This window comes from Epargyreus clarus, unplaced genomic scaffold (assembly GCF_041222505.1).
Source record: "Epargyreus clarus isolate Ecla_fem2 unplaced genomic scaffold, WU_Ecla_fem_2.2 ptg000010l, whole genome shotgun sequence".
Classification (NCBI taxonomy): Eukaryota; Metazoa; Arthropoda; class Insecta; order Lepidoptera; family Hesperiidae; genus Epargyreus; species Epargyreus clarus.
This window is the reverse complement of record NW_027332218.1, coordinates 11992622-12280979: the sequence shown is the minus strand read 5'-3', so window position 1 is coordinate 12280979 and position 288358 is coordinate 11992622. Positions and strand designations below refer to the sequence as shown.

Here is a 288358-nt window from a genome sequence, read left to right as displayed (position 1 = left end):
AAGTGAATAGTACGAGGCAAAACGCGATGTGTAGACACAGTAGTTGCCTATGTTTTCTTCTCTTAGATGACACAGTTGATCACGGCTGGCTGTATATTGCTAGCTGTATCGATCATACATGACATTTACCGACAACTTGATTATCACCATTGTATCGGCACACTGATATTCGTTTAATGTAAAAATAAAAAGTTAATACGAATCAGTGTTTTATTTGCATTTTTTTTTTGCTTTTGGCAACATCCCATCCCCTTTTGGCGCCCTAAATAGTACCTACCTACCTTCTGTACCTTTCTCTTTCCCAATTCTGCAGAAACTTTCGGAATAGCGGAGTATTTTTAAAATATTATTTACCGAATGTTATTTACTGGATGTTTTCTCGTGTTAGAATAGGATAAATAAGTACCTAAGTTAATCATAAACAAATTATAATTAGCCATGTGCTCTGGGGCTCGCACGGGGAGGGCATCATACTCACCATACCAGAAAATTTTTGGATTTATTTTTAGTTATAATACTTTATATCATAGCTGCTATAGAAGTACCTATATGCATAGTGAACATTAAAATGTCTTTATTACGATTTTCTTGTGGTCTCCATACAAGAAAATCGTAATAAAGACATTTTTAACTCCTTTATTATTAACTTTGTTATTAGTATTTGTCATTGTAGTCCAGTTGCTGGTTTATAAAAAAAAATGTGTCTCTGTTATGGTCCTCGAGGTAGTAAGCCTTGTAACACAGATAGCGAAGGCTAAATCTTTACTCCTTACTTTAATATTATAAATCCGAAAGTAACTCTGTCTGTCTGTCTTCACGCCTAAACCACTGAACCGATTTTAATGAATTTTTGTACAAATATAGTCTAAGTCGCGAGGACATAGGATAGTTTTTATCCCGGAAATCCCACGGGAACTAGGGATGGCGAACTAAGATCGATTAATCGGAGAATCGATCTTTTGGATTTTAATCGATATTAGTAAGGATTGAATCGTAAACTATGCATTTGATCAAGTGATGATCTTTAGAAAAGTTGAAGGTACGAATTTACAGTTTGATGTACTCGTATGTTAGTATGTTATATTATTTTCTTCTAAACGCGGGCAAAGCCGCAGGCAAAATCTAGTAAATAATACTTTTATGAAGAAATATTTACTTCACGTTAATATTATTGCCATCCTCTTGATTTTTCATCCTTTCTTTGTGTTTCCCATAGACATGTATTAATTCTTCTATCTTCGAAATTTTATCCATTAATGATTTGTCGTATGCATTATCCGCCATCGCATAATTTCTGGAAGTCGGATCAGAGTTTAATGCGAATTGGCTGTAGAAATCCTTGAGAATATTAGAAATTTTCTCGCCAACCTCTAATCTCCCTTGAATTGAGATTTTGTATTGGTGAGATATTGCTGGCAATACTACAAAAATAAAATACTAAGTTATGTAACATACCTGCAATGCTATTATTATTATTTTTTCAATTAACGATTATAAATAAAAAAGGGAATGCGAGCGCGTACAAATATAACGACTATTATAAGTAGGTATATTTACGAAATCTGATTTTAGTTTTCCGTGCAGTTTATTTTTGGAATATTTAGTAATTTGGTTAGATCATTCATGATTTTTTTTTATTTTTCAGTTCTTAATTTGTCTTTTCTATATTTAATGGACACTTACAGCACAGGACAAAAAAATACATCATATTGTTTGAGCGGCTGTGGTTATGTAGAAATGTAATTTATTAAGAAATTGCATAATTATAAAGGCCATAAAACAGCAATAATAATGCGCAGCTATATCACAGCATGAAATAAACGTAATTAAAATTCAATAGACATATTAAAACTATAGATCATAAGTAAGTAATGCGCTGTTCATTTACTTATGATCTATAGTTTTGTGAAATAAGAAATAACTCATAATTTAATGTAAGCGTTTGAGTACATACTTTAGTAATTAATAACAATGCAATATAGGTATATATTTTAATAAGTTACATATGTAAAAAGTATAATAAGAAGTACCTCCCTACTTAACACTTATTTGGCGGATTTCATAAAAAAATAAACTTAAAAAAGATTGTAGGCACCTCTGTAGGTATCTCTATGTGTCATTATGTTCACGCACAAAAAATGAAACTATTACAAGACAAAAAAAATATTATCCAAAGATACGATCGATTTCGTTATTTTTTGTCTGTGAGTTTCATGTAAATGATTAATTTAATTCTGTAATTTTAGCTTTACCTTTGAGTTGTATTCGTCGTAAATCGACCGTAATTTACCGCAGATAAAGGTGGTAGAACTTTGTGATTCGACTCCGGCGGCACCACCGCCACTACCTATCTCTGGCTAATAACAGCAGTGTTAAATGCTGTAGAAGAAAGCATCTTCAAAAAGAATTCTGTTAAGGTCATACTTTGAAAAAAAAAAATGTGAGCCATCACGGGACGCCTGGCAGATGTGAAATATCGACATTATTTTGTAAAAGTAATATGCAGAAAAGAACATATTGTGATAGGAACTAAATATGTCATAATGATAAAATAAAATATTACGATTTTTTTCCAGATAACGATGACTATTTATTGAATTAGATTGCGCATGGCGACCCGTCGCCACACCGTACACACTACTGCATATAGACTGTATATATATACCATCGTATAGCGTGGCGACGCGACGCCACGCTATACGATGGTATATATATACAGTCGTCATGCGTCGCCACGCCAGAAATCGGTTTTACGTGCGGCTATAGATGTTTCACATCAAAAAATCATTGTTGGGATGGATCGACTCTCTGAAGAAGGGTTTAGGTTAACTTAGGATGTAATCTAACAGCTGATTGAATACGCGATGAAAGATTTCACACAATTTTGAGAACTTTTTGGAACCTCCAAAGTACCTATGGCTAATAGCAAAATGTGCTATGACAACTCTAACAAAAGTATGGCGCGATAAAAATATTACTCGAGTCACCAATGTAAGACTTGTCAAAAAGTTAGTACTCTCTATTTTTCTCTATAGCGTGGAAACTCGGTCACTGCGAGCAAATGAAAGGCAAAAGATCGATGCGCCTTCGAAATGTGGTGCTGCGACAGCGAAGAGGACAAAAAAATCTATACTAAAGGAGTTGAAAGTAAAAACAATACTTTCGACCATCTGGCTCCAAAGAGTTCTTTCACACTTTGGCCATATAGTACGATGGGAAGACGACGGCTGACGGGAGTAGATCCTGACCGTTGGGAAACTGGAGGGTAAAAGACCTTGAGGAACATCGCCGACCATATGGTCTGACCCGATCAAGGATTTAAGCATGACATCTATCACAGAATGCCTAAGACAAGCAGAAGACCGAGCACTTTGGCGAACTTTGCACATACCTGCACAGTAGACCACCATAGCAGGCACGACATTTAATTTAATTAATTACCTCGAACCTAGGATTTGAATTATTGTCTCTCCCAACGTTACAGGTCGAAGTCCAAACTACTTACCACCTCTGTTTTATATCAAAACTAATTTTTGCCCGCGACTTCGCCCGCGTTTAAAAGAAAATAATATAACATATTAACATACATAAAATTGTAAATTCGTACCTTCAACTTTGCTAAAGATCATCACTTGATCAAATACATAGTTTACGATTCAATCCTTACTAATATCGATTAAAATAATCGATGTTTTGGGTCCAAAAGATCAATTCTTCAATTAATCGATCTTAGATCGCCATCCCTAGTTCCCGTGGGATTTCCGGGATAAAAACTATCCTATGTCCTTTCTCGGGTCTCAGACTATCTTAGTACAAAATTTCATTAAAATCGGTTCAGTGGTTTAGGCGTGAAGAAAAGACAACCAGACAGACAGACAGAGTTACTTTCGGATTTATAATATTAGTAAGGATAATAAATAATAATAGTGGGAAGTAAGGATTTTGCATCTAATTATTATAAATGGCTTCAGAAACCAAAATTAACTATTATAATTTCATCGCATGGGGTAAAAACTTTAAGTGTAGACAGAAATATGAAACATGAGTGAAGAGTATTTATTTTGTGTTTTTTGATATCTACGAGTATATATATTTCAAAATTGCGATATGACATATTTCTTACTTTATTTTATTACAGTAAGATAACAATTGTTTGTATCATGGAGCTATTAAATAGAATCACAGATTTAATGAAAACTTTATTAACTTTGCTCTATCGTGCATATTGTTTTGTTGCAAGCGGAAAGGTTGTGAGAAGGTTGTGAGTTATAAGTATTTTTTTAATGTTTGTCAATAATAACACGACGTTTTGTACATTACAGTCGGTTTTTAAACAATTAATATAATTTTTATTATTATTAATTGTTTAAAAACCAATTATAATCGGAAATCGGTTAAATAAACGCTATGTAAAAAAGCGTACTATAAACTAAGTGATTATTTGACTGACAAAACGGCGTGGTCTGAAGTAGTCCCAGCTCCACATGTACCATTAGGTTAAATTAACATTGTAAAAATGATTTTTTTTAAAAGATGTTATGGAGTTTCTTTCGCCACTTCTTCTCCATAACGAAACACCTTGTGAAGTGGCGGTAGTTGTATTGACATTCAAAAGTACTCTGTAAAGAACCTATTTTGAATTTAAAAAAAATATTTGATGTGATTTAAATCTTACCTACGTGTGCGACTTTAGTTGTTGTAAATTTCAGTATTAATAAGTCGTTAATTTCGGAAAAAAACGGAAATAAACCGAAACGAAAGAAAAAACGGAAACCTACTCCTCAGCTACTAATATTACCTCAGTCGTCTGTCTGTCATTTTTAAATATCAACTTTAAGCCTGTAAGTTTAACTACAATGTTTTAAGTGCCAAAGTATTATTTTCAAAGTTCTAAGGCTGAGGGCTAAGCTATTTTTTAGCTGTTATCACGTCAACGATAGTTGCATGCCATCTTGTAGCTTGTTACTGAACGGTTGCTTAAGCCGCTGTAGTTCAAACGTCCAATTTGTTATTCGAGCGACTGAAGAAAAGTACAAGTTATGTTTTATTCAAAAAATCTGTCAATAGCACTTTAGCCAATCCCTTTAATCACGCACTCCCTTTTTTTTGTTTACGAGGTATTAATGTAAACTAAAAATAGAAACGGACCAAAGGTGGAGCCCTAAGGTACACCTATTTTAATGTTGGAACCTGCTGATAATGCTCATTTACTTGCACTCGTTGAACTCTATTGTTTAAATAAGGATTTATCAACTTTAGAGAATTTTCCTGAATACCATAATATTGTAATTTTAACAATAAGGTTTTATGATCAACACAATCAAAAGCTTTAGACAAGTCACTGATAGCATCATGTGCTTGTTCCCAACAATCAAAAATATGTCGCAGCAATTGAACACCAGCATCAGTAGTAGAACGGCCTTTAGTAAAGCCAAATTGCCTTTGGTGTAAAATATTATTTACTTTAAAATGTAGCAACATTTGGTGTAAAAAAATCTTTTCAAAAATTTTACTTAGAACAGGCATTACTGAGATATGTCTATAATTTTCGGGATCTTTAGTATCACCTGCCTTAAACACTGGAATAGGGAATATGCATGTGATTTAGATTTGCTTGTTATTTTTTTCCTTGGTACATTACGGTCCTGAAATTACATCTAAACCATTATTTTTTCTTTATTTCGTATTAAATTGTTTAAAACTTTAATCAAAAATCGTAAATTATGCGAGCGAAATTCAAATTTGCAAAACGCATTCCCATTGGTCGAATCAAAAAATTACGTCACATAGCGTGTGACGATGTTTATCGGCGTCGATATTCAAACTGTTTGAGAGAAAAATTGTTTTTGTCTATATTCCTACAGTGTTATTTATTACCTAGTGCGATTTTTCTACATAGTATTATTAGGAATAATCAAGAACAATGATTGAAAGTAGTTTTGTCAAAGCACAATCGAACTATTTACCTAAAATATGCAAAATGAATAAACTATTATATTGTTTTTATGCATAGATCAATTCAAAAATATTTAACTGATCATAACTTATTTTGTTAATATTCTTTTTTTATAATATAAGAGTAGCAGACGAGCATACAGTCCACCTGATGGTAAGTGGCTACTGCAGCCCATGGACTTCTGTAATCAACCCCAGATAGGATTAGATATTCCCACCTAAGGTCGGCCACGGATGCGCCGCTACCCCTGAGGACTAAGCTGGAACGCCTCGGAGAAGTCTGTTTCCCTTACCACACCCTGCATATCGGAACACAGCAGCGCCTAACACTGCTGTTATTAGGTAGAAATAAGTGTGGCAGTGGTGCCGCCGGAGTCGAACCACAAAGGGTTCTACCACTGTAGACGACGCGTTATTGCAGTGGTTTAATTATTTATTTTCTTTATATTATCAGTTGTATTTTATAATTTATCTGTGTTTGTTATTCTTTTTATTGAGTTTGAGTTGTCAAAGAGTTCTTGTCATGATATATTGAGTTGCAAAATAAATACGTATAATATTGCTTTCCAAATCTTTTCCTGGTTATAACCCAAACATCGTTCGGTCCACAACATTATTTGGTCTTCGAGCCGGATCTTGCGATGTTCAAAACACCTCCGCGAAGTGTTATGACCACTAGAAGTGCCAAGCGAAAGGAAGCAATACAAAAGGACGTTCTGAAAAAAGATGGCGAATCGAATCGGGAACAATTTGAAGTTGAAAAAGATGAATCAGGCGTTGTAGGAACGAATGAAACCGGGAACATGTTGCAAAAATCTCCCGAACCTTCCACAACACACAGCGTTCGTAAATCTTCCCGACGAAAGTCGTCGATGTCGTCATCTACTACGGCGCTAAGGAAAAGGCTTGAATTAGAAGCAGCTCAAGCTAAGGCTCAAATTCGACTAGAGTTGATTGATAAGAAGCTGGAAGCAGACCTCGCAGAGCTAGATGAGGAAAAAAGTAAGTGCAGTCTGCCGTCCAAAAAGTGCTCTAGCGACGATAATAGCCGTGTAGTAGAGAAATGGTTAGAAAGCAGTCCGCAGGAAATAAAAACACATGATGATAACGTCACGTGTCCGGCACCGCAGGTATCGAACCTGCACCAGATGAGGGCCGCCGGCCCACGACCTGCTGCTGCTACCGTGCTTGATGAAGGTCCGTCACCACCAGCTCTCGCTGGTACTAATGATACCGTGACCGCCTTAGCAAGTGCTCTAAAGGATCTAGCCGCTGTATCTGCCGCCGGTTGCAATCGATCCAACGATCAAATTCTAAATCGTTTGTGTACACCGAAGGACTTGCCGATGTACTCTGGCGACCCTTTTGAATGGTTGCACTTCAATAATGCCTATGAAGAATCTTCCCAAGTCTGTAACTTTAGCGATAAAGAAAACCTATGGCGTCTTAGGAAGAGCCTTCATGGACCGGCCAAGGAGGCGGTGACCGCCTTACTAATTGGTGCTACTTCTGCAAACGACGTAATGAGTACTCTGGAGTTGCAATTTGGAAATCCTGATGTAATTATTACAAAGATATTGCAGGATTGATATAAATTACGTCCAATGGCGCAGGAATATCAGAAGGATATTATTTCATTTTCTGTAAAAGTAAGAAACTGTGTATCAGCCGTGACTGCCATCGGATGTGAAGATTACCTGAAAGACATGAATATTGTTTCGCTTATACTTTCAAAATTACCGACCGTGTTGATTTCGAAGTGGACCGATTACAGTTATCCTCTGATAAATGATAATACGAAACCGAGACTAATGATTTTGTCAGAGTTCTTAAGTGAAGAAGCTGTAAAAATTACAAAAACAACCGTGAACTTATCATACATGCAAAGTTTCGGTAGACAACATTATTACGAGAATAAGCCACGCGCCCTATTGATAAATAATGAAGTGAAAAAAGATAGCCGTGAGAGCGTTTTCACATTATCCGATCCGATATCGGTATCGGACGCCGATACGATATCGGGGTAAGTAAAATGTATGAAACATGTACCTGTCTTTCACATTGTCCGTTCCGATATCGGATATCGGAGCCGACAGCGATATGCTGGCGACACCATCGGACGCCCGTGAGCCGTCGGGCGATAATGTTTGTATGTGTGCTCTAAGTGTATCTAAATTGTCTCTGTGTGCGTAGAGCCCGATGCGGCATTTCTTTAGGCCCCACAGCCATTCGAAAATGTGTGTCTTGTTTCTTGATACTGTTTGTGAGATGAATTAGCAAATAATTGAATGTGGATTCACTCATACGAAAGTAATTAAAAAACTTTCTAGGTGCGTGTTGTAGCTTGCTAAAAAGAGTGTAAAATGCTCCCTCTGAATATCTAGCTTCCACAATAGGATGTATCCAATACTGTCTGTGAACAGATCTTTTTTTGCGTCTCAAATATAAGAGATACAGCAAATAAAGTTTTCTATTATAGTCTGCCATGATGACCTGTCCGCACTAAGCTATCGAGCAAATGGCCGTATCGGAACGATTTTGTCGGAAATATGTGAAAATAGCACATGGTGTCGGCTATCGGATGTCGGCTATCGTCGTCCGACACCGATATCGGATCGGATAATCTGAAAACGCTCTGAGAGTGTATGCCGCTTCTGTCGTGTTTCTAAGCATACATTGGAACATTGTAGAAGATTTCAAAAATCTTTGCGCCGAGATCGATGGGCTTTTGTTAAGCGACACGGCATTTGTTATAAGTGTTTGACGTCTCAACATAAGCAAAACAACTGCCCCGCGCCGGTCTGCGACGTCGAAAATTGTGGACTATCTCATCATCGTCTATTACATTACACTGTGAATAAAAACTATGCTTCCCGTAAGAGCGTTTTCACATTATCCGATCCGATATCGGTATCGGACGCCGATACGATATCGGGGTAAGTAAAATGTATGAAACATGTACCTGCCTTTCACATTGTCCGTTCCGATATCGGATATCGGAGCCGACAGCGATATGCTGGCGACACCATCGGACGCCCGTGAGCCGTCGGGCGATAATGTTTGTATGTGTGCTCTCTTTTTCGTCGTTTCTTCATTTCTGAAGGTCGTGCTCGTTCTGGTAAGCCTCTGTGGATGATCTGACGAGCTGCTTCCATGCTACCCTGTCTTCCGCTTGTCTGAGAGCAGTTGTAACTGGAAGTCTCATTATTTCTTTTATAGAATCCGACCATCGGCTAGGTGATCGGCCTCTAGGTCTTCTTCCATCTACCTTGCCCACCACAACCAGCTTTTCAAGGTTGTCTTGCTGTCTTCGTGCTATGTGGCCAAAGTAGGTCAGAATGCGTTGGTAGCATAGCGTGGATAACCTGGTTTTAATTTTAAGCTGTTGGAGAATCGACTTGTTGGTTCTTTTAGCCGTCCACGGTATTCGTAACATTCTCCTCCAGCACCACATTTCGAAGGCATCGATCTTCCTTCTGTCTATAGCTCGGATCGTCCAGGACTCAGATGCGTATAAGAACACCGAGAAGACCAAAGTCCGTACAATTCTTATTTTGGTGGCATTGGAGACATTTCTGCTCCTCCAGATCTTTGTGAGCTTACTCATTGCATCTTTGGCCATTTGAGTTCGTCGGCGTATCTCCTTTTCACATCCTCCCTGGTTGCTGATCATGGATCCAAGGTAGACAAACTCCTTTACCGTCTGCAGGTTTGATAAAAGGCCAGTCTGTGAAAGCTGCCCAGCTCTATCGACGAACATGACTTTGGTCTTCGCCCTGTTAATCGACAGCCCCACCAGCTTGCTCTCGATCTCCACTTTCCGAAACAAATCGGCCATCTCATCCTCTGATGCCGCAAATAGTGCGGTGTCATCTGCATATCTCAGGTTGCTGATCTTTTTGCCACCAATTGTGATGCCTCCATCCCAGCCATCCAATGCTCTTCTCATGATGTACTCTCCGTAGATGTTAAAAAGGAGAGGAGATAGAATACATCCCTGGCGCACTCCTTTTTCTGGTTTCATGGGTCCCGAGATCACATCATTAATCCTGATCATCGATTCACCATCTTCGTACAGGCTTGCGATCAATGCTGTCAGATGTGTGGGAACTCCCATTTCCTGCAGGATGCGCCATAGGCAGTCCCATCGTACACAATCAAAAGCCTTTGTGTAATCAATGAAACAGATAAGCATCGGCACGTTGAACTCTCGACTCTTCTCTATCATCTGTCGCACATTCACTATTTGCTCTCTTGTGCCGCGACCTTTGACAAAGCCAGCTTGTTCACATGGTATTTGCCATTGCAGATAAGATTGCAGTCGCCCATTGATTACATGAAGCATTACCTTGCTGGCGTGAGATATGAGAGCCACTGTTCGGTAATTTGCGCACGATTTTGTAGATCCCTTCTTATGTATCGGAACTCATACGGACTGTTTCCAATCCGTTGGCCATTTGCCTGTACGCCACACTTGGTTACACAAATCTAGCAGAAGTTTCTCACCTATATCACCGAGGCATTTTAGCTCTTCAGCGAATATTGTGTCGACGCCGGCTGATTTGTTGTTCCTAAGTTTCCTTAAAGCATTTTGTACCTCGGATTTCAATATATCAGGTTCCAAGTGGTTCTGCTCGATCAATATATTTGCGCGTTCCCAGCTCCTGTTGTCAGCGTATAAACCTTCGCAGTAAGATCTCCACCTCTCAGTAACCAGATCTATCTCCGATATAAGGTTCCCATCTGCGTCATCAATGGTCCAGGTTTTTGGCCTTACGTCCCGGATGATATTTTTCACTTTTAAAAACAAGTCCCTTGTGTGCAGGTGTTGTGCGTGATTCTCAATATCCTGACAGATGGAGTTCAGGTATTGATTATAGTCTCTTCGACACAAGCGTTGTATTCGAGCTGAAAGCAGTTTGTAATCTTCGTGTACGGCGTCAGTGTTGCCTGCAAGTAGTGCCTTTCTTTCTTTTATGGCCTTCCATGTTTCTTCTGTGATCCATGCATTCCTCGGTGTGTCCGAGTTTACAGTCCGTATTTCGTTTCGTGCTGAGAGAATTAGGTCTTTGACTGCTGTCCAGTTCGTGTCTATGTTATCGTTAAGATTCAGAGAAATCTCAGCTATCTTTCTCTCAAAGCACTCTCTAAAACTAGGCAGGTCTCTTGGGTTCGGCCTTCTCTGAGGCCTTATAATTGTTCTGTGACACCGTTTCAGTTTTACAATCATTTCTGCCATCAAGAGTTTGTGGTCACTTCCGCAATCAGCTCCCGGGTATGTTTTGGTGTTGCGAATACAGGATCTCCATCGCTTATCAATTGCAATGTAGTCGATTTGGTTTCTACATCGGTCACCGGGCATTATCCAAGTATATAGCCTCCTTGGGTGGTTTTCGAAGCATGTATTCATGATCGTGAGGGAGTTCTCAGTGCAGAATTGAAGCCACATCTCACCTCTGTCATTTCTCTCTCCTAAACCAAATTTTCCCACTACATCTCTTAAGTGGTCATCGAAACTTGTAGACCCAACCTTAGCATTTAAGTCACCCATCAGCACCGTTATTTCTCTCTTAGGAAAGCTTTTAAGTGTATCTTCGAGGTTTTGGTAGAACACGTCAATTTCATTTTCTGTCGATGCGGCTGTTGGTGCATATACTACTATTAGGTTCATGCGACATGGCTTCGTGTTTATTTTCATCGTAATGATGCGGTCGCTCACGGGGTTGTATCCCAAAATAGACTTGTTGATACGGGGTGATAAAGACAGAGCCACTCCGTTTCTGCTTTCCTTTTCTGGGCCGGAGAAATAGAGTGTGTGACCGAACGGTGTGCTATGGAATCCCGATCCTCTCATGTGGGTTTCTGTGAGACCTAGTATATCGGCATTATGCTCCAGTTGTTCTCTTTCTATGATTTCCAACTTGCCCGGTTGGATCATTCCTCTCACGTTCCATGTCCCCAATCTAATTTTCTTGCGCAGTTGTGGTTGCGTTACATGATGTGAGGTATTCGCGCCAGTAACATTCACTCCACACTGAGCCTGGCGTGTCACTGCAGTGAGGCCAGTAGCATACTTCACACCATGCGACCTGGACTCGACATGGCGCCGGGTGGTAGCCGGATCGCATGCCATCGTTCCATCCTTTACTTGACTTATCATTACGGGTTTCTTGGGAAAAATAGTGCAGTGGTTTCCCGTTGCCTTCTGCACCGCAGTGGTGTTAGTATTTTGTTCAGAGCGTCCTGCTGCCAACGCCCGACAATCCGGATTGAGTGACTTAGTCCGGACCCCCTTCTCCCATCTGCTTATCGACCTATATCTCCACCGGGGTTGGTTACCACAATCTTGACATAGGTTACTCGATGTAACAGGGTCCACCGCGAGTAGGATGGGAGTGGAGTTGGTGAGGAGAGGCTAAGTGACTATTCTTGATTTGTAGTCATGTGTTGCGCATCACTCACCCTTGAACCCCTTGTGTGTGTGCTCTACGTGTATCTAAATTGTCTCTGTGTGCGTAGAGCCCGATGCGCGGCGGCCATTCGAAAATGTGTGTCTTGTTTCTTGATACTGTTTGTGAGATGAATTAGCAAATAATTGAATGTGGATTCACTCATACGAAAGTAATTAAAAAACTTTCTAGGTGCGTGTTGTAGCTTGCTAAAAAGAGTGTAAAATGCTCCCTCTGAATATCTAGCTTCCACAATAGGATGTATCCAATACTGTCTGTGAACAGATCTTTTTTTGCGTCTCAAATATAAGAGATACAGCAAATAAAGTTTTCTATTATAGTCTGCCATGATGACCTGTCCGCACTAAGCTATCGAGCAAATGGCCGTATCGGAACGATTTTGTCGGAAATATGTGAAAATAGCACATGGTGTCGGTTATCGGATGTCGGCTATCGTCGTCCGACACCGATATCGGATCGGATAATCTGAAAACGCTCTAATAGTATAAACATTACCGATGTGACCGAGAATAAGACTGAAATGCGAGTGGAAAATGTTAATCATACAAATACGAACAGTTGCGGTGTATTGTTAAAAACTGTGCCTATTCATATACACGGTCCAAATGGTGTATATAGTTGTGTCGCCTTACTCGACGACGGTTCAACTGTGACTTTAATAAGTGCGGCTCTCGCATCGAAAATCGGACTGCGTGGTAATAAACAATCATTTCGTGTACGCGGTGCCTGGGACGATAGTGAAGTAGTTTGTGAAAGTGAGATGCTGGACCTTAACTTGTCTAATAGTCAAGGAACTATGTTCAAGATCCGCACGCGTAGTGTTAAAAACCTTAACTTACCTGTGCAAAACGTAGCTAACGTGGACTTAAGTAAATATAAATCGCTAAAACCAGAAATAGAAAATATGATTAGTCGTGGACAACATAAACCGGAAATATTGATAGGGCAGGACAATTATCACCTTCTCTTACCTTTGGAAATAATCCGGGGTGAACCTACCGATCCCTTCTTCACTCGTACTCCATTGGGGTGGTGCATGCATGGTTGTATGCCCTACTCTACAGACGATGTCGATGGTCTAAAGCTTCAGACCACGTTATTCCTCTCCGAAGAAGAGAACATGGAATCCGAGAGTATGCTACAAGAAATGCAAAACGAGATTCGTCAGTCGTTCACAACTAAGTCTTCGGGAACTTCAAGCAAACCTGATGTCGGTGATATAGACCTAGAATGTGTTAACAATATCAATATTACTTCTATACACTTACCTGTCGTTTCTGAATCACACAGATTTTCTTCCTGGCTACGATTACTGAGATCGACGTGTGCTATGCTAACCTTTGTTGAGAGGTGTAGAAAAGCATCTGGTGATGTAGACGGAGCGATGATGGAACGCGCTGAAAACCTATTATTGAAATACTCCCAGACGAAAGCCTTTCCAGATGACCTACATAATAACGAACTGAAACCAAGGTATCCGATTATACGATTGAGGCCTACCGTGAAGTATATTAGTTCAAAATGTATGCTGTGTAGAATCCGAAGAGCTCAACCATCTCCGCCTAGAATGGGTGACTTACCCGAAGCGCGGCTTGCGCACCATCACCGACCTTTCACTTATACCGGCGTTGACTTATTCGGACCCCTGGAAGTGACCGTTGGCCGGCACAAAGAAAAGAGGTATGGTGTTATTTTCACTTGTTTGACCGTACGAGCCATTCACGTTGAAATAGTGAACCAGTTGACTACAGACTCACTCATAATGGCTCTTCGACGAATGGCCGCAAGAAGAGGCTGGCCTCGTTACTTGTTTTCTGACAATGGCACAAATTTAAGAGGTGCTAACTCGGAATTAAAAAAATGTATACTGGAATTGAATCAGGAGAGACTTAAAGAGGGAGTTACTACATATAGCATGGCAACAACATGGAGTTTTATACCGCCAGTTAGCCCTCACTGGGGAGGGGCGTGGGAACGGCTTATTAGGAATATAAAGAGTGCACTTAAAGTGATATTGAAAGAGCGTGCACCACGAGAAGAAACAATTATGACATTGATGTTGGAAGTAGAGAACATCATTAACAGCCGTCCACTCACCCACGTCACTGTAGAAGCCAATACCATTGAGACATTAACTCCAAATCATTTTTTACTTGGTACTTCCTCCAATTTGCCTACCCTAGGAGTTTATGATGAGTCTGATGCCTACTTGCGGAAACAATGGAGGATATCACAAATTATAGCAGACATGTTCTGGAGACGGTGGGTTAGAGAGGTCCTACCAGATATGCGCCCAAGACAGAGATGGCACGGTGAGGCGCAACCCTTACAAGTTGGCGATCTGGTCCTGATTGTGGACCCTAACTCCCCCAGAAATGTTTGGCCTAAGGGATTAATTCAGGCTGTACTCCCTGGCAAAGACGGACGAATCCGAGTTGTCGATGTAATGACGAAGAGTGGTCTTCTACGAAGAAACGCAACACGCGTCGCACGAATCCCTATAGGTGATGAGTGCTGTGGCAGCACTAGGGAGGGGAAAATGTAGACGACGCGTTATTGCAGTGGTTTAATTATTTATTTTCTTTATATTATCAGTTGTATTTTATAATTTATCTGTGTTTGTTATTCTTTTTATTGAGTTTGAGTTGTCAAAGAGTTCTTGTCATGATATATTGAGTTGCAAAATAAATACGTATAATATTGCTTTCCAAATCTTTTCCTGGTTATAACCCAAACATCGTTAGGTCCACAACAACCACCTTCAAACTATCACCTATTTTTATAATATTATAATGGATTATAAATGCATTTTGTGTGTTTCAAATGATAGTGGTTGATGTAGAAGTCGATAAGTACCGAACGAAGTAGATGATCAATGCAATATTTTAAAATTATTTACCTAAAATTATTGTTTGTTACAGTAAATGCAAATGTTAATGCGATTTCGGAGATACTTTATCTGTTACCTATAATCTTGCACCACATTTTTCGTATTTTCGCATCTTTTGCAAAAGAAAAAACACTATAAGTATAATGTATTTATAGTGGTGGTTTTGCACAATAACTCTAGGAAATATTTATAAAGTGGTTATTTAGTTACTTTCCCATGATGTAAATAGCGACGAAACCTGAAAACGTTTAATAATACCTTTATGTGCATACAGTTATCATCAATAGCAATACAAATCACGCTACGTGACGTCATTCAAAGAACGCGTAAAATGGCGGCGTTCAAATTTGTCAAATTTTATTGATACTTTAAATATTTTTTAAAAAAATATTTCAAACACTAATAAAATTGTTTATATTTTTTTACTATGTTAAAACGATGTGATAAGTGGTTTAAAATAATAAAATAAAAATGTGCATATTCCCTATTATCTTACTATGTTTCATTAAATCAGGGAAACAGCCCTGATCAACACACATATTAAAAATAGTGACTAAGTAGGAAGGTAAAGTTTTAATGATTGGTTTACAAACTTTCACTGACATTCTCCAAATGTTCTCAGTAATTTTAACTGTTAATTCTTTAAAAGTTTTTAATATGTCGTCAATTAAAATATTTCGAAATTTAAATTTAATGGGACACTGATTTAAATTATCTTCAAGGAAAGTCTGTTTGAATCGGGGATGATTTTAAAAATTTAATAGTTTTAAATGGGATATTCGAGAAAAAAGTTTCAAATTCTTGTGCAATTTTTTTTATCCGAGGTAATCATTAATCTCTTACTTGTACAGTTTATTGTTACTTAATCTTTTTTACAGATTGTATAATTTTATTGTCTGCATCTTTTATTTTATTATGTATGAACATAGATTTTGCCGTCATACAAACTGATTTAAATATTTTTGACGTAATCTTTGAAGTTTGGGCTACTACTATTTTCTCTTTCACTATAAAGCTCGAAAAGTTTACTTCTACTGAGCCCATTCATAAAAACTAAGTCTAGAACTTTTTTGATATCTAACTTCAGAACCGAGAGACCCACTATATACAGATGTTCTCTTGATTTTATAGCTTTACGAGTTATTATTAATGATTCACCATGGATAGCTGACTCACGGCTGAACTAACTAGCAATAAAGTAATTTATATAATGTATTTGTGCTTCACCTTGTTTTAACCAGTGCTCTGTTAAACATATTATGACATAATTATTACTCTCTAAAAATAACTCCAGTTCCAGCTCCTTAGCTACAATAGCTACGTGAGCCTACGTGTGCGATTATTTTTGTGCAATCAGCCGACGAATGGTTTGGATAAGCTTTTGTCTTTTTGTATGTTTTGTTGTTTGTTTTTATTTTAATGCTTATCATGAATATTTAATGAAATCTATTATCTTATAAAATATATTATAATTTCAAAATTATTATCTTGATTAACAACTTTTTATACAGGAAGAACTTTTTCAAACTATTCGTCGTGCGGCAAAATAAATAGCTATTTTTATTCATACCTACGTAACTCAGCAAGGCATCTCTATTTTAACATGCTTTTTTTAAATAGAATAATCAAGTCAACTCAATCAAATTTTGATGTGTACAAGAAGTTATCTTAACTGCAATGCAACGAGCATTATGATTCTATTTTTGTTCATTTATTTTAGTTAACTTTATCATTATTATATTTCCTTGTAAAGATAAACAACTAAAAGTTCTTTAAACCCCATAAACTGCAATTTTAGCGTTTAAATTGAAGTTTTAAATAATATTTGAAAATAAATATTTATTAATAGACGCCATCTTTATACCTTTATACATTCCGTATTATAAACAAAAAGTGTGGGGCGTATTTGACAGATAATAATTATTAGACTCGGAGGTCTGGGGCCCTGTGGCAACGAATTGTTGGAGGCCCCTAATTATTTTCCCTATAAAAGTAACAATTTCTTTCCGTCAAGTCTTTATAAATATAAACACCAATAAATAAAATTATTTTACCAAAAAAATCTAATTAGTTAAGTGCAGGTATGGTCGGTATAAAAGTGAAATAATACTGCTTCAAAAACAAACATAAAAGCTGTTAACTCTTAAAAAGATGGATATATTTTTTCTCTATTTTTTGGGCTTCTCTCTTTTGGGGCCCTGGAGCAAAAGCCCTTGGAAAAATCAGTCTTTGGAAATGACATAAAGATCAATAGATATAAATAGATACATTGTTTTGTATTTTATTACGTAAATGCCTAATTAACAACAGTATTGTTAGACATACGTCACAGACAGCCGCTATCTGATTAAACCTGCGATTCAACACGTGTGACATAACGAACTGAATTTCTTAAGGCGGCATATCCAAATGATATGATTTTATTGTACTCGGCGTATTCGGTGCTTGCCACGAATAGTCTTACATTCACGGGGCGAATTAATAAAGACGCCTGTATTCGCGCGCGGCCTTACAAAGCGTCAATATTTGGCGCAATACTCTAAATTAGGTATTTTTTTCCGAAAAATAAAGTTATTAGCTATACCTCCGCCACGATGCGAAGAGAATTCATGTAAACAAACCGATATTAGGGTCATCAAAATTTTGGTACTGTAAAAATTACTATTATCCTTGTTTTCATTTTTAATTCAACAAAAAACTTCACAATTAAATTGTATCCATTATTTCTATACCTTATTACATGCAAAGTACTCTCACAACTTTCATATTGTTGCGTATAGACAAAGATGAATAAAATATCCTTATCAGTAAGTAAGTGAAAACCCTGTAAATAAGCGTATGCCAGGTTATAAGAACTTTTGGTTACGATTTTGAAAAATCGAAACAGTCCATCAAAAAAAAAGAGTACGTAAATTTCTTTACAACCCCACTTTTACTGCTTCATTTTAAATTAGCTGCATAATAATTGCTTTATAATCCGACTATTTAAAAAACACAATTGCGTTTCGTTTTATTTAAAGTAGCAAATAATATTTTTTGAAGTGTAAGCTGACATTTTAATTTATCCACTATTTTCGTAGTATATGATTAAATTATTATTTGAAAATAATTTTATTTATACTAATGTATAATATTTTAAATATAACTTTATAATAATAGTTCATTGTTACAAATACAAAAAAAAACATTTTGTTTACATTGACTGCTTAGCTATAACGAAACGCACTCTCCGAATTTGGTCGTGTTACAATGATGTTTACAACATGGCTGCTTACGATTACGAGTATTGTGCGTGTTAATATCTCTGTTATCCATTGTTATTTGTTTGTTAAATATTCCTGTTATAGTGTTGTTCTGTTATTTTGTTGAGTTTTTTTTTGTTTCGTTTTGTTTGTTTTGTTGTTCTTGTTATAATGAGTGATTCCCAACCGGGTCCGAGTGGCCTGCAGAAGTTTTCTTCTCCAAAGAAGAAACGAGCGAGGTGTTCACTCAGTTCCTCGGAGAAAACAGTTATATGTAACATTTATAAAACTATCGAAGAAATGTGGCCAAAAGATAGTTTTATATACAGTAAAGATGCCGCAAAAAAAACTGCAGGAACTGCCGGCGTACATTTGAGTACTGTGTACCGAATAATAAAAGAATATCGAACTCATAAACGAGTTTCGTCACCGACTCCAGCTCCTAAAAAGGGGACAATAATGGACAAATTGGACGATATGACCTTGAGTGGAATTCGTAGGAAGGTGCACATGTTATTCTTTGATAACGATCCACCAACAATTGAAAAAGTTTTAAATTTAGTGAACGAGGACGACAGCTTACCAAGCTTGGCACGATTACGATTCTTACGGCGCCAAAATTTGAATGCGGATCCTTATAGATCTCGACGAGACAAGACGAAAAGTAAGAATAAAATTTTTTGATATCTCGCTTAGTTTTCGAGATATCGATATTTAAAAATCGAAAAATAAAAAAAAATATATTCTTTTAATGATGTATTTCGATAGATTTTTGGAAAAGAAAACGAAAACAAAGAATAATTTTTTTCGATATCTTGCTTAGTTTTCAAGATATTAATAAATACATTATTAAAAATGTTGGAATTTTATTGAAAAAAATTTTTGAAGATATATTTTATCCTTTATTATGATTATCACTATTATTATGATAATAATAATAATAATAAAAAAAAACCTAACCTAACCTAACCTAACCTAACCTAAACCTAACCTAACCTAACCTAACCTAGAATAGGTTACATACCCTAACATAACCTAGAATAAAATATCTCTGATCATGTTAGAGGATAGGAGTATAAAAAAAAAAAACTAACCTAACCAATACAAACTCAAATTTCAATCACCTCTAACTTCGTTGTCCCTTGCCCGATTTCTAATTATTTTATACCACCGTACTCGTCTCAACGATACCTTTTCGCACATACTACTTCCGTTTCTCTCCGTTTTCTAAATTTTTAAATATAATTTTCTCCGTTTTTCAAAAATCAATTTTTGGTTTTTCTCATTTTCCTCCGCCGTTTCTTAACGAATTCTCTTCATTTTTCTTCTACCGTATTCTGCACGTCCTCCCCTATCCGGAGATACCAGTCGCACCCATTTCCGCCGCGCCGTTCCTCGGCAATTTCACTTTTAAAACGCAAAAAATCGAAATTTTCGAATAATTTTTGAGTATCGATATCTCGAAAACTAAGCGAGATATCAAAAAAATTTATTCTTACTTTTCGTCTTGTCTCATCGAAATCTATACGGATCCGCACTCAAATCTTGGCGCCGTAAGAACCGTAATCCCCCCCCAAGCTTTAAAAGAACTACCTTTCAAAAAGTTTTAAATAAACTAAAGATTAAATATTTGAAACGGTCGAGACGAAGTGTTCTCATTGAAAAGGAAGAAATTGTGCGATGGCGCTTCTATTATCTTCAAAAAATGTTAAGGATGAGAGAACAAAGACGCAAAATTTATTATTTGGATGAGACTTGGGTTAACGAAGGTACATAAACAATTTTAACTTATTTTTTATATAGAATCAATCATTTCTGTATACTTATTGATCTTTATTTAAACAGTAACCATATAAATTATTATTAATAAGTAGAATTTAAATGTCATAATCAATATTTTATCACATCTTTGGCACACACTGTGTATAAAATTATTTATATTAAAATAATTTAAAGCAATAATATATTATTTGGTTTCAGGACATACAACAACAGTCTGCTCGACAAGTCTATCAGGAGGGACTCTCAACTGGCTTGAAAGCTCCATCGGGAAAAGGGAAGCGCTTGATAGTTGTACACATTGGTATGTTATCATCCTAATATTGTTAGCTTAAGATCACATAATTTTAGATGTGTGTTATCATGGAATTGAAAAAAGTTTTGTAAAAAAATAAACTCATGCATAGCTAATCAGGTTAACGTAAAAGTATAGTTTCTATGTCATATAGTCAATATATGATCACTAGACTGCTACATGTACTTTTCACATTTTAATATTTATAATTTTTTTATAGGTAACGAGGATGGATTTGTGGAAAATGCAGACTTAATTTTCGAAAGTAAAAAAGGTGAAGGCGACTATCATAGAGAGATCAACTCGAAGGTGTTTGAAGAGTGGTTCTCTAGAACTCTAGAAAAATTAGAACCAAACTCCATAATTGTAATGGACAATGCCCCATATCATTCTCGATGCTTGGAACGAGTTCCTTCTATGAATTGGTTAAAAAAAGACATACAAAGTTGGCTAACAGAAAAAGGTATCTCGTTCCAAGCAGAGATGATAAAAGCACAGCTTATCGACTTGGTAACACCTGAACGGGAAAAATACTCAGCATTTGTATGCGATACAATGGCGAAGCAGCACAACATTGAGGTATTAAGATTACCACCGTACCATTGCGAATTAAATCCTATCGAGTTGATATGGGGCCAAGTAAAAGGCCATGTCGCAGAAAAAAACAAAACATTTAAAATAATTTATTTTAAAAAAATATTAAGTGAAGCAATTAAATCTATAACTTCTGCGGCATGGCAACAATGTGTCAATCATGTAATTAAAGAGGAAAAGAAAATGGCAGAACTTGACGGCATTTCAGATAATGTAATTGACAATTTTATTATTCGAGTGACAGACAGTTCAACAAGTCCATCAAGTTCTACCAGTGATGAAGAAGATTAATAATTTATTTATGATGGTATTCTTTCCCGTTTGATGTAATTCCCGTTTGACGTAAATTTGATGAATAATAACAACATGTCTGTAATTTTGAACAAGACTCTTACAAACTATAATAATTACAATCTGGAGTTTACTAATATCTGCATTCTCTTTATATATAAAAGTACTAACTGGACTAACCTTCGAAATTTCTTCAGGAGTCTTATTCAAAATCTATAATGGGCGGCCAAAAAACCTTAAGGATTTGTATTTTTACATGATGTATTACATACTTGTAATTTGTGCTATTTAATTTAATCATTTTAACCCGTTCATACATGTAATAATAGCTAAATAAATATGTACAAAACTCCAAGTTTTTATTTTTATTTTTAGTTACTACTAAACCAATTTCAATTTTATTTTCCAATCTACTCTGGGAATAGAGTATTTACTAACTTACAGTCTATTTATTCTCTTAGAGTCCAAATACGAGACGTGTACATATTGCCATGGAGGATATTAAACTACCATTACTCTAAATTACATTATTTTATTCATTCTGATTAAAATAGAATATCACACAGCATAATATCTAAGAAAATTGTATAAATTCACTTAATACGCATTTAAATGCTGATTTAAAATATATCTTGCGAGATTATTCTCGAAATCTAATTAAACTCAAGGTCAAATATTTATTCACAATATTTAATTCAAACCAGACATTAGGTATAGTGTATAGAATAGGATAGAAAATAACGGAAATTTTCTTTTATTTTACATAATATTATACATTAATAAATTGTGCTAATGAAAAAAGGTTATTGTTATATGCTCGTTATCGGTTGCTAAGCGACGATTGTTGGTAAACATTCTTCTTCCAATTTGGCTGGAGTATACGTATGTTATGTATCTCGTAGAATCCTACTCGGTTGGTCAGCGTTCGGGAAATTACGTAACATCTTCGCATCCAACATACCTCAGAGCCTGAAGTTGAAGTTGTTCGAGCAGTGTATGTTGCCAGGAATGACGTACGGTGCCGAGACGTGGTCTTTCACTGTGAGCCTTATGCGAAGACTCAAAGTCGCTCAGCGAGCTATGGAGAGAGCTATGCTCGGTATTTCCCTACGCGACAGAGTTCGGAATGACGAAATCCGTAGGCGAATTCTCAAAATAAGCAAGCTCGTAGCTCTCAAAATAAGCAAGCTGAAGTGTCAATAGGCTGGCCACATAGTTCGTAGGACCGATAACCGATGGGGTAGGAAGGTCCTCGAATGGAGACCACGTCTCGGCAAAAGGATTACAGGACGCCCCCCCGACCAGGTGGACTGATGACCTGAAGTGTACGGCCGGTAACCGCTGGATGCAGACGGCTCAACACCGGTCGGAGTGGCGCAGACTAGGGGAGACCTATGTCCAGCAGTGGACTTTAAAAGGCTGATAGATAAATAGATGTTATGTATTCGAAATGTGTAATATTTATATTATTTTGTGTAATATTGTCATAACTCACATCTTAAACAAATCAAATGTTGTACCTTTCAACACAAATATTTATTATATATTTCTGCATAGTTATTTATAAATTCATGTAAAAATGGACTTCAGTTTTCAAGTCATAAAAGGTATATTTAAATATGAATTGACGTGAAGTATTTAATATTAATGTCGATAGGTACGTAGATTAAATTCACACTTAAATGTGGGTTCACGAAACTTACAAAACGCAAAAACAGTAGCGTAGTCGAGTAATTCCTTACAATGAAGGAATATTTTATAAAATGTTAGTCAAGTTACGACTTATAATTATAATTAATTATCACCCAGTAATGTTATAAGTAAGAAAGATATAGGTACATACTTTCCGAGGCGTTCAAACTTAGCTCTCAGGTATAGTAATGTTTACTGTTCATGACGGTTTTCTTGGAAGATAGTCGCGTTAGACTCCCATTCCTTTCCGCGCCAGTTTTTTAGAGGTTATTAAGATCCTCCCGGCCACTGCAGCCGTCATGCAAGCAGGGGATCGGACTATTTCCCACCGCCCGATACTCGGCGTTGCTGCTCGTTTAGCACCACCCAGGGGACACGTACAGGGTTGTGGAAGGTAATTCCTGCAGACGCGAGCAGCTCCATCCCCAACAAGGCTGTTCTTGATGGTCACGACCCTCAGTCATGAGGAATCGACTAAGAAGAAATAGTAATGTACTATGTGGCAGACCACAAGTGGGATTCTAATCTTATCTGAGGTTAATTGCAGATGTCCATGGGCGGCAGGGGCCACTTACGGTCAGGTAAAATGCATGCGTAATTAATACTCGAAATATGTCAATAAATAGAAAAAACAAATTTTAAAATGACTAACTTCCGTAGCAAAGCATTGGATAGATTAATTATTAATAACGGGCGCAAACGATTACGACATTTCAGGTTATCACGGTGAAGAAGGTACATATCTACCTAGCGAGTAAAATCTATTAACATTATTGTTTTTTATTGCATATAAGCAAGCCAGATCATTGAACATTAAGCAGATTATGACGTTTTCGAAATCTTAAAGAAGGCTTAATTACGTATAATTTTTAGGGTACCATACAGCAAAATATAAACAGGAATCTCTATGGGATAATTTTGTTGTTCGTCAACCTGGGCGTCTGTCCGTTTGTCTCTCTGTCTATCAGTCAAGCCCCTTTTTCTCAGAAACCCTATTTTCGGGTTTGTATTATCTTTCAACTCAAAGAAAATTTACTTTGAAATCAACTCGACCAGTATATATCACCGTTTCTGTCCCTGTAGTTTCGGGACCAGAATAGGGCTACGGTATCCCCTGCCTGTCGTAAGAGGCGACTAAAAGGGGGCTTCCGGGCTTGCGGGCGGTAAGTGTGGGAGCTCGAACCGCTCGGTAAGCGACCCCGGGAAGGGCGGCGGTATGTGTGGTCGCATACCGTCGTACACACCAGATGGTGTGGCGAGCGTCAAGCTCACCTGGGCAGAGCCCGACGGGGCAACGCGCTAAGAGGACTCCGGTTGCGTTCCTTTGGAGATCCCGGAGCCCTCTACGCAGCGCTGAGGATGGCCACCGGGGGGATTTTAGTGCGGTAAAAATCCCACATAACCCTGCGTCGCTCCCACGGCGCCGGGTACCTTTTGAAGGTTTCCCCCTCGTGAACAAAAAAAAGAAAAAAAAAAAGATATCACCGTTTCAGTCGCATATTTTTATATATTTATTTACTTCCTGTTGATTTAGGATATTTGTCAAGAAGTAATGTCTTGAAACACATATTGAAAGACAAAAACAACTATTGTTATCGAGCTCTGACCGCGAGCGAAGCCGCAGGTAAAAGCACTAGCTTTTACCTGTTTATTATATAAAATAACTATAGATCATATAAATAGTTTAATACCATCCAGACTTGCTGGGAACCAAATCAACAAAAATAAGCTATATAAAGACCCCACTCAACTTTACATACGATAATGACTATTTCTACAATCTTAATTTTTTGTGTCTGAAATTTAACTTATGCTAAAATAAAATCAATAAATAACGTGGTAATTATTTGAATGCTGCAATCGTGTAAGTGGTGTCGCCTTTAGTTACTTGGTCTTAACAATAACGATAACATCGTCTAAAATGTGTCTTTGAAACCCGCGTCAAACTCTTTTCAGTAACGTTATCAATAATTCAGCGGGTCATAGGTGTCTCATTCTTATACAGGAATACATTATTGTACACGTAAATCGGCTACAGTTCTTACCGGGGACTAACGAGGGATTGACGATTTTTTTCGAAATAATTTACAATAATTTAATTTTAATTTTACAAAAATGTACCAGGAAAGCGACGCCAGTATCGACTCCAAAATCGAGAAGAACAAGTTCGAAGCGTCTATAAGTGAGCTGAAAAAGAAAACTTTCGTCTCGGAAGCCGATATCCAAAGTTATGGTAAGTTGTAATATTTTAGTCGTAACATTCGCAACTTTCGAGAGTTTGTACATTTTTAGTTATTACTAGCTGAGTTTTAGTTTTTATTTCCGTGCTTTTGTAAATTATAAGGTGTTACCGGGCTATTGTATTTTTGTCAACACTAATGCAAATGACCTTTGGACATTTGAATAAGTAGGTGCAATAGAACTTCCTCGTTAATTACATCCTACCAATCCAAAAGATTTTTGTTTCACTGCTCCTATTTATTACTTACAACCGAGCTCTGTTTATAATTTTAGTTCAATACGTCTTTGTAATTTTGTATAAATAATATGAACTTTATAAACTTTTAGTTAGCGCATAACTAATTAAGTTAATCATGAAACCATTAATAACAATAATAAATAGTTTGGGTATAAACATTATTAATTAGAGACTAAAAATTTGCGAAAAATATTAAAACTCATTCGTTGTACTACATACATAACATACAAGCTTATTGTTGTAATATCGACATATTTTTTGCCCTATTAAGGTTCCTTTTTAATGTACACTGTCACTGATATGCTCTTTGTTCAATAAAAATAAAATTAAACGCTTGATTTATTAAATGGATTGATTGATTTTTCAATAATTCGTTATAATTTTACCCAGTAAATTGAAGCTATATTTACCTAATTACCTACAACACTTAATTACTCATCAGACAGATTAGTAATTATAAAATTTTGAAAATATTTCAAGTTATTAAACGTATTGCAATTTGCAATTATGATTTATACTTTTTTACAGGTCTGTGTTTTTTACACATATAAATAGTCAGAATATCTTAAGATAATGAGTAGCTTAAGTTACTTTAGATGACGCGACGCAGAATGGTTCACTGATTTCGTTCCGACCCCTCACTATAAGGTGGGCCCTCGATCTCAAGGGGGCCCCGAAAACCCAATATCAGTACATATACCAAGAGGCCAATATAAATATGGTTTAGTGGAGCGTTTGTTTGTATTTTAAGTAAAAATACCGTATTAACATAAACTAAATATTTTGGGATATTCTCGTTATTATTTATTTTTTAACTATTTTTTACATTTTAGGATATATTCCTTATTGTTTTTTTTATTAAGTAATTAAGTACAGAGTTTTATTACTTTTAATCGGGGGCCCATCTTTTCTTGTGCTCGGAGGCCCCGGCATTCCTTATTTGAAATATGTTCGAGTTATTGATTAATTACAATTTTTTGTAAAAATAAGCAAGTAAGAAACTTGGAATGCTTAGATTTGAATTTGGTTACACGATATTTTAAAGTTAGTAAATGGTAGCACACACAATTTCTTATTTTACATGTATCTATCAAATATATTAGGAACTCAATTTTTTTTGCTGATCATAAAATAAATATTCATTCCGATTCATCATCATCATCATGAACCCATTACTGTCCCACTGCTGGGCACGGGTCTCCTCTCAGAATGAGAAGGATTAGGCTATAGTCCACCGCGCTGGCCAAGTGCGTATTGGTAGACTTCACATACCTTTAAGACATTTTTTTTTCATAAATCTCTCAGGTATGCAGGTTTCCTCACGATGTTTTCCTTCACCGTTTAAGCAAGTGATAATTAATTTCTAATCTTCATTCCGATTACAGAATCTTAATATCCTACAAATGCAGAATATGAATGTAGAAAAAGGTCAATTAAATTTTATTTATTCAAAGACTACTTCAATTACTTTAATTTTATTTCAATTTGTATAAATTTAATTACTATTTTAGGTAGGTAGGTACTTTATTGTATTATACTGTAAGTAAATGTATTGTACTTCTTATATTAAATAATGAAATAAAAATTTGCAAACAATGAATAGATAATTAAATTAATTATATACAGAGCCCCTTATGATCAAGTAGACCGCATGCTCATTTGTTATTTCTGCATTATCAGCGAAATATATTATTGAATAGAGGTAACACTTTCGTAATATTTTTATAACCTTCAATTGACTACAGTCGTAAGCGAAATTATAAATTTTGGTCACCCATTTAAGTATCCTTACGTAAAATAACATTGTAATCACTATTCCAATAAGTTAGAGGTTGGTACCGAGATATTATGCCGCCCATAGGTAGTAATTTTTTTGAGTGACAGTAAAATTAAAAGAAATTTCCAAATTTTCCTATTTTTTATAGTTTGTAGATCATTCAGAAAGATCTTTTTTCGCAACATATTTCTTGAGTAATAACTTAAGCCTAGGATGAAGAAAAAAATGTGAGCCGTCACGGGACGCCTGGCAGATGTGAAACATCAACATTATTTTGTAAAAGTAATATGCAGAAAAGAACATATTGTGATAGGAACTAAATATGTCATAATGATAAAATAAAATATTACGATTGCGCATGGCGACGCGTCGCCACACCGTACACACTACTGCATATAGACTGTATATATACACTACACTGTCGCCACGGCATGCGTCGCCACGCCAGAAATCGGTTTTACGTGCGGCTATAGATGTTTCACATCAAAATTAGTATATTCTGGTACTATTAGATTTACAAAATCTTACATAACATTAATAGTATGTCTTGTGTTTAACTGATCTTGGTGACGTCCAGTTTCAATAATAATATTTTGTGACCCCTGTGATGATTGTTGGGTTCTGAAATATTTATAAAAAATATGTTATTAAAATATACAGAAAAAAATAAATTGGCTCCAATATATTAGTAAACTCAAGAATCTTAGCTAGTTATTTCAATATATTACTAAAATCGTAAATTATAAGTATCAATAATGAATGTTTCACAATAAATGCCACTATGATTAGAAAAATTAATTAATTTTTTAATGTTCATATTTATAACAAATAAGAAAAAACTTTCGTGCGCTGCACGCCATCAGCTGATTTTGAAATACAATTCTGTCAGTCTTAATAAATTTATTCTCTGAGAAGAATGACATTAAAATTAATTAATAATTTAAAAACATTGTATGCAATGATTTTTATGTGAATTTTAATCTACCAAGATAGTAGATTTTACATTTGCTGGCGCTCAAAACACACCAAATATACGCGTGCTTAATGCACAGATAAATGCATACTTTAATTATAAAAAAATAATTAACTTACTGATGACTTGATGGTGTGTCATAGTGTGATTTTGCTTTCTTTGCAGAAGGCTGATCACTTTCACTCTCTAAATTATCACGGTCAGACATTTTATTATCAGAAAAATAAGCGGGCAATACTTAAAACATACAAAATACGTCAAGTGGTGTAAAACGAGTTAAAACGACTCCAGTCGCTCTCGCGCGGCGTAGTAATACACACGAATGTCACTGAACACGTTAAACGTCATTATTTTGAATTTTAAGCCTCAAAATGCCTTCTTGTGCAATGCATAAATGCAAAAATTATGCTCGAAAAAGAAACAAGATTCATGGAATCACCTATCACACGTAAATGAAGAGAAATTATTAAATTTTTTTTATTTTTCGTGTTCGATCCGCCATGATTACATGAGTAACCAGAAAGAGACAAAGTATGTTTTTGTCAATGAAAGTGATATCATCTTTATCACTTTCATTGACAAAAACTTTCATTGATTGAATTGAACTGTCATAAATTAATGAAAAAATTTTCATTGATCTATGACCATAGATCAACAGAACAGAAGTGACATTTTATTGAAGCTCACGATGTTCATACGTGTATGTTATAGTTTAAGATCCCACTGCTTAATTTTTATATTAGTGTGTTTTAGTCAAAATATAACTTTTTATAGTTTATTTTAATAAAATAAAATCGATATATGGGAAATTCTGTATCCTAATCTCTAAATTTTCTTCGATATCTGTGGTAAATAATAAAAAATATTACCATAAAATTTATATAGGATAGTATACGGTATTTTAAAATTTCTTTAATTGAATAAATTAACCTAAACATAATTTAATAAACAATCTTTGTATAGCCAGAAATTAATCCTCAAAAAGACCACGGTAAGATTATATAAAATTCGCATGTCACGATGTTAGTTACTGTACTCCTGCGAAACGCTCTTACTGATTTTCATCAAAATTTTTATGCATATTCAGTAAGTCTGAGAATTGGCTACTATCTATCTATTTTTCATATCTCTTAAGTGATAAGGGTTGTTCACCCTTAACATTTTTTTTATTTATATGGCAACACAATGTTTGCTGGGTCAGCTAGTACATTTATAAAATGTACACAACTTTGCAATTAATGGTCGTGTGTAAAATAAAACTGAAAATAATAAACATAAATTAGTAAAGATACTTCGCCGCCTTGAAATTGAATGAAGCCACAAACGGCTTATTAGTAAGTTTTTTTTGAATTCTTGACAAATAAAAACATTTTTAGAGAAAATTTACAAATAAATAACTAATACTGCGTAATTTACATAATAGATAAATAATTATTTCAAATATTTTAGGGACATTTTAGCACGGAGACGTGGCAAAACTTTTTTACGCAACTATTTCAATTCTCAAAACTGGGTACATTTTCTTGTTAGGAGTGAGTAATCTTTACTAATATACGATAATAAATATAAACAATTTTTAAATCGTATATTTTAAACCAGTCGATACATCTGTATAGATACATTCTTTCATCAAATTATATATTTATATAATAATAATTTATTTAGTTAAACTGTACTATAACATTTCTACGTAAACGATGTACTAAAACTATTATCGACAGTTCTGGACATTTTTTACCTTCTGTTCCATTATTTCATTGTCTTTGACAAGCATGAGTATCAATGAGAAATATACGTGCATACGTCCCGTTTTTAACGGGACAGTCCCTTTTTTCGATGCTTCGTGCCGTTGTCTCCGAAATGAACCGTTGCCATTGTCAATTAAGTAACAGTAAATATTATAATTGTGAAAAAAACATGGGGTGCTCCATTTATCAGTTTTCATAAAGCGCCCCACATTTTTTGCACAATTATACTATTTACTTTTCCTTAAATGATTCCTAGATTGAAAATTATTTTCTACTTTTTAGTTAATTTTATCATAAAAGCGTGTTTTTTATTATTTCTAACTATATTTTTTCAAGTAAAAAGTATTTGACATAAAAAAATCGATGTCCCGTTTTGACTGAAGTAATCATTGGTCACTATATTCCATGGTCAATATTTACGTTTGCGTACACTTGAAACGCAAGGTCAAACACTAGTTGTCTTTTTTTATCACATTGTTCTAATAGCTCTGTCCCTTATAGAACATTTGTCTATGTAGTTAAAGGTAATCGTCGCCACGCCAGAAATCTTTTTTACGTGCGGCTATAGATGTTTCACATCAAAAATTCACAAATATACTTAATATGATGCACACAAGTAGATCGAATAAACTTACCAAGTGTTACCTCAAGATAGATAGTTTCCTGAAGGTGGTAGAACCCTTTGTGGTTCGACTCCGGCGGCACCACCGCCACACCTATTTCTACCTAATAACAGCAGTGTTCGGCGCTGCGATGTTCCGGTTTGAAGGGTGTGGTAAGGGAGACAGACTTTCCCGAGGCGTTCCAGCTTAGTCCTCAAGGGTAGCGGCGCATCTGTGGCCGACCTCAGGTAGGAATATATAATCCTATCTGGGGTTCATTACAGATGTCCATGGGCGGCAGTAGCCACTTACCATCAGGTGGACTGCATGCTCGTCTGCTACTCTTATATTATAAAAAAAAACCTCAAGATACGTACTACGAATATATTTTCAACTCCATTAAATTCAGTAATTTTGGTTTAATTGTGTTATTTCAATTCGACTACTTATTCTTAGTTTGCCAAATCATTTCTATTTACAATAACAAAGTGTACGGGGAAGATTCTAGGAAGCAACAAATACCTACAATTGAGGGCCTACAGCGTACTTTACTTTTAAATTCGTATTAAGAATATTTCTTACCACAACCAGAAGACAGCAGTGTGAATGCTAATAAATTAACATTAATTAATTAATTAACCTAGCACGTTTTTATTTTATCCAATTTGACGATCAATACTAAATACACTACTGCCGGTCCTTACCCAACAGAGGGGCCTCGATCCAAAAATATTTAAATTACGACCAGTCAGTAATTTTTATGTTCGCATTTTTACCTACAATTTTGCACATAACTTATACTATGTTCTTTAATGAAATAATTTTATATTTTGGCAATATTTTTTTAAAGACTTGACGAATAAAATGTAATATATTTAGGGGCCCCGCTCCTTAATTGCCATAGGGCGTCAAGACATCCAAATCCAGCCCTGATGTTGCTCACGTATAAAACGAGTGTAGATTGATGCACTTTTACACCATTGTCTTTTTTTTGTTGAATACTTAGTCGTATAGGTTTGTACGTGATTTTTTTCCTTCAACTAAGTAACGTAATTTATTCAATATATTTTATATATACGAAATAAAAAAAGCAGATTACCAGACATTACCATAATTTCTTGTTCGCATTTGACTTCAGTAAGTAGATACGATTAGATATTATTTTTTACTTGTTATAATGTAACAGAAAAAAATGAGAGGAAGCCTGCAAATTGAGAGTTATTGAAAACTGGCAATTATTATAAAAAATAAGACTGCTTAAAAATATACCATATGTCACTTGCACAATGACGAATCCAACGACACCTCATAATTATGTTAAAATCCATCCTCACTTTTGGGTTTTAGGTTGTGCTAAAGAATGAAACATACACTCGAAATACATTACCCTCGGCAGTCGGTTAAGGATCTCCAGTGTCGCTGCCAATAATTAATTTCTTATTCGCGCATGATATTGGAAAATTTGATGTCTTTTGTTGTTGTTTTTTTATAATATAGGAGTAGCAGACCACCATGCAGTCCACCTGATGGTAACCTGCTCCTGCCGCCCATGGACATCTGTAATCAATCCCAGATAGGATTAGATATTCCTACCTGAGGTCTGGAAGGAAGGTCTGGAACTGAAACGCCTCGGAAAAGTCTGTCTCCCTTACCACACCCTTTAAAACGGAACACAGCAGCGCCTAACATTGCTGTTATTAGATAGAAATAAGTGTGGCGGTGGTGCCGCCGGAGTCGAACCACAAAGGGTTACCACCTTCGAAAATTGTATTTAATTACCGATCCTGCGGGGATTCCAAACGTAGCTAACAAAAAAAAGGTCGTCACAACCAAAACGTGAATCACTGAAAAAAACGTCGCCATTATGTCTATGACACAATCAAATCAACTTTTTACATTGGTGACCTCCATTAAACATTCCGCCCCGGGGATCCGACGACCTTAGGGCGCTACTGCCTAAAGTACACTTTTGAAATTCATACTAGGTTATTAACTGTCTTTAAGTCAATGTAACATACTTATTTAAATAAATTACTTTTCAATGACACTAAACTTAATATAATACTTACTGTTTTTACATATCTTTTCATTAAGGTTGGCTAATTGCATAATTTATCAATCTATAATACTTATTTGTGAATCCTACTAATTGTCTGCTATATGTGCGGTAATTATATGTATTATAGTTACCATTCATTAGTAATTTAGTCATTTCAGTATTGCAGGTAGGCAAGGTAGGTATTCTTACCAACAATACTATAGAAGTACTCAAACATTCTTGATTCAAAGAATTTATTCTTTGTAAGGCGGCAGAATCCAGTAATCAATTTAAAGGGTGTGGTAAATGAGACATACTTAAATATCGGAAATGTTCCAGATTGATCCTCAGGGGTTGCTACCCATTACGCGTCCTTAAGTAAGTCTGATATGATTGGAGATTGATTACCGATGTCCATTTAGTATCAAGCTGTTTTCCTACTTAACATTTAGAAAAAATCTGATTTTGACTTTGATGTGTTAGCATTTTTGTCTCCTCTTGCTGAGAACTGGACTCTGCAACTTCTGGAAGTTCTGGAATATACTGCCACATCATCTGCTTTAATGTCTAAAATGTGTGTATTTCATCTGTTCAGGCGAGAGCAGCGTTACCCCTGAATACTTGGAGGCCTATAGACGCTCTTTGGAGAAACCTGACGAATTTTGGTCCCAAGTCGGACATGAATTGGAATGGACTAAACCCTGGGACCAAGTATTGGATAATAGCAACCCACCATTTACAAAATGGTATGTATTATGGTAGTTATTTTATAGATTAAAAACAAAACTTTATAGTACCTTTTAGCCTTTTATTTATCAAACGCCTTTCTTTTATTTATGTAAATCGGAAATAAAACAGTAATACTTTGACATTTCGATTTAATTTATGTTATTGTTTACAAGTCTTTGTTTAACTTCCTTTGTGTGTTTGCCCTCACATGTTAAATCTCGTAACTGAATCATAAACCATTTAACCCGAACTCATTGAGCTGAAATTTTCCATACACTTTTGGTTTAGATTTTGGATAACAATACATGATTACTTTTGTGAGGTTACTTACTCTTTATCATATCAAACGAAAGGGTTTTTAGAGAAGAATATGAAAAACTGACGATAACTTACTTTTTTTTTTAAACATACTTAAATTTACTTAAGTATTTAAAGGTGGTAGGACCCTTTGTGGTTTGACTGCGGCGGCACCACCACACCTATTTTATGCCTCATACCAGCAGTGTTAGGCGCTGCTGTTATTAGGCAGTTTCCGTTTTGAAGGGTGTGGTAAGGGAGACATACTTTTCCGAGGCTTTCCAGCTTAGTCCTCAAGGGTAGCCGCGCACCTGTGGCCGATCTTAGGTAGGAATATCTAATCCTATCTGGGGTTGATTACAGATGTCCATGGGCGGCAGTAGCCACTTACCATCAGGTGGGCTGCGTGCTCGTCTGCTACTACTATATTATATAAAAAAATAAATAATAAACCGTTGGTAATTTGAATTAAAAAGTTTGTTACTTCACGCAATTTTACACTGTTTTTTTGTAACACTTTTCCGATAGAATCCATGTTTTAATTGAAGTGGGTTAAAGATGTCCATGGGCATACGTGACCACTTACCATGAAGTAGCTTGCGTGCTCGTTTGAAAAGATACTTGTAAGGGAATGTTTTCAACAGGTGGGTAGGTGGAGAGATGTCGGTGTGCTTCAATGCTATAGACCGACATGTGAGGGACGGTCGAGGAGATCAGATCGCGCTAGTCCACGACTCTCCCTTGACCGACACCGTCAGGAGAATCTCCTACTTGGAGCTACAAGATCAGGTATTGTATAAAAAAACTTTTATAAGTAATTGAGGCAATAAACTAGTACGTAGCCCATCAGATGTTATGTGAGCCACTCCGGTCCTTCACAATATCATCTCTGGAAAAGCTAAAAGTCTAACACGCAAAGAGCCAGCTTTGCGTAACGCTTTCCATTGAAGATATGACGCAACCGCCCGAAATATAAAGCAGATGTAAGGTGTATCCGACATACCCCTATATGATGTTATTATTCAAGAAGTTATTTACGTGGTAAAACCAGTACCTATGGTTTGATAAGGGTGGTACCATCGCCGCATCTATTTTTAGTGTGAAGTTTTTTTTGCGTTTCAAAGGAAAAGTGTGCTGGGTTTGTGCCGGCTGTAGTTTCAGGTAAAATCTATTTGGTGTCTATTAGAGCAGTACATGAGCCGTAAAATATTTACAATAATGGTCACTTATTAGATGAATCTACAAATTGTGTTGACTGTTCGCAGGTATCAAGACTAGCTGGTCAGCTGTCGAAGCTCGGCGTGACGAGAGGGTCACGAGTCCTCATCTACATGCCTCTCGTGCCAGAGGCAATCATTGCCATGTTGGCTACGAACAGGATCGGTGGCATACACTCCGTTGTTTTTGGAGGTTTGTTTTAATCTTGATAGGTTTCGCGGATAGAAGCCAGATTGATGATTCGGATGCGGCGGTACCTCTGCCAAACCAATTTCTGTCTTAGTGACTGTCTTAGTCCCATTAGTGACTAACTTTGTTCAGGCACTAATAATTAACTAATAATTAGAGTAATCTTTTGTCTGAAAGTGGCAGAAATATTCACAAGGCTTAAGTAATCTTCTGTTTACCGTATTCATCTTCTTCTGTTTAGATGTACGTCTCGATGATCACAGAACTTTTATAAATCTCTTGATTTTATTTGTCATTTTCCACGATGTCTAAAAAAATGGTACTAAGCTGGTAACCATAGCTATGAGTATAATGGATAGTTTGTTTAATCTCAGAATTACCTGTAAATGTTATATTTCGTAGGTTTTGCCGCCCGGGAGCTGCGAACCAGGATAGAGCATGCTGAACCTACAGTTATTATCGCGGCCAGCTGTGGCGTAGAACCTAACAAAATAGTGAGGTATCATACAAAAATATAAAGCGTTTATAATTTTATATACTGTTTATTCAGTCGTAAATAATTGTAGGTACTGTAATTTATCATTTGACACTACGTAAGGCCCCGTTCAAGTATATCTTCAGACAAAATAGTCATTATGTACTCGTATAAGTAATGTGTATGAGTGTATTTATACCTTCCGTATCTGTACAGTCACCTATCGTGAGCGGCATACTATTTCCGTTACGGCTAGTATCTGCGCGGTACATGATTGATATAAACGGGTCTAAATCGATACAAAAGATGTTATTTTCGTAGACAAATAATGAAGTACAACTTCAAAACTATTTATTTAGATACAAAGAGATCTTGGACGAAGCGCTTTGCCAGAGCTCTCACCAGCCGCGCAGCTGCATCATCTACCAGCGGCGACGCGTTCTGGAGTGTACCCTGGAACGAGACCGGGACATCTGCTGGGACGAGGCCATGAAAGCAGACCCAGTACCCTGCGTCTCCATTGAAGCTAATGAACCACTGTACATTTTGTATACATCTGGTGAGTACCCATATTTCTTCAACGGAAACGCGTCATGGAATGCACGCTTGACCAGATCTGGGATCTCTGCTGGGATGAGGCTTTGTAAGTAGACTCAGTACCCTGCATCTCCATTGAAGCTAATGAGCCACTGTATTGAAGCTAATGAGCCATTGAAGCTAATGAGCCATTTTGTATGCGTCTGGTGAGTACCCGTAGTTCTTCTACCAGTGTAATCGCGTCATCAAGTGCACGCTGGAACGCGTCTGGGACATCTGCTGGGACGAGGCCATGAAAGCAGACCCTGTACCCTGTGTCCCAATTGAAGTGAATGAGCCACTGTATATTTTGTATACGACTGGTGAGGAGATTAAAGTTTTCTACTCAAAGTAATTTTCATGGGGACTGAACTTTTTGTCACTGAATTTCCAACAATTTCTGTTATAACAATGGTGTAAGATTTCTCGTCAAATGAAAGTAAGCTAAAGTTGAAATAAGAGGACAAGACAAAAAAGACAAGACTTAATAAGTTTTAAATATTTTTTTCAAACAGTGATGCTTCTGAAATTGACCTTAGATTTCTGTTGGATCGATCACACATGTTCATGGGAGACAGTGATTGTTTAGCCAAAATAGGAAATGTAAAGTTATTTTTGTGCCGCTCATAAGTTACGTTTCCCTACATACTGTAACACATACAAAAGTGTAGAAGATCATACCGTCTTCTAGGTACAACTGACGCTCCCAAGGGAGTTCAACGTCCTTGTGGTCACGCTGCCACCCTTTGCTGGTCGATGCACGCGGTGTATGGCCTCCGTAAGGGTGTGTGGTGGGCAGCTTCTGACCTTGGCTGGGTTGTCGGCCACTCCTACATCTGCTACGGGCCCTTGTTAGCTGGTATAACCTCTATCTTGTATGAAGGAAAACCTGACAGGACGCCAGATCCGGGACAATATTTCAGGTGATTTTTAGATTTCATATACTCGTAAAATACACTATCCCTAGGTACAGGTACTCTTAGCTCTTAACACCTTATATGTATATATAGGAGATGGAAGGGGTATTAAGGGGGTTCGGACTCATTATAGAATCCTATGTATCCTGTTCAAGGATAAGTACTTTTATATTTTTGAGTAGATTTGAAGCGTCGACATAAACTTAATATAACCAATGTTTTACACTTATTTACTTTTTGTTGTATTTTAAAGATCCATTGTTATTTATAGACATTATAAATCGAATAAATTGTGTTATTTTCTTTCAGAATTATAGAGCAGCACAGGGTAAACGCACTGTTTACGATACCCACTGCCTTCCGAGTGCTGAAGCGGGCGGACCCAGCCGCCAAGTACTCCAGACGTTACTGCAGCAAATCCCTCAAGACCATCTTCATAGCTGGAGAACATTGTGACCAGGAAACCAGGGTAAGCAGTTTTGTAAATACGAGTAGTTAGTTACGCAACTTCATAAAAGATGGCGCCACGTCATCCTAAATCCAGTTTCGAAGTTTTCAAACCATCTTGTTCATAAGCTTCGAACTGGGAGTAAGGAGCATGATTTTTCGGGATTAAGGTTGTTGTATCAATACTTATTATTTTATGGGGCATACGGGAAAACCTAGTACCTACCTCGTGCTTTTTGGAAATCGGTAACAAGACGAAACACTAAGAAACCCAGAATCAAAACCTAAATTTATACCTAATTAGATTTCCGTCTTGCCGGGAATTGAACCTTGAGTAACGCGGTTCATCAAAAGTATTGCGAAGTTGGCATATTTTTAAATGCAATGTTTCCAATGACATTATTAGGTTAATGAAATGTTAATGAAAACGTGTCGAGAATTTTCCCACCATTTTGAAATTAAACATTTCGCATATTATCAATATTTTGCAGCTTAGTACTGGAAAGTACTCGAAACATACACCTTATTAAGTAACCACTGTAATCAGTTATTATTTTTAACTGAAAAAGATATATATAAAAGACGGCGGGAACTTAAGTGCCAACCTATTATTCTTTACAATCTATAATGCGTCATCAAACCACATTGAATAGGGATAATTGCTATGCAAATGTTATACGGTGAAAAGTGGAAGCATTCTGATCTCTGGCCCCGCATCCTTTGTACAAAAGTAACTGAATGGCTTATTTTTAATAACAAATTCTTTTCGATTCGAAAGAAATCTTAGTATTCAAAATAACTCTAGAATCTTTGTAAGGTTTATGATTAACAGTTGTAATGTTTTGCTTGCTTCGATGTAATATCGAAGAGATTGGGGTTATATTCCTCTGAATCGATCGCTTGGCGTTCTTGGCATTTTTATTTAAAATAAATAAAGTAGCTACCTATGTATAAACTAGGGATAGGGCTTTCATCTTGGGCTTCGAAACTCTGAACATACACCTGATTTGAGTAGAATTACTAGTTCATACTATCTTGGAAAAAACATATTTTTCCCAACTTGATATCCCATTTTAATTTAATAATCGTAAACTCATAATTTAAATATTAACTTCAAAACTCGAACAAGAAAAATCTAGAATTCCAGGGCGGGAACTTAATTCGGGGCAAAGTTGCAAATTTGTGAGATTTTGCCGCCTCAAAAAGTGTCGCCCCAAACGGATTAAGCACGCTACACGTCTTTCTAGATTATTAAAATTAAAACCATTTGAAACAGAAAAAGTATCGTATTTAGTGAGCGGTACTTAATTTCAGCACTGGGCAGAGCGTATATTTGAAGTGCCGGTCCTGAACCACTGGTGGCAGACCGAGACCGGCTCGCCCATGACCGCGGCTTGCGTGGGCTACGGAGTCAAGGCCATACCTCCTCATTCTTCTGGTTACCCAGTTCCGGGGTATGATGGTAAGGATATTTACTGTTTTTCTTATTTAGTAACAAATTGACACGCTTTGTTATATTTGACTACTGACGCCCATACATATTTGTAGTCAACCCCAGACAAGCTCAGAGTCAATTGACCAGAGATGTATTGCTATCTTTGTAGACTAAAACTGCTGTTATTAGGCAGTTCTGCATCCGAGGGACGTTACATTAAGATCATCCCTTCAAACTGGAATTAACTTACGTCACAGGTTACAGTTCAACTTCAGTTTGATCTAAGTATTTTTACATATGGAATTTTTATTTATTGTGTTTTTAGTTCGTGCATTAAAAGACGATGGTGATGAATGCGCGACAGGTGAAGTTGGCAGGCTTGTAATAAAATTACCGCTGCCTCCTGGTTTTGCTTCAACACTTTGGCAGTCGGACGATCGGTTCAAGAAAATTTACTTCGAAACATATCCGGTATGAAATCTTATTTTTTTATATGTTTACAGTAGCAAAGGAACATGAAAGCCACCTGGTGGTCACTACACATCCAACATAACACAACACATTTAACGAACTCCATACCCATAAGACAAGGGTATCTGATGCTAATTAAGATGCATTACACTCCCAGTGGCGTAACTATTCCATAGGATACCCATGGCAAATTTATTGCATAGAGCCCTAAGTAATTTTCGCTCACTAATACTGGAGACCTCTTTTCATGACCCTACCTAAAAAATTTCAAGGAAAAGTATTTTTCACTCATTTATACAAATTTATTTGGTCACTTTTGAGCTCGCAGCCTCTCGGGCTGGGGGCAAGTCAAGCTGGGGGCCGAAGGCATTTCGCCAGTCCTGCCATCCTATTGTTACGTCACTGACAACTCCTGAGGACTGAGATGAGCTCCTCATATATGATTCAGTGTCACCTCCCGGTCGAACCATGCTGTTTTTTTATAATATAGGAGTAGCAGACGAGCATGCAGTCCACCTGATAGTAAGTGGCTACTTGCCGTCTATGGACATCTGCAATCAACCCCAGATAAGATTAGATTAATGTCTGATGTCGGCCACAGGTGCGCTGCTATCCCTGGGTACTAAGCTGGATCGTCTCGGAAAAGTATGTCTCCCTTACCACACCCATCAAACCATAACTCAGCAGCTCTTAACATTGCGGTTATTAGGTAGAAATAGCTAATTATAAGTTCTACCACTTTTCAAAAAACGTGAGCACCCGTTGGATGAACATTCATTAATCGATCAACAATTAATGTTTATGGAAAGATAATTCAAAAGTTCATTAGCATAACCTTCTTTGTCCCCGGTTAGTCGAACTTATAAATTATTTATTTGAGGAAAATACCGTTACGCAACTCGCCTGAAGGGCTATTCTACTTTATAATATACTGTATTCTTTGTACTGGAATTTGGAACTTTTCATTAAATGTAATAGGACTAGTAATATGTGTTACACATTTATTTCGTTTTACAGCATTGTAATAGGATACGGCTGTAAAGTTCTTCATTAAACCTTTAACTATGAGTAACTTCTCGAAAATGTTCGCTACGCTAATTTACTTTTGAACCTATTTATTACAAAATCACAGAGACCATTTACTATTTGTTCTTATCCAGGGTTACTACGACACACAAGACGCAGGGTGGATAAGCGCAGAGGGCGCTGTGTGGGTGGTGGCGAGGGCTGATGACGTCATCAACGTGGCAGGTCACAGGTTGTCCACAGCGGCGTTGGAAGACGTGGTGTTGAAACATGCTCGTGTCGCTGATGCCGTGGTGGTGGGGGCACCGGACCCCACTAAAGGGGACGTGCCGCTCTGCCTGTATGTGATGAGACCACCGCAAGACGGTAAGACACTTGGGCACAAGTTTTTACGATAGAATATCAAGTGTTCCGGAAATCACTGTTGTGGAATGAACATGAGATGGTCTATGACCAGTTTGGATTCCCTTCAGATAATGGATAAAAATAACATATTTAATTACCCTCAAATGACCAATAAAGATCTGTAAGGAAATCTTTTGCAAAATGTTATGGTTCAAGCTGCTTCTCTAGCAGTCCGTTAGATATATAAAAGAAAATTCTAATTGCAAAAATGCGAAGAAAACAAAACGAAAACTCTATGTTCTATGATATATAAAACATTTTTATTATATTACATATTAAAAAATATTATCTATTTATTTTACAGACGAAGAAATGGTTGCTGAAAGCACAGTGACACAAGAGCTTATTGCTTTAGTTCGTCATTTGATAGGACCCATAGCAGCTTTCAGGAAAGCTATAGCGGTGCCTGCATTACCCCGTACAAGATCCGGTAAAGCCTTGCGAGGTGCTATCGCTAAGCTCGCTAGATCGCAACATGTGAAGCTTCCATCGACCATAGAGGACGCTAGTGTGTTCGGAGAGATCAAGATAGCGCTACAAAAACTTGGCTATGCCGTTGATGCGGCTGATCCAGTGTTATAATTAATGGACTATTTTATATAATGTAGTTTTAATGTCAACATTTTTCCACATTGTGTTGTCACCTTTGAAGACACAAAGTCAAATAAGTATTGAATTCGAGAGCGTAATAATTTAGATTTTTTGCTATTGTTTTATTATTACAGTGTCCAATAATACTATTTTATTATGTTATTGAGGGGAATGAGACATATAGTAGGTAGCAATATTACGCAGTTGTAAAAATATATTATTTTTTCTGTACGTTGGATTCCTCATTGAATTTCGAAATAGTGCCAGGCACTAGAAATACTATTAAGTTCGCTGTCTGTCCATCTGACCGTTTGTCCGTCTGACCTTCTGTGCGTCTGTCACAGGGCTATATCTCCGGAACCGTAATAGATAGACACATGATTTTTACAGGGAATGCATAACGATAGCCGCTATAACAACACATACTAAAAATAAAATAAAGCTTAAAGGGGGTCTCCATACAACATATCGGTATTTTTTGGCATTTCTCGATCTAACTTTTGAACCGTACTAGGAAGGCGGTTGAAATTTTTACAATCCGTTTACTACTATAACTGGTATTTTAATAAATACAAATGAGAACCATAAAACATATTTTAATATAGTTATTTTAATTTTATTATACGTTGTTTACGTATCAATCATCATCATCCCAACGCCATCTATTGTTGTTCGTAGTTTCATATAACTAAGTAGGTATTTTTGAAAATAATAAAATGAATAAAAATAAGTAAACAATAATGAATGGTGGTACGGAAGCCTCCATGTGCGAGTTCGACTCGTACTTGGTGAAAATTATTATCGGTTGCATTAATTTTTACGTTAAATATAAAATTTTAAATTGTTGTCTTGTGCGTTTTTTGGGATTTTTTTTGGGGCTGTGGGAATTATCAATAATCCGCATTTTATACAATCAAGGTAAATTATTTACTGAAGATATGAAATGAAAATTATTTTATAATATTTTTATGCAGATTGTTAAAAAAATGGGATTGTAACAAGCAAGACTTCTAAAATTATTTGGAAATACCAGTAACGTGTAATTTATATCGTGTTATGGACATAATATATTTAACCATACTTGTTTATTTGATTTTGTTTTCGGATAATAATGTTTTCAATATTTAATTTATTGTATTCCCTTTAAATTTAATATTTATAGTAATAATATTTATAATGCCGTTCCTATGAAACATAATTATGTTTTTAATTATAAGCTTTAAAAATATTACATGTACTAATTTATATGTAAAATAAATGTACAAATTTCCCTAATTTTTTCAAATAAATGTTAAATCGAACTTATTTTTATCTAATTTAACCTTCGATCACTAATATATAGATACACAATCAGCGACAAAAAAATGACGCGACGAAAAGAGCACCCAAATAGACATTTGGGTGCGCTTTTAGGATAGGTCAGAATGTATAAACCATTTAAATTGTAAAGTCTGTTACTAAACGTACAATTCTTACTATTGCATGCCCACTTGATTTGTTCGGGTAGCATGTTGACTCTGTTCTAACTTGAATGGAGACGCTATTGTTTTATATTTTTTTATTGAATTTAATTTTTTTTCTTCTTTTTTTTTGTTATATAAAAATATTTGTTTTGTATAATAATTGGCTACTTGACACTTTTTGGGAAACTGTTTTAATGAATTCATATACGTATTATATATGCCTTTCATTGATCATTTTTTCGAAAAAAGGGCTATTTATTAATAAAAAACATATTTTTATTACGGTAAACGGAACGTTACGCCAAAACAGGCGATTAAGTGTCATTTCGTAGCGTGACGTCAACACATTGAAAATATAGAAATAAACTTCGACGCTACACATACTTCAGGGGAAATCTTGGGAATTATTTAACTTTTATTAGTACAATTGCAAGAATGTCAAATTACAAGGCGTGTGCAGTGACGATGTGTACAAGTACGATCGCTAAATATCCTAACAAATTTGCTTATACAAGTTCCTAAACCCAAATCTCATAAACGTTAAAGAATTTGCAGATTCTTATATGTTTAAATCCTCTGTTTGCAAGCAATGACATTTTATACTTTTTATGTAAGAGAAGTATTATTGAGAAAAAGGAATAAATTGAGTAACTCTCGAGTGATTCGTCAATTCCAAATCATTGGAACGGGACGTAATCAAAACAAAACAGCAAGTGGAAGTATTCATATATTTAATATAATATATAGATGTCTATGATAAGAATAGAATTATAAGATGTCTATGAGAATTCTATTTTAAGGGCCCATTCTGTAATTAATAGGACACAATTAAAATATTTCATGACTGTGTTATTATTGCTTGTGCATGTGCACTGATTAACTTACAGGACTGTATAATTAAAAATACATGATTTGCTAATATTAGTCTTTTATTTGTTTATTTGGTTTATATGGTTCTATTGAGTACACACAGTAGAACTTTTGTATATATTTATCGTCATATGTTACAGTTACAATAATTACTACAGATCACCTCAAAGCATTCTGAAGCTGTTATTTCCTTCGTTTATATTCGTTTACGTTCGCGATAAAAAATCGAAAATTTTTTTTAGAAATAAAAAATACTTATAGTGTATTAAAAATTAAACTAAATATTGCATAATTTATGTTTACTTATAAGCTATCATATCGATCATATTTTATTGTTATTAGTGTCAAGTACCCAATTAAATAGTAGTGATAGCCTAGTGGTTAAGAAACTCGGCCTCTCGATCGAGGGGTCCAAGGATCAAATCCCAGGCACGCACCTCTGATTTTTTCAAAGTTATGTGCGTATAAGAAATTAATTATCACTTGCTAAACGGTGAAGGAAAACATCGTGAGGAAACCTGCATACCTGAGAGATTTATAAAAAAAAATCTCAAAGGTATGTGAAGTTTACCAATACGCACTTGGCCAGCGCGGTGGACTATGGCCTAATCCTTCTCATTATGAGAGGAGACCCGTGCCCAGCAGTGGGACAGTAATAGGTTGATGATGATGACCCAATTAAATGAATATATTTACTTGGCGGTATGAAATCTTTGTATCGCTAAACTTGAACGCATGTATTCGCCGTTGTTAAAATTATGTCATTGTCATATTTATGAAATGTCATTATTCTCATTGTTGTCAATGTGAGTGACGCATAGCAGACAGTAGTCGATTCATTGGCGATCATTTCGATTATCTTCTATTCCATTAAACAAACTCCTGTAGGCTGTACAACTTTCTATATCACAAAACCAGTGAATAAAGTGAGCTGAGTCATAAAGTGAAAAGTCAGCAGTGGATGTTGGAAATAGGAGCGTCGCGTGTGGTTGTCTGAAACCGGCTTTCTATCGAGGTATTTAACTTTTTTCGACTATAAAAATGTACTAAAATATAATTTACATGCTACCAAAACATTCTTATGTCTTACAAAGCGTTAACGTGCCACAATTTTACACATTTTGGATGTAACACATCAATACATATTTGGTAATTCAAAATTCATCATACACCTTGATAAAATATACTCCAGCGTTTTTTGGCTACGATAAGGCACGCCTCTAACTTCGCATTAGGTTCATTAAAAGATAACAGATAAAAAGTATTCAAATATTTGTTGCTTATTGATATTTTTATCATTATATTAGTTTTCAAGTTAGTAGTTGTTTACAAAATCGCGAGTGGTTATATAAAATCATATTAATAAATTCATACATATATTTGAAACAATAATTTGCTGAAAATCTTAATGCTCATTAATTACTACTTGCAACTAGAGATGGGCAAAGAACCCGGTTTAAACCCTGTGCAGGGTTTAAACCCAATAAATACCCGTTTATTTCCTCCCACTGGGTATTTATTTGGGTGTTTATAAAATGAGTTAATAAAATCTACACAAAGCTTTTAAAATAGTTCAAATGTTTATTTAATAGATATACTATAGGTTTTTACTGTATTTCTAATGTTTTTACATTTTTAAATATTACATTTTTAGGGGTTCATCTATTTTTATTACCTTTTTAATTATTATTTGTTTGACGAAACAAATAGCGCACAACTAAAACAAATAAGTATACCACTCGTATACTATTGCACAGGTGGTGTGGGAATATGGGCATATAATGTAAAATGTAATTCTTACGTATCTTAATATCTTAATAATTATAGCTTTAAGAAAAAATATATAAACATTATTTTATAGAAAATTTTAAGTGCTACAACTTTGGTCCAAGGTACTTTTCAAATTTAGCTTTATGTTATTTGATTACTATTTTTATGTCTAAATTGACCGGACTATAAAAACTCCTCTATCAAAATGTTTCAATGTCATTTTCTGTAAATTAAGTAGAAAAAAGTTAAAAAAAAAGTCTTCCCAAAGTTTAATCTATTATTGTTATTATCTTTGTTATTTTTGGTTTAACGACAAAAAGTTATAGAACTAAAATTATAGATAAATCAATTTGAAACCATAATTGTTCTTACTAAATTTCTGTGCGACAAATAGTTTGCCTGGTAGAGCGTAAAAACGCTTTGTGCCCCTTTTTTCAAGATGGCGGCCGAGGGACAACAGTTGGGACTCCACAAATTAGGATTTAACTGTACACTAAGCCCTTTACACTAATCATTGACATCTATAAAATATAATTGGGTCTTCGAAAATTGCAACCCAAATGTAACACATCCGAATGGACTATTACAGCGTACTTAAATGAAATATGTGCTTTTAGAGTGCATATTTAGTGAATTGTTTACAATATTATTTTAAAAATGATATTACACGAAGAAAATAAAAATATGAATGACAATAGTTTACACCCGCTGTTTGGGTGTTTATTTGGGTTTAAACCCTATTTCACCCAAAATACCCGGTTTAAACCCGTATCCACCCATTGGGTTTAAACCCTCTGCCCATCTCTACTTGCAACAGAATAAAATCATTATGTACACAGTACTTGGTAAACATACCAGAGTGATGTATTTTATATTACTACATATATCATTCCTTATACTAAAGATAGAACTTTTTGTGGTTTGACACTAGAGGCACCAGTGCCACACCTACTTCTGCTTTACACAAAGTTAAATGTTCTGGTTTGAAGGGTGTGGTAAGTAGAAAATGTGTACTAAGTGAAATTTACATTATGTTCATTTATGAATATTAAAATTGCATAAGTGAGTCATTTTGTGTGGCAAAAATGAGTATTGTTAATTAAGTTTCTATCGTGCTCTTCAAATACATGAGAAAAAAACAGCAAAATCTAATGAACCTATGACTAGTAGTGGAAGTCCACTGCTGGACATAGTCCTTAAAGTTATGGGCTGATGTGTGGGTTGTTGTTGCCAATAATGAATCACTCCTTTTAACTACTCTCAAAAGAACTGCTTTTCAATTTAAAATTGGCATAGAATTTTATCTAGATACATTACAGTAACATACACCCAAAGACGTTGTTGATGGTGATAGAAACCTTTGAGGTTCGACTCTGGCGGCACCACCTCCACACCTATTTCTGCCTCATAACAGTGTTAAACGCTGCTGTGTACTGGTTTGAAAGGTGTGGTATGGGAGATATATTTTCCAATGCGTTCCAGCTTAGTCCTCAAGCGTAGCAGCTCATCTGTGGCCAACCTCAGGTAGGAATATCTAAATCTATTTGGGGTTGATTACAGATATCCATCTTCCACATCCACTTACTATCAAAAAAAAGACATTCAACTATATGAAAAAAGTGTCATGCACAAGGTATAACCAATTGATAATGAGTACTAATGTATAAATGTAACTACACTAACAAATTAGGCTATAAACCTATGTTAGGTGTAAGAATTATAATGAGTAAATAAATAAGTTGTTCCAAAATATATGTTAACCATCAATCAATCCGAGATGATGTCAATATGAAGAGGGATGATAATTAATGTATGAAAATCTTAACCGTATCAGCTCTACAGGGCATTCAATATATTTACGTAAACAATTAGATTACTTAAAGACTAACGATTTGACGTCGAGGTAAATGAGTATTACACCAAATCACAATAATAGAATATTAACAGGAATTTACTTGGTGAAGCCACTTCAGGGAAAAGTTAATTATTACTTTAATCTTCCTGTTAATTTTGTTTATAATGTTGTTGCCTGAATATTTACTAAACTTCATTCTATTATTGCCTGAATATTTACTAAACTTCATTCTATTATAAAGTAGTGTCAACAGATAAGCAGCGCAAGATAGGTGACAAGCTTTATTATGTAAGTTGGTGGTAGAACCCTGTGTGATTTGACTCCGGTGGAATCACTGCATCACCTATTTTTTTATAATATGGGAGTAGCAGATGAGCATTCATTTCACCTGAGTAAGTAGTAAGTGGCTACTGCCGCCCATGGACAGTTGTAATCAACTCCAGATATGACTAGATATTCCTACCTGAGGTTGGCCACAGGTGCGCCTCTACCCTTGCGGACTAAGCTGGAATACTTCGAGAAAGTATGACTCCCTTAACACACCCTTGAAACCAGAACACAGCAACGTTTAACACTTCTGTTAATAGGCAGAAATAGGTGTGGCAGAGTTGCCGCCAGAGTCGAACCACAAAGGGTTTTATCTCCTTTAACATTTTACATACATAGCTTATTTTATTATTGCTGTAGGTATTGTTATTTTTGGTCACAGATGTGGAAAGCAGCGACGGACGTGACCGCACCAGCGCCGGCCGAGGCGGACGATTGGGAGACGGACCCAGACTTCATCAATGACGTCACGGAGCACGAACAGCGCTGGGGGCCTGGCGGACGGCATGTGGAAGCTATTGAGTGAGTATGGTGTTGTTTTTAGAAGATGTTACTTAGTTTTACTGTTCTTTTTTATCGTCGTCGTCAATCCAGTACTGTCGCGTTAAATTTAGGTCTAAAAGAAGTGATAGCTTTGTGGTTAACTCGGCCTCTCGATCGAGAGGTCCAAGATTCAAATACCAGGCCCCTAAATACACCACTGGTTTTTCAAATTTATGTGCGTTTTAGAAATAAATGATCACTTGCTATAACGATGAAGGAAAACATCATGAGGTAACCTGCACGCCCCAGAGTTATCAATGGTGTGTGACGTATACCTATTCGCTCTTGGCCTGCGTGATAAACTAAACCTCTCATAGAGAGGAGGCTCGTGCCTAGTATTGGGACGTAGTACTGGGTTGACGATGATGATATGCTATATTAGGTCGCCATTTCTAAATTTCACGCAGGATGCATGTCTGCGAACTTATCACAGCGTGCAAGTTTGACCGCGAATGACCTGACTGTATGTGAAAGGGGAAATGTGTGGGCTGTACCTTGTCGATATCAATATTGATATTTAAGCAAATGGACAATGCAAGTGAGAACTGTCGTTCGAACCTAGGCGGAATATATTCAAAACTAATCGACGAAGAAACAGTGTGAGGTAATAAAAAAAATGCAAAAGAGCATGCACTCTAAGTGATGGTAAGTGGCAACTGCCGCCCATGGACATCTGCCATCAACGCTAAGATAAGTGTTCTCCCTAAGGTCGATCATAGATACGTTGCTATCACTAAGGATTATTGAAAAGCCTCAGATAAGAATGTATCCCTCACCACACCCTTCATACCAAAACACAGCAGCGCTTTATTGTTTACTGTTGCTATTAGGCAGATATGTGTGTTGTAGTGGTGCTGGAGAAGAACCACAAAGAGTTCTACCACATTCAAAATTCTTCATGATTTCAAAGGTGTGTCAATGTCAGCCAATCTGCATATTTCGTGTCATGTCATTGTCTGTCTGATGTCATGCAATTATGAGCGAAAGTAAACACGACGTTCCTTTACAATTACAATAGACAGACAAACATTGCAACTTTATTTACTAGACTTATAAACTGACTTACAATATGATAATGGTCCCACGTGGCGGAGCGTTTATTGTTGATGTCGGTACATCGGGCGGCCGACAATCAATTAGTTACGGGTTCGATCCCCGGTCAGACACAGATCTAAATTATGAAGGTTTTAGAACCATTTGTGTTTCGACTTCAGACTCCAGGCACCTCACCCACACATTTTTTTTTTGTTGACGAGGGGGAAACCTTCAAAAGGTGTATGCTCGTCTTCTACTCCTATATTATAAAAAAAACAGTTTATTTTGAAAATATCTTTAATATTTCTTTTTTTTTACAGCATGGCGAAGTTAAGGGAGGAAGTCTTCGAGGCTGACAAACAAGCAAAGCAGAAGCAATATGAAGAAGGACCAAAACCTTCCTTTGGGTACGTATTATATACAAAAATTGTTCTATTCTGAAATTAATGTATTGGTGACTGATAAGGATCTACATAAGGACCAATCAGCGAACATCTTTAAATTGATTGAACAGAAATGGTAGTAAAGTATTGTGTATGTTCGCATCCGTAATATGCAACGTGCGACGTTGCGAAACACCATAGGTAAAATCGAAAACTTTCGATTCTTTTTTTGCAGCGTATAAAAATGATATATAGCATACATAAAAGCTTTGCTCATGAAATTTAGCTAAGTAATTGATGGTAGGTCGTTTAACATAAGATCTATTTGGCTGATGCCATACCTACTGTGTTCATACATTTTTTCTGAAGATTTACTTATTATACTTATTATACAGAGTTGTTGAAAAGTGATAAAAATTTTAGATATTTGTATGAAATTGTATTGGTTTTTCAGTTATGGTGGTAAGTTTGGTGTACAGGCAGACAGGATGGATAAATCAGCCGTGGGACACGATTACGTCGGCAAAACTGAGAAACACGTCTCCCAGAAGGATTATGCACAAGGTAAATGAAAACAATTAATTTTAAAATTATAATAATTGAAATATGAAATATAATAATTAACACATCTTTTTTACAGCTTTTAGTGTAATATAGTATATTTTAGCCATTGAGTTGCGTTATTACTTTATTCATTGCAAGGGGAGTTTTAAGGATTTGAGACAAATTTCTAAGGATGATCATGCTATAACATTTAAAAGGTGTTTAAAATCCGAAATAATTATCGACATATGTATGGACCTTTTTAAAAAAATGAGGTAGCAAGCGACCTTGCACTTCGCCTGATGGTAGGTCATCTCTACCGCCCATTGACATCTGTGACCAGCTCTGTATAGAATAGAAGCACTATCTGAAATTGAATATAGATGGTTCGTAACTAAACACATCCTAAACACTAAGATGAGCTTCATATATAAGTCAGCCGACGTCTGCACCCTTCCACCAAAACCAAAACAGCTATAGGCGACAAATAGGTATGATGGTGGTACCTTGACTAACCAAACTAATTCAAAGATTCCAATTACCCAAACGGATTCTACTTATCGAAGATTCGATCTTTTGGATAAAAATATCGCAAGTCGATCTTTTCGAAAAAAGGTATAATCTCAAAGGTTCGTGAATCTACCAATACGCACTTGGCCAGCGCGGTGGACTATGGCCTGATCCTTCTCATTCTGACAGGAGACCCGTGCCCGGCAGAGGGACAATAATGGGTTGATGATGATGTTGTGCAGGTTTCGGCGGCAAGTTCGGCGTGCAGACGGACCGCATGGACGCGTGCGCGGTGGGGCACGACTACGTGGGCGCGGTGGACAAGCACGCCTCGCAGTCCGACTACTCGCGCGGCTTCGGCGGCAAGTACGGCGTGCAGACCGACAGGGTTGATAAGGTACAATCTTTTATCTGTTTTGGCACACTTATCTTTTTAATATTTTTTTAAGATAATCTAATTTTCATTTTATTTCTATAACAACATATTTATTTATTTATTTATTTATGCACACATGATAATTCATACAAAAGACTTATAAATAAAATGTCGTGCAAAGGTACTGCTTATTCCTAACGAAATATCTTCCAGCAGACCTGTAAAAGGAGATGGGTTAACAAATGGTGGATATGCGCGCACGAGACTGTATAAAGATATGTTATTATATATTTTAATCATACATTACATACATATAATATTGAATAACGCATGGAATGATATTTGACCTATAAATAAACGTACATATATAGATATAGTTACATAAAGAAAACGGTGTATAATGATTTGATTAATACTCATTTTGCTAAGGAGAAGTAGTGTTCTTTTACTCTCTTTTTAAAAGTTGATATGTTCTTAGACTCTCTTATGTTTGGTGGAAGCGAATTCCACAGTCTGACTGCATGAACAGTGAAGGATTTGGAATAGGAACTGGTTTTATGAGGCGGGAAACGAAGGAGAGATTTTAGGTGTGTTCTACAAGGAGCAATAGCGGGACGTGCATAGGAGAAACGCTCTCGCAGGTAAGTTGGGGATGTTGGGCTGTTAAGGATATTAAATAGCAAACATAAAATTCTGGTGTTTCTGCGAAGGCGGATTGGGAGCCACTTGAGATCCTTGCGAAGATGAGAAACATGGTCGTACTTACGAATGCCAAAAATAAATCGAATGCATAGGTTTTGCAAGCGCTCAAGTTTGTTTAGTAGCTCCTCTGTAGCATCCAGATAGCAGGCATCAGCGTAATCTATGATAGGTTGAATTAGAGTCTGAGCTAGAGTAATTTTAGTTTTCAAGGGCAATACACCTTGGAGGCATTTTATCGAATGAAGGGAATAGTGCACCTTCCGACTGACTTCATTGACGTGAGCATTCCAAGAGAAAGTGGAATTAATTACAAGCCCAAGATCTTTCACTGTTTCACTATAGGGTATAAGCGAACCATCAACATTTACTGATGCCAAAGTTGAAAAATCTATGAGGCTGCGAGCATGCCTACTGCCAATTATAATGGCCTGCGTCTTGAGTGGGTTAACCCGGAGACCAAAGGACTTGGACCATTCAACCACACGACGTATGTTATCGTTCATGGAGGTGATGGCCAAGTCAGTTTCTGCCGCGTTGAAGTGAAGGTACAGTTGCAAATCGTCAGCGTAACGATGGTATTTACAAGAAATTACAGAACTGATAGAATTAATACGCGGTACGTCTCTAAAACTGCTTAGGTCTTATCTAGATAATAGAGTACAACGAGTTCAGGTAAAGGGACACAAATCGTTAGGTTCTGGTGTTAAAGTAGGCGTCCCACAAGGCTCTATTCTGGGGCCATTCTTGTTTTTGGTATACATTAATGATCTACCGTATGTAATGCAGGACTTATCAAAGGTTGTGTTGTTTGCTGACGATACTTCCTTAATATTTAAAGTTAAAAGACAATCTAACGACGTGAGCGCTGTCAATAAAGCACTTGACATAATTCACAACTGGTTTAGCGCAAACAATCTTGTATTAAATAATAAAAAGACTAAATGTGTCCGATTTGCTCTGCCTAATGTTAAAAAGCTGACGATGAATGTTACCCTTAACAATGATCACTTAGAATTTGTAGATGAAACAGTTTTCTTAGGGATAAATTTAGATTCTAAACTACAATGGAGCCCTCAGATAGCAAAGTTATGTAGTAGACTTAGTTCGGCAGCCTATGCGGTAAAGAAGATAAGACATCTTACCGATATACCAACCGCTAGGCTTGTTTACTTTAGTTATTTTCATAGCATTATGTCTTACGGTATTCTGCTGTGGGGTAACGCTGCTAGCATAGATGTCATTTTTATACTTCAAAAACGTGCAATTAGAGCCATTTATAGTCTTCGCCCCCGTGAGTCCTTACGAGAACTGTTTAAATCTATAAATATTTTGACAGTGCCTAGTCAATATATTTATGAAAATATCTTATATGCTCGCAAAAATTATTCTTCTTTGGAAAAAAATTATAATAGGCACAGTCATAATACTAGAAATAAAGATAAATTGGCCATACCTCAATTTAGATTAAGCAAGGTGTGTAATTCTTTTATGGGGAACTGTATTCGTTTCTACAATAAAATACCAAAAGACATTATCGATCTATCCGAGAAAAGGTTTAAATCTACTATAAAATTAACTTTATGTAAAAAAGCTTATTATAATGTAAATCAGTATTTAAATGATAAATCCGTATGGTATGACAACTCCAGCTCCAACATCAAAAATTAATTATATGTACCACTATGTAAAATTGTATATTATTTACTCTTTAAAAGATGCAAATATGCACACGTATGGAGTTTCTTGCGCCGCTTCTTCTCCATAGCGAAATACCTTCCGAAGCGGTGGTAGTTTGTTGACTTTCAAAAAGTATTCTATATGAATCAATTTTGAATAAATGAGATTTGAAATTTGAAATTTGAATTTGAAATAAACAATGAGAAGAGTAATGGAGAGAGAACGCCACCCTGAGGCACACCCGCATGCAATTCATATGAGTTCGAGAAAGAATTATCCACACGAACACGTTGCGAGCGGCCCCGAAGATATGAGTCAAACCATGAGATAGTGGTTGAAGAAATATTAATGGATTGGAGGATTCCTAAAAGAATATCGAAGTCTACTGAAGAAAAGGCATTGCTGAAATCTAGTAATACTAATAGAGTGAGTTGCCTATCCTCTACGGCCCAGCGTATGTCTTCAGTTACTTTCAACAAAGCTGTACAAGTACTGTGGTTTTGCCGAAAACCAGATTGGAAAGAGTTGAGAGACTTATTAGCGGATAGAAAGGAAGATAACTGAGTGTGAACTATGTGCTCAAAGACTTTGGAAAGGTAAGGTAAGATGGAGATAGGTCGAAAATGAGATAGCATTGAAGGAGAAGTAATCTTGGGAAGAGGGATAATGTGAGCCTCTTTCCACGCCGTTGGGAAAATACTTAAGGACAGGGATTCGTTGAAAATATGAGTAAGTACAGGGAGAATAGATGGAAGAATAGGTAATATCATCTTTGAGCACAAGTTATCATTGCCAACAGAAGTAGAAGAAATAGCTAAAACAGTTTTTTTTACAATTTCCTCTGAAAGGGTAGAGAGGCAAAAACAGGGACACTGTGGTCTTGGCAACCCAGCCAGTGCCGCAAGTGTCTGGGATTTGATGTAAGGGTCAATATTATAAGCGGATTGGGAAAAGTAATTATTTAACTCACTTAAATCAAGATCCCTACACGCAGCACTGGGGGATTTACCGATACCGACAGATTTTAGGAACCTCCAAACATCGGTTGTACTTTTATTATTAAGTGAATTATGGAAATAGCGTCTCTTTGCATCTTTACAAAGACGATTGCAACGGTTGCGTAAAATTTTATAAGCAGACAGATTATGCTCTGAGGGATGTTTCTTGTACCTCCTTTTCGCTTTATCACGACGTGCCATTATTTCTTTAATTTCTGGAGATATCCATGGAGCAGGCTTCCGCTTAACCTTAACACGTCGCAGTGGGGCATGCTTGTCATACAGGCCAAGGATGACTGTCGTAAGAGTGTTCACTTTCCCATCAATGCTACAGTCGCTATACACCTGGGACCAGTTTAAATTATTAGCATCATATCATAATGCCTCCAGATCCATGCCCTTGTAATTACGAAGAAGAAGAAATTGAGAATTACGCTTCGGGGTACGGATACGGTAAGGGAGATAAACCAAGTCATGATAAGAAAACGAAGCAGCGAGTTGCCCATAATTAACAACATTACTGGGAGATGAAACGATCAGCAGATCTAGAAGCGAAGGAGTACAGTTAGGAAAATTATGAGTAGCGGAAAGTGGTAAGAGTTCGAGATAAACAGAGTTTAATAAAGATGTAAGTTTAGAAGAACGAGAGTCTTTTTTAAGTAAACATGTATTAAAGTCTCCCGTGAGTATAATATGATCATATATAGGACGTAAGTCATTAAGGATTAAATCGAGCTGGGTAAAATAATCAACGGTGAGATCGGGACTATAAAAAACAGAGAGCAGAATTTTTATTTTGTTAATTAGTAATTCAATAAATATATATTCTGCTGAATGAGTATACTCGGAAGGAGACGCACTGACGACTTTATAAGGAATGCCAGTACGTAGATAGATGGCAACACCACCACATCCTTTACCGATCCGATCGTTTCTAATAAGATCAAATCCAGGTAACGCATATTGCGCAGAAGGTAGTGAAGGCTTGAGAAAAGTCTCATGCAGTGTTATCGTGCCAAGAGAATCACTATCGACACTAACAAAACTATCTTGAGTGGATGAACAGGAGTAAAAGCTATCATTTAAATGAATATCAGCCAGATCATTCATATTTTAAATAATATATAAATATATTTACCGGTATAAATATAAAAGAAGATAATAATTATAACAATATATGTACTTAAATAATATAACCAAAAATAATAATAAGAATACAACAAAAAACACTAATCAATTAGCGCATAACACCTGCCACCCTCCCTGTTCACTGGTACTGCAGAAAAAATTACATACTACGGCGTGTCACAGAACAAAACTTATTCAAAAATACAAAAACGAAGAAACAAATTAGATGTACCAGTATTACAGATCTTATGTCTATACAATATTATAATATGATATTTAAGAAATATAAAAAAAAAGGTATCGAAGACAAAAATAAAAATAAATGTATAAATCACAAATTCTGAACGAAGCGACATACATTAGTATATGACAAAGTCTTTATCACTGTCAGCTGTCACTTGTCATTACTGAGTAAAAACTTTGAGATGTCAATTGTCGTGCCAAAGTTACTCTTGCAGCTAATTATCACCTTAAAAAATAAGCAATTAAAGCATTTATTAGGTTAAAATACTGAGTGAAGTGGATAAAGTTAATTTTATAATTAGTCAAGTACCGACAATAGCTGCAGGTCAACAACAAACTATAGTACGACCAAATAAGAAGACATCATTCGGGAACTATTGTAAATCACCATCAACAACAAAACATAATGGGTGTTTCAATTACGTCTGCGAGCCTTCCTGGGTGGAATTACATTTGTCTTGTGTGTGGTAGTTCTCGGCGACGATTCTTGAGTCCCCTCTGCACAATCTGGACTAGTAGGAAATTGAGATGTCAGCTGCTGGAGATCACCCATGGACTCGATTTTCCGCCTAGACTTATCGGGAAGGATGATGCATATCTTCCCTTCGGCCGTCCAGCACTGTCTAGTGCCAAAATGGTTGCGGGCAGCCATAAAGACTTGGTGCCGTGACTTGGTCAGGAACTCCGAGATAGTAATGCCGGTACCTTTCAATGCAGTTTTACTATCCCAGACTAGATGCCTATGTTCCACATCATGAAATCTTATAAGCACCGGTCTAGTCTTAGTTTGTGAGGCACCCAGACGATGGCAAACTTGTAAGTGGTCTAATTTTATATCTGTCAACTTAAGTTGGTCGGATAATACTTTGATAACTGCATCATGTACCTTCTCGCTTGATTTCTCAGGTAACCCATGAAGAAGGAACACCTTCCTCCTCATAGCAGTCTCATGCCTATCGATGCCAAGAGTGAGAAGCTCAATTTGTGACTTCATAGTTGACAGTGTTTCCCACACAAAGGATTTAAAATCATAGGACTCACGGGCCAATGCTGAGATGTCCGGCTGTGTGGACCCCGCTGCAGTGGTGACTTTCTGCAACTTCTCTTCATAATCCCTCATGCTAGAACTGAATAATTTCTCCAGTTTGTCCATGTTGTTGACTAGTTGGTTGTCCATATTGTAGTGACAAGTGATTACAGTATTAGTGACCGTAGATAGTGAAACGTGAATTTACAGTGAAAACAGGTGGGTTTGGCAAGTATCTAGAACATGTAGTATTGTAGTATGTAATGTTATTATTAATTTAAATATACAAAATTCTAAGAGCACAAAAATTCGCGTGTTTACGTTTTCCTACCCACACAGGAAAAATATTTTTTATTTTTGTCACTTTGAAGTTGTCTTTTATAAAGCTTTAGGACATGGGTCTCTGGGTCTGTCCTTGGGCATATTTGCTATTCTCGTTGGTATACACAGATCGACATTAATAGGATTTCTCCCATTCATTGAAGTGTCTCATGATTTCGTGTCTTTCTATTGCCCACTTTTGCACATAAGTGTGAACTAATGGTGAAGTCAAAAAGATACTCCATCAGCTTGTGTGGATAAGAAGCCAACTTTTGTCAAAATTATGAAAGCAATAAGACCTTTGCCAAGGTTTGACAAATGAGAACAAAACACTTTCGTGCTCATATCACCTAACCTATCCAACTGCAAATCTAAAAGGCCTTCGTCAAGACTTTGACGTTCGCTATTCAACACCAACAAAGCACTGTCATGACCAACAGTTATCACCTATCCAATTGCTGACCTCATCTGATATTGCTTAACTTTGTAAAATGGTATCCATTTACAAAAACGGTGGGGACTGTGCGTTCTTTTTCAGTTAATAATAAAAAATGCGTGTAAATTGTAAATAAATTTATTTCAGAGCGCCGCCGGCTGGGATCACAAGGAACAAGTGGAGAAACATTCCTCACAAACTGATTACTCAGTGGGCTTCGGAGGCAAATTCGGTGTCCAGGAGGATAGGAAAGACGCCAGCGCGGTCGGCTGGGACCACAAGGAATCCACGCAAACCCATAATTCACAAAAAGGTATCTAAATATATAACTCTAAGGTGACAGGCTGACATAGTGATCTATCAACGCACAGCCCAAGAAAGGATTTTGATCAATTCTACCCAAGGGAATACCAAGGGAACCTATTCTACCAAGGGAATAAAATAGGGGATGAAAGTTTGTATAAATCTTCTTAGTTAATAATATTGCTTCGTAACGCGAGCCGCGAAGCCGCGGGCAAAAGCTCGTGGATAATAAAATTTGTGTAGAGGATTCAAAATTCAAAAATGTACATTGTACGTGTAATAGATATAGTGTCATATCGCGTACTGCCATGTATACATGCATGTTTGAACACGTATTCATTGACACGTGTGTGCGTGCATACATATGAACGTAGACACGTATGTATACACACACATACACGTATAATGTAGGTGCATTTATGTAAAATTCGCACAAAATAAACATTGAATGTGTATGACACACATACATACATAGTTTAACACATCAATTTTGTACGTAAAAGAAAAATCTCAATATATTATTATTATTATTATTATATTAATATAATTATTATTATATTAATATAAAATGCAATTGGCAGATTATGCCATTGGCTTCGGTGGCAAGTTCGGGGTACAGACAGACAGACAAGATGCTTCGGCGGTGGGCTGGGACCATCAGGAGAAGACACCGGCACACGCTAGCCAGCTAGATCACAAGAAGGTATGTATAGTCCGCGTAAAACTGCCAGTCCGCTCTGAATATAGAAATGAATCGCGTCGCCATAGCAAATTGTACGACTACACCAACTTCAGAGCGGACTAGCAGTTTGGCGCGAACTATAACACACTGTTAAGTGATAGCCTCGTGGTTGTAAATCGGCCTCTCGTTTAGGGGGTCCGACGTTCAAATGCTGGCCAAGTGCGTATTAGTGGACTTCACAGACTGTTGAGGACTTTTTTAAAAGATCTCTCATGTGTGCAGGTTTCCTGACGATGTTTAACTTCACCGTTAAAGTAAGTGATAAGTAATTTCTAATACGCACATAACTTTGAAAGGTGCATGCCCGGCATTCGAACCTTTCAAGCAAGAGGCCGATTGTCAACCGCTCATATTTGGTTGTATATTAATATTTAATATATTTATAGAGTAGGGTAAGATATTTGATTTTAAAATGGAATCTAATAATCTTTTTCTAGGGTTTCGGAGGCAAGTTCGGCATAGAAACAGACAGAGTGGACAAATGCGCACATCGTTTCGATGAAGTGGAGAAGGTTGGCACCAACTACACGAAGCAGAGGCCCGACATCGGTGGTGCGAAGCCCTCCTCTATTCGGGCCAAGTTTGAGAATATGGCCAAGGAGAAGGAACAGGTATGGATCTTAAGTTAAGCATAGAATTCATTTAAGAAGAAAGGTAGGTGTTCTAAATTAATTGAAATAATAAGGAAAAAATATTATTGTGATAATTGCAACACAAATGAAATTACAGAAAGACACAAAAAATAAAACAAAATAACAAGAAAAACAAACAAAAAAGGACAATAAAAAATATACATAATTTTTTTACTATAATATGTGTTGCAATGTCTGCGAAAAGGGACACACTCAGGGACAAAATTGTTGTGATTTTAATGTTGTGATGACCGCTTGGTGTAAGAGGGCGCCACTTGTATTGCAGACTCGTTGGTAGTTTAAGATTATTAATTTCGCATTAATATTTTATGTTACAATTTACAAAATCCATCTTCGGAAAGTTTTTAGACAGACAAAGTAAATGTAGTAACATTTTACTCCTTATTTCGTCCAAAAATGTGATCATTTAATTATTACTTTATTGTTTTTTATGAAATTACATATAAATAAAATACATACAAATAAAATATAAAAAAAATATAATTGATTCTTACATTTTAGGAAGCCTTGCAGTCGGTACAAAGGATAAGGCAGGAGCGACAACAGCTGGACAAGAGCTTATCAGAGAAGGTAAATATTTTAATATTTTTTCAGACGTTAGATATATTTTTTTACAATTTAAAGTCAAAAAAAGTAATCTGCATTACTTCTGATAATAGCAGATACAAGGCATGAAGTGGCAAAACCCGCCAAATCCATGTTCTGAAGTTGTAGCGAGCAGGTGTAGTCATACAATTTGCTATGGCGATGCGATTCATTTCTATATTCAGAGTGGACAAGCAGTTTTACGCAAACTATACTTAAGTCCGTTTGTAACCTCAAAGGGGCGGCAAAATTCATTTAGGACCTAGGGAGTCTTCTGATATATCTTATGATACTTTTTACTAACTTAAATAATAAATTTGTAGTTATCATATATTTTAAACATTGTAGGAGGTAGGTAGGTAGTAACTATTAGATGACTTAACATCAACAAATGTCTTCCAGGAAAAAGAAAGGTTTGGTTAGGTTAGATTTAAGATGACTTTTAACATCAAAAAATCTTCCAGGAAAAAGAACGGCTAGCCAAAGAGAAACCAGAACCAGAAGAGACTGTCGCTCCACCGAAGCAACAAGAAGTAATAAAGAGGAAGCAAGAAGTAGTAGAGAAGAGTGAGACAGTAGATGTAGTGCCCGCTGAGGTGGCAACTCCCGCTCCCCAGAGCCCTCCGGAGCCACAGAGTGTGGTGCAGGGGAACCTGCCGGATGTGACCCTGGTTGGTGATAAGGGGGAGGTGGAAACTGAAAAGGAACATAGGGAAGAGGTGAGTAAAAATGATCATAGTCTATAAGTATTTAATCTATATCGTTTGATTTTATTGCGAAAGTTAAATTGAATCTATAAATTTTTAGAAAAATGGTGGCCATTTTGCCTTTTTGTGGACAATTTCCTTAAATCTCATTAACATCTACATTGAACGTACCAGGCACGGATAGTGGTGGTCCGTAGTTTTAATATTGTATAGATAGGTAACCATTATATTGTTTTTCTGGGCCCATATTTCGTACGTTCAGAGCGTGGAGACATAAATGACTGTTTATTTACTGGTCCCGTTTTAGTATGTGTGAAGTAGAAACAAGTATTATTTACATATAAATCAACTAAAAGTTAAAAGACGAAAATGTTACCATTCGTCGTTGGTTTCAGATGTGTCGTCAGCCGACGATCGTGGTGTCGCCGGTGGGCTGGGAGGGCGGCGACGCGGAGGCGGGCGACGAACAGGACGACGAGGACGGATACACCGCCAGAGCGCTCTACGACTACCAGGCCGCCGCGCCCGACGAGATCTCCTTCGACCCCGACGACCTCATCACCAACATCGTCATGGTCGGTACACACACACACCCCGCACACTACCAGGCCGCCGCGCCCGACGAGATCTCCTTCGACCCCGACGACCTCATCACCAACATCGTCATGGTCGGTACACACACACACCCCGCACACTACCAGGCCGCCGCGCCCGACGAGATCTCCTTCGACCCCGACGACCTCATCACCAACATCGTCATGGTCGGTACACACACACACCCCGCACACTACCAGGCCGCCGCGCCCGACGAGATCTCCTTCGACCCCGACGACCTCATCACCAACATCGTCATGGTCGGTACACACACACACCCCGCACACTACCAGGCCGCCGCGCCCGACGAGATCTCCTTCGACCCCGACGACCTCATCACCAACATCGTCATGGTCGGTACACACACACACCCCGCACACTACCAGGCCGCCGCGCCCGACGAGATCTCCTTCGACCCCGACGACCTCATCACCAACATCGTCATGGTCGGTACACACACACACCCCGCACACTACCAGGCCGCCGCGCCCGACGAGATCTCCTTCGACCCCGACGACCTCATCACCAACATCGTCATGGTCGGTACACACACACACCCCGCACACTACCAGGCCGCCGCGCCCGACGAGATCTCCTTCGACCCCGACGACCTCATCACCAACATCGTCATGGTCGGTACACACACACACCCCGCACACTACCAGGCCGCCGCGCCCGACGAGATCTCCTTCGACCCCGACGACCTCATCACCAACATCGTCATGGTCGGTACACACACACACCCCGCACACTACCAGGCCGCCGCGCCCGACGAGATCTCCTTCGACCCCGACGACCTCATCACCAACATCGTCATGGTCGGTACACACACACACCCCGCACACTACCAGGCCGCCGCGCCCGACGAGATCTCCTTCGACCCCGACGACCTCATCACCAACATCGTCATGGTCGGTACACACACACACCCCGCACACTACCAGGCCGCCGCGCCCGACGAGATCTCCTTCGACCCCGACGACCTCATCACCAACATCGTCATGGTCGGTACACACACACACCCCGCACACTACCAGGCCGCCGCGCCCGACGAGATCTCCTTCGACCCCGACGACCTCATCACCAACATCGTCATGGTCGGTCGTATTTATCGTATTTATTCCCGAAACAAGAAAGGCGTGAATAAACTATGAGTCATTTATTTTGGACCGCATATTGCCGAACCTACGTTGTGTTCCGAACTCAGTCCTTTACCCTTTAACAAAGCTATAGCGAGTTAGATACGTCAATGTACTTCCAAGACAAAAATATAAGGTAGTGCAAATATGAATTCATATGAAGAAATTAATACAGAATTAAGACGGTAAGTTTTCGTATATGCCAAGCTCACAAAAAAGTTCCTATGTTATAGATCTATCCATCATCATACAGAATTGCCATGAAATTCATTAATTTTAATTATACCATATAGTATAGGTATATATATTTGTGTACTTATGTATATGTAATCGTAGAACGTATAATTATAAAGTTTATTTCTTTTCAAGATCGACGAGGGCTGGTGGCAAGGACTTTGTAAAGGCGCGTACGGACTGTTCCCGGCGAATTACGTACAACTTCAAGACAAGTAACCGTATGTGGAATCACCTTTACATTCCTGTTTCCTGTTTTATATCTTGTGGAGTTGGATGCCAACAATATAATGCTTTACTATAGATGTAAGCGCAGATCACGTATCGAATAGAAATGGCAATTGTACACTTAGAAAGAAAATATGGAAAATCGAATTATTAATTCGAAAAATATACATAATTATGAATGTATTCGGTATATACAGAACTAAACCGTAGGCATAAAAAGTACGATTAAAAAACAAATTGTAGGCATAATAAATAAACAAAAATAGTATCAAAAATCATAAATCAAATGTCGATTATACGATTATTCGATGCATATTATAAAGTGATATTATAAAGTAATATATTTAACAAAAACATTTTTAACACTGTTAAAAACGCACAATTTATGTTGTTTCCACTAATAAAATAACGAAATTATATTTTTATTACACAATTCATATTAAAATCCAGATCTTGAACACAATAGTTATTACACTACACTTATTACTTACGCATTATTTTTCGAAAAGCGACGAAACTCTTTCTATTTAATATGTGATCTGTGGTATTAAGAAATAACATAGTTTTCTGTGTATATTTATGAGTATTTTTGTATGCTTTAATATTTCGTTATTGAAAAAATCAAGATACTTTTTCTAAACTGGAATGGCGAAAACTTATTTATTTTGTCATAATACTACGATTATTTTAAACAACAGTAAAAAATACAATATCTTTTTTCTTAAATAAATTCTTACGTGATACTCAATGTTTCACTTACAGTTGAAAATAATATTCTAATATTAAAAAATAAACATTATTTTTTAAATAAATTATCATTATTTAAAAAAAAATAACTTTGCTCATAGTTATAAAGATAGAAAATAGACTATGATTATCATTTATATTTTGGAAAATAACTTCATAATTTACATTGTTTTTGACATTTCTAAACTTATTTTATCTTTAATTGACTTATTATTTACTCGCGTATTTTTTATGTTACTTTTCTGTATTGTATTCGCTCATGTAGTCATGTATTGTGTAATCTTTTTCAAGTATTCAGATTCTATTGGATTATTTCTGTGTCCATCTATTTTTTAATTATACATAGTTTTCATTTATAATTGTTAGTATTTATGGTAGTGCCTATTAAAAATATATTTTTTTATTTTACATTTCACATAAAAGTACAAATTCGTATATTCACCATTATAGACGAAAATAGGAATCATATTTTCGGCATATTAAGAATTATAAACAAATTACATTATTATGTTAAAATTATTATAAAAAAAAAATAATTCATTTACTAATGATTATTAATAAATGTAATTAAACATTTCATGAACTTTCTTTTTAATTAATGTGTATCAAAATGTATTTTAATTAAAAAACAGATGGGCGTAGAAATCATGCTTTCGGACTTCGTATTTATCTTTTATGCAAATTAATAGACTTAAGGTACTTATGAAACTTAGGGACATAACCTCATTTTATGGAATTTCTTAGGAATTTATTAATAATATACATCATATTGCCTAATTGTAAGGAAATGCATTTCCAGAAATATACATACTAATGAAGATAATACTTATGTTACTCTTGTTACATAGAAATTATATCTATACACATAATAAAATGAAGCGTCTATCTGTAGTTTCAAAATATTCCAAATGCCAAACTGTTGACTATTTTTATGTCTTTCTAACTTAGGGTTTGGCTATGTTTATATCTACAAACATGGAACGTATCAGGCACGAGCCGTGGCAGACAAAATCAATTTTTCTAAACAATATTTTGACATATACGGCCCGTGTCTGTGTTACGGTAGGAATAACATATACCTACTATAATACTCATTGTAAAAGAAAATACTGTTTTGTCTGTCACGGCACTTGTCTGATACGGTCTATGTCTGTACATATAAACTAATCTCTAGTCTTCGGAAAATACTCTACCAATTTGACTGGAACTCAGAAAGTTTAAACGCTGATTTGAAAACCCTGAGTGCATTTGTACAGGGACGCTCATTTTAAATAATAAAATAATAATATTGATTAGTATACAATCTGCATATATACAGTATGTTGTTAATCGTTGACATGACTTTAATAGATATTTGTATTAACGTAGTATTTAAGGTAAAGAAAAATAAATTATGACAAATAAATATATACAGGCTGATTTTTTTTTGCTAGCTACATTTTCTATTTTATAATAAATATGTAACAATTTTTAATGAAACTAAATCTTTTTTCAAATTATTATATTTAATTTTGCGCGTAGTAAACTTATGAATGGCTGTTAAAACATTCTTGAGGCTTTTCTAAGTTATAAGCTTAAACTTTATGTACAAATATAAAGGGTGTTGTTTAAAAATGTAAATAAATATATTTTCTCATTTTAATCATGTACGTGAAATTTTGAAAATGTCTTCAAAATCCTTTTTAATTAAAATTATAACAAGCAATTATAGAACAAATAGTCATATCTTTAGAGACTGAATTTGCTTACATATATTAAATTGAAAATAAAATATGATTGTTTAAAAAAGTATATAACCATTGTTAATTATAAAAATAACTACATCCGTTTTCCATTTAATAATTGCTTTTGTCAAATTTTCTATTATTGGATTGAAATTAGATGTATTTTAATAATATGACATCGATTCCCACGTATTTAATAACATTGAATGACCCTAAGCGGTTAATATGAAAATGATTTGTGAATAGCGAAGATGCGGCTCGAAGGACCACTTTTTCTTTATATGGAAAGCTTCGTTGTATTGATAAGAGATGGCGTCACACATCAACATTCTATAAATATTTTGCTTCAAACTAACTGGAACTTTCATACCATACTTTTATCGGTTTAATATGGCATGGGTTATTTTAAAATGAGCAGAAAATCGTTAAAGTGGCACATTAGTAATTTAGATTCTGTTGTATAAACCTTTATCAAGGCATTAAAATGGTCCTTCGAGCAACATTTGAATAAAATCGCGCGGTATGTAATACCTTGTAATATTTTATAAGGTTTATTGTTTATAAAATGATTTTAAAAAATAAATGTTTCATAGCGATATTCAAGTCTTTTATTAATTTGTCCTTTCATATACACTTTCTATTTACAAATTGATTCACAAGTTATTTTTTATAAAAATAAGTAGCAAATTATTACTACTAGTCAGCGACTGCCGCTCATGTACATATTATGTATCTAATCAATTCCAGATAAGATAAGAGTCCTAGCTCAGATTGGTGTCCGACGCATTGCTTCTGAGGACTAAGTTGGAACGCCTCGGAGGGAGACACATAGACACAGAGGTTGGTGTAGTTAGGGTATCACATCAACCACCTTCCATTTAAAGAATAAAATCAAATACTAACCTGCTTTGGTTACGTTTTTCATTTTAAATTACTATTCTACGAAGTTAGAATAATCTATTCGTAGGCTATAATCCCTTCTTTTTCTACAAATACAACCAAATAATTACGCAATCAAGCTCCAGTTCTTTTCAACTCACTATAATTACGGTTATCAATATCAATTTGTACCATCAATATGATCTGGGCTCGAACAAACGGTGCAATCAAGGAAAATTGTTCGATGAAAGCAAGATTTCAGGTTTGGACTCGGTGGAAAATTATTTTTATGCATTTTACAGTTGTTACGATATAATTTTAAGAAATGTGCACTCTAATGTGATGAATTATATTATCATCACACCACAGCATGCCACTGATTTTACTATAGGTAGATACATTATTATCACTTATATTATAAATTAATAATGAAAATTAGATTGACCAAGATGACTATGAATTGTATTATTCCTTGTCGTATTACCGTTGGTATTGCTACTCCATTTGTGTAAAAATACAGTTATGGGTTCTGGTTACCGGAATATTTTCGGCAATAGATCCCGGAGTCGACAACACTACATGATACCTAATACAGGCCATCACACCCCCAGCATCGAGGAAAACGAAGCAAGGAGAAGAAAAGGATTGAGTACTGTCAATTAATTACATAACAATTATCAAATCAGTGTGACGATGAATGTTTTATTCGTCATCAACGACATTTAATACATCTATGTTCGTCATCATATTTTTTTACGTTGTAGGAAGATAGACCTACATAGTTTTACAATAAGCTGTGTTGATGATTAGAAACAAAATCACTGAGTTGCATGCATTTCAATTATATAATTTTCCCTTCATATAAAAAATGAAGCAGACAGAAAAAGTAGGTACATTAATTTATTCGCAGATTTTTCCTCTAAGGAAATGAAGACAAGTGTCCTATCTTACAAGTTCTAAGAAAAGATTGCTTCCGGCTTACTACGTGATATTACATTACTCACATTCCCACGGTTTTTCGACTTCTCCTTTATGTTTCTCCTCAAGAAGCCTACATAATTATTGTAGTGAGTATTATGGCATTTTATTGGGTCATCTTCCCTATACAATCTTAGACTTACCTATTAGTTTGAGATACGAATTTGATTCCCGTTAATTTTAATGTTAATTAATGTGAATGCTTAGATACTTCATAAAGGTAAGATTCAGTAATCTTTGAAATGTTGGTACAATATTTCGAAGATAAAGCCTGCCCGATTGTACAGTAGGTACCTACTTAATACGCTCTATGTACTGAATACGTACCAAATTTCACTTCACTGATCTGACGCAAATCTTCTTCGCGCTTTCATATCAAAACGTCAAAGTCAATAATAAAAAATAATAAAACATATTTTTTATCTCGAACCAAATCCAAAATTCTGATGAATGTTTCCAAAATGCGTCTTTCTATTTATCTTAATACAAGTGTACGGCGAGCCGGACAGGCGAGTGATAACCACGCTCAAGTATTCCAAGCACTACATGCGACCAGCCATCGTGAACGGTGAGCCGGTGGTGAGCGGCCAGATACCATACATAGTGTCCATCAAGGAACCAACACGTTTTGTGGCCAATCGGTATGTTTGGAGGAATCTGTGCGGCGGCAGCATTATCAGTAAACGTAAAGTATTGACAGCAGCGCATTGCTTCGAAGGGAACAATTTCTATTACGCGAAACGGCCGCACATCCTTCGCGTCGTAGCCGGGAACCTTCACAACGATGTTATGTACACACCCAATACTAATACCAGCACGCAATGGCGAAAAATCGAACGTTTGGTCCTCCACTGGAATTTTAATTTCCCCAACAACGATATTGCTCTGTTCACTGTCGACAAGCCCTGGAATTTCGGCAATAATGTGGACTATGTTATTCTGGCGCGGAAAAACATGGACTATCCGCGAACGTGTATGTCGGCTGGTTTTGGTCGAATCGGGCACGGGACACGGTCTAGGTTATCACAAGTAATGCTATTGGCACCGATCCACACCTTGCCAAGGCGGCAGTGTTCGAAAATATGGGAAATGAATATGAATACGTTCATCTGTTCGAATTCTATGTTGACTGACGTGGCAAGAGGTGACTCGGGTGGGCCGCTAGCTTGCAGGTGGACCTTGGATCCCGCTGAGAAGGCTAATCGCGACCTCTTAGTGGGAGTAGTGAGCGGTAAAAATTTCGATTACACGACCCTATTCACAAGGGTGTCAGCGTTCCACGATTGGATCGCTAGAGGCAATAGCTGTAATCTGCGAGGAATTACGTTTATTATTCCGATTTTACATTTTGTTGCTCAATATCATTTGTTTTCTTTTTGCAGTGTAATTGAACAAAATAATACCTGTTTTACTGTTGCAGTTTAATTAGTGATTAAAGTGATTGATCATATCAAATATTTAGTTATAGTAGCTATAGTAAGTAAGTATGTATATGAAAACTAAAAAGGAAGAAACTTTACAATTACTTAGTATCTAAGAAATGAACGAATCGAAAAGTCAACTTTCTTAAATGGAAAAATAATAACTGCTTCTTCGACGTCGGAAAAAACGCAGTAGAGTACAACTGTAATTATAAAAATTAGGTATGTATATAGGAATTTTATTCAACTTAAATATTGCCCGCAAGTTTCATTCGATTTATCATCTATCTCAAAAAGCATAGGACATATTTGATTAACTGGTCACCTGGATCTATCTCTTCAATGGTCTATCCCAGATACCTGCCACCTCTACTATTTCAAACTTATGTGTGCACTACATTTTAATTAGTATCACTCAAATATGTCCAAAATAAACGGTGCACTTGCACGCCAAAAATTCTTGAAATAAATAAAAAAGTTTTTAAGTATATGTGAACGTGCAGTATTAAATCGCATTAGGCCCCTTAAAACCTGTCCCTGTAGTTCCGGGACTAGAATAGGGCTACGGTATCCCCTGCCTGTCGTAAGAGGCGACTAAAAGGGGGCTTCCGGGGTTGCGGGCGGCAAGAGTGGGAGCTCGAACCGCCCGGCCAGCGGCCCCGGGAAGGACGACGGTATGTGTGGTCGCATACCGTCGTATACACCAGATGGTGTGGCGAGCGTCAAGCTCACCTGGGCGGAGCCCGACGGGGCAACGCGCTTAGAGGACTCCGGTTGCGTTCCTTTGGAGATCCCGGAGCCCTCAACGCAGCGCAGAGGACGGCCACCGGGGGGGTTTTAGTGCGGTAAAAATCCCACATAACCCGGCGTCGCTCCCACGTCGTCGGGTACCTTTTGAAGGTTTCCCCCTCGACAAAAAAAAAAAAAAAAAAAAAAAAAAAAAAAAAAAAAAAAAAAAAAAAAAAAAAAAAAAAGGCCCCTTAAAACCTCTCTCAGGAAATCCGTCACCTGCAGTGAGACAGTAATGGGTTGACGACGAGTTTATCAAGTTAATAATTCTTTCGTCCATTCAACGAAGCTGTGAAGATATCCCAAATCTTTAATTTTAAATTTTAGTTACGTGCACATTTATATACCATGTATAAATTCATACATTTTAATAAAATCATTCTTATAATCTACACGGACAAAGTCGCAAGACGAAGCTTATCTCTACTTAAATCTATTTCTAAGCGTTGTCCAATCTTCGTAAAGCAATCTATATGCGTTTATTTCCATATGTGTTTTCCATAACATTTACTGTCCATTCATATGTATCATGTATTCATAGTGTAATATAAATGCTAACAAAAACATGTGTCCTATGAATACTGATCGGTATACAATTATTTCTTACAAATTGTAAGACGAATTTTTATTTAATCGAACCTGAAAAATATAGGTATAAAGAAACATAAAATGAAAAATTAAAGCTTATCCTTTTTTTATGAGGGGGAAACCTTCAGAAGGTAAAGTAGGTAGGTGTGGTAGCGACACAGGGTTATGTGGGATTTTTACTGCACTAAAACCCCCCGGTGGTCGTCCTCGGTAATGCGTGAATGCCTAAAGGACTCCGAGATCTCCAAAGGAACGCAATCGGAGTCCTCTTAGCGCGTTGTCCTTACGTGGTTTTTCGTATTATTTTGCTTGATACCCATATTAAGAGGGTACCTAAAAAATGATCCGCTATCTTAGGACACAGTATAAGAATCTATAACTTATACTGTGCTTAGGACGTCCGCAATATTGAATTCAGAATAACGTCATTTTTAGTCAGTTTTTATCTCCGTACAATTATGTACCTACATCGTTCTGGCGTTTTTATATCACAGATACCAACAATTAATTTTCTTTTATCACAAGCTTTTACTTATATTGTCTGTCTGTCCGCCCACCTGTTAAACGTTCTACATGTTTCACTATGTTACTCTTGAATCGAAAATTAAAGTTACTGAGTACCTATTTGAGAACCTTCAAATCTGTCGGAAAGAAACTTGTGTATCATAGGTGTTATTGCAGATTCCGAAGATGATATTCGAAGGCATACGTGACTGAGTTGAGGTGCAATATCGCGACATAATCTCATTCTTGTAGCTTTTATGAGTTTCAATCATATATGGTACAACTATTTCAATATCTCGTTCGGAAATATGTTTAAACTTCGAATGAATATGTTACGTTTAAAAAATAAGAAGTATGAAGGATATAATATTAAAGTATCTACATATTATACTTTTCAAATAATACATTTTTTTTAATGATGGTAGAAATGTAGTTTGGTTTCAGTTAGACTAAAGTATCAACTTATTCCCTAAAGCAGTGGCGGGTACCCTGCGGCGGGCACCTCAATAAGTTTAGGCCTGCTGATCTTCCTAAGGTTTATAATATGTATTTGGAGTTGATTGGCTTACTATCAGATTTTATGTATACAAGACAAGAATTATTGTACTTAAATTATAACAGTGTAATGGAATCACACTATCCATATAACATAGTTTGTAAATAAGGTTATCTAAAAGGCTACTGCAACAGGAAGTGACAGGATTATCGATAATTGATACTGTTTATCTAAAAACAATGTAATGGATTTTTGACAGACATTTTGATAAACTTCGCTTAAGTACTCATTATCATAGTTTCCCATTAAAACTAAGTGTGATACAAATGCAGATGTGTGCGTGAGGCGTTCTAAATTTGTCCTTAGGACTAATAATGCATCTAGGGCCTTTTGCGAGTAGAAATTATCTATGGCATGATTATAATTATTTGGATTATTACAGTTATCTGCTACTGCTGTAAAAATATTATTTAAAAGAAAGAGCTCGGTTGTAAATTTAAAATTCCATTTTATCTTCTTTCAATTATAATTACATTACATAAAGTAACGATAAACCTTAAAAATACTATCTTTAAATATCTATAGGTACCAAATATTAACTTCAAAGTGTAAAAATAATACAATTTACTTACAATAACTAATAGGTGGTAATTTAGTCTTATTTGACCAAGAAGCATGGAAGGTCGTGTACTTTTAATAGAGTTCTGGATAAAGGTATACACACAATGCACATGGAGCAATATTATAAACTTAATAACATAAAATATAAGTGGGTTTGAAAATTGGATATTTTGAAATAACTGCTACTATAATGATAAAAAAAGAAACTATTGGCATGGGTTTCCACTTATGAATTTTCGATATACCTAATTAAAGATTACAGATGGTATGTCTGGGCGGCTGTTATAAGAGGAATATGAATGGTTTAATAACGTTATAATATTGCTGCATCTTTAATTTAAGATATCAATATTAAGGTAATCGATATTATTAAGATATTTTGTATATTACGTAGTAATGAAATTATGATAAAACAGTACTCAATAACACATATAATTTATATCATCATCAACCCATTACTGGCCCTCTGCTGGGCACGGGTCTCCTCTTAGAATGAGAAGAATAGTCATAGTCCACCGCGCTGGCCAAGTGTGTATTCGTAGACTTCAGATACCTTAGAAAACTTGTTTTTTTAAGCTTTCTCAGGTATGCAGGTTTCCTTACGATGTTTTCCTCCTCCCCGTTAAGCAAGTGGTAATTAATTTTTACTACGCACATAACTGAAAAATTAGAGGTGGGATTTGAACCTCGTACCCCTCGATCAAGAGGCAGAGTTTCTTAACCACTTAACCATAATTTACATAGTTTTGTATGTTACAGCGACAGTGTGAACCAATCCTTACAGTTTATTATGCGCGGCGACACTATTGCATTAAACTTAGCTGTAGTTATAAACGAAAAACTTGGACAAATGTTATAATGATAACTATGATAAAACTTTAAATTAAACCGCTAATTAACGTTAATCTTTTTCATACATCTTAATTAAATTATATTGTATAAAATTAGAGGAAATTCTTATTGAAGGTGGTAGAACTTTTTATGAATCGACTCCGGCGATGCCACCAATGATACACCTATTTCTGCCTAGTAACAGCAGTGTTAAGCGCTGTGTTCTGGTTTGAACGGGTGTGGTAAGGGAGACATACGTTTCCGAGGTGTTCCAGCTTAGTCTCAGAGGTAACGGCGCATCTGCCCCAAGATACGTATAATTAATCCCATCTGGGGTTGATTACTGGTGTCGATTAGCCACTTACCATCAGGTGGACTGCACGCTCGTCTGCTACTCGTATATCATAAAAAAATGGCCATGTTTCTACATAACTTATTTAAACATGTTTCTACACGCATGTGGGAGTCACAAGTCAGTTTATATATTTTACCAGCGGTATCAAATACCGATGCTCAGGGCATTGGTATCAAAGGGCGATAAATTCAATCTCAACATTCCTAGAAAATATACAAGAGTATTATTATACTCCAGTCGTCACGTACGTGGGACGTCACGGAGGAAAGATCGACGTACACTGACCTAATATTTTTATGTATTGAATCCATATTATTATATTAGTAGTAGTGCTGTTATGCAGATAATAATAATTAATCTCAACCAATTTTTGCCTAGCAAATTTGATAATTACTAGATACAAAAACTGACAAACAAACTTTAACAAAGACTGATTTGATTATTACATAAAAAATTGTTTCAGTTGAATTCAAAGATTTTGTATAGGTATATGTACGGCACCTATGTAGCAGCAAGTTATGTAAGTTTTGTTTTCTCTTTTGCAAATGAAAAATTGCAAAAAAAAAACAAACAAAAACGATAACATTTTTATATTATTCATTTTTTTACATTATTTTTGGAGTTTACTCCTTAAGAAACGATTTGAGTTATAAGGCCCGGTACGGAAATTTTATGAGGAGTAAAATCAAGTGTAACACGAAAAGTTGAGGCGTAACGTAGAAAGAGACAAACATATATATCTGTAGGATTGAACGTGTAAAAGAATGAGATGAAATACATTACACAGCGTATCTCATTCTCGGGGTCTCCTCTTTGCGCGATACTTCGTAGTCTCACTGTATAGTTCACTACCTCCAGTCTGAGAGTTGAATGTGTGCGTATGTTTGTACGTGTGTGTTGCGCGCCTATTGTATACATATCTATTGTATACATCTATATACAACGTACATAAACAGCAACCTAACCATCAAGTTTTAATGTTTTGATTTTAAAGTTTTCTTGTTATTATTATTTATATTATTTTGTAACATACTTTATGTAATACGCATTATTGAAGTAATATAAATAATCCGAATAATTACAGATATATGTTTGTTTCTCTTATCATTTTAGCAGATGCGTTCATTTACCCTTTTTTTCTATTCGATATATATCATAATTATCGTTCGTAAGGAGTAAACTCCAATCGTGCGTCGTAGCTGACACACACACACTTTTTTTTTAATAAAACAGGTCGTATATGGTTGCACTGTGCGTCAATCCTTAAAAGGACAGTCGTTTGTTCTCATCAGGGCGATTCATTTTAAATCAGCCACCGACTGCGGGTATCTGCTATTGTCAATTGGATACCTGGCTTTTACTTATTACAATAATCTTCACTATTGGTAGTCAGAAATGAATGTGCGTACTAAGTAAATCAAATCAAATCAAATCAAATCTCTTTATTTGTGAATACAGGTATTAAAAACACAGGTATTAAAAAGTTACATATAGTGCGCTATATTCCACCTTGTCAGGTATACAAATATATATTAAATTAAATTATCAAAATTTATAACAGAAAAATAAAGAAAAATGTCATTATAATAATTTACATTCATAAGTATTAATTGTATTCATTAAATTATTAATTACCATATTCATTTCAACCTTGATACAATTATTATGAAATATTAATAAGAATCATAGATAATCATGTCAGTAAGGAATTCGTGAATTGTATTAAATTTATATAATTAAAACTAAAAAATGTATAAAAATTAAATGTCAATTTGGAGATTTTAGTCAAATTTGTCACTTAAGAATTCATTTATGTGATAGTAACATTTGTTAGCCAGGAATTGTATAAGTCTTTTCTTGAAAAGTCCTACATCATCAATGGCACGTAGTGTAGTTATGATTCCAGGGGGGCTACTACCATCTCTTAAAACAATATTACTTTAATCATACTTTGAAAATAAGTTTTAAGGAGGTCGTGGTAAGAAACAAAATAATGTTAATGCAATATTGAAATAAGCCTTTCCTGAACTATGATGGTTTCTAAAAGATGGTGGTAGGCCCCTAGTCCTTTTTTGAGGTCCTTTTTTGTCAATGATTGCCGGTGAAATATTAAATGTAGTAAATAACTTCCTAATAAGTTATTAATCTATTACAGATATAAACTTTGCTTACGTTTGAATTTTTTGGAGAACTTTTAAATATATTAAGTATTATCCCAACAGGTATTCGCAATGTAACGTAAAGAATTAGAAAATGTGTTTTAAGACGCATCGCCTTTTTAAAAGTCAGAGATGCGTCTCTGATTTTAAGATTTACCCCTGAATTTTCAACATAAGAAATCGAAAATTTTGCCAATACGCTATATTCACTACTTTTAAATCCCTTAGTTGCACTATATGATCGAAATAGTGACTGATAACACCCCAAGGTACGTGACTTCTACGCATCAATACGATTATTTTACAACTAGAAAAGGATAACAAACAGATTTCATAATGATAATAAACCAGATATACAGGGTGAATTTTTAAAACGGGCCTTCAGGGCCAAATCCGAAACTATAAGGATTAGCGAAAAATGCTGAAAGGAGTTACGAGGCCGATTTTGATAAAAACTAAAACTGCATCATTACTTTTTTAAAATAACTTTTTCCCTAGCCGGGAATCGAACGAGTTCATTTTGAAAAAAAATGCACCCTCTATATTATTCCACTATCTGATAGTGTCGCTTATAAGGAACAAATTCTGGGAAGTAATGTTATGTGACAAATTAAAGGAAAAGGAAAATTTTGAAGAAAATACGTATTTTGCCATACATTGGCATACTAATCCTTAAGGATTATTATTATTATTATGTAATAAATGATTTATGTATAATTCTTTAGAAACAGACATAAGTCATCCCATTGAAGAATTTGTTGGTTAATCAACTAATTATTCGATGTTATGACTATGACATACGGCTTAGTATGAGAAAGTAATAGTTTGGCAAATAAGTTACCGCCGTTTTTAGTATTTATTTTTTAATGAAAATAGATAACTGATTAACTGATTAAATAGTAAATTCTTATCGTTTGTTTTTTACAACTTCGTTTCGACGTTAAATATGATGTTCTATATCTCTTTTTTTTTAGTAATCACTCGGATTTGACTCTAAAAAGTAATTCTCGCAAATTGTCAACTTTACATCTGTATTAAACGAAACTCCGTCCATAGCAAGTAAATCTATTTTAATGGTCCTAAAAATAACCTTGGCTAAGTCGGACATAAAAATATAAATTATTGGGAAACAAAACGTCCATTTCGAATGATTAGAAACATTGAGCCAAAAAAAAATGTTAATACACGAAATGTTTAAATTAATGAATGGCGGGAACTTAACTGCCAAATTAATATGAAAAAATATGTATTTTCTTAAAATTGAGGCTTTTCCTTTAGTTTGTCATTTATCATTACTTTCCAGATTTTGATCCTTATAAGCAACACTATCAGATAGTGGAATAATATAGAGGGTGCATTTTTTTTCAAAATAAACTCGTTCGATTCCCGGCTAGGGAAAAAGTTATTTTAAAAAAGTAATGATGCAGTTTTAGTTTTTATCAAAATCGGCCTCGTAACTCCTTTCAGCATTTTTCGCTAATCCTTATAGTTTCGGATTTGGCCCTGAAGGCCCGTTTTAAAAATTCACCCTGTATATATTATGTTCCCATAAGCATATAATCAGAGCCTATTACTTTTGGTTCAAAAATTAGGCGTAATAATTGGCCATAATGTCAATTGATTGGCTAGTTACAGCAAGTTACAATCGAGACACACCTTGACCCCGCAATTATTCCGAGCAATGTTTACGACGAACCCCGTTGCTTTTATGACACTTTTAATAGAAATGTCTGAACATTAGTCGATTTTGATATAAATGAAAGTAATGTTAAAAGGTACAAATGGAGCATAAATATTTGCTTAAACATACATATATATATTTTTTATAATATAAGAGTAGCAGACGAGCATGCAGTCTACCTGATGGTAAGTGGCTACTGCTGCCCATGGACATCTGTAGTCAACCCCAGGTAGGACGAACCACAACGGGTTCTACCACCTTCAAGTATCTAGTAGGATAGCTCTTTCTGTTATTGTACAAGAAAAAAATAAACTTAAGGCAACGCCTAGTCGTGACTTATTTTGTTTACTGTTTTGTAAACAATCACCGATTTTTTATGAGTCAATGCTTATATAGCACTTCAAACAATCTTTAATATTATAAATTTCAAATGAAATAATATATAATTTTTCCTCTTTAAAAGTGTACATGTAACTATAATTTTATTCAATAAAAAATATCATGAATATAAAGTAATTAACAAACATTTGTAAACAAAGCAATATTTCCCAAAAAAAAATTATTGTCAAGAAAATATTTTTTTATAATGGTACAATCTGAAACTTATATCTTGAATAAAGTTAATTAAATATGCAACATTTCGCTAATTAATAGTTAAAGTAGCACTTATTTTAGAATTACTAAGGATTCCAGGTTATAATAATATAATTTAAATATAATTAAGGTTTCAAGTATCCAACGTGAACGTTATCTTCGGTAAAATATTTGCATAAAACTTAATTTGTATACACGTAAAGATAATAGTTTTCGACGCTTATACTTTTTCTCACAGAACTAGTAAATTTCATCCACCGGACAATACTGTTGAATAAGATATAATAATATAATATGTTGCTTTGGCATTTACAGCAGAATCTTCAATTGATATTTATAAGAGACCTTAGATTATGTGACTTACTCAATTAAGGTTTACAAATTCTTATCATCCATTTAAGGAACTTGTATCCTTTTAATAACCATTCGACTATTGCATTTTCAAAAAACTAAATATTTTATTCAAAGTAAGCCTTAAGTACATTCACAGAAATATTTTTAAATGTCAGTAATATACCACCGCTTTGCAGGGTGCTTGGTTACAGAAAAGAAACGGCGAAAGAAACTCTATAACACATCTTTTCATTACAATGTTATATGAAAGTGGCTCTACCCCTTTGTGGTTCGAATCTGGCGATACCACCGCCACACCGATTTCTACCTAATAATAGCAGTGTAAGGCGCTGTTGTGTTCCGGTTTGAAGGGTGTGGTAAGGGAGACAGGCTTTGCCGAGGCCTTCCAGCTTAGTCCTCGGGGGTAGCGGCGCATTTGTGGCCGACCTCAGGTGGGAATATCTAATCCTATCTGGGGTTGATTATAGATGTCCATAGCCGGCAGTCACTTACCATCAGGTGGACTCTATGCTCGTCTGCTACTTCTGTAACATATAGACGATAGTTACCACCATAATATCATACCAATACTAATTCTTCTCTTCCTATTATACTGCTATACAAATATTTTTTACGGTTGTAAATAATTCTCAAACGTTTTGTATTTGATTACGGATCTTAAACTCCAACAATATAAACCGAAATGAATGTAACGAAATTACCGATACTACCACTATAGCTAGTTAAAATAAACAAAATACGAGTCATCAATCATCAACAACCTATTATTGTCCCACTGCTGGGCACGGGTCTCCTCTCATAATGAGAAGGATTAGGCCACAGTCCACCGCGCTGGCCAAGTACGTATTGGTAAACTTCACGTACCTTTTGAGATTTTTTTCTTTTATAAATATCTCAGGTATGCAGGTTTGAAGTTTGGACCCCTCGATCGAGAGGCCGTGTTTCTTAATCACTAGGCTATCACTGCTTCTACGATAATCTAAAATACGAGTACATTTGCAAATTATTTTTCAAATGTAAGTATTTCCTTTTTGCAATGTCCCAAAATAACTTATTAGGCGAGGAGTTCCGTAAATGCCTTAATAAAACAACTTTCCATTCTAAGCCCTTCAAGAGATCTGACTTATCAAGAACAACACCCTTAAATCTGGTATCGTAATAAAAAAATCAAAGAAAAATAACAATAAATCACAATCAGGGAACGTCGTCAGTATGCATTGGGCGGGCCGTAGCGCGTGGGGCGGCGCTCGGCCCAATATAAAGCCCGCTACGGAGCTACGGAGGCACATTCGTAGCAACGCCGTAACGCACCGTAGCACGAAACGAACTTAGCAATGGCTCTCGGGTAAGTCCGACTTTTTTAACATGTTTTTTTTTTTAATATTTTTTGGTTTGACTGTTTGTGCGGTTATATATCGACGGATAATATTTATATGGACAGCGAATTTGGATTATTTTAATACTTTAAAGCAGCTTATACCTATACCGGAATTTTACATATTATGTACTTTGTTTAGTTTCTTACAACAAAATTAATTTTAATAGTTATTAACATATTAACATGTTTCAAAATGTTTATGTCAAATATCCTTTTACGTGAATAGTTTATTTTAAAAATAATATAAGAAGAAAATACATATTTAAAATATTCTTTGAAACGATTCGCTTTGTTAACGAAACAGATAAAAGTTTGAATTACTTGCAAACGTGATACACTTGTTGCATACAATTTAAATCAGAACTATAAAACGACCTTACGATATTTCTTCACTGCGATCCGCTGATATCCGATACTAAAAAACCGCACCTTCAATTTTCTAAACTTCAACGCTTTATAAAGTTGAAAAGTTGTTACAATTACTTTGATATTATATGAGATACTTTAACTTGAACGGAATCTTCGGAGTTTTGTAATTAAAGTACTTTAAGAATGGGACATTCATAAGAAAATCTTTATAGTGGTTACTTGACGAAAAATATCGACTAATTTCCTTTGTTCGTAAATTATAATTTTCTAAAGTTTATAACAAGTTAAAGAAAAGCGGAAGTTCAACATAAATTAATAGTCCTTAATTTAACATTAACATTGTGTTATCAAATAACAAAAAAGATATATTTACCACAAAAAGGTGCTTTTTAATCAAGTGATATACTTGATAAAAATAACTATTAAAACTATGTATCAATGCACCATGAGTAAAAATAATAATTATATTATTTTTATTATATAAATTATTATAGCATTTTTAACCATACAATCGTGACGCGTTTTTTATTTTAATTTATGGTATTTTGCACGACTCATGATGCGAAGCATCAGAGAGTGCTTTACGATCGAAAAATGTTTTTCGCTTCATTTTGGCGGCTATTTTTATTATTATAGCCTTGATAGTTCACGGAATCAAGATATTTTGCATACTATTGTCGAGATAAATTAATGGAGACTAAATCCATACTTTTTAAAAATTGATTTACTGCAATAGAATTGGAAAAAAACACCAAAATAGGTCAAAAAAATTTCCTGTCCGTCATGTGTGAAACCTGTAACTTGTGAAAAAATCCATCATTTGAGTAATTTTTTTTTTTTTTTAATTCTAATCGACGATTGTAGGTCACTGAATGCGGGTGATTAATTAATTCAGTGTCGTTTAATTGCAATTAATAAAAAACGAAAACTACAAGACTGTATATCTATATATATCCATGTAAAATTAACATGGATGGTGATATATCTATATCTATAGATATTATGTACATTTTATTCCACCAGGGGCGCCTGTGCATCACTTTCCTAGTACAGCTGTCTTTTTTAAATTTTTTATTATTTTTTTCTTTTTTTCTTTTTATTTTGCACGACTCATATTTTTTTTTTTATATTTCATAATTAAATGAGCATTATGAGTCGTGCACTTTTGGATTTTCCAAACTTTAATATTTTTGGGACACCTCGAATACCATTAAATAAATAAAACTATTTACATGATTTAATGTCACCAAACGCACAAAATCCCAAAAATAAAATAAAAAAAACAGCTACACAAACGTACACTTAACTTCTAAACTTAATAGCATTGTTGGAAAGATTGGGAATGGAATGTAATTAACGGCGAGAAATGTAGCCGACGTCACTCTGCCAAATAGTCGTTGTAACAGCTTTTATCTCTAGTTTGACCAATGTAATCAAAAAACATTTAAAAAACGTATTTTTGGATTGTACAGGATTCTACAATTCTTTATATTTAGAAATTTAGAACAGTATTTGTCAAGGAAAATCAGTTTTTGTTATTTTTATTACTTTTTAAAACTTATTCTTCATTTTTATATTTCAAACAAAAATACAATTTCAAATGTATAACGTGAGTGTTATTTGACTTGGAAAAGTATTTAAAATAAGTAAAGACGTTATTAAAGTTACTTTAATTTACATTTTTGATTATGGAATGTGTCACTACCATAAAAAATATTGCAGTGAGGTATTAGGCCCCTTTTTACCTACAGACACTCGTGTTGTATCGGTCAAAGTCATATTTTTCTACAAAAATGTTAACAAGAACAGTCCGTATTTGCGCGGTCCTTAGAATACGTTCGCATACATGATATAAAACAATATTATTTTATTTTGCCACGACCCGTTCTGATACGAGAGCCTTAAATAAAACAAAGTGAAGAACAAAACAGAAAAACGACAAACATTCGTACATAAATACGATTACATCAATAAAGGATATAAAAACAGGACAACATTGCCAATAGCTGTTTACAACTAAGTTACCAACTTAACGATTATATTATAAACTTTTTACGTGACTTACTTACAATGGTTTGAAAGAAAGGGAAAGGCCGAGGCAAAATAAAAAGGTTAAAAAGGATGCGTTCGAACAGAAAAGGGTTGGTTTAAGTAGAATAACATCGGTCTAGCGATAAAATAAACCGAAAAGGTTAAGGATCGTACTAATTCGTTATGTCTGCTAAAAAGTACATCGTTAATGTACTATACTGTCCCACTGTTGGGTACTAAAATAGGTTAAGACATACATTATCATGATTATAAATTGTAGAGCCTTAAAAATTGGTTAATAATATAACATCTTAAATTCATTATTCTCCCAAAATTTAGATCTTAGACCAACACGCTTGCTACGAGTATGTCCAACTGGTAGGCTTCAAATACTTTTGAAAACTTGTTTAACTTAATTTTAGGTTCCTATAATATGTTTTCCTTTAGCGTTACATGTGGTAATATTAATTTCTAAATAAATACATAATTTAATAAAAATAATAGAAAACATGATCATACATCTATATATTCTGTTGAACCTAAAATCAAAAATGATTATCAATAATAATTAAACATTTTAACAAATGTAGCAAAAAATGATATTTTTACCTAACAATCTACATCTACTAAAAGTATAAGGACTAATTTTGACCATTACATGTGATTAAACATGATATAGTTATCATGTTCATCATCATAGTGATATTACTTCATCACGGTACTTCACTACGAAATGTCAAATAGTCGCCTGTATTTCTTGATATTTATTATTACGTTACCCAAACACCAGACATTAAAGGAAAACGTACTTCTTTTTCCTTTTTCTTAGAATATTATTTTAAGGCAAGTCTAAAAATATCTCATAACATGACAAGAAGTCGACGTTCTACACAAAAGGTATTTTTGCGTCAAATTTCTTAAGTTACCAGTTTTTATATTAGACACCTTCCCCCGAGGCGGTTCATGGCTTTAAATTCTGACAGAGAAACTTTCTAATTTCAATGAACTTACGAGAAATAAAAGATGATACCTAAAGGTATCAAAATCATTCCATTATCAAATCAGCTATCATAAAATGTAGCGCATTTCAATCTCCGTAAGTGTTCTAGGTTCGATTTCCGGCAAGGCTCTATTGCCATATCTTTATTGAATGCAATGACACACATATTAATATACCTATAGTAATATAATAATATATTCAAATCCCAGACACGCACCTCTGATTTTTCCAAGTTATGTGAGTATTAGAAATTAATTATCACTTGCTAAACGGTGAAGGAACTGCATACCTGAGAGATTTACAAAAAAAAAATCTCAAAGGTATGTGAAGTCCAACAATACACACTTGGCCAGCGCGGTGGACTATGGCCTAATCCTTCTCATTCTGAGAGGTGACCCGTGCCCAGCAGTGGGACAGTAATGGGTTGTTGATGAATATAATAAACACACTTATATTTCAACCGATTATAACTGAAATTTATTATTAATACAATATCTTTATTTCCTTTGTTAGTTCTAACCCTACTCTTTGACACTATGAAATCGTAATCGTAATAAATGGATCCTAAAAATAATGAATTAATAATAATAGCTGTTAATTTGAAATCGTTTGTAACGTGTATTACGTTTAAGGAGAATCAAGAAACGTAAGAAAAGTGTTTTTCAATGGAGCAGTTGTCACTCACGGCTAAGGCCGTTAAATTCCGGACAAATCCGGATAAAACCGGCTCTAGCCGCCGAACAAACACCTGTTGAATCGTTACATTAGCAAGAACAGATTTACCCTGTTTTATGTCTTAGGCTGTGTTCACACTGAACCTTGGCCTTTTTATTTTTCACTTCGAACCATTTGTAACTTTTTTAGAATCGGCTATATTTAGCATTTTATGTTACTTAGTATGATTTTTTTATATTCCTACTTATGAACGACCATATCTCGTTCAAATTTGTTTGAATATTTTCGACGACAAACAATGTGGCCAAAAATAGGCGAAAATTTCAAAAACCTACACGAAAGTTACAAAAACAAAAAGAAAAGTACACATATTTATTTTGTGTTTCTATTTATTTCTAAAAGGTTATAGTCTACATAATGAGCATAATTCAGTAAAAACGTGATATTTAGAAGTGCACCATACACGAATAGTATACATGGTATTAAATCGTGTTATAAGAAAAAGTAATGTTTCACTAACGCTCGGAAATCCCATATACTTCTGTATTGCGTTATCCGGTGTTCGTATAAAGGTAAAAATCCTTTGGGTACGTAAAGGATAGAAAATTTCATATAAACATATCATGTTAGTAATCGTATAAGCGTAAAGGCGGCACTAGACGTTGTAAGAGTATTATACCAGTATCTACACCGTAATACTCTCATAGGCTAACTGGGGATATGTATTTATAACTTTATTGTATAATTCTTCTATTTCTTAAGGCGGTAGAGACCTATGTGGTTCAACTGCGGAAGCACGGCCATATATTATTTCTATCCCGTAGCAGTGGACTCCGCCAGAAATATTACCTATATATTAATTATATATATTCGTAGCATGATCTTTTTGCCGATAAATTGAGACTGTTTAGTCCAGACACCACACCGACATCATAGGATGAGAAAAACATACATTTTTCTTTGGTGGACGACATGCTTTGCTAAATTTATTATATAAAAACAGAAAAATATTTAAAATCAGAAAAGCAAAGTTTTTATTATATTTTCTTTAGATTAAAACAAATATTTCATAAATGAAGTACTTAATCTCTACTCAGTAGAAAAACCTAAGTATATACAGTACTTTAAGTATACACTACTAAGTATAAGAAGTTCTAATATATATAAATAAAGCTATTTTTAAACCTCAAATGAGTTTATTAAACTGCAGAAATGGAGCTAAGCTAGTAAAAATTGTAAAAGTTATGAGAGGTGGTCATGTAGAGTCGGACTAGTTTTACGAGAACAAAGCTATTCCGGAACTATTTTAATATGGAAACTCCACTCCTCAAAGATGATTAACAGAAGTAGAGTCTGTTTGATATTTAAGTATTGAAATAACTTGGCTATAAGAGCTTTGGTTTTATTCATTTAGCAGTTGGTTAGTTAATGGTTATCATTAAGTGTTTGACTGTTTCCTCAATTTTTATAGAGACTGCTTTTAGAATAAATGACTTAAACCAATTAAATATAATGTAATTTGTAAAAAAAAACACGTAAAATATGTCACCCGGAACAAAAATGCTATCAAAACAGCATAACAAATAAGCGAACAAAGCATAACAAATAGAAATCAAGGCTTCTAATGTAGCCAGAATGTTATAAAGTCTTTAAACATCATTATTATTCTAATGAAATAGTTTTCTTGTAAACATTAAATGTAATGATGATGAATAAATAATGATTAATATTAGGATATAGATATATGCTAATGTGACAGCCAAGTTTTTTTTACAGCAGAGTAAAGAAAGCGTCTTAACTGAACACGTCTGAACATTTATGTAACAAACTACCTATATACTATACAAAGAGGCTTCTTTGCGTGTTAGCCTTTTAGCCTTACCAGTGACGATATGTGTGTATGTAAACCCCGACTAAAAAGGTCCCAACGAACCGATTTTTAAAAATGCCATGGTATTTACCTTCATTAATTTCTTGTTTCATAATTTACAAAGGAAATCTCTATTAAATAACATTTTGTTTATTTACGTAGTCCGTGCTACTGGCAGAGGCAAGTGTCTGAGTTCTGCGGGAATAAATTACAAGTTTCCTCTAATTTTAGTTAGTTCTTGTTTTGAAGGTGAATAATTACCTTAAGGTTTAGGGATAGGTAACTTAACTTTCGAAGGGTACAATGAGGTTACGACCGACTAACTTATTTCCTTACGTACATTTGTGCGAACACAATCAATAATTTTATACTTTTGTATATTTGTACTTAAGATGAAATATTTTCAAAAAACTTAACTGGTTAAATGATAAATAATACTCAAACTCATGGCGCCACACACAGACACACATTTTTATGGGTGCTACGGATATATGAAAATATTCGCACCCAGAAGATAAAATGTATATCTAATATATTACTTATGAGTAAAGGTGACAGAATCCTTTATAATTAACTCCGGCGGCACCACCGCCAAACCTCTTTCTCTTGTGAAGTCTAGTTTAGATAGAATTAAGTTACTAGTATATAAATTAACTTGTAAAAAACCTAAGTAATATAAGGATTATAAAGTAAAAATATGATACTAGTTTCTAAAGTACATTTAGAGTTACAAACACTATTTTGGAGTTTCCTACGAAACAAAAATAAAAATTGGAATCCTAATATGAACACTCGTGTCTGTCCGTCTGTCTGTCACAGCCAATTCAACGCCTGGACCAAATAAGTTGTAATTTGGTAATAATTGTCTTTTTAATTACTATTTAAGAAATGTCTACATTTTATAGTAAGCATCTTGGTTGTTGGATAATTTAAATATGACAAGAATTTGGGGTCTGTGACTTTCTAGTAACTTGTAACTTCTCAGTACTAAATAGTTGCACCTAAAGTTTTCTTGTTTAACAATGTCTCGTTAAGGTTTTGGTACAGGATTTGTACAAGACTACAAGTCTTAGTGCACAGAGTTCTATACCCAGTAGGTTACCTTTTTTTTGTTGACGTGGGGGAAACCTTCAAAAGGGTACCCGGTGCCGTGGGAGCGGCACAGGGTTATGTGGGATTCTTACCGCACTAAACCCCCTCCCCCTCCCACTCTCACCGCCCGCAACCCTGGAGCCCCCAATTAGTCGCCTCTTACGACAGGCAGGGGATACCGTAGTCCTATTCTGGTCCCGGAGCTACAGGGACAACTCAGTAGGTTACCTGTGGCATGGATGCATTGTAGAGATACAAATAAATGTTAAGACCAGAACAGAAGTCTAAATTAATCATTTAGATATTTGCATGACCCGAGACTGAACCCGGAACCTACTGCCTTTTAGACATGAGTTGTAGTTTTATGCCCCACTACTAGGTACTCACTCCTCCACAAGTGAATAAAACCTGTAATAAACATCATGATGCAATAAGGATGGGTAGAATTAAAATATTAAAATAAAATGTACAATTATAATTATACAAAATAATTAGAATAAAAAGAAATAAAAAAGTTAAAAAATGTAAAATAATTCAACAATACATAAAAAATATTTAATAGGACGTACAACAATATCGTACGTACGAGTATAATATCGTTTAACAAAACATGAAAAAATAAAAAAACAAAAGTTTGTTTATGATAAGCCCGTAGGCGGGAACGTCAAAGATACAAATTGACGTAACTACGAAATTGCAGTATTTCGGAAGGATATGAATGACGAGAAATAAAACTGATATTCACTGATTGTGACGTGGTCTGTCGCCGTGGGCAGCTTAACGTAGTAAGCACACGAGTGGGTACTGTTATTTATAAATGATAAACAAATTACTAATCTTCATGAAATTCGACAGTCATGAAGTCTTTTTATTTCGAAAAGTAAGAGAAAGACGCAGTACTCAGAGGTAGCGATGCAAATGTGGCCGAGTTTATATAGAATTCTAGTCCCATGTGACGTTGGTAACAAATATTGATGGGAAGCAGTAGCATCACAAGGAATTTAGCATGAGCGTCATCATCAACCCATTATTGTTCCACTGCTGGGCACGGGTCTCTTCTCAGAGTGAGAGGAATTAGTCCATAGTCCACAGCGCTGGCCAAGTGCGTGTTGGCAGACTTCACATACCTTTGAGATATTTTTTATAAATCTGAGATGTGCAGGTTACTTTATGATATTTTCCTTCACCGTTTAATTAATTTCAGTAATTATTAATTTCTAATATGCACATAACAATGGAAAATCAGACTTACGTGCGTGAGATTTGAACCTCGGACCCCTCGGTCGATAGGCCGAGTTTCTTAACCACTAGGCTATCGCTACTCTGCATGAGTGCCATACTTTCTACTTCATTCTATATTTAAAGAAAAGAAACACGCAGCCTCACCGTAAAATTCTGTTCTCTAGCATTCCAGAACGTTATTTAATTCTATCTATCCTAATTCGCCATCGTGATAACAACACTTATTCCTTGTTTAGGGATAGGGCCTTGTTTGAACAAAACTGGCTATCTGGAACGGCTAAATAATTCCGCGCTTAGCTATTTCATTAACGCCTAATTTGGTGATTCTCGTAACGCTACGTTATTTGAATGGGGTGCTGTAATAGCGTTGTTTTGTTATATAAATTGGACGTAAAATTTTAAATTCTGTAGTTACTGGAGTGGTGCAGTCGGCCATTTTAACCGGTTTATAATGCGAAGGGTTTGTAGTTAGACGGGCTAGTAATGAAATGAAGAGTGTCTGTTCAGGATCTGGGTGTTTCGGTAATGATGTCACTTATAAGTATAGAAGCGTTTAATCTTTTACTTAAGAATGAAATTAATATTAATAGCATAAATTAAATTACATCACATTTTGTTTTGGGACCAAAAGTTTTGTGGCTATAGTAAACAAAATAAAGAAAATACGAATCTGTTTCAGTCCTAATGAATAAAAAAGCTTTGGCCTCATTGTGTTTGATCTGGTATTTTAATATTAATGTTGTTTATACTAAATTATTAAAAAAACTCCCAACATACCCATTCATTAAAATAACTTTTCATAAACGAATGAGTCTTGGCGTCTGCCTTTTTATGTCTCTTATCTAGACACTTAGTCCATTTCCAAAAATGGAAAAATAGAGCTAACTCGACCACGTTGCACCAGTAGGCTCATGGAGAAAAAATCTCTACGTCCATTCTCTCTTTGTGACTGGTAAATAACAGTACTTCGATGTATTGATATTGAAGTATAATACTTTTTATCTACGTTCAGGAATATAGTTCACTTCACTTCAATCACGTGTGCAAACGTTTCAATGTAACATGCATTGCTCGAACATAGAAAATACTAGGATCAAAAACACACCTTTTCAAAAAACAATCAATCTACTCGCTACAATATTTCGAATTGAAATAACCAATCATAAGGGATTTCCTTAGGGACTCCCACAATCTTGCAGAATAAACAGTTAATAACGTATTTAATTATTTCCACCGGTGTACATATTTGTTCGGGTCGCTTATTTTCTCGCTGGAATTAAATTGGAATTTAAACTTAGGGCCAATTGGACCTTTACTTCACTTGGTATTAGGTAAGTCCGCGGTAAAGTAAATTTTATGTTCGGTATTATTTGAGACACGAAATTTTAGAAATTTTCGGCCTCGAAAGTATAATAAACTTGTGACTTCTGTCCCTAAATTACAAAATAAGAAGATAAGAATTTGTTTTGGAACTGTGTCGTTCCCATCACATTATTTAGTGATAGCAAAAAAACAACGTTGATGTTGCAACTGCGTTCTGATTTTGAGATTTTCGGCTTCATTTTGAGTTTAAACTTTTTACTTGAGAGGTTTTTTCTTACTCTCATGGGTAAGAACAATCATGGGTGAGATGTTACAAAAAAACGAGACGAGGGTAAATATTTCTATTACAATTAAAACGAAAATTTTTAAAAAGACTACAGAATTATTATATAATCAAAGTGCAACTGCTTAACAAAACAGCCTCCCACAATTAAGAAATCCATCTCATATATGATAATCCGTCAAACTATTTTGGCTGCAGGGCGTGCCAAAGAATGAGATATACAAACATACGCTCGAAAAACATCACCCTCTGCAATCCGATAAAAACTGTAATACCCTATCATTCAACTATCATTTCATTCAATATCTCCGTTAATCTTAAAACTTTTCTTAAACAATACTCATTTACATCTTCGACATCTATTCCTTTTAATTTTTCCAGTGTTTGTTTTAGTTCGGATAATAATTGTCTTTTATTCCCATCCAGATCGCTTTGACCTTTTGATCTTGTAGAAATTGAAAATTCTCATTAGTTTTAATTTCTTCGTCCTTTATCTTTGATACCGAGACAAAATGGATATAGCCGTGGTATAAAGATATATAGAGTTATTGTACAAATACTACAGTATAAAATAATGTACATAAAGAAATACCTATTTCTTTTTTAGCGACTGTAGGAATCTTTAGGGTGCTCCAGAATTGCAGTTATTCGTATAATAAATAAATGTACCTACCTGATGGTAAGAGGTCACTGAGGTTGTACTTTGTTGCCACTTTCGAGGACTAAGATGGCCGTCGTAAGTCAGCCAGCATCCACAGCCTTTTACTAAAACGCAAAAACGACTTCACTGACTGATATAATATAGATTAAATATTTTTTTAAGCTTCATGTTTAGCTGCTAATAAATAGAGATTAAAAAGAAATCTTTATTATTATTCTTATTTAAGTAAACGAAAAATTGTCCGCAAAAACTTATTATTTCGGAATTAAACTAAGTTGAGAGCTACATTCCTATAAATGTTCATTGTATTGTACCGAAAACCTAGAGTAAAGGTAAGAATTTCACTAAGTAATTAATATAGAAAAGTCGGTATCGCGGTTCTCAAATCTATAATATATATAATCTATAAAAAAGATGAATTAAAAAAAATATATCTGTAGAAAGTAAAATATACTCAGTATCTTCTTTCAAAAATGTTTTTTTTCAAGTTCAAATGTGGATTGATACTCAAGGCTGCAAACTAAGTGGTTAAAACTCAGCTTTTAAATCGAAGTGTCCGAGGCTTGAATCCGAGGCACGCAATATAAATTATTTATCACTGGTTATAACAGTGAAGTAACACTTTGACGAAGCTCAAACGTCTGATAGTCTAAGAGTTCTTAAATAAAGAATCTTAAAGCAGAATGAGAGACGATTTGCAGCTTTAAGAACTTTTGTTATCCTTATTATATGCAAATAAAGAATTATGAATTATGAAAAAGCATTTCAAAGATTTTAGTTTACCTATTCGCATTTGATCAGGTTGTGGCTTTAAAGCTTCTCAGTAAGTTGATATGACTGACTAGTGGGACAGTAACGAGCTCACGAAGGTTTGTTGTATCCACTACGGGTATTACAACAACAAAATGCAGATATTACAATAAAAGCAAGACAAAAATCTCACCCCAGCCGCTAGCGAAACATCGCAAAACTTAGCAATTAATTAAAAAGCCAAATTGCAAACTGACAGATGTCACGGCGTGACGGATAGTGGCTAGCGGGCATTATGCCGGGACACGACTGCAGCTAATTACTTCGCGTAAATATGTAAATGGCGAACGAACTTGCCATTTAAAACGGGTAACTGAAATTAAATGGCATTACCCTAGCAAATTTGTTTTGGGTAAAAGTGGGAACAAGTCGGGATTTGATTGGATAAATCGTATTATATTTTTTGTAAAATGCATGTTAATTCAATAGCAGACGATTCCAAATGTCCACGGGGAACCCTAGTGTCTAATTCTATGACTGTAGAAAACAAATTTTGTACGATTTTCAAAAACATCACACACACACACACAATGAATGCTACACACAATTTTATTATAGTACCTACGTAGAATAGCTTCAACCTCATCTCTATGAGACGGCTATATTAAGCTCAAGACTTAAGGTTTGATAAATAGTTAATTTTATTTCATAACTAATTTTACACTGTATACCTTTGTTTCTTTGATCACATGTAACGAAATATAATATCGCACTCGCTATTAAATCTTGTCACCGGAAACTTACAATATATCTAGAGTGTTTAACTTTACCTCATGTAAAATTCATTTAGATCAAACGTATAGTGCGAGCATTATGTTTGACTTGGTAAACTTTATGCTCTATTCATGTAAATGACACCGATAAAGCTCCGCTTTGTAATATCTTGTAATATAGAAGTTTTGGTGTGTTTAAGTGTAAGTTTAAGTCAAATATTATAGTGAATATGAAAATTAAACCCCACTTATAATATTTGAAAAGTCGTAGAAGAACGTAGTACGTAGCCTAGTGGTTGAAATTCGGTTACCCAATTAGGGGCCCGAGGTTCTATTCCCAGGCTGTTTTTTAAAAGTTATGTGCGTATTAGAAATTAATTATCACTTACTTTATACGGTGAAAGATAACATTGTGTAACCTATGCCGGAAAATAATAATAAAGACGAAGTTATTTCTGTAGGTACCTATAACATTTTTGTTTATCTATACTAATATTATAAAGAGGAAAACTTTGTTTGTTTGTTTGATTATAATGAATAGACTCAAAAACTGCTGAACCGATTTTAAAAATCTTCCACCATTCGAAAGCTACATTATCCACGAGTAACATAGGCTATATTTTATATGAAATATATTTGATAAATAGATTTTGAGGCGATACAAAGTTTGCCGGGTCAGCTAGTTGCATATAAGTTCACAAATATTTTTAATTTTCAAAACTGAGTAAGGACTTATACCGATTAAAATTTGCAACTAAGCACCTGGTAACTAGACCTTAGTTCATCGAATACCAAACGGGTTAATGGGTGTAAGGGTCTTAATAAATTGTGTGTACGTGATGAGTTGCACGCGAACTAAGTTAATAGTACAAACCGCTTTTGTATTTCTATTAATTAAACCTTTGTTCAAAACAACGCTCTGTTCACAGACAATAAAATCTTGAAGCGAACTAAGTACTTAGGGATTACAAGATGGACGGCATTACTTAGGGTTTGTTGTTTTTTGTGGATCATTTTTACTGTTTCTTTTATGAAATTTAATCTCCAAATGAGCATAAAATTTTCTTAATAGTGATCACTTATAAGTTACGTTACAGTCCAACAGATAAGTTAGCCAAAATACATGAGAACTTGTTGAACAAGTTGAGAAGAATTTGAAATGCCCAACTCGAACTACCCAAGAACTTAAAAAAAAAGATTATTTTAAATTTTATTTTGGAACACCACACATCACATTTTGAACAGGTCCAATTAAAACGTACCTATCAGACAAGGATTGGACAGGTTGGTCAAATTACGAGCCAAAACTTAATAACCAGTTAAAAAATGTTTCTTTGAGATGCAAATTCTGTGTCATATCAAGTTTGGTGGCAATTAAGCGAATCTGGCCTGGGAGCAAATTGCCCAAGTACGTAAAACGCGAATTTGCATTTAAATAATATGAGTTTTTTGCCCACAAAGTATCTTCGCTCTGTTGAGCTTCATTGCGAGTTATAATTTTCCGCTACATACCTTATATGAAGGTAGAAAGGTATGGAAATGGTGCGTTATGCCTACATTTGTATATATTTGCGTAACGTCGATGTTATATATTTTCGGACTAATCAGAATTTAAAGGGTTATATAGAATGTAAATGCTTACTGGTTTGCAAAATGAGACGTCGAAAGTTGGATGGATGCTAAAGACTGCTTGAAACATCCATTTTGGGTGAGTTGATGGTGACTGCTCCTTGGTCCAAAAACCTCTATGAAAGTGTCCTCCTACTTGAGGCAATTTCTTCGCTGCGTTCCATGCGAGACATAAAAACTTACTCTGATTAACCTTTTAAAATTAGTGGTTATGTAATTTAAATATGAATAAAACAACATTAATTACCGTACCAAATCTTACACTATTCGGTAAGTAAGATCAATAGTTGAGACTGCCACGATCCGAATCGGCAAACAAATCAATTTCGCCGCGCCGTCCCCACTATGTTTGCTATGCGGCGCACGGCAGCAAATATCCGACGATTTGTTACAATCACGTGTCTGTCTGACTTCATTACTTCGATCTTAGTGTATTGTGTACCTGAATTACTCTACTATATACGTTTTTGTATCTATTTATCCGTCTCTGGAAGGTAATATGTATGTATGCCTCATTCTTTGGCACGCTCTCCAGCTTAAAGAGCTAGAAGTATTTTAACATATCAGGTATCATTGGATACGTTTAAATTGTGGGAATAACATACGCTTTTTTTAAGCAGTGGGGATTTTTTCTTTTATAATAATTCTGTAGTAAAAGCAATACCTAAACTTATTTACTTGGCTGCAAAGCTTGTTGTATCACTACTGGGTACGGAATTTTTGAAACTTAATATAGGCAAGAGATTTTTTACGCTTTCTATAATAATATTCCGAAAATTGACAAATACGCCTTATGCACTTTCTCTAGGCGCTTTTAGGGAACTTCACAATGTTCTTAAACATAAAATATTAAGTACACGGATGGTAGTAATACTTATAATGACACTTTTTGACATAAATAATAGAAGAAAAAAAACGGCAAACCACTTCGAATATAAAAAGTCATGTACAAAAATAATTAGTCAAGATTGCCAGAGTCAGGAGAGCGGTCCGATATTACCACATCTAAAAATAAAGGAAATTATAATAGCTTAAAATTCATAGATAATAAACAATGCTCAACTCCTGTCGTGATCAATGGGTATGAATATGATCAATAAATATGAATGGAGGCTCTATTAAACCTGTTACTATGTAACGTTTCAAAGCGGTATCAAAGATTGATGGATGGATGGATGTTCTAGTGACCCTCAGGTTACTGGGTAGCGGGTATTTGTGGGAAGTAGGGTATGATTTTAAAAATCGGGAATCATTTTTAAGACCACCGTTGTTAGAGTATTTTGTCTTCACATTTTGATGTTGTTTTTTCAGTATTTCTATTTAGAAAGCAAATTCAAAATATTTTATGAAATAATCCCACTTCCGTTGACTTGGTGTTTTTGTCTGCTATTTTTAGAAATAGAAAAAAATAAATTCAAATTCAAATATATTTAACTGTAGAATAATAACTGTAGACGGCTACAAATATTGTAAATGCCGCAGTCCTACAAAATAAATGAATTAATTACTTTACGAACTTCTGTTCAGTTTATTTTTTAAAGTTTAAAAAAAGTAAGTTCATACGTAGATTCATTTCATTAATCACACTTACATAATTCTAGCCTACGATACCTAAAACATGGTTAAATTTCAACATTTCACAAATACTGAACCTGACTATTAAGAGTGACATATTAAACGTGTCGCGCTTGTAAAATATAAGTTTTTGATATTTCTGACCGGCAATTATTTAAAAATTGCCGTCACATCAGATGGAGCTCGTTAAAAATGATATCTGTGATAGATTGGCAGTGCTTTCAGTGACGCGATATGAGTGACGTAATAATGTTGTAGGATGTATTGTTAAAGGCAAAATGCTTATATTCAAAAACTATTTTAATGATAATACAAATACCTATCCTAAAAAGTTAGAATTTATAAGTAACTGTATTTTATTGTTCAGATTATGGCCATACTTATCTGCCATTTTCTTTTTGGATTTTAGTGGAACAGAATAGGTACGTCACATTAAAACTAAAACGATCGAAATACATTGTTCTATTTCCAAAAACTATTATTTCTATAATTCAGGACATCTCTTTTCATTTTTACCAAAAACTAACAATTATCGCTCAACACTCATAGTAAGAGTGAAGTTTAAAATTGATTGACCTTTATCTTTAAAGATATTTTTATTTATTATTCATCTCATTTCCAACTAGTAATAGAACACTACGTTATAAGTTTATAAATAAGATTTACCTAAGAGAAAGAGATCCTGCACTCAGTATAAGACAATTTTTACTAATGCCGCGTCGCCCTCACTCATACATATATTATGCAAGGGAATATTTCATTACGCGTGTACAGGGCGCCTGAATAGGGTTGCCACCAGTATATATTATATTTACCCAATATTATAACATTTCACTCAATTGTACCATATATTATAAAAAAATAGTAAAGTACGAAAAGTATTATATTTTCTACAGTAATTCGATTGTTGTGGGGCTTATCCCCGAATCCACTTCACGAGCAGTGGTTTCCAATATATAGAAATTGGTCGATCAAAAATATTGTAAAAAACATATCGATAATATTTTTCCTAAAATAACATATTTTAGCAATGTTTTTGGGATACATTTTATTTTACTTCAAAAAACATTGTGGCAGCCCTACACCTGAGTGATATTGTGATGTAGGCATTATATGGCACAGAATCTTATATAAAGTTTATGACTTCACTATTTTGACGACTAGCCTATTTTCAAATATAAAAATCCACTATCATACGTATCACAAATAAAAATATGTCTTCTGTTTTCGAAAAAATGGCTTTATTAAGTACCTATAAAAACTTTTCTACGTAAGTAGGTATAAGTTATCTATCGTGGAATAGTTTAAAATTGAAAAGAAGGGTGTTATGTTAAAACTTGTAACGTGTTCGTTGCAACTTTTAAGTAGGTTTACAAAGTTACGTAGAAAATTTTGAATACAAAAACTTTCATAATAGATGTGTTACAACTATAGACATCGTTAGATCTAGCTATCTCGAATATCACTGTACGAGTACCTAACTCCAAAACTAAAAGAAAAAATTTAGCTTCAATTTAGGAAATATTCTAATATCAAAATATATTTTCAGAATCAATGACTTGAAAAAAACATCAACACCAAAATTTTGAAGTAATAACTTTACTTAAAAAATGACACTTTTTGTCATTTTTTAAGTTTTTGCAGAACCGAATATAAACGAAATAAACGAAAACTTATTCGTTTAAATTATAGGTTTAGAAGTAATTTTCCTGTCCCTATGTTTGTTTTGTTTTAAAAGAAGAAAGAAGAACGTTCGTTTTATCTTAAGATATCTAACCCCAAAATAAACGTGCACATCCCATTAAAATGTTTCGAATAACCTTTTTGCCTCATTACAACGACACAAATAGTGAACAACGTAATAAACGAATTATCCAATTTTCTCTCACCGTTTGTCAATTAATTACAAAACACGACTGCGTTTAACGGGTTAGATTACCAAGTTCTACAATGGCATTGGTTTAGACTTTTTATAGACTAATGAGAGCTTGCGCTAAAAAAACTAAATGTTAGTAAGCAAAAACTAACAGTGGGTTTTAAATTTCAAGGATCTGTATTTAGCAGTTTTCTGTAATAAGTAAAAATAGTGTGGACGTATAATTCTACGAACCATTTGCTTGACATTTTCAGTTTGGTTATTTATGAAATGGTGGAAGAACGCCTGTGATCAACGGCAGAGGTACCAACGCCATACCTGCGTCAATGCAGTGCACGTTGTGTTTAAATATCCACTTGTTATAAGTACCTACTTATTACACACCTGTGTATGTATGAACATATATACACGAATAAATTTGTAGAAATTTAGAATTTGAAATCATTTTTATGTCTGTCCATCTAGTTTAATTTAAGCTATGCCACGCAGATCTTCAAAAACCTTAAATGTTTTACTAGATAGGTTAGGATTTGTAGGTTAAGTGAGGTTAGTATTTTTGAAAATAATCTAAAGTACTTAGTAAATGAAATATACTACACATTTCCACGGACATTTCAATTGTAACTAGCATCTGTAAGAACGTCAGTAAACATCGTAAAACAGGTAAAATGTACATACGAGTAGTACACAGATTGTCTTTAATTTCAGTCGTCGTTTGTCAATTAGTCGACAGCGCAGACCACTAACTGCATTTAAGGGTTAACTTGCAATGTACAAATGAACTTCCAACTAATTCTGCTACAAATGAGACTTTGTTACTGTTTACATTTAAAACCTTTGTCGTTGTTGCTTATGTAACATTTGGAAGTTGTTTTAAAATGAATTAAGTTGATTGACCAATAGCAATTATAGTTTTTGTTATGAATCCATCTTAGAAGAGAGAGAGAGAGAGTTTAGAGGCATGCCTCTTCCTTAGAAATTCAAATCCCTAGTTGATTAAAAAAAGTGCGTATCAATATGTACGTAAACAAACAATTATTATAAAATTGTTGATCCAGAGTGATACGACACGACGTAATAGGTATGTCGTGTCGTACAACACTAGTTTTATTTAAACCATTAGACAATGTTTAACCGTAATATTAAATCAGGGACGGTATGTGATAAGTGAATTGCAACAAACAAATTCAAACTTTATTGCCGGCAAATAAAATTGAAAGTCATTTCACTTAATCCGCCATTACACTAACTAAAGATGAGTTCTGCCAAGTGCACCATTTTGCAGAGCCTTATCACAACGGAGTAAGGTTGAAGATAGTTAATGGTTAGTTGTTTCTAGTAGAACTCTATTTAGAGATTAGTTCTTGAATTGCAATACGGCACAGTTATAATGTGCGTAGATTTGCGTGCGAACTCGCACGTACGCATGTACTAGTGACATCATTTATCGAGTATCGATAGTCTCTATGCCCATTTTTTAATTTTTGTTAAAGTTGTAAACACTTGTGAAATGTAATTTTAAAATATCTCGTGAAAATATTACATTGGTTGATAATTCAGTTAATATGATAGTTATTATCAGTAATACTTTAAAGATAACAATCATAATCATTTTTTACGGATTACGTATTCAAAAACGAAATAAATTGCGAATCAAATTGTTGATATAACCGTTCGAAATAAGAAGGTATTTATATTTTTTAGAAATCAATTTATTTCATCTTCACAATCTACACAACTCTTGAAATCGATTATCCAATACAAGCGTCAAACTTCAAAACTTACTAACAGACTCAAAATGTTCAAAAGCTCATATACGAGTATTATACCAAAAGCTCATAAGGAAACGGTAGACGTCGGACCACGTGCGCCGTAATTACAAGATTCCAATTTCGATAAACGAGTGCATCCCTAAAAGAGGATCGCTTAAGATAAATTGACGCGAGTCCAGACGCAGCCTCCAGTGATTCCCGATCGCGCGACGCGTCGCTCGTGAAACATCGATAATGTGAAAACCGTCGATATATCTAAAAATAGTTACGCCCATCACTATTATTAAGTACGCTCGTAGTGAGAAGGGTTATTTTTTTATTTTTTGTGCCTAAAATGATAAATGAAGGATGTGAAGTTTGGACTAATACATCAGATTTTTGTAGAAAGTAGTGGATACTAATGTCAATGATTCGGTAAGGGATTGTTTTAAAATACAGTTTGGGTTTAAGTTTATCTCCTATCTCATATCGCTATCCAGCTAGATAATTAATTTTATATTGAACAAATATACACATACATTTGAATTAGTTAATAAATTTTGAAAAGATCATTTGTATACGAGTAAACGTCAAGTATTTAAATCGAGAATAGATAATGTCGAAAGTTAAGAACCTAGCTAACTATTTATTTCCTTGTTCCGTAGTATTGAAATTTTAATAGAATTACATAAATATATTTAGTATGTGAGTACTAACATTTTATTTGACATACACCTGGTATAGAAATAGGTAATAAGCATAAATGTAGTCAATATGTGTAACAAGCGGCCCAGAGTGGGACTCATGCTAGGTCCAAAGGTGGAATTTTTAATAAACGTACTTTTAATGCGATGAAAGAAACAAAAGCGCTTATAGTCCACCACATTTTAAATGATTCCTCCCGCTTATGGATATCTGTAATCAAGCCCCAAATAGGATTACAGTATCACCTGAACTCAACCACCTCTAACTTTATACACTTGAGGACTAAACCGGAACGCTACGTATAAGTCTACCTCATGTCTACCTCTACTTCACTGTAGTGGTGTTACCTCAATTAAACCACAGAAAGCTCTGCCTTTAATAGTATCTATAACTAATGTTTTATCACAGTACGGACTTTATGTTGTCGTCTGTGTGGCTGGCAATATTGATATAAATTTATTGTTGCAATATATTTACCATTTACGACTTGAGCATTTATCATTTTATAACCAATTTAGCAGTATCTTCATAACTTATTGTTTAATTATTTATTTATTGTCACGTTGCATATTTGCTTATTAATGCATACTAGTATCTACTTAATAATTACTGCTTCAAATCATAATACGGAAGAAAGGTGTGAAACATTTGATGTGTAAAAAACTTAGTAAAATGACTGTTAAAATATCTACGCAAGATTTAAATTAAAAGTAATCATAATTATTTATTTGCATAAAATAAGGCAATGTTAGCTAAGGTAATTTAAAAATAATTTAGAACAAGGCTGCACCGGAAATCAAACCTGACACTTTTTACACTACAATCGACAAACAACCGTATGGTAACATTGTTAAAGTAACCAATAAGTACAAATAATAGAATACATTCTAAACTTTACGAGTATGTGTAAAGTAGTTGGTTCGCAGCTGATACTGTCTGTTCGATCCAGAAATAATTGGAGCGGGAATGGCATTGCTATTCAAAAACATACAACGCAAGGTTAAGCAACATAGAGGCGGGCAACATGTTGCATGATCAATATTGTCTCTGTAAATGGCTGAATTTAACCCGACTGTTATGTTTTTGGAGTATATTTATGTCTATTTTCTTTGGCATGGGCTAGGCTAAACGGCTCGATGGACTTTAACACATGATGTCGTTAGTCATCTTGGTAGTAAGTGAAACGTTCAAAAATATCAAGTGCAGTTTACTTAAATTTATTTATTTGTACTGTTGGATTCAACATTCAAAACATAATAATATGCATTTATTTATTTTCATGCTCATGTGTTTTGATATATGCACATTGTACTCGTATATATCGAATAGTGTATATGTAATACATATTATGTAATTTCATGTATTAATATTTCCTCAAAATGATAATACAAGTATATTTTATCACGTCTTAAAATAAAGATGTTAGTTCTATAAAGATCATAATACTAAATAATTATATTTGCCACTTTCAGATATTTATGTATTCTTATGACCATACGTAGAACAATGAACATACGTAGGTAGTTATTGCTAAAATAAGTAATGTGAACTTACTTATGTACATATAAAGAACGGAACAAAATTGTAATACATATTTGATTGTACAACTACAATTCTTAGTATTTAGTCAGCGTAGGGGTATCAGCGTAGTTTTCAAAAATCATTTATTTGTAACTTTTATACGTAGGAATTACGTTAGCGACAACCGGAGGACTTAAAAAAACCAAAGACTATTTAAACTAACTTTAATTAATTATAAAATATACAATACAATATAACTTAAACGTAATTATCGTCTGACTGATGCTATGTGTCAAATAAATGTCTTTAAATTAACTAATCTAAATAGAATCTAATAAATTAAAGAGATGATGAAATGCTGACATGAACGATGAATCGATCTGCATCTGGGTTACACGTGAACCGATGAACACGGCAACGTCAGCGATCCTCCTTGTCGCTAGGCATGTAACATAGGAGTAAATAAACACAGCTTTATTAACTGTTGACATTTTCGTATTGTGGTAAACAGTGAAATCTAGTGGAACATTCGAAACTTAGTCGTTGTTACATAATGTGTAATTATAGCTGAGATTACTCTCAAGATGTGTATTTGCTAATACTGAATACATGTTTGTTTAGAACATTGTCACTGTGTACTAAGTATAACAATTATTTGTGTACTGAAGATGTGCTAGTATTTTAGTAATCATGAACCCAATAAATACCTACTATATCTACGAGATATTTTTCAGATTATATATCAGCTGATGCTGATGCTGATGCTGATATTTAAAAATACTAAATATAAATATATTTTATACTGAGGTATTTGTACGTCCCTTACGAGAATAGTCTTTTTTAACCAACTTCACAAAATGAGGCGGTTTCTTAATTCTACCGTATATATGTCTTTTTTATGTTTGTTCGCGGATAACTTCGTCGTTTATGAACCGAACTGGATGATTTTTATTTTGTTGGAAAAAAAATATTTCCAAAGTAGTTCCATTATAAGAAAATAAGGGTCTGATGATGGCAGACCAGAAAAATCGAGGGTAACTTTCAAAAATCGTAAGGGCGACTAGTGCATTTGTAAGATTTTTAGTATGTCATCACTAAAAAAGGTGTAAAAAAATTAATTAAAAAATACAATCGACTTCCATGTCACTACAAAGCAAAAATCAACTGAAACAAATTTTGGCTCAGCACATATCTCCGAAGCCGGCGCTCATATTGAACACGCTGTTTACGCCGTTATCCAACGAAATATATTTGGCACCGACTTCAGAACCATGTACCAAACCAACATCCACTTCAGCTACCCTCCACTCTGCAGTGACACAGAAGTCGGCATTTATTTGTTAATTTTTTTACAAAAATTACACTGTGTCGTATCTTTGTTCAATAACGAAATATTTGATCATATTGCACTTTTCACTGGATGTGGCATTATGAATTGAATTCATAATTCTGTTATTGATTGATTGAACTATGATCGAAAGTTATTGATAAATTACGTTGTCAATACAATCGAATAATTGTTTGATGACAACTTGTGTTTATAAACCTCTGTGATTGGCTAAAACTCCACGTGATTTAAGCTCGGTCCCGCCTTCAACGAACACGTTACAATTTCAATATCAGCATTAAATATCAGCATCTTTTGTTGCGGATGCGGATGCTGATGCTGATATTTAAAAGAAAGCTGATAATCAGCGGATGCTGATGCTGATGCTGATATTCGCAACAACCCTACTACATACATAGCGGACGAATATAGAACCTCATTTTTTGACGTCTGTTAAAAAAGATTATTTTATAAGATTGAGGTTACAAATGAGCATACAATCCACAAGGTAAGTGGTCACTGCCGCCCATGAACATGCCATAGCATTGGTTATACCTGAACCCGATCACAGATTCATTACTACTCCCGAGGAATAAGATGGTAAAAGATAGACTAAGCGATAACGCGTTCCAACTTAATCCACAAGAAAGCAACGCATTTGTGACCGACTTAAATAGAACCCAATTCATATTTTAAAGTCATACCTAGTGTCCATAGGCCGTCAGAGGTCAGCACTTTTAACTACATACAATTTACTATATATTTCAATTTATTAAGAAAAATAGATAACGTATGTACGCAATCGTAGGACATTCGCAAATCCTTATTGACTTTCCCTACTATTAACACACTACACGCGTGTTGAATACTCATTTCCCTCCATCACCCGTTTTAATAAACTCTTTTATTAAACCATATTAATAATATGAATCCGTCGTCCGTTCGCCTTATTAGATGTTTTACACGTAACTAATTAATGGTCCGTGGGATTGCATTTCAGTTTATTGCGGTAGTTTATTCTTGTTTTCTAGAAAGGATAGTTAACTCGCTTAAAGAAATACGGGGTTTTGATGTTCATTTTATGAATAGAATAATAATAGTTTCCGTAAAGATTTTAGTTTCCATAAAGATTGGTTATAAATATTCTATATGTATATGTATAGATATGTATACGGCATATTAGTCTGCTTTTTTTTTTTTTTTTGTTGACGAGGGGGAAACCTTCAAAAGGTACCCGACGCCATGGGAGTGACGCCGGGTTATGTGGGATTTTTACCGCACTAAAACCCCCCCGGTGGCCATCCTCAGCGTTTGGTGGAGAACTCCGGGATCTCCAACGGAACACAACCGGAGTCCTCCTAGATGCCCTTCTATCGGGCTCTGCCCTGGGGGGAGCAATTTACGCTCCTCTCACATCCACTGGTGACTACAGCGATATGCGACCACACAAACCGCTGTCCTTCCCGGGGTCGCTTGCTGGACTGTTTGAGCTCCCACTCTTACCACCCGCAACCCCATATTAGTCTGCCTACAACTGGTTTTTTTAAAGATTTCATGTTATTATGTTCATAAAAGTACCTACCCATGTGGGTCTGCTAATCCGCATTGGAGCAGCGTGGTGGAACTTATATCCAGTAGGGACATAAAGAGTTGTATCGACCATATGTCATACCTATATGTTTTTTAACCTAATCTAAACCTAGCGAAATATAACGAAAATAAGTAAACATTCAGTTATTATCATTCCTTTCTTCTCTTATTTAATTTACTGATAAACAGCACGAAAAACGCAACCATAAAAATATATATTCTTACCTCCTCCTTTTTAAATCTGTATTTTTTTAATACAAGATGATTAGTATTATATTTATTTTTATACCCCACGGATAACAGTCAGAGTCGCCTATAGACATTTACATCTAGAGGAATAACCAATGCAATTCTGAAATTCTTACTAACGTCATTAAAACAATACCTTGTCATCACAACATTGTCTCATTTTATAAATAGATGGCGTCTCCACCGTTTCTAGATCAATTGATGTAAATCAAAGGACAGACTTAGAAATTGCTAAGGCTAAGGGCTAATTGATAGTTCAACCAAGACCAATCATCTGGACCTATTTGATATTATAAGACTGTTTTTTTTATAAGGTTATAGTAGCCAACAGCATGCAGTCCACCTGATGGTAAATGGACACTGCCGCCCATGGATATCAGTAAACAATTCGATATATAACAAAGGTTTTATCTAAAGTAAATTAGAGATAAGTAACCACTCCTACGGACTAAAATGGCATCCTTATATTATGTAAGTCAGCCAGTATTTACACCCTTCCACCAAAACGAAAGAACAATTTCACACCAGAAACACGTGGGTTGGTGGTACCTCCACGGTCGAACCGTACTAATTCTACCATCTTTCAATATAATATGGAACTCATTTTATACTATGCTCATTTCGTTTTAACTATTCGTGTTAAATTATACAGCAAACCATACTGGGGACCAACCACCATCTTTTAAAAACTATCATACTTCAGGATAGTTTTATTTCCTCTTTAAAACAGTAAAATATTCCGTCATATACAGTTGTCGCTTATCGATTGTATAAAACCATCTGATATTGTCATATTTTGCTTAATAAGTTAGATTTCCTGCAAAAAAAGTAAAAGTATGATTAAAATAATATTGTTTTAAGAGATTACCCTCTTATTCTACCACCTTTAAATTTAACAGGGAGCTCATTTTATACCGTTCTTATTTATTTTAACCATTCATGTTATAATACAGATTTCATAGTTAATAAATTTTATGCTAAACCTAATTATAAATATAAAGTTTTTGTTTATAGTTAGGCTTTATTATATTTTACTTTACGCGACTACTCCAATTTTGCAAGAAGGTAATTTCCTTATTAAACATTGTCTTCAGGTTGTAATGAAAATTTATTTTAATGATGGGATACCACAAAGAGACATTTTGTAATACGATGTTTTAAGCATTAATTTTAAATGTTATCTCACGGCTTTTGATTAATTATTAAATGTATTTTAATTTAACTTTATTTCATAAAATATATTACTTCCTAAATTATATTAAATCCTGACCAATCAAAGGTCCGTCTTATAAATTGCATATTGTGAGAGATCGCTGTCTTTGGGTTTATTGAGAGTAAAGATACACATATAATATGAAGCGTTTCAATTTAGTCCTCAATGCATCAAAAATCGATCTCAAGTCTCTAACTATGCCTCCCTGTATTGAAAGTTGAAAGTTCCACGGACACACACAATATTGATTCCAAACTTAGAACAGACATCATTACTCCTAATTTAGTTTATCCCTATCCTGACCGTACCCGAGATCTGGCGTCCAGTCCCCCCGAAAACAATAAATAAAAGTCGAAAATCAAATCATACGGGACTACACATTATACAACAGGTTCCCACGGACAAAATTGCACCAAATTGCAGAATGGTTTGCGGGTATACTCGTATTTCCAGGACCAGATATTTGGGCGTGTAAAAACTAAACCAGTTTGGTCGAGTTACTTGATCGCTCATCAATCAGTATGCGGGAACAATTTGTTGTGTAATTATTACTACATTTATGTCATGCCTGTTCTTTGTAATAGCAATTAAAGTTTAACAATTTATTTATATACTTATAGCATCACCTTCATATAAAAAGATTTTAAATACAAGCGTATTCCTTATTACATCTTCGTCTACCCATTCCTGTTCTACAATATAGATAGATAACACGTCTCCAACTCTTGAAATTGAGAAGACTTCACGAGTCAACCAACCCGTAGGCTATTCATACCAGTATCAGCATGATCATCAAATACCTTCCCAATATAGGAAATATATTTACGACTCGGACAGCAAAAATGAATGGTTATTTGGAAGTGACAGTAAAACACAAAATTACTTTTATTATAATTTAGCTTGTCCACATAAAGTTATTTGCGGTCCGTAAAGTAATTAAGTGGAATTATAAAACTAGGCCCACAAAGCGCCCGAAACGGGAAGACTCGTTCAAACAGATTACGGGATTCCGCTGTTTGTACCCAGCTTTAGCGTCTCACCAGAATCTCATCAAAATGCAGACCATTGAAGCTGAAATCTCTTTTGGATTTGACAATGGCTTGTTAATTGTAAACAACTGACCACATTTTTAGGGATCCAAATTGTAAACCTACTTTTTTATTTGCAAAAATAGCAACGCTTATCTCAACTGTTTTTAATCAGAAAACGGTTGGTGAGTAAGTAGAACCGCGACTGGTTCTTTCATCTTCATCATTAACTAAACCTGAATTCGTTACAACCTTATTTTTAACTAAAATTGACCTTATAAAAAGGTATTTTGAAAACGAGTTGTTCTGTTGTGGTATTGTGTTATACATAATTATGTTCTGAATAAAAATATTCGGTATTTTTATTTTAAAATATACCTAGATAGATAATTCGCTTTAGTTCATTCGTATAGATAATACCATAAAAGACCACAAACTATTTTGACACTGGAAAATTATAAAATCCCATAAAGTCAGAGCCACAAAGTTAACAATAATGTAATATAGTCCATGTTCGAGTGTTTCGAAATGGATTACGCGGGATCTCTCTTGTTTGTCCACAGCATTAGCCTCATCAGAATGCAGGGCGAGCGTCCGAGCCTGCGTAATGACTTCCACAATGTTTTATTGCCTGTTATAGCTCATTATTTTGTGAAGCAGAAAACAGGAAAATGCAAACTGAATGCTTAAATTTGAAACTATACCGAGTAACGGAATTAATGAGCTGCGTAGCGGTCAAATGATTTGACATGAAAAGTCTGGGGACAAAATTTTAAACAAAAATTTACTTTTTTTTCTGGGTCTTTAGGTCTTCGCTATTTAGTTTCTTCTGGGTCTGGGTGTTTGTATAATCGCATTTTTATGCGATTATACTCGTACATGAACGCACGATTGTGAACAATGTTAAAGAATTTTAAATTACTTAACGATCTGTTATTGAGAAATTTTTTGGGCTAGGTTATACTTTTTAAAAATATAGAATTCTTCAAAAATAGGTAAATTTATAACCTACTTTCCAGCTTAGATTTCAACGCTTCCGCGATGAAAATAAGCGTTAACTCTATATCCTATTTGGTTCAGTGAAGCCGCCGAAATACGCAGAATATTGTACTTACCTAATCCGTCTCAGTTATAATAGCAATGCTTATAATAGCACGATTTGGGACTACTAAGTCTGTTAGCAGTTTCACTTAGATTTCACCGTTCACGTTCACTTCACAAAATATTAAAAACATTAAATCATAAGTGTAAATCCAAAGATACCCTATGTTTAATATAATTCTCTCTAGTTCACATTAATAACTTAAATTGGAAATTCCCTCACGTAATTTTATTTGCTCGGGAAACCCACGAAACCTTTATGGGGTACACTGAACTATTTCATATCGAAAAAATCTGAATTCGAACTTAAAGGGCGGTATATACAAAAAAACCAATAAGTTTCGGGTAACACTTATTCGTGTCGCGGCATTTCAATATTGTGGGGTCACGTGCTTGAGTCCCGTTTTGTTTTATTGTCCCCGAAATTGCCCTACTGTCGAGCAAATTGTAATTGACGCGAAATCTTCGACTGTAGTGTAGAGAGACTAAGGTTAATCTTTTATTACATAAAATTCTCGTGTCACAATGTTAGGTGTCACTGCTCCGAAACGGCTTTACCGATTTTCACCAAATTTTATTTGCATATTCAGTTGGTCTGAGAAACGGCTACTATCTATTAAGTGATAAGTGATAAGTGTTGTTCACCCTTAACATTTTTTTATTTATATGGCAACATAACGTTTGCCAGGTCAGCTAGTAATAAATATTACTTACGTATTATTTAGGTATAAGTTGAGTTTAATTGAGATTAAATAAGTACCGACAAAATGCTTAATCAGTATCACTTTTCATTGTACTTACGTATATATATTTTTACAAATGAAGATTTTTCTTTTAAAAGATCAGCAGAACCTTATATCGGTGCCTACGCCTACCTACAAGCTTTACTAAGCATAAATTTTCATCAGCACAATAAACCGGTAGCTCGTACATTAAGCGTCTTTACATACTGTAATACACACAATAATGGTGATAAAGGATGAAAAATATTCATAAATTATAATAGAATAATCACGCAAGTAGACCATGTTACTAAAATTGCTATGTATTGTATTGGAGTATTGGAAACTCAGTTATATGCGTATTAGAAGTTAATTATCACTTGCTTAAACGGTGAAGGAAAACATCGTGAGGAAACCTGCATACCTGAGAAATCTGAAGAAAAAAGTTTTCAAAGATATGTGAAGTCTACCAATACGCACTTCCACAGCGCGGTGGACTATGGCCGCGATGGATTAGGCCATTCTGAGACCAGTGCCCAGTAGTGGGACAATAATTTGATGATTTGGGTTGATGATGATCATTGGAAGCTTCAAATACTCTTATTATAGTACTTATAGTTTTAAATTTGAATAGAGTAATAGAATTCTTAACTTTTCTTCAAGATCGAAAAAATACTTTAAAAATATTTTACTCATTTCATTTTATCATTAGGTACTTATAAAATGAAATGAGTAAAATACGTTAGTACATAGATGTTTTTATAACATGTTATTCCTACCCGAACAGATTTCATGGAAATACGAAATCGACACCAAGTTCCTAACAACTGCAATACTCAACGCATTTCTTTGTAACTCAAGTTACGGATCTAACAAGTCTCTGCGCTACTCTATTTCAAATGCGTTTGATGTCAGCTAAAGGAAAATCGTTTCATGCTTTATCGTTATCTATTCTTACTATATCAGAGGCTCTGAATCTATTATAAAAATTATAATTGTGACAAAAGTCTAGGGTTTTAGGTTTGAATGCTTTCAGGAAAGAAGTTTCAAAAGCTTTTTAATATTTCTCTGCCAATTTAGAGGACGAATTACTATTCTAATTCTATTAATGTGCTAAAAGCACGACATAGTGAATACCGTATGACAGGTCATGCATATTTTTAAGGAGTATCAAATGAGTGCTCAGTCCAGGTGATAGTAATGTGACCACATTGACCACTGCCACCCATGGATATTTATAATAAATCCCAGATAAGATTAGAATCCTATCTAAGGTCGGCCACAGATCCGTTGCTACCACTGATGACTGAGCTGTTAAGCCCCTGAAAAGTATGTCTTTCGTACCTCACCTTTCAAAGCAGAACACAGCAGCACCTAACAACAGCTGCTGTTATTAGGCAGCAATAGGTGTGGCGGTGGTACCGCCGGAGTCAAACCACAAAGGGTTCTACCACCTGATGCAGCAACAGTATAGCGGTCGTGTTTGGGTGGTTCTTATCACTTTAGGCCAAAGTCCACCGCGATGGCCAAGTGCAAATTGATAGACATCACATACCTTTGAAAACAATTTGTTTTTCAGGTATGCAAGTTTTCTGACGAAGCTTTTCTTCACCGTTTAAGCAAGTACTAATTAATGTGTAATAAGTACATAACTTTGAAAAATCGGAGCCTGGGATTTGAACTTCGGACTCCTCGATAAAGAGGCCGAGTTTCTTAACTTATCACTGTGTTAAATAGTAACGTATGAGATACCAACATACCACCCATTGCAGAGTGGAAACCTGTCGCCTGGTGGTGGTGTGCGCGGTGGTGGCGTGGTGCGCGAGCGCGGGCGCGGCGCCGGCGCAGCTGTGCGCGGCCGCGGCGGAGGACGACCCCCGCGCCGCGCGCTTCTGCCAGGCGCTCAACACCTTCCTCGAGCTGTACGCTGAGGCGGCTGGCGAGCAAGTGCCCGAGTACCAAGGTATGTGTCCGAGTAGTAGGAAGCGTTAAACATTCGTGACTACTATTTGCGTAACCGTGGTCCCGACAATGGCGTCCAGATAAACACCGTGGGGTTTTAGGCGGTAGGAGACTGATATATCCTCTCCGCTGCCTCCGCGGCAGAGGAACCTAGGCTTTAAAGGACGCGTTAAAATTGAATCCAATAGAACCCACGTATCGAGGTGCCTAGTGTAGTCGTATAAATAGTGGTTCAACTCGGCTTCTCTATCGAAAGGTTCGAGGTTCGAGTTTTACTTGCACCTCAAGTTTTTAATTTATGTGCATATTAGAAATCAATTATCACTTGCTTCTAAAACGGTAAAGTAAAACGTCGTGAGGAAACCTATATGCCTGAGAGTTCTTTTAAAAAAGTTCGGTCGAACAGTAATGAGTTGTCGACAATTATTGAAATAGAAAAGGTTCAATAGCACTTGAATAACAAGACAAGAAACGATAAAACTTGAGTTGACATTCATTTGACTGGTATCCCCATTGTCGGAATTGATCTACATATAGCCTAATGTTAATAAACTTTCCAGCCCTCGTCCGCGACTACCCGCAACTGCTCGACACGGGAATGAAGCGGCAGGACGTCGTGCACTCGTTCCTGCGCTTCGGCCGCCGGCGCTGACTGCCCGCGCCGACCCGACGACACCTCACCGACCTTAAACCGTAACTTTCCTTTGTTTACTTTGTCCAAAACGTGCCGACGTTATGATTGAAGTGAAGTTCCTCGCGTGTAAGATACGTTAGTGTAAGGCGAAAAATGTCAGTTGACTACCGAACGCCGTAGAGAACGCACGTGTACTGCTCGCTGCACGATGATCCATTATTTTTGTGTCTTTATTAGACTTGTATTCTTTTTAATTTACTCAAAAATATGTCATTAAAAACTACAAAAAAATGTATTTTTTATTTATCGTTTTTTAATTATTTTTTTTGTTGTACAACCTTCTTACTCGCAATAAAAAAGCTTTTTTGTATTTAAATCTTCATTTAATTTCAAGACAATAATAAAATACACGAAATAGAAAAGCGATGTGTGAAGTCAATTCATGCATAGTGCATGATTTTTTTTCTACATACGATATTCGTTCATATATCGTGCATGCGTGCAAGACGTGCGTTGAAACCTCTCTCTCCAAATTTAACAAGTAAATGTAAGTTAATTATCAGAAGGTACTTACTACTCGAGTATTAATAGTTGTAAGTAAAATTATCGATCTTGTTGTCAACATTTTTCGTCGCGTTTCGTTTGATAAGCAAATATATTTAATGAATATTGTAATGTTTAACAAATAAATAAATACATATTTGTGACAAGCTGACTGTATTTTATTTATATCCTTCAACACCCATTTAAAATTCCGGAAACATTGATTTCCAATCGAAGTACATTAATTCTATATTATATTCTATATAATATTCTATATATGTTATTTCTGGTAAACAAAAAACACGTACTTAAAAAATGTTAACTGTCTTACCAATTAACTGTACAAAATACTATACTACAGTTTGGTAGGAGCAATGAATATAAATTTTAATAAAAATAAAACAATAATAAATATCACTTTACATCTGACATTAGTTAATAAAAGGAGTTTTCATTTCAATATATGTTCCTAGTTTATAAATGTGTGTTTCAAGTAAGTAAAAATAAAAGAAATATAATTTTTCGTGATCCATTTATTTCTCATTTACACAGAATACAAACATTAATTTTACAGACAGACAGACAGACAAACCTGACTTTTCTTTAAGATACTAGTTGCAACCATATTTACTTCATTTCAATGACTTACTTTTGTGGATAGGCCCTGAAGCCTTGAACGCTTAGGAATAAGGCGATTACACACGATTATAATAGGCTGTACCTTACACTGATGAACATTATCATTAAATATTTCATGAAAATCGTACAAAATCTCTAAACAAAATCGAAAATTATTAACGTAAGCATATCAGCACCAGTAACACTAACCGACGAGCTTATAATTACACTATTGGAGGATTAGGATAGTGGGAAGTTTAGCAATATTAGAGAACATAGGCATCAACACACAAACGGCGTTCCACTTGATGGTAAAGATTTTCATTCTTATATTGTTATATTTAAGAATCATCATATTTTTATTGTAAACAATATAAGATTAAGAAATGATCTTTAATTTAATATTGAAGTTTGAAGATTAATCTATTAAAGATTAGTTCAGGGAAAACCAATCAAATAAGATCTTCCCCTCAGCTATTAGCTCTTTTCTCATTTGCACCATTAATTTAAAAATACTTATTTTTATGAACATCCATACAGAAAATGTGTTCAAACGAAAACAACTTGACAGACTTGTGGAACGAACGATATGCAATCATCATGTAACATAAGTGGAACCCCGCCATTACAGGTTATCTATATCAAAGTAGCCCTATTCTACAGACACTCACATTCAGAATAATTTTAGTCCATTTTCATTAAGTTGTAAATAATTTACACAATAATTTAGCAAAATCCAAACGTTCATAATTTACATAGCAAATTTATAACTTACATATTATGTTTCAAAATCATACTACAATATAAAATATCTTAAAACTACCGACCACTAAAAATTTACTTATACAAAAATATAAAGTTAATTAAAAACAAATAATATTTTATTAGAGCTTAGAATAAGTGATGCTTTTACAAATATCCATCATTTAATTATTTTCACTATCAATGCTTAGCGTTAGCATTATAATAAACGTATTTTATTTTTACCTGACAACGGAGAGCAATATTTTTCGAGCGTATGTAATATGTATGTATGAATGTATGTGTCATTCTCTGGTAAATCCTGCAACCCAACCGGCTTCACGGATTTGAACAAAGGTGTCGTTGAACACGCTTAAATAGTGAGAGTAAATAGTTGATTTTTTTGTTTCATAATAATTTCTTCTTTTGAGTAGTAGAAAAAGCGTTGAGTAAGTATCAACAATGCAATTTTTACACACTATGTCATACAAAAAATAAATTCGTATACGTCTTAATTTAGTCAATTATTCTAAAAGAGAGCGAACTAAAACGTAAGTAGTAAGAAAAAAGTAACTAAATTCGTAGCCCCAAGGCATAATTCCGTCATGGAACCCACACGAGACGAGTGCACAAACACCCAGACCCTGGATAGAAACTTAAATTGGTAGTTACCCGGTGATCGAACCTGGTTCCTGACCTCCTGCGTAGCAGACTCGTAGTTATTTTCCAGTATTTTTTCTCTTTTGTCGTAATTTGAATATAATTGCATAATAATTATTACGATAACAAGACTTCAACTAAATGATGGCAAGTAAGTAAATTCTTATTAATTGACTTATTTCTTAAAACAACACGTAAAAAAGGCTAAACATAAATTTGTCGAAATAAACAGAATCCCTACACTGTATACTTTACGTTTCCCCCGTACGTATAATGGGAATACATTACCCAACATATATGTATGTTAAAAGAAAAATGTAAAATAGCGAATAATTTGTAAATTTAAAACATCTCAAAATTCATACAAATATAATATACATTGATATTTACGCTAATTTCTTATAACAACACTTTAGATATTATTTAATTCGTACATAAAAGAAGTACTACTTACAAAACGTATAAAGGCTTGACTTTATAATACAATGACGTTTCGTTCAAGACATTTTAATTTAAACACGCATATTGTTAAGTGCGTATGCATGTGTTTGCACGCGTGTATGCTGAGTGAATATGTCTCTGTGTGAATGAGTCAGTATCTGTATATATGTTGCCGTGTCTTTGAATGTTTCTTAATGTGTGTAAGTATGCTTGCGTGTATAATATATTACGCATGGATGTGCGCGGGTATGTGTTTATGTGTTACGCATATTCAATAATACATATCGATGACCGAACTCATATACATTATTGCATGTGTAAGTGGAGCGTATTTGCATCCAGTATTTTAATAATAATAATCCTTTACAAGCTTATTATTATTAAAATACTTGCAATTGAAGAAATAAAAGTATTACTACTACATTAGAATTCATGCAATTTGAGCATATTTACGTCTTTATATAGTACTTATTTAGTCATTTTTTATTATACAATGTTTACGCTTGAGTATTATACTTTTTTCGTATGCTAAACAAATTCGATGTTAAACACAATTAAACAAATACATAAATTTATTGTAATCAATTTAGAAAAAATACAAGCTAATCACTTTGTGAATTAATTGTAATATAATTACCAATTAATAACCAAAATAAACGTCTATGATAAAATCTGTATATAATAACTCATATTTTAAATCAAAACTGAGCTGCTCAAAAAAAGTCATTCCTTAACCCTTTCAATTTACGGACATAAATTAAGTACATTATGGTTATACATATCCATATTGCACTTGAATAAATCAATTATTACATTTTTTATACTATTTTATTTATTGCAATTATTGGATGATCCGTTGAATTTTATCTGCCACTCTCTATTAAAATGCAAATACAATATTTATATTCTGACGTCAGCTGCACACTGTAATCAACATTATCCATATTGCACTGTTTGGCAGTAAATACCAATTCATCTATAATGTCGTTATTGATGCAATATGATTAGCCATATCCATATTGCATATGACCTTACAATACCTACCTACCATTTATTACGAACACACAAGAATATAAGTATAAAACTGCAAAAAAACACTTTTATTGACTTAAACTTCATGATAACGTATTTAATACTGTGGCAAGAACTGATATGTCATGGCGTTTACTTCAGTATGTCACGTGAACCACATCCCCACCAACCGCGAGAAGGCATTGGCTCTGAAAAATAAAATTATTTTAATTCATATCCCTTCGGGGTGAGAGTGAGATTGCCTAGTGGTTGAAACTTCGCCTCTCCATGAACGAGACGTGTTATAATGTTAAAGAAAAACATCTTGCTGAAACCTACATGTTTTGTAGCAAAGCGTTCTTGGTGGGTGAAGACTACTTAGCTTACTTACATACTTGGTCAGCGCGTCGGCAAATGACCTAAAGGGGTCTACCTGAAGCTAATCGCAGATACGTTATAACTCCTCTAGACTACGATAATTGCTTGCCGTGTATTTATCATTACATCCCAGTATCTAATCTTTATAAACGACGCTATCCAATTGTGGAATAACCATTAGATTCCTGGCTAGGGAAAAAGATTAGGGAGGAAAATTTAAAAAGTTATGAATTAAAAAGTAATGAAAATTTAAAAATACAGTTTTTTTTATTTTATCATAACTCCTTTCATCATATTTCGCTATTTCTTATGGTTTAGAATTTGGCCCAGAAGGTCTATTTGTATAATTCATCCTGTATAGTATATAAGCTTACCTGGTTTTTGTGCGCGTTGTCTTGTAGCATCAGCTGCGTGATGTAGAAGGACGTCAGGGCGTTCCCGCCTAGAGCCGCCGTGTACGCTCTCACTATTGCCAGGACCTACAAACATATTAAGCTATTTATTTAAGGTTCACCAAACACAAGATTCACCATTGGCCCTTAATTTTTATCACATAATATATTGTAATAAATTCAGTATTAACGAAAATAGCATTTTTTATAATAATTTTGAATTAAGCGAGAAAATGCTCGCGGGTGTCATGGCGTCCGCTCGTGTTGTTACACTACGACAATGCATAGAAAAGTTCAAGCAATACGTATAGTCCGCGTAAAACTGCTAGTCCGCTCTGAATATAGAAATGAATCGCGTTCGCAACAACTTCAGAGTGGACTAGTAGTTTGGCGAACTATAACACGCCTGAGAAATGACATTATTCGTTCCGTTTAGCGTTTCAGACAAGTGAAAATATAATAAATCTTAGAATTTATATTAAAACTGGATCACTTTTGGGAATTCTTTAAATATATTATTTTTATTAAAATCATTTACTTTAACATCATGCCATTGCATCATACCTCGCAGGTGAACGTATGCAGGAAGCCGCTGAGTCCTCCCAGTTCGCGTACAGCCGTGGTCTCTCGCACGAACAGTAACCGTAGGGCACATAAGCGGCGGGACGCTCGCGTTCCACACAGGGAGCCCAGCGTGCTGAGCGATACGCGACCCGGCTGACCACACTGGGAACGACATATGTGCCGATATAGTGACAAAACTTACGTGGCATGTACTAAAATAATTTTAATAACGTGGAATGAAATAGGTATAAAACGGGAAACATGACATAGACCGAGATAGTTAATAAAAAAACTAATAAATAACAGGCAGTCCACCGAATTGTAAGTGACTACTACCATAGAAACCTGTAATCAACCACACATAAAATAAGTTTCGTATCTGATGTCAACGACAGATACCCCTGTAAACTAAGTTAAAATGCCTCAGAAAATTGTCCCTTCACGCCAGAAATAGGTATGGCGGTAGTGTTTCTGGAGTACAACCACAAAGATGTAGTAGAATCACATTCTATACATACATACACACATACATACATTTAGGGAAATGCGCAGGGTCGCAATTGAGTTAAATCCATGTATAAACTTACGCTAACCGGCCCATTCATTTTCTCCTCAATCTCAGGCTGTGGCTTGGTGAGCTGCTCCTCATCCAACGCAAAGATATCGTCCTCTTGCTCCGTGATGCCGGACCCACTCGCCTGCGAGCTCGAAGACCCATTCACAGAGTCCATCTTCGTAGGATCTTGCAGGGGGATCGCCGTACCGGATACCACTAGTTGGATTTCGTCCTATTTGCAAAAATAATGTTTATTAATTTCTGCGTCCGTTATTTGTAAATTTTCACGTCTTGTATGTTTGTAGTTCTTTTTTTGTGCATTTCTTGTATTACTTTTTTTATAATATAGGGGTAACGGATGATGGTTGGTACTGCCTACGGCTGCCTAGTGGCTACTGCCATCCGTGAATATCTGTAATCAACCCCAGATAGGATTAGATATTCCTACCTAAGGTCGGCCACAGATGCGCCGCTACCCTTGAGAACTAAGCTGGAATGCCTCGAAAAAGTATGTCTCCCAGAAATAGGTGTGGCGGTGGTGCAGCCGGAGTCGATTCACAAAGGGTTCTACCACCTTCAATCAATAACTTGTTTCTTGTATGTGTTACAGGGGCTCGAAAAAAACATATTTTCCTTTACATATCTCCAGCTCCGCGCTCGTGCCCAGCGAGCTCAGCTGGTGCCACACCTGCACAACAAGCACAGCACCCACCTCGGGCAGGTCGAGATGGAAGGTGGGCGCGGCGAGCGCGGCGGGCTGCAGGCGCCGCAGCTTGTAGGCCGCGCCCACCAGCGCCTTGCTGGCCAGCCGCTCCGCGCTCGTGCCCAGCGAGCTCAGCTGGTGCCACACCTGCACAACAAGCACAGCACCCACCTCGGGCAGGTCGAGATGGAAGGTGGGCGCGGCGAGCGCGGCGGGCTGCAGGCGCCGCAGCTTGTAGGCCGCGCCCACCAGCGCCTTGCTGGCCAGCCGCTCCGCGCTCGTGCCCAGCGAGCTCAGCTGGTGCCACACCTGCACAACAAGCACAGCACCCACCTCGGGCAGGTCGAGATGGAAGGTGGGCGCGGCGAGCGCGGCGGGCTGCAGGCGCCGCAGCTTGTAGGCCGCGCCCACCAGCGCCTTGCTGGCCAGCCGCTCCGCGCTCGTGCCCAGCGAGCTCAGCTGGTGCCACACCTGCACAACAAGCACAGCACCCACCTCGGGCAGGTCGAGATGGAAGGTGGGCGCGGCGAGCGCGGCGGGCTGCAGGCGCCGCAGCTTGTAGGCCGCGCCCACCAGCGCCTTGCTGGCCAGCCGCTCCGCGCTCGTGCCCAGCGAGCTCAGCTGGTGCCACACCTGCACAACAAGCACAGCACCCACCTCGGGCAGGTCGAGATGGAAGGTGGGCGCGGCGAGCGCGGCGGGCTGCAGGCGCCGCAGCTTGTAGGCCGCGCCCACCAGCGCCTTGCTGGCCAGCCGCTCCGCGCTCGTGCCCAGCGAGCTCAGCTGGTGCCACACCTGCACAACAAGCACAGCACCCACCTCGGGCAGGTCGAGATGGAAGGTGGGCGCGGCGAGCGCGGCGGGCTGCAGGCGCCGCAGCTTGTAGGCCGCGCCCACCAGCGCCTTGCTGGCCAGCCGCTCCGCGCTCGTGCCCAGCGAGCTCAGCTGGTGCCACACCTGCACAACAAGCACAGCACCCACCTCGGGCAGGTCGAGATGGAAGGTGGGCGCGGCGAGCGCGGCGGGCTGCAGGCGCCGCAGCTTGTAGGCCGCGCCCACCAGCGCCTTGCTGGCCAGCCGCTCCGCGCTCGTGCCCAGCGAGCTCAGCTGGTGCCACACCTGCACAACAAGCACAGCACCCACCTCGGGCAGGTCGAGATGGAAGGTGGGCGCGGCGAGCGCGGCGGGCTGCAGGCGCCGCAGCTTGTAGGCCGCGCCCACCAGCGCCTTGCTGGCCAGCCGCTCCGCGCTCGTGCCCAGCGAGCTCAGCTGGTGCCACACCTGCACAACAAGCACAGCACCCACCTCGGGCAGGTCGAGATGGAAGGTGGGCGCGGCGAGCGCGGCGGGCTGCAGGCGCCGCAGCTTGTAGGCCGCGCCCACCAGCGCCTTGCTGGCCAGCCGCTCCGCGCTCGTGCCCAGCGAGCTCAGCTGGTGCCACACCTGCACAACAAGCACAGCACCCACCTCGGGCAGGTCGAGATGGAAGGTGGGCGCGGCGAGCGCGGCGGGCTGCAGGCGCCGCAGCTTGTAGGCCGCGCCCACCAGCGCCTTGCTGGCCAGCCGCTCCGCGCTCGTGCCCAGCGAGCTCAGCTGGTGCCACACCTGCACAACAAGCACAGCACCCACCTCGGGCAGGTCGAGATGGAAGGTGGGCGCGGCGAGCGCGGCGGGCTGCAGGCGCCGCAGCTTGTAGGCCGCGCCCACCAGCGCCTTGCTGGCCAGCCGCTCCGCGCTCGTGCCCAGCGAGCTCAGCTGGTGCCACACCTGCACAACAAGCACAGCACCCACCTCGGGCAGGTCGAGATGGAAGGTGGGCGCGGCGAGCGCGGCGGGCTGCAGGCGCCGCAGCTTGTAGGCCGCGCCCACCAGCGCCTTGCTGGCCAGCCGCTCCGCGCTCGTGCCCAGCGAGCGCAGCTGGTGCCACACCTGCACAACAAGCACAGCACCCACCTCGGGCAGGTCGAGATGGAAGGTGGGCGCGGCGAGCGCGGCGGGCTGCAGGCGCCGCAGCTTGTAGGCCGCGCCCACCAGCGCCTTGCTGGCCAGCCGCTCCGCGCTCGTGCCCAGCGAGCTCAGCTGGTGCCACACCTGCACAACAAGCACAGCACCCACCTCGGGCAGGTCGAGATGGAAGGTGGGCGCGGCGAGCGCGGCGGGCTGCAGGCGCCGCAGCTTGTAGGCCGCGCCCACCAGCGCCTTGCTGGCCAGCCGCTCCGCGCTCGTGCCCAGCGAGCTCAGCTGGTGCCACACCTGCACAACAAGCACAGCACCCACCTCGGGCAGGTCGAGATGGAAGGTGGGCGCGGCGAGCGCGGCGGGCTGCAGGCGCCGCAGCTTGTAGGCCGCGCCCACCAGCGCCTTGCTGGCCAGCCGCTCCGCGCTCGTGCCCAGCGAGCTCAGCTGGTGCCACACCTGCACAACAAGCACAGCACCCACCTCGGGCAGGTCGAGATGGAAGGTGGGCGCGGCGAGCGCGGCGGGCTGCAGGCGCCGCAGCTTGTAGGCCGCGCCCACCAGCGCCTTGCTGGCCAGCCGCTCCGCGCTCGTGCCCAGCGAGCTCAGCTGGTGCCACACCTGCACAACAAGCACAGCACCCACCTCGGGCAGGTCGAGATGGAAGGTGGGCGCGGCGAGCGCGGCGGGCTGCAGGCGCCGCAGCTTGTAGGCCGCGCCCACCAGCGCCTTGCTGGCCAGCCGCTCCGCGCTCGTGCCCAGCGAGCTCAGCTGGTGCCACACCTGCACAACAAGCACAGCACCCACCTCGGGCAGGTCGAGATGGAAGGTGGGCGCGGCGAGCGCGGCGGGCTGCAGGCGCCGCAGCTTGTAGGCCGCGCCCACCAGCGCCTTGCTGGCCAGCCGCTCCGCGCTCGTGCCCAGCGAGCTCAGCTGGTGCCACACCTGCACAACAAGCACAGCACCCACCTCGGGCAGGTCGAGATGGAAGGTGGGCGCGGCGAGCGCGGCGGGCTGCAGGCGCCGCAGCTTGTAGGCCGCGCCCACCAGCGCCTTGCTGGCCAGCCGCTCCGCGCTCGTGCCCAGCGAGCTCAGCTGGTGCCACACCTGCACAACAAGCACAGCACCCACCTCGGGCAGGTCGAGATGGAAGGTGGGCGCGGCGAGCGCGGCGGGCTGCAGGCGCCGCAGCTTGTAGGCCGCGCCCACCAGCGCCTTGCTGGCCAGCCGCTCCGCGCTCGTGCCCAGCGAGCTCAGCTGGTGCCACACCTGCACAACAAGCACAGCACCCACCTCGGGCAGGTCGAGATGGAAGGTGGGCGCGGCGAGCGCGGCGGGCTGCAGGCGCCGCAGCTTGTAGGCCGCGCCCACCAGCGCCTTGCTGGCCAGCCGCTCCGCGCTCGTGCCCAGCGAGCTCAGCTGGTGCCACACCTGCACAACAAGCACAGCACCCACCTCGGGCAGGTCGAGATGGAAGGTGGGCGCGGCGAGCGCGGCGGGCTGCAGGCGCCGCAGCTTGTAGGCCGCGCCCACCAGCGCCTTGCTGGCCAGCCGCTCCGCGCTCGTGCCCAGCGAGCTCAGCTGGTGCCACACCTGCACAACAAGCACAGCACCCACCTCGGGCAGGTCGAGATGGAAGGTGGGCGCGGCGAGCGCGGCGGGCTGCAGGCGCCGCAGCTTGTAGGCCGCGCCCACCAGCGCCTTGCTGGCCAGCCGCTCCGCGCTCGTGCCCAGCGAGCTCAGCCTGGTGCGCCACACCTGGATGATAACCTTTTTTTAGGGTTCCGTATCCAAAAGGTAAAAACGGAACCCTATTACTAAGACTTCGCCGTCTGTCCGTCTGTGCATCTGTCACAGCGCTACATCTCCGGAACCGTAATAGATAGACACATGACATTTTTACAGGGGATGCATAACGATTTCCGGTATAACAACAAATACTAAAAATAAAATAAAGTAAAGTAACATGTTTTTTCGGATTTTTTCGGCGTTCTTCGATCTAACCTGTTAACCATACTAGGAAGACGGTTGAAATTTTTACAATCCGTTTACTACTATAAATGTTATTAAAATAAATACAAATAAGAACCATAAAACATATTTTAAAATAGTATTTGAATTTTATTGTACGCTGGTGTTATATCATACATCATCACCCCAACGCCATCTATTATTGTGTCATATAACTAAGTATTGTTGAAAATAATAAAATGAATTAAAATAAGTAAAAAATAATGACCATTTCGTGGTACGGAAGCCTCCATGTGCGTTCGACTCATACTTGGCGAATAATTTATTTATACAGTTCCGTTAATACATCTAAAATCTGTGAGGTATTCTTGTAGTATTTTACAAATAAAAATCCGTATCATCATTTTAGTGGGTACAAGGCCAGAGAGAGACACATAGATAGACGAATTAGTTTTATAGCACCTCTTTAGTTGCGTCGAGGTTTAAATTTATTCAATTGAAATCCTATGACTAAATTATTAACGTTTATGTATTCGCAAGTTTAGAACGAATAAAAAGCATGTAACTTGCATATACCATAGATTAGTAAAGATACTTCGCCACCTTGAAATTGAATGAAGCCACAAACGGCTTACTAGTAAGTTCTTTTTTTGAATTCTTGACAAATAAAAACATTTTTAGAGAAAATTTACGAATGAATAACTGTAACTGCGTAATTTACATAATAAATAAATAATTATTTCAAATATTTTAGGGACATTTTAGCACGGAGACGTGGCAAAACTTTTTTACGCAACTATTTAAATTCTCAAAACTGGGTACATTTTCTTGTTAGGAGTGAGTTATCTTTACTAATCTATGGCATATACATACAAATTCAGACTAATAGTTTAATTAATTAATTGCGTAATTTACCTGTGTGAAGGCGTGTGGCGGGGCTCCATCGGCCGGGCGCAGGTTGTGCGTGAACACTTGCATGTGGGCACGACGGATCGCTAGGGCCTTAGCTGTCTCCACCTGGTCAAATATCAGGTACAAAACCAATCAATAATCGAACCAATGGTAGAACTTTAATTAATGGCCGAAGGTGGAAAAACTCTTTTTGGAACTGTACAATTCTATAAATAGTACATTGTGCAAATACCATGTTTTGGATTGAAAGTTGGACTACGGTAGGTAGGTAAAGGCCACGCCAAACTTCAAGTCTGCTCTGAAGTTAATGCGCGCAGGTGTCAGTCAGAAAGCCAATGCGGTGGAACACAACTACAAGCATATACTGCGTAGCAACTTAAGGGCACACTAATGCGGCTATGCCCCCGCTATTATATACAATTTGCTATTGCGACACGACTCTTTTCTATATTCGGAGCGGACTAGCAGTTTGGTGCGGCCTCTGATGGTATTCATTACACACAATCGATTTGAAATAAAGTATTTTCATTTTACCTCACATAACGACCAATACCCCGACCGACCGACTGAATGGCTCAAACCACTCAGTCAATCTTTTACTAAAGTACATAATACAAAAATGCAAATATCTCACATCTTCAGCCTCATCGAGTTCTAACACACATGCGTCTTTGTCGGCAGCGAGCTCTAACGCGGGTGGTTCATCCCCCTCTGCTACCGGGAGGGCCCCGCCCAGCTCCGGGACAACTGAAAACAATACAGCGCTTGTAGCTCAGTGGGGCTCATGATCAAAAACGTATCGTTTGCTCAGCCACAAAACGCAAGTCTATCCAAACAAAGAATAATAACTAAATTAAGGCAAAACCTTAATTGAGTTATCATTTTTTGATTTGATAGACTGAATTCTCATTATGATTGTTCATACAAATAAGACGAATTCAAATGACTCGAATAGTGATAATAATTATAATCATATACATTATCATCATTAATTACATAAGTTTTCGGAAGCCACGGCTTACAGCTCCTTATGCCAACCGACAGCCGATTATAAATTTGCCCAACAACAATATTACAGTGAACTATTGATTTCCCCAAGATGTTCTTTTTTAACGTTCGAACCAATGATCTCATTGACATTCGAGATGAATTCATTCATTTATTTCATTCATTGACCTCCCTGTGTAATAACGATTACTTCACTTACTAATGTCGTATCCATTTGCAGATTTATTAGCTGAGAATGTGTCGAATAACGCCTTCTGAATCTCCAAAGCTTCTTTGTCATTTTCTGATGCCTGCAAATAAAAAAAAATAAAGAATGAGAAACCAATTTTATATATTTTGTAAAAAGCAGGAACGTTCACGAATATTTTTTTTTCTTATTCAAAAATATGAAGATATCAGTTGTAGGATAATGTAACAAAAACTATTTGCATCCAATTAAGTATTTAACTGAAAATTCTATGAAAGGCATAGCAATACACATTTTGTAATTCATGTCTGCTTGTTACGCTCCAAGTGATAGACGGATAGGCATCGCAAGCTTATATTATTATATTAAGTAACTCAATCTTATATCAGATCTTGTGTGATTACAGATATTTTATTTGCCTCAGTGATAGCTTAATGGTAATTATCACTTGCTTAAACGGTGAAGGAAAACATCATGAAAAAACCTGCATACCCGAGAGATTTATATAAAAAAATCTCAAAGGTACGTGAAGTCTACCAATACGCACTTGGCCAGCGCGGTGGACTATGGCCTAATCCTTCTCATTCTGAGAGGAGACCCGTGCCCAGCAGGGGACAGTAATGGGTTGACGATTTGCCTCAGTTACAATACCTACTTTGATCCGGGGCGGGGCGGGGGGCGGCAGAGCGGCCAAGCGCACAGCGGTGCCGCTGGCGAGCGCCATCACACAGCGCTCGCCTATCGCTATCTGCGTTTGCAGGTTGAACAGCGCGTTCGCTCCCTGTTCACATGGGGAGTTAAATGTGGTAAATTTCCGCAGTTTGATAATAGATGGCGTTGCTTGTATATTGGATCACGCTATTGATTTTTTTAAACTTGACTTGATATTGACTTGAACGCATGGGTATTATATATATACTTAAGCAATTGTTATCCTTGACTTTCTTATTTTTTTTATAATATAGGAGTAGCAGACGAGCATGCAGTCCACCTGATGGTAAGTGGCTACTACCGCTCATGGACATCTGTAATCAACCCCAGATAGGATTAGATATTCCTACCTGAGGTCGGCCACAGATGCGCCGCTACCCCTGAGGACTAAGCTGGAACGCCTCGGAAAAGTCTGTCTCCCTTACCACACCCTTCAAACCGGAACACAGCAGCGCCTAACACTGATGTTATTAGGTAGAAATAGGTGTGGCGGTGGTGCCGCCGGAGTCGAACCACAAGGGGTTCTACCACCTTTAAATTTAAATTTTAATATTAATGTAATAATATTATTATTATACCTGCATGTATGTATTAATGATTAAAAAATAGTTTATGTGGCCCTACTTTGAAAATGAATAATTTGAATTAGAATTTGAACAGTAACATAATTTTTTGTATGTTTCATTTGTTACGTTATAAGACATACATGTACTGGTTTAAAGTGGGTGTATGAAATTAATGTTTTCGTTTACCTATATTCCGCGTACAACATAAGTTCTTAAAAATGACATCACCAATAAAATCAGGGGGCATAAACGCCTTTTAGAAGTAGCGGATATGAATTACAGCAGGGCACGAATTCAAAAAAAGATAAAATATCGATTTTTCATTGAAAAAAAGCAACTTTCAATTTATTCAAATTTACTTTAGTTTGAAATGTACAGAAAAATAAAATCCAGTCTCGATTTTAATCCAGATTTTAGTACTAAACAAGGTCCTATACTACTTTAAATACGTGGTTAAGGTTACCTGCATCCTGAGTTTAGCGAGAAGCAGCTTATGTAATTCGTACTCCAAGAACGGCAGCTGGTCGGAGATGTCCCGAGCACCCGGCTCCGCCGCGGGAGGAGCCCGACGGGCTCTAGCGGCTATACATAATAAAAAGTATTGAAAAGCGGAAGCTTTGGTATAGTCCGCGTCAAACTGCTAGTCCGCTCTGATGTTGTCGCCAGCAGGTGTAGTCATACAATTTGCTATGGCGACGCGATTCATCTGGAGGCATGGCAGTGCCTCCGCCAAGTCGAGCCAAAAAAAAACAAAAAAAAAATTATATTCAGAGCGGACTAGTTTTATGCGGAGTATACTTAAGAAGTCATAATTCTTAGCCGTATTAAAATAGAGTGAATGTGTCAATTAAAGAACAAGAAAAAAAACGATTACAAAATAAAACATAATAAAAGTTAGGTCAATGCACAATAAATTAAACTGTTACAAAACAATAAATATTACGCATTACATATCATACTGTATTAAATAGATATATTGTAATTAAATAAAAATAATGAGATTACTCACCGACTGCGGTAAGCGTGACAGCCTTCGCGTAAGATACAAGTCTGCTGGGTTTTGCGCAAGTGGCTAACAACACCGTGGGTACCCGGGCTCGTCTGTACAAAGAAAAAAATGTTTTAGTATTATTATGAAACATCATTATATTAGTATTGTACATCAGAACGGCTTTGATATAATTTATCGCTATATCAGCAGTAACAAATGGAATGATCCGAACTAAAAGTACGGGTACCTACTAAAAAACAGTAAAATGCTACAATGATCCGCCAGATATTCATTGCACAAATGATAATAATTAAATAATTATAATATACCTACAATTACATACACTCGATTTAAAATATTGAATAAAAATGTTACAAAGAGTATTAAAAATATTGTTAAAAAAAGTTAATCTAAGCGAAGTACAAACGTGACGTAGTAAAAAAGGGTCCGTTTATAGCCTCACCGGCACCCGCCGCAGGTGGCGAGCTCTGCGCGGTAGGGCCCCGCGCCGGGCGAGTACGGCACGTGCGCCACGCTGCAGCACTCCGCCTCGCTCTCCTCCAACGCTGACTTCGTGCCGTTTGGTACTGGGTACACACACCGTTTCTTTTTAATACCACTTCAGGCACAGTACAAATATAGATATGAATATGAATGGATATGGATATTCCATATTTCTACTGTGCTTTAGGGTTGAGAGAATATCGGCCGCTGTATAAACGGAACATTAACATTATTTCACTCTACGAGGATACATTAAACGAGTACGGCACGTGCGCCACGTGCCGTACTCGTTTTAAAATGCCGTTCGTTCGTGCCGTATGGTACTGGGTACACACCCCGTTTTTTTATAAGAGAAAGAAAGAAAGAACTTTATTACGTAATGCATTGTACACACACATATCAACAACAAATTATTTTAATTATTTACAAAATATTGGGATATAGGTAAAAAGAAAACTTAAGATAGATAAAATGGCAACACAAACGAATAAAAATATAATAGTTAATAACATTTTAGAGTTGAGAGAATATCGGCCGCTGTATAACAGGAACGTTTATTATGCAAGGATAATTTTCAAAACGGTTAGAAATTAGAATTGAGTAGACACACACAGTTTTATTTAATTAAAACTTTAGGTTTGAAAAAATATCGGAAGCTGTATAAACGGAACTTTAACATTATTACACTAAACGAGGGTACATTTCAAAACAATGGTTAGAATATAATTCAACAAATCATTTTCCTAATTTCCCCAATCACAAAACAGAAGTAAAAACTTAAAAAAAACGAAATTTCTTTCGCTTCTTTTTTCAAAGAAGATGTATAAATTAATATATATTTTGTATATATATTTAATATATATTATTTACTTTATAATTGTCAGATTTAGTTCTACTAGTCACTGAGATCTGAAAACTGTACATATCGATATAAATTAATCACCAATTAACACCTTTTATTGAAAATCAATTACTTAATTTACGAAATTGTAACCTACTTGTAATAGGAGTTTCATCAGACGTAAAGTCGCAGTCTAAGTTGATGACTGCAGCGGTACCCGAAGCTGATAACACGATAACGTCCTCCCTGCCGAAACATATAAATATAAAAAATACGTTAATGCTAATCAATGTTAAATTAGTTATTATTTAAAAATGGTTTCTATATTGAAGTCATTTTCACGGTGGCACCATGGTCAAACCAAGTTTCATTTTCAACAGATACTCTGGAAGTATCTCTCGTGGTTCTAATTCGGCGGCACCACCGCCACACCTATTTCTGTCTTATAACAGCAGTGTTAAACTCTCCTGTATTCTGAAGGGTGTGGTAAGGGAGACATACTTGTCCGAGGCGTTCCAGCTTAGTCCTCAGGGGTAGCGGCGTATCTGTGGCTGACCTCAGGTAGGAATATCTAATCCTATCTGGGGTTGATTACAGATGTCCATGGGACACGTGGACTGCATGCTCGTCTGCTACTCCTATTTTATAAAGAAAAAAAAGATTAGTACGAATTCACTCCATCTCACCTAACGGCAGCGCGTTCGCAGTAGGCGAGCACGGCGGCGCAGCGCAACGCCCGCGCGTGCGCTCTCAGCTCGGTGCGTAGCTCCGCCCACCAGGCGGCACGTGCCGCACTCTCCCCGCCGCCGTCCACTAGCTTCACGGACCGTGCGCATACCGTACCACCTGAAATATATGATTAACTTCTAACACCGCGAATCTCAAAAAATGGTCATTAAGAGTTATTAGCCAGACAAGTATATTGGCTCAGCCAAGTACCCAGTAAAAATTGCGCGTAAGTCAGTGTTTTTTTTTTATATTGAGTTGAGAGGTGACGAGCACTAGAATTTTTTGCTCTCCTGAAAATTTGGTAATTTTGAGATCAGCTATGTTAGAACTTAAGCGACAATATCTGATTAGAATGTCAAGACTTATTTATACCACGCTTTTATTAGCTTGGCCTGATGTATGTAACGGAATCTTTGAACTTGAGTTTTACCCACTTTGAACGGTCCGATTAATTTATAATTTTGAACAATTATTAAGAACCGATGAAAGAATATAAAATTTCGCAAGAACAATACGTCCTGTTTTGACTCATTCAATAATTTACGAGCGAAATTTGCAAAATAAAAAATAGCGGTAAGTTAAATACCAACTAGAAAAAAAGATGATTTTCTGGTCAAAGGTTATTTACCAAGTACTCTACTTACGTACTTCCCATGACAGAGGGCACCCTTGGTAAAATATTTAGGGCCCGTACCAGACATAGCACAAACATTTGAACACATATTTGAGAATACTTGTTTGAACACAATGAAGCACGGGTATTTGTGTATTTGTTCAAAGCTTGCTTTAAATATTTACACTTTGCCATTTGGTGTTGGTTTTTCGAGCGTTCAAACTTTAAATATGTGGGGAGCCTGGTACAAATAAGTGTTCGAATGTGTGAGCAAAGTCTTTGTTCAAATATTTGTTTATGTCTGGCACGGGCCTTTGACTTTGCGGAACATTACCTACCAATATGAACAATGAAACCGGGCGGATACTCCGTCATTGTAAGGAACGGGTACTCCAACATCTCCAGATTGTTGCTGTTCATGGATGGCCGCAAGATGGCGCCACCGGCGTTGCCAGCTGACGCGTTAAGTGAACTGCCTAAAATATGAAATATCCCATTTAACAAATTGGATTAATATTGAAGGAAGCGTCTCTAGTGTCATACTTTTAAATACCAACAAATCAAATTCTAAAACCCTTGGGCTCTTTATATGGCATATAATATTATACCAATATTTAAACACCGCGTTGCTTAAAATAAAATTTAAAAAATTGGCCCATTTTAATTCCTATAATGGCGATCGCTTTGCCATTTATGTGTGCGTTCATGGTGCCACATGTAATATAATAGTTCGAATAAGTACAGAGGGCGATTTTATACCTGGGGACGACAGTATAACTGGCTTCCAGCGAATCTTAACACGGTCACCTGTTAGAGATTACCAGAAATAAGTGTGGTAAAATTTCTGCCGCAGACGAACCATCTATGCCTATATATCATTGAATGAAATATCTAAACATACCTTTTGGAGTAACACTGAGATCAGAATCCGACGACCTCCGATGTATCCCCATTGGCGTTGAGGACGAATTAAGCGAGACATTTTGTACCGCAGCCGTTGCGCTGCCGACCGGATCGCGACCGCCGTACGACTCGTGGCGGGCGTGCCGCGGCGATCCCTTGTCCCTCTCACACTTCTCCCTCTCCCGCTCGCTCCTGTCAACATCGCACGCTGCATGCGAGTTACCACACACGCTAGCACTGTTAGTCTCACCCTCACGCTTCTCCTCAACACCCACTACGTCTAAACTCTCCGCGTGATCTAAGCTACTCTCTGGCAACGATGGTATGGTCTCTAGATTAGGTGCGCCGCTAAGTATGGGATGGAAGTGTTGCAACACTGGCGTGTTCTGAGTTAATTTGCATGGAATGACAAAGTTAGGGTCTATCTCTTTGGACATTTTGCGCGACTCGCACGGCTCCGCGTTCGAATGTACGCTATCCTGCCTGATCAGCTTCTTTTCTTTTTTCTCTTGAGAAGGCACATTATTTGATACCTTCGGTACGTCGTCAATTATTTCCTTATTTCTAGCTTCTTCTACTTTCTCTAATTTTTCATTAACATCGTCAAAGAATTTCTGATCGTCCGATTTACCCAATCCGGGATCAGGGCTCGTGGGTATAAGCAAGGATTGCACTGTATCAATTAAAATAGTTTCCATTGCCGTGTGAACTAACCCCGTTGGTTTTAGACCACATTTTTCTTTCTTAAGAAATTTGTGATCGTGGTAATGTCCGTCATCTTTGCCGCTGTGACTAGACGGGCCGCTGAAAGATGTCCGAGAAACTGGTTCTGAACCTATATACATGGATACTTTAGCAATATCCAATTCATCGCTTTTGTGAAGACGAGTGTTAGGATGAAACCCCTCTTTGTCGAGACTTAATAAGTCTGTGTAAGAGAGGAAGGGAGAACCCAGCACAGTCTCACTAGGCGCTTTGGAGGAAGTGACGTCGGAAGCAGAACCTGGTTGACTCATCGGGGGTTTGGGGTCCGCATGCTTTTTCTTTGGCAACAGGGAGTAGTGCGATAAGCTTTTAATCATGCTGCTTTTGGAAATCTTCGAGATTTGTCTCTTTATCCGTTTAGAAGAGCGATAAACAAAACCCTTCTTTTCAATCGGGGACGATGGGGCGCTAAAGCTTTCAGATACTTTTTTGTGTGCAAAAGGATTATTTATTTTTATAAAATGGTGGTGATTATTTGATTTTACACACTTATCGATATCCGATGTTGATGTTGAAACTTCCGCCCTCGAAGGGCTCCTTTCTACTTTAACATTCTCGCTATCAAGCTTTTCTTGCGTTTCGGTCGTTTCAATATCGAGTTTTATATTCGGTACTTTTTTCTCATCGTCAATTTTGGTATCGAGATTTTCGGAATTAGCAATTTCGAGCTCTGATAATTTCTTTTCCATCTGAGCTATGAATTTTGGATCAACGCCGTGACTAAGCACTGATTGAACTATAGAACTTGTAGTTTCGATTGATTCTTTATCATTGGATTGGAGTTCAGAACTTTCATCTTCTTCCTCGGAGCTAGAATACATTTCTGAGCTGTCTGCGGATAATATGGACGACACTGAACCATAAGAATCACCTTGTCCTGGCAATGTTAAGAGATTTTGACTTCTGAGTACCATTGGAGTCGTAGGACACGACTCCGAAATCTTACGTTCAGGAGCTGGTTTCCCGTCATCACTTTTTATATTTTCCAACGAAGAACAATGTATTTCTGGTATATTTAATTTCAAATCAGCGTCTATATGTTTTTTGTCCTTGTTGTCACTTTTAACGTTATTATCATCAGTGACGTTCACTGTCGGTTCAGATTCACTAGTTCGTCTCATAGGTGCAGGTGAGTGATCTGAGTCTTGACTCTCTGTAATGCAAGCGAGGCTCGTATGGGCATGTATCACCGATCTGCCGAGAATGGATGCCATAGCGATACCTTCGTCTTCATTAGTAGTGACTTTTCGAATCTTAGGTGTTTTCAATCGTTTCAACTTTCGAAACTCGTTCCTTATATCAGACAATGAAATACGCGACATATCTGACGAATTGGATCTTATAGATATTTGATCTTCGCGTAAATCTGGCACATCTCGCACATCCGACTTTCTTGCTCCACGTCTCATGTTAGCGAATCTTTTTTTAAAGAAATTAGCTTTGATCTTTTTGATAGTTTTAATTGGGCCTGGAGAGTCAGGATCAGAATCCTCTGCTCGGTTCAAAAGTCTATTTAGGTCTAGTTGGTCTTCAGTGAGATGTTTAAGGCTTTTCTGAGAAACATAATTATCTTGAAATATGGATACATTGCCGCCGTAACTTTTGATGCTGGATTGACGAGGCAAATCATAGCTCTTTTCATCCTCATCTATGGTATCTGGTTCATCCAGTAAAAATGCAGTACTCGGATGGAGAATACTCAACAGCTTCTGCAGTTCATCTTGATGATTCTGATAGTAATTATTCAAATCAGTAATATTTTCGTCGTCGGTCACCAAAATGTCCAAATACTTTTTTAATTGTCTAAATATTTGATTACGACAGACCAGACAGGGACAGACACGACAAACCATGCAAAGAAAAATCATAAGTATTTGTTTATTTATTTATTTATATCGATCTTAGCTTATAGTGTACAAAAATATCATATACGTCTAGATTCCGTACGAAACATGCGAAATGATTTTATTGATGTGTGCGTGACTGTCGCTCTGTACGTACAGTCACGTGTGTATGAATGTGAGCGTTGAATGAGACCACAGATAACACTAAAGAAAGCAAAGACAACACCCTGATCAAACATTTACCAATCTAGACATATATAATATCTGTGTTGGATACATTATGTTACGTGTGCAGTGACAACATCGAAAAAACATAAAGCTTGCCTTGTTGACAGGTAAAACTTCTTGCTATTTGGCACGAAATCAAAAGAAAATGCTGATTAAAAATCTCTCTTAAGTATATATATTTTATTGGCAAAAGATACTTGAAATTGTATATTCAGATTAGATAAACGTCGCATTATTAAAAAAAAAATGATTGCTTTAAAATTGTATTTTTTTATTAACTGTCATTTTCAAAGTAATGCTATTTGTTGAGTATTATGTTGTTTATTTTTAAAGTTGATATTATATTATTAATAAAAATAAATATTTACTACTAATATTATAATGTCACATTTAAATCTGTAATCTCTGTCTCTCATCTGTAACTTCCCAGATAAGATTACATTCCTACCTGATATCGGTCACACCAGCGCATAACACTGCTGTTATTAGGTAGAAATAAGTGTGGCGATGGTGCCGCCGCAATTGGTTAAAAAGTTGCTAATTGTTGCTACTTATACTTATACTCGTTAAAAGAAATATAAGATCCTTTTCAATACACCCCACATCTATCTGTTTTTTTCGTACATTCTTAACATTGTCATAACGTATATGACGTAACGTCAGGGTCAGAGTAACTGCAAGTAATTCAATTATCGTGCCCTTATAGGGTTTATACTCACTGCTGTGTGTAAGACGGCATGTTAGTTGGCTGACTGGGCAAAGGCAGTGGCGTGATGCTGACAGCTGTCCCTGTAATACACATACACATTGATACATATCATACCTGTAATAACACAGGTATAGTTATCGCCAAACTGCTCGTCCGCTCTGAAGTTGTTGTGAGCATAGTGAGTGTAGTCATACAATTTTCTATGGCGCATTTCTATATTCAGAGCGGACTAGCAGTTTTACGCGGACTATACATATAGTAACAAATGTGAAGCTAGATGTCGTTAGTATACAATGTTTCTATCCTTTGTATTTCAACTCTGAAGGCATCACCGCCACACATTTCTGCATAATAACAGCAGTGTGAAGCATTGCCGAGTTTCGGTTTGAAGGGTATGGTAAGGAATACATACTTATCAGAGGCGTTCCAACTTAGTCCTTAGGGGTAGCAAAGTATCTGTCAACCTCAGGTAGTAATCGTAATCTTAACCCTATACTTGGCAGATAATTTTATCCTAAAAAAATTATACTTTTGCTACTTCCCTGCGTTAATTGGGTTATAAGGATATTAGGAAAAATAAAATAAAAAATCTCTGAATTTCAGTTTTCAGAATATAGTATGTGTCTTTAAGTGCACACTGCCAGGTTCACGAGAAAAAAATATGTGTCTTTAAATGCACACCGCCAAGTACTCACTAAACTAAGAAATAATTAAAAAATATAAAAAATATCATACATTTTGAAAATACTAAAGATAAAAGTCACGGAAGTTATGACATGTCAACAAGTTTTGAGATATTTTATTTGAGTTGAGAGATTAGAAGACCTCCTCCCAAAAAAACACAGTTCCCACATAAAGCGACTCGAAACTTTTTGAGTGGCAATAATTTTTGTTTACCGCTGTTCCCATGACGAAACAGCAACCAGGAATTACAAACGAAGATGTCCAGGATCTGTGTGGACAATACTAACAATGACCTATCACATTTGTACGCTATAAAGCGACTTGTCTGTTTAGACCTGCATCCATGTTTCCGTTAGAATGTTGTATTAAATTTGAGCATATGATTGGACTTTATTCCACTTGTTTGAAGGATGTGGTAAGAAGATATACTTTTCTGAGGCATTCCAGCTTAGTCTTCAGGGCTAGTGGCGCATCTATAGCCGACCTTAAGTGGGAATTTGGTCTTATCTGGGATTGATATTGCAGATGTTCTGGAATCATCATTATTGGAGATGTTTACATTTTTGACAGAAGACGCTATTGATAGGACAGGACTTGAGTTCAGGGACGTCTTTATGAGACCTAGACATCTGGAATTCATCTTTCTAGGGATTTGCTGGATTCTACATCCGATTTAATTACGCAATTTAGACACCAAAGCTAGAATTTTTCGGTCTCCAGTCATCTGAAAAAAATATTGCAAGCTAAGGACTGGGAATTTAGTGGAAACGGGGAAATATTAATTTCAGTCATGAATTATAAAAAAAAAACTCTGTCTGAACTTTGTTCACCCAACCCCCTACCTTGTGTGCAGAACCTTAGTATATAGTAGCAAAGTTGGCAGTGTGCATTTAAAGACACAATATTGATAAACAGTAATATTGTATGTCGTTGGCCGTGTGCATTTTAATGCACACATAACAAAAGTCATGAATTACTATATATTCAAAACATTATATCTCAAAAAAATATCACCATACATTGCATAAAGCTTGCAGAAAATAAGATTATATAAATTTCGTACATATAACTTAATTTCATTCAGATAAAATAAGATTCTTAGAGAGCGTTGCGCAGGCGCTGAATGACGGCTCGCTATTTTGTTTACCATTTACAATGTGTGAACGAGACAGATATTGATTTCATTTTCTGACATAAAGAAACGTTTGCTAATTCGCTTTCAGTTATTATTAGTAAGATTCGATGTCGCATTATCCGAAAAAAAAAATCTGATTCTAATGTGCATTTAAGTGCACAATGTCAAGTATAGGGTTAAACAATGCAACTGGAATCCTTTTCCAATAATATACATGAACTCATTTAATTACCAAACATGATTACTTTGAAATTATGCCTATATGTGACTTGAAATTAGTTTTAGATATAAGTGGATAAGTTAGTTAATACTATAAAGCTAGCTATTAAACGTAATTGGCTCGAGTTAAAATGACCTTGTAACATGGATAATCCTTAAACCAATTACTTTTATAGGATTAAGTTATCTTATGTGAAAAGATATTTCCGCATGCTTAATTATTTTCTTATAAGATACCAAAGGTAAAATTATTTATCGGGCGGTAAAACGCGAATGCCTGGGACTGCCGAAGCGGTGTCTCTTAGTATTGGAGGCTGAGACTCACCTTGGGTCGTTGCGCTAACGCAGTAAGTAAGTAAGATACCAAACGCAGACATAGAAAAGGGCTTCACCTGAAGCCTATGATCGTACATGAAACTGATGATTATGATGTTTACAAGAAGATGATGTTTCTTAAATCTTAGTCAGTCAACATCCACACCCTTCCACCGAAACCATACCATTTTTCTGGCTAGAAATAGGTTCAGTGGTAGCCTCCAACTTTCAACTGATTCTACCACTTCAGTATATGACTTGAAAGTTGTTTTTCAGTAATAGAACCCTTAATGCGTTGACTACATCTATTTCTGCCTTAAATGCGTTAGACATATCTAATCGGTATTTTCGGACATACAAATCGGTATTTTTAATGCATACATTAAAAATACCGATTTGTTTTACTAAATTTGATAGATTTAAACACCTTTTTTAGTTGTTAATAAAACTAAGATCATACCAATAGCTCTTGCGACAACCCCAGCCTCGCCCTCTAGATCGAAGTCCTGTTGGTAGCCGACCACGGCGTTGGCGCCCAACTCCGCTGCCTTTAAACCGACTAAACGTTGCACCTGCAATTCATGCGACACCCTTTAAAGAACATTAAGAAAGTTAAATTGTATCAGGTGTTACTTTGCGGAAATTCAAACTATTAAATTAGGATTAAAATTACTTCGCAACAATCGAAGTAGTTTTAGTAGTTATCGCGAAGTAGTTTTAATCCTACCTTAAGATCATAAAGTTTGTAAATGGCAATATCGTTTGTATATATTTTTAATTCACCTAGGGGCGAACGGCCTTTAGAAATATATTGTTCTGCCAGGGAATCTAATTTAGGTAAAAAGCATTTTGTTTTATTGCACCGAACGATAATAGGTATATGCATGTCAAATTGTAGGAAATTATTATTAACATAATTATGACAAAATAAAAGAAAGAGGTATTTTAAAGTATTACGCAGAAAGTAAATAGAAAAATATCTCGTGCAACGACGTAGAAACACATAGGTATGTACTATATGTATAGTACATACATATAGTACATACCTATGTGTGTTTTTTATCCAATATCAATGAGATGCTAACAAGTCACATTCACATACCTGATTACTCAGTTTGATGAAAGCCACCTGCCGCGCCTCGTTCGAAGCCCTGGGTGTTCGAATCTTATCGATCCACTGGTATTCGGGATCGTCGTTCACAATCAGCTCTTCCACGAAGCCGTGAATAGAGGTCGCTCTGTAACCGGGCGGGATCATAGGACCTACAATATAAATATTAAATTCTCAAATAAGCTGACGTTTACCTACTTCTACTAACTTGTTTGATGTAATTAATAAAACATTTCTATGGATTCCAACAAATAATTGAGGAAACGACCAATTGACGACAATTACTAAAAAATAATATACATTTCAATATGAATGAAATATTACAAGTATAAAATAACACTGTAAGCATGTTAGCCTCGAGAAATTTGTTTACACGTTAAAATAATGTTACACCACAGCAACTTTTTGAACATTTATCAAAAACATTCATATACTGATAGCGCCGCGTGGACCCAATCTTTTAATTTTTAAACTATCTGACGTCAATTACTATTAAAAGCAAATAAATCAATATATCTGAATAATAAACTCCCGACCTGCGCTCAAAATATAACCTCCAACCTGCTGCCTTCTGACTTTGACGAGCTTTTTTTGCTGCCATCCACGCAATGCCACTTCACAACCTTATCTTAACTAACTAAGCTATAGCTACGCCCAATGTCATAGCTATTACTAATTCTCATCTCAGCACTGCTGAGAAGACTCACAATGAAAGAACTGCACCCCGCAGCTGGAAGTCTTGTACTTGTTGAAGTCAGAGAACAGTTCAACCTTGACGATGACGTTCAGCTCGCCGCGGATGCCGTGCATCGTGTCGAATACCGGGATCCAGCCGGACATCACCGCACCTAGTATTAGAATTAACTTAGATAGATCTCTTCGTGGTTATACGACTTTTTTAGTAAATTAAAGTAACAATTGAGCATCTAGTCCGCATGATGGTTAGTGGTCACTGCCGCCCGCGAATCACAGATGCATTACTACTCCTGAGGATTAATGATCACTTCATATTAAGTCAGCCAACATTCATACCTTCCCATTGAAATTCAAGAACTGCTTCATACTAGAAATGAGTGGTGCATTTATATATATAGCTGTAGGTATAGGAGTAACAGACGAGCATGCAGTCCATCTGATGGTAAGTGGCTACTGCCGCATGTATGGACATGATATATCATATAATCAAACCTGTAACTTTACCTAGCCTGAGGTCTAACGTCTAACCTGCGGTCGGCGGCGGATGCTACCCCTGAGTACTAAACTGGAATGCCTCAGAAAAGTATGTCCCCTTACCACCCACCTTTCAAACCAAAACACAGCAGCGCTTAATACTGCTGTTATTAGACAGAAATAGGTGCAGCGATGGTGTCACCAGAATCATAAAACAGAGGGTTCTACCATCTTTAAAACCATACAGCCTTGCCCAGCCTATCCCAATTATAGAAAACCCTTGTAATGAAGGGTACTTTTTTAGCCATTGCGGACACATAATACGTACCTCCAGGCGGTCCAGTGGTACCCTTAGCATTATTAGCTTCTCTTGCCAACAGGGGAGCCAGGCTAATGACCACCTTCCCGATCGCGTCATTCGCTGAATACGTGTCGTGGTCCATGAGACGCAGTTGCAGAGGCTCATCTTGAAGTTCTGATTCGTCCACCTGCAAGAGATTTCAACTAATTTATTTATTGTATACCTACAAATGACGCTTACTATCGGCTAATACAAATGGAAAAAAATCTAGTGGCATTTTTCAGTTAATTCTTGGTGAAGACAAAATTTGCGTAAAAAATCCGTAAAGATATTATAGTAGGCGACCCGTAAATGAAATAATTTCTCATGGTTTATTCATAGGGTTTATTCCGTTTATTCATCATCCGTTGTATGTTACGTTTTATCTGTTATGATTTTCTCTTAATTTAATATAAAAACTCCTTAAAGTGACGTCCCTTTTTGCAAATGATTTTTTTCTTTACCTTTCCACTACAATACATACATGCAAAATGGTATTCATTTTTTTATTCCTGTCTTATCGAAAAAGTAATTTTGGTTTAACCGATAACTGGTTTAACCGATTTTACTGTAGGTATTTTCAGCGAGAGAATACATTATGTTTTATGTAAATCTTCGATACGGACAATTTTGTGTTAATAGTGTGAAAATGTGAAAATGTCGTAAATGTTGATGCAATACATAACCAGCGCACATTTCCGTGTCACATTGAAATCCTCTCGCGATCATTAATTTGTTTTCGTGCCACTTATCGTGACTATATTTGCATAACTCAGCTATTCTAAGCCCTCCTTGTAAATCTAACCATTCTTTGAATGCCTGAAAGATTCCAATGCTTTAATAAGACGCGACATTAATATATAAAGATTAATAAATAAAGTTTAAGCAAGTGATCATTATTTTCTAGTACAGACATAACTTTGAAAAATCGGAGATGAGTGCCTGGGATTTGAACCTCGGACCTCTCGATTAAGAGGCCGAGTTTCTTACGGCTGTCATTTCATGTAACCGACTTCAAATAGGACAGAATTCTTTCCTTTGGGTCATGAGGGCATCGACATTACGGCGTCGTCGTGCGGTCAAATCTTATTCCACGACGATCGCCATGCGAAATCTCAAATGTTCACGACGTCGTAACGTTAAACGAATGCCGTATCGGGAGTACCTATTTTTCGCCATAACATTAATAACGTTACATGCGTTGCTGCATGCAGGTCTAAGGTGGAACATCTCATACTAGAATCTATACGCACATAGTGCGTACAGGTCAAATTCCAGTCTTCAAGCAGTTCCAGCCAGTTACAAGCATTGTAATACAGGTATATGTACATTTGGTAATTGCGTCGCAGTCGAATGAAATATTCTACCAACTTTAATTTATTACGTATGTAATAACCTTGAATTTAAAACATCATATGAGCATCCACTTATGATAATATATTAATCCTACTCTTGTGATCAGAGTGCAAAACAATAGGTACAGTTATAATAATAGTTAGATGTTACTATACTATAGTATAACATATAGTTTTTTTTCTATTTTATGTGAAAAAGAGTCAATGTATCTAAGTGTTAAGTGATAAGGCACACTTTTTGTGATTAGTTCATTAGTCATACGTATCGGCTCTACACTATCGAGAGAGGGCATAATGTGCCACGACTCTCCAATGTGGCTTAGAGTCATAGTTTCATATATCACTGGTAAAATGTTATGCTATTGTTAATGTTTATGTAATGGCATAAATTTTAATTTTAAATGCGGACAGTCTGTCATCTGCGATACTATTATATGATAAAAATTACTTGCCAAGAAAATAATGATTATTATATGTATTAAGTTATTGTTATATGTTAATTAGTCAAATTAAATTATAATTATGTATTACTTAATAAAGATTTTACATACGAGTAGATTATTTATTTATTGCCTAGCATTTATTCTATAACTTACCAACACCAACACGAGACGCCAAAATACCAATTGCCTAAACCTAAGCAATCACAGTTTCGAAGCAAAACGACGAAATTCTCGGCCATTAGCGTTATGAGAGTTATTTTCGACGCCGTCTGGCGTGCGTCTACGATTTGTTTACACCACAATGACGAATGATTAACTGTCTCATGCGCAGTGACATTGATTGAATGCTCCAGAACGATTGCTGGATTAGAACCAGGGCCGGATTTTGGTAAAACAGACGACGCTACTGGCCCGTGACCTCCACAAAGGAAGGGTCCCCAAAATAGAGATAAAAATATCTAAATTTCGACGTGTTTTTTTTCAAACATCTATAGTCAAACCACAGTATGTTTCTCCTGGCCCGTGACCTCTTCAAAGGAAGGGTCCCCAAAATAGTCGGCCACAGGCGCTATTGCCGAGTACTAAGTTGGAACGCCTAGGAAAAGTATGTCTCCCTTAAAACACCCTTCAAACCAAAACACAGAAGTGCTGAATACTGCTGTTATTAAGTAAAAATAGATGTGGCGGTGGCGCCGCCGAAGCCGAACCACAAAGGGTTCTACGAAGTTCAGTATAGTTATTGACAAAAAAATTTACACATTTGACAGAAATACAATTATGCCTTCAGGGCGCCAGACCTCCAAATCCGGCCCTGAATAGAACAGCTGGCGCTGTGTAACAAACATATATACACAGTGGTATAAGACGGTCTCTGATGTCTCTTAGATTAGATCTTCCGGTGACATTTGCAACAAATTCGATTTTAAATTTAACGCAAGCACCTCTATTTTGAATATTAGAACAGATTTTAGGTTGTCTAAGGTTATATACTTGAGCGATAAGGCCTTTTTCTTTTTTTTTTCTCGTGGGGGAACCCTTCAAAAGGTACCCGACGACGTGTGAGCGACGCCAGGTTATGTGGGATTTTTACCGCACTAAAACCCCCCCGGTGGCCGTCCTCAACGCTTGTTGGAGAACTCCGGGATCCCCGACGGAACACAACCGGAGCCCTCCAAGCGCGATGCCCAACGGGCTCTACCCTGGGGGAACAGTTTTCGCTCCCCCCACACCATGTAGTGTTTACGACGTTATGCGACCACACATACCGCCGTCCTTCCCAGGGTCGCTAGCTGGACGGTTCGAGCTCCCACTCTTGCCGCCCGCAATCCCCCACGCCCCCTTTTAGTCGCCTCCTACGACAGGCAGGGGATACCGTAGCTCTATTCTAGTCCCGGAACTAGAGGGACAGAGCGATAAGGCCTACAAGTATGTAAGCCCATTATCAATAATCAACATATTATCCAATACATATTTTCAACAAAACGTAATTTCTATCTCCCAGAGCTTGACTTTATATTATGTATACCTAACAATAAGCCAGATGGGTTACCTAGTGAGGGCAAGTGCAATACCAGAGGGTCGTCAATGCATCACCAGCATTGAAGGAGAGCTTTTTTTACACCCTTCTTAAAAGCCCCATGTCATAGCCCTGAGGAAATACCTCAGAAGGAAGTGCATTCCACATTTTGCATTTGCAAACCAAACCATGAAGGACCGCCACATGATCAGTTGATGTGGATGGAACCTCATCCTTCGACAAGTGATGCAATGAGGGAAGGATGATGCGAATGTTCTATGTATAGGTACATCTTTCCTTTTCTATACCTTACATTGCTGGTGTGCAAAAAGAATGTTGTATTTCATGTACCTATGGGCCCTGTGCACTTTAGCGTATGGTCTTTTGTTGTTACACAAACCAAACCAAACCACAACATTAACATGGAATGGATTGCAGTTGGCTTGTAAAGTGTATGAGACATATCTCTATTTCCAAGATAAGGGTAATATAAAAATCATTATGATTTCTGTCTACTATTTGTACCTACCAACAGCAATGTTAAGCACTGCTGTGTTCTGGTTTAAAGGTTAAGGGAGACATATTTTTCCGAGGCATTCCACCATGATCCTCGGGGTAATTGCGCATCTGTGTCTGACCTCGGGTAGAAATATCTAATCCTATCTGGGGTTGATTACAGATGTCTAAGGCAGTAGCCATTTACCATCACCTGGACTGCATGCTCATCTGCTACTCCTATATAGTGTGGTGTGATGTGGTGTATTAGTGTGGATGACTGCACAGATAGGTGTTTGTTTCGTAAAATTTCAGCATTTCATCTCTTTTAATGACCCAGCAAATGTAGCCAAAAGAAATAAGCAAAAACTTCGACCTTGGTATGTTTACAAAAACAGATTGTGAGGTATTTTTATCATTTATTGCTGTTTTACTTATGACTAGAAAGCTTTCTTTCATCTTATATAATTCAGTGTTTGTTTTAATTTTAGATGTACTATGCAACATTCATTAAAGTTATAGAGCTCTTTGTAAGACTGCTGTGGCAGTGTAGTTATGTTGTGTTTGAGTTTGAAGTTCAATGAGTTTCGTAGTTGTAAGGTGGTAGACCCCATAGGCCCTATGGGGTCTACCACCTTACAACTACGAAACTTAACACCTATGGCATAGGGCAACTGGGCGACCCGTGAGACTGGGAGAAACTGGGTGTGACCTGACCACCATCAAGCAGTTCTGCATTCAGTGGAAGAGTATAAATGTTGCAATCGGTGGTAGAACTCTATGTGGTTCGACTCCGGTGGCAGCACTGCCCCACCTACTTCTACTCTTCTCTGCTGTATTCTAGTTTGAAGGGACTGGTAAGGGAGACATACTTTCCGAGGCATTCCAACTTAGTCCTCAGAGGTAGCAACACATCTGTGACAGACCTCAGGTATGTAATGCTGTCTGGGGTTGATTACAGATGTCCTTGGACAGCAGTGGCCACATAGCATCAGGTGGACTGCATGTTCGTCTGCTACTTCTATATTGTATAAAAAGAAACATATAAGGTGACAATTTTAGGTAGCATATGTAGCAACACGTCTGTTTTCAGGCAGCTTCTGTTAGATCTTGGTCTATATAAAGTTGGTCACAGAGGTCCATGAGCTGTAGTAGGCACTTACCATCAGGTGGGCTGCATGCTATTTTGCTACTCTAATATTATTTAAAAAACCATTTACTATCTGGTGGACTATAAGCTTGTTAGCAAATTTTATCACATCATTTTGTCATCATCATTTCAAATTATGAATTTCACAAAAGAGAAAGCAATAAAATACATGACAATCCAATATTTATCTATATAGATAAAGTATCACACAGCTAAAAGATCCAATGTAAACAAGTAATTAAGATACATGATACATATTTATATCAATAATTTTTAAACTGGAACAAAGAACTTAAACAATGTTTATTTTTAATGTTATTTATGTCTTTAAATAAAGCTGTTTTGCCAGATATAATAAGACTATACCAGATTGCTGGTAATAATTTGATCTATGAACTACCTATGAAATGAGGTTGTATGGATGTAGTAGTAATAAAACCTAGACTGTAGACCCTAGACTTCATAGAAAAAAAGTTGATGACAATTTGTAAAAAAATATATTATGATAAATAAATTCAATGTAGTACTACATTGTTTTTTTATGTTATATGGACACTTTGTGCCCTTTGAATAAGTTCTGATACCAGACTACATAATCATAGATCTGTCAACAGTTACTAATATGAGTTGAACTTATGCTAGCGAGATTGATAACTACTTCCTGTTATGTCAATAATCTATAATAACATTATAACGAATTTGCATTAAATAGGCCCCGAAACTACTGGTATTGACTAAATTCCCTTATTGGCACAGTTATTAGATAATAGTTACGATGTATTACCTCGAATCTGTACCATTCAGTGCTGCTCCAATGCGGGTTCAATGACTTGCGGCACACGTCCGTCTTGTGGGTTATACCTCCGAATTTGATCTCAACAAACGCATCCGTTGTATCACTAGCTCTGTCCATCACGGGCAGGTTCCGTCCCGCCAACACCTTCACCTTTATTTTCCCAGGCATTTTCACTATTTACCTAACACTTCACACCAAACTAAAAACCGAAATTAGCATCGCATTTAGTCACTAAAATTAGCACTTCCAAACGTCTAATCAAATACACAAATAATAATCTTATCTAAATGGTAATCTAATTCAACAGTTTATATAAAAACGTTGCTCGACGATGATAACGTATTTTCTCGTTTTTATCGGTTCAAATCACAGTTCCTCGCGGCACATATACATAAACAAACCTAACAATGCGCGTAAACATTTTCGCGGCGTATTTGTTGCGTATTACGTTGAGTTTTGATAAAAACAGCACCTACAGGCGCCTCCGCCCTGTCAGAACTGTGATGTATCCAAAATTCACAAATGTTTATTTATAGAATCGAAAGATTTTATAAATAATCTAGCCGCGCAAGGGACACTTTCACAGCTGTTGATCCAAATGTCAAATGGTGGGTGGCGTTCCGATACACGCTATGAACACTATAAAAATGTATAAAGAAATGACGAACAAAAAACACATGTATTTCGCAATCTTTAGTGGTAGATATTTTAATTTTGTCAATACGCTCTAATGCTAATGTAATGAAGACCCCGAAAGGCATGAATGATACTTTCATTATCGGCGATCGAAGATTTAGCTGCTTTTCGGAAACTAAATGTAGCTGCCAGCGATCAAACGCTACGCTTTGATCACCAGTTGTAACTACTTTTGGTTGTTATAATGGGTCGTAGATGTATTTTTCTAATTTACAATTTTTAACCACAGCAGCACACGAAAATAGACGCGAAATCATTTTGATTTGTTCTGAAAAACTTAAATTAACCCCCCGAGTAGATCGGACAATCGTCGTGGCAAGTAAAGAGAGCGAGTTATTTGCGCACTTATACAGTTCACGCCAAACTTCTAGTCCGCTCTGAAGTTGTTGCGCGTAGTAAGCACAGTAAGGGCACATAAACGCAGCTATGTATTCCGGGGAGAGAGATGTGGGCGAGAGCGGGCAGCGGAAGGGTGCCGGAGTGTCCCGCTAATACCTATAATTTGCTGTTGCGACGCAACTCGTTTCTATATTCAGAGCGGACTAGAAGTTTTTCCCGGACTCTACCTACCAGTCTTTGCTCTTGTGAACCAATAACGAATGTTATTTTGTATGTCATTGGAGATTCCCTTATTTTTAATAATGTGGCGAATAAAAAGAAAGCTATTTTGAAAAAAATATTTTTTATTTTTTTTTATATGCAATATATTGTATATATTTATTATACAATATAACAAAAATATACTTATTATACTGGTAACAATAGAATGTTTCGCACAAAACTATACACCATTTTAAGCTAGTTAAAAGTATGGCCATGGAATATTTATAGACATAAAAATATTCTTATTATAATTGCTAAAATAATACGAAAAGCTTTGTCACATTTACAATATTCTAACTAACAATAAAATCAATGGTGTTGCCAAGGGGAGACTTCAGACCCCCACCCTCATCTGAGATTTAGAAGAACTGTCCCCCCTTCTTGAAAGGCAAACTAGTGCTTCATACACAGACCTGTATTTGTTTTGTTGGGAGATATAGGCCAGTGGCTTCATATTTCAACTGACGACACGTAATCGGCTGGCATTGCCTTTAAATAACTTGATTTTTTTCATAATGAACACTTAGCCTAACTATGCATTACGGTGAATAATATTTTTATTCAACATAAAGCATATAACAGAGATTTCAAAAAATTCGCAACAGTAAATGCTATATATTTGCAAATTGCAATAATTAATATTATTCTTATTTAAATGAACACTTCGAACTTATAAACAAAAAAAAAATGAAAATAAGATTTCAACAAATCTGCAACCGGAATTGCATATGGTTTAACATATCACATTCAGTATCTTCACCAAAAACATTACTGCACTCATTTGGTAAATCAGACCTATCTTCACTGAATTCTATTTTGGGTTGCTTCCAAAAAACCGTAGGTTGACTGTTTGTTGCCGTGTTTCCTGACTTCTTTCCGGCTTTCTTTAACCTTGAGCTGGTGGGTTTTGATGGCTGTAATGTAAAAATAATAATTAGCAACGAGTCAGAAGATCCATTATTATCGTACGAAGAATGAAGTGCACAAAAAATAAGTACAAAAAGGTATTTTTACGTATTTTTGGTAAAGAAAGATTCATTGTAAGACATTTATAGAAATACCCAATTATTATTATAGAGAAATATTTTATATGGATTCGATATTGCTTAAGGCATCGGAGAGTAGTGGTGGGGGATTAAAATATATTGACATACTAAGAGAATCGTGGAATGAAATAGTTTAATATACACTATTCTACCCCTAAGACGCTGTCCCCAGGGGTCATGACCCCAAAAAAACCGTCGACTTCTTTTTATGGGGAAACCCTGAATGGATTCCTCTCTGCCGCGGGGTATCGAAGAGGATATGCTGGACTTTACAGTAAATACTAAAATATACACTTAAAACACGTTATAAAAAGCTAATTTAACCAATTTGTTCCTGTGCCCGGAGGTCAGGGTAAATTTGGTTAAATTTGGGGCACCCAAAATATTACGCTTCGATCGCGCCTGACGGAACGCTTTGTATCGAGTACTTACACAACCAGTACTGTCGTTAGCGACGACACTGTCATCTATCGCACTGTAAATTGAAGACCTCTTTCGTTTCACAAGTCTGTCATCGTCAGTGGCCTTCCGTTTTTGCTTTTGCCGTTTCACCGTACGCACAGCGAGTTTTTTGAATCGTCTGAAATTATTTTTGTATCATTATTCTTTGTTTTCAATCGAAGCAAAGGAGCTCGCAGTCCTGTTGTTTAAATATAGTCCGCATAAAACTGCTAGTCCGCTCTGAATATACTAAATATAGAAATGAATCGCGTCGCCATAGCAAATTGTATGACTACACCTGCTCGCAACAACTTCAGAGCGGACTAGCAGTTTGGCGCAGACTATATCTAGGCTTTGTTCCTTAGTGTATTAAAAAAATGTTGTAAAAAAAATAATGTGTATACATGGTGTATACATGCAATAAATTAAATTTGTAATAAATATGTAGCAAAGTGTTGGCATGTATTGTAATATGTTGTGTCATATGATAACAAAATTTATTTAAATTGTCAGTTGTCTTTTTGCGAAACTTACGACATTCCCTAGCCAACGTCACGGTGTCGTTTAGATATCGGTGTTGTAAAAAATTGCTCTAATAGTTATCGCAAGCGCGCCAAAAGAACTTTAATTTCAAAAATATTAAAATAATATTTAATTATACCCATTTAGTGCATCCAGTTTTTCTTCTAGTCCTCCTTTTGCTTTTTTTAATGCTGCTATTTCTGAGTTTTGCTGCTTTATAAATTTCATCTCCTCCTCTAACGCTGTAACTGCTAATTTTCGACTGATAAGTTTCTCTTCGCAAGTTTTAAGTAATTCACTAAAACAGTTATAACATTAAACTATACCTATTATTCCCAGAGTGAATGCAGTATAGTTGAAAAGAAACTATTATATAAATCTACTAATTTATTGTTTGCCAGTTATCCAATTTTTACTGATTAAAGATTGAAATTTGTTCATGTCTAGCATAGATTCGTAAAGATACTTCGCCGCCTTGAAATTGAATGAAGCCACAAACGGCTTATTTTAGTAAGTTCTTTTTTTGAATCCTTGACAAATAAAAACATTTTTAGAGAAAATTTACGAATAAATAACGAATTTACCTAATAATTACGTAATTTACGTAATAAATAAATAATTATTTATAATTTTTTAGGGACATTTTAGCACGGAGACGTGGCAAAACTTTTTTACGCAACTATTTCAATTCTCAAAACTGGGTACATTTTCGGTCTATGATGTCTAGTATGAACAATTATCTCAATATATATTATACTCAAAGGTGACTGACTGACGTAGTGATCTATCAACGCACAGCCCAAACCACCCGACGGATCGTTCTGAAATTTGGCATGTAGATAGATGTTATGACGTAGGCATTCGCTAAGAAGGGACTTTGATCAATTTTACCCCCAAGGGGATAAAATAGGGGATGAAAATATTACTTCGTAACGCCAGCAAAGCCGCGGGCAAAAGCTCGTATATGAGTATGAAGAAATTGTCAACTGTCGATCTTTGGTAGGCAACATTGAAAAGATTGATTATTAATAAAGACCGTAATTCGGATGATATATTTTTAATTTGTAAAAATAGAAAAACAAAAATCGGCGTTGTAGTTAAGTATCATGGAAATAAACATAAATTACAATTTTATAAGAGTAATACTTAAATTACATTAAAATTATTATCTCGTTAGATCGCCTAATCGACTATATTATAACTCTTATAAGGCTAATAACATAAGGGAGCAACATGCGCCATATTTTCAGTTAAATGAGATATTTTTAACCTAATTTGAACAGCTATAATGGCATTCTTCAAATACTTTAGAGAATCCCTCCATTTTTTGTTGCATGCGTAAAAAGTTCTATTAAAACATGAAACATATAATACATATAAATAAATAAAAAAAAGTTACCCCATTAATCCTTCTATCGTAGTCACTTCGAGTTCTCGACTTGTAAGTTTTGCCTCACATTCAGTAAGTACACTTCTGAAAATATATATAATAGCTGTATTAGAATTTTAGAAGAGATATGTAAATTGATGGTCATGGTATCAGTATCAGCTTGGCATTCCCATGGGAACTTTGGGATAAAAAGCAAACAAGCTTGAAGACAACCTGATGCTAAGTAGTCACTACCGTGTCCCTGTAGTCTCGGGACTAGAATAGGGCTAAGGTATCCCCTGCCGTTCGTAAAAGGCGACTAAAAGGTCGAGCCGTCCAGCAAGCAACCCCGGGAAGGACGGCGGTATGTATGGTCGCATACCATCGTAAACACCAGACGGTGTGGTGAGTCCTGAAGCTCACGTAGGAGGAGCCCGAAGGGGCAACGCGTTCAGAGGACTCCGGTTGCGTTCCATAGGAGATCCCGGAGTCCTCTTGGCAATGCTGAGGATGGCCACCGGGTGGGTTTTAGTGCGGTAAGAATCCCACATAACCCTGTGTTGCTCCCACGGCACCGGGTACCTTTTGAAGGTTTCCCCCTCGTAAACAAAAAAAAAGGTAGTCACTATCATCCTGGACATTTGTAACCAACTCTACACAGAACAGGAGTTTCAGTTCTACAGCTTATTACACGTTTGCAACTCTTGATGACCAAGATGGTTGGTTCATATCTAAGTCAGCCGGCATCCACACCATTTCCCAAATCCGTAAGACTGTTTCACAATAGAAATAAGTGAAGGTGGTAAAAGTATTTGTGGTATGACTCGGCGGCATTCTCTAATAATAGCAGTGTTAAGTGCTGCTGTGTTCTGGTTTAAAGGGAGGTTTAAGGGAGATATAATTCTGAGGTGTTCCAGTTCTCAAGAGTAGCAGCGCATCTGAGGCCGACCTCAGGTAAGAATTTAATCCTATCTGGGGTATAAAGATAGAAGTTGGGTTAAAATCCCTCTTTATATCAAAAGGCCAATTGTTAGTACTAACATTTTTAAGCTTGAATTAGTAAATAATTGGATATTATTTGTTTCCAGTACTTTTTGTGATGAGTAAACAGAAAAAAAAATGTAGAGGATTTGAATGATTCTCTTTTGACTATTGATTTACAAATTTTGTGTTTCACAAGTTGTGATTTGTAAAGTGTCTTTCAATGCTTTACTGACTATGAATAAGGAAGATAGAACCTCCTGTTATATATGTATGTGTTTGAATTTTTTTTTTTATTATATAGGAGAAGCAGACGAGCATGCAGTCCACCTGATGGTAAATGGCTACTGCCGCCCATGAACATCTGTAATCAAACCCAGATAGGATTAGATATTCCTACCTAAGGTCTGCCACAGACGCGCCGCTACAGTACTCCTGAGGACTAAACTGGAACGCCTCAGAAAAGTACATTTCCCTTACCACACCCTTCAAAACGGAACACAGCAGCGACTAAAACTGCTGTTATTAGGCAGAAATAGGGGTGGTGCCGCCGAAGTCGAACCACAAAGGGTTCTACCACCTACATACTTACATATTCTTAACACTATTTATAATATGTGTAGAAAAGATAAACATACTTAGAGTCTTCTAAATGTTTTTGTGTATTGAGATGCATATCAAGTATATATTGGCTTTGTGTGTTGAGTTTGTCATCATATTCTTTTATTTTCTGCTGCAGTGTCACTATTTCCTTTTCTTGGTCTTTTACTTTAGTTTCATATTCTTTCATATTTGTCCTGTAAATGTAAATTATATCACATTTCATAAGTATTACTTCCATTAATATCACTAAGTTAATTACATGGTAATAGTTGGTTTATTAGGATTTAGTAAAACCTAAACATTGAAGTAAGTTGGAGTTAATATGTAAGAAATTTAACCTTTTTTTTTTATAAGACTGAAGTATCAAACTAGTATGTAGTTCACCTGTTGGAAGTTGGCCCATGAACATAAGTAACCAATAGAATAGAGAATGGGGATCCAAACTAAAGTCAGTTAATACACTTCAATGTACTGAAACACAAAAACTGCTCTGGTAGAAGTCTAATCTCATCTGCAGTTGATTACTGATGTCCTTGGGCAACAATCAACAACAACACTTTTTTAAAATTCAAAATAGGTTCTTTACAGAGCACTTTTTGAATGTCAACACAACTACCACCACTTCACAAGGTGTTTCGTTATGGAGAAGAAGCGGCGAAAGAAACTCCATAACACATATCTCTTTTTAAAAAAATGTTTTTTACAATGTCAACTTAATGTAATGGTACATGTGGAGCTGGAGCTAATTCAGACCACACCGTTTTCTCAGTCAAATAATCACTTAGTTTATAGTACACTTTTTTACATAGTGTTTGTTTAACGACAATGAACATAGGAACTTATCAGTAGGTGGAGTGCACATTTAGTTGGTATGTTTATATTATAAACAAAAGACAAGTGTGAGTCGAACTGGCACAGTAGGGGTTCAACAAAATTTACGTATATTATTTATTTATTTGTATAAGGTTTACCAATGTAGTATACACTTATATAAATGACATTGCAAAACTTAGATAAATAAATTGTATTACCACAATATTATAGGTGAACACGGCATTTACACAATTGATTTAGATTTTTACTATTTGTTATGACAGCACCCATAGAATGGAAAACATTGTGAAAAATTTAACTTTCACTATTCAATAGATATTTCAATAGATAACATGAAAAATGCTGAAAAATATTAAGTTCTTGTAGCATGACCCCAATTTATTTTCAAGATTTTTTTTAAAGTATTTGTTGTTATAGCAGCCCATGTTATACATTTTCTGTTAGAATTTCAAGTGACTATCTACCACAGTTCAAGTGATAAAGACAGACTGACAGACAGCGGAGGCTTAGTCATAGGTCTATAAAAAGTATGTTAACTTACCATAGATTAGTAAAGACCATAGACTCACTCCTAACAAGAAAATATAACCAGTTTTAACAGTTCAAATTATCACTGTCATCTATTTTCGTGTTTGAAAAATATTAAAAAAATGCAGTTTTTAGATCATTTATGAATGAAACAATATTTCTCCACACTTTTTCCTCGTTTTCGTGTTTGTGCATCCCTTAACTACGTGTGTCGGCATTGTTCCGCGTAAATTATACCATGACTTCCATTACATGTCTGACAAAATTGTCAGCCATTTAAGCCATTTAATGGCTTCCTTCAATTACAAGGTGTTGAGATATCTATACTTATCTATGTAACTTACATGGTTGTTAATAAATCATTGATAACAGATGAGTTTTCCTCTTCCTTTTTCTTAGCTAGCTCTTTGTTTGTTTCCAGTTCTAGTTGTATGCTTTCCAATTTTGATTCAAGTAAAGCGACATCTCTGGGGTTCTCCATTGTCAGGTACAAGCGGAAGGTACAATAACGTGTCACCGGGTTGCGACATTGTGGACAAGTGTGGGATCTGTAATTGGGCATAGTCATATTTTTAAAATACATGACATACAATACTTATAATATACCATTGCCTGCGTTTAAAGGCTGTATCTAAATTATAAAGTTTCAGTGGTAATTTAATTATCAAGGGTGGTCAAATATTTGGAGGGCCAAGTTACTAAATATGTGACAAAGCAACTCTACCATGATGGTTACTACACCGATATGCTGTAAGGCTATTTGTGGTCTACTCAGGTGGCCTATAGTCAGTGATAGCCTATATATTCGTTTTTGTTTTGGTCTCTCAATCTATGGTCAGGGGTGGAATCCTAGGCAACCTTGATTTTTAATACCACTTACTTTGAACACATAAGGAAAATATCGTAGATTAACCAGTAATCCTGCCAGCTCTTAAAAAATACAACAAAAACGTTCCCAAATATAATTATAGATAACCAGCCCAGTGGATTATGCCTAAATCCCTCTCACCCTGAGAGGAGACCCGTATCCAGCAGAGGCACAACAAAGGATGAGAACAACAGGTAACAACATTGATTTTACTTATATAAAGAAAAATACTTGCATGTCAATCCATTGTACTAAACACTGGTAGTGGAAAATATGACCACATTTCGTCGCATGAATGTCCTCATTCTGATTTATCACCTCACTACAAATAACGCATATAATCTGCATGTTTGAATTAAAACAAAAAATCCTTTAATCAAAAACTAATCATGTTTTATTTTAAATTTAAGATCTTTTAAAGTTTTGGAGTTTAATAAATCTGAGAGATACTTTAACTTTATTAACGCACTACGACTAATAACAAGTTTGTTTACGAATTAAGATTCTACGACGTAGAAAAGAAACAATCGTTCGTTCAAAGATATTTAGACATTGAGTCAAATGTCAATTTCAATTTATCAAATGTCAATTTATGTCAACCAAGTTGAAATAGGGATTTTCTAGCTCATAAACTATTGTGTTTCTAGCACATAAACATCTTATTGCAAATCTTTAATAATAATTCGTAGTGATAAAATACTTACTTATAAAATATATTGTTCAAATATAAATTTTCCACTTTTTAATAAGTAGTTTTGACAACCTAGTCCACAGAACACCTATACTTCCCGTATTTTATACTAGTTTTTGCCCGCGTTTAAAAGAAAATAATAAATAAAACTGTAAATTCGTACCTTTAACTATGCTAAAGATCATCACTTCATCAAATTAGTGTTAGTTTACGATTCAATCCTTACTAATATCGATTAAAATAATCGATGTTTTGGGTCCAAAAGATCGATTCTCCGGTTAATCGATCTTAGATTTCCGGGATAAAAACTATCCTATGTCCTTTCTCGGGTCTCAAACTATCTTTGTACAAAATTTCATTAAATTTTTAGGCGTGAAGAAGAGACAACCAGACAGAGATACTTTCGGATTTATAATATTAGTAAGGAGTAAGGATAAGGATTTTAGTCTATAACAGTAGTTATGTTTAGAAGCGCCCCCAAAGAGTATAATATAGACCCCTTCCACACGCACACAATAGTTTGTTGGACTTAAATGGCTTAAAACCTTAAAGGTAAATAGTAAAAAATTGTGAAGTTAAACTACTATAAAATATTGAATGTCATTTATTTATCATTATGTACAAAAAGTATGTGTATAAACAGTCTTTGTCTTACATAAATACTTAATTTTATTATAAATCATTAATTAAATTACAATATACTGATGTTCCAAATCAATTGGTTTACAATAACAAAAATATAATTACATACTTAGTAGTTAGTTAGAATTTTTCCAAAAATATGCATAATATTTATTACACAGTCATTACATTACATATTGCAAATGTACAGATAATCAATTTAAATTGCATGATAATTCATCCTAGCGGGCAGTTATTGGGTTATTTAAGATAGACAAACATTACATTATTATTTGCAGTTTGTATTTTGGCAGATACTTGGTCTTATTTTCCTATAATCGGCCAATTCATATAATACAAATATTTTTCCAAATTTTCTACATATCAAAATGCCCTCTGAATTACGAAATCATTCATGAAGATCAATAAATATTTATTTGTCAATAGTATAATAGATGATAAAATATATATGAAATGACCATGACCTAATCTTTTGAGGGTTCCATTCAATAGAAAATCTTCCGTCTTGAAAGCCAATGAGCATGAAGCCAAGTTTTATTTTTGTAACATTAAAATAGTAAAGGCACTTATGAGGACTATGAAGGTTGCCTGATATATATATAAGCTAACATTGTCATCCTTCCACCGAAATACTGCTTCTCGAAGTGATTTTAATCATTCTTAGACATAGATAACACCCTGCATAAGCCTGGGCATAACGGGCTGGTGACTACTTATTTTGTATTTTCTCTAACATTTTGCTTATATCCCGACTACCGGTAGGATTGGGTCTCTTTAACTTATGTTTCGCTGTTAATTTCGGAACGCAACTCTTTAATGGGGGCCGCGTACATGGCTTTGGGAAAGTCTCTAGCTTCGAATGCCCTCCAAGACCATCATACGATACATTAAATTGTGATATGTTCAAGTCATTCTCTTCACTAAATTCAATTTTGGGGGGTTGCTTCCTATAAAAGATGCTGTTTTGGTTGTTGACTGGTGTGTTTTCTGATGATTTTTTTAACACTGTATTCCGTGCTGAGTTTAGCATGGCGAATTCTGATGGCTGGAAAATAATATTTCTTATATTAGTAGAAACTCTACATGTCTAGGAAGCCTAGGCTTGTTAAAGTAAATATTTTAATAATAAGAATTTTTTTATTTAACTAATGCAAGAAAAATAAAAAAAATCAGGTTGCATGCAAGTCAATGTGTTTTTAAGTGTCACATCTGTGACCGAAATTAAATAGGATAAGTAATCGACAAATTGATGCTTAATATAGCTGCTCTATAACGTTCATGTGTCCTTTGGCGTGCCATAGACACACACATAGACAAACATCCAGAAGCAGAGATCTAAGTTCATCATTTTACATATATGTCTCTTGGGGTATTTAAAAGAGATAGTGTTATAATTTCTGCCTTTTATTCCTACGCTAGTTGCCTCGCTCTATGCTTAAAATTACTGTGAATCTACCATTAAAATCAGAGCTATCACATATTTTTATATACCTTCATGTTGATGTCTGGCAGAGGGTGTGAGGGATGCCTCTGCAGCGCTGCGAGGGCGAGGCTGCTCTGTTTCAGGTTCAGGTACGGCGAGTCTGCGTCCTCAATACTCTTTACCATTGTATTCTGTAACATCAAGTTTTCTTTGAGACAAGATTTTTTTTTTATTTTTAATGTTGAAGTGCATAACCAACGTGCAGACCACCTGATGGCTACTGATGGCTACAGATGAACATAATGATGGATATTAACCCCAGATAGGATAAGAGATTTAGATTAGATTAAGAGTTAGACCTTTGATATAGTGGTTAAGAAACTTGGCCTCTTAATCGAAGGGTCCGACATTCAAATCCCAAGCACGCACCTATGGTTTTTGAACGTTAAGTTTATGTGCATATAACAAATGAATAATCACTTGCTTAAACGGTGAAGGAAAACATTGTGAAGAAACCTAAGAAAAAATGTTTTTGAAGGAGTGTGAAGTGTATCAATTTGCACCCTCTTCATTCCCTTACCTCCTTCAAACCAGAACACAGCAGTTTGTAATGGTGCTGTTATACAGAAATATTTTACCACCTCCATACCAATAGGACTCTACCACCAATAAATGCCTCATACAGGCCATCTGCTGTACCATATTTGACACAAGATTTGAAGGTGGTAGAACACTTTGTGGTTCGACTCCGGCACCACCGCCACACCTATTTCTGCCTAATAACAGCAGTGTTAGGCACTGCTGTGTTCCGGTTTGAAGAGTGTGGTAAGGGAGATGGACTTTTCCGAGGGGTTACAGCTTAGTTCTCAGGGGTAGCAGCGTATCTGTGGTCGACCTTAGGTAGGAATATCTAATCCTATCTGGGGTTGATTACAGGTGCAATGGGCGGCAGTAGCCACTTACCATCAGATGGACTGCATGCTCGTCTGCTATTCCTACATTATATAAAAAAAAAGATTCAACCAAGTAAACACTATGTTGAAATACTCACAAAGCTACTATTGCTATCGGTGGCTAAAATTGCTACATTTAAGATGCCCTGATCTGATGGCCTTTGTTTTTTCATCACCGATTCGAAAGAGTCCTCTGTTAGGGACCGGTCTAGAACGTCAGAGGCTTTCCGCTTATTCTTCAGACTGTCATACTTGCGTTCTGCTATAGAAAGCCTTTCTTCAGCTAACCTGAAATCCAACACCACTGTATTTAAAAATCGTAGGAGAATTTCAAAATGTTTTTTCTGTGACGTCAAACAGGTTTAGGCAGGTATTTTTGGCAGTTTTGAAAATTTTGTCGCCAGGCAAATTGGAAAATAACAATATCCAAAGCCCAGCTCGTTTTTTTCAATTACTTTTAGAGTATTATGTTATGGCTTTTTGCCATGGGACTAAATATATGCAGATTGTGTAAAGTGGTCAAATGTTGGTATGTATACCTAAAATATTTTTCACGTTTTCACATTGCATTTAATAGTAAACAAATAAGTCTTACAAAGCTAATTCTAAGCTTACAATCAACTTATAGAGATAAACTTAGATGATAATACTCACGATAACTTGGCTTGCAAGTCTGATACATTACTCTTCTCATTAAATAACTGTTGTTTGAGCGATTGCAAGCGATCGCGCGACTCGTTCTTTTTACTTTCAGACTCACATAATGCCCTGGGAAAAAATATTTTTCATTTTAATTTAGCATATGACTTCATAATGCATTACTCAGTGATTCAGTTTAATTGAACTTTATTATATTTATGGAAATGTGGCAAATTTTAACAACTTATCAAGAAGTGGTGCTAAAGTTTTCTAAATGTCATGTATAATAACAATTTCCAAACAGAGACAAGTAGAACAGTGTCGCTTATGGGGTTTGATAATACCCTAATCTAACCGATGATATTCTTTTGTCAAAGAGGTATATAAAGTTATTATACAATTTTCTTATCTATTGAAAAAGTAAAGATTAATTTAAGATTCCTTTACCTTTTAAGTGCAGTTGCAAAAGTAGCAATTGTTCTCACATCACTGTAACCCTCAAGCATTTGTTCCACTTCATCGCTGGTCGCATTCAACACCTTCTGCAGTCCATTCAATGTCTGTATGTTCTTCCTTAGGCTTTCATTTTCCTCTTTAAGTTTCTGTGTTTCTCTGTTCTGTATTTTAACATATTCTAACTGCTCTTTTAGCGCTGAGACTGCAGACTCACGACTGACAAGTTTCTTTTCACAGGCTTTTAGTAATTCTCTGAAAATACCAAAAGAAAACATTATATATTATATTAAGATGTTAATTATTGTATAGATGATAGAAGCACCGTATTGGTCAGGTTCCATCCATGTTTTAGTAAAAATAAAAATTTTAAAGATAAAAAATGTTAATTTTGGATTTATTTTTTATTTTATTTATATCTCTATTTTTTTTTAATGCCCTAAATGAAGTCAATATTCAAAAAGTATGTTGTTTATAGCTAAAAACCTAGACATGAGAGCTAAATACTATATGGGAGATCTCTCTTTACCTAATATTTTTCTTAGACTGAAAATGTTTTATTTACAGGTTATAAAATTTTACAATTGACATTTTAAACAGCTTACAAAATTTTTACAAACTTACTCATTCTTTTTCAAATCAGCACTAATTAGAGCAATCTTGTCATCTTTCTCTTTAGTGGTTACTTTCTGCTGTCGTAGCTGGAGCTGTGCATCATCTAGCCTCGATTGGAGGGTTGTGACGTCATCTCCAGTGTTCTCATTTGATATTGTTGGGTAAAGACGGAACATACACTTGTCTGTCACCTTGTTGCGGCATTGTGGGCAAGATTTTGATCTGAAATATTTTAACATTTTGAATAGTGATATGATCTTTTGTTATTTCACTCTGAAGGAACCATTTTTTACCAGCATTACAAATAAATGCTATGTTAGTTTGCAAGGTGTAGAAGGGAGAAACAGTAGTAAGAGACATTCCAACAAATTCCTTAAAATTAGCAAGGCATTTGTTGTCAACTTTACATACAAATCAATCTCTCTTTGTGATGGCTTAATTATATTATCTAATCTAATCATTTCTATTCCAGAAGAATAACCACAAGAAACTATCACTGTAATCTTACAGAATTCTTTAGCTTAACTAATTTCAATAAAATGTTTTAGGTTGGTTCTACTTTGAAAGATACAAGACTATGTAGCCAATAGCTGGTCAGTTTTCAAAATATTGTATTGTAGCAGGACAATGTCTGTTTGTCCTCATAAAATACAATAACATACAATTTTATTACATACCTCACTATCCATTGTGATAAGCAGGAGTAATGGAAGACGTGACCACATTTCGTAACATATATATTCTCGGCTTGGTTCACCAAATCACTACAAATAGTGCATAGTATGTGCATGGCTGAAACATCACAAACATTTTGCAAAACAATTTAAAGGTTATGTTTGTTAAGAATAATAATAATAAAACGTAATAATTTTAAGCATTCGGTACAAAATTTTACTTGTAAGAGTAATAAATACGATAAATTAGTTTAAAAAATGGTTTTTGTCTTATACCTCCAAAGTTTTCATTCAATAAAACAAACTTTTCTATTCAACGCACTTTAGTGTAGTTCAGTTTTCTTTAGACATAACTGAAGTGAAAAGTAAGCTAATTTTTTATAAATGTTATAAACATTTCATAGCAAAACGTGAAACTTATTATAATTTATTTTTTGAACAACTTGAGTAAGTTCAGATTCGAATTTCAAAACTTTATTTTGTGACAATTGACTATTGACAACAAGTGTTTGACTTTAGCGCTTCATTCTTTGAGTTTGACAGTTCGTTATGCCCACAGAGTATGGTAAGTTATGTCTATGATTGATTTTTACTTTTTTTCAAAAGAAATAAATAAGTAGATAATAAATTGTGGATCGAAATATTTTCACGAAATTAATTTCAATTTTAAATTAGCTTTAATTCATGTTACGTTTTAGTTCCAAGAGCGGACTCCTAATTCATTATTAGTCATCCATAGGCATTATATCTCGCACAGAGTTAAGTGTTTGATATAATATTCGTTCCGAGGGAAATAGTGGTTAATTTATAAATTTGTTCTGAGTCTAGGCTGTAGTATTGCCCACGAAATCTTTTAAAAACCTGTAAACCTAACTTTTATTAATGTAGGACTTGCGTAAAACAATCGTACCCAATACCCATATTATACCGGTCTGTTATACAGACGATCCCAAGTTCTATTTAAGCTAACAGCATTTAATTTATTTTGATATAATATGTCCAATTTCAATGATGTGCCTTATCTTGCCTATTCAATGATGTGGTACTTATTTTGATACCTATCTAGGGCGTATTCCGATCCGGTATAGTGTGAGAAAAAATATTGTAACGAATACTTTGTGCCTCCGCAAGCCTATACAAAAAAAAAAATATTTCATTTCATTTCATTATGTCACTACTAAGTATTTAGGTATACCTATTACATTTAAAGTCTGGTCAAATAATTTACACACGAACGAATGGAATGTTTATATTTTTATTTATATTAGATTACAGAGTTTACACACAATTACATTACGTCTTATCTACTTAATTTAAACTAAATTAAAAATATTTCTTGTAAAATACCTATAAAGTACATACTTATTTTGATTAAAGATTAAATTACACGTGAAATAATTTATTTCTTAATGTCTGTTGGTAAAACAAAAGAATACTGCACTCTACTTTCTTAATCATTATTTGTGTCTAAATAAGAAACAAAATTTGAACGAAAAAAGGAAGTGTTCATTTATTACATTTTAAGAAAACCTTAATATATATATATATATATATATATATATAAGTGTAGCTACTTTCTAGGTTTACTTTATTAATGGCCTAACCGATTTTTGACGAAATTTTCCCAAAAAAGTAGAGTCCTTTTATTTCGCAAATATTCCAATCAAATAGCGTCCTCGAATAAATATATCCATGAACAAAATGGTATCACGTAAATAAATAAAGGCAGTAAAATCATTCCATGTCTATTTCCTCCATCTTTTTGTGTGCCTTCTTCAGTTCTTCTAGTAGCGTTTTCGCTTGTGCCTTGTCTATCAAGAGTTCCGCCATTTTCTGCTCTCCTGTGAAAACTTCATCGGAGTGTAGGGTCAGCTTTATCGTGTCCACGGTGCCCTCGGGGCCCGAAGATGCTGACACGTCGGTCAGTTTGTTAACTGTGGAAAGAAAATTACAATAAGTATGTATATTTCGAGCAATTGATTAATATTAAGATGGTGACTGTAATTAAATAATTATGTTATCTCGTTCGTATTTGCAACCTTGTCTGGCTGTATACACTTATACAGTACACAAAGTTATGAACAAGTTTATAATAACAAAGATTCTAACTAAGATCTATAATATTTTTTTACATACTTTTGTTTTATTATTAACATGCGATCTCAATTGTAACTACCGACACAGGGGTAGCACCATCTATGCTACCCCTGTGACTAATTTACAACGCCTAAAATAAAGCTACCTTACTATATAAGTTAACATACTCTTCAAACCAGAACACAGCAGTGTTTAATACCGCTTTTATTAGGCAGTAACGCCACTGGCATAGCGCCACAAGAGTTACCAAAAGATTTTACAGCATATCAATAATTTGACACTGCTGACACTCACTCATAAACCCATTACTCTTGATAAGCGTCTCGTATGCTTCTCTCGTCTCGTCCGCGGCTTCGCCGAGTGCCGCCGCGTGTGCTCGGGGCACTCCCAACACCAACAGGTCCTTGGTTAACTGGGCACCGGTACAGCTACAGCGGTGCGCCTGACGCAGTGTCCAGCGCAGCACGGCCGCCGCCCGGGCGCATTCTTCGCGTGAAGCTACATGAAATAGATGTTGACCTATTAATCGATAGAAATAACTAAAAGCCGACAGACGTAAGGTTCAACATATATCAATGTCATGACGAAACACTTGGTGACAAAATTATTGTTTATATTTATGACATTCTTTTAAGAACAATTATAAAAAAAATTTAACAAAAAAATAAAACCGACTTCTATGTCACTACAAAGTAAAAAATAATTGAAATAAATGTTGGTTTAGTACATATTTCTGAAGTCGGCGCTCAATATATTTTGTTTGATAACAGCGTAAACAGCGTGTCCAATATGAGCGCCGACTTCAGAAATATGTACTAAACCAACATTTATTTCAATTATTTTTTACTTTGTAGTGACATAGAAGTCGGTTTTATTTTTTTGTTAAAATTTTTTTTTCACCGTTTTTAGTGATGATATGCTAACGTTTGTATTAATATTATGTAAAATTGTATAAAGGTGATCATGAATAAAGGTAAGGTCTGAATTCATACGGATTGGACCCACCCGCTCGCAGGGCGCTGCCGCGCCCTTCTCGCTTAGTTTTATATTGTCTTATATGTTCCAACCTAACCTAACCAATTCAATACGAAACACTATAGGCGAGGCTTTATGAGATACTAATTATTGGCTAGGTTAGGTAGGAACAGATAAGTAAATAAATCAAACTAGGTGGTAAAACTCTGCGAGTGAACCGGTCCAATTTACATTAATTCAATAGTTAAGAAAAGAACAAGGAGTTGAAGGTCAAATTTTTCATCATATGTCTCTGTCTAGCAACTTCATTACAACAAATGTATATTCTATATACTTTACATGGGAGGTACATCTGCATCATCAGGATTGAAGAATTGAAGGTCATATCTTCCATCATATGTCTCTACTCAAAGACCTCATCATATATTCGTAAGCTCCAAATGCCTAACTTGTATGATTGAGGCAGGAGGCACTTCTGCATTATCAGAGTTGAAGAGTAGAAGGTCAAATTTTCCATCATATATCTCTACCTATCAACCTTATTGAATATTCATAAGCATCAAATGGCTAACTTGTATGGTTGAGGCAGGAGGCACCTCTGCATTATCAGAGTTGAAGAGTAGAAGGTCACATTTTCCATCATATATCTCAACTTATCGATTTTATTAAATATCCATAAGTTCCAAATGCCTAACTTGTATGGTTGAGGCAGGAGGCACTTCTGCATTACCAGGGTTGAAGAGTTGAAGGTCAAATTTTCCATCATATCATCTTAACCTAGATACTCAATGTTTATTTTAAGTTTCATAAGAATTGAGTGGGCAGAAGGTAAGTTGTCATAAAATATGTAAAAAGCAGGGGTAGTGATGATGAGTTCCACCCCATAACTTAAATTCTAATCATCAGAGCATACTAATGTTAAGGTAGGAAAGTACCGCAATGAAACTCTCTTTCATATAAAAAAAAGAAAATTAAAATTGGTTAAGAAATACTCGACTTATTCAAGTTTATATGAAATCGGGTTTTTCCAATTTTCCGGGAAAACTTGCGGAAATTTTCAAATTTCCTCGAAATGGGACCCCCTGTGAAACTAGCCACATACAATGGTGTATGAATCATGTCGATCGGTCGCGGCATCGTGAAAAAATCGCCGAACAAACATAAAAAAAAATATATATATATACGGTCGAATTGAGAAACCTCCTCCTTTTTGAAGTCGGTTAAAAACTAATTTAAGTTAAGTGGTCACTGTCATCCATGAACATCTGTGGTCAACCATATTAGAACATCAAGAGTCGTAACTGAAGCGGATCACAGCGTTCCTGCTCTATAGATTAAAATATCTTGATAAAGTGAATTTGCCTTACCATCCTTTAAACTAAAAACTAACAGCTTTACATCACTCTCGTATGACTGAAATGTTGTGGTGAACGTGGATAAACGTCGAAAAGTTATATTATTTTGTGAGAGGACAATATTAGCATAAAGCACTCTACTTACATAAGCTGGTATCTTTCAGGATTTCCATGATGCCATCATCCTGTAAAGATTTACATCATGTTATGTTCTATATACTTTTTTAATTCAACCTGAACCTGTAGCACATCTAATATAAAATATTTTAATTGAACAAAAATGCTCCGATGGTCGCTATTTCTTTGGTTATTCGATCCTTTATACTCACAAATACTCGTAACATACCGCTAACTTCATTCCGATATTATTAGTTTAACTTCAAAGGACACAAATACGCTGAAAGCCTCAAAATAACATTTCTGTCTCAGGAGCTCGGAAACATTGCCACTAAATTGACAAAGGGGACCTTATAGAATAATTCTAACCATTAGTTCTTACACGAGTACGTAAAGACGCGAGTAATTCAATTATATATTGTTTTGATACGTAATGGTTTTACTAATTAATTTGTAACATGTTACTATTAAATTCATTTTGAGACAAAATGTCAAAGGTCTAAAAATTTTGTCAAAAAACATGATTTACGAGTACATTACGATCGTTAACTGTGTCGATAACAGTATAATTCATTGTATAAATGAAATTGAGTTCTGAAATTGAACTAAAATGACTGCGTGGTAGAGCCATTACCTTATCAGTCACACGCAGAGAGATCTGGGTTCAATCACCGACAAAGCAGACATTTCAGTGATAACTTTAGACTCGTGTTACAGCTCAGGATATCAATGTACTTAATAGTTTATGTGTATATCCACGGCACCTACGATAGAGGTGTCGATAGCTTCGTAGATTGAAATTAAATCAACAAATGAATTTATATGAAAACATTAAAAAAAAGGTTTTTCGTATTCTTGTCAGAAAACCATATCATGAATGGGTCTAAAAAAATAATTAGTTCGAATTCTTGGGGGGTCCATCACATTGGATTTTGAATGATGTCACTAAGCTTTCTTTTTTAATAATATAGGAGTAGCAGACGAGCATGCAGTCCGTCTGATGGTAAGTGGTTACTGCCGCCCATGGACATCTGTAATCAAACCCAGATAGGATTAGATATTCCTACCTGAGGTCGGCCACAGATGCGCCGCTACCCCTGAGGACTAACCTGGAACGCCTCGGAAAAGTCTGTCTCCCTTACCACACCCTTCAAAACGGAACACAGCAGCGCCTAACACTGCTGTTATTAGGTAGAAATAGTTGTGCTAATTATGTAGTGTCACCCGAATCAAATGTGAATACAAAATTTCAGTTCAAATAAAAAGAAAGAAGTATATCTCACATACCTACATATATACGGACTAACAGAGCCATTTAAATAAAAGCCGTTAGAATTTCGTAGAATTAATTATAACAATACCTATTGATTGTTGCTTTCGTGCTATATTCTTGCCCATTGGAGCCCAAAGTTTGGACAGTTCGCGGAGTGAGGAGATATCTAGAATTTTGTGTACCCGTCCAAAACACAAATCAATGAAACCTCTCGAAGTTCACAACCCCTTGATAAGTTTAAATACGTCTTATTCACAAGAAGTAAGTAGGGCAATAATTAGGTCGCAGTAGGTACTTAAATTACATTAAATTTCAATCGAAGGGTCCGAGGTTCGAATCCCAGAAACCTCTGATTTTTCAAATTTAAGCGTAGTTTAGAATATGCTTGAACATTTCTGAGTAAAACGTATGTATTACTTGTACATATGTAAAATAAACTATTGGCGCTTTATTCATCCATTTACGTAAATTTAAATTTTAAAAATCTGTAATTAATATGAATAGAGCATAAATTAACATTTATAAATGTTATCAATACTATTACTACATATTATTATTATACTACTTTAGAGAAATCCATTCAAATGCTTACGGCTACGGACTGCTACGCCGTAGGCACTCTTGCTACGAACAGGTGTGGTGGAGTGGAATTATATTTCTTTATAAACTTTTCGCTTACGTAATACGCATTACGTTTACGCATGAATGATCCTTAATATTCTTAATGTATATGTGTGCAATGTTTGTGTATGTGACTATTGTCAAACGCTCATGAAAGTTCGTTTTTTACGACGACTCCATAAGACTCGGTGTTACTTGTTTTTTATTTTGGAACAAGTGAACTTCCTTCTGAGGTATTCCCGGGGCGCTATGACATGGGGCTCTTTAAAAAAGGTGTAAAAAGAGCTCTCATACAAAGCCGGCGATGCATTGGCGACTCCTCTGGTGTTGCAAATGTCCATAGGCGACGGTGACTGCTTTACATCAGGTAGCCCGCGTGCCTCATCGTTTAGGTATAATTATAAAAAAAAAGTGATATCGATACCTTAATTCGCAAATCAGCTAACTCCACTTTTTGTCAAAAGGTTTTTTTTTATTTATTTTGATTTCGTTCAACGCCATTTACTATCAAAATAAATAAAAAAAAACATTTTGACAAAAAGTGGAGTTGGCTGATTTGCAAATTAAGGTATCGATATGTTGGACAGTCAATATTTATCCTTTTAACCAGTTTTGTTCTACGAATAATGTTCATGTTTCGTAACGGCAAATCGTATTTATTATCTAAACTGAAGTACGCAACAAAAATGTAATATCCAGAATAATTTACGTTTGTACAATAATAAAATATGTAAATGCTCATATATGGAATTCAATTTAAAGCATAATATTTTATAGCATTATGTGCCTGGATTAAACGTGTCGAATACAAATACCGTTACACTAAATTATCTTTTCAAAAATGTTATTTGAACATTGGCAATTGGGTTTCACCCTTAGCAGATATTGTTTCCAAATATAGATATTTAGATATATCATCAACAACCCATTTTTTACTGGGCATAGAGATTCTGTAAGAATGGGAATGATTAAGGCCCTACTCGGTCTACTATGACCGAGTGCGGATTTATAATATTTCCACATATTTGAAAACTTTTCTTAAGAAGTCTTAGGCATGTAAGTTTTTTCACGATGTTTTCCTTCAATGTCAAAGCAAGTGATAATCAATTTTAATACGCATATAACTTAGGCATATAATATCTGAGGTGCTTGTCTGGGATTCAAACCTCGGATCGCCAGTTTGATAGGCCAATTTTAACTGAGCTTTCACCACTAGGCTAACACGGCTTTTTATTTACTTTATTAATGTTTTACTATACTAACTTTATTTATGCTTTACTATACATATGTATTAGACTTATTAAATAAAAATTATGAGATGGGTAATGGCCTGCAAGGAATTATACTATCTATACTATAATAAATATATGCGATCGCTATCATTGCTTATTTGGTCACAACACTACAAAGAACTGTCATCGAGAAAATAAAGAAATGGAAATAGTATAATTAGGAAAATATCCAGAGGAAACCAAAATGTTATAAAGTTTTATATTTTCTCAAAAGTTTAATAGACTTATTTCACAATAAGTAAATTTTCAATTAAATTTATTTGAGTAATCTTTATATTACTTACAGGTTGTTCTTCAACGATGTGCTGCAGCAGACCCCTGAAGAGTGGTGCAGGCAGACTGCCGAGGGCGTGCAGCGCTGCCAACGCCCACAGCGGGCAGTCCACGTCGGAGCAGAACTTGAATTTCTACAATATTAAAAATAGAAAATTGTGAATTACTATAATATAAATAGTTCGTCACAATGTGTATCAAAGTGTCTCATTCTACACATTGTTCCTATTTACCGAGCTTATAAGGCTAATTTGCATGATTTATGAAAGGTAGAGCCAGTGTGGGTGAACCGGGGACATGTGAAACTGAATAAAATATTATATTTCTTATTATCATAAACATCAAGCATTTATAGATGCTTAACTAATCTTAGGTATTAGTAAGGACTAATACCTATCTAAGCGTTTTGAGTAACTAAAACGAAATGGGGCTAAATAGATAACTATTTTATATGATTTACGTATATGGCGTAGAATAAATATAGAAGTGTAGATTATTACAACTTACCATAGCGATACGTCAGACCAAACGAACCTGAAACAAACATGAAGACATAAAATTAGCATAGTAATTCAACGAAGTCACACATTGACGGACGAATGTTATACATACGAGTACATTGTCCGGACCATCGGGTTTTAGCGAGCGCTTAGTGTTAAGGACAATGGTAGAGTGCGGTTCGTTTGATAGCGGACAAAAGATGCTAGATAAAGGAGATTTTGAAATACAACTCGAAATTTCTGTTTGACGACCCGCGTGGCGGGTCACCATACTGGTTTGACGCGCAGAGGGTTTCGGGTTCGATCCCCGGCCAGATAGATATCTAAATGTTGAGTTCGGATTTCTGTTTGGGTCTGGGTGTTTGTGTATTCGTCTGTGTGTGTCAATGACAACCACAACACAGGGTATCCGAGTGTGGGCTATGAATGTAGAAAGCGTCTTATTAATATTAAGCATCCATTTGATATACAAGTAGCGAATAAACATGCCGTCCATCTGAGTGACTGCTACCACCTACGGACATCTGTAATCAATCCCGGATGCCATTGGAGTCCTAACTGAGGTTGCGAATGCGGGTCACCGAGGGTAAACTTGAAATACCCTGTACAAGTGCTGGTGCCTTACGCCCCTTGAAGTTACTCTAATTATGAAATAATGATTATAACTTTTTAAGATTAAAAAAGATAAGTAAACATTTTAAAAATGTTTGCGACTTTCTCACACTGCTTGGATCATCGAACAAAACATATTCTAAGAAGCTACATCTCCATATTTTCTTTATCTCTCAAACTTTCTATATAACTTGATTAAGATAATAATGACTTAATAAAATTTGAAATCAACTTATATTATTATAAACATACTTAAACTTCAAAGTTCATGAATAATTTCTTGGAATACGTGTGCCTTAGAATCTTAGGTCTTTGTTTCCAAAATTCTTCTCGTGGATTCTTGGAATGACTATGTTTCCAAGTTTTATTTCGTTTATTTACCCTAGATTGGATACTAAATCATGTAATGTAATTATAAGTCCAATCGAGGTATTTTATATAAATCCGATAATAATAAACAAATAACGTTTTTACACTCATATCCCCACAGTAGTAAGTGTAGTGTCGTGAACCCCATCGACACACAAAGACAGACAGAAATCTAAATCGGACCGATATAAAGAAAAAAACACCGGGTCATGTAGCTGTTATAGTCCTATCAAATTGAAACCTATGGGATCGTCACCATCGTCTATGGAAGTTGGCACCACCAGAGGAGTGGTTAATTCGTCGCCGAAAAAAAGAGCTCTTTTTAAACTTTAAAAAAAATGGCTAAGTCGTGGTATATCTACGTCATATGACTGCCGCGATATTTGAATATTTGAAGCTTATATAACCCTAATATCTAATACCTGCATACATCTAACAATGGATATGAGATACAATGGAGTACCGCCAATTCTTTAGGTTAGTTTACCAATATCTTACCGCTTCTAACACATATATTACATTCTAAAATATCTTGACCTCTATCTTACAATAGGGTAAAGTAAGGTAATACATCTACACTAATATTATAAAGAGGAAAACTTTGTTTGTTTGTTTGTTTGGTTGTAATGAATAGGCTTAAAACTACTGGACCGATTTTAAAAAATCTTTCACCATTCGAAATCTACATTATCCACGAGTAACATAGGCTATATTTTATATGAAATATATTTGATAAATAGATTTTGAGGCGGTACAAAGTTTGCCGGGTCAGCTAGTATTAAATAATACGAGCATTATCAAGTACTAAAAGAGTAAGTTACCCGGTATGTTAAATGGTCTAAAATTAGCTACATTCGAAATTAGTGAGAATAAAGATATTTTCCATTACGATGAATAAGGAATGCTTTCATAATTAAAACGTGAATTCTAGGAAGTAGCAAAAGCAAATATTTCATTGTAAAAAAATTTTTAACAAAAAATACAACCGACTTCTATGTCACTACAAAGTAAAAAATAATTCAAATAAATGTTGGTTTAGTACATATTTCTGAAGTCGGCGCTCATATTAGACACGCTGTTTACATCGTTATCCAACTAAATATATTGAGCGCCGACTTAGACACGCACACATATTAGACACGCTGTTTACATCGTTATCCAACGAAATATCTTGAGCGCCGACTTCAGAAATATGTACTAAACCAACATTTATTTGAATTATTTTTTACTTTGTAGTGACATAGAAGTCGGTTGTATTTTTTGTTAAAAATTTTTTTTCACCCTTTTTAGTGATGACATACTAACTTTTACATTAATACAATATAAAATTGTATAAACGTGATCATGAATGAAAGTAAGGTCTGAATTTACATTGATTGGAACCGCCCGCTCGCAGGGCGCTACCGCGCCCTGCTCGCTTAGTTTTATATTGTCTTATATGTTCCAACCTAACCTAACTAAATAGTAAATGATGAACTGGCTTTGCAATTTCATTAGAACCTACACCAAATATCTTCAAACACAACTCAATTATTCCCATCGGTTGAGGAGTTACATATTTTGTCTCCGAGCCAAATTATCAGACCCTTAAATAGTCAATGATGAACTAGCTTTGCAATTTCGCTAGAACCTTCACCAAATATCTTCAAACACAACTCAATTATTCCCATCGGTTGAGCAGTTACATATTTTGTCTCCGAGCCACATTATCAGATCCTCAAATAGTCAATGATAAACTGGCTTCGCAATTTCATTAGAACCTACAGCAACATTCTTCAAACACAACTCAATTATTCCCATCGGTTGAGGAGTTACATATTTTGACTCCGAGCCACATTATCAGACCCTTAAATAGTCAAAGATAAACTGGTTTTTCAATTTCATTAGAACCTACAGCAAATATCTTCAAACACAACTCAATTATTCCCATCGGTTGAGGAGTTACATATTTTGTCTCCGAGCCATATTATCAGATCCTCAAATAGTCAATGATAAACTGGCTTCGCAATTTCATTAGAACCTACAGCAAATATCTTCAAACACAACTCAATTATTCCCATCGGTTGAGGAGTTACATATTTTGACTCCGAGCCACATTAGCAGACCCTTAAATAGTCAATGATGAACTGGCTTTGTAATTTCATTAGAACCTACACCAAATATCTTCAAACACAACTCAATTATTCCCATAGGTTGAGGAGTTACATATTTTGACTCCGAGCCACATTATCAGACCCTTAAATAGTCAATGATGAACTGGCTTTGTAATTTTATTAGAACGTACACCAAATATCTTCAAACACAACTCAATTATTCCCATCGGTTGAGGAGTTACATATTTTGACTCCGAGCCACATTATCAGACCCTTAAATAGTCAAAGATAAACTGGTTTTTCAATTTCATTAGAACCTACACCAAATATCTTCAAACAAAACTCAATTATACCCATCGGTTGAGGATTTACATATTTTGTCTCCAGAACCCACTCTGATCCTCATCATATTTAAATGGGACCAACTTGTAGCAATTGTCCACACACGAAATGAAAGGCATTAAAATAGGTTCATAAATGGCGAAGTTATGGCTGTTATATTTGGGTGGAGGAGTTCCCCTCTTTTTCTCCAGAACCAATCGATGGATCCTAACCATATTTAAATGGGACCAATTCGCAGCTCGTCTCTACACAATAAAAAAAGAATTATTAAAATCGGTCCACTAACGGCGGAGTAATTGCTGTACATACATAAAAAAAAAAAAAAAAAAAAAAAAAAAAGATACCGGCCGAATTGATAACCTCCTCCTTTTTGAAGTCGGTTAAAAATTAAATTGTTCGTACTCATAACAAAGACTTCTTTCCCATCACGCGGGTTTGCGCTCACGTGCGGGTCTGTCCACTAGCATAATCATATTTACTTTGTCTGTCAGGTTTTCCATACACACATAAATCGCGAAGAGACAGCAGCGACTTCATTCACACATGCGGGTGAAACACGAAACGAACTTTTTTCCTGTCACGCGGTCATAATCCTGCGAAGTCCTAAGACATTCACTTAACCGGTAATCCATTACTAAAATACTATAATTGACAATATGTATGGTATTTCCCTGCAGATTTATCCTAAACAAACATTACCGTTTTGGCAAATAAGAGTAACTTTTCTATACATATTCACAAACAATTTAATAGTATTGAAACAGCGTTCACTAACGACATACAACAAATATAACTTGATAATGTACTGAGATAACATAAATGACGATTATCTTACTATTGTAGTACATTCACTTCGTAGCGTAACTTTGTACCTATAGCTATCAAATTTACATGCGTAGGAAGAATTATTCCTACTGTACTCGTATTTACTTGATTTCGTAGTTAGCAAGAGTGGTAAACTACCATTATAATTACCTAGTCGTTGACGTAAATTGAATGTAAAATAGTGATTATTATAAAACATAAATCCCACTGCTTAATAATAAGCCTATGTAATAATTTAGACGAATCCGAGTACACTTCATATGTTTAAATCTGTTAAGCCGTTTGGTTTCTAGGCCTTGCACATGAACACGTACTCTCGGAAAAAAATCCTTCAAATAAATCTTCAATTAAAAAATAAATCATCATTATAATAATTGTCGATTTTTTTGCATTATATGATAGTCAAACCACAAAAATCTCCTTGGGTTATCTCGTTATAACTCCACCAATCCAATTGAAGTCATAATCGTTGAATCGGTTGTAATTCTACTTAAAATTACATTAAGCGATAAAATATATACTTAAATAACTTGAAATGAAAACATAATTAAGAATAAGTTCAGAAACTCAGGTTTTTTAACTTTGACTTAAAAAGTTTCAGACATTGTTTTGAATTAGTTAATGAAAGTTGGGTATAATTGGAAATTCTTGAAAAAATTGGGACAACCACGTTGTAGAAGTACTTAGGCTCTTGAAATGTTCTCAGAAATATATCTAGGAAAGAATTAAGTTCCAAGAATATATTTCTATATAATTTTTTTTTGGCATTTTGTAGTTGTCACGCGGGTTTAAACCGTGGTAACCATCATGTAACTTCAACGTCTACAAAAGTCTTACCGACCGTCAAATCCATGGCTAAAAAATTCATTCGTTGCACCATTTTATAAAGGTGGAAGTCATAATTAACACTTAAAATTAACCGCTTGATTTCGATTGGTCAAAGTTAGCAGGTTTTGCCAACTTTCTTACCTGTCAACGTCGACTAAAAACTGTGGCGATAGCGACACAAATGACGTTAATGACGAATAAACTGGCGCAACACAGAATTGTTACATTCAATCGCTACCGTCAAAGTTACTGTTATTGTAACTTGAACGTAAACTTTAACCGGGCTTTCGATGCAACCCACCCTTATACTGCACGCCTGAATAAACCCGCTGCTTTAACTTTGAAGGTAGGATCTTTTGTTGTTCTATTCTGGAGGCAGGACTGCCACCCCTATTTCTGCTTACTAACAGTAGTGTTAAGCGGTGCTATGTTCCTGGTTAAAGGGTGTGGCAATGGAGATATACTTACCTGAGGCGCTCCAGGGATAGCACCGCAACGTGACCGATTTCAAGTAGGACTCTAATTTTATCTGAGGTTGAGTACAGATGTCTATGGGTGACAGTGGTCACTTACCATCTATTATAAAAAAAAAACCAAAGGTTGCAACGATCACATACGGATAGGAGCCGCACGCAGGCATGTCCGCAGGACACAAAAGACAAAGACAAAGGCAAAGACAAGTTAGACAAACTTTATGAATTCGTAATTTTAATATCTGACAGAAAAGGAATCGAATCCGATAACCTCTGCATGACTATACTACCATGAACTATTATAAGGGTAGTAAAATAGATATCATCTTTAAGTATAACTGGAAGGTGGTAGAACCCTTTGTGGTTCGACTCCGGCGGCACCACCGCCACACCTATTTCTGGCTAATAACAGCAGTGTTTGGAGCTGCTATGTTCCGGTTTGAAGGGTGTGGTAAGGGAGACAGACTTTTCCGAGGCGTTCCAGCTTAGGCCTCAGGCGTAGCGGCGCATCTGTGGCCGACCTCAGGTAGGAATATCTTATCTTATCTGGGGTTGATTACAGATGTACATGGGCGGCAGTAGCCACTTACCACCAGGTGGACTGCATGCTCGTCTGCTACTCTTACATTATAAAAAGAAAAACCTTAAAATTACATAGCATATATATTATTACTCTAAAACAAAGGTAAAGGCAAATACTTCATTACTTAAAAATAGATTATGCAAAATGTAGAGACAGTATAAAACTTTTAAACTACGTAAAACATTAAATTATAACCATTAATAATTTTACAGTTACTTAAGCTACATTTTGCTACGATCTTTAATAGTTATTACTGTGCATTTTCCAGAAAATAGAATATCTAAGATTTTATACATGCAAACCGCAGATTAGCGAGGATTAGATTATTTCACAAAGAGACGAATGCAAAATAGGGTTATTTTAAGGATACTTATAAAAAGATTATATCATTAATTTATATACCAAACCACAAGTAAGCAACTTTATTGACTTATGGACAAATATGTATTAAGGTAGTAGAACCCTTTGTGGTTGAACTCCGGCGGCACCACCGCCACTCCTTTCTACGTAACAGGGTTCCGGTTTGAAGGGTGTGGTAAAGGAGATATACTTATCCGAAGCAATCCAACTTAGTCCTCGGGGTTAGCATCTGTAGCTAACCTCAGGTAGGAATCCAATCTTATAGGAGGTTAATTACAGATGTCCATGAGCGGCAATAGCCACTTACCATTAAGTGGACTGCATGCTCGTTTGCTACTACTCAATATTATATATAAAATAATACGAGTGTGCTTTAGACGAAATGACTGAAGCAAAACTTCTTTTAGTACCATCTTATACCTCCCTCAACTTCCGTTCGCATTACCCGAATGGAACTTTCGTAACGTTCTCGTAACGCATTAAGCAGCTTACGCCTCAAGCGTGAGTAAAAAAAAAATGTACTTTAAAAAGTCTCTATAATATTATTAAACTGTGTAAAAGTAGGCCAGGTGTCAGCAACACCGAATTTCTCGTCAATGGGCGGTATGTTTTCATTCAATCAACTGGTCGACTCAGGTGTTTGCTATCAAAACTGCTCGTCCCAGTCTAGTTAACTTAGTTATTTTCCGTCTATTTTCGTTCCCGGGTTAATATTATGGATTTAAAGTAATTTAGCGAACGGTGGAGGCGTTTTTGTATAAAGGTTTAACGTATGATGTTCCAGGTGGTCTGAAGTTCTCGAAGATATTAATAATATAGTGTTATTATCATTAATCTTTATTAATTATTTTATTAATAATTTAATTTATCTACACTAATATCATAAAGAGGAAAACTATGTTTTTTTGTTTGGTTGTAATGAATAGGCTCAAAAACTACTGGACTGATTTTAAAAATTCTTTCACCATTTGAAAGCTACATTATCCACGAGTAACATAGGCTATATTTTATAAGAAATATATTTGATAAATAGATTTTGTGGCGGTACAAAGTTTGCCGGGTCAGCTAGTTAACAATAAATTGTTAATTCTAATCCTTGATTTCAGGAGCACCGACTGTGCTTTTAAGCTCATTTGAGATTTGTGGTAAGGCGCATTCCTTACCACAAATCTTGTATGAGCTTAACATTAAAGATTTTTGTTACAGTGACCGACTGTTTGTTAAGTTTAAAAAATGTAGTAGCCTCGCATAAGTATTATTCCGATCTCAAATTAACATTTAAGATAACCTAAATAAATATCAGCGATCATTTATTTTCGTACAATATTTTTCAAAACAATTTCAGTATCCCAACAAACTTTCCATTGTGAGTTTAAGAAACCTTTAATTGAGTTACATAACAGATACCTTAGTAAAAGGTCAACTTACTCAAAACGCTCCCTTATTAGAGCTACTGCAGCTTCAATGGTCTTCAATATCGGAAATAAACGCATCGGACAACCCACAGTAACGTCTTGTTACGGTAATAAGATCAGATTCAGTTCAGATTGTTCCAGCCAATTAGATGAAAGGCGATCCGGGACTATTGCGACAGAGATTAAATAATGATTACGGTATAAAGCTTAGGATTAAACCTGCTCATGTTAATAAATAGATTCTAATAATTATATTGCAGTGATATAATTATTAGTATTGCAAATAATTATATTAGTATTGGTTTAAAATTTGGCTTCTCAAGTTTAAGGTCCGGAGTTCGAATTCATCGCTGTTTTTTTTAAGTTTTGTTAAATACCATCATCTTCAGTTGACGTTGTTTGTTATCGTTAAATAATGTGATACTTAATTTCTAAAAAAAATAACGTTGAGTATCCATCGGTGTGTGCCTGGGATACGAACTTCGGATCCCTCGATTGTAAGGCCAAGTTTTAAACCTTAACTATCACTGCATTGTATACAAAATCCATGGTAATAGAATTGGAATGCATTAATCGTATAATCTATTGAGATGGTAGAACCCGTGGTTCGACTCTAGGTGCATCGCCGCCATACCTATTTCTACCTAATAACAGCAATGTGAAGCGCTGCTGCGTTCTGGTTTGAAGGGTGTGGCAAGAGAGACACACTGATATGGGCGGCAGTAGACACTTACCAACAGGTGGACTAACTGCTCGTCTGCTACTCCTGTTTTATGAAAAAATGCAGCTATTATAATATAAAAACTTAGTTTTTCTAGTGCTTCCATTACATAAGATACCTATGAATAAAACATTAGAACTCTGAAGAACACGTGTTGTTGTCCACAATGGGTAGTTTGTAAGAACAACACTGTTGATAGGATGTTAGTGGCGCGCGCTATGAAAAGTATTTCCTTTCATCATACAGGCCGAGATACGACAACAGTTGACAAACAAACCCACAGAACACAACATAACTGGACATAATTATGACTTTTGCATTTACGTGAAAACTTCTTAAAAACTAACTGAACAAAACTTTCTTACAAAAAAATAACAAAAGTGGATCCGACTACAGTATCAGTCATCATCATCATCATCAACCCATCAATGTTCCACTGCTGGACACGGGTCTCCTCTCAGAATGAGAAGGATTGGGCCATAGTCCACCGCGCTGGCCAAGTGCGAATTGATAAACTTTACATACCTTTGAAAACTACGCAGGTTTCCTCACGACGTTTTCCTTCTCCGTTAAGCAAGTGATAATTAATTTCTAATGTGCACACATCTTTGAAAAAATCAGAGATGCGTGCCTGGGATTTGAATCTCGAACCCTTCGATCAAGAAAGAGTTAACAATATGTTGAGAAATTATTAGTTTTAAAACGGCGGCTTCCGTAAAAAAAGATTTGACTGCAATCCTTTTACAAGAACTTTAGCAATATAGTAACAATCAAGCATGCGGTCTACCTGCTTCTTATGGACTCAACTTCCACCGAAACTGTCAGTGGAAGTTGAGTTGAGTTAACATTCGCGTTAGCAATAGGTGTGGCGGTTGTAGCTCCCCAGTCGAATTACACCGATTCTACACCTTTCAGATGTATTAAAATCTTTTTAGACAGCTAGTCGAGATTCAAAAATCTGGCATCATTTATTAGTTAACAAACTAACACTAATCTATTGAGATATAATTTACAATTCACCACTGCCACTGAGCTACGAATGCTTGTAGATATGCATAATCAGAGTATAAAGCAAACTTAATGCAAATAATAACTAACGACCGTGGAGAGTTGCCTTAGTTCCAGACTTCCTGTGAGACCAAAGTTAGCCCTCAGGTCTCCCAAAGGAATCATCAACGTTGTCCGGAAGGCCAATTTGTATAAATAAAGCGCTGTGATACATTTTTACAACTACTATCGTTCGTAGTCGATATAAGTTCAGAAAATAAATTCGAGACAAAGTATTTTTTTGGAAAAATGTTTCATATGTATCGTTAATGCGTTTAGTGTGGGGAAATCATGTTTTTATTTTCACATGACTAACTACAGCATACAGTTGCACGTGGTAGAACCCTTTAGGGTCGAGTCTAGAACCACCGCTACACATATCTCTTGTCTTGTCCATACACATACATACACATATGTCTTGTAATAGCAGTGTACCTGTGTTGCGTTCTATTACAGGCTTTGTATTAGCTTCACTTGTATGTTTGTCAGTGAGTTTTAGTTGATTTCATCAAAAAGCGTGTTTTTTAGTTTTTTGAACTATATTTATTTTTAATGTAGCTTGAAGGATGTAAGGGAAAGACATACGAGGCGTTCCAACAAGTCCCGATGGGTAACGACGCATTGTGGCCCATTCCAAGTTTGACTCTAATACTATCTGGGTATGATCACAAATATACGGCAGTGTAATTTATAATCAGTTAAACAGCATGTTCCTTTGCAACTTATTATAAAAAAGCAAATAGTTTTTTAGGACACAGTAGGTACACTTAAAGTCAAAGTGAATCCTATGTAGGAACTCTTCGCCTTTTTTGATTTACCCTTCAAACCAGAACACAGTAGCGCTTAAAACTGCTATTGTAAGGCAGAATAGCGACGGAAATGTGGTTGAAGTGAACTGCAAAGCTTTACCTTTAGATAATGATCTCTTTTTAGATTATTACGACGTTTCATATACTAAAGACTTTCTGGAATACATATATTCATGAATGCGTCTGCCATCAGATGGACTTCTCAGCCATTTTACACAATAGCAACTGTTCACTATGGATTTATGTAGAGTTGAAACTACTACGAGTTCTCTAGAGTAACTTGGAGAGATAGGATAGTCATTAGACTTATGTTAATAGGTAAATGTAGCCATGTTCAAACATTTGTTCTAAAATATTTGGGCTTATTTTTGGATCTGGAGTTATGAATGATAAAGTAACATTTTATATTAGCTTGCACTATTAAACTTCGAAAAGACTTTATTATTTGTGATATTTTATTTAACTGGACGATCATAATGTATGTCATAATATCTATCTACGTGGTACACTCTCATAAAGATACGGTACTCACAGGGTTTGATGCGTGGCTAGACAGGCTTATAAGTAACGAATTTAGATTATATTGGATTGGTGTCTTATCAGTATTGCATCTTTGTTGTCTTTGTGTGTAACCAAGGCTTTAACGACATAGAAAAATAAGGTTTAGAGTTGGGTACAAAACAAATACAGGTCTGTGGTATAGAACTTTAAGTGTGAGTGTAATATTTTTTCTTTTTTTACAAGCTATTATATTTTTTTTAACCATTATTACTCATTGTCCCAACACTAAACCAAGAGCGTTCATTAATAATTTATAATAATTCTCAACAACAACGACAACAATATATATGAGCGTCTAAAAATACCCTCTTGCAATATAGAACAGCAACAACAGAGAAATTCTGCCGCAAACGCCCCCTTGCAATTCAACAGTTGGTTGTACGGACAACAGAAAAGTTAGCTTTCACAACATTATCGTTAAATTTTGCAATTAAATTAATATTTCTAAATTGAAACCAAAGTCCGTAGATATAATAATGAAAAAATAAATTATTAAAAATAATATTATACAAGTAACGATGCGATTGAATCGAACCATAAAGAGTTTTACCACCTTTAGCTTTACCCAGTAATACCACTGCCACCCAGTGCCACAGAGCTGTACACCTTTCAGGTAGGTACAAAATGATACAGCCAAAATGAATCTAGGCTAAGTAAGTTTTCATATTAAGATACATTTCACTTATGAAACTATCAAACCTTTCATTGACGAAATGGAAAAGGCATAATGTACAAAATTGGATTTTGAATATTTTATAAAGTAAAGGTTCCATATCAAAGGCTTCGCATTATACCGTACATTAATATTCCACATGTCATTTGATTATCCGTATGAATAATAAATAAGGAATTTGTGGAGATGTAACGATTTGAAATGTTTTGTGACCGAATCATATAAATAACTTATTGAGAATAAGCTTCCCTACGTAGTTTTTTTTTGGTTTAGCTAATGGCGAATAGTACTAGTATTTCCCTGTAAAAGCTATTATGAGTCAAATTCTAATCCAAATTGGCTTACAAGGTGCCGTGGTTAGGCCGAGACAATAAATAACATTGAGTTGCCTTATAGCATACGTGTGACACTGCTGTGGTAAAGTTTTTACCTCCAAGAGCCTCTAGTCTTACGTGAAGATTTCCAACTTAGACCTTGGCCGAAACAAAACATATACTGCCTATTTCAAGTAAGGATCTCAGCGCTACATCGAGGAATCTGGGATCTCCAAAGGAATGTGAACGGAGTCCTTCAAGGTTCGGCGGTATCCTGGTGAGCAATTATGTTCACCACAACTTCGGGTGTTTACGAAGACGGGTGTTGTCGTCCCTTTCAGAGTTGCTAGTTGGAAGGTTCAAGCTTCCACTTTTGCAACCCATAAACCCAGAAGCCCCTATCCGACACCTATCATAGATGAATAACTACCCCTGAGGATTCAGTGAGAACGTCTCGGACGTCTCCTATCTTTCAAAGCGAAACGCAGCTTTTTTTATAATATAGGTGTAGCAGACGAGCATGCAGTCCACCTGATGGTAAGTGGCTACTGCCGCCCATGGGCATCTGTAATCCACTCGAGATAGGATTAGATATTCTTATGTGAGGTAGGCCACTGATGCGCCGCTACCCCTGAGGATTAAAGTCTGTCTCCCTTACCACACCCTCCAAACCGGAACACAGCAGCCCCTAACACTGCTGTTATTAGGCATAAAAACCTATACATCCACAACAGGATCTATTTCTGAATAAAACAAATTTTGTTGAATTTAATTCAATGCTTTACCACAGATAGCCACTGTGTTATTTATAAATCGGATTAATGGCACGGGTTGAGTAATTCTGTTCATTAATGTATACCAACTTTTCCGTCTGACGCTACGTTCAGGCGGATTCCCGGTATATAAACGCAGGAGGTAGCGAGCGGACATCATAACATCTCCATTTGTCGAAGAAGTACATTGTTACCGTAATATTGTAACATTACACTACACCTACTAGATATACTAGTACTAGTATTCAAGTATTAGTTTTCGTGATTTCAGTGCAGTGCGTGCGGTGATGCTTTGAAATTCAGGTGAGATTTTAAATTTAAAATTTGACTTCTATTAACCCGTTGGAGTCTAAAATTAATATTCATGTATTCTTATTCTATTCCTTCAAACCCTGTTTTGTTTTTATTCCCATTAGGAGATGTTTTAATTATTTATACAAAGGGCTTCCATCAGTGTTTCTTTAAAATTTAATTTAATTAATGTAAAAGAAATAAAATATAAGAATAGGCTACGGATACTTTAATATTCGATCAAGAATATGATAAATAATTTATTAGAGGCTCAAACAACAAACAAGGATAAAACTATTGAATTAAAAAAGTATTTTATAATTGTAGATTTTTTTAAAGTTCTATTTAAGAAGGGTTTTAAATGTTAAAGATTTTATTTTATGAGGATTAGAGAAAAAACGTTTCTTGTGACAATATAAAAAGTATTTTACTTTTAAAATTATTAAGAAACTTTCGACGCTAAAATTATTAAGAAAATCTCTACATCTTATGTACCTAATGCACGTGCCTGTATGTAATAATTTATTAGATATTTTTTATCGCAACCTTTTTTCTATCCGTGGAGGGTTAAATATCTGCTCATTAACATATCATAGTTTAGTTTACTGCTTTAGTGACGCAAGTCAATTAATTTGATTTACTTCGATTTTAAAAACGAAATAGAAATTAGGCGCACCTATGACTGAATTCACACAAGCATCATCATTACTTTAATTCAATCAGAATCAATTTTTACCTATAAAAATTCCATACTTGATAATCATTGATCTAGAAAAAATTACAAATTTCGAACTTTCGATTGATTATAACTAACGGGCGTACTCTACTCCTAAACAGTTAAGTCCTATCGAAATCACGGCATAATTTTAGAACGATTTTCCTTTACTGATAAAGCAAGTAATAATTAATTTCTAACTATATCAAAGGTCCGGGATTCGAATCTCGGACCCTCAGCGTGAGACATTCACGCTTTTATATAAACAATAATTATACATAGTTTAAAAACCACGCTAAAATCGCACAAGGAAAATCGTTAATCTTGATTCCAGACGATCATTATGAGGTAAATGAGGTAAAATTATTAAAATCGTGTTTTGTCATCGGTCGCTGATAATTGTTCAAAATTTTAAATTAATCGGACCGTTTAAAGTGGGTAAAAATTGAGGTCAAAGATTCCGTTACATACATAGATACAACCCAAGCTAATAAAAAGCGTGTTAAAAATAGACGATTTTGTTTTTGGGTATCTGTGTTCTTCAGAGATAGTCTGTAGAAAGCTTAAAAAATGAAACACGATTACTGTAAAAATAAAACCTTTTTATACAGAAGTAGCAAACAAACATGCAGTTGACATGATGGTAAATGGCAACTACAACCCACGCCACGTCACATCTATAATAAGCCCAAGATAGAATTGGAGTTCAATCTGAGGTCGACCACATATGCGTGTTCCTTTAGAAGTACAGTCACATTATGATCATGGTTATGAAACACACATGATTATGAAAAGTAAACATGGAACATGAACACACACATTTGTAAGCACAAACATCCCTACTCCCTACAAGTCCTTAATCTAAATTCCTAAAAGGTATGTGCCTAAGCAGTGATAGCCTAGTGGTTAAGAAACTCGGCCTCTCGTTCGAGGGGTCCGAAGTTCAAATCCCAGGCTCTGATTTTTCAAAGTTATGTGCGTATTAGAAATTAACTATCACTTGCTAAACGGAGAAGGAAAACATCGTGAGGAAACCCGCATATCTGAGAGATTTATAAAAAACATCTTAAAGGTATGTGAAGTCTACCAATACGTGGTACTTGGCCAGCGCGGTGAGGAGACCCGCGCCCAGTAGTGGGACAGTAATGGGTTGTTGATGATGATGAAGATTGAAGATGAAGCGTAGTTACTCTTGAGGACTAAATTGGTATGATATGGCTGGTTGTGTTATGGAGTTTCTTCCGCCGGTTCTTCTCAATAACGAGACACCTTGTGTAGTGGCGGTAGATGTATTGTCATTCAGAAAGAGTTCTGTAAAGAATCTATTTTGAATAAAAAAATGATTTGATTTCAGCTATGCTTCGGATAAGTGTTTTTTCCTTATAACATCCTACAAACTAAAACACATTGGTGTTGTTGTTCTAACGCAGAAATAGTTATGGCGGCGATACATTCGAAGGCGATCTTCTAAGAGCTCTACCACCTTAAACATAAATATTTGTAGCACATCAAATATTCGAAAATAAATAAATTGGTAGAACAAACAAAGGTGGTAGAACTCTTTGTGGTTCGACTCCGGCATCACCACCGCCACACCTGTTTCTACCTAATAAAAGCTGTGTTATGCGCTGCTGTGTTCTGGTTTGAAGGGTGTGGTAAGGGAGACATACTATTCCGAGACGTTTCGGCTTAGTCCTTAGGTAGCGGCGCAACTGTGGCCGACTTAAGGTAGGAATCTAATCCTATCTGGGGTTGATTATAGATGTCCATGGGCGGCAGTAGCCACTTACAATCAAGTTTACTGCATGCTCGTCTGCTACTCCTATATTAGAAAATATGAATTTAATTAATTAAAATAATATGTAAAATATGAATCTCCAGAGGCTACATAGGTTCTAATCAGTATTCTTAGGGCTCCATTTAATTTATTCAAAATGTACATATGTTCAGTTAGAACAAACACAAATTCAGGGTTAAATTAGAATGCAGAATCATTTTCCACCAATGTGTTTTCACTGCTCTTTGTGAAAATGAAGTGGAAATATTATCTTTTGGAACTGCTGTAACGAATTAATTTATGTTGTAGATTCCAGAACATGTAATTATGATAATTAGTGTTCCCGCAGTGGCCAAATCGACCATAATCATAACTTTTCCAAATGTGTTCATTTATAACACTAAAGTGCCTCAACAGCTAAAACAGGAAAACGGAAAAACGATTGAGACAAGCAAAGAAAATATGCGGTTAGACTTACACTAGGATGCCCAGTGTTGTGTTTACCACTTTTTTTAACAATATAGGAGTAGCAGGCGAGCATACAATCCACCTGATGGTAAGTGGCTACGGCCGCCCATGGACGTCTGTAATCAACCCCAGATAGGATTAAATATTCCTACCTGAGGTCGGCCACAGATGCGCCGCTACCCCTGAGGACTAAGCTGGAACGCCTCGGAAAAGTCTGTCTCCCTTACTACACCCTTCAAACCGGAACACAGCAGCGCCTAACACTGCTGTTATTAGGTAGAAATAGGTGTGGTGGTGGTACCGCCGGAGTCGAACCACAAACCACGTCATATCTCTTGAACCTTATGGACTCTTCGTGTCCTTATAATTGCATGATCAAAAACCTACACCAAAAATATACTTAATCGAACCGAAGCTAAACACAACAGTCTTTAACACTGTTGAGAAATAGGTACGTTTGGTGGTAGACCGCCGTCAAACCAAGTTCTTTAAAGTTAAGACACGTTTTGCGCGTGTCTTACGCAAAAACCTTACTAAAACCTTCTTAGAAAGGGTAGCACCCTTTCAATTGTCTGTAAAACCAGATGATAAAATAATCCCTAAGTCGTAACAGTATAATATCTCCCGTCGTTACTTTTAGGAGTCAATAATTTCGTCGTCAAGTTTCAAATGTCCTTTGTAATCCAAATTTAATATTATTATTTAACGGCCCGCCCCTCGGTTTCTCAGTTTTATGCAAGCTTAGAAATGTTTTTCAAAATCGGTTCAGACTTTTCCAATTGTTATAGTTTGGAGTTTGCAAACGCTAAGCATGCAAGCATAAGCATGAAATGAGTCGGCATTTCGTGATTACAAATTGTTGATTGTCGTGCCTATATTTAATCTTATTGCATAGAGTACATGGTATTTATTATTTTTTATAAGGAGTAATAACCACGTTGTTTTTAATTTGGCTCCTCCTGAGAACCGGAGATTCGAATGCGAGACATGCGCCTCTGATTTATCGAACGTGCGCAAATTAGACATGAACCGTCACTTGCTTTCGAAGGAAACAATAAAATTGTGAGGTAACTTACACGCCAAATTCTTTATTAAAAGCAGTTCTCAAAAGCGCATGAAATCTACTAATCTGCATTTGGTCAGCTTAGTTGACAATAGCATACAACCTCTCAATCTTAAAGGGAACTTGTGCCTAGCAGTGGAACAGTAATGGGTTAAAAACGATCTTTTTAATTGCATTTTTAATTCATTTCCTTTTACAAAAGAACAAAAAAGCGTCAGAGCTCCTTTCAAAAGTTCACTTTGTCCGTTATTAATTTCGATACAGCCTTTACTTTCGTGTTTATGAACATACGAGGAATTTTCAAATTAACATCGAAGAATTTCTGCAGACAAAATTAAAGTTTTAAATTAAGATGCAGTCAATATTTTTAAAACGGACGGTAGGTATAATATGCCACTTACGTCACTGTAGATACACATTTTGATTTTAACTAGTAATTAATCATCATCATCATCATCTACCCATTACTGTCCCACTGCTGGACACGGGTCTCCTCTCATAATGAGAAGGATAAGGCCATAGTCCACCGCGCTGGCTAAGTGCGAATTCACATACTTTTGAGATTTTTTTTTGTAAATCTCTCAGGTATGCAAGTTTCCTCACGATATTTTCCATCACCGTTTAGCAAGTTATAATGAATTTCTAATACGCACATAACTTCGAAAAATGAGAGGTGCGTGCGTGGGATTTGAAACTCAGACCCCTCGATAGACAGGCCGAGTTTCTTAACCTAGGCTATCCCTGCCTTAGTAATTAATATAAAAACAAAAATACTGCTTAAAAATAATGAACTGAAAAGGGAAGTAGCCTTTATCGCTCCCACAATTTAGAAGAATCCAACGACACCTCATATGTTAAAATCCGTTAACATGTTTGGGCTGGCCAAAGAATGAGACATACATATGTACATGCACGCTGTCGAAAAAATGGCATTTTAATTTTGTAAATAAACAGACGCAATTCGATTCCAAGAATGATTCCTGCTTGAAATTGGGGTTATCCGATGAGGGCTGTTCGTTCCGGTTGTGGTCGAGTCCTTAAATGTTCTGATGACCGCACGTTGCAATTGATTTCAAAACATGAATGGAATTGTTATAGAACCTATTTCAAGTGTGAAGCAGTTCTTACGTTTTGGTAGAAGGGTGTGGATGCTGACTGAGTTACTTACGAGGCTATCTTAGTTTTCTTAGTCCTTAGGAGTGTTACGTTTGTGATCGGCTTCAGTAATCCCCAATCCCCGATGTAATAATCCCCGTTCTAAATTGGTTTGTTTACAGATACCCATGGACGGCAGTAACCATTTACCATTCAATGGCCTGCCTGCTTGTTTGTTACTTCAATGCTTTACAAAATGTTCTAGAATATAAGTAATACTTTATAGCTAAGCTCTAGTATAAAATAATCTTTCAAAAGCCTATCAAAATCCTTAGGCCATTTTCAGAGGCAAGCGTTAAGCGCGCATTAACAACACTTACCGCTTGTCATCTGTAAACGCCCTAACGTTTTTGTTACACTTTACAAAAAAATAACTTGTTATAGCGTTTTCCGGTGAGGAAAATCGGTTATATTTTCAATCAAATTACAAATTCAAAGACAAATTCGAAATTCTTTATTGAATTCAAAACACCGTTTCGGCTGTAAGTCAATTATTTACAAATCCACAAACATTTAGACGTTATTGAGAATCACAAAGGAAGTTTAAATTCCGAGACGCTTGAAACGCTTGGATGTTAAAATTCCTGAACAAATAGTAACGCTGAGCATAGGTATTGAAATACTAAACGTTTTTAACGATTTGGCTAAGTTAGGTTATTCATTGAAGTCGATTCTTTTTCTGTGGAGTTCAAGTTTATTAATTTAATTTGAAGGCACAAGCCTTTAAAGGTAAGGTCACATTATGATTCCTTGTGTCATTTGTGGACATGAGTCATTAATACACACATCAATGAGTACAAACATCTATATTCATAAATTCAAAATTAATCACAGCTGGGACTTCGTATTAGATGGTGACAGTTAAGCCATAGGTTGGTACTATTTCTAATAATTATGAAAGATCGTAGAACCAGCATGGCTAGCTTAAAGGGCGTGGGCAAGGGATAAGAACGACGCGTTCTAACTTAGTTCTCAGGGGAAGCAAGGCATCTGTGGCCGATCTCATGTACGACTTCCTATCGATAATCTTCCTATATATGAGGTTGTGTCGGTGAGGTTGTATGTTGTGTGGTTGTGATATCTTTGTGAGGCAGTGACTCGTTAGTTAGCAGTGATAGCCTAGTGGTTAAGAAACGCGGCCTCTCGATCGAGGGGTCCGAGGTTCAAATCCCAGGCACGCACCTCTGATTTGCAAATTTATGTGCGTATTAGAAATTAATTATCACTTGCTTAAAACGGTGAAGGTAACCATCGTGAGGAAACCTGCATACCTGAGAGATAAAAATCTTAAAGGTATGTGAAGTCTACCAATACGCACTTGGCCAGCGCGGTAGACTATGGCCTAATCCTTCTCATTCTGAGAGGAGACACATGCCCAGCAGTGGGACAGTATTGGGTTGATGAAGAAGACTCGTTAGTTACCATTTCGGGAAACTCAAATAATGGGATACATATATAGTATGATTTACAAGTACCTACTATTGTAATTTTTAAAGGTCGTTAAAGAATTTGTCACTAAAAAGTTTGTCCTATTAAGGTCCACCGTTCCAAACAAACCATTAAAGCGTTCAATGTTTGCCGACAAAAGAGGAAACTTCAAAGGGTGGTACAATTTATTTTAAAAATACACAGAGGTGTTTCTTGGAGAATAAATTTTGCAGAGTTTTTATTTGCAGTTCTTCTGTGGAATGCTTTTATTTACTGAACTAGTATTTTGTTGAAAGCCTCAAACTGTATTTATTAAAGTCTTCTAGGAATGCATTATGCATCCAACACTATTGTTTTTGTTGATGATTTTTGTTTTATATCAGTTTCCAAGTTCAAACGGATATAGAGGCGCTTTACTTGCCGCGCGTGTTTACACCCGTACGTGTCACACGTGCACACATGAATAAACTCCCTGCAGTCTCTTCGTCACACATGTGTGCGTGCGTGAAACGATAGCATGCAAGTGCCATGCGTGCGGATGGGATGCGTGTGCGGACGTAAATACGTGCGACATGAAAAGCGCACTTACATTTTAGAGGCGGGAAATTTATTATGTGCGCTTTCTTAAATTAAGTTTTTACAAATATTCCAACACAGGTCCTATTCGTCGATTGAAAGTGTTAATTATATCTTTATATGACATAAGACATGAGAGGTTACTTTTATTTTGAAAATTTGAGGTTAAAAACAATAATCAAGCATTTCATGCACGTGGAATCTAATGCTACAGTAACGTAGAAATATATGTGGTGGTGATGCTTTCATAATTAAACCGAAAATTAGTATTATCGTTTTAAAATTTGAGTTGAACAATTTCCCGTAGATATCAAGTGAAAACAAAACTCATTACGGAAAGGGACGTGGTCCAGAAAACCGAATAAAAGCACATCTAATTTACGTAGGATCCCGTCTAAATTAATGTAAACTAGCAATAATAATTTCGACACAAAGTAATAGCCGAGATTTTTACAAAGAAACTGCCCGCGGCCAGCGTAGCGCACGCAATTTAATTTATCCCGAAAATTTAAACTTTGATTAAACATGAAACACATTTGGGAAAATTGTTTAATAACAAGAAAACGAAGTTTAATTATTTTTTACCGATGAAGGAACAATGTCTGGATGCGACTTGTGTTTATCGTAAGAATAATTCAAGGAAGTTTTTAATTCTATGATCAAATTATTTACAATTAAACTTTTAGGTAATAATAATCAATTAATATTATATGTATACTAACACATTTCATTACATTCACTAATGATTAGGCATTCCTGTAATGTTAGTGAATATGATTTAATAAATAAATAAATAATATTTGGAACTTGCAGTCATGACGACGAATTTACTAAAGGTATAGTTTATATAATATACACATATGCGAAAAACTCATGTTACTGTGTTCGTACAAGGTGTTTTCGCAACCGCTCCACCGATTTCAGTGAACATTTCTGAGTAGATACGTACGGATGGTTCCAGCTTCAGAGACGGTTACTTTTGAACTCTATAGACGGGGCGACTGGCGAGATGGTTATTTCGTGGCACGTAACATTTTTTTAGGGTTCACTAGTAGGTACCTACCTTTATATATATTTCTTACGTGCGTGTGTATGTCACTGAACTCCTCCTAAACGACTGGACTGATTTTAAAGAAATTTGTTGTGTGTGGTCAAGGGGACTTGAGAATGGTTTAGATTCACAATTTAGTCCGTGGGAAAAGGTTATTTTAATTAATTTTTAGTAAGTAGTATAGTTTCTAAGTATTCGTAAGTAGTTATAGAATCGGAAACTATGCATTTGATCAAGTGATGATCTTTAGCAAAGTTGTTGTCCAAGAGCCCACGAGGGTTTTGGAGTTGGTAAGACCAATTTTCGACAGATGGCACCACTGTCATTCCAATGCAGGTACAAATTTTTCGTTTTATGTATGTCATATTATTTCTTTAAAACGCCGGCGAAGCTGCGGGCATCACTAGTAAATTATAAATCCTAACAAGCTTCAATTGATGACGAATGTATGGCGAGCAAGTTTCCTAACATATTTTTTTCTTCGCAAGCAAATGATAATGCAATGATAACTAGGAAATTCCTTTCGAAAAATCAAAGGTGCTCAACCTGGGATTGGAACCTCAGACCCTTGAATGAGAACCCGCGTTTCTAACCACTAAACTATCGACTTACAGACAAAGACGGTACTTCAGATCTTACTCGATAGCCACATTGTTTTGAGAACCAATATTTTTGTAATACGAAACACAAGCAGAGTCGGTTCTATTAACATACTCCTCAGCTAAGTTGTTTGTTTTGAAAGCATTGAAAAATAAAGGTTATTTTCTTTCAAACAACTGCTATGAGAATGAATTCAATAACTTGCTATGAAAGTTGATGTGTATAATTTCAGCATTGAAGTTTAGAGCTATATATTCTAACAGTTTTTAGCATGTTAAAAGAGGGATGTCACTAGATGTTTATACCGACAATCCATATATAGACAAATACTTGTAATTTGCATAAACAAAAACTTTTCATGAAAATAAACCAACAATGATAGCCATAGTTTTGCAATTGAGTCTCTTACACTGTGGTTCCAGGATTCGAATCCCAGACACAAATTACTGATTATAATCATTAATTCGATCGATAAACATGGAATCATGGATCCCTTCGCAACTGCACCGGTAATGTCACTTGATCTAGATTTTAACTTTATTTTTTTGCATTTCAGAATGGCGCACTACTGGCTCATCATCTCTCTATGGTTTGGCACCGCCAGCCTCCAGTACATCAACACCGCAAGCCCTGCGTCTGACGGCATGCTGGACCCCTTGGACTACCTACACCGCTCTTCACCCTACGGTAACTACTTTAATCTACCGTCTGCGAGAAATGAATTCGAATCCTTCCAAAACGACGCCAATGTTCCGCACGATGCACGATATTACGAACAGGAACAAACAGATCTTCAAAGGAAAAGAAGAACAATTGAGGAAGACAGGCAAGAAGATATTACAGACCGGCGCTGGGAACCGAACCTTGACGATCTAGACAAAACCTTGTATCTTCGAAATGACGAAAAAGATGAAGGTTCATTCATCGATCACAACGCTCGAACAGAGGAAGAAAGCAACACTGAAAAGGATGTAATGAACGCCGACAAACGGAGTTTCAGCCCGTGGGGTGGCAAGAGAGGAGATAAAACCAGCATCGAACATATGTGGACATGGAAACGCGCCCAAAACATAAGGGAACCGAGCATGCCGAAAAGAGTTCGCTTTAGCCCATGGGGAGGGAAGCGCAGCGGGCAAATGATCTACAAACCTGGAGCCAAAGGGGCTAAGGTCATTTTCTCCGCCTCCGTACCGGAGCTCACTCGGATTGTGTCGAACTATTCGCCAAATGACAAGTTGAATCTAGCCGGCTTCCAATTCGTACCTGCGTTAGATAAGCGGCATCCGATAAAATTCCTGGCGCTAAGCACCAAAGCGGACGACAGGGTATTGAGAGACGAACTCCCTTTCAAAGCGTTCATACAATCTCTTCCTAGACTTTTCAAACCTGGCCACACTTACTCGGACATTAATCTGAAGAAGGACGGTAAGAGGAAAGTCAAGTTCAGTGCGTGGGGAGGCAAGAGATCCCCGCCCATAATCGGGCCGATCTGGACCCCCGCACCCCAAGATGTCAAGGAATCCACATTGGATTCGATTGTACTCATACGAAACAGTCAAAATAACGAAGATTCAAAGGCTTTGTAAAATGGTACAGACAAAAAATACACCTATTAAAAGATATTTCGCTTCTCCCGAATGATACTCAAACAGTCAAACATAAATTGTTATAATGTAATTTAAGTGCCATATACTTATGCCAATTTTAGTAAAGCGTGCAAAAATATAAAAAAAAATGTGGGGGTCGCATTGTTTTCGACGAAATGGCTGGGTTCGTCGAAAACCAGAACTGATATTTCCCCGTGTCAATAAATATTGTTAAAATTATACTCACTAATGAATTTATGTACCTTTATGAAAATTTATATTAGTCAATTGAAAAATTTTAGAATATATGTACCTATTCCTGTAATTTCGATTATATAAGGAGCGTCGGCCCTTTAAAATTAATCTTACTTCTATATCAAACTAAAGGTGTTACTTAAACAATTGTTAGTCAATAAAACAGTATTATGTTGTGATAACTGTTATTTTTTAACTTTCCTATCCAAAACAATGTTACATAAATAAATAAATAAATAAATACCTTCCTGATAAAAAAATCAAATTCCTATTAAATCACTGCATACCTATTTTTAAAATTCTTATTTACAACTTACCCTTTAGAAGTCACCACTTCAGTACATAAGGTAATATCTGTAACAAGAATTGTTATTCAATAGACACTAGTTAAATTCAATCATCAATAAAAATAATGTCGTTATTAAGTCTTAAATATAAAACAAAGCACAGTTAATTGAGAGTAAAGTAACAGGTCTCAATAATCCATTTTTTATGAATTACTACAGTATTTTACAGTATAAACATATTTTGGTTTGTAGTACTGACACTGTTGTAGGAAAACTTTAAAACTGTAATGAAATAATGAAAGCTTGCAATTATCAATTTATTGGTCAATTCGTGACACTGGTCTGTTTGAATAATACATTTACATACATTTAATATAATTTATTTAGTAGTTATAATATTTTATAGGTAAAAAAAAAAACAGTTTAATTAATAAAAGTTTATTTTCAATTGAGAATCAAATACATCGAAAATGCTTCACTCTAAAGATTTTAAAGATAAGATACAAATACTTTACTACTAATTATACCTACTTGGCATACCTACATTAAGTGTTGATTAATAGTAATAATTTAGGCTATAGATAGATATAGTCCACGTAAGACGGCTAGTCCGCTTTCAATATAGAAATGAATCTCGTCGCACTAGCAAATTGTATGACTACACCTACTCGCTACAACTTCAGAGCGGACTAGCAGTTTGGCGCGATGTACATGTCCTATCACCGACCATCAAAACTAGTTTTGTCAAGATTGTAAGCGTGTAGGTATGCCAAAAGTTACATTCCCTTTAGTATTAACTTGTTATAATTAATTTTAGTGAATCTAATAATACAACACATATTTGAGAACAACACCAAATAATTTATTCGACAAATGAAATTATTTTACCACTAATAAAAGAAGTAGACAAAGTGATTTTATTAAAGATACTACACTTACTGGTTATTAAGAAATGGATATAATTTCCTTTTTGAGAAATGGTTGACTATTAAAGTGCATTTATTATTAACAGTTTTCAGACAATTTAAAACCTTTGAAACTGTATTAATAAAATGCACATTGTCTAAACTAAGGTTACACTTGAGCCGGAACATAAATGTTTTTGGATTCAAGGTCTCTGATGAATTGTAATATCATAGAACATTATTGTAAACTTTCTGACAAGTGAATGTCTTTAATTCTTAATGAGAAATAAATATCTAAACCCAAACCAAAGTAGTACCTGCTTAATATGGATTTAGTTACAGATGTCCATGGGCGGCAGTGACCACAAACCATCAGATGGCCTGCAATCTTGTAATTCCAATCTTATAAAAAGGGTAATTGATTATGAAAAATTAAGTTTGATCAGCTACTAGGTATTCTTAGTTAAAATTTTCCATTTTATTTTATAAATGCACTGTTATCGAGGTCAAAATAGGAGTACTTAATGGTAAATAGTTCACAGTACATTTTGGCAAACATAAATTAAACATAGAAGACATTAAAGTGTTTAAACAGTTCTTAAGATAAGATGGTAGCCGGAGTCCGTGTCAACGGGTTTGCTGATTTGTCCAACCTTCAGCTTGAAGGCTTCCTCTTCGAAGCGCAGTTGCATCTGTCCACGACCGAACAGCCCCAAGTCCCCTCCACGTTTGGCTGATGAGCAATCGGAGTACTTAGTAGCAATGTCAACAAATGTGACGTCACCCGCAACTATTTGTTTACGGTAGCTCTTCAGGATATCCAAGGCCTCCGCTTTACTGCGAGTGATGTTCTCCTCGCGCCACGATGTAGGCCGCCTGCTTTCAGCGTGTTTGACCAGGATGTGACTGCAGCGCACCTCACCAGGGTCTGCTGGGGCTTCCGGGCGCTCCCATTGAGACTTCTTCGTGTACATGTTCATGAAGTACGTCATGCCGGTCGAGCGGCTGGTCCTCATCTCCCAACCTTCGGGGAGCGGTGCCTCGTGGTCGTTCGACATCCTGGAACGGTTGGTGGTTGTCAACACACAAATCCGAACACACAATTAAAAAACTTAAAACGCGTTCTTTACAGAATATAATATAAATATTTAACGTAGAAGTTCTTCAATGAACTTTATCTACAATCTACATTTAAAAACGAGTCGTTAAAGATTCGTTTAAACAATTGATGGGCGGTGTTCAAAAATTGTTGTAAAAAAATTAATTGCGATTTATGCACGTTTGAAATAACACGGAGTCGCCAAAAATATAGCGAATTCATACATTTATTTTCAAAATATAGGAATGCTAAAATATTTAACACAAAATTGTCAACGCAGTCTTAACCTAAAAATTAGGAAACGAACCAGAATACTGACCTGATTTATACTTTGCAGAAAAGTTAAGGTTCACTTTTTAGTTTTAATGGTAAGGAACACAATATTTGAATTACTTTATTTATTATAATCCCAAATCAATCAATATTTCTCGAGACAAAACAGTAACAAACAATTCAGCTCAGTGTTGTCAGCTATGATCACAGAACACCTATACTCCTGCTATGATAGATATTAGATAGAAAACATTATAAAAAAAGCATTAATAACTTGTTTGTTCATTGATTTGTTTATCAAAAATCAAAATAATGAAAATTATTTTTTAGTTCATAATTTTATGAAAATACTATAATAGAAACAAGCATATTTTATATTCAATGTTAAAAATTTGCAGGCCTCATATACCAAGTATAGCAACACTATGTAGCGTAGTGTCAGAAATCAAAATCCATAGATTATGGAACATAGAAGTAAGAAGAGAGGTAAAGATTACCATTTCTATGCATCCAAAAGTGTGGGTGGGCTTTGAAGTTAGTAGAACCCTTTGTAGTTGGACTTCGGCGGCACCATCACCACACCTCATAATGCTGCTGTGTTCTGGTTTGAAGGGTGTGGTAAGGGAGACATACTTTTCAGAGGAGTTCCAGCTTAGTCCTCAGGACTAGCGGCGCATTTGTGGCCGATGTTAGGTAGAAATATCTAATCCTATCTGGGGTTGCTTACAGATGTCCATTGGTGGCAGTAGCCACTTACGATCAGGTGGACTGCATGCTCGTCTGCCACTCCTATATTATAATTAAACAACAAGTGTCTGTCGAAAGTTGTTAAGTTAGGGTAGCGTTAGCGTAGCACCTGGATAAATAAAAAAATGTTAACAAATACTTTCCACTACTATGGCACATTTCATGTAAATAAATATAAAATAAGATAAGAATACAATGATGTAAAATATATTTTTGTTATATAATGTAATTATTATTTAATTTTTAACTAATAATAATACCTATTATATTAAGAATAAGATAATATTAATGTTAATACATTTTCCAACTCTTTAACTCTGCATACAACTGCTGATCAATAACTGTACCCTTACCATGAGTTTTTACGTTTTGACAAATATGATTGTTTTGGTATTTGTTTACGTATTTGCCCATACAATTTTTCAATTAGCGCCCCTAGCGGATTATATCAGAACTTGGAAATTGTATGGGCCAATACGTAAACAAATACCAAAACAGTCATATTTGTCAAAACGTAAAAACTCATGGTAAGGGTACTGTATTGCTTCACTACTTTTGCTTCACTAGCGCCATTTTGGAGGGTTCTTGACTTCTTATGTCCCGCTTACAGGTGAACTCATTTTCAGCAGACCCGCCATAGTTTTGAAATGGTTCTCTTTAAGTCTACATTTCATACTCTAGCTTGCTATTTACGTAGCCAAAAGAGTATAAAATGAAGTTAGCAGTTTTAGAGTATGAAATCCATATAGTTCAAAATTTTCATAATTGTTGTGTCTAGAGTAGTCAATAGAGACCAATATACCTACAGAACCTCAACTATTTATGTAGTCCCAAATAAGTTCGTAAATATAACTCCCGTAAATATCCTTGGTATTGGTTTTTAATACACGTAATATACATGCACAATTTATTTTTAATATTATCATTGACACTATGTTTTCTGATAGTTTAGTGGCATCTTTCGGATCTTACTCGAATTACATAGTAGATGGATGCAGTAGGCGAGTACAAAACTAGACAGAAAGAGATGTGGAGACAAAATGTGTTGTATTTGGTATTATGAAATGAAACAGAGATGGCGTTTTAGTCGTCTATATTCCGGTAACTTAAAAAACTTTATCTATTATCCATACTTCTATACTAATATTATAAAGAGGAACACTTTGTTTGTTTGTTTGTTTGATTGTAATGAATAGGCATTACAATCAAAAAACTTCTGGACCGATTTTAAAAATTCTTTCACCATTAGAAAGCTACATTATCTACGAGTAACATAGGCTATATTTTATATGAAATATATTTGATAAATAGATTTTGTGGCGGCACAAAGTTTGCCGGGTCAGCTAGTAATACATAATTTCAGAATTTCAGAACTCCCGCTTAACATATACGTGAAAAAAGTCACTTAATGGGAAGACCTTTTTTGGTTTTGGTCGACTAACTTTGGTGACTATTTATTATGAACATGAGATAACGCTGCTGCTGGAGTCCCCTCTTGAAATAACCGTGTCATGTAGATAGGTATCTTGTTTGTCATAAAAAAAAATGGATAACAAGTAGCAAACGTTTTCCTGTTCGAATCGTGAACCACATTACTCTTTCATTCGCCTGTGAAGTTAAATAAACAATTAAGTCTTGTTCACGGGCCAGAGCAATCAATTTCGCTTAATAATTGCAGTCGTATTGCTTATTTAAGTACCATGCTTGCGACAATAAGTCATTCGAATTATGATCATTAATTTTTCAGTGATTCCTGATTTTTGTGTATAATAAATTTAATATAGGTAATTGTAGGGAAAAGGCAGATGCAACCTGACTGCAACCTTTTTCATATTCCATTACCTGCTATTTTTTGGTCTGAAAAGCTATGTTTCAGCTACTTCAGGAGCGTCAGCTAGATTTGCTGCGATTTAGTTCGAACGGTGTGGTAAGGGAAACATATTTTTCTGATGCGTTCTGACTTAGTCCTCAGAACTAGCAAAGGATCTACGATTACTTATCTTATATGAGGTTGATTTCAGATGTCCATGGACGACAGTGGCCACTTAGCGTCAGATGGACTGCATGCTTGTTTATTACTTGTATACTTTAAAAATGATGAAAAAGACAGTATTGTACCCTATAAACAGTTAAAAATAAATAACGAACAAAATATTTTACACAATACACAATCAAAAAGTTAAAACTGGATTGTTGCGTCAACGAATCGTTGATCAGGCAATCAGATTGCTTGTCACGAGTACGGTAATTAACGAATTACTGCCCAATTGTGCACAATTGAGTGCTTCTGTTCTTTGTTCGGATGTAAATGAACTGTATAAAAAAATAAATTGCACAAAAACATGAATAAAGTGCATTGGGAGTAATAATGAAAGATTTACACATAGGTTTTTGTTGGTACAACCACAAAATAGCACCGTCACACCTATTTCTTGCGAGAACCAAGTCTGCGATGTGGTGAGGACAGTGGATGCCGGCTGACTTAGTAGTAGCTACTCTAATCCTAACCTTAGAAAAAAACGTTGAATTAATTTTTGATTAATTTGTCTATTCATAATTTCGATCATAGTTTAATTGTATTCTTACCTGTTTTTGCATTGTTTTTTTTTTCATATTTTAGAACAAACGGACCATTGACAACTATTTAAAATGTCCAATATTTTACTGTAGAATAAATTAAACGAATTCTCTGAATTATCTCAATAAAATTTTAATATCAATTGTCGAACCGCTGTTTCGTTAATAAACTCGTTAATTGTCACAAGCAATACACAAAAATATGGACCAATTATTGGGTAATTAAATGTTCATGCCTTCCTGAATCTGTTTGACTGAAAACGTAATAGGCTGAACGAAATGTAATAATTATTGAGGAAAATATTTGACTCCGGCTGAAGAACTGTGTATGAAAGATATTTATGGAGGTCTACTATGATGTTATAATATAGTCAATTTCTACTACTCATACGTCAGTTATTAATTATTATTTATCAATATTCAATGTTATGCATACAACGGAAATTCTAGCAGGGATTGGTCAAAGATCGATTTTTGGAAGGTAAAAAAAATGGATAGTTTGATTATTAACAACGGGCATTAGAAGGTTTTTTTGACAAGGATATTATTTTGCTGTAATACGCAATATTAAAAAAATGTTTGGATTGGAGCCTAAAATTTATCCATCTTACAAGATGATATCTACTCATCCATTCATGCACTTCAAAAAGATTACTGCTGAAGAACTTAAAATACGAGGAATGTGTCGTAGGTATTCAATATACTGCGCTTGTGTATGCTGGTAACTGTAATGGATAACTCCTACAAAATAAGATGCTACCATCCTATGGTTTTTTTCTGAACCTTAGACGTCTCCTATGAAATTCACGGAAATAAATTTTCGTAGTAAATTACACTACACGTTTCGTAGTAAACACATAGGTATATTTTGTGTGGGTGGAAACTACTTACGCAAGTATCATAAAAAATCGTGGATAACATTACAATCGTAAAATATAACTAATCCATGTCGCTTTATGGTGGTTTTACCCAAATCCCGTACTGCCAAGGACTGTGATAAAATCCGCGCTTTTAACTGTGATATTGAGTTATTCTTAATATCCTACAAATGAGTACCAATATAGTGTTTATTATATATTTTCTTTTTTGTCCCTGTAGTTCCGGGGCAACTAAAAGGGGCCTCCAGGGTTGCGGGTGGCAAGAGTGGGAACTCGAACCGCCTGCGACCCTGGGAGGGAGGATGGTATGTGTGGTCGCATACCGCCGTAGACACCAGACGGTGTGGCGAGCGTGATGCTCACCTGGGAGGAGCCTGACGGGGCAAAGCGCTTAGAGGACTCCGGTTGCGTTCCTTTGGAGATCCCGGAGTATTCTACGCAGCGCCGAGGACGACCTCCAGGGGGGTTTCAGTGCGATAAGAGTCCCACATAACCCTGTGCCACTTCGACGGCACCGGGTACCTTTTGAAGGTTTCCCCCTCGTTAACAAAAAGACATATTTTTTGGAATTTGCATATAAAGGAAACTTTCTACCTACGCCGTCCAACTGTCCTGTCCTGTCAATGTCGCCAAATGTCCTGTCTTCAAAAGACTATACGTGTATTTTTATATGTCTTTTAAAAGTAAAAGTAAAAGGGAGTAAACGAGAATCCGTGTTTTATATGGATACAGATTTCCATGGGTGGCAATTACGATTGGTCCAGTTCGTATTCGTCTGCTATTTCAGTCTTAAAAAAAATTGGTAAGATTCGCTTATGATAAGAGTTTTATATTTCTACGATATCACTGTCCCACTGTTGGGTTTTAATTGTCTATTTCAGCGAGGACTTCGTATAGGTTACTGAGAGAGTCAAGAAGGCGAGAGAGTTATGCAAGGGTTTATCACTTTATGAAAATCACTAAAGTTTTCTTCACGGATTCTTTCTTCATTAAAAAAGCTATAATCATTTAAAAATCTGAGGCGTGGGATTCTTTGCCCTATAAAATTTATGAAATTAGGTTCATTTCCTTTTATTATGTATAACTGCACAAAAAATATAACTAAAATTTTGTGACAAACAAGTCAACGTAACGATTTGATTTTATCTTACTATTCCAACGCTCGAGGTCTTTACGCCCCCGTAATGAATCAGCCGTATAATCGATACGTAGATAGCAATAATTCCAGCAATTAATACTAATATTTACCGGTAAAAGCGTTAAAAGGATGCAGACATGAAAAACCTATTAAAGTTTTTAAGTGTTTGAACTTTAACGTGATTGGTCGAGATAGTTACGTGGAGGCGTACGGGCGTTCCGATTGGTCGACGTTGGACGTAAGTAGCGGAGTTTTGGCGCGCTTTTCGTCAGTTGTATGCGATTTTCCCGCGCGGAACAGCGCGGTGGAGATTTTGAATCTACACGAAGTCGCGAACGAAGTTATGAAGAGTCTGTGATTCGATCTGCTGATTATTATAAGGTAAGTTTTTTTTTAACTTTTTTATGGTATTTCAATGGTGTGTGTGGTTTTTTATTTTATTATGCCAATATCTGATTTTGTATGTGTTTTTTAGCGAACTATTATTATAAATCAATATATCGTTTTATGTAATATCTTAAAGTTTTATTAGTCGGCAGTTTTAATAATTGGAAAATATTTTTTATAATTAAAAGTTAAATTAAATATTACAACAACTAAATAACAAGGATATTCTTTAACTTTTTTACCTATTATCGTAATTTGAAATTCGTGCATTTTCGAAATAATATTCCATTTAATTATTACTTTCTTCATAAGGCAAGTAAGAATAAAAAAATAATTTAAGTAAAGAGAAAAATAAATGAAATCTATTGCGTTTTCAACAATTAAAATAAAGTAAGTCAACGTTATAGCTTTATTATTTTTTATGTGAAATAATTACCATTGCCACAAGAATCTGCATTTAATTTCATCTGAAAACTCAAATCACATTCCGGTTTAAAAATAGGTATTTAAATGTTATTTTGAAATTCGTTAATTTTCATTCTAAAACTAAAACTATCTGCGAATTTTTACTAAAATCGTTTATAAATAAATAAATAAGTATAAATAAGCTACTCGCAATACATTTAAAGTTTGGAAATAAAATAGTCAACTTCCGATCTTTATTATTATGACTTTTATAATAACACCAACTAAATTAATGTTTGAAAATTCTTAATTCAAATATGTGGAATTCAAATAGTGTGGAAGAAAATTATTATTTTTAATACCACAATCAAATAAAATCCGAGTTTCCGAGTTTAAAATTATAAATATTAAAAAGGGTTAGCGCGCACTCCACAGCGAATTAAAAATACAGGCTGTTTCGTTTTGCGTAGTAGGCATATATTAAGAGTGTAATCCTGGAAGCTTTTACGGAACTAGGTGGATTAGGTCTTTTCACGTAACAATAACAATTTAACAAAGGTTTAGTACCAACCACCATGTCCTAAAATATTTTTTTATTCCAAGCAAGTTTCGTGTTTCAGCGACTGAAATAAGTGTATGTTCCAAATATTTTACAAAATAAAGCATTTTATTTTATTACAAAATAAGATAATAGTTTTTGGAGTTAGGATCAAAAGTTATCCAAATTGATACAAATGCACAAATTGCTATTTTGAATAAATAAACACCATTAAATACCTGAATAATATTACTAAATTAGGTTTACTGTCTATTAAAAATCATTAAAATATTTTCCATAAATGTGTATGAATAATCGTAGCTTACGAATACGGTGTTCGGCCTCTTAGACCAGGTTTACGTGTTAGAATTCCAGAAATCAGATTTTTTTTTATATCACCACCACATACAGTAACTTTCAACGTTAAACATCAAAGTTGTCCAGAATGTTCCGAAAGGTGCTTAAAGATGATTTCCGTTTACTCTTACGTTTTAAGGACTGTAATGGAAACAATTCGTAAATTAATTACAAAGATACAATTTATGGAATATCTTTCTTTTACATCTAACCAAAGGATCGTAATAATTCTAGGAATCATTTTCCTTTTATAGTTTTTAGTTGGCGAGGTATCCTGTGATTTAAATATTCAACAGAAAGTGTCCGAAGTAAACCGGCTTCATGCGTAGCCATTTTGTAAAACATTCCGCGCAATGATATTCCGCGTAATATTTTAAAGTAACTTTGTGTTTTTAGATTTTAATTTGAATTTTATGAAATTTGAATTGAAGATTAAAATTTGTTAACGAAGATAAGTTAATTTTAATAATGATTAGCTTAAAAACATAAATCACTTTTTAACTTATTAGAGTGCAATGAAAGAACATGAACGAAACAATGCATGAACAAAACCAATTTTGAAAAGGTATCTAAGTTCTGCAAATTAATGACAAGTGTTATTACCAATTAGTAGTAATTCTATCTGAAATACCTAGTCAAATGTCAATGAATCCGAGATGATGTTTGTGTCAAATGGGGAGAAAGCGTTTGTATGAAAATCTTGACCACTATATAATTAATCTCTTTAACGTGTTGATGTATACGTGTCTATATGAATATCATAAATACGAGTAGGTATATATTTGATTAAAAGTTAAATAACTTAATGTTTTTAAAAAATTAATTTTACGTTCTTCTAACTAACATTGATTAAAATTAAAACTATCCCAAAGTTCAAGCATCTTCGATTATAATAAACCCAAAATTAGAATACCATCCGTCTATTAAATTTAAGTGATCCTGCATAAATTTATTAGAACATCGGGTTACAGGCTGGGGCTAACAGGCGAACTTTGTTGCCAGTCAAAATGACGTCTACGATGACCTCTATTGTAACAAATATTGATAATGTTATCGTCGTTAATAAGAAGCTTGGATATTAACGATATCACATTTTTATAACGTTACATTAAAGTAATAAGTGACTCATTTGATACTACAGTTTAAAAACAGATGCGGGTAGGTGAAGTGGGGACGACACCTTGGCGGCGCTCGAATTAACAGAGAGCGACATTCTGGTCGGAGACTTCAGCAAGAGCAGTCGAATAACGGAGATACTTGTGTAGTTATAATACTTCTAATCACTAGTGTGAACTTACTTACGTATAATTGTTATATCGTTACTCTGTACCGTTTATGTGACTATATTATTACATGACTTCAAGACCTACAAGATGAGTTTGATTTCATCAGAAGTGTACAAGAACCAGCTCACAATCATGGACGGCGATTCGTAAGTACGAACATACTTGACACAGGAATAAAAACCGTGAGTTAAAACATTATTATGTCATATGTGAATTCATCTTGGTAGAATAAGTAAAAATGGGGGTAGATAAATGTCGTTGATGTAAGGGAAAACTCATTTGAATTAAGAAAATGGATAGATTGAGACTAGTAATTCAATGAAATGTTAATACCCTCTGAAAATGATATACTTAAATTTTGTGAACAAACTTTACTCTTATCAAATTACTTGTTAACATTGTAAACTGAGGTGTTTACTTCAAAATAAGTGCATTTTCTGTGAAGAAGTGTCTAAAAGTAATTTTGCAAGGCAGTTCTTGTGGTAAATCTGTCCATTTGGTTAAATTCTGTGGTGTAAAAAGTAAATCCTAATTGTTCTAAAGTTACACCTACTTTGAAATATATAGAAATACACGTACTTATGAAAATATTTTAAGGATCTTTAATCTTAAATGTCAGGCTTTATAGATATGGGAACCTAATGGTTGTTAATATAGGCTAATGTACGCCAGAAATTGCATACAGGTTAGATTTGAATTTATTTTTGATAACTTTTAATGTTTCAAACGGGGTTTACGTATATGCGTTTGTTTTTATTGTATGGAAGGGACTATGCGGTAGCAACAAACGCAGTTACAGAGTACAGTATACCTACTTGATATAAGTGACACGTTTATTAAGTTGCAAAATTTTGATTATTCATAATTGTACAGAAATGTATAATATCTACGTGGTACATATTTAACTGCCTGCAAAAAAGTATCACGACCACGGTATTGAGTGGCTGAGTGTACCCAGGAGGGAAATGGTAAATGAGTTTAAGGTTTATTGTTTTTTTTTTTTTTTTTGGATATTAATTGACTATATTTAAAAATAAACTTGCATTCACATCTACATTGTTCACATTTTCATTTTATAAATCAATGAAAGTTTTCTTTTGATTTCATATACTTGATACGTAATTGTTATGAAAGAAGCATACGTACGTTGCCAAATTTAGATTTCCATCAATTCTAGGCGAATTCACGCAGTACTGTGTACTACTGTGTTTTGACTCCCATAAAGTATAAATGCACATTAGTTAATGATCTATAAGAAAACTGAGAAACTTATGCGCAGCGGTCTTTGGAATATTATATATAAAAATATCTCTCTTATCTCCCATTCTACTTCAGACTGACTCACTTATACATAATATTAAATGTCTGTTTTAAATTTAGTATGCAACGTTTCGTTTTGTATTAATATTTCTTTACATCTCGTAATTTTAAATCTTTAAATTTCAATTTGAATTTGACACATTACACGTCCTTTTGGTTTGAAAATTGGGCACTATCAAATACTGGTAAATGAAGTTTGTACCTTAAACGTTGAGACGCTTAGACTATCGATATTATTAATTATGTGAGCCATTTACGAAATGATAAACGGGATCCACTTTGTATGGGATTGAGAATAAATTATTTTAAGTAAAATAATAATAATAATAATAATAAATTGATGCTTTTATAACTTGAGCTTAGTTCTATTTACAAGTTACAGCAATTAAGTTATTATACGTATTAAGTGAGAAACGGTCACTGAAGCCTACATAAATTTAGATAGTCTCTTGTATACCATATTTAAAATGAGTCTTGCCTGCGACTTTGTTCATGTGGAGTCAGAATATAATTTGAATTGCATTTTTAAAACGAGTCTTGCCTGCGACTTTGTTCATGTGGATTCAAAATATAATTTGAATTATACAATGCCCTCTGTCAAGATCACGGAGTACGTTAGTAATTTGGAATTGTCCATTACCTGGTCATGTAATGTTTTTTAAAAAAAATGTATACTTTTGACATCGACTTCGTAGTTTTGGTTTTAATGCATTTTCAAATATACAAACCGACAGACAATTTTTCTTTTTCAAATATATTCGATGTAAACACGTGAAGATTTCATTCTTATTATATGTATATCATAGCCAAATGAATAATAATGTAATCAAATAAAAGCATAGGTACATTTCGATGGGATTTTCTTATACAATAATTTACTTTTCATATAAATTTCATACGGTTCACAATTGCGTCATGTCTAGGTTTTCTCTATAGAAACATCGAGCATCTCCTTGAGAGTGTTGGTTGTAAATGATACATATTATATTAATATAATCTATATAGATATTACGCACTAATATAATTTTTATTACAAACTATATAAAAGTCAGGTGAAGCCGAGGCGTTTGAAATATATATAATAAATATGAATTGTTCGGTAATAAGGTGTATCATAAGATAGTTTGACTAACTGTTTGTTTGGCTGGCTGGTATAAAATCATGATCAACTTTAATAGACCTTTTTCAGGTCATAGAAATTTTAGGTTGTGATTGATAAGGAGCCACATGTTATGTAAAACAGTTATAGTTTTAAATCTGACGATCGTGATGAGACAAAATTAGAATCGGACAAGATTATTAAAATCATGTCATGTCATAGGTATTTCAAAATTTTTAAATAAATCTGACCGTTCAAAGTAGGTAAAAATCGAATTCAAATATTCCGTTACATACATACAGGTCAAGTTAATAAAAGCGTGGCAAAAATAAAAGCGTGTTTAAAAAAAATCTTTTATCAGTTGTAGACACAAATAAGTATAGTTAAATAATGGCCGGTTTCTGAAGTCATTTTTCTTGGTAGGTAGTTTACGAGTGTGTATTCAATAACACTATCCGTTTGATAACTACCTACGGAAAAAAAAATCCGCTTCCGAGGAACTCAATGTAAGACAAGGTCTGTTTAAACTCCGTTTAGATTAACGGACCATTTTAATGTGTTTATTCTTTCCATAACATTATTTGATTTTTTTTTAAAAACGACGTTTGCGTAAAGTCTAGCAAATCTTCCTTAGTATAATGCATAACTTTTACAGTAAAATAGCCCAAACTATAACTTCCTTATGGGAATCTTAATTTAAAACTTTTGGTGAAATAAAAAAAAAAAAAAAAAGTTAAGTAGTTAAGCCATACACAATTGACAAGTATGTCGCTGACGTGAACGCATGGGTCCTTTGCTTTGTTAATTAAATTTTGAAATTCATGTAATAGTATGTATTATTATAACTGAATATAAATTCAATTTAATGTAATGAAATTTCTTTCTGACTTTCAAAAGTGGGTTATGTGGCCCTACTTTGAAAGAAATAATTTGAATTTGTGATAAATAACGTAAAAAAATTGGGTTCATACAACTTATACGTGTTATATTGTGTGAAATTCATGGTTAGTTTACCATTATTTAGTCTTTAACTTTGATATCATTCATTTCAAATATTCACGATATATTATTATTTTGATACTGCTTCATCAGTTGATAAAAGACGTACATTGGAAAGGCAACTATTTGTATAAAATAACATTGTAATAATTAAAAGAAGTACTAAGTAGTAATAAAATAATTTTATAATAGTATTTTGAGTCGCACAGATTCATTTAGTGGCCAACTATAGATCTATCTATCTATCAGTATAACAGTTATTGAACAGGTTGTTGAGCATTCCGAAATGGACTAATAAGATAAACGTCGTTATTCTGATGCGTAACTTTATCGAATCAATAGTTGTTGGAGATTTAACTATTGGACTTAGAATCCAGACATAAGTAAAGTGGGCAGCTAGATGTTGTCATTACTGTAGGTGTAGGAAACTTTTTTTAGTTTGATTTTTATTTATCTGTAGTTAAGATGGATTAGTGCAGATGCCTCGAGCAGTGTAATGTTCGCGGGTGTCTCTTGGTGATGCATATGGTTGGGTGTATGTATGTATGTATGTTGGGTGGATGTATTACATTGAGTGAATATTGCATTTTTAGAGTAAATTTGAGTTGAGCACTGGCCGAATGTTATCGTAAACAAGGTATAAAAACTGCGGTGATACATGACTAGAGTGATCCTATATGAACATCACCTAGTTTAAACCGTGTGTTTTATTATTTAACAATGGTCTAATGCATTCGCTTCAATACCTGTCGCGCATATGACATTTATGTAAAGAGTCCTTATGAACTATGCCTGCAACAGAAATCCGTGGTGAACACTGTTGGGGCAGATTTATAACCTAGGTAATACACAACTAGTGTGATTCTATATGAACATCACCTAGTTTAAGCCTTGGTTCGGATCAACAGTTCGGGCTTTTTACATGCGAGTCGGTATTGCAAGAAAATGCGTAGAGTTTAAGCCATGTTTTTGATAAACAGTTCGGGCCTCTTACGTGCGAGTCGGTATTACAAGAAAATGTGTAACTCTTCTGGACTTAGGCATTAAACAACTGGTTTTCTTTTGCAGCTCTTGCATCAGACCATACACGATCGAGGACGAACGTGTGAGCAGGACGGCCGAATGTTATCGTCGTTAATAAGAAGCTTGGATATTAACGATATCACATTTTTATAACGTTACATTAAAGTAATAAGTGACTCATTTGATACTACAGTTTAAAAACAGATGCGGGTAGGTGAAGTGGGGACGACACCTTGGCGGCGCTCGAATTAACAGAGAGCGACATTCTGGTCGGAGACTTCAGCAAGAGCAGTCGAATAACGGAGATACTTGTGTAGTTATAATACTTCTAATCACTAGTGTGAACTTACTTACGTATAATTGTTATATCGTTACTCTGTACCGTTTATGTGACTATATTATTACATGACTTCAAGACCTACAAGATGAGTTTGATTTCAATACGTTTAGTTAATTCGTTTAATTTCGAAGGTGGTAGAACCCTTTGTGGTTCGACTCCGGCGGTACCACCGCCACACCTATTTCTACCTAATAACAGCAGTGTTAGGCGCTGCTGTGTTCCGGTTTGAAGGGTGTAGTAAGGGAGATAGACTTTTCCGAGGCGTTCCAGCTTAGTGCTCAGAGGTAGCGGCGCATTTGTGGCCGACCTCAGGTAGAAATAGCTAATCCTATCTGAGGTTGATTACAGATGTCCATGGGCGGCAGTAGCCACTTACCATCATGTGGACTGTATGCTCGTCTGCTACTCCTATATATTAAAAAAAACTTAGAAAATAAAAACAGTGATATTTTTGACCTCTCGCCTATTTGGTCGTGGATACTCTATGAAGGTCAATTTGGAATAGGTACAGGTTCCATTTTACTGACTTGCACACATTAAAAATTACATTATTAATTACCTAAGCAAAGTCAAAATGTTTTTAAAATGCGACTGATATGCACATTGTAGTAAAATACAACAATGGTTTTATAATATGTTATAATAAAGTAGGATTCGATACCTATGTTACGACACTAAATAACAAAAAGGATTACTCTATGGTTTTGGACAAGGGTTTTGCCATTGTATGCTTTGTATTATTTCTCATTAATATTTGAAATAATACCCTAAGAGATAAGATATTCGGACTAATGCATTAATATTAACCATTTATGAATATTCTAGTCTTTGCCATGACAATCTGTTTGAATGTAAGTTTACTACGGCCATTTTGATAGGGAACACAGATATAATAGTAGGTATATCTCTATGTATCAATATTTTGATTAAAAATCACGGGCATACAAACTTGCATACATACATACCAGTCGAATACAGAACCTCATTTTTTGAAGTCGGCTAAAAACAGACTGACTCAGTAAGCACGCAATTGTTGTTACCCATTATTGTCCCACTGCTGGGCTCGGGTCCTCTCTCAGAGGGCATTAGGTCATACTCCACAGTGTTTGCCAAGAGCGGATTGGTGAACTTCACAGAAACCTTAAAGAAACTGTTTTTTGCTTATTAAACCTTTTGTGTAGGAAAACATAGTGAAAAATCTTGTATACATGAGAGATCTTTAAAAATAAAAATAAGCTCTCAAAAGGTATGTGAAGTCCATAAACACGCACTTATCAACACGTGTTATTTATTTTTAAATAAATAATACGCACTTGGCCAGCGCGGTGGATTACGGCGTAACCTTTCTCATTCTGAGCAACCCGTGCCCAGCAGTGGAACAGTAAAGGGTTGACCATGACAACAAGACGTTGAAATCAAACATAAGGTTACAATCAAATTTCAACCATATCTTGGACTATTAGCCACTTTAACTTATTAAAGTACCTAAAATCACATTTATATCTGAGCTATCCTTAAACGTGCATATTACATTTCAAAGCACTAAAATCTGTTCAAACTTTCATAACTGTGCTGTAGAATTAATTAACCTGTCCAATTGGCACTGTCAAAGTTTCATCTGCCATTTGCCACGTGACGTCATCTTAGTTCTCAAACCTACGACTTTCTACACATTTTGAGTAGGTAGTTAACGTAATGCCTGGAGGTCTACAACCATCTTTTAAAAACCATCATAGTTCAGGAAAGATTTATTTCCTCCTTAAAACAGTAAAATATTCCGTCATACACAGTTGAACAAATTTAAACCCTTATTAATTTTTCGCTTATCCATTGTACAAAACTAACTGAAATTGTCATATTTTGCTTAAAAAGTTAAATTTCCTGCAAAAAAGTAAAAGTATGATTAAAATAATACTGTTTTAAGAGATGGTAGTAACCCCCTGGTCAGGTTGAAGTAGCAACGAGTGCAGTCTACCTGATTGTATTGTTCTCGCTCATGGAGGTCAGGTTTTAAAAGCTATCTACCCGAAAGTAACCCTCAGGGACTAAAATGGAATATCTTTTATAAAAAAGAATTTCCAAGCAAGCATGTAGTCCATTTGATGTGAAATGGCTACTGCCGCCCATGGACATTTTTATTAACCTCAGAAAAGATCTGTCTTTCCAGATATTTACATCTTTTAATGCTTAGTCGCTTAGGACGATCTCTTATATATTGTTATACTATTGTCTGAAATGAAGTCATAATAATATTTACTTATGTAAGGTGTATCGTAAAGAAGAAATGTTAAATCATCATCACTAAACAATAAATCGTTTGTTGCATTGACGGTACGCGTCCTCCTTCATTACGACACAAATCACAGCGAGTTAAGTATCCAATTCCGAAAATTTAGCTAAAATAAAATGACCATAATATTTGTGCCACGAACTCTCGGCATAATTCCACCTGGTTTTATTTACCTCCGGAGAATAAACCGATACATTTTAATGTACTTTTTAGTGAAGCTCAGATTTTATGAACCATGAAACTACGATAAAGAGTATTCGATTTTCTTGTATTGCGTTCAAATCTATATCTATCTTTTATCGTAACTTTCCGTTGTAAAAGTGAAAAAGTTCGGCAAGTTATGAAAAAGAGGAATTGTCGTATTCAATCTGGTTTTATTTGAATACATTATAACAATATTTAAATTATTGAATTATCGTAGAATATAAATCTTAGGAAAGTTTACAAATTATTTCTTTTGCGGCTATAACCCCGGTTTTTATACAATATTTTAGTTGTGTGTATTCGGTTGTGAAATTACGAAGCGTCCTTACCCTTCGCTCGCATGTTTTTTTTTATAATATAAGAGTAGCAGACGAGTATGCAGTCCACCTGATGGTAAGTGGCTCCTGCCGCCCATGGATGTAATCAATCCCAGATAGGATTCCTACCTGAGGTCGGCCATAGATGCGCCGCTACCCCTGAGGACTAAGCTGGAACGCCTCGGAAAAGTCTGTCTCCCTTACCACACCCTTCAAACCGGAACACAGCAGCGCCTAACACTGCTGTTATTAGATAGAAATAGGTGTGGCGGTGGTGCCGCCGGAGTCGAACCACAAAGGGTTCTACCACCTTCAATGTTTTACGCGGTCCTCCATGCTTCCGCATACAATTGGATAGCAGTCGCTCTATCGACTTAATTCCGATTTAAGGCTAAAACGTGGATTAATCTCTTGTTGTTGTTGCAGTTAATGATATGAAGAGAAGTAAAATATATTGAAATCAAACTCATCTTGTAGGTCTTGAAGTCATGTAATAATATAGTCACATAAACGGTACAGAGTAACGATATAACAATTATACGTAAGTAAGTTCACACTAGTGATTAGAAGTATTATAACTACACAAGTATCTCCGTTATTCGACTGCTCTTGCTGAAGTCTCCGACCAGAATGTCGCTCTCTGTTAATTCGAGCGCCGCCAAGGTGTCGTCCCCACTTCACCTACCCGCATCTGTTTTTAAACTGTAGTATCAAATGAGTCACTTATTACTTTAATGTAACGTTATAAAAATGTGATATCGTTAATATCCAAGCTTCTTATTAACGACGATAACATTCGGCCGTCCTGCTCACACGTTCGTCCTCGATCGTGTATGGTCTGATGCAAGAGCTGCAAAAGAAAACCAGTTGTTTAATGCCTAAGTCCAGAAGAGTTACACATTTTCTTGTAATACCGACTCGCACGTAAGAGGCCCGAACTGTTTATCAAAAACATGGCTTAAACTCTACGCATTTTCTTGCAATACCGACTCGCATGTAAAAAGCCCGAACTGTTGATCCGAACCAAGGCTTAAACTAGGTGATGTTCATATAGAATCACACTAGTTGTGTATTACCTAGGTTATAAATCTGCCCCAACAGTGTTCACCACGGATTTCTGTTGCAGGCATAGTTCATAAGGACTCTTTACATAAATGTCATATGCGCGACAGGTATTGAAGCGAATGCATTAGACCATTGTTAAATAATAAAACACACGGTTTAAACTAGGTGATGTTCATATAGGATCACTCTAGTCATGTATCACCGCAGTTTTTATACCTTGTTTACGATAACATTCGGCCAGTGCTCAACTCAAATTTACTCTAAAAATGCAATATTCACTCAATGTAATACATCCACCCAACATACATACATACATACACCCAACCATATGCATCACCAAGAGACACCCGCGAACATTACACTGCTCGAGGCATCTGCACTAATCCATCTTAACTACAGATAAATAAAAATCAAACTAAAAAAAGTTTCCTACACCTACAGTAATGACAACATCTAGCTGCCCACTTTACTTATGTCTGGATTCTAAGTCCAATAGTTAAATCTCCAACAACTATTGATTCGATAAAGTTACGCATCAGAATAACGACGTTAATCTTATTAGTCCATTTCGGAATGCTCAACAACCTGTTCAATAACTGTTATACTGATAGATAGATAGATCTATAGTTGGCCACTAAATGAATCTGTGCGACTCAAAATACTATTATAAAATTATTTTATTACTACTTAGTACTTCTTTTAATTATTACAATGTTATTTTATACAAATAGTTGCCTTTCCAATGTACGTCTTTTATCAACTGATGAAGCAGTATCAAAATAATAATATATCGTGAATATTTGAAATGAATGATATCAAAGTTAAAGACTAAATAATGGTAAACTAACCATGAATTTCACACAATATAACACGTATAAGTTGTATGAACCCAATTTTTTACGTTATTTATCACAAATTCAAATTATTTCTTTCAAAGTAGGGCCACATAACCCACTTTTGAAAGTCAGAAAGAAATTTCATTACATTAAATTGAATTTATATTCAGTTATAATAATACATACTATTACATGAATTTCAAAATTTAATTAACAAAGCAAAGGACCCATGCGTTCACGTCAGCGACATACTTGTCAATTGTGTATGGCTTAACTACTTAACTTTTTTTTTTTTTATTTCACCAAAAGTTTTAAATTAAGATTCCCATAAGGAAGTTATAGTTTGGGCTATTTTACTGTAAAAGTTATGCATTATACTAAGGAAGATTTGCTAGACTTTACGCAAACGTCGTTTTTAAAAAAAAATCAAATAATGTTATGGAAAGAATAAACACATTAAAATGGTCCGTTAATCTAAACGGAGTTTAAACAGACCTTGTCTTACATTGAGTTCCTCGGAAGCGGATTTTTTTTTCCGTAGGTAGTTATCAAACGGATAGTGTTATTGAATACACACTCGTAAACTACCTACCAAGAAAAATGACTTCAGAAACCGGCCATTATTTAACTATACTTATTTGTGTCTACAACTGATAAAAGATTTTTTTTAAACACGCTTTTATTTTTGCCACGCTTTTATTAACTTGACCTGTATGTATGTAACGGAATATTTGAATTCGATTTTTACCTACTTTGAACGGTCAGATTTATTTAAAAATTTTGAAATACCTATGACATGACATGATTTTAATAATCTTGTCTGATTCTAATTTTGTCTCATCACGATCGTCAGATTTAAAACTATAACTGTTTTACATAACATGTGGCTCCTTATCAATCACAACCTAAAATTTCTATGACCTGAAAAAGGTCTATTAAAGTTGATCATGATTTTATACCAGCCAGCCAAACAAACAGTTAGTCAAACTATCTTATGATACACCTTATTACCGAACAATTCATATTTATTATATATATTTCAAACGCCTCGGCTTCACCTGACTTTTATATAGTTTGTAATAAAAATTATATTAGTGCGTAATATCTATATAGATTATATTAATATAATATGTATCATTTACAACCAACACTCTCAAGGAGATGCTCGATGTTTCTATAGAGAAAACCTAGACATGACGCAATTGTGAACCGTATGAAATTTATATGAAAAGTAAATTATTGTATAAGAAAATCCCATCGAAATGTACCTATGCTTTTATTTGATTACATTATTATTCATTTGGCTATGATATACATATAATAAGAATGAAATCTTCACGTGTTTACATCGAATATATTTGAAAAAGAAAAATTGTCTGTCGGTTTGTATATTTGAAAATGCATTAAAACCAAAACTACGAAGTTGATGTCAAAAGTATACATTTTTTTTTTAAAAAACATTACATGACCAGGTAATGGACAATTCCAAATTACTAACGTACTCCGTGATCTTGACAGAGGGCATTGTATAATTCAAATTATATTTTGAATCCACATGAACAAAGTCGCAGGCAAGACTCGTTTTAAAAATGCAATTCAAATTATATTTTGAATCCACATGAACAAAGTCGCAGGCAAGACTCGTTTTAAAAATGCAATTCAAATTATATTCTGACTCCACATGAACAAAGTCGCAGGCAAGACTCATTTTAAATATGGTATACAAGAGACTATCTAAATTTATGTAGGCTTCAGTGACCGTTTCTCACTTAATACGTATAATAACTTAATTGCTGTAACTTGTAAATAGAACTAAGCTCAAGTTATAAAAGCATCAATTTATTATTATTATTATTATTATTTTACTTAAAATAATTTATTCTCAATCCCATACAAAGTGGATCCCGTTTATCATTTCGTAAATGGCTCACATAATTAATAATATCGATAGTCTAAGCGTCTCAACGTTTAAGGTACAAACTTCATTTACCAGTATTTGATAGTGCCCAATTTTCAAACCAAAAGGACGTGTAATGTGTCAAATTCAAATTGAAATTTAAAGATTTAAAATTACGAGATGTAAAGAAATATTAATACAAAACGAAACGTTGCATACTAAATTTAAAACAGACATTTAATATTATGTATAAGTGAGTCAGTCTGAAGTAGAATGGGAGATAAGAGAGATATTTTTATATATAATATTCCAAAGACCGCTGCGCATAAGTTTCTCAGTTTTCTTATAGATCATTAACTAATGTGCATTTATACTTTATGGGAGTCAAAACACAGTAGTACACAGTACTGCGTGAATTCGCCTAGAATTGATGGAAATCTAAATTTGGCAACGTACGTATGCTTCTTTCATAACAATTACGTATCAAGTATATGAAATCAAAAGGAAACTTTCATTGATTTATAAAATGAAAATGTGAACAATGTAGATGTGAATGCAAGTTTATTTTTAAATATAGTCAATTAATATCCAAAAAAAAAAAAACAATAAACCTTAAACTCATTTACCATTTCCCTCCTGGGTACACTCAGCCACTCAATACCGTAGTCGTGATACTTTTTTGCAGGCAGTTAAATATGTACCACGTAGATATTATACATTTCTGTACAATTATGAATAATCAAAATTTTGCAACTTAATAAACGTGTCACTTATATCAAGTAGGTATACTGTACTCTGTAACTGCGTTTGTTGCTACCGCATAGTCCCTTCCATACAATAAAAACAAACGCATATACGTAAACCCCGTTTGAAACATTAAAAGTTATCAAAAATAAATTCAAATCTAACCTGTATGCAATTTCTGGCGTACATTAGCCTATATTAACAACCATTAGGTTCCCATATCTATAAAGCCTCACATTTAAGATTAAAGATCCTTAAAATATTTTCATAAGTACGTGTATTTCTATATATTTCAAAGTAGGTGTAACTTTAGAACAATTAGGATTTACTTTTTACACCACAGAATTTAACCAAATGGACAGATTTACCACAAGAACTGCCTTGCAAAATTACTTTTAGACACTTCTTCACAGAAAATGCACTTATTTTGAAGTAAACACCTCAGTTTACAATGTTAACAAGTAATTTGATAAGAGTAAAGTTTGTTCACAAAATTTAAGTATATCATTTTCAGAGGGTATTAACATTTCATTGAATTACTAGTCTCAATCTATCCATTTTCTTAATTCAAATGAGTTTTCCCTTACATCAACGACATTATCTACCCCCATTTTTACTTATTCTACCAAGATGAATTCACATATGACATAATAATGTTTTAACTCACGGTTTTTATTCCTGTGTCAAGTATGTTCGTACTTACGAATCGCCGTCCATGATTGTGAGCTGGTTCTTGTACACTTCTGATGAAATCAAACTCATCTTGTAGGTCTTGAAGTCATGTAATAATATAGTCACATAAACGGTACAGAGTAACGATATAACAATTATACGTAAGTAAGTTCACACTAGTGATTAGAAGTATTATAACTACACAAGTATCTCCGTTATTCGACTGCTCTTGCTGAAGTCTCCGACCAGAATGTCGCTCTCTGTTAATTCGAGCGCCGCCAAGGTGTCGTCCCCACTTCACCTACCCGCATCTGTTTTTAAACTGTAGTATCAAATGAGTCACTTATTACTTTAATGTAACGTTATAAAAATGTGATATCGTTAATATCCAAGCTTCTTATTAACGACGATAACAATATAAACTCAGGAAAACGTTTGCGTGTTTTCTCACCACATTTATTAATGAGTTGGGCGTGAGGCCTATCCAATTCTTTATGGCACACTCCGTATAAGTAACGTCGTGTTTGTTACCGCCTATTTTTCTTTCATTTCACGACTGTACTTTATGGTTTTTACTATCTTGTATTGCAATAAAACTACGTAGTGTTAATCGATTGTTAATAAATCACGTAAATATGTGACGATATGTACATTCAGCTTACGCTTCGGAAGGTAATGTTTTTCGAGCTTACATGGGTATACAGGGTGAATTTTTCAAATACGCCTTCAGGGCCAAATCCGAAACTATAAGGATTGGCGAAAAATGCTGAAAGGAGTTTAGGCCGCTTTTGATAAAAACTAAAACTGCATCATCAGTTTTTTTAAATAACTTTTTTTATCTCTTTTACATTGAAATAAGCTTACAGTAAAAGTTTTCCATACACTAAAATCATTAGCAATGAGGCAATAATAATAATTAATTCAAAATACTTACTACCAAGTATTTTTAAAATGTGTATTATCAACAGCCAGAAACTACTTTTTTATACCTATAAAAATGTAGTTTCTGGCTGGTTAAATTGTTCTACAAGTATTTCGCTTTCATCTATAAATATACGCTATACCTCAACTTGACGCTACGTAACAGGTCTCACCCGAAACCCCGCAACTTGTAACTCCAACAAAGAAACCTATACGGTTGCCCTCAAAAAAAGAAAACGTTAATAACTTAAATAAACACAGAACCCAATAACCTTATACAATCCACCCTGAACGACCCCGGCTATTATCGACTTCGGAGAATAAAAGAACAAGCAACAATTGATAAACTTTTCCGAGATGTGTACATAATTTAAAAACTTAGCCCCGAGGTCCCTTAACGGATACAATAAGCAATTTGCCTCGTAAAGGAATTTGTACGTCTACAAATAAATGGAATCTAAGAATTTGCGATACTAAATAATTGAGCTTAAACCCTACAGAAAGAACAGTATTTATTCGAAATTCACATAGATTAAGACTTTGATAAAAATAAGGTAGCTCTATAAATGTGAGACCGTACGATGAACTTTAATCTTTTGTAACCGACTTCAAAAAAGGAAGTTCAATAATCTACCGCTATGTATGTAGGTACGAGTATGTATGTAAACTTGTATGTCAGCGATTTTGTCAGGAATTACTGATCCCATTTGGATGGAGTTTTGGTTGTGTAATAATAAATAAAGTATAGTTAAAGTGCTTGAGGAATAAACATTTTTAAACAAAAAGCTCAAGTTTGCATTATGCTTATCTGCAATACTCTGATGGAAGGTGGTAGAACCTTTGTAGTTCGAACCCGGAGGCACAACCGCCACACCCTTTTTATGCCTTATAACAGCATTGTTAGCGCTGCTGTGTTCTGGTTTGAAGGGTAATATAAGGGAGACATGCTTATTCGGAATCCTACGGAGTAGCAATGCCTCATCTCAGATAGAAATTTAATTTTATCCGGCGTTAATTACAAATGTTTATTTTTGTTTTTTATAATATAAGAGTAGCAGACGAGCATGCAGTCCACCTGATGGTAAGTGGCTACTACCGGCCATGGACATCTGTAATCAACCCCAGATAGGATTAGATATTCCTACCTGAGGTCAGCCACAGATGCGCCGCTACCCCTGAGGACTAAAGTCTGTCTCCCTTACCACACCCTTCAAACCGGAACACAGCAGCACCTAACACTGCTGTTATTAGGTAGAAATAGGTGTGGCGGTGGTGCCGCCGGAGTCGAACCACAGAGGGTTCTACCACCTTCAAATGTACATGGGCGACAGTGGCCATTTACTATCAGAAGGTCTGCATGCTTGTTTTCTACTTCAGTTAAAAAAAACTGAGCATAACTCGGAAAACCCGATTCAAATTTAAGTTTGCTTTGTGTTGTGTTTTAATTACAGTCCTTTTTGCGGACCAACCACAGGGTACGGGTAAAGGGTGTGTCCTACAATTTTGTGAATATTTTTTTTGTAAAAAACAACTTAACATGTTACTTACACATTTAAAAGAAATTGATTTTCACTGGCTTCAATGGGTGTGTTCAGAATAATGTTGCCAAAGGTGTGAGAAGTCTACCGATTCCATTTGGTCAGCGCGGTGCGCCATGGCCAAAACCACTTTCAGGAGACCTATACCCTTACCATGAGTTTTCAAATCATCCCACAATTTTACGTTACGTTTGCTCAATCCATTATTCTGTTCCGTTTGCTTGAGTAGACTGAGTAAACGTCACAATAAGTAAGTGCTCAAGTCTTTTTGTCTGCCTCACATGTTCGCAAAAAAGAGAGACAAACATAAAGCGCCATTTTTTCAATTTAGACATTTATACAATACAATATTACGTTACTGACACTACTGAATTTGTATGGGCAAATACGTAAACAAATACCAAAACAGTCATATTTGTCAAAACGCAAAAACTCATGGTAAGGGTACTGTGCCCAGCAGTAGAGACAGTAATGGGCTAACGATCTTGCGTTAAGTATTTTTCCGAGTGATCTATGAAAATACTAAGTCTATTTTTTTTTTCATGAATGATGGAAATCACTTAAAAACATTTAGTATGCACGTCGTACATTAGCGCGACGCGACATCTTGATTTTTCACGGTGTCACAACTTGCCACGACACGACAGTGTACCGTGTATGGCATACACATTACCGTAAAATTTGCCGCAAGTAATTATTTGCGTAATGACATCAATATACATCAAGAACTTACAAACACTAAACTTTCTTCTCATAAGTTGCTAATGAGTTAGGCCTCTTACGTCAAAATTGTTTTTGTTTCATAATAATATGGAAAATGACAGTTAAATCTTATAAACTTGAAATTCGACGTTCATAGTAAAATATTTCAAATATCAAAACATCAGAATGTATGGCTTCTTCTTTTGCTTAGTTACAGTCCAAACTTAGGATACATGCAGGTTTTTATTTAGTTTTTTTTTATCAATGACGAACGCACGAACTAAAAAAGTATTTCCTTATTTCGTGTATGAGCGCAATAAGTCCTAGGTAGCAAATCATGCTGTCCCTGTAGTCCAGGGACAAAAATAGGGCTACGGTATTCCCTGTCTGTCGTAAGAAGTGACTAAAAGGGGACTTCCGGGGTTGCGGGCGGCAAGAGTGGGAGCTCCATGAGGGAACCGTCGTTTCCCCCTTTCCCTCGTGAACAAAAAAAAGGTATAGCATATCATGTGTGACTAGATTGATCTCCCTAAAATCTTTAAAAATCTGGAGTTTTAGTATTATAAACGTAGAAAAAGTCTCTATGTCAAATATGTGGTGCCCCACTAATTAATTCCCTTATTTTTTTTTCCTTATAGAAACGTAAAGCTTCTATTTTCTATCTTCTTACTAACAATGCATCTGAGGCTCATAACAGGTAGGACACCAAATTTATTAACTCCATGGATAGCAGTAACTACTTAATATACTTAAGATGGAATGTATGTGACCGTTTACTAGATCAATTGAACTAAAAATAAGTATATCTTTTATTACATATCCATAATTAACCTACCTGATTCCGTGAAACCTTCTATTAATTGCCGCCTACACTACCTAGATTTAAAAGTTTCAATGACACGTGCATATTTATACCGTGAGATATATTTATGGAGTGTGTATTAGATGGAAAGGCTGTATAAAAATGTCCAATGTCATTGGTTTATAATACGCGATATTTATAAAACAGTACTTTTAAATTTAACAATCTATATTTATATAAAACTGTATTTATGTGGTTCACATCACCGACTGTTGTATTATTGTTGGTCATATGCTGGTTATATTAACCACTATTATTAAGAGGGAAAATGTGTGGCGTTGTCGGAGTCGAGCCATAAAAGATTCTATTACCATGTTCTCATCATCATCACCATCATTCCCTGTTCCACTGTTGGGTACGGTTTTCCTTTCATAGTGAGAAGAAGTATGCTATAGTCCATCTCGCTGGCCTAGTGCGACTTGGTAGACTTCACATACCTTTGAAAGTATTTTCTTAAGATTTCTCATGTATGCAGGTTTCCTCAAGATGTTTTCCTTCACCGTTAAAGCAAGTGAGATTAACTTTGAAAAAAATCAGAGGTGCGCGCGTGTGAGATTTGAATCTTCAGGATCAGTCCTTCGATTGAGAGGCCGCTTTTCAATCACTGGACTATCACCTTGTTCTCACAATATTTTAATCACAGATAATTTTATAAATACCCATCCAATTTTATCGTACAACGGAAACACCTATAGACATAAAACAGAAATCTGTTCAAAGAGAAACGTTCTTATAATTGCAAAGCAAACTTTCGCAACTCGGGCCAATATTAGTTAAGGCTGCAAAAATTAATTGTCTCCGGAAATATTTTTGGAAAACTTTCCGAGATAATTCGTAGAGTTTTCCAAGTCCGAACTGCTACAAAGAAGTGACGCCAACTTGGGAGATATAAAAATGATTGATCTAATGAGCGTAATATGCTGTGGCTAATTCATTCACGTCGGTAACAAGTTACTTTTCTGTTCATATTCTTTTTGTATTTTTAGTTTTCTGAAGAAAATATTCAAGCGATGTTATGAATGCGAAAAGAACCAAGTTCGGTATATTTCAACGGATAGAGGCGGAAACTTTTAAAGCTAACTAAAAAAAACATCAAAATACCTGTGGTTTATGTTGGCCAACGCATTAACTTTTGAAGTTATCTTAAAATACAAGAAAATATTTAGGCATATTATGATTTTCACCAACGAATTTAACATGGGACACTCATATGATAACGTGACGAAAACGGTCTTTCGTATCGAGTTATTGTTTAAACCTCAGAACGTATTAAATATTTTAAAAATCACAACATTTTTATTATTACTACTGGCTATAGGTCCTTTCCATAATTGGGGAAGGCCTGGAGCATATTTCTGCTCGCTAGTACGAGGTGCATTGTTTATGGTATGGTATGGTATGGCTATTTTGTTCAATCCACATTAAACAAGATAGCCATTAATCCATATACTCTAACAAGATTTAACTGAAATTCGATAACAACTGACACTCGAGCCGATAGTGTAACGCATCTTCCAATGCACGAATCACGCATATAGAGCTACCCGCGGTCACCCATCTACCTCCCGACCGCACTCGATGTTGCTTATCTTTGTACATTGGTTATCTATTTACACGCGTACATTCGGCCAAATCCTACCACACATAAAAGCCATAGTTATATTAGTAAATATATTCATGATCTAAACATGTTGCTTCTAAGTTATACCTTGAAGCAACCTACTTTAGTGTAAACACCTTACGATAATATTGTTGTTCTGACCCTATACAGGTTCATAACTTTGGAACGTTCAATTGCATGTTAATTAAATAATTTAACAAGATTAAGCCTTTGGCTTCCTAGACTCATCATTATAGACCTATTACTGTATAGTTTTTTTTTATAATATAGGAGTAGCAGACGAGCATACAGTCCACCTGATGGTAAGTGGCTACTGCTGCCCATGGACATCTGTAATCAACCCCAGATAGGATTAGATATTCCTACCTGAGGTCGGCCACAGATGCGCCGCTACCACTGAGGACTAAGCTGGAACGCCTCGGAAATGTCTGTCTCCCTTACCGTAGTCTAAGTCTGTCTGTCTTATAGTGTTCTGCAGGGATTTCACAGAAATTCAATATTTTTAAAACTCTCTGTTAGAAAACCTTTCTATCGAAGATTCTCTATGTCATCACTCATTCATTAATCGATAATAAAATATCTAATCTAATTTTAGCACATCGACTAACTTTAGATTTGGGGACCAAAGTTCCCAAAAACATTTAAGAATATATTTAGCTAGATTAAGTATTACATGTTGACAAAAGAGATGAATTTTGTCAATATAGATGATGATTATGATGCTTGCAGCAGCAGTCTTAAGTAGAGTGGGCGTTACACATCATTATCTATCATATTGAGTAAACATGAATTTATTTCAATAGATTACATTGGATTAGATGACGATTTATTATGATTAAATTTAACGAAACGTCATAGAAAAAGAAATAAATATAAGTAGAGTGTTAGCTTGTAAGATATTTGTGATCTTCATGCTAGAAATGGAACCACAAAATAAGAAAAGGTATTTTTTATAGTTCAAGTATTCGAGTGGCTGACTTGACTTTTCTCGGAATCTTAAAACATTTTACGGTAAAGGTAATGGGAACTTTTTGCATATTTTTACAGGAATGTCTTTGAAAAGTTATAAATAACTATTTAATAAATAGTGGTTATATCAGAAGGTGGTAGAACCCTTTGTGGTTCGACTCCGGCGGCACCACCGCCTCACCCATTTCTGCCTCATAACAGTCTTATAGCAGTGTTAAACGATGCTGTGTTCTGGTTTGAAGAGTGTGGTAAGGGAGACATACTTTTCCGAGGCGTTCCAGCTTAGGCCTCAGGGATAGCGGCCATCTGTGGCAGACGTCAGGTAGGAATATCTAATCCTATCTGGGGTTGATTACAGATGTCCATAGGCGGTAGTAGCCATTTATTATCAGATTTACTGCATGTTTGTTTGCTCCTATTTTATAAAAAAAGTATGATCAGATACCAATTTTCATATTTAGGATAGATAAGTGAAACAAGCATTTAGCCAAGTTAAGATAAACTAATAGCTTAGCATATCAAAGCATATGCGAATATGCAAACGTGTTGCGTTGTAATGTCCCTTGCTTTGGCGACAAAGATAATTGTGTTATGGTCTTGGATATTTCAAGTACACGCTAACACTATAATGGGGTTAGTGTATTCGACCTGATTCAAAGGGATCACTTCCAACATTTATCATCTGAAGTGGTGCCCACGGAAATCTGTAACCAACTACAGATAGAACAGGAGTTTCAATTAAAGCCATTGTTACTCCAGAGTACTAAGATGGTCGTTTCATAATGCGTCAAACGGTATCTACATTACTGCACACTTCCATCGAAAAGTAAGAACAACTTCACCCTAGAAATATGTGTTCCGGTGTTACCTCCTTGGTGGAACCATACATGCTTTCTACACTCACAACCCCACACTAGGATTCCCTGTGTCATGGGTGCCATGAACACACACAAAGACGAGTAGGTACACAAACACCCAGATCGAAATGATATATATATTATCATACAAATATCTGGCCGAGGATCGAACCCTGAACCCTCTGCGTGTCACATCAGCAAAGTGCAACACGCCGGTCGTTATACTCCACACTGGTTCTGACACATTTCGTTGGTATTTCATACAACAGTCTTCGCTAGAATGTCCGAAATGTTATTTTGAATTTGCATTGAAACGCGACAATTCAGCGCATGTACTTGACGTTTGAAATCGCAAGTTATGTCGACACGAGCCGGTGGCCGGTTAACCGAGCTATTGCGAATCGGTATTTGGAAGGTATTGCACGGTAGAGCCGCTATGCTCAGGTATGATTTGTGGCCGACGTTACTTTTTAAAGAATTCATTTTTATAGCGGTGATAGATAGTAGGACTCGTTTTCTAGGAAAGCATTTCTGATTTTTGGTAATTTAAAAAAATAGCATTGTCCTTTACTTCGAAAAAAGATATTACTAGGAAACAAACCAAATTGTTTTTTTGTAAATAACAAACTTGCACTCCGCCAGGTAATTGCCAACCATGGAAATGTGTAGCCGCCTTCGTATAAAACAGAACCCCTTGACTTGGCTACTTGAAGTCAATCTCATATTCATAGACCTCATATACTAATATATAAGTCAAGTAACATAGTATAGTCCGCGTAAAACTGCTAATCTGCTCTAAATATACAAATGAATCGCGTCGCCATAGCATATTGCAGGACTACACCTGCTTGGAACAACTTTAGAGCGGACTAGCAGTTTGGCGATAACTATACTAATACATAAAAATGGTATCCACACACTTCCGTCAAAATGCAAGAACAGATTCACGGAAGATAGGTATGGTAGTGGTGCAGCAATACTAGTTTTCCTTTGTTTCAATAAAGTATAAAAAATTTGATTATTATGTTCGACATTTGCATTTTTAATTGCCACCTTTAGATAGCAAAGTCAAGAAATAATTTTACAGTTTTTTGAAAGCTGATAGTAGGGCGCTAGGAACTCACTAACACCGACGTTAAATATCATACTTTAAAAGTAGTTTTTACTTTAGGAACTTTAAGTTTTCTTTAACGACCTAAAATTTCTTGAGTACTTCGTCAAAGGAGTCTGTTTATTTTTTAATGATTTTAATACTTTTACCAGTTTTTAGAGTGTTACGTACCTAAATACTGTAACTTGAAGCGTGAGACTGAAGTCTACCTTTACTCTCAGGCTTCAAACTTGATTTTTACATCAACATAGTTCCTAAGCTACATTTATAGCTACTAAGTATAACCACAAATCTTATATATAAAATTCTCGTGTCACAATGTTAGTTACCGTACCCCTCCGAAACGGATTTACCGTTTTTCAACAAATTTTATATGCATATTCAGTAGGTCTGAGAATCGGCTACTATCTATTTTTCATACCCTTAAGTTCCCCTTCTGCCTAATAACATCAGTGTTAAGCGTACCGGTTTGACGTTTGTGGTATGGTAACATACTTATCGGGAACATTCCAATTTGCCGCATATGCCGATCTCAAGTAAAAACTACACAAAGAATTTACAAGTTTTACTCAATTTGTTGTTACATGACATATAAATAACCGTTCAGTACAGTTTATTCTCAATAGAGTAACCAAGTCGAACATTTGATTAGAATAAATCCAAATATTTATGGATGCAAATCCAAGCGGTTTCCATCTTTGATTTAAGCGAAACAAGAATATACGAGTATGATCGTTGTAGAATAAATGGGAAGTTTATAGTATGATAAGATGCCAGTTTGATAGTAATGTAGCATCTACTGGTAAATAAATGGTGGTAAAGTTTTAGAAAGTTGAATAGTTGGGAAATAGCTGTAGAGCGCTTGTATTTTATTGTTTGTTGTAAGTTTAAGACCTATATTTATACTCTTATATGAGACGTTCCAATTTAGTCTTCAGAACACTGCATGATTCCGTATCGCAATGAACCATCAGATGGATTTGATTCCATGTAATAGTAGGTTTTCATCTTGGAGTTTTTTCATTTTTTAAACGATAAAAATTCTTCTGTTTTTTGGATTATCGTCAAGTAAATGCACTTACTAATTACCAACGCTCCATTTTATTGTGACATTGATACCATGGACATTCAAATACGAGTACACAAATATTCAGACCTATATCAGAAATCTGGATCTATAACAGAAATCGTTAAGATATCTATCCGGTCAGGGATCGAACACGGCACCGTTGACCGCTTCACCACGCGGATCGTCAAACTTAAATTCATACACCGTATTTTTCCCATTTTGTATGATCCGTTCAACAAAATACATTTAAAGCAATTTTGGTTATTCTTCCAAACTAAACATTCCTTCCAATTCTCCGGTGCCTAATGATCCGTGTATACTTTAAACTTGCAATTGCATTCGAATAGTTTCATGCGCTGTTTCACCCGGAACAGTAGCAAGTCAGCATTAGATATTAGAAAATGTAAAGAGAAACATGTTTTATTCGTACATTTCTTAAATCGTTTATGTTTAAATATTCGTTTAAAGGCAGTGGTGATGTTATGCAAGAATTTTATATTACACCTATTTGAAGCTTAACCTGTGCCCTTACCATGAGTTTTCAAAACATCCTACAATTTTACGTTACATTTATTCAATCCATTACTCTGTTCCGTTTGCTTCAGTAGATTGAGTAAACGTAACAATAAGTAAGTGCTCAAGTCTTTTTGTCTGCCTCACATGTTCGCAAAAAAGAGAGACAAAACATAAAGCGCCATTTTGTCAATTTAGACATTGAATGTTACGTTACTGACACTATAGTTCTGATACAATCCGCTAGGGGCGCTGAACGCTGTTCTTGCGTTTCGGTGGAAGGGCGATCCAGTCCCCTACCCTTTGACTTTAATATGAGGCAACAATCATAGTACTCAGGAGTGACAATGCATCTGTGATGGGCTTTAGATACGGAGTTGGTTATAAATTTCCATGAGCAATAGTGACCAATTACCACCAGGTGGACTGTACGCTTTTGCGACTTCGACATTAAAATATGATAGTATTCAGTACACTTAATGTCTTCAGTGGTCCCTCTCGCTCAATAGGCCAATATATTCTGATGTTAAGTGTACTTAAATACGTTGGCGTTCATGGCTGAACTCTATTTTTGGTGAATCAATAAAATAACATAAGGCTTAATTTAGTTTTAATTTTCAACGTCTCACGCAGACTTTCTGTGGGTGTCATCGACGGACATGATAACAAATACACAAACACCTAGATCTACAACAAAATTTAAATAAGTTATTGAAATGTTTGACCTGAGATCGAACCCGGAACCTTTCACAGCCGACCACGTGTGTCGTCCAGAATACTTCATGTCAGTCCAATGTAATAGTGACCTCGAAGTACCCGCTGGCTTAGATTTATGCAACTTTTGCAAACAACAATATGTATCCCATTCTTTATGCATAGTCTTCGTAAGTTCTACACCGGTTTCGAATGTACAGCGTTGCATTTCAGACATTGTTTTTATTTACTTTACCATGTTACTGCTGCTTATAGTAGGTACAAGTAACTTATGGAACTAGTGACTTATGATATTTTTCCTTTTGTAAGTTGGTAAAATTACTGACTTATATATTTTTATGGAAATCGAAAAAGGAGGATGTTCCGCTTTATGTACTTCTTATTACATTTTTTGCGAATTTTTGATTTACTCAAATCTTTTTTCATTATTTCGATATTCACTATTTCTATACATGACATTAAAATTGAGATTTACCATTAAAACAGACAGATACATCTACACCTACGCATTTATAATAGGTAGTGGTATGAATTCGTAATATTACAATATAAATAAAAATATAATACTACTATTTACATATCGATTTTAATTAATTGAATCAACTATATAAATTCACCTGTGCACATATTCTATCCTTATATTTTCAAACCTTTTCTAAGTTAAACAAAGTTACGTCCATTTTCTATTCTAAGTTAGTCTTATCTAAACCTCTTTTTAAGTGGGATCGACCGACTTCGTATCTTGTCAATCTTACTGCATTTATCTTTTAGAATAAAGGTGATAAATGAAAATGTCTACTAAAAAGTTTTTTCTAAACGGACTTTGTAAGGCTGAATGCCTAATTTTATTTTGGCTGCTCTTTAGTATACCTCAACATACTCGTAATGATAAATATGTGCAGTTTGTTAGAAAGTAGTTTCGACTATCAACCATCATTGTACCTCCATTTGGAGGCTTTTAAAGACTGCTCTTTTTTACATTTTGACGAAAAATAATTGATCCTATTGCGGTCGCCTCTTTTACCGCGCGTGTTTACGCCCGCACGCGCGACAATAAAAGCGATCATAGACAGAAAGCAATCACAGATAGGAATTGGCATGTCTTGGAAAAGTTTCGCTTACCACACCTGTACCCTTACCATGAGTTTTTACGTTTTGACAAATATGACTGTTTTGGTATTTGTTTACGTATTTGCCCATACAATTTCCTATCAGCGCCCCTAGCGGATTGTGTCAGTACTTGGAAATTGTATGGGCCTTGTCATACTTGTCAAAATGTCTTTGATATGTCACAGCAATGTCTTCAGGCAAGAGTCTTGGCACAGTAACATGCTTGCAAAATTTATGCAGTGTTTGAACACTGATGTACGCTGATATATGTAGTTGTGACATATGATGGAAGTGTGCTGTCAGTGTCTGGCCAGTGTAGGCGTAATGTTCGCTATTACCATGATTAACGAGGTTTAGTCTGACGTCATAAATTTGTATCAAAGTGTTTCATACCGTAGTTGTATTTTTTATTTGCCAATAGTTTAATGTATGTTTTACGAAGCATTCCAAATTAATGATCAGAGGTGGTGACGCATTTGTGGCCGACTTCTGATGGCCACTTACTATTAGGTTGAAAGGTACCTACCGGTGGTGTATCTACCAATCGTTTCTAAGCATGTAGATGCTTGCTGACTTGCATATGAGGCGACTATCTTAATTCTTAGGATTGACCACGCGTCTGTGATCGGTTTAAGGTAGAATCTCCGTTTTAGGTAGAACCTATGTTGTTGGTCTCAGTTATCCATGTACGGCAGTGATCTTACTATTAGGTAGTCTAATTGTTTGCTATTCATATATAAAAGATACATACTCTTAAATCTACAGCATACAGCAGTGTGGATGTCGAGAAGATGGTAGAACTTTCTGTGTTTCGACTCCTCCTGTATTTCTGTTATAGCAGCAGTGTTAAGAAATGCTGTGTTCTGTTTGAAGGGTGTGGTGTGTTAAGGGACACACTTCTCAAAGGACTTAAATTTTTCCAGTTAAGTCCTTAGGGGTGGTGCTACTTTTGCCAACCTCGGATAGAAATCTAATCTTATCTGGGGTTGATAACATATGCTTATCGGCGGCAGTTGTCATTTACCAGGTGTACAGGACTGGAAAAAAAAACTTTCAAAACAGAACAAAGCAGATGAGGCTGTAGCGTGTTGATTCTGTTACAAAATGTACAGTGAGTGCTACACAGGAGGAAGGGATAAAGGCTAGATGTCACGTAGTTCTCGACTCACGACGACAGGAGTGATTGAGTTCAGAAACTCGATCAGCGCCATATTGTAACTGGGACCTTGTGTCACTGTATTACACGAAGATACTTAGATTTACTTTCGAATTGACTTTTGATACGTTTAGATTTTGACGCGATTTTTGGACTGTACAGTCTATCTATGTGTGGATTTTTAAAATTTGTGTTGGTAACAACTGGTTGTAGTAACTTTAGAGTTTAAAATCTAACTCCTATGCCGTAATATATACAATGAGAGCCTTTTTTTTTATTTTAATTTTTTATTTTTTTGGAGTTTAGTCCTTAAGAAACGATTTGAGTTATAAGGCCCGGTACGGAAATTTTATGAGGAGTAAAATCAAGTGTAACACGAAAAGTTGAGGCGTAACGGAAACCAAAATATGAATCAAGAGTGCTTTTATTAATTTAAAATACAGTAAGTTCAAATCCCATATGAAAGTAATTATTACAATAAAAATAATTAGCAATATATAAAACATTAAAACGTCATTAACTAATTTATTTACATTTTTGCATAAATTAAGTTATAGGTTTGATCATTTATAAACACTGTGAAAAATATGAACATTGGCGCCATAATATGATTAACAATCTTTTATGAACGTTTTTAAAGAAGAGTAACATATAAAATCAGTAAGCAATTGAATAAGATATAATATTAGCAAAATAAGTTTTTAACATAAAGAGGCTTTTGTAAGTTACTGATATATTAATTTAACTTATAAAAATGGATGCATTATTGATCAGCACCATCTATCAACGATAAACGGGCAAAATCAAAACAGTATTATTTAATATTTATTACAGAATTATTGCTAATGAATTATGTTCAAAATAAGTTATATAAAATTAGCAATACGTTTTAAATGAATTCTAGAATTATAAAACATTCAGAAACAATCCAAATTACATATAATAACATGTTTATTGAGTCTCATATAAATTTCATCCGTAAATTGCAACAAGGATATTTTATAGATGGCAAAGAAATTATAATTATTAAGTTTTAAGTTATAAAACGTTTAACATTGTTTTAAATATAAATAATTATATTATATTAAAATTTACTTTAATATAAACAATTATATTAAGTTACCATTATAATATTTGGAACCAAAATACATAGATTGATAAACTTGCAAACTTACAATTTATAAAACTTGCCACTAGATGGCCCTATTTTATATTATTTTGTAACATACTTTATGTAATACGCATTATTGAAGTAATATAAATAATCCGAATAATTACAGATATATGTTTGTTTCTCTTATCATTTTAGCAGATGCGTTCATTTACCTACCCTTTTTTCTATTCGATATATATCATAATTATCATTCGTAAGGAGTAAACTCCAATCGTGCGTCATTGCTGACACACACACACTTTTTTTTTTGTTCACGAGGAAACCTTCAAAAGGTACCCGGCGCCGTGGGAACGACGCAGGGTTATGTGGGATTTTTACCGCACTAAAACCCCCCCGGTGGCCGTCCTCAGCGCTGCGTAGAGGGCTCCGGGATCTCCAAAGGAACCGGAGTCCTCTTAACGCGTTGCCCCGTCGGGCTCTGCCCAGGTGAGCTTGACGCTCGCCACACCATCTGGTGCGTACGACGGTATGCGACCACACTCAGCGCCGCCCTTCCCAGGCGGTTCGAGCTCCCACTCTTACCGCCCGCAACCGGAAGCCCTCTTTTAGTCGCCTCTTACGACAGGCAGGGGATACCGTAGCCCTATTGTGGTCCCGAAACTACAGGGACATACAATGAGAGCCTAGTGGTTGAAAGTCTGTGCGTATTTGTAAGTTATGTGCGTATTAGAGACTTATTATTACCTCCTACAACATGAGAGGGTTTTAGGTTATAGGTTACTGTACTAGCCATATGCGAATTAGCATGAAGGTGGTAGAACCCTTTATGGTTCGACTCCGGCGGCACCACCGCCACACCTATTTCTACCTAATAACAGCAGTGTTAGGCGATGCTGTGTTCCGGTTTGAAGGGTGTGGTAAGGGAGACATACTTTTCCGAGGCGTTTCAGCTTAGTCCTCAGGGGTAGCGGCGCATCTGTGGCCAACCTCAGGTAGGAATCTGGAATCCTATCTGGGGTTAATTACAGATATCCATGGGCGGCAGTAGCCACTTACCATCAGGTGGACTGCATGCTCGTCTGCTACTCCTATGTTACAAAAAAAATAGTAGACCCACATATTTAAGAACTTTTTTAAAGAACTCACAGAAAATATAAATAGCAAGTGATAATTAATTTCACATACACATAACTCGGATTTGAATCTCAAACCTTCTGATAGAGAAGACGAATTTCAACCACTAAGCCATCGCTGCAATGTTTGCATCATTTATAAGCCATAGATTATTCTGTTAATTACTAATAAATAATATAGTCTTAAAACTTAAGAAGCGTTAATTACGTGCTAATTTAGATTACTGTCGACTACCTGAGGCTTTCATGAAATTTTCATTGAGGGATAACTTATTTCAACCCTTTGTGTTGCAAATTGTTAGGAAATTGTTAAATATTTTACTTTAACACTTAGGTTTTACTCGAACATCATTACAATTCATGATATTTCAGTGTTCACTTCACAAAAAGTTAATATAATACTATCACTGATATGTATTTTATTAACGTTTTAAACTATAGAAGTATATTTTAATCAATACTTTTTTTAAGTAAAACTGTCCTAAAATGTATAACTAGACTCATACTATTTTTTACAAATACAACATAAGTGATAGAAATGAAGACCTGATAGCACAGTGGTGTGAAATTCAGCCCATCAAACTTGAGGTCCGAGGTTCGAGTATCCGGCTATCTATGGTTTTTTGAAGCTATGTGTGTCACTTAGTTTGAATGCGAAAAAAAAATATAATTTACAAAAAAGTGTGTTTAGTCCTTAATTTTGAGGAAGTAGATTCAACCATTGTCCTCCGCAGTTGGCTAAAATACGTTAAAAATGTCTTTAGAAGTAATCGGGGACAACACTTAGTTGCCGTTCAAGCGTAATAATTTTAATTTTAAATTAATTAACTTTTTCAATACTCTTTCGTGTTAATTGAAGCGTCATTAGACTTGTTACTGTAAGCTTCAAGCAAAAGGTTCAAAACTAGGTAGATACTTAGGCTACTTTACTTACATCACCAAGGACTCAGTTGGGACCTCTGTCCCGTACCACACCCTTCAAAGCATTCGGTGGTACCTCCTGATTTCATTCTCCTGCCACCTTTAAAATCTTGGTTTGTAACTAATACCTGGAATACCTAACGTAGATTTGAATACAGTTTTGTTAGAAGTTTTTATCATTTACCACACCCGTACAGAGTGCTTTTCAACAAAACTATTAGTTTCGAATACAATAACATTGTGCTTGATATTGCAATTCTAATAAAATATCACGACAGTTGTTTTTTATAAAAATATTGAAAACTAAAACATCAATTTGCAATTTAAAAAAACATTTCTTAGCATACAGTTAAGAAAAAATAACCCAAATAGTTATTATGAACGATAATTTCCTCTTATATTATATTTGAGATATTTTTTATACTATAAGAGTAGCAGACGAGCATGCAGTCCACCTGATGGTAAGTGGCTACTGCCGCCCATAGACATCTGTAATCAACCGCAGATAGGATTAGATATTCCTACCTGAGGTCGGGCACAGATGCGCCGCTACCCCTGAGAACTAAGCTGGAACGCCTCGGAAAAGTCTGTCTCCCTTACCACACCCTTCAAACCGGAACACAGCAGCGCCTAACACTGATGTTATTAAGTAGAAATAGGTGTGGCGGTGGTGCCGCTGGAGTCGAACCACAAAGGGTTCTACCACCTTCTTTGATTAGTTTAAAGATAATGAAGACTTGAACTTAATTACGTCTGTAGAAGTGATTTATTATTTAGGATGTGGCACGATTTGATGTCTATTCATTGCCCTATCCATTATTTGTTTAAATAAGGCCAGTCAAACAATAAAACTAAAGAACGACTACTCTACCTTTTGATTTTAATGTAATAAGATCAACTAGATTTCGTTTATTATTTTTGAAGTTATTATTTTGTATGATAAAGTAGTCTGTATGCCTGGTAGCTGGTTAGTGGTAACTATCGCCGGTGGACATCTGTATTCAATCCTAGATAAGATCAGAGACTGCTGTTATTAGGCGGATATAGAAATGGCGATAGTACCTTTGAGTCGAACCCGAACAGCTCTACCATTTTTAGGACACATGCTCAAAGGACAAAAATGCTCAAAGGACAAAAAAAATGTTTTATAGTGAATATATTAAACTTAGGCATTTCGGCTTTAAATTTGGATATTCATTTTTTGAAAATAAACATCTAACGTAGACAACGTGCCCAGTAAAACCCGTTGGCACAGTTATTATGCTGTTAAAAATTAACAATATGAAACAGAACATATTTTTCTCGCAGTTTTCACGCGTATTCAATAATACTCGATTGCTTTGTCAATTTTGTTCGACGCCGACAAAAATATTGCAACAATGGTGGAAGCGAAACGCAAAAAAAACAAATATTTAAAAATTGTAACTTAGTATATTTAAAATGTCTACATGAAGATATGTGAATGAAGAAAGAAAGATACGCAGGCATTATAAAAAAAACTATACTTCTTTATCTTTCAACGAAGAGAAACTTGTCTTTTTTGGCGCATTTTAAAACTACTCAAAAACTACTAGTCACCCATTCAGCTCGTTACAAGACTAATTATAATATTACCAAAATTCTATCAAACTAAATGATTTTTAAAATCCGCAAGCCACAGATAAACGAATTATCCAGAGGTCCTCAAACTTTATTAATCCACTTGGCCAATTATAGGCGTTACTGTGACATTTCTGTCCGCTCTTATTGTTCTAGAGTTCCTTGAAAGCCACTTGTTTTGGTTGCGGCGATAACCCTCTTAAATAGGATTATTTAATTCGTATTTGAATGCTTTCAAGTTCGAGGCTTTTTATTATACTTATAAGGTAGGATTGTGAATGTTAGAAATATATAATAGGGAAAATAAATACTTGAGTTGTGTTTGTAGAAACGTTTGCCTAACTTTATTACAGCACGCAACGACTCGGTCTTTGCTTTTTCGAGTATGACGCTAAATTAACGGGCCATGACTGTACCTATATGGTTTATTAATTTTGTTTAAATCTTTCTAGGATATTAGAAATTGTCTTTACGTAAAGAGAGGGATGCATTGATGAAAAAACTAAAAATAAATCAAATGAATGTCGGTGCATTTCACTCTTTTGTCGGAGCCGTTTTCTGTACCCTTACCAGGAGTTTTTACGTTTCGACAAATATGACTGTTTTGGTATTTGTTTACGTATTGGCCCATAGAATTTTCTAGTTCGGACACAATCCGCTAGGGGCGCTGATTGGAATTTGTATGGGCGAATATGTAAACAAATACCAAAACAGTCATATTTGTCGAAACGTAAAAACTCTTGGTAAGGGTACTGTAACTGTGAGATGTGTTTATGCGTTCATCAATGCATCTCTCAAACATAGAAATTAATTATATAGGATAATTTAATTAAAATGTAAAATAGATTGTATAAGGTACAATGGGGTTGACATGTACAAATAGTACCCAAACCCCGAAATAAATAAAGAGAAAAAAAATTGTCTTTACGGTTAGGTTGCCTAATCTAATTAAAAAAAAAATTATGAACGTCAAAGTTTAGGTGAAAATGAAAATGGATATTTTTTGGAGTCTGTCATTAACGACAATCATTTCAAGAGTAGTTTTGTTACTGTTAAATGAAGAAATAGTTTCTAATACGCACATATCATAAAAATTAAAATCACGCAAAATTAAAACTGTGTATTTGAACTTCAGACCGTTTTCAGAATTTTACACTACTACACTGCCACTCCTTTACAATAGTTTAATCCTATTATATCGTTATTATCTGTCGTCTAAGCTATGTTTTTGGGACCTTGTCGCTTGTTTTTAAAGCAAATTAAATAAAAGTTTAATCGAATTATATAAAAGTTCGCTTTCCAGTTTAATTAAGCGTCAAAATGACAGTTTTGTCAATTCTCATTATCCTTTAAGAAGTCGAAAGGCCGCTTGTTTACTTGCCGCTATAACTGGGAGGTGAGATGATTAACCCTTAAATTAACTTGATTATGACAATAAACTTTAATAAATTCGTACTAAGAATATTTTGTAGAATCCTTTGTCTAAATCTACCCAAACATCATTCTTTCTGGGGTCGCTGGCAGTTCGTACTCCCAATCTTACCGTCCGCACCTTCGGAACTCCCATTTTAGACGCCTCTTATGACAGGCAGATGATACGGTAGTTCTATCCTGGTTCGGAGACTACAGGGACAGGGCAGCAGTGACCTTATTTTTTATATTAAAGAAGCAACGAACATGCAGTCCACCTGATGGTAAGTGGCTCCTGCCGCTCATGGACACTGTCCTCAACCCCAGATAAGATAAGAGGCCTACGTGCGCTCGCCCTCAATTGCTTTGCTACCCTTGATGACTAAGTCGGAACGTCTGGGATAAGTATGCGTCTCTTAACACTCCCTTCAAACCAGAATTCAACAGCGCAGAACACTACTGTTATTAGGCAGAAAAAGGTGTGAGGGTGGTGCCTCCGGAGTCAAATCACAAATGGTTCTATCACCTTCGTACTGAAGCGCAGAACTCATTCACATTAGAAATAGATGTAGCGACTTGCCGACTAAACCATAGCCACCACCATAGCAACTGTATGTAACTTTATTTACTTTGTAAACTCATCCCAGTATACCCCAACAACATCAGACCTCCGATCATTACGGAAAACACAAAATAAATGTAAAATTTTACGATAACAGGATGTTTTTGTTGGCGCGCTTTTAATTTCCATATTGGACGCCTGGTTATTTTTTAATGTTGACACTCTTGAATTCTGATCGGCTCATCTGCAATTTGTGCCTCAACACAACATTGTAAAACAACAAAGAACATACCTACTATACTATTTCCATTTCTTTATTTTTCGATGGCAGAACGACGCCCATGTAATTTTGTGTTGCTTACGTTAAAATGTCACACAGTTAATACTGTACTTCATGGATAGGTAGTGATGTGCTACACCATACAGATAACAGACCCTTTTTTAAATGTAAGAAACTAAACTACTGCCGGATACTTTTGTACAAATTTATTAACTATAATATTATATTACATATAATATTATATTTCATTACAAGATGTTACACGTATAAATTGTTGATTGATATAATGCCTACTTCTTTAAATTTTTCGAAGCTGTTGTAAAATAAGTAGGTATAGGTAGGTACTCGACAATGAAACGAAATAATTATTACGACTTATTATTTATTTATTTTAATCAAAATTTGATGAATCGTCACTGTCACATCATCATCATTGCTTATTTGGTCACAATACTCCAAAATTGTATGTTTTGTTTTGTGTTCTTTTTTTTTGGTACAATAAAGAATATTATTATTATTATTATTAATACTACAAAGAACTGTCATCGAGAAAATAAAGAAATGGAAATAGTGTAGGAACCTTTTGTATAAAAACGTGATGTCATCGGACAAACATTGAAAATTTAAAGTGTGTACATAGCATGGCATGGCATGGCACCTTTGTTTTTTACTTTTTTATTCTCTAGTTTTTGTTGTTATACCAACATAGTACACTCGGTAAAAAATCAAGTGTCTATCTATTACGGTTCAAGAGACAGAGCCCTGTAACAGACGGACATTTGTTAGAGGCTTCGAAATCAAGTCCTCTATCCTTAGTATGAGTTTTTACGTTTTTACAAAAATGACTGTTTTTGTATTTATTTACGTATTTGCCCCTACATTTCCAATGTATGGACTGTATCAGAACTGATACAGAATACTGATACTGAAGAGTTTTAACCAAAACATAACCCTAAAAATACAGAAAAATAACCCCTTATATCTTAAGCGAGGCAGAAAGCAAACATTTCATTCATCTAATAGTATGTTACCCTAATCTCCTTAAGTAGAGCGAGTCTTCCGTTTATTACAAGCATTTGTTATCATGAATGGTATCATAAAATAATTCTAGTAAAAGTGTAGGCGCATATTAAAAACATATGGCGTGCGAATTGAGTCGCACGATGTAGGCATTCAAAGTTATTTAAGGACGTTTTATATGTAGCTTTCATCCCCTATTTAGTCAGTTGAAGATATTTTTTCCGAACTCTGTCTTTTTAGCTTATTATCACTTTTTTTTTTATAATATAGGTGTAGCAGACTGTATGCTCGCATACAGTCCATCTGATGGTAAGTGGCTGCTGCCGCCCATGGACATCTGTATCAGCCCCAGATGGGATTAGATATTCTCACCTGAGGTCGGCCACAGATGCGCCGCTACCCCTGAGGACTAAGCTGGAACGCCTCGGAAAAGTCTGTCTCCCTTACCACACCCTTCAAACCGGAACACAACAGCGCGTAACACTGCTGTTATAAGGTAGAAATAGGTGTGGCGGTGGTGCCGCCGGAGTCAAACCACAAAGGGTTCTACCACCTTCACTATTGAATTTTATACAGTAAACGAATTTTACTTTACACAATAAGGTAGTAGAACGTTCTGTAGTTCGATGCCGAAGGCAGCAGCTTTGCTTTGACGACCCGCGTGGCGGAGCGGTCACCATGCCGGTCTGACGCGCAGATGGTCCTGGGTTCGATCCCCGGCCAGACAGATTTCTAAATGATGAATTTAGATTTCTGTTTCTGGGTCTGGGTGTTTGTGTATTTGTCTCTGTGTGTGTGTCCATAGCACCCACGATACAGGGAATCCTAGTGTGGGGCTGTGAGTGTAGAAAGCGTATCTAAAGCGTATCTTTGCACCTACTTCTGCCTAATGACAGCAGTGTTAAGCGGTGATGTATTCTTCTTGGGAGGGTGTGGTTAGCGAGACATAACTAACTTTTAATTTAGTCCTAAGGGGCAGCCGCAACCGACCTCAGGTAGGAACTTCCATCAAATATGTAGAGGACTTTAATCTTATCTGGGGTTGTGATTAGGGATGTTCATGGGAGGCAGTGGCCACTTACCATTAGGTGGACTGTATATTCTTTTGTTATAAAAAAAACTACTACTATTATATATTATGTATATAACAATATTATAAAATACATGCAACGAAATAAAATTACATTTAAGTACATTTCCTTTGTGTATTTGCAGAACTTAAGTGCACTCTTAATATGATTTTCTATTTGTAGAAGCATTTCCATCAACTTGCATGATGTAATTGTTAAAACAAACATTACATCTCTTTTAAAAGATAAAATATTCTTGGAACTTTGCATACGAGTAAACAAGGTACAGGAAACCTAATAACTCCTTTTTAGCGAAGTAAATTTTGTATTACAGTTTGAAAAAGTAATGGCATAGTTCATGTTGGCGAAGAAAAGTGGTTTTAATTTTTGTAATTTGACGACGAAATTCAAAAGCTCCTTCTGGGTAAAGCATTTTGATTTTTTGGCTTATGCTAAAGACCTTAGTATAAGCTGAACCCCATCTCTTCGTCCATGACCACAACTGTGGTCTACGTGGATTTGTAGACTTCGCGACTCATAAATAATATGAAATCTCAAGTTTGTGAGTTCCCTCACGTTATATTCCTTTAGTATTAAAATAAGTAAAATAATTTCTTATACGCACATAACTTCGAAAAAGAAGACATACTTGGGAGTTGATCTTATGACCTTTTTGTGTATTTTTAGGGTACGAAACTATTAAGGCTTAAATGTTGAAGGTGGTAGAACCTTTGTGGTTCGAATTCGGCGGCACCACCGCCACATCTATTTCTGCCTAATAACAACAGTGTTAGGCGCTGCTGTGTTCCGTTTTGAAGGGTGTGGTAACGGAGACATACTTTTCCGAGGCGGAGCATCTGTGGCCGACCGCAGGTAGGAATCTAATCCTATCTGGGGTTGATTACAGATGTCCATGGGCGGCAGTAGCCACTTCTTTATAGGTTTTATATATATATATAAAACCTATAAGAAGTCTAAATTCTTACGAACGAACAAACTTACATTTTCAGCTGATAACAACATATTTCCCATACTTTACGCATGAGAGAACATGTTTTTCATTTACATTGTTAATACAGAACCCTCTCCACGCAAGTAACTCGCTTCTTGCTTGATTTTTACAAGCTTTTTTACAATGTTTACGCTTCATTAACATAGCTATTAGTTTTAAAATGGCTGGCTGTCAGTTTATTTTGTAAACATTTTCATTGGAGTAAGGCTCTGCGCCGTTCAGTCTAATAACCTATATTATTTACGCAATGTTTTTCGACGTGTTTTTTCACTAGCATTCGTTTCATATTTAGTCCCTTGGCTTCTATTTGGACCCTTAAGGGATACACTTTCGAAAATCCTTTCTCAGTGTCCAACTATGCTATATAAAGAATTGTGTGCAAAATTTAATATTTTAAGACAGACAGCTTTATGATGTGCATTGACACTCACTTACTGTGGTTACCTTTTCTCATCTGAATTGATGCAAAATGATTGGTTTATTGTATACACATTATTTATTGTTTCACTGTTATTATTATTTTCTACATTAAGTTAATAGAAGCATCATAAAAAAAATCTCGTCAAGTCGACGTATTTCGCTTGCGATCGTGCATATCACGGAACATAGGTACAATAATGAAAGCTTTTTATTTTAAATTTTTTTATTCTTACTCGATCCTTTTGTGTACAATGAAGAACATAAGCCTGTGTAGCAAAGTGGGGAATTTTATCAAGTAGAAGATTAACTACCATATTTTATTGACAATTTATCTAATATTAAGTATAATAGTGCAGCTTAAAGCTATTTCCAGGCCTAAGTGCTACACTTGTACATTTAGATTACAGATATCTACATAATTAACTCTCAATTACTTCACTGGGACTACCTTATCTATAATAACATACCAATACTAATCCCGAGTCAGTTAAACGCTTGATATATAAGTACTTCATTAAATGCAGATATTGAAGTACTTCTAATTAAGATAAATACATCAAATTGACTTCCTATTAGCACGAAGTGCGTAGTATCGTAGCCTAAGTAGGTCTTAATCGAACTACTAAGTTAAGCGTTGACGGGCGTGATTGAGAGTTGGATGGGTGACTGCTAGTGGCAAAATATCCACATTACCATGCTTTAAAGTTGCTTGGTATATTTCCTGGTGTCTTTCTCTTACCAATCTTCAAATCACACAAATAGCAATGCAATTGCTGTTTTGGCCATAAATAGAATCGGTGTGACGGTGGTGCCTTTAGAATCAAATCAATAAGGGTTCTACTATTTTCACAACCATTACTTAAAATTTCAAGACCTTTATAACTACCTGATATTATACTTTTTTTATAATATGGCTATTGCCACCTGGACACCCGTAAACAACCCTAATAACCTGGCTGAATTAAGGTAGCAACGCATAGATAGCTTGAAACTGTTGTTAGGCAGGAACAGTCTATGCCTTCGGAGTCAAACCATTAAGTGTCCTACCTTCAAAACCCATTTCAAACTTGTAATTGCTTCAAATCCACATGTCACGCTGTCACCTAAATCCGGATATCGAATCTTGAACCGTGTACGAAATAGTTCGACACCACATCGACTCGAGTGCCAATCAACATTCAATACTCAATCAACGTACGCTCGATATAACTAATGTGGGTAATTGACTGTATTAGTCGCTGAGTTAATTACTGTAGTAACGTGAAGTCTTTCGATTTTACGCAGTAAATCTGACAGTTTGGAATGTACTGACGCTTTCTATATTAACAGTCCAGCAGCAGGATTATTTTTGTTTTCGATCATGGACATATAACGACAAATCATAAAAATCCAGATCCAAAAAAGTCTATAAAATTTTTGATTTTGATATTGGCAGAATCTAAAATCGAACCTCGAATCATCTGATTGACAGATCGGTACTCTGAATGCTGTTTCACTTGGGTGGGTGAGAAGTGGTATAAGTGTGTATCCATTAAGTACCTTTATTATTAGTAGATAACATTGTATATTAAGGTAGTTAAAATCTCTTTCAATTCCATTTAAAATTGTAATCCGTATTTGGACTGTAACTTTTTTGGAAATATTCGTGTCAGTTGGTTCTTCTAAAAATACAACAACTATAGTAGAATGTAATCATAATCCCTCCTACACACTAGCGGTTGACCGCGGGGCTAGCAACTCTTCATTTTGTGGCGGTCAAGTGTTCCTATATAGGTTACTATACTCTTTGGTCAAAGCATACAAGCGGTTGCATATTAAGCTGAAAAAGGTAGTGCGGTTAGCCGCCCCCACGGTTAACCGTTATTGTGTAGGTGTGACTTATTTTGACATATTTACATTATTATTTGCGAGCTGGATTTTCGGCGGGCTCAGTGTTTATTTAAAATCCAATAAAAATACATCATATCTATATAGGAATCATACAAGTTGGATACTAACAGTATGACGCCCTCCTGGAATAAATCCCTCTTTTGACCTATATAACACAGAGTTGTCAAACAAAACAAACAATATAGAATCCTTGTATTGTCCGCATAAAATTATTTATAACAAGTTGTTTTGTACTCAATGTGCCACAATCATTATCACGGTACACATTGAATAGACGTGCGATCTTTTTAATAGACTGACCAGTGGGTTCCCATTTTTGCTGGAAATTATATTTTGGGCCAAACCTTTATTGTAAATCTCAAGGGAACTGTCCTAAACACCTCTCGGCGTGGGAATTATGTTGAGTGGTTTTTAGGTTTATTTCAGATTAAGTTCTATGCTGATAAATATGGATAAAAAGTTGCATTTAATAAATTCAATACTTATAACAGCACCACGACAGATAGTAATAATTTCTGGAAATGAACCCGAGACCATGCATGTTCACACCGCACGAGCTTCCAGTTATTTAGTTGGGAAATAAACCATGAACTCTCCGTGTCTCTACTACTACGGTGACTATTTTACGACACGGATTAAGTAAAATCTGTCGGTAAGTCAAAAACTAGTTTCGACTAAATTTTAATGCAAAAATAGATGATTTCTCAAGCTATTTATGGACATCAAAACTACACAAAACTTGAGACCTGAAGTAAATCGGAAGGTTAAAGCGCCAATCGCTTCCAAGAGTACAAAGCTAATGCTCACGTTTATCAAAAGTATCACATGAACGCATTTGTATGGCGGTTTTCTTATGTCAGGGCAATTTCGGTTTGATCGCACACAAATATTACATTGATCACTAATCCAATTTTCGGTACGTTATATCACGACACATTTCATTAAATATAACTATATGGTTTTATGTTGTTGCAGTATATACATAAATATTATATAAAACATCATTCGTAAGAAAATTCTGGCCGTATAACTATAATAGGTTGTATACTTAATAAATACAATTGATGAGTAACTAGCTGGATTTAACACTTTGAAAATACTCGTTACAATACATTACCCCACCTACGCACTAGCGGGTAACCGCGTTATTAGCATCTCTTCATTATTTGGTTAAACGCATGCAATCCTAAGCGGTTGCAATGAAATAAGTGGCTAGCTGCGAGGTCAGCCGTCTCCGCGTTTAACCGCTAGAGCATAAGAGGAGTGAAGTTTCTAAAAACAAATGACGATCTTCAAAAGAAAGAATTTCGAGGGGGACATTTCACATTTTAGCCACTAGCGGTCACCCATCCAACTCCTGACATTGCTTAAGTTTGTATCGATTACGAGCTACGCAAGATGTAGAACGTCAATATTACTGTAACGTAATTATGTAAAAATAGTTAAGTTAAATTTAGCAATTAGGTTGAAGCTTAATTCGGCGTAATTAAACGCAAATTGGTTAAATTAAACACATCAATAATAATTTTGCAGTGCTAGGCTTTCGCGGAAAATTTAAATTCAAATTGATGTGGCTTTGTTTGGGTCTTCAGTACCTACATCGTGATGGAGGGAAAGGAAAATGTTATATGAGTGATTTGGGCAATATGTGTAATATAGGAAAACATATATTGATGTAATAATTACGTAACTTGTAGAGTATTATTTTCATTATATTTTATTCCAACATTCTTGCCACGAAACAAATTGAATATTCATAAAAATATTCACAATTTGAAATATTGTATGTGTATTATGGTCGGTATTAGTGTGCATTGTATTAGGCGTGTCAATAATATAATTAGAAATTAAACGAACTTACCTAAGTGAAGTTCCAATTTCGATTGTACGAACTGCATAGTCTCGAAATGATAATGTTGACATGTAGTACACCGCCAGTCGTCAGCCTTGTGTCACGTATATTCAGAGCTAAAAACCTCGAATTCAAATAATTTAAAACAATATCCAACCTACTTATAGCGCCCCCTACCGGTAAATGTCATTAAGTTTAGAGATCCTGGGGTCAAGATGTAAGTTCATTAGCTCGATTATTTTACAACATAGATGATATTATGGGTAATACTTATCGTATATAAGTATGGGTGGGTGGGTTATAATATCATTTCGAGACTATGCAGTTCGTACAATTGAAATTGGAACTTCACTTACGTAAGTTCGTTTAATTTCTAATTGTACTTCACTGCATAGTCTCTTCAATGATAATGTTGACATGTAGATGTTTAGAGATTTGTAAAATAACGAGCCTATTAAACAAAATACAAAAACATTTAAATCCTATTATTTTTAAAATTCCTAATTTAATATATCTATTTAAATATTAATTACAGTTATCAAGTATACGTTTGATGTAACGTCTCTACTACAAAATTGAACTTAGATCTGATCCATTCAGCTATCCTTCTAAGAGGGTCTTAACTGACACTCATATGTTTAGACGTCAGCGTAGCAGCGTGGTAATGCGTGCTCTCTAATGGTATGTATTGTAAAAAATGATATATCAATGCCATCATCCTCCGTGGTTGATAAAATCTAGAAACTGTCGTCTGGGAGGTCACTGTATTATAAGATTACATAAAGGAAATAAACTTATTCTTGTAACTCTCAAGTGTTACTAGGCCTATCTAGGTAATTTTATTAAGGATGTGCTGGACAAATACTATGATTACTATGAAATAATGGTAATACTAGATTGTTTGAACACTGGTTATAGTAAGGTTTAAATTCATGTGGCAATTTAATATACAATATCTTCCGCCAAGCAATTTGGTTAATATACAATAATGTTATTATTATGTTTATGTATACTTTTTAGAAGTCTCGACTCAGATGTAGGCGAATTGGTAGTAATAATGGCATTCACGGGCTTACACCAAGTGAACGTCATAATATATACGATATCTATTGTTTTTATATATTACTTATATATATATTACTTATATATTATTATTGTTTTTTTTTTCTTTTTACTATATGAGTAATTACAATAACCAAAAAAAGTAAATAGTATTTTTTCTTCATCTCCATTAAATAATATATAATATTTTACACTTAACTCGCTAAAAATATTTATACATCAGATGTAATTATCCCAAGTAATAGCATACTTGGGATATGGAGGATAGAAAACCTAAATATGCATTTTAAGAACAAAAATAATTCTAGATATATATATATCAAAATGAAAAGAATATTGTAACCAGTCTACAGATAGATCTAGTTATTTACACTGTTTAGGCCAAAATATTATAAGCACCAGCATCACGTTTTCATTATTGCGTCTAACATTGCTTGTAGAGCAACAAAATCTTGAGATTCGTGTATAGAAACGAAACGCTCCTCGAGGAAGCGAGTAACATACAGGGTAAAGCGTTGACGAAAAACAAATGGATTTAGATCTTTTTTTTTTTTTTTTTTTTTTTAAATTCATATGAGACCCAAAAAACAACCCTTCCAAAATGAAAGGTTTATTTTTTTTTTTTTTTTTTAACACTATTTTTTAGGACTGTCTGGACCAGTCTGGTACTACCACAAACTCCCCAACCGTTCAGAGATAATCTTTAACAACAATTATTTTATTAGAAATAAAATGAATATTTCCATTTAAATAGTATAACCTTAGTCATGACATGTAAGTCATACTTCTTGTAGGTTTCCTAGTAAATAAATCTATTTAAAAACCTTCAAAGTGTTAATTCGCAATGTATAATCTTGATTTAGTGATAGCAAATTCATTCTGAAATTATTGAATGTATTAGGGAAATAAAAACATTTTTTGGGTATTCAATAAATCCAATATGTGCCTTGATATTACGGTTAAATGTGGGTATTAAACACCATGCTGTTTCTATATGAAATAACTGTGGAGTTGCCTACACGTATTAGGGTTTCACCGTGTTGAAGATGATTATTGAAAAAATATCTTTAAGCACAAGTAACGCTGCATTTAACTTTAAATAGTTGATCGGATTTGTTATTTAAATCAAATAACAAAAATACCGAGAATAATGACCATATGTTACATAACTGATTGTGTCCCGATAATAAAAATAATATGACAACTACCACCTGTAATTATATCTATCTGTAAGAGGGATAGTATTTTGATAAACATTATTAAAATTGTTATATATATATATATACATATCTTTGCATTTATTATTTTTTAATATTATTGTTATATATATTTTTTTATTTTTTTCTTTTTATTTCACCCTTGTGTTGATTTTTAATCTTTTATCTAATGGTAAAGCAATTTGATTTTTTATTTATTTATTGCTTGTATAATACAATGAACAACCTTAACAGTTGTATTATTTCCAATTATCGAACTATCTTTTAAGTAACCAATAAATCCTAAAGAATGATATAGCTTGTTATGTCTATGATCCTAAATTACTAAGTGTCGTTATTGTTCCTTGTCCATTATTATGACATTTCGAATAGGAACTATGTTATATAAATATATAACTGACACAATGTCCCTAGATCTTAATCAGTTATGTATGGTCTTGTATATGTTTAAAAGGTTAGTATTAACATAAATATAGTGTTCTGCTCAAACCAAAGGAAAGAACTTGAAATGCATATAATTTCCATTTAACCATAGACATGTAAACACTGTTTAAGGTAATCATGAATTAGTATCCAAATATGCATTCTTGAAAACAATAGTAAGTAGTGAGTGGAATGCCAGGCTTTATTTAAAGCTCAAGATTAAGACCAAGATATTCAATATAAACCAACATCACCATCATCAGGTGTTGGTAAAGTAAAAATATTGTAAAAAATTGGTTAAGAGTAAACAATATGTTACCACTGATGTGAGAAGTCTTTCTACATACATACCGAGTATATTTAGACAAAATCTTCATTCCTTGAGAATAATGAGTTTAAGTGTTTATACAAATACTCTTAAAGCTAACCACTTGCAAAGCTTGGGTCAATAGTTATTTGTTACAACTGGTCTTTAAAATTATAATTATAATCGACCACATTATTAACCACTCACCTAAAAATCTGTTGTGATTGAAGATTTATTCCAAAGGAAACTTCGATCAAGCCTTTCTGTGACACAGGTATTTGTGCATGAGGCTTGTTGTAAGTCAGATAATGACCCTATTTGGTATGAGTATCTCAAACTTTTGGATGAAGTTTATCTTAGGATGAAGTGTAAATATCTTCGTTATATTTGTTATTATAAAATATTGTACTATATATATATGAATTGAACAATCATTGTTTCTTAAACCATTTTGCTGATTATTTGTTCCAGTACTTGTACTATGAAATTTCTTCTTATTATTTATTATACATAATAAATGACCAGCACCAGTAATAAGATAATTGATAGCAAATTATCTTTATAAAGGCAAATAATTTAAAATTATTAAGAAACAATCATGTCAAATGCTCGAGAGCATTAAGCATTCGCCTGATGTGGCATGGCTTTTGACTCTTTACAGCTACAATAGTAACTGCGACTTGTGCAACTTTTAAAGTCTAATCATGTGTTATCCGTCCCACAGTTTCCTAGAGGCTAGTGTTCTTCCTTTAAACTATTTTTTCCTTTAGTCTATCTATCACCATCTAGATAGATGGATAGTTCCTTTAGTAAATTACTCTTTAATATGCTGATCTACCTAGATACCAAATTCTTATGAATGGTTAAACCAAATTTAGGTTCTTCTAGAGTATTACAAAAGGATATAAATTGTCATCTCTATATCCTGTATCATGTACATTATTAATCTGAATGATTCTTCAATAAAATGTTCATTCATTAAAATCATTACACCCACTCGATGGTAATAGTTGTGTCTATCTACTGATTATTAGTATTTTGTTATATGGGTTATTTACCCAATGTGAAGGACATAATACCCTATTAGAATGGGTGAATATCTGTTGTATCCGTCTACTTAATAGTAGTATCTTGTTATAGTTGTTATATAGGTAAATATCCAATATGTAAGGGTCCCTTATTTGAACGGATGAATATCCATTAGGTATATTCTACTCAATAGTAGATTATTTTATGTGAGTAAATACTCAATATAAACAGGTTAGTACCCATGAACGGGGCTAAATAGCACCCTATTTCTTGTAATGTAGGTAAATATCCAATATGTAAGGGTCATAACCTTATTTGAACGGGTGAATACCCTTTAGGTATATTCTACTCAATAGTAGATTCTTTTATGTGAGTAAATACTCAGTATAAACGGGTTAGTACCCATGCAAATAATGGGCTAAATAGCACCCTATTTCTATGTCCATAGCTTTATATAAGCGAGATTTATATAAGGATTTAAATAAGCGAGATCACCTAAATAGGTGACAAGCTTAGTTAATGAACATAAGACGTCAAATTCCTTGCTACAGAACAATATGGTAATCTAAAAATCCTTTGCTTGGAAAAATATATATGTAAAAATTTACCTTGTCATTCCTCATGAATATATAAGATTATCATCTTATCTTTAATAAATGAAAATAATACATTTTCAATTTGCGACGGCATTCGTAATGGCCGCCTAGTACAAGTCTTCAGAATAATTTCGTCAAAATTCTTTATTTTCCATTGTAACTTTTCTGCACAATATATCACACCTACGTCTTTTATAAATTATTAATTGAAATATTTGTTATAAATTAACAATTTTTACTATAAATTACTTATTTTATTTCTTATTTTGAAAAATCATAAATGTACACAGGCTGCACGAAAAACGATAATGACATTTACCGGTAGGGGGCGCTATAAGTAGGTTGGATATTGTTTTAAATTATTTGAATTCGAGGTTTTTAGCTCTGAATATACGTGACACAAGGCTGACGACTGGCGGTGTACTACATGTCAACATTATCATTGAAGAGACTATGCAGTGAAGTACAATGAACTACGTGTATAGTTTTTTTCTATTTATAGTAATAAAAATATGATTAAATGTACAATCGCTTTCATAATTTTGCTCCAGACACAGGCCATGTTAGATAAAATCACATTTTCTATACAATATTATGACACGTGTCTGCTCGGCTGTTATATTGTGGATATATTATGTGAACACATTGCATATGAGGATACTATTTTGTCTGCCACGACACGCGTCTGACACGCTCTGTGTCTGTACACATGTACTGCTAAATAACCTCTAAAATTATTAATTTATGACTTTGTTATAAATTATATTTATATTATCAAATAGAATTAGTAACACCTTCATACTTTTTACAAAATGTCAAGAACGCAATTACGGCAGTCAACGGATCGCAGAATTAAATAGGATAATGACGGTTAAGTGTACCCAGGGCATAATTTTTCATTCAATTAAAGCAACTTCTTACGAAATGTAGCGGTAAAGTAGAAACTGTTTAGTTCAAATGATGATTTAATAATATCACTAGTACTTATTTAAAAGTTATTTTTGCGAGTGATATGCGATTTAGTGGCCCGCGAACCCTCCCTTCGTTTCTGCGTTAAATTTCTGAAACAATTTGTGTTTCGACTTTTTTATTTGCCATCAAAATTTCAGACTACTCCCGAATGCGGTCGTCATTACCGACTATAGCCTAATATGTGGCTTGTGTCGCCAAAAAGATTGTGACGGCTGCTACGTAGGATATAAAAGGTAACCTTACCTATAATTACTTATTAGTTCCGGGACTAGAATAGGGCTACGGTATCCCCTGCCTGTCGTAAGAGGCGACTAAAAGGGCTTGCGGGCGGCAAGAGTGGCAGCTCGAACCGTCCAGCATGCTACCCCGGGAAGGACGGCGGTATGTGTGGACGCATACCGTCGTAATCACCAGATGTTGTGGGAGGAGCGAACGCTCCCCCAGGGCAGAGCCCGTTCCGGGCATCGCGCTTGGAGGACTCCGGTTGTGTTCCGTTGGAGATCCCAGAGTTCTCCAACAAGCGTTGAGGACGGCCACCGGGGGGGTTTTAGTGCGGTAAAAATCCCACATAACCCGGCGTCGCTTCCACGTCGTCGGGCACCTTTTGAAGGTTTCCCCCTCGAAAAGAAAAAAATAATAATAAAAAGATCTCCAACACACAAGAAAAACGAAAATAAGGAGAAAATAGACAGATGGAATGAGTTTAATAACGCCCCTCAATTAACACGACTTCCTTATAAGAAGGCTCAGTAAGCCACAACAAAATTACATTAATTAGCCGATAAATTAGATTTGCGATCCCTTCAGAAATCTATTCAATATTCAATCAATGAAAATATATATTTATGAGCTATCTATGGAATCAAATACATACCTCGGGCTGATTGGATCGATAGATTATTAATAATGTAGGCTCGATTTGATTTAATTTCAGTAGTTCAAACGGTTAATATTAGTAAATGTTTCACTAATTCTAAATGCTTAAACACGTAATTTGTGAGTTTATAGGTATAAAATTATATTTGTAATCGCATTAAATTTTAGTATTAAATTTGAATATTATTCGTTCATTTCACAGACTTGTATGTATATTCTTTTCGTATATATATGTTTGTCGCATATAACTATATTTCAAAGAAAAACAAATTTTCAGTAAAAATAACGCAGTGGCTTTGTTTGGATAAAGGTAAGTAAGAGTTGGAGCTTAACAATGCCAATGTTATGCCCCAATTCTTACTATTCTCTATACAGAAACATCTATAAAACATCTCTCTATATTAAAGCATAGCTAAGTTACTAGAGCTGAGCAAATGTAAGCTATGAAAGTCAAGCAATCAATTGGTGAGTTACCACACATCCACAGCTTAGCTACTTCGCACATCTGTGATATTTTATTTGGAATAGGATTTTTTATAATATAGGAGTAATTAGTAGACAAGCATACAGCCCACTTGATGGTAAGTGACTACTGTCGCCTATGGACATTTGTAATCAACCCCAGATAAGATAAGATTTCTGAACATGAAGTCCTGAAGACCTGAAGTCGGCCACAGTTACGTCGTTACACCTGAGATGCGTGCAGAACAGATCATCTATGTTATGAAGCAGCTGATTAACGATTTAAAACAATGACAATGATTTCATGGTCGAATTGTTCTCTGTACTTAAAAAAAATATATACAGATTTCTTTGAAAGTTTTATATTCACATGTATTTCTGTACAAAGCGCCAGGCAAAGATCAGGTGTCTAAAACTATTGGTTCAAGTAAAATGCTTTCAGTTCAGGGGTTGAAAACATTGCCCTTTTGAGTCCACAGCAAACAATCTCGGAGCCAAGACGGATTAACTTTGACATTGCCGATTTTGAAATATTTAGGGTTGACTATTTTACTTACTATTTAAAAACACTTTTACAGTAAAGCTACTAGAATCCTTGGTAATTCAACTGCAGTTGTACCACAGCCACCCCTAGTTTTGCCTTATAACAACTGTGTCCTAGATCGAAGAGTAGAGTCTTAACAAAAGTGTTTCAACCTCGTCCTTAAGAATGGCGGCTACATTTCTGTGATGGGTTTTAGGTAAAACTCCTGTTCTTTATGGAGTTAGTTACAAATATCCTTGGATGGCAGTGACCATTAGATGGAATTTCGTAAAAAAATATAAAAATTCATATAGCGTGGGATCCAAAATCCAAACACGGTTTTTTTGAAAATTTTCAGTTCCACAACATTTGAAATAGGCAATACATCAAACATAAAAGCTGTATACATAAAAGCAAACTCACTATAAACATAAAGATTCAACAGCTGAATCACAGTTTAAATGCACATAAAATATTTTATGCAATCCCACTCGTTGACAATTGTACACTTGTACTGAACTTTTAGTATGAGCATGGATATTATGCGGGAACTGTGGAAGTGGATTCTACAGTCTGAGTAAAACTTGCTTAAACGGTAAAGGAAAATGTGACGAAACGGCATTACCATAAAAATTCTAGCCATACTACTGAAGTGCTAGTACTAAAGTGTAGTAGTAGTACTGAAAGTGGTAGAACTCTTTGTAGTTCGACTCAGGATGCACCATCGCCACACTTATTTCTGCCTCATAATACAGCAGTGTTAAGCGCTGCTGTGTTGTAGTTTGAAGGGTGTGGTAGGAGAGACATACTTTTCCGAGGCGTTACAGCTACGTCAGGAGCGCATGTGTGGCCGACTTCAGGTAGGAATATCTAATCCCGGGGTTGATTACAGATGTCCATGGGCGGCCGTAGCTACTTACCATCAGGTGGCCCGCACGCTCGTCTGCCACACGTATATTATAAAAAAGTAAACAAGTATGTGGTCCGCCTAATGGTTAGCAATTGATGCCCATGGGCATCTATATTTAATCTTAGATAGTATTAGAGTCTTACCTTAGGTCAGCCATAAGTGCTTTGCTATCCCTAAGGATTTTATTACTAATCAATGTAACAAATTTTAGCCTAAAACGTTTCGAAACTTGACAATTTCTAGTTAGCAGAAATGTTCAAATAACCATCTTTAGTAACCAAAACATTGGATTGATGTAAGTTGGAACGCGTCATACATCTCAGGCTTCCAATCCTATCTGGGGCTGATTACAAATCTCTTTTCTCTTCTATGCAAATCTCCATGGGCAGTAAAGGCTATTTAAGTACTATGTGTTAAAACACATCAGGTACCAAAAAACACATCTTTCGTCGAGTATTCGTCACTTGGAAGAAGGATCATGGCGAATTCGTCCAAATCACTATTAATTAATGGTATTTCTAGTCATATTAATTTGTAATGTATTACTTGTTATTTTACGCAATTATTGCAACAATTGATGCCAATTGAGCATTCGACGTACAAACTACTATTAATGCTATTTTTAGTCATAGTACCTACTTTCTAACAAAAAAGCAATTATTACGCTAATTTAACTAAAGTACGGACCGGAAGCACATTACATTGCTTCATAATTAAGTCGGTCGGATCTCGCGACGTGAGTTTAGTTGGGTAGCAGCCCTACGTGATTTAAAAATGATTTGCTTAGGCTGGGTTCTATGTTGTATGTTAAGTTGGACATCCTTTGTCAAGATGTTTGTAGGACACTGTTTATATATGTCCAGGGAAGGGTTCAATTGATTTCGTTTCGAGTTTCGAGTACACTATTTTTAAGCTGTTTGTCGGTTTTTTCGAGTATTTGACTTTGATTAAAGTTTTTGTATTTTAAAGTTTATAGCTACATTTAGAAGTTTATATTCATTTTATTTCTCTACGATAATGGGAGTCGGTGATATATTTTTTTTTCATTCGGTAATATATTTTTTTATAAAGGGATCAAGAAAGGTTGGATCTCATAATATGACAAACATATAAAGAGTAATTATAACCTAACTGCGTTAACAGAAAGGAAGACATACTATTTACAGGCAGAGGTGAAAGTGCAAAAATAATAAATTGAATTCTTATTCTATTTAGAAGTCATCAAAAAGAAACGTATGCGTTTAAAAACTTGTGGCAAAATATATATGTTTTTGAAAATTACATATATGAGAAATAGGCTTTCCTTAAACAAATAAAAACTAAACCAAATAAACCTTGACTTACACAAAATACAAAAACCTAAATATTACTTGAATTGCCAAGTAGTATTACGAACAAGAATAAATCTCAGTGAAAAAGTATTCCGCCGCGATCCTTTCGGACTTATGGCGATACGCGAAATAAGTTTAATAAGCGCCTAGATTTATTGCTCTACAGGCCACGGGATTAATGTGAAAAGAATTATGTAAGTTTATGTAACAGTTTATTGTACGGTAACGTAAGTCTTTTTATGTAATAGTGAATTCGTCTATTCGTAGCGCGTAGCACTGCGTAGCGTTGTTCGTAGCGTGTGAGGTGCTAAAATATGACTACAGTACCCTTGCCATGAGTTTTTACGTTTTGACAAATACGACTGTTTTGGTATTCCTTTATTTATTTGCCCGTACAATTTCCAATCAGCGCCCCTAGCGATTTGTATCAGAACTATAATGTCAGTAACGTAACATTAAATGTCTAAATTGACAAAATGGCGCTTTATGTTTTGTCTCGCTTTTTTGCGAACATGTGAGGTAGACATAAAGACTTGAGCACTTACTTATTGTTACGTTTACTCAGTCTACTAATCAAACGGAACAGAATAATGGATTAAGTAAACGTTACGTAAAATTGTGGGATGTTTTCAAAACTCATGGTAAGGGTACAGAAGTATGGGATATCTATTACCTAATTGGGAAAAAATAGCTTATATACCGTTTAATATAATTAAATATAATGATACATTACGATACAATTTTAATACACATAATTGTACAATATCGTCAATTAATCAAGTTATTTTAGGTTATTTATATTAATTTCAATTCAATTCAGCTAAGTTCATTTTAATCTTAGTTTTAGGGATGAGATATTTACTTCACCTAAATCGTAAGTCTAAAAAGCACCGTAACAGCTGTCCAAGGCATTGTCTGCCATAACTTTGAAAGTTCTAAAACGATAAGCTGTTGGTGGGATTCCAAATAATTTACAAAATTACTGATAATTCAAATTTAATTGAATTGTTTGCAAATTTATTTGGCAATGGTAGCGAAATGGAATGAATATCAAACCATTTATCCAAAAATATCCTTATGCCTTTTAGCAGAAAACAATTGCAGCTCAGGAAAACGGTAAAATAAGGCCTTTAAGGACCTTAATCCACTACTTTTAGGACTTGCGTAGTAGCAGTGAACATACCGTTCCGACTCACATAGGGTTCCAGTTTCCATTCGAAATGAATAATTTGAATCACGATTTTATTTTTTCCAGCACCCACAATACAGGCAATGAGGGTAGAAAACCTCATTTACATTAATGTCACAAAAAGTCCCACAAGGGAAAATAATATATGATCATCAGCATCATTAACCCATTACTCCTCTCAGAATGAGAAGCATTAGGCCATAGTCCACTACGTTGGCGATGTTTAAATTGATAGACTTCACATATCTTTATTTTTTAAAGAATACAAATACAATTAAATATAGGTAAACACACATCTAAATCTATTACTATAAAATGGGATTCCAGGTCTCATTAAGTTGCGATACCTGAATTCCTGAATAATTAAGAAGCCGCCCGCGGCGAGTAGCTTTTAGTCAAATGCATTTGATAATGAAAGCCCTTTCGTAAACTCATTATTTATTTTAACCCCAAAGGAAACCTGCATTTTGTATGATCTGTGTAATTCAGTTTGGCGGGCTTTTCTCATTCCTCAATCTTTTTTTATTGTTTGCTAAGAGGGTTACTAAGAATTACATAGATTTTTTTGAAGGTGGTAGAATCCGTTGAGGTTTGACTCCAGCGGTACCACCGCCACACCTATTTCTGCCTTATTGTTAAGCGCTCCTGTGTTCCGTTTTGAAGGGTGTGGTAAGGGAGACATACTTTTCCGATGCATTCCAGCTTAGTCCTCTGGGGTAGCGGCGCATCTGTGGCCGACCTCAGGTAGGAATATCTAACCCTATCTGGGGTTGATTACAGATGTCCATGGGCGGCAGTAGCAACTTACCATCAGGTGGACTGCATGTTCGTCTGCTACTCCTATATTATAAAAAAAAAGATCGTGTTGAGGTACAGCTAACCGTGGTTACAGTAGAAGGTGGTAGAATTCTTTGTGGTTCAATTCCGGAGGGACATAACTGTGCTTTATAATAACAGCGTTAAGTAGTGATTAGAAACTCGGCTATTTAACCAAGGGGTTCGACATTCGAATCCAAGTAAGTGTGTATTATAAATACGCATTTACTTAACAATATCACTTGTATAAACAGGAAAGGAAAACAATATGAAACTTACATTCTCTAGGAATTCTTAAAAAAAAGTTCTTTAGGTCGTAACACGCATTTAGTCAGCGCTAACTAAGCCGAACCTCCTCTCAGTCTGAGTATTCTTAAAAAGAGTGATTGATAGAGTATTTGGAGTACAATATACCATGGGAATAAGAACATTAATATCTCAACGAAGGAACAGTGAACATATATGTTGATCTCGTTCGAAAATAAAGGCATCTTTCTTAGACCAGGTGTATCTGAAAATAAATTCGTTTCCTTATACAAAACGAGATTTTTGATTTGAATCGTTTGTCTACAGTATCCATTTTCCAAGAATCATGTGAAACGTAGAAATAAGTAGTTTGTTGTTGTGAATGGGGCGTCACCTTGTCTTGTGTTTCGTATTCGATATGAGTTGAATGTGATGGGCTAAATTTATGTCTGTTGCCGTGCTTCTAAGGTTTAACCGTTGGTCACAATCATTACCATTGCCAAACCCTTATTGGAGCCTTATATGCAGTTTGAAAACAAAACTGGTCCACGAATAATCTATAAATGTTTTTAGCAATTTGCAGCCTAAAGAGACTAGTGCCCAGTGGTGTTTGATCTTTAATAACTATAAAATATAAGCTCCTTGTCCTGATGTGTCAGTAGTGAGAGTGATGTATCTCATCTCATCATAATGAATTTAGATTTCTGTTCTGTCTTTGTTTATCCATGAAAGAGAGACTCTTAGGGTAGTGTTAAGTGTTATTTTCCCGTCTACTGTAAGAAACTTTTTTTTTTGTTCACGAGGGGGAAACCTTAAAAAGGTACCCGATGCCGTGGGAGCGACACAGGGTTATGTGGGACTCTTACCGCACTAAAACCCCCCCGGTGGCCGTCCTCAGCGTTGCGTAGAGGACTCCGGGATCTCCAAAGGAACGCAACCGGAGTCCTCTTAGCGCATTGCCCCGTTGGGCTCCGCCCAGGTGAGCTTATCGCTCACCGCACCGTCTGGTGCGTACGACGGTATGCGACCACACATACCGCCGTCCTTCCCGACTGTAAGAATCTAAACATATCATTTAGCCAGATATTGAACCCGGAACCCACGTCACGTCACGCACGTCATCAGTGTATAACTTACACCGTAAAGCTTAATAGGTAAATGGTTTTAAGCCGCTTTAATATTTAAACAGAATCCCCGAAGAAGTTGCTAAGCAACACATATCGCGTTCAAAAGGCATCAAACTTCTTCGTTAGGGTTCTTCCACATTCACACGGATACATATGCGGTAATAATATGCGACAAGTTATGAAAGCATGAATCAAACTTGTTTTTAGGATCGTTGTTTAGGTATGGTTCTTTTCCAAAAGCTAGGCTTAAAGCATAATCTACAAAAAGGTAAATAAAAAAAGTACAACGAATGGACATGCAATTATAAAGTGGACAATGCCGCCCAAAGACATTTATAACTAACCTTAGATATGATTAAGAATTAGAATATCTTTGTATTCAGATTCTTTGGACTGCTACTTCTGAACTAAGTTGGAAGCCTCGTGTAAATATCTCTGCATTACCTCGTCTTTCAAACTACTACACAGCGGCGCTTGACAGAGTTATTATACAATTGACAGAAATTATAGCAGGGACGGCGTAGTGCCTAAATGGTTCTGTAAATTGGTCTCCATGATATTAAATTTCTGAAGAAAGAAATTATATTCATTTGTTGGACTACAAAATGCAATTTCTACCCAAATAATAAATCAATAGCCCGTATTAATCATCATCAACAACCCATTACTGTCCCACTGCTGGGCACGGGTCTCGTCTCATAATGAGAAGGATTAGGTCATAGTCCACCGCGCTGGCCATGTGCGTATTGGTAGACAGTGCACGACTTTAAGAACAGTTTTTAATGAATTTTCGGGTGTGTAATATAAATCTCTCAGGTATGCAGGTTTCCTCACGATGTTTTCCTTCACCGTTTAGCAAGTGATAATTAATTTCTAATACGCACTGGGATCCCTGGGATTTAACCTCGGACCCCTCGATCGAGAGGCCGAGTTTCTTAACCACTAGGCTATCACTGCTTGATTATTAATTATTAGTGTTAATACGTATGTGGAAGTACCCTAACACATAGTTCACACTAGTATCCATTATTTACTAGATGATGGTCGTCTGCTATACAAATTACCCAACAATTACCAGTTGTATTCCCGTATACATTTTTAATTGGGTGTATCCAATACGCGTGACTTCTATAGATGGCTAAACTTTGACGTTACCCATTTAATACTATATCTCGTTATGTTTCGTATGTGATATGTCCACAGAGGTAATAATGATTGAATTATAATCAGCCAATCTTAGAAGATACTTTTAATTAGGATGTTTGCGATTAACCCGAAACCTTATGCGCGGTTTTGTAATGGCTACTTTGTAATGCAACTCGGTAAAGTTTTGTACTATCTTATATATAAAGTTCTCGTGTCATAATGTTAGTTACCGTACTCCTCCGAAACGGCTTTACCGATTTTCACCAAACTTTATATGCATATTCAGTAGGTCTGAGAATCGGCTACTATCTATTTTTCATACCCCAAAGTGATAAGTATCGTTCACCCTTAACATTTTTTTATTTATAAGCAACACAACGTTTGCCGGGTCAGGTAGTTATTTTATAATATAATATAATATTTTATTATTTAAGTCATCTAAAAAAACCTTGATTATTTAAACTAAAATTACACAAAATAAACAAAATTTAGACATATTTTTTGAAATGAGATTTTATGGGTGGTACTAGCTGACGTAGTGAGTTGTCAGAGATATACTCTAGTAAGACACAATAGAATTGATGTCTTCAGATTATAACCCCTTGTAACTGTACTAGATATTACAGCGTTATATGAAGTATGAAAAAACTTGGGTTCATTAAAATAGCATCACCCTGCTAGCTAACACCGGGGTTACACGTGTATACTTGTACATCTTACAGATTTTCTTAATACCTTTTTTATTTAATAGTTTATAGACCCGGCTCTGCCTTCGTTTCTGTGTCTTAATCATTATAAAAATAAAAATAAACGATGTCGGTTAAATAGCAATTCTGTTGCATTTAAAATATGCAGAAAACTTCCTCCCTATTATGGCAATGACAATTGTAAACTTGAAACCTCGGAATCATAAACCAGGGGTCGAGGTTCAAATCGCAGACACACCTCTAATTTTTAAAGTATTGTGCGTATTACGAGTTGATTATTATTTGATATTATGGCGAAGGAAAAAACTGTGCGGAAAACCCTTACCATGAGTTTTTAAAACATCCCACAATTTTACGTTACGTTTACTCAATCCATTATTCTGTTCCGTTTGCTTCAGTAGACTGAGCAAACGTTACAATAAGTAAGTGCTCAAGTCTTTTTGTCTGCCTCACATGTTCGCAAAAAAAGAGAAACAAAACATAAAGCGCCATTTTGTCAATTTAGACATTTAATGTTACGTTAGTGACATAGTTCTGATGTTTATATAGTTCATATCATAGTTCTATAGTTCTGATACAATCCGCTAGGGGCGCTGATTGGAATTTGTATGGGCAAACACATAAACAAATACTAAAACAGTCATATTTGTCAAAACGTAAAAACTCATGGTAAGGGTACTGAGAACAAGCCTGAAACGAACACGAATGGACTGAACACGAACACGTTTTTTAAAAAAACTTCTAAGGTCAACCAATTCGCATTTGGCCACATGGTGGACTCTGGTCTAAACTGTCGCTCTTTGAGGAGACCCATGCAGTGGTATCTTGAGTGTGAGATTGAGTTGGTGTCAGGGCACAAAACTTACAGGTGAGGAAAAAACATTGAAAAAGAGAGTAAGTTTTATTGTGCCAACACAATGAGCACAGTTTTCGCTCAAATGAAATTACAATCTCGAGTATGCACTTAAATTATAAATGTATTTACGGCAATTCGCTGAAAACAAAGTCTTTATTTCGAGTATCAAAAGTGAACATAAGTACACAATTACGTCAACGACTCGTCGGCATAAGAGGGTCTCAGATTTGATTCCCAATGTCTAGACACAATCATTATAATTTTAAATTTTTTGGAGATTTATTTTTTATTATGAGAGGTATTTGAATAATTTTACAATAAGTATTCCTTAGACCATATGTTTTTATACAAACATTTCTTATTTCACTATAATAATAATGTTTGAAGGTGATAGAAACCTTTAACCGGAGCTTGATTACAGATGTCCATGGGCGGCAATCACCTCAGGGGTTATTGTCGCCTACCGTCCTACCATCAGATGGACTACATGCTCTATTAATACTTTTGTATAATAACATTCCTTAAATCCCATTATTTATTGTATCTTAAAAACCTTTAAACATCATTATAACACAAGCAAATGTATGAAACTCATTGTAAAAAAGTAACCCTAATAAAACATACAGAAAGTCCAGTTACAATCTATATAACTATATTTTTTTTTTGCATCCAAGAAAATTTCTTTCCGTCTAAAAGATCAACTTTTTAAACACGGAAGTTATGGAAGGCATTTCTTATTACGCGGATTTCAAAGTGCATAGTTCACCTGAATAAGTTAGCAAGTGGCTCGCTTGTTATTTAGTTAAAGTTCTACAAGTTACTCAGCTGTAGCTTACTTGAAGCCTTCAACAACAGTTGTTGGAGCGATTGAAATATAATATCCTTCGATAAGCTCAGTTTAAAAATACGTCGATAAGTTAATACAGTTTTTCTTTCAAATGAAAGTAGCTAATAAGCAGGCTATTTTTGAAGTGGTAAAAGATACAGTCTATGATACCTACAGTTTATTTGTTAGGCGTATATCACTGCACATAAGATTGAAGTCTAAAACCCTTTTTTTTTGTTTACGAGGGGGAAACATTCAAAAGGTACCCTATTCCGTGGGAGCGACACGGGGTTATGTAGGATTCTTACCGCACTAAAACCCCCCCGGTGGCCGTCCTCGGCGCTGCGTAGGGGACTCCGGGATCTCCAAAGGAACGCAACCGGAGTCCTCTGAGTACGACTGCCTGTAACGTAGAACAGTATGACGTCGGTGCAAAATGTAAAATATTGAGACATCTTTCAATTTAAAGATATCATTATCTCGGGATCAGATTAGAGCTATGGTATCCCCTGACTGTTGAGGTGACTAAAAGGGGGCCTTCGAGGTTACGGACGGCAAGAATGGAAAGCTTAAATCGATCAGCCAGCGACCCCGGAAAGGATGACGGTGTGTGTGGCCTGATACCGGTGCGCACTATATTAAATGCTCACGTGGCTAGAGTCCAATATGAGCACTGCGCTCGAAGGACTCCAGTTATGTTCTGTTGGAAATCACAGGGCTTTTCACGTAACGTTGAAGAATGGAGTTCAAGGGTAGGTCTTACATTGATTTGTCTCTGTAGTTCCGGGACCAGAATAGGGCTACGGTATCGTCTGCCTGTCGTAAGAGGTGACTAAAAGAGGTTTTCGGGGTTGCGGGCGACAAGAGTCGGAGCTCGAACCGCGCGGCAAGCGACCCCGGGAAGAACGGCTTATGTGTGGTCGCATTCCGTCGTATACACCAGACGGTGTGGTGATTCAATCCCACCTGGGCGAAGGCCGACGGGGCAGTGCGCTGAGAGAACTCCGGTTGCGTTCCTTTGGAGTTCCCGGAGTCATCTACGCAGCGCCGACGACAGCCACCTGGGGGTTCTAGTGCGGTAAAAATCCCACATAACCCAGCGTCGCTCCCACGGCACTGGGTACCTTTTGAAGGCTTTCCACGTAAAAAATTGAATCCATTTGCTTGTGAGTTGTCCACCATCTGGTGGACTACATGCTTATGTGCTACTTACATTTCATAAATAAAGTAAAGTTATATAATGGTTACGTTTCATTTATTTGTAGAAATTGCATTAAACTCTTGAATTTCCGTAATTTTAATATTGTATGATGTCTATTAATAAAGATATTACGTAGATATTAAATCTTCAAGTTTACATTTCGCAACTTTGCTCTCAAGAATCTTAGTTTGAGTTTGTTTACTAACTCTTATACAATATTTATATTTTATGTAAAAAATCATTAGTTTATATTTCTATCTTTACTACTTATGAGAAACTTCCGAACTTATTCATGACTTTCGATATACAATAATAAGTTCGCTTAACATTTTTGAAACAGTAGAAATAACAAACGAGCAGTTCACCCGATTATACGTGGATACCATTCATGACCATTTGTAATCAGCTACAGTACCCTTACCATGAGTTTTTAGGTTTTGAGAATTATGACTGTTTTAGTATTTGTATACGTATTTGCCCATACAAATTCCAATCAGCCTAGCGGATTGTATCAGAACTTGAAAATTGTATAGGCCAATACGTAAACAAATACCAAACCGTCATATTTGTCGAAACGTAAAAACTCCTGGTAAGGGTACTGGTTATTTGATTTCCTTGGGCGGCAGTAGCCACTTACCATCAGGTGGACTGCATTCTCGTCTGCTACTAATATATTATAAATAATCATCCCCACTTATTAGTTTAATTAAACTATTTCATATGTAAATTAAGTATTAAGACCAGTTCGGTGATTTCTCTTCCGATAATCCATGTGACAGACAAAAAGACGAGCACTTACTTATTGTTACGTTTACTCAGTCTACTGAAGCAAACGGAATAGAATAATGGATTGAGTAAACGTAACGTAAAATTGTGGAATGTTTTAAAAACTCATGGTAAGGGTACAGATAGGATTTAAGTAGTATCGGAGGTTGGCAAACACGTTGCTTCCTATAAGGACTAAGTTGGAATGCCTCGGTATAGTCTCTCCTACCACACTTACCACATGTTTGGCAGAAATAGGTGTGACAGAATTGAACGCCATAGGGGTCTTTAGTTCAGTATTAAGTTCCACCTTTAATCTACGGTCAAGGTTTCAAATTCAAATTTCAAATTTCAAATTTTCAATTTTTTTTATTCAAAATAGGTTCTTTACAGAGCACTTTTTGAATGTCAATACAACTACCACCACTTCACAAGGTGTTTCGTTATGGAGAAGAAGCGGCGAAAGAAACTCCATAACACACATCTTTTAAAAAAAATGTTTTTGACCATGTCAACTTAATGTAATAGTACATGTGGAGCTGGAGCTAATTCAGACCACACCGTCTTGTCAGTCAAATAATCACTTAGTTTATAGTACGTTTTTTTACATAGCGTTAGTTTAAACGTCAGGTTAGGTTTCGTCACGGTTACCTTTTTTTTTACGAGGGGAAACCTTCAAAAGATACCCCATGCCGTGGGAGCGACACGGTTATGTGGGATTCTTACCGCACTAAAACCGCCGGTGGCCGTGGCTATGGCCGACTCCGGGATCTCCAAAGGAACGCAACCGGAGTCCTCTTAGCGCGTTACCCCGTCGGGCTCCGCCCAGGAGAGCTTGACGCTCGCCACACCGTTTGGCGTGTAAGACGGTATGCGACTACACATACAACCGTCCTTCCCGTGGTCTCTGCGGGCGGTTCGAGCCCCCACTCTTGCCACTCGCAACCCTGGAAGCCCCCATTTCGTCACGGTCACCTACAAATTCGTACACTAGTCGTAAAGTTACACGCGCCGTTTTCAGCAACAATGAATAAAGGAAAGCAAATAAAGCGCTCGTTAGCCTTTAAAGCATTAAACGGGAGTGTATTGAGTAATTAGGTTGGCAATAAAACAGTTGTCAGCGGAATGCACCGGCTTTATTGGCTGCAATCACATTTATGTTGCTGTTGAGTGGTACAGCTTAGTCATACAAACTTAACTATTATATCCTAGATTATTTCTATAAAAATGAATTGCTGTATGATGATATATTTCATCGTATTTCAGAATGACCGAGTGAAGATTGCTATACTTCGCCCCACTCTGCTCGAGAAAATTATTTAAGGAACTCTGTTTTGTTCCCTACAGATGTTTTCCTTCAATCTTAAAAATAATAACGTAATTTATATTAACAGATGCGTATTTAGGATTCGAACCTAAGTCCCTATGATTGCGAGGCTGAATTTCTAAGGACTACGCTATCCCTGCTTTATCCGGTCAGTTAAAATCACAGTTTTACTACTTCTATAAAAACATTTTTCAAAAATACATGCTTTTAGAAATGTCGGTTTAAACAGGACACATGGCTGAAACGTCATGTCAAAAAAGATAACATGACTCCCGGATGAGTTACCGTTTTCCATTTCATTTGCTAGGGACAAATATGGTGGGTAGAAATATTGAAAACCAAATGAGATTGTAACATCTGATATTTGACCTAAAAATAAATGATTTATTATGGTCGTGGTAATGGTGTGCGCGCCAATAGCTCAGTAAATTGAATAATAATATAGTAAGTATCGCGATTGGACAGATTTATTTTGTTTTCGCACGTGTTCTAATATTATATTCATTTCTTTTTCGACAATATTTATGGTTACAACAATATAATTAAACAAAATTTGTCAATAAAAATAGGACACATTTTTTTCATTAAAAAAAACTTTACTCTTATTTTAGAGTTAAGAAAAAATCCCCTCAAAGATTTAAAAAAAATACGCAACTTCTGAATAGAACTTTTATTTACTTTAATCTCATTCTTTAATCGCATTAAATTGTCTAGTCTTTGATTATTTCCAAAATTATGAACAATATTCATACTAAAACGTTAATACCATAAGAACTCAATTCTCATGTATATTCAAGGTATTTTATCATCAGCTACACGCAACCATGCTAAATTATTTGGAGCGAAAACTTGGTGCTTGCGATGCCTCTGTCTCATTATTGGCGAGTAAACATTATAACATCGCTAATGGAAATAAAATATATTCTTTAAAAAATAACGAAACAAAGAAAGAATAGAAATGTATTTAGCAAAATAGATAATTAAACACAACAGCATAAAAAATAACAAAAAAAAACAAATTGGTAAATAAAGATGTTATACCATCTTCACATGTCTGTCTACCTGACTGTCGTAAAGTATTCCTTTAATTTTTATAAAATCGTACATACATAGGTATGTATACTTATAGTATTTATTCAGTTCTTAACATAATCAATTTGTACTAAATTGGCAATGAAACAAATAAGGACGATAGATGGGAAAGATTTAAAACAATAAAAAATACTATAATATTTCTTAAATTATTTTGTCTATGTATTCTGTGGCGTATATTTGTCAATAACATTATAATATTACAATATTTTCTAATAACAAAGAATTTTAGTAACTTTTGGGCTCGATTTTTCTAGTCTATTATGTGCTTATCTGTACAACTTTTCATGAACACCCACATAAGTGTAGACTACATGTGTATTAATAATAATTTATTTATTTTGGTACAACCTCTTCGCGTAGGCGGTGAGACTTAGACCTTAATACGTCGAACATATCACAAACACAAATAGCTATAACGCACAAAGTTCGGTAATAATGTGTGTTTTAATAGAAAATATACACGAAGTACGAGTATGTAACCTTTAGTTTTTCGGTAATGAAATCCTTACTCAAACACAAAGTTGTTCAGTGTTATAATGTTTTTATTCGAAAACTTCGAAATAGAGATTTTCTTGACGTTTGCGTAGTAAAATGTTTAGGTTTTTGGAACACTTATAGCTTTATTCAAGGATTAAGGATTAAGGATTCATTCTGAGTTATTTTATTTCTTACTTCTATCTTCTATTTTTAATATACTTTAGTTTTCCAATGTTTACTGTCCCATTGTCGTTACTATCCCACTGCTGGGCACGAGTTGATTTTCAGAATAAGGTAAGTAAGACCGTAGTCCATCACACCTTTCAAATCGGTGAATATCACACATTTTTTATTTTTTAAGAACTTTGAGCCTTACGTAATAATTAAATTGTAAAACGTACGTTGTAGAAAATTTTTAAAACTATTAACAATTAATTAATACCACAGTGATTTAATAATGAATATTAATGTCACAGTAACATTATTATCTTTATAATTAATGCACTTTGGCATTTAATTATAATGATGCATGAATTAAATTAATTAATCCCGCAAATACTCCTAATTATTATTATTCATTATCGTCCAATATTACCTTTATATCTGGGCTAGTATCCCGTTACAATTAAAATGATTTAGGTAATAAGTAGTAGAATATAGACATCTTTGAGAAATTAAATTAAAATAACTTTAGAAAACTCTCAAACAAGTTGGTTTCCTCAGGATGTTACTTTTACTGTAATGCAAAAAGTCAAAATTTTTAGACGACTGATTAGAATCGGTACCCGAAGGTATAAGATTAGACCTTCTACTAACGTTCTACGAACATATTTAAATTAGGACGGGAACTATAATATTTTCCAAGATTTTTTATGGCAAAAGCACTTTAATTGCTTCCAAAGAAAAAGAAAACTATTGACGAAAAAAAACAAAAACAGTTTTTTGTTTTATCTATTTATATACCGATCCTATGATTGTTGACTACATAATTATAGAATTTTAAAATTTGAAACATATACAATTAAAATAATAATATTATTTTGGTTGCGGATAACTGTTCATTAAAAAAGGAGGTGGAATTATTTACTAACTTAATTAACTGCTAATAAAAAATCCCAATTAAGATGAATATTGTATAGTTCAGGCAGAGCTAAATTGCTTTAGGTTCAAATCATCCAAACTCGTTAGGCAGCGAGATTGCGGACCGCAGTAGCCTGGGATTAAAAGAAAAGTTAACTTTACAGTTTACGAAACAGGTAGAACCTAATTGAGGCTAATTTATATCACTCTAGCTTTATAACCATCTGTTGGAACATTTTGTGGTAAACATATTCTTTTTGATTTTTATAAACAAGCTTTATTGTAATTTGTGTTGTATTTTTTTTTTGGGAATTATTGTGTATTACATAAACAGTAATAACTTCAAAAACATATCTAACGTAAATAAATCTATACATACATAAGTATAAAATAATATTATTTTGTGGAAAACCAAAGATTCAAAAATATTTACTATAAGCATTAACATTGTAGATAAAGTTAAAATATTTTGTTTTTCCAACGAATAAAAACACAATTGTTATTTCTTGTAGCTACGACAGACTTATTGAATATTTATTAAGACGGGTCCCTCGCATTTTATTCGTATCTTTGTAGTATCAACGTTTGTAATAGTTTGAATCATTTTTGTCGTCGGTCGGTTTTAAATTTATTGGAATCTTTTTGGTTCAATTTTAAAGCAACCACCGCCATATTTATTTCTGCATTCGCAGCAATGACACTTTAACTATGTTCTGATTATTAGGGAATTCCCTTTGAAATAGTTTATATCGTTTTACATACCTACTGTAAAACTCTGATAGCCTCGATGTTGAAACACAGCCTGTCAATCGAGGGATTCGATGTTCGAATCCTCCTCATTTTTGAAAATTATATCGTCATTAACCTGTTACTGTTAAGACAGCAGTGAGCTGCTGGGCACGGGTTTCCTCTCAGAATGAGAAGGAATATACCATAATCCACCGCGCTGGCCAAGTGCGAATTGCTAGACTTTGAAAGTTATATGCGTATTAGAAATTAATTATCACTTGATATAAATAAGAAAGGAGAACGAAAACATCAAGATTTTTGAAAAAGTTTCAGATATATATATATGAAATCGGGCTTTAAATCCTTTCATTCTGAAAGGAGACCCAGTACATTATAGTGACCATTAATTAAATAAACTCTAGTCCAAACGACCCACTCAGCTTACAAAACTTTAGTTAAAACAAAATTAACTACTCGTAAGATTAATATGGGACAAAAAGCATATATAATGAAAGTACAACATTCTAAGAAATCCGAATTAGGCGCCCGTAAACACGTACCGTACCGTATAACTACAGTTACTGATTCTCAACTTAGAAGGGAGTAGGGACAAACAAGAAGTTTCCTTTGAATTTATTCACCCACCAAACTTGTTAGCGGACAAGCGCAGCCAAGTGCAAACGTAGTGAAGTTTAGGATAATTTCATTATATTATATCGAATTAAATTGGGGTACTTATGTTTGATAGTTTGACCTTAAATAGGTATAGGTATCTATGACAGTGATAGCAGTGATAGCCAAGTGGTTAAGAAACTCGGCCTCTCAATCGAGGGGTCCGAGGTTCAAATCCCAGACACGCACCTCTGATTCATCAAAATTATGTGCGTATTAGAAACGAATTATCACTTGCTTAAACGGTGAAGGAAAACATCGTGAGGAAACCTACATACCTGTGAGATTTATAAAAAGAAAAAAAAAATCTCATAGGTATGTGAAATCTACCAATACGCACTTGGCCAGCGCGGTGGACTATGGCCTAATCCTTCTCATTATGAGAGGAGACCCGTGCCCAGCAGTGGGACGATAATGGGTTGTTGATGATCTATTAAGGACATTAAAATAAGATAAACATGAAATTGTTGTTCCGCATAGCCCAGTGAACACAATATTAGGAGCCGGAGGAGTTGGGCACAGACTTTCTTGTAATTTATAGTGTCGCCAATATACGGTAACGAATGATATATTATAATTAAGTTGTATATTTTTTCAATATTATTGTACCACTATTAGAATCGGAACTTTTTTCCACAACAAAGGGTGTATTTAAAAAAAAATTACAGCAGAGGCATTTTTACATATTTCTTAGTATTAGCAATGAATGTAATGAAATGAAATGAAATGTATTTATTTTGAATAGGCCAACGGCGGCACTTACAAATTGTCAGTTACAATATTTTCTTAAACTACTACCGGAACGGAACGCGACCTCTACTAAGAAGATCCGGAAAGAATCTCAGTGGGTTAGTCTTTTTTTAATAATAATTATTCTCTTTTAATAATTAAAAAAAAGACAAATTCTATTCTCTTTTTCCCTTTTTTTGTATGTGGGAACTAATGGTGGCTTTTCACTTAACATGCTGTTGCAGACTGCTGCAACAGCATATTAAGTTATGTTTTAGTCAAATACAGCCATAAGTACTGACTTATGGCTGTATTATACTAAAATATACCTACCATACAAACACACACACACACACCCTTTCATGTTACCTGTTAATGTACTATTTTAACTGGCTTAAACCGTATCTTAAATATGTTTGATGTATTTTTGCCCTTTGATGAGTAATAATATGGAAATACACCTTGTATTTGCCAATTTACCAATATTATGAGCTAAGGAAGCCATAAATACCCTCCATGTAAAGTATACGGGGTGAATTTTGAAGCATGCGTAGAAGGCCAAATCGGCAAATTATAAGGAATTTGAAAAATACTCAAACGAGTTACAGGGTTAAAATAATACACTAAAACTGTATAATTCGTTTATTTGTCGATTTCCCTATATGGGGAATTTAATGATATCATTTAAAAATAAATACACCCTTCAGCTTCGCGCTAATGTAAGCGACATAATGTTCAAATAGGGAAGTAATGATTCATGAAAAACTAAAGAAAAAGGCTAATTATTGCCTAAATATTGTAGATTTTTTTCATAGTTTCTCATGCTTTAACTAACATGTGTTCTGTCCATTGTCCATGTTCTTTATTTAACAAAGTTATGTGCAATAAAAATCATAAACACATAGCCTGTTCGCAAATTAATATTGCATACCCCAAGTAAAGCGCTACATTAAGAGAATCATTCGCTACTGCATTTAACATTTCTAAATGAATCTGGTGGTTAAACCTTTTCAAGCTCCATTGGGCGAGATAAACTCTACGTACTTTAATTAACAAGTGAACTCTATCAAGAGTCTTATTGCTCTACAGTTCAGTTGCAATTACTAATTATATCGAGTAATAACGCTGAGCCGGGAAGCCCTTAAGCGCAGTGAAATCAAATAAGAATCAACCGCACCTTAGGAGGTTTATATCACACGACGCGGGCCCGATACGATATGTCGTGGTAGTCGCTTTTAAATTAATGTTTTTTTTTGTAATACGGTCAAAGTACAAAGCATTTCTTTGTACTTTGACCCTATTTACATGACACAAAAATGTGAATGAAAGTGGTGGCACGTTTCCTGACAAACTAAAAAAATATTTCTTATGTTGGTAACGAAGTAGCGATTTTCTGTTGTATTTAAAGTTTGTTGTGAGTGTCCGTTGTTGCAGTAATTCCTTATTATTGACTGACTGGACACTCGGTTTTATTAATTAAGATGAAAAAGATCTAGGATACAGTCATATTATTACAATACGTAGTAAGTAGTAAGAATATTTTGCTTGCTTGCTAAAAACTTTAAAATTTTTAGTTAAGATTTTTTATAAAGTAATACTGGTAGTGAAGGTAGAACAAACATTTCAATCATATTGAGGTATTTTGCTGGTACATTTAGCTTAAAAATTGTATTGTAACATTCGTAACTATTCCATCGTATCAAAACGACATTGTAGAGACGACACGACCAATCCGAAGCTGTAAAGAGTCGTAGAGGCGATAAAATAAAATATGGCCTGTAACGGACAGACAGTTTACGGGTGCAAGTTTATGTTACGCTGCGAACTCTACAAAATATTTATTGGTTTTACGACACGCCGTCAAAATCCACTAAAAACCGTAATTTGGTACATTATTTTATAGAAATTTTACTATTTAATGCGTGACTAGTCGTTGGTGGGATTTTGGGCGGTTGTTAAATTACCTGAAATTAAGCAATGACTGCAACAATGATGGCTTAATAGTTAAAACTCGGCATCTCAATCGGTAGGTCCGAGGTTCAAGCCCAGTGAATCAAAGCTACGGTGTATCAAAGCTACGTGCGTTTTAGAAATTAAGTGTCATTTGCTTAAACGTCGAGTTTTTGTTAAAAGTTCTCAAGGGTGCGTAAAGCCTACAGATACACCTTTGGCCAGCTCTGTGGACTATAGCCTAAGCCCCTTTTACTTCGAGAGGGGACTTGCGCTCAGTAATGAGTTGACAACGAAATTAACATTTTTTAAATATATGGAAGAATAAGAAGAGTATTTATTGAAGGTAGGTATTTATTATAATACTCAAGAATATAATATTTATAAATTGAAATGATGCGATTTAAAACGAGTACAGCCGTAAATAATACAGTTAGTAATATAAGCTACGCTCTACCCTAAAAATATTTAGATATCTTTCGTAAAAATGAAAAACGAATAAATTCATAAATAAATATGCATGACGGGTAGACAGAGGGCTGAGTTATAATGAAATAACCTCCCTCCCACGAAAGTAAAAACACAAAGAAAATATTGTTTTATTGTACCGTATACATTAATCCCTTAATTGTAATATAGCGAAAGAAATTTAATAAAGGAGTAGGGTGTGACGTTAATTTGACCACGCACACTGTTATATATCTAATTATTGTGGGCCCTGTTTAACCCTACTAATCAGGGCCACCTAATAATAAAGGGTTGACTTTTGCGCCGATTTTTGTGGTCTACGTGCTTAAAATTTTGATATTGACATTAAATATATTTTGTACTTAATGGTTTGTTTATTGGCTGCTGTTAAGTAAATCATTTTGACAGCATGCACCCGTAGGTCTACTAAGTTTTGGATAGGGTTGCCTCACGGCCCTACCAAACTAGAATTTTTTAGCATGGGCTTTAGAATTTTTTAGCATATTTTAGAAAATGTTAAATCACATTTTCTGCGTTCGATTGCGATTATAAAAAAACGCGCCTTTCAGCGTATTCATTATGTTACATAGCTTTTCGCGTTCTGTTGCAGCATCAAACCTTATTATTTAGCTGCAATCGGCGCTCAAATGTATACGGGGTGACCTTTTGATCATAGCACCCAGCTTTCGAAAAGCTGATCCTAGGCTCTCACATACTGTGAATTACGATTTATTAACACTTAAAATTTAAAGAAGGCTTACAAAGTAAGCAATATGTATAAAGATATCTTTAAGGTTTGCAGCATTAAAAAGTTTATATATGGTTTATGATTTCCTTTTTGCGATTCTGTAATACACCTCAATCAAAATCTACGTGTTGGAAATAGGTTGCAGTTGACAGCATAGATTACTTATAGAGAAATACAATGACTTAGTAGGTCTGTTTGTTATTCCAATCACCAAAAAAATCTTGCAACCTAAAAATACATTGGAAGACAAATCGAAGCCGCTTCGATCTTATCCCGTAATTTGTGGAACGAGGGAATTATGCAAATGATAACGCGTTCACGTGCATATGGGACAGATTAACATATGATTGGCTATAAACCCTTTGTGATATCGAAGAAAAACACCCAAGGGAGCGAGAAACGCCCCGGGGCGAGCTGATAGCGTAATTATTGTGGATTGAGACGCGTCAAAATGACGAAGGTTTGCATTGTTATTCAAATTGCGGTAAAAAGACGAAATTTCTGACACGCATCTTGATATATTTGGCGACTTTTGCTTTTATTAAAATGTTTGGAGGATGTTTAAGTATAATGTTATAATCTTATTAATAAACTAATAGTACACTTGTTCATTATAAATGACTTATACTCATATAAATGATGTATTAACTGTACTCATAATATGTACTCATATGATTTTATTGATATGAAAAATATAATGGACAATAAAGATGGGCTAAAAATGTGTTTTGTTAAAATGTTTGATTTGATAAACTGACTTGGTTTTTTTTACGGAATATTAAAGTTATTGTACTATGATAAATGTTGAAATGGATAAAACAATACACTCAATTTGAAATAACATAGTCTGATTTTACCTTTATTGAAGCATGCGGCCATCCTACAAGTTAAAATCAAAGCAAAATATAAAATCATAGTCGGGTGTTTTTATAGGACGATGTTGCAAGTTCTTACTATACCTTTTATGTGCCCATTTTGTGAATCTATATTTCTATTTTACATTTAGTTATATTAACGACCCAATGTATATAAAGAATCATACATTTTGTTTCGACTTTTAATGTTTTGGACTTTTAAAAGTTTTTATTTAACTTGAATTTTCTATGTTTTCTTTGACCCTCATCCCAATAACCGATTGAACTAAATTTTGCAAGTATTCCTTAATTCGATGACAATATTATAATTAATGTAGTTATATAGTGGTTTAACTTTTTTGTGTCACGAATACAGTCAGATTTGAATCGCTCATATATATTTTTTTTACAATTTAAGAGTACGAAACGAGCATGTAGTCGACCTGTGGGTAAGAGATTACTAACTTTTACTACTATATACATCTAGATTATATTCCCTAGACTCTAGACTATGGCTTTAATCTAAATATTCTCGATACCAAACATATTTACATCAGTTAGCACTTATCATTACACACATTACACACATAGTAAACACATTTTGGTTGAAAGCTATTGTCTTGTCAAAGCCGTGACGTGACCGATGTAACCTGTTAATGTGGTGATAAGATAACTTAATAGCAACAGGGTTATTAACTGATATCGCATGGGTTGCTAAAGGTCGAAATGTTCCACAAAAATACCCGTAGCGGCGCGGTCACAGCGGTTGACACGGAGGGTCCTGGGTTCGATGTCTGGAGAGACAGATGTTTAAGTGTTAGTGTTGTCTTAGTTATTTATGTTTCTGGTTTAGGGTGAGGTCTGATATTTGTCTATGTGTGTTCATGGAAACCTCGACACGGGGAATGTTGGAATCTTATTTTAAATAAAAATAGACGGTTACTACAGATGTACCTATTACATACACGCTCCTAAAAGTTAAGTTTGAACGCTTTGTATACAGATAGGTGTGTACAAGAAATTAATTATCACTTGCTTTAACTGTAAAAGAAAAATTCGTGAAGAAATGTGCATAGGTACCTGAGAGGTTTTCAAAAAAATCTCAAAGGTGTGCTCTTGGCCAGCGCAGTGATTATGGCCTAATACTTGTCGTCCTAAGAGAGCCCTGCCCAGCAGTGGGACAGTAATGGCTCGACTAAACTTCGTATAAATTTCACTCAACACCCGTCAATTCAGAACACAGTGTGTTTAGTGTGTTTAACAGTACTGATATCCGGCTAACGCTACCACAGTGTTACTTGGTAAAATTTAATACGTAAATTTGAACAAAGACAAATACGACAAAACTTACGCCGTAAGAAAAATAAGACATAATACTAAGCTTCCAAAATTTTATGTAACATCTTGTAATGAAATATAGTATTATAAGTATATATATTATACTATTATAGTTAATAAATTTGTACAAAAATATCCGGCAGTAGTTTAGTTTCTTACATTTTGTGAATAAATAAAGGGGCTGTTATCGTGTTACGTTTATCGTTATAGCTCCTATAGTAAATAATCATTATGTGTAGCACATCACTACCTGTCTATGAAGTACAGTATTATGTGTGTGATATTTTAACGTAAACAACACAAAATTACATTGGCGTCGATCTGTCATGGAGAAAATAAAAAAATATATATAGTATAGTTATTTTTATCCTATACAATAAAGTTCATAGCAAACTATCGTAAAAGCTTAATCCAACTAAAAGGCGTAGTGACAGTATTGATATCCCTTGCCTAAATAATGTTATCATGTATTCATGTACAGTTATGTAGACAAATCTAATCTTACATATATTTTTATTTTACATTTTTTGTTTTTTTTTGTCTAGTAGTTAGTCAGGTTAGAGTAAAATGGGTGACCATTCTACAATGCCTACGCCCTACCTAGGTACCTATAAAGTAGGTAAGTACCTATTTAGTACATAATTTATGAAAATGTACCGTATTTAAAATAAAAATATTACATACATCGACAATATGTGATTATGAAGAATCTCTTAAGATATTTTGATTTTAAATAATATTAGTATTATTTTTTGTACTGCACAAATAAAAAAATTCAAATTCAAAAAGTACTTATATCGTAGCATATAAATCTTTTACAAAGATGAAATTAAAAAAGCATACATAGTTCTATATATAATCTGCATGTAAAAATAAATCCACAACAATTTAAACAGCACATTTTAAAGTGATATTATTTAAGAAAAGTAAAAATAAACACCTAGCAGTAAGAAACATAACAAAATGTTAAGGAGTTTTCCAACAATAGAAGCAAAGAACGGGAAGTAGGGAAAATATAAAATTCCGTTTTATGAAGAACATGACATTTAAAAATTCTTTATTTTATGTCACAAACTGTTTTACTTACAAATGTCTAGCAAGTTAAAACTGCGAAAAGATTTTACACATTTTTCACATTTTATTAAATTTTAAATGTATATATAGTAAGATAAAATAGTAAATGCCCGGTAAAAATATATCTATTTTAAAAATGAATGTGTGTTTTATGTGTACAAAAAAGTTTTATTTAAAAATTAAAAAATACTGCATATATGTATAAATATAGTATGTAATTACGTAAGAAGAAAACTGAAACATACATACATATGACACTGTACAATATCTGTAAAATATCTTTCCAAGTTTGCAATATTTACTAGTCAACTTTATGGTCACGATTTTCTCATTTTTTATCTGTCGGTTTTGTAAAATTAATTTCATCATTTTTCCCAAACGCCCCAAAAAAGTATAACTTCAATAAAACAAAAGAAACAATAATATCAGCTTAAATTTATATCTATTTTATTAAAAGAAGTTTTTCTTTGCGTCGCGATTCATTCGGGTCTGCTGAAAGATAATTCGTATTTAGAACAAGTAGTACTCTCATTCCACTTTCTTTTATATTTTATCTGTTACATTAAGAAACAAAATATTATAGAAATGTATATATTTTTTGTAATAGAAATGTTATATTGTTCAATTTATAAGGAAATTTTGCTGTTGATTGTATGAGTGACATATTTGAATTAGTCAAACAAACAATACTTTATTACTATAGATATGGGCACTGGATAGTGATACGGCTAATTAATGTCCTTGGATGTAAATCCAGAGATTTAGTGACATTTCCTTGATAGCATTGCCAAAATAATAATTTTGTCATACGTAGAATCGCCTTATATGTATAATGACATACAAAAAAAAGTTTGGAAAATCCAAAAGTGCACGACTCATAATGCTCATTTAATTATGAAATATATAAAAAAAAAACTTAAGTCGTTCAAAATTAATTGCCGCAAAAGCAGCTGTAGTAGGAAGAAGGTACTGCACAAGCGCCCCTGGTGGAATAAATGTACATAATATCTATAGATATACAGTCTTGTAGTTTTCGTTTTTTATTAATTGCAATTAAACGACACTGAATTAATTAATCATTCGCATTCAGTGACCTACAATCGTCGATTAGAATTTAAAAAAAAAATTAACTCAAATGATGGATTTTTTCACAAGTTACAGTGTTTTCAGGTTTCACACATGACGGACAGGAAATTTTTTTGACCTATTTTGGTGTTTTTTTCCAATTCTATTGCAGTAAATCAATTTTTAAAAAGTATGGAATTAATCTCCATTAAATTATCTCGACAATAGTATGCAAAATATCTTGATTCCGTGAACTATCAAGGCTATAATAATAAAAATAGCCGCCAAAATGAAGCGAAAAAAATTTTTCGATCGTAAAGCACTCTCTGATGCTTCGCACCATGAGTCGTGCAAAATGTTTGTTCAATTTTCTTACTAAGTTACCCATATACTCGTAGTGTGGATATGTAGACTAATATTAAAACCCAAACAGAAAACATTATTAGGAGTAACTTAATCGTCTGATGAGCCAGGGATTGAACTTGAAGCTTTCTGCATATCAGTCTGGTATGGACATCACTACACCATCATTACAGAAGATATTTTATTCTGTAGGAAAATTATCGTTACAATTAGTAGAACGTTGGTCCCGGGTTCAATTCCTGTTCCAAACTAAAAGTTGTAGGCCCCAAGAAAGGATCTTAAAAGGCTGGTTTTACCCTTAGGCAGCAGTAAGCATTTCTCTAATATTTTTCAAACATTTTCTACAATTAAGTATATACAAAAATATCTGTATTTAAACTTGGTCCTTCGTCTTAGAGTTCATCCGAAGAATACTGTTTAAATAAAGCTTATTCCAATTCAGAATCGCACTGAAAAGTTTCAATGAGGATCTTAGAAAGATACTCACAGACATGGCTTTGTGTGGGACCGATAGCCGTTCCCACTTATCCTTGTAAATTCCAGATAAAAGTATGTTTGGAACTGCTCATTAAACTTTGTCTTTTTGCTTGAATAAATGTTTATTAAAAAAGTGTAGTTGATCCGTAAAATAAAATTAAATTTTATTCTTAAAATCACTTCTACCCCTAATTTATGAATGGTATGTTGTATTGAATGTAAATTTATTTATTTATTTTTTATAATATAGTAGTAGCAGACGAGCATGCAGTCCACCTGATGGTAAGTGGCTAATGCCGCCCATGGACATCTGTAATCAACCCCAGATAGGATTAGATATTCCTACCTGAGGTCAGCCACAGATGCGCCGCTACTCCTGAGGACTAAGCTGGAACGCCTCGGAAAATTATGTCTCCCTTACCACACCCTTCAAAACAGAACACAGCAGTGCTTAACACTGCTGTTATAAAATAGGTGTGGCGGTGGTGCCGCTGGAGTCGAACCACAAATGGTTCTACCACCTTCATTACAGACATTTTAACGACTAGTGTAGAGAATCGGCCAGCATACTCGTTTAACCTGGACTGGGTTCCTGGTTCGACCCATGGTCGGACAGATATCTAAATAATGAATAATAATTTCTGTTCTGAGTCTGTCTGGTTTCCAGTGCAACAATGACACAGGAAAAAGCATAGTGTGGGGGAGAGTCGAAAACCTAATTAATTATTTACAGTTTCATTCAAAGATTTTCTATCTGTGTTAAAATATCACATGAAGGTAAGTACTAGTAAGTTAAGGATTGAATTTGTAGCTCTATAAAGTTAAGATAGATTTGAACTACTACATCATAAGGGTCTTCAGAATATTTGTGTAAAAACTAAAACTCCTTTTCTTGAGATATTATTGCGATATTTCTAAAACCAAAAAGTATCTTAGATTACCTAAATGTTTGAAACGTCCATAGGGGTTACAAGAATGCAGTAACAACTGTTTTAGTAAAGGTCAAGGTTAAAGTTAACACAAACTTAGCGACATGTCCGTGACAACTGAAAAATAATTACAGTACAAAAATACTGGTGCGAGTGAGACAGACGCTTTTGTCGATGTGTTAGAGGGAGACAGAGTGTTGCTAATGAGCTTTGTCATACGTCAGAGATAAAAGCTTTCGGGTTGTCTGCAACCTATTAATGTTGTGCTAAGCCTCCTCGTCATGTAAGGGAAAACGTGGCACATATTGGGCCACGCTGTTTCAATGTGGTTTATATAGATATTGAGCAATAACCAACTAATTGGTGAATGTTTTTAGTGTCCGATACGGTTTATCGATTAATATGTTGTATTTATTTTCTTTTTTTATTAAGTAGCTACTGCCGCCCATGGACATCTGTTATCAACTCCAGATAGGATTAGATTTTCGTACCGGAGGTCGGTCACAGATGCGCCCCTGAGGACTAAGGTGGAACGCCTCGGAAAAGTATGTCTCCCTTACCACACCCTTCAAACCAGAACACAGTAGCGCTTAACACTGCTGTTATAAAGCAGAAATAGGTCGAACGACAAAGGGTTCTACCACCTTCAAGATATCAAATAATATCAAATAGAAATTAATGGAATGGGAATCTTAGCCAAAGTCGGTCATATATGTATGTGTTAATATTGAGGATCAAGTGTGTGACACGAATTATGCGTTTAGTTCTAACAATCTAACAAGGCATATAATAACAGATTAATAAATAGTTACTACGTATGTAATGTACTTTATAATTCCTATATTATCTTTATTCAGTCTCAAATAGGGTTAAACATTTAAATGAGATCGGCGTGTGTTGTTATCTTTGAGAATCAAGTTCGAATGAATCATGTAAGAGTAGCATACCTTTAACTTAGAATACAACACCTAATATTTTATTAGTACATGTAGTTGTGGTGCCTAGGTAGTTAAACCATAAAAGGCCTTAGTACCTACTTAACTGCACCACATTAAACATATGTTATATGTAACTAGATCTTATTTATACATTTCAGTGGAAAGATAACATAGTTATGATAGTGGAAAAACGGTGTATCATTTGGTGTAATATACACAGGCTAGTGCGTTCGGTTGGAACTGCTAGAAGGCTCGAATTTGGTCAACGCACTGACTGTGCGTCTAGAATTATAAATACATACAGTAGAGGAATATCATTATTGTATTAGAATGGCGCTTGGATAAAACTATAAAAGTAAGCTACAATAATATCAGCTAGAAATTAAAAAAAAAATTTGTAAAAGGCTCTCGTCGTGTACAAAGATCGTGAAGGATATTTTGTCCTATGACATATGTGACAGAGGTCGTGTATATTCGAATCTACGCACGTAGCGGCTAACGAGAGCAAGCTGCGTGTGGCTGCGTGCAGAACATCTGAGGCTGCCTGCATATTTTTAGTAATTGAAGTAACAAACCATAATATATAGTCCATCTAATTGTGTCTAATGCCGTCCATGAATATCTGTCATTTATCCAAAATAAGATTAGATTCTTATCTGAGGTTGGCCACAGATGTGTCACTACCCCAGAGAAGTAAGTAACGCGGATAAGTATGTCTCACTTACCACATACCCTTCAAAACGGAACACAGTATCGCTTAACACTGCAGAAATAGGTGTGGCGATGGTACTTTTGCAGTTGTGCCTCTACAGAGTTCCACCACTAATAACCATCTGATGATGGGCAGCATGTGCGTGTATTACTACATTTTTTTTTCTTTTATAATATAAGAATAGCAGACGAGCATGCAGTCCACCTGATGTGGCTACTGCCGCCCATGGACATCTGTAATCAACCCCAGATAGGATTAGATATTCCTACCTGAGGTCGGCCACAGATGCGCCGCTACCCCTGAGGACTAAGCTGGAACGCCTCGGAAAAGTCTGTCTCCCTTACCACACCCTTCAAACCAGAACACAGCAGCGCCTAACACTGCGGTTATTAGGTAGAAGTAGGTGTGGCGGTGGTGCCGCCGGAGTTGAACCACAAAGGGTTCTACCACCTTTAAAACAAATTATATGAATATTAAACAATATTATATGAATGAGATTTGATAAAATCTTATATAAAGCAAATATTTGCTACACTTGAAATAAAGTAGATTTTTATGTCTAATTCTACTGTCTTAGTTCTTATAAGAAATTCTCAAATTACCCTGCTTTGTATTTACGATCGCACAAATATGAAACAATAACAGGCCTCTTATTTCAGGACATCTTATTTCGAGAAACATCCTATAGTTTTCTTTGGACAATAATGATACTATGCGTATGTTTGCCTAGTTTATATCTTCATATGTTTTTATATTAACATATAAACTAGGAATAATGTCACATTTATGTGAAATGCTCCAAAAATAAGTACTAACGCTATTTACTTTACCCTCTTCAGAGGTATAGTTTCGAGTAGGTTAGTACGTTATTGAAACTTGATTATAACCTACTGTTTCAATTCATGGAACTTATGGTAAGTTCTCCCTTTCCACGCCTCATAAATACAAAACACAACAGATCAACATCGCTGTTCCTCATCATCAACCCATTTCTGTCCCACTGGTGGGCACGGACTTCCTCTCAGAATGAGAAGGATTAGGCCACGTTATGTAGGTTACCTCCCGATCTTTTCCTTCACCGTTTTAAGCAAGTGATAATTAACTTCTAATACGCATATAATTTTGAAAAATCAGAGGTGCGTGCATGGGATTTGAACCTCGGACCCCTTGATCAAGAGGCCGCGTTTCTTAACCACTAGGCTATCACTGCTAGGCTAACACTGCTGGTATACGGCACAAGGATATATAACAGTGTTGCCATTATAGTTAAATCGCAAAGGACGCTACAGGCTTTAGAAGTTTAAAGTGAACTCTTTAATTGAACAAGGTCAGGATAGTGGGACTTGACTAATACTACAATAATGCCTCCATTTTGTAAGCGAGGGGCGCATATCTCGGTTAGATAGAATCAAATTACACGAACGAAGACTTAAATATACTCCAATGTTTCATTTTATTGTTTTTACGTGACTAAATTGTAAGTGAATGGAGTTAATACCATAAATCATTATAGACAAAGGAAATTTTATCGAAATAAAAGCCTAGTGCGAGAAGAACGACTATATAGTTCTGTAGATTGGTTATACTCGTAGTATCGTACTCGAAATATCTAGGGACTTTTCATCAAATTTGAAAAGCTTTCTACGAGTTGTACTACAAATATACTATTTTTGTTTTGTTTCTTTAAGTTGAACTAGAAAATGAACTTGCAGTCCATCAAATTTGAAGGTGGTAGAACCCTTCGTGGTTCGACTCCGGTGGCACCACCGCCACACCTATTTCTGCCTAATAACAGCAGTGTTACGCGCTGCTGTGTTCCGTTTCGAAGGGTGTGGTAAGGGAGACATACTTTTGCGAAGCGTTCCAGCTTAGTCCTCAGGGGTAGCGGCGCATCTGTGAACGACCTCAGGTAGGAATATCTATCCTATCTGGGGTTGATAACAGATGTCCATGGGCGGCAAGAGCCACTTACCATCAGGTGGACTGCAAGCTCGTCTGTTACTCCTATATTATAAAAAAAAAAAAAATGTGTGTCTATGGAATGGAATGTTATGGAATGTTAAATACCTATGGAATGTTACGCCCTGCAATTTTCTAATTGCAACCTCTGTTGAACAACCCCTGAGGCTCTGCCACACACTTAGAATATGTTTATTACACCGCTGTCATATGAAAAAAAAATAAGTATATGAATAATGTTACGAACTCGAAATTTATAACGTTACTAAGACCTTATTCTATCAATATTTATTTGTAGACATTTTCCGGAACGAAAAAAAGACACAAAGTTAATAAGTTCCGGTGCGTTACAACACCTTGTATGAACTCTGTATTTTTCTACTAACAGGCCACTCAACGCACGTGTCTTTTGAGTTTTGATCATTATTTCGTGTTCAAAGCGTTCAAAGAATGACACGGTTCAGAGGGCGAGAGATGTTTAATTGGCGTCCTTTTTTTCGATAGCAGCATGTAATTGGCGAAAAAAATATACGGTACAGAAAAAAATAAACAAAATGGTGACGTTGACACTTGCGTAAATATATCTTTGAGGCTGGAAAATTTATCGCATCGGAATCTCTATCTCTCTATATTCTCTCCTACCATATTTTTAATAAATTTTGCTACTAATAAGTTTTACTATATTTTATTGTAATTTATAATAATGTTTTGTATCCTTCTCTGTTTATGGTCAATAAGAAAATAGTAAATTACAAACCAAAAGTTTTTATGATTTTAAACTTCCCACATCCAAATTTTCGTTAAGTACCTACTCAAAAAATAAGTGCCACTTGCTCCCGTGGCGTTAACGGAGCGATTAATCTGGAACTATGTGCAAGTGATAATTATTAATTTAGTATAACGAAGCTCTCAAATAGAGTATGTTTATCATTCAGAAAACATAATGAACACTCGGACTGCAAACTTGCATTTCGCAAGGGAAATATACCCTGACCTCAACAAAACACCAGCGATATAGCAGTTTACTAATATAAATGCTAGTCTTTTTGTATATTTTATGGAAATGAGATAACGAATGTATGAAACTTTTGTGAAGTTTACCGCTATCCATGGAAATGTCTATTCAACTTTGAATAGAATTGGAATCATACCTGTAGTCTGTCATAAGTTCGTTGCTACTTGTTACAACTGAGACTGATGGTGATAATACACTTTATTTCTGCCTAATAACAACAGTGTTAAGCGCTGCAGTTTAAAAGGTGTGGTAAGGGAGGCATATTTTTTCAAGGCATCCGAGATTAGTAGTAGTCCTCAGGGATAGTAGGTAGTGCACCTGTGGTCCACCTCATATACGAATCTAATCTTATCTGGGGTTGTCCATGGGCGTCATGCCACAGCTATATTATAAATAATCTAAATAGATACATTGTGTAAGTATATTTTTTCTTAACACACCATGATATCAGACCATGTAGGCGTGTATCTGTTTAAAATTACAAACAAACAAGCATATACTCAGTAGACAGACAGTTATTCTATCTAGAAACATTTCCTATTCCACGATAGAATGACCACGTGTTATTAAATCGGAAGTGTCGCCACTTTAAAAATTCACCAAAATTGTAAGAACTTTAAATTTTAAAGTAACTAGCTCTACCAGCGCAGTACAAGATTATTAAAACGAGTTTTAGTATAATAAAAGTAAACCTCATAGTAACGAATTTAATATTTTGTAGAGATAGTCTCTACCCACTATACAAGTGGATGTGGTCGTCAAGATGCATGCAATATTGCTGCAAAGTTAATTATTTAAGTTAATTATGTAATTTAGTTCAGCTTCCCCGGTTATAAATATGTCATATCTTTATTACTCCTCGGATATTATATTATCTCCCTAGGAATATTACCCTTACGTGGTTAATATAACTCCTTTAAAAATGCAGGCTCATTTTTATTATGTTAATCACCGTCACACTGGGCTTATTTTATAAGAAAGTGGGATATTTTAAAAGTGTTTAACGTCGCAGTAGTACGGTGTACGTGTTTATATTTTTAGAGTGTGGGTTTGGTTCCAGTCAACTACGATTACAATTGGTTTTAGAGGTTTATAGGGGGTTATTATTAAGTGATAATTTATTTAATTTTGAATTAAAAAAAATATACAAGAGTTGAATGTGAATTTGTACGAGATGGCGACTTTTATTTTTATTTAAAGAAACTTATAATATATAGTCCCGGAATTTATTTTATAAAAGTTACGATAGCAATTTTTTTTACCTGATTGCTAAGGGTTTTTCGAACGCATGTAGGTATGTATATCCAAGGTACGAATCCCAACCACACTCTAATTTTTCAAAATTATGTGCATATTACAAACTAACTTACCACTTGGTGTGGTAAGGGAGACAGACTTTTCCGAGGCGTTCCAGCTTAGTCCTCAGGGTTAGCAGCGCATCTGTGGCCGACCTCAGGTAGGAATATCTTATCTTATCTGGGGTTGATTACAGATGTCCATGGGCGGCAGTAGCCACTTACCATCAGGTGGACTGCATGCTCGTCTGCTACTCTTACATTATATATATAAAAAAAAACAACTATTACTTGCTTTAACATTGAAGGAAAACATCGCGAGGAACCTGAGTGCCTAAAATATCTTTAATTTTTTTTAAAGATATGTGTAGTCTACTAATACACATCAAATAGTCATATGATGTTAAAATTTTGTAGATTTTGTATAGACTTCATTAACTGAAGTCAGTTATCTAATTAAACAACTTAAAATTACTCAAACATCAAATAGTAGCCTTTGCTAATTACTTTTCATTTGAAGCAAGTTCTCGTATATGATATTCTTCTCAAATATTTAATAAGAAGAAGAAGTGACTTCGTATTAAAGTTTAACTAATTAACGCATTAAACTTTCGTTACAATGAAACGGTAACTAGAGATGTTAAGTCACATTTCTTTGTAGTTAATTTATGAGAAGGTAGTAAACGCTTAGGAAATGTCGAGATGAAATTGTTAAGTTTTACTTAACTAACGCTCTTGTAAAATATGGGTATAAGGTCATAGATTCGTAAAGATTACTCACTCCTAACAAGAAAATGTAACCAGTTTTGACAATTGAAATTGTCACTGTCATCTATTTTCGTGTTTGACAAAATATATATAAAAAAATAGTTTTTAGATCATTTACGAATGAAACGATATTTCTCCGCACTTTTTCTTCGATTTCGTGTTTTTGCACCACTTAACTGCGCATGTCGGCATTGTTCCGCGTAAATTACACGCCATTAAATGGCTGACAATTCTGTCAGCCATTTAATGGTGGTCATGGTGTAATTATGGTCATGATGTAATCATGGTGCGTTTAAGCAATTTAATGGCTTCCTTCAATTACAAGGCTGTCAGATATCTATACTTATCTATGTATAAGTTAAATATGTACGACATTTTCTAGGAATCTTATCTCATATGCTTAGGTACTCAATAAACGACGGCGGAAACAGAAGTAGGCTTTATAATTATTCTTTAAGGGTTCCGAATTTTTAATATTTGCATGTTTAGTCGAGTTTACATAAATAAGTTAAGTGGATATTTTTACCAAAGGAACACTGTGGTGGAGAATGTTGTAGCTTCTACCATTTTTGTAGGAAGTGCCCAGTGGTGGGACATAAATGATATAGAAGTGGTAGTGGTACCTTTAGGGTCGAATCGTACTGGTTATAGGTAAAGGTAATAGGTATAGGTAAGTAGCCTTTCAAAAAAGAGTCATAGCTACGTACTAACTTCAGAAGTGCTTATAGTAAGAACATCGAATCATTTTTTATTTCAAGATTTGAATTTGGAATAGACACCAGCACCCTAGTATGAGTTATTACGATTTTATAAAAATGACTGTTTTTGTATTTGTGTAGCCACTTACCATCAGGTGGACTGCGTGCTCGTCTGCTACTCTTAATTAATTATTTACTTACTAATTAATAGCTATTCTATTTAGGGCAGGCTCGTTTGCCACTTCCTTTATGTAAATAAGTAGAATTTGTGTAGTAACGTTATGGGTTTTGCAAATGTATGCATGGACCACTTATTTCGGACTTTCTACTGGACTTTCACTAGTTAAGTATTTGCCCATAGATCAGCGCCCCTAAGCGTACTGTATCAGAACTGATTGGAAATGAATGTGAAATACGTAAGCAATTACAAAAACTGTATTTTTTGTAAAAACAGTAATTTTTGTAAAAACGTAAAAACTCATATATAGAGTATAGAAATGAGTGACTCCACGTTCGCAAGTGTCGGATAGAACTACAATCTACAGTGGGTGCAAATTTATTTACCGAAACTCGTGGCCTCTTCCATTAAGCCACGCTAAGTGCTCGGCGAAATATTGCATTCGATTCCACGTCGCGTTCGAGTGAGAAACGTATTTTGTACGTAAGTGTTGGTAGGTGATTGTGATTTAAAATAGAATAGAGCCCTACTTGATTGTTTGCGACTGTTAAAAGGCAATGTAAAATAAAGACAATTAGATAGTTGAAAAAAAAAGAAGCCCAAACTCGATGTCGTTGTCTTATTATAGAGTTCCTATGGCATTTTTCAGCTCCAACATCAGATCAACTCCATGTCATAATAATATGGGAATGTTCGGAAAACTGAGTCAAATTTAACTTGCAAGATTTAACTTGAACATTAGATACATATTCAGTGTAGTTTAATCAAAACAGTCTATGCGAGAAACTTACAATTTTGTAATTTAAGGTTGTTTTTCCTTAAGCCATATAATTAGGTATAGCATAAAACACCATATATTTATATATTATGCATGCAGTCCACCTGATGGTAAATGGCTAATGCCGCCCATGGACATCTATAATCACCCCCAGATAGGATTAGATATTCCTACCTGAGGTCGGCCACAGATACGCCGCTACCCCTGAGGACTAAGCTGGAACGTCTCGGAAAAGTCTGTCTTCCTTACCACACCCTTCAAAACAGAACACAGCAGCGCCTAACACTGCTGTTGTTAGACAGATATAGGTGTGGCCGGTGGTGCAGCCGGAGTCACACCACAATAGGTTCTACCACCTTCAAGCATATCGTTATGCTACCATGACTTAATATAAACGGTTTATTATATTTTTTATGAAAACATAGAACCACAATATAGTCGTAAGTGACTTTTATGGAAAAAATTATCTTTGTCGCAGAGTGATTTCGTGAGTTATTTTTCAGCGTTTCTGAAGTTTTATGATTTATGGTGGCGAAAAACTATTTAAAATGAACATACGAGTTTATATAAACCTGTAGGCTTTATCTTACACTTATTTATAGAAATCCTCAGTTTTCCATTAAGGCTCAGTAAGTGCTTGCGGCGAAATATTGCATTCGGCTCCACGTCGAGTGAGGGAAAAGATTTATACATCACGATTTTATTGTTATATTTAATAATTTAATAAAGGCTCACTAGAACTCTAAATTCTGGATTAAATTGATATAATTACTAAATTTCGGAAAGCTGACTCTATAGGTCAAACATAGGTATCTATAAGGAATACATAACATTGTAGATACCTAAGTACACAATATGAACAGTTCTATAACATTATATTTATGTAAACTTGATGATGAAGAGTAAATAGACTTGTTGTTAAAACGCGGCCTATCCATTGAGGGATCCGAGGTTTGAACTCCATTCGCGTACCTATGGTTATTCAAAGTTTGTGTATTACAAATTATTTATCTCTACCTTTAACAGTGAAGGAAAACAATGAGAGAAACCCTGTATACTTGAGAGATCTTTATAAAAGTTCTCAATGGTATGCGATGTTTACCTGTATGCACTTGGCCAGTGCGGTGGTCTATGACCTAATCCTTTTCATTCTGACAGTAGACCTATGCCCAGCAGTAGGACAGTGATAATTGGTACACCTTGCTTAGTTCTACAACAATGCATCTATGTCAATTGTATATTTATTAAACAGGTACTTACTACGTACCTAAAGTGAGGAAAATATAGCAAACAGTTCAGATGAAGTAGGCCTTGTTTGCCTTCGCTACAATGTATCTGTGTAAAGTGTATATACTTTAAACAGGCACTTATACTACGTATATAAAGTGAGTAACAACTAGCAAACACAGATAAACAACCCGTGGACGCGGTAAACGCGATATGCTAACTTTACGCTGTCGAGACTCGTTCCCTTTGTTACCGGGCTTAAAACGTTCAGATTTTCCACTATTCAGCTAGTCAGAAAAAGCTGTTTGAACATGTTTTAACTTTAAAACTCGTTTCGCTTAACCGGTCAGGGTACAATTGGAAATATTTGGTTATGGTTTTGTTTTGTTTGTAGTTATTTTTAAATTGACTTAATTGGCTTCTCTTTCTGACAGTAGACCCGTGCCCAGTATTGGGATAGTGATAGTTTGAACGCCTTGCTTAGTTTTGCAACAATGTATCTATGTAAAGTGTATATTTATTAAACAGGTACTTACCACGTATCTAAAGTGAGGAAAAACTAGCAGGCAGATCAGATAAAGTAGGCCTTGCTTGCCTTTCTACAATGTATTGCTACAATGCTACATTTGCTACAATGTAAAGTGTATATACTTTAAACAGGCACTTATACTACGTACATAAAGTGAGGAAAAACTAGCAAACACAGATAAACTACCCGCGGACGCGGTAAACGCGATGTGCTAACTTTACGCTGTCGAGACTCGTTCCCTTTGTACGTTAGCGGGATTAAAACGTTCAGATTTTCCACCAATCGGTTAGTGGGAAAAAAATGTTTGAACATGTTTTAACTTTAAAACTCGTTTCGCTTTACCGGACAGGATACAGTTGGAAATTTTTTGATATGGTTTTGTATTTTGTTGTAGGTAGTTAGCTATTTCTAAATTTTCGTACTTTGTAATTTTGTAAATTTAAAATCCCATAAAATAACTTTTACCACAAAAAGTACCTACTAAATATCGATATGAATAAGTAGACACATTTAAAGATTCTGTTTGCTAAAAAATACTGCGTAAATTTTAAAAGTACTTTCAGTGCCATAATATAAAAACATAAAATCAGGATCTTATAAAGGCCTCTCCGAGTCAATCTGGAGGATAGCAGGATATTATGTTGAAAGAACTTTAAAGTAAATAGTATCAGGCGTTACTTTGCGGAAACCATATTAAAAAGCTAGGATAACTACTTCGCGAAAATCCGCTCCCAACATATATGACGGTATTTATTTTAACGTAATAAAGAGCTTTCAAGCAAAAAAAATACAGAAAGTGATAGTAATTTTATCCCCAGAGAAAATCGTTGGACGGCCTCATGCGGAAGGTTTTTTTAATTTTATGTTTGGAAGGCAGTCACCGTCGCCTGTGGACATTTGCAACACCATAGGAGTCGCACTTTGCATCTCCGGCTTTGAAGGAGAGCTCTTTTAACACCCCTCTTGAAGAGCCCAATGTCATAGCCCTAAGCCAATACCCCAGAAGGAAGTTCATTCCACATTTTGCACGTACCTACGCGGCTAAAATGACCGTGCAAACCAAACCTCATCCTTCAGAGAGTGGTGCGATGAAGCAAGGGTGATGTAGGCACCAGATCGAACAGTTCCTCAGAATACTCACCATTGTAAAGCCGGTTTAAGTTAATATTAAATTAAAATTATAAATCCGGTATCCATTGACGTGCGTATTGGTCACGTTACGCTTAACGACTGTTTGTTAACTTATTTTAAAGTTACCGCTTTATTACCGCTGACCGTAAAAATGCTACGTGATATCTTCAATTATTGCAACGGTTATAGAACGTAAACTACGTGTTTATTAGAAATTGGATATTTGTTATTTCAAGATTAATATGAAGCTCTTGAGAGCGGTATACGTGTACCGAAAACACGATAACTAATTTATAATGTTCTAGGAAGTATGCTCGATAAGTCAATAGAAACATTTTCTTCTATACAATTTCAATAGTGGTAGAATCTTTGTTTGTTTAAGTCTGGAGGCACTGTCTCCTAATAGGTACTGCTAAATAATAACACCCTCAATGTCTGTAACTGACTTTGGATAAGATTCTAATTCAAAAGATGTCCATGAGATTAAATTAAGCTACGTGTTACGCGTAACCTTTACCTACTTTAGTTATGAAAATTACCTCAAATTCGTTATCTATTTTGTTACAGATCCGTCTACAATGAGTTTTTCAAAGATCTGCGTTCTTTTCATCACCATGCAGCTGATCTACTCGGTCTCTGCTCAGGAGATGGTGAAGCGAGGACCGCAAGGCTTCCTAGGCATGCGGGGAAAGAAATATATTGATTCCCAAGAAAATGAGCTCTACAAACGGAAGCCTCAGTTCTTTGTCGGCGTTAAAGGAAAGAAGAGCTTTGATCCAGACGATCAAGAGACTGGATACAAACGAGCGCCAATGGGCTTCATGGGAATGAGAGGAAAGAAAGACTACCCTGAAGATTTGTTTTACCCAGACAGCTTCGAGTACGTGCCGAAGAGGGGCGGGTCCTTGATAGGCCAGATAGAGTACTCCGCTGATGATTTCAACCAAAACCAATCCGAGTTCCCGCTCCTCAACGAACTCCTAGCAGAGTATCTCCAGAAAGTCCAACGCAACAACGAAGATCGTGAAACTGATGAAAACACGAGCGAGCGTATCTCGAATGAGATCGATAAACGTGCAGCGAATATGCGCCAGTTCTATGGAGTCCGGGGAAAGAAATCTATCCAGAACAAAAGGCCCTACGATCTTTCCTTCCGCGGGAAATTTATAGGCGTGAGGGGCAAAAAGGATTTGAAGAACAGTGGCGCCCAGGAGATTAAGTTTTTGTTGGATCACAATGCGCCGTGGGCCAAAAGGAAGGGTCAGATGGGATTCTTTGGGATGCGCGGCAAGAAGTGGACGGACGGTGAGTTCAATGCCATCTACATTTTGTTCGTGTAATTAATATGTTAGCAATTTGGGTTACAAGGTCATAAATGTTGTGGATTGAATAGATCTTTATAATTATGCATAGTATATTAGGGTATTTTACCGCCAAGAAAGCCTGTACTCAATTTTATATGCTAATCGAGAATAGGAGTCGATACAATCATATACAGTAGAGAGAGACACACTAAAAACATGGATCAATGTAATCTATTAAATTAAAAATTTAAATACATTTATCAAAATCATTACAAGATACCCAGATTATAAGTAATTCTAATTAACATTCATACATTATGTGGAAGTACAAACAACCTGTTACTTTGTATCTATTATTTAAAGTCGTATTTATGATTTGGTATTTATTTTTTTCCCAGTAAGACATTTTCAAGACAAAGCATAAGTATTAAGAAATTAAATTGTTTTCTTTTTCAAACATATTTTAATTTGAGTTTAATTTTAATTTGAGTGAGGCCGTGCGGTCTTTCCGTTGTAGGCAATCCCAGAGTAATGACGTAACGAAAAACTTTTGGGCTTTCGTTGATAAAAATACATGGATTACTATATTTTTACTCACTATTTTTTTATATTTTGTCCACAGATCTCAGCAGTGAAGCGGACGTGCCTAACTAAGGCATTGATCAGAGACACCTACAACTTAGTTCTACAACACTACAAACATATCCTACTTAAGACGCTCCCTTGTCAACTTATAGGAAGATGCTTAATCTAGCGTTAGTTAACTTTCTAGTCATATTTTAAAATATTTTCTGTATTTTCTGAACTGTATTTTCTTACGTATTGTACCTGGGCGTTACTAATTACATTTTCCGAAATTGGCAAAGGTTATAATTATGGATTTATATTATTTTTCGAAGAAGATAATTATTTAAATACGTATATTTTATTAATGGTATATTGAGTATTAAATATATTATTTGTTTCTATAATAATAAAAATCCTTAACTTCTTCTGATCTAAGTAAATACCTATAGGTATAGGTACACAAGTTACAAAGCTGTAGAATATTTTACGTAGCACCTACAAATATTCTAACCAACTACCTATA

At 35.7% G+C, this 288358-nt stretch overlaps 10 protein-coding genes and 2 long non-coding RNA genes across 14 annotated transcripts; 8 read left to right on the top strand and 4 right to left on the bottom strand.

The window, feature by feature from the left end:
• The first annotated feature begins 20550 nt into the window (after positions 1–20550).
• Positions 20551–21871, top strand: LOC140745559 (uncharacterized). The gene is made up of 2 exons (XR_012102671.1): positions 20551–20640; positions 20852–21871. It is a non-coding gene; the product is annotated as an uncharacterized LOC140745559 (long non-coding RNA).
• A 3387-nt stretch (positions 21872–25258) lies between these two features.
• On the top strand, positions 25259–42808 carry LOC140745229 (acyl-CoA synthetase short-chain family member 3, mitochondrial). The gene is made up of 12 exons (XM_073076964.1): positions 25259–25441; positions 33421–33571; positions 34496–34640; positions 35117–35261; positions 35661–35757; positions 36093–36292; positions 37001–37232; positions 37536–37695; positions 38988–39135; positions 39434–39579; positions 40740–40971; positions 41315–42808. Exons 1-12 carry the CDS (start codon positions 25324–25326, stop codon positions 41590–41592), a joined length of 2052 nt encoding a protein of 683 aa, XP_072933065.1. The 5' UTR covers positions 25259–25323; the 3' UTR covers positions 41593–42808.
• A 1912-nt stretch (positions 42809–44720) lies between these two features.
• Cortactin (cortactin) lies at positions 44721–65619 on the top strand. Its single transcript, XM_073077484.1, has 12 exons — positions 44721–44949; positions 48269–48408; positions 49785–49871; positions 50302–50411; positions 51143–51297; positions 57956–58121; positions 58693–58814; positions 59291–59464; positions 60008–60076; positions 60556–60810; positions 61194–61373; positions 62901–65619. Exons 2-12 carry the CDS (start codon positions 48269–48271, stop codon positions 62982–62984), a joined length of 1542 nt encoding a protein of 513 aa, XP_072933585.1. The 5' UTR covers positions 44721–44949; the 3' UTR covers positions 62985–65619.
• Positions 55677–57396, top strand: LOC140745557 (uncharacterized). Its single transcript, XR_012102670.1, has 2 exons — positions 55677–56840; positions 56931–57396. It is a non-coding gene; the product is annotated as an uncharacterized LOC140745557 (long non-coding RNA).
• A 2066-nt stretch (positions 65620–67685) lies between the features above and the next one.
• LOC140745227 (chymotrypsin-like protease CTRL-1) lies at positions 67686–68763 on the top strand. Its single transcript, XM_073076963.1, has one exon. The coding sequence runs from the start codon at positions 67772–67774 to the stop codon at positions 68744–68746; it is 975 nt and encodes a 324-aa protein (XP_072933064.1). The 5' UTR covers positions 67686–67771; the 3' UTR covers positions 68747–68763.
• Positions 68764–78939: 10176 nt separating this feature from the next.
• MS (myosuppressin) lies at positions 78940–110754 on the top strand. Of its 2 annotated transcripts, none has more exons than XM_073077482.1 (3): positions 78940–79059; positions 109221–109411; positions 109971–110754. In XM_073077482.1, the coding sequence occupies exons 1-3, from the start codon at positions 79049–79051 to the stop codon at positions 110060–110062; spliced, it is 294 nt and encodes a 97-aa protein (XP_072933583.1). In that variant the 5' UTR covers positions 78940–79048; the 3' UTR covers positions 110063–110754. The 2 variants fall into 2 exon arrangements, with proteins under 2 accessions (XP_072933583.1, XP_072933582.1); XM_073077481.1 differs by lacking the exon at positions 78940–79059 and adding an exon at positions 98081–98427.
• Positions 110755–113447: 2693 nt separating this feature from the next.
• On the bottom strand, positions 113448–143415 carry LOC140745554 (uncharacterized). The gene is made up of 22 exons (XM_073077480.1): positions 142807–143415; positions 137052–137211; positions 136261–136401; positions 135545–135705; positions 134903–135014; positions 132100–132169; positions 128542–131111; positions 127979–128116; positions 126985–127144; positions 126456–126544; positions 125417–125540; positions 124972–125063; positions 124426–124544; positions 123341–123466; positions 122698–122788; positions 122125–122237; positions 121494–121595; positions 120225–120365; positions 115980–116180; positions 115393–115554; positions 114811–114915; positions 113448–114267 (listed from the first exon to the last, which is right to left on the bottom strand). The coding sequence occupies exons 1-22, from the start codon at positions 142984–142986 to the stop codon at positions 114217–114219; spliced, it is 5208 nt and encodes a 1735-aa protein (XP_072933581.1). The 5' UTR covers positions 142987–143415; the 3' UTR covers positions 113448–114216.
• Positions 143416–144179: 764 nt separating this feature from the next.
• Positions 144180–151864, bottom strand: LOC140745552 (uncharacterized). The gene is made up of 7 exons (XM_073077476.1): positions 151545–151864; positions 150786–150989; positions 149115–149273; positions 147526–147600; positions 146266–146424; positions 145596–145743; positions 144180–145031 (listed from the first exon to the last, which is right to left on the bottom strand). The coding sequence occupies exons 1-7, from the start codon at positions 151655–151657 to the stop codon at positions 144819–144821; spliced, it is 1071 nt and encodes a 356-aa protein (XP_072933577.1). The 5' UTR covers positions 151658–151864; the 3' UTR covers positions 144180–144818.
• Positions 151865–152588: 724 nt separating this feature from the next.
• On the bottom strand, positions 152589–157886 carry LOC140745551 (E3 ubiquitin-protein ligase TRAIP). Its single transcript, XM_073077475.1, has 8 exons — positions 157676–157886; positions 157403–157517; positions 156735–156947; positions 156105–156365; positions 155673–155786; positions 155117–155306; positions 154134–154256; positions 152589–153687 (listed from the first exon to the last, which is right to left on the bottom strand). Exons 2-8 carry the CDS (start codon positions 157513–157515, stop codon positions 153352–153354), a joined length of 1350 nt encoding a protein of 449 aa, XP_072933576.1. The 5' UTR covers positions 157516–157517; positions 157676–157886; the 3' UTR covers positions 152589–153351.
• A 1088-nt stretch (positions 157887–158974) lies between these two features.
• Positions 158975–192457, bottom strand: COMMD4 (COMM domain containing 4). Of its 2 annotated transcripts, XM_073077477.1 has the most exons (7): positions 192276–192457; positions 189983–190019; positions 165910–165936; positions 165414–165536; positions 161972–162011; positions 159791–159994; positions 158975–159333 (listed from the first exon to the last, which is right to left on the bottom strand). In XM_073077477.1, exons 3-7 carry the CDS (start codon positions 165910–165912, stop codon positions 159134–159136), a joined length of 570 nt encoding a protein of 189 aa, XP_072933578.1. In that variant the 5' UTR covers positions 165913–165936; positions 189983–190019; positions 192276–192457; the 3' UTR covers positions 158975–159133. The 2 variants fall into 2 exon arrangements, with proteins under 2 accessions (XP_072933578.1, XP_072933579.1); XM_073077478.1 differs by lacking the exons at positions 158975–159333; positions 159791–159994; positions 161972–162011; ... (1 more) ...; positions 165910–165936; positions 189983–190019 and adding an exon at positions 190375–191916 and having other exon boundaries at positions 192276–192447.
• Kin (leucokinin) lies at positions 178866–189854 on the top strand. The gene is made up of 2 exons (XM_073076962.1): positions 178866–179003; positions 188381–189854. The coding sequence occupies exon 2, from the start codon at positions 188382–188384 to the stop codon at positions 189408–189410; it is 1029 nt and encodes a 342-aa protein (XP_072933063.1). The 5' UTR covers positions 178866–179003; position 188381; the 3' UTR covers positions 189411–189854.
• Positions 192458–197827: 5370 nt separating the features above from the next.
• Positions 197828–288122, top strand: Tk (tachykinin). The gene is made up of 3 exons (XM_073076961.1): positions 197828–197950; positions 286532–287269; positions 287891–288122. Exons 2-3 carry the CDS (start codon positions 286543–286545, stop codon positions 287920–287922), a joined length of 759 nt encoding a protein of 252 aa, XP_072933062.1. The 5' UTR covers positions 197828–197950; positions 286532–286542; the 3' UTR covers positions 287923–288122.
• The last annotated feature ends 236 nt before the right edge of the window (positions 288123–288358 follow it).

Bases quoted from the DNA above. Each gene is read 5' to 3' on its own strand.
- Cortactin (XM_073077484.1), top strand. From the start codon at position 48,269: ATGTGGAAAGCAGCGACGGACGTGACCGCACCAGCGCCGGCCGAGGCG. The intron at 59,465-60,007 runs GTATGGATCTTA...CTTACATTTTAG, and splicing joins TGGCCAAGGAGAAGGAACAG to GAAGCCTTGCAGTCGGTACA. The intron at 61,374-62,900 runs GTCGGTACACAC...TTTCTTTTCAAG, and splicing joins TCATCACCAACATCGTCATG to ATCGACGAGGGCTGGTGGCA.
- LOC140745227 (XM_073076963.1), top strand. From the start codon at position 67,772: ATGTTTCCAAAATGCGTCTTTCTATTTATCTTAATACAAGTGTACGGC.
- LOC140745552 (XM_073077476.1), bottom strand. From the start codon at position 151,657: ATGCAGATTATATGCGTTATTTGTAGTGAGGTGATAAATCAGAATGAG. The intron at 150,990-151,544 runs GCAAGTATTTTT...GCCCAATTACAG, and splicing joins TTAGTACAATGGATTGACAT to ATCCCACACTTGTCCACAAT. The intron at 149,274-150,785 runs GTAAGTTACATA...TTACATTTACAG, and splicing joins AATGATTTATTAACAACCAT to GACAAATATGAAAGAATATG.
- LOC140745554 (XM_073077480.1), bottom strand. From the start codon at position 142,986: ATGCCTGGGAAAATAAAGGTGAAGGTGTTGGCGGGACGGAACCTGCCC. The intron at 137,212-142,806 runs GTAATACATCGT...AATCTCTTGCAG, and splicing joins CTGAATGGTACAGATTCGAG to GTGGACGAATCAGAACTTCA. The intron at 124,545-124,971 runs GTGAGTAATCTC...TATTATGTATAG, and splicing joins TGTCACGCTTACCGCAGTCG to CCGCTAGAGCCCGTCGGGCT.
- MS (XM_073077481.1), top strand. The intron at 109,412-109,970 runs GTATGTGTCCGA...TAAACTTTCCAG, and splicing joins GCAAGTGCCCGAGTACCAAG to CCCTCGTCCGCGACTACCCG.
- LOC140745229 (XM_073076964.1), top strand. From the start codon at position 25,324: ATGTACCAGGAAAGCGACGCCAGTATCGACTCCAAAATCGAGAAGAAC. The intron at 35,262-35,660 runs GTTTGTTTTAAT...TATATTTCGTAG, and splicing joins ACACTCCGTTGTTTTTGGAG to GTTTTGCCGCCCGGGAGCTG. The intron at 39,136-39,433 runs GTAAGGATATTT...TTGTGTTTTTAG, and splicing joins CCCAGTTCCGGGGTATGATG to TTCGTGCATTAAAAGACGAT.
- COMMD4 (XM_073077477.1), bottom strand. The intron at 162,012-165,413 runs GTAAGTAATATA...AAATCTTTACAG, and splicing joins ACATCGTTGAAGAACAACCT to GATGATGGCATCATGGAAAT. The intron at 159,995-161,971 runs GTAAGTAGAGTG...TATTTCATGTAG, and splicing joins CCTGAAAGATACCAGCTTAT to CTTCACGCGAAGAATGCGCC.
- Tk (XM_073076961.1), top strand. From the start codon at position 286,543: ATGAGTTTTTCAAAGATCTGCGTTCTTTTCATCACCATGCAGCTGATC. The intron at 287,270-287,890 runs GTGAGTTCAATG...TTTTGTCCACAG, and splicing joins CGGCAAGAAGTGGACGGACG to ATCTCAGCAGTGAAGCGGAC.
- LOC140745551 (XM_073077475.1), bottom strand. From the start codon at position 157,515: ATGCACATACTATGCACTATTTGTAGTGATTTGGTGAACCAAGCCGAG. The intron at 155,787-156,104 runs GTAAAGGAATCT...ATTTTTTCCCAG, and splicing joins TTTGCAACTGCACTTAAAAG to GGCATTATGTGAGTCTGAAA. The intron at 154,257-155,116 runs GTGAGTATTTCA...TTGATGTTACAG, and splicing joins CCGATAGCAATAGTAGCTTT to AATACAATGGTAAAGAGTAT.
- Kin (XM_073076962.1), top strand. From the start codon at position 188,382: ATGGCGCACTACTGGCTCATCATCTCTCTATGGTTTGGCACCGCCAGC.